The 265,858-nt window shown below is 42.3% G+C and overlaps 3 protein-coding genes across 4 annotated transcripts; 1 reads left to right on the top strand and 2 right to left on the bottom strand.

The window, feature by feature from the left end:
* Positions 1-29,924: 29,924 nt before the first annotated feature.
* 5-ht1 (serotonin receptor) lies at positions 29,925-252,062 on the top strand. Its single transcript, XM_076324292.1, has 8 exons — positions 29,925-30,118; positions 38,679-38,973; positions 201,758-202,235; positions 215,087-215,220; positions 242,585-242,728; positions 243,961-244,116; positions 244,276-244,436; positions 246,972-252,062. Exons 3-8 carry the CDS (start codon positions 202,118-202,120, stop codon positions 247,459-247,461), a joined length of 1,203 nt encoding a protein of 400 aa, XP_076180407.1. The 5' UTR covers positions 29,925-30,118; positions 38,679-38,973; positions 201,758-202,117; the 3' UTR covers positions 247,462-252,062.
* Positions 252,063-254,683: 2,621 nt separating this feature from the next.
* On the bottom strand, positions 254,684-259,597 carry Eth (ecdysis triggering hormone). Its single transcript, XM_076324332.1, has 6 exons — positions 259,588-259,597; positions 257,942-258,012; positions 256,680-256,858; positions 256,529-256,610; positions 255,690-255,783; positions 254,684-254,843 (listed from the first exon to the last, which is right to left on the bottom strand). Exons 2-6 carry the CDS (start codon positions 257,991-257,993, stop codon positions 254,774-254,776), a joined length of 477 nt encoding a protein of 158 aa, XP_076180447.1. The 5' UTR covers positions 257,994-258,012; positions 259,588-259,597; the 3' UTR covers positions 254,684-254,773.
* Positions 259,598-260,916: 1,319 nt separating this feature from the next.
* Sifa (neuropeptide SIFamide) lies at positions 260,917-262,682 on the bottom strand. Of its 2 annotated transcripts, none has more exons than XM_076324201.1 (3): positions 262,662-262,682; positions 261,957-262,108; positions 260,917-261,240 (listed from the first exon to the last, which is right to left on the bottom strand). In XM_076324201.1, the coding sequence occupies exons 2-3, from the start codon at positions 262,084-262,086 to the stop codon at positions 261,149-261,151; spliced, it is 222 nt and encodes a 73-aa protein (XP_076180316.1). In that variant the 5' UTR covers positions 262,087-262,108; positions 262,662-262,682; the 3' UTR covers positions 260,917-261,148. The 2 variants fall into 2 exon arrangements, with proteins under 2 accessions (XP_076180316.1, XP_076180317.1); XM_076324202.1 differs by lacking the exon at positions 262,662-262,682 and adding an exon at positions 262,244-262,268.
* Between the last annotated feature and the right edge of the window lie 3,176 nt (positions 262,683-265,858).

Genomic DNA, 265,858 nt, shown 5'->3' with positions numbered 1-265,858 from the left:
GAACAGATTCTACGAGGATACGTCTGACCGAGCATCGGACGAATCTCCTCGGACCCAACGATCCGTCTGGCTGCGCACTATAGTTATCTACTTGCACGGTACTTCAGGCGCTGGTAACTTCTGATGTTAGGAATAATCATTACAGTCTCCCTTTCTGTTTTTGTCGAGTCTCGCGCGTTTCGATACTTGCAATAAATTCAATCCAACGTTACCGAGTACCGGATCTCGCGGAAAAGTTTCTGCGTTCTTCGAGAGAATGTTACGCAGTGATATGTATTTCAATCTACGTGTAATAAATTTATTCTTCGAAATAGTCCCCGTCGACGATTGGTCCGAAGGTTTATTTAAATTACAACGATGGTGATGTTAAAAATTTGTTTTAATTGGAAAGAAATCGGATACTCGGTCTTTGAAAAATACAGAAATAGTGCAGAGGAACTACACACGTCGACACTTTTTTAAACTTTGACGTTAATTTATTACTATTTAGTGCCAAAGACGATTAATAATGTCCAGAGAAAATGGTCTTCCAAAAATACAAAAATAATGCAGAGGAACTACACACGTCGACACTTTCTTAAATTTTGACGTTAATTTATAACTATTTAGGGCCAAAGACGATTAATAATGTCCGGAGAAAATGTAAAATATTTGGAATAGACGATCGGGTGAAGTGTTTTCGAGGCGTGAGAGAAGAGCAATTGAGATGACGCTAAATTGGGAAATTTTTGACAAACGTGACCAGATGCATGGAGTGAGAGAAATTAAGGATCAGAATGAAGGAGAATGAGTGCGTGTAAGAACATAAGGAGGAGAAAAGAGTGTTCAGGGCAGTCATTCTTGGAAAATTGTCGAAGGGTGCCGTGTCGCGTGAAATAAGTCGCGTAATCAGCATAGTCAGCATAGTTAGCGTAGTCAGTGTAGTCAACGTAGTCAGCGTAGTTGTAATTTGTATACTTTGTTAATGTTTTGTTCCTTCTACCACCTCATTCGATACACGTATATCCTAGAACTTTATTCATAATAATCACCACCAGTATTAGATAATTCCTACAATAAATTATACACCACCGTATTTGAAAAACTCTCCTCTATTTTAGAATATCAATTGTAACTTTTCAACGTTTTCACTTTTGGTATAATATCTCGTTTTTGTCGAAAATCCTGGGGTTTTACAAAAACTCGTATTTTTGTTTGGAGAGTGTGGCTCTACAAGGATCACCCACTGGTTATTGAAATGCAGAAAAAACGTTTCAATTTATCGTAGAGTGTAATCTGCTAACGAAATATCCATAGAGCAATGTACACGAGGAACCTTCTAAATTCTATTAGAAAACATTTTCGATTCAAGTTCTCCTACTGTTCGGCGTAGCAATTATACCAGCATCGTTTACGTTTTATTTATAGTGTTCGTGTGTACATTTCGACCTGCTTTTGTTGCTTTTCGAATTTCAATTCGTTAAGTAAAGCGTACCGTGTTTTCGCGTTTGTAAGTACCGCTAGGTTTAATTGGCTTTACTCGTTAAATAATACGCATCATTTAACGAGTAAACAAATTACGAAAATGTCGATTGGCGATACTCGGTAACGATAAACGAACGTTAAACCGCGATACACGCGATTCAAAGGGAATCGGTTGAATTTTCCGCGGGATTCGATACGCGACAAAGAATGCGTTGAACATCGATCGCGGGAGGTCCCTAGGCGCGACGTTATTTGTCGTTCGTCGCGAGTGTTTCCAGACCAATTAAGAAGGACACGGGTGTAATTATGAAGAACACGGACCGTGCACACGCGACGGGGTTTTGTAGATCGCTTAACGCGTTATACGTAGCCGCCGGTGCAATTAATTTTCGGAGCCGAAACTGAACGTTAAAGCGACCGCGCTGCGTTCACCACGTACCCGTTGCTCGCGCCACTTTTCTAACCGCTTGAATACCGAACTAATTAAAGTCGCGAAGAGAGCTCGGTGTCGCGAATGCGATACTTGGAACTCGATTACCTACGAGTTTCTCCAAGGGAGTTTGGTTTCTCAAAGGTTCTGGTCAGTCTGGACGTTCACAGGTCGGTGAAAGATTCTCTCGCCTAGTTCGAAAAGTCGTGAGACGAGACGAGACTCGAGCTGGTGAGATTACGTCACGTGTGAACAAAAATTTTTTTTTTTTTATTTATTTGTTCGATGGAAGTCACCAGTTTCCGGTGAACTATTATTCGCCGAGTATTACTTCCCTGAGAAACTTTCGCTTCGTTTGTGTGCTTGTGTTACGAATATTGCAAAATCGGAATATACGATGCTGATAATATATTTTAAATAAAATAAATAGTCCTTGGGAGATCGAGAATTTTATTGTTATTCAAACTTTGCAAAGGTTTCTGCTTCGTAAACCGATCGAGCCGACGCAAACCCCTGAGTAATCTCTCTCGTCCACGAGATCCGTTCAAATTCACGTAAAACAGATACGATAAATTCGTAGGGTCGATCTCGAGAGATATTTAACGCTCGGTGGATGTCCTCCGACCTGTCGAAAGATTCAAAGAGGCGGAAGAACGTCGCGAGAAGCGGCTCGCGTCGATGCAAGAAGATGTGTTTCTCTCTTTCAACGAGATTCCCCGCCGTATTTACATCTCATTAATTTTAACGACTATCGAGCTCGGCGAGGACGCGATTCCCCGTGGGAAGCTCGTTCCAGGCCGCGGGAGATCGTTTTTCGGAGCATAATTTTCAAAACAAATTTCCTGAGCGTAAATGAACGGGGCAGGGAGGGCGGACAGCGCTCGCTTGCTCGCTCGCTCGCTCGCTCGCTCGCGCGACGAGCCGATTTAAAAAGCTGGGAGCGCCCGGCGGCTAATAAAGTTCAAAGGGTCTGTTTACCCGGTGGAATATTACGCGGACGTAGCTTGGGACGTAGTTGCTCGGTTTCTCCGCGGAACGATCTTGTTCGGTGACCCCATTAATTTCGTCCACGTCGAAACAGCAGCGACGCGATTCTTAATCCGTTGGGAGGAGGTAGGGAACGATCGCGTCACGGAGAACCCGGATCCGTGGATTTCTCAGCTACCCGGTTGACCGTGATTTATTATTTCGAACCTGGCCGGCCATGCCTTGAGAATAATTTTTAATCCAGACGTATCGATCGGTCGGCAGCTCGCGAACCTACGAACCGGATCCCTCTGTCCGGCGTTCTCTTTTCATAGACAACGGAACCGTACCACTCTATATTAACCGTATCGGTACGAAGTGTGATTTACAGTCGGCCCGTATAACTCGCAGCAGTTCGCGCAGGGAACCGGACTATCGGTATATTCCTCAGCTCTCCAGTTGCTCGTGATTTATAGTCTTCGACTGCATCACGCCGCCACCATCGCTACCACCGCCTCGAGAAATCATTTCGGATCGAGAAATCTTCGATCGAGCTCCGATAACCTTCCTCCAGCTGAACTTCGAAGGGAAATGAAATGTTGTGCATGCCAGCGGTGCGGAGGGTTTATCGTAAACAAGCTGGAGCGGTTGCAGCGCGAGATAAGAAACGGGGATGATGCAGTATAGCGGAGAAGCAGTTTTAACAACCTTCACGTTCGGCCGGCCTATCCACGGAACTGGAACACTGTTGGTAATCGGTTCGATATCGAAATTGATTCACTTTAACGAGAAAAGTTCGCGTAAATGTACGATCCGTTTCGCTTTCGTTTCCAAATTATAGCCTCCGCTGTGCCCGAGCGACGCATCGAGTTTCGATATCCAATCTCTGTTGTCGAATATCTCGCGTACGATAGCGCGCATCCACGCAAAACGATTGCACGTGGATTCGATACTTTTCGTTGCTACAGGTATCGACGAGTCGAAGCTCGGTAAGTTTCGTTGAAATCGATTCCAAACGCATCGATTCGCTACTGTTAACTTCGAGAAGGGGTTGAAGGATTCATAGACTCGGACGATGGTAATTTACACGAGCGTGCAAAGAGGTTCACTAGCGACAAATATCTCTCTTTGCGAGTTTTTTTAACTCACCGGAGAATTCTGTGCTACTCTTTCGAAGTAATCGACTTCGTTAATTTACGTATTCTTCGAGGTAAAGAGAACTAGGATCATTTCTCGATACTACGAGGAATGTATTTTTGATTTGAAAACAGAATTTGTTCAACTGCTTCGTCCGAATATCTGTTGCATTTATTTATGTTAAAAGAAGTGTTCTGAACGCGAGGAGAGAAAAATTTGAATCACATTATTCTTTTCGCTTGATAGCTCTATGAAAACTGACCAATCGACGAAAATACGTCAGCGCGAACTCGCCCTTCCGTTGATCAATTGATATACGATTTTTCAACGAATCCTACCCTACTTTCCTCTACACATTTTTCTCGTCAATTCTTCGCTATATTAGGTTCTCGATGTCTCGCTGTAGAATTCCTACGAACACATATATTACGAACCGATGGGCGATATTCCGCTCGGAATAGTAATAATACCAAGAATATTGTTCTACGTGTTAACGATATTTTTATTTCACTGTGAACAATTTAAAAAATTCAGTGGATAAGCACGAATTAATTTACGTGCAAAGATATCAGAAGACAAAAGAATATCAAATATTCCCCAATAAATACCAACGTTGTTGATACGATCCACTAACGTTTCAACGACTATGTCGATAAATGGAGGTTGACAGTTGTCAGTTGTCTGGCAAGACGACTAACGAGCTACTCGAGAATTGCTCTCGAAGTGTCAAAGAGATGTTTTATTCCCTGTTCGTTAATTTATATACGCGATAATGTCGCATCGCGGTCGAAGTAACGCGCATCGTGCGGTTGCAATATTGTCTTGGAGTTCGGTCGTGTTCGTGGTCCAACTATTTAGAATAGATGAAAATCAACCGCTGGGTACGAAACGTTTTTTATTTATTCGAAACTTGTTCGCATTCGATTAACGTATTCGTCAACGGACCCGCGTTTTCAATTATTTCGTTCACGAAGAAACTTTTCCCCGTGAAAGGCCGACCGTGGAGAAACAATTTTTCGGTCCGCTCGTTCCAGGCTGGTCTATTTCACGGGTCTAAAAGCGAACGACTGTTAATACGATTCGACCTCTCAGGCCGAGCGATGATTTATTGTTTCAATTGGCGAACGAAATACGACGAAAGCAGTTTTGAATCTAGACTTATCGATCACCGCCGCGAGCTACATGGGTCTGACTTTCGGGAACAGTAGAAACGGACGGCCATATGTTTGCCGCATTAGTACGACGAGTGACTTTCGATCGAGTGCGCTACCGGCCTTTTTAAGGATAACGGGCAATGTTCGAATTCCGCTCGACCCTGGCCGGCGACCCTTCGAATGAATAATTTCAATCATTTTCTTTCAATACGAACTCCATTCGGACGAATTTTCAACACGGTGGATATTTCCAGCCTATAAATCCCGAAGAAAATCAGCTCGGGCTCCCAGTTCGTATTATTCACCGTGTGAAATAGATACGATGCCTATGGCTCGTGAAATTTTCATTTCGTTTCTTTCGCGTAGCGTTGCGATCCGGTACTAAACGGAAATTTCTCGGAAGAAACGTGTACGAATCTCTAAACAGAAACCCCTTTGTCTCCGGTTTCGTCTATACTCGCTATATTTAACGTATTCGAAACTTCCCCCTTCGTTTCACCTTTTGTTCCCGTAAATACGATCACCTCTATTCGTAAAATCGTCCCGGTTGAACACGAAGCTTCGTCTTTGCTGTTCAGTCTTCAAAACCCCATCCACCTATTTACCGCCGTATCTCTAGAACCTCGTTCGTACCAACCCCTCGTATCAGTCTGCCGATGCCCATTCCACTTGCTCCCAATCGTATACATCGCGGTTCAAAAGTTGAGAGAACCTTTCGTTTTTCATAGAAATCAATTTTCTTTACAAATGTACCTGTACATTTTATCGAAAACTTTACTCTCTTGTACTCAAAGCTTAGGTTCTCGAGGAAAAACCAAATAACGAAAAGTTTCATTATTGTCTCGAATATGTCCCTTCTAACGATCAATTATATAGTTATTTATACTTCTGTACTGTTTTCACGACAAGTGACGAGAGTCTGTCGTTATTGAGCAACGATTTTGCACTTCTTCGTGGAAGCTCGAGAATCTTGAATTATACTCGAGTAGTGCCCGATACTGTTAATATTTCCAGACAAATGTTTACGTGTACACGAAAACCGGTTAGTTTATTTTAAATATGGAGAGATGCTCCAAACTTTTGAGCGGCGGTGTATATCCATCTCGGTTCACCATACGTTTATGTTTCGAGCCTCCTTTTCCTCCACGTTCGCATACTACTACGACTCCCTTACTTCTGATATACGCGACTCTCTAACCTATACCTCGTTTAAACGTGCTGTCAAGTTCTCCATCCTACTACGTACAGCCTCGTTCATTATTATTCTCTAATACTTTAGTATTATCGTTGTTGTTTATTTCTGTAGCACAACGCGCGCGCTACCACCATTCACTTAGAAAACGGTCCTCCACAAACCGTGTTGCTTGTTGTAATTTTATTTAATACAGGGCACGATTTGTCGAACTGTTCACAAATAAATTCGAACTAAATATTTTAAATAACGCGTTACAAATGTTGCGACACAATCATCGTTGCTTCGTTCGTTTATACCAATACAATGTAAAACATCATTGCATATGTTTGACGTTAATTCTGACGAGAATACACGATAGAGAACAATTGAAGTATTCTGGGTATTAATTACACTTTTAAATTACTCGAAAACGGTTTATTACATGGAAAACTGTTTCGAACGAAAGTTTTAGGGTAGGAAGTGGAGTACACACTGCTATAATTGATTTGTTTTCGCTTTGATTTTCCATTGAGATACGAAGCTCACCTTGAATTTGTCAATCTTAACGTATGGAATTTGGTTCTGCTATTGAATAGAGTATGAAAAACTGAGTAAAAAAACTATAAGAACAAGGGTGTGTCGGGTCAGAAAATTAATATTTACCGAAATATTATTCTGATAGAGATTTTACGGACCACCACGTTTATTTACAGATGTATTTTGTACTACTTATTTTTTCGTTTGTGTATTTCTTCCCTAGAATCGCGTGAAAAAGAATTTGAATAAATTGCCGCGTCTATGGAGAGTTTATAAGGACAAGTATACTATTATTTTATACTTTATTAGATATTTTATGTATTTTAGAACTTTACTCGCTATTTCAAGGCCGATAATTATATTATCTGTGGGGTGTATTTATCAAAATATACCACGAATACACTTTATACCGCGCCTTTATAACTTGGTGGGAACTCTTTAAAGAAATAAATCGTTCCTCGTAAACCGACTGAAAATCACGCTTACAATCCAGTCTCGAAGAGCTTCCCTTAGACTTCATTGTAAGCAGACCGTGAAAGTTTTACCTTTCTTTTGAATTGTATTCGATTTCTTTCTAACGATATTCGAAGAGGAAGCTATAAGTGGGAGAACACCCGAAAAAAAGGACGGTGTTCAGCCAAATTCGATTTCTTTCGGTTCACTGAAATAATTCTGTCTACGGCGAAGCTTTCGCGCCAGGGAAGACCATTTCGGAACAGCTCTCTTCCGAGCAAAAGTCGATCTATTCCGACTCGCCGAGTATCCATAATGGGAATGTTTCCGAGCGTATCGCAACGCCACACCGCGCCTTCCAGTTTAATAAGGGAATAACGAACCTTAAGGAATCGATATTGCGCGGAGAGCGAACAACGCGTGAAAGGAAACAACCGTGAAAACGCAACATTGTAAACTGCGTGCTCAAGTTGCATCTCAGCCGAATATTTACGTTTCGGAGGAGACTTCAACGCGTTGATCATCACAATAGTTCTCCAAGGTATCTCGACACTTTTTCGAATTGTAGCACGATAAATATAAATATTCAATTCATTTTCGAAATATTCTACGGTGTGTTTGTTACTATACGGTATTCTAATCGATGACAATGGTATTTAAAATTTTGGAAGGATTAGAGTTCAACCGTGAAAACGCAACATCGTAAACTGCGTGCTCAAGTTGCATTTCACCCGAATATTTTCGTTTCGGAGGAGACTTCAACGCGTTGATCATCACAATAGTTCTCCAAGGTATCTCGACACTTTTTCGAATTGTAGCACGAAAAATATAAATATTCAATTCATTTCCGAAATATTCTACGGTGTGTTTGTTACTATACGGTATTCTAATCGATGACAATGGTATTTAAAATTTTGGAAGGATTAGAGTTCAACCGTGAAAACGCAACATCGTATACTGCGTGCTCAAGTTGCATTTCACCCGAATATTTACGTTTCGGAGCAGAAGACTTCAACGCGTTGACCATCACGATAGTTCTCCATATCTCGAGGTATTCTCGACATTTTTTCGAATTGTAGCGCGAAAAATATAAATATTCAATTCATTTCCGAAATATTCTACGGTGTGTTTGTTACTATACGGTATTCTAATCGATGACAACGGTATTTAAAAATTTGGAAGGATTAGAGTTCATTCGGTGTGAGCAATTTAAAGAGTTCAAAGTTATATACGACTATCAACGTGATTGAAACTGTCCCACGCGTGACATAATATTTCATAAAGCTATGGCAATGCGTTCAATCGATGGATCAAGACGTGCAATGTACCAATTTTGCACCCACGTTTCTTAAAAACGTTGAACGAACGCCAATAGGCGTTTAACGCATTAACTGCTCCGATCGACGTTCGTAAGTGCTCGAAAGCATGGACGATCACCTAAGCGTCGAAATCACCGGTAAACTGCGTTCATTGAACGCTCGTGAATCATGGAACGTAATGCAAACGTTTGTCCGGTCAATGTGTCAAACTTACAAATTTCATGGATATAAACAAGCAGCAGGGGGACGATAACATTTCTATGAAACCGCCAATCGGCAAACATTGGAATTTCTGGTAGGCGTTAAATCGGCAAACGGACGTTTCGCGATCGACGATAATTCCACGGCTATGAAATTTTTATATCCAAAACAAACGCACAGATTCCGATCGAATAAACGACCATTCGTTGATCTTTCGACGAGAAGACACTATCGACGAACGAAACGAACAGCTCACCGATAGTTCTTTCCTTCCATTAATATTTTATTCGTCGTTGTAACATCTCAGCTTCGAAAGCGTTAACAACAAGGCGCGTACAGTTTTACGACGGCTATACAATGAAAAACTGTTTTCATTATTATCCTTTCGTTGGTCGTAAAATATAGATTCGTAAAGTTTACGTTAACATACGAAAATGACCCGTAGAACGTTGAAATCGTTTACGTGTTTTCGTGGAAAGGTCGTATCTGGTTGACACACGGCGTGTTTGTTCCAAGTATCGGGTAAGCGTTAATATATTTACGTTCTTGTTTAATTTTTACGTTCGTCGCATTGGTAGCCCGTAAAACGCGAAGTATTTACTCGGAACGCTGGTTACCGTTAATAGAGTTTGCGGAAGAGATCGCGACCGACTGTGCAAACAATACGTTGAAAATTTCAGGCTTTTCGCAGCAGCTCGCGAGGGTGTAAAATTACCGCGGTATCGCGCGGCAAAGGTTCCGTGGACTTAAAGGGATACGCTCGTTAACCGGTTACCCCGGCTGAAATAAATAAGTGGAATTTATTAACATGCCGTGGCGCGAGAGGATCGCACGTGCTGACTATATGCCGAGATACCGCAAATTTTCTCCCTCGTACGGTTTGTGCGGTGCGCGGAGACGAAGAAGGAAAAACGATCATTTCGTTATCTCGTGGTAAACGGGCCGATAGCGATCTCTTCAAGGCGGTGAACTTTATTTATCATTCGTTGGGTCGAAACGCGAGGAACGAACGCGAAACACACCAGACGATTCGCTAGTGGATTCCCGGAGATGAGTTCTAACAGAGTACGTTGCACCAAAGTACGTGGATATTTAATAAATATCGTTTAATCATTTGAGATACATTCGCGACGTACGCGTGCAAGATACGTCGATAATTTTACTATAGCAGTGTTCCGTATATCTTGATCGTTCGAAACATAATTTTAAATAATTCTTACTTACACAGGGATAGATATTGCGAGATCGGAACGTAGGGTCGACGATATATTTCGGTCTTCGAAAATTGAATCGCTCGGTTCAGTCTCGAGGCGCTGGCAAGTCCTTCAAGAGACATTTGTTTACAAATTGATCTTGGACGATTGCGCGGACAGTTTTCGCAGCCTTACGCGCGCTCGATGAATCGATTTCACGCGCGGATATAACGCCGCGACGCGAAACTCCGCGGCGTCCCCGTCTCGGCGCATAAGGGACGTGCAATTTTCGAAAGTAAAAAGTTTTCTACGCGACATCGTTCTCCCCTTTCGAAACGGGAGTAAGTTTCATCCCGGGCGTGCAGACACATCGGCCATCGTGCCTAGGCGAATTGAAACCCGCTCGAAGTTTCGCGCGGCGAAGCGATCGTCCGCTTTTATTGGAATATTTCGCGCGGCGGCCCGTGAAAAATAGAGCAACCGCGCGCCTCTCGGGCTAATAAAATATTATTTGCCGCTGGTGTCGCGAAATCGCGGCCATTTATTCGTTCGAGAATCGTCCATCCCTTTAGATGCCGTATTTATCATCCAGGACGGCAGACCATCGGTTCTCCTTTGTTGTTTCGAGAAATGTTTATCCGTGTCGTAAAAATGTAGAGCGAAGTCGTACAGTAGAAGGAGGAACGTAACCGATTCCTATTGATTTTCAATATTTACGGTGATTCGTCTAACCCGTCGACCTTAAGTTACTCGTAAGCTGTTTTGTGAAAAATTGTCGAAATTTATGTTACCGGTACTTAGGAGTTTACATAATTCAGTGATCGGTCTTTCTTTGCTTCTAGTTTTTCGATAGATGGATGCGTGGAACCGTCGGTCCCCGGTATTTGTCTCGGAGATAAAAATACGGTTGAGAAGAAGCCAGTGGTGATAATAATCGCGATCGAATGAATAACTTGTCTCGTGGAATACGTATTTCAACGATAAATCGTCCACCTTTGTCTTTTTGCGGAACAGGTCGGAGTTGAAACCTATCGAACGAATGTATTTAACATTCGAACCGTGTACAGACCGCGAGACTTTACAGATCGTGCTGAATCGAACGAACGCCGATAGAAATCTCTTCGGACTACCGTACAAAGAAAATGGACAAAGTCGACAAAGTCGACAAAGACGCAAAGATTTATGGAAGCCGATATACGATAATAATAGCCGAGCAAGAAACCAAGCAGAAATAAAGTCGCAGTTGTCGAAGATTCGCGAACAGATAGCCGCGTGGATGGTCTGGCCGAATCGAGGAGTATGGATCGGGATTAGCACCGCCGTTGGTACCGTACAATTCTCGTTCGAAGAATTTGTGCTTACGGCGAACAGTTTACGATTAATTAACGTTATCGAGTCAAGCAAATCACTCTGTACACCCCGAGTGTTCGCGAGACGGGTAGAATCCCGTTTCCATCGGGACATCTTAATAACTTTGGCCCGCTTCGTTTCGACTAGGCAGCAGAGATCAAGGAGAATTGCTTCCTGATCCTCGCGGACTACTCGACAGTGCCCGATTATACGAAATCTTATATCATCGAAGACTGTCTATAATTAAATTCACTGTTCTCGTCGGGGCTTTATTAAATCGTCTGAAATCGGGATCACCAGGAGGGAGGTGGAAATCTCACCGTCGACGTTTCTCCTCCATTTCCACGGGAAAACTCGTCGGGAAGGATCTACGGACAAAGTTTCGGCCACTCTTCGTCGCGCACCATTCTTCGGTTCCCAGGGATCCCTCCCCTCTCTTCACCGCGAAACTCGACGTTCGCGTAAATTAATCGATCGCTCCTGGAAGATCCAAAAGCGCGTCTCTCGATGGCCGGTTGCGATAATCCGCGCCTTATAAAGGAGGGCATTAACTCGACCCGAAGTCCGTTCGGAAGTCCTCCATAGTTTATTTTCTCCCTCGTCGAATTGGACGGTTTCTCGAAATGCCCGTCGAACGAACAAAGTTAATCAGCCACCCTTTGATCAATTTTAATACCATTCGGCGGGCTTACAGCGCGTTATTACTCGCTCCGAATGATCGCAACGATGCCGATCGCGCTACAGGAATTCCGATACGATCGAGTCGACTCTTGCGAGTATTTTTCGTGTGTACATTCGCGAAGAAGATTTCAAATATCGTGTGTATTTGAAAATTGGAGAACGACTCTAAATAGCTTGTTAATTGTCGGTATGATACGCTCCGTTCATTGGCGTACTGGAACATTATCGCGGTATGATTTATCAAATTATAAAGAATTAATACTTGGACAATGGCTAGATAACGGTAAATAACGTGACTATGATACAACTCTAAATAGCTTGTTAGTTGTCGGTAAGATACGCTCCGTTCATTGGCGTACTGGAACATTATCGCGGTATGATTTATCAAATTATAAAGAATTAATACTTGGATAATGGCTAGATAACGGTAAATATCGTGACTATGATACAACTCTATACAACGCTTCGCGACTTTGGCTCAACACTTTCGGTTCAACAGTCTCGGCTCAACACTCCTCGGCTCAACATTGTCTTTCCTTTCGAAAAAAAGAAAAGTCCCTCATTCTCGTCACACACTCTCTTGCACCCTCACTCGTTGCTCGCCAAATTTCGTTCACCGTACACCGACTTTTGATTGAGCCTACTCCAACCCCTACCGACTCCTACCTTCTCTTTTATTGCCCTCTTCCAGGCACGATCCTTAAACCTGTGTTCTCTTAAAGTTACGTTTCCCTGAACCTACGCTATGCTAAAATCACGATACTGTGTCAACAGAGCGTAGTGAATCATTAACGCGTACAACAATATTTAATATTTAATAAAATGGTAGACACGAGTTCCATGGTCTTGCCACGAACAGTTCTCGGAAGAAGAATAAAAGCGAGTTCTGTCGGAGTGTTTCGAAAGGTTGCGTTTATTCTAATTGTTATTGAGCGAACGTACAAGTATGTTCAAAAATTTCGCTCGAAATTAAAATATGTTACTGTAACTTTACGTCAGGTATATTCGTTCACGTTAGAGACGTTTAACGCGCGTTAAGTTCCTAGACGTAAAAGAGTTTTCATTCCTGTCAAATCTTTTCAAACCAATTATCCCGCGAACTCGAACAATTACGGTCGATCCGTTCGATGGACAATTAATCGAATAAGTTTCCGCAGTTCTGTGTGCTCGGTTGCTCGGCGGAGCTTACACCGAACGACTTTGGAATTCAACTGAAAACAATCGCCATCGAGAGTTTCCTCGTAGATGAAAGGAATGGCTCGGAGGATACGCGGGGAGGCGAGAAACGAGACGAAAGAAAAATCTCGTCGAGCGATCATTTTTTCGGGGAGAGACGATGGGGGGTCAGTCCTCGTTCTCGAGGAATCGGGCGTACACGCTTCCATTTGCATTTTCGCCGTTCCGTAGTTGAAATATTTAAATTTTTCGCTTCTCGATGGCTCTTCGTATCGCCGTAGCGCGGAAACTTTCGAATTGGGAGAGCGTAATTCCTTCTGGCTGGATTCTAGCTCGGTGCTTCTGAATACCGTCTCCTTTTTTCTTCTCTCAGCGATTTCGACAATCGTTTCGCGACCCACGGTCGGAGGACGACCGACAAAAATTGAACCGCGCCCTTCGAAAATTAATACGGGAATACTTTCCCGAGAGTTTCCCGGGGCCGAGGGAAATTCCAACGGCGCGACGTGATCTCTCGCCGGCGCAGTTTCTCTGTGAGTAATCGTTCCATAATGTCTGCGAGCAAACGAGCTACTTTGCGCGGCTCTCCGACCGTGTTCAGGTGTGCAGGAGCTAAGAAATCAGGAGGAAGAAACACCAACCCTGACAAATTGCTTTCGTATAATAATTTCACACAAACTGCTGTTCGAATCACCGACTCGTACTTCGATATTTCGAAAAATTAAACTGTTCATCGGACGTGTACTATTAAAGGATTTGATGTAAGATGAAAATTGCGCACAGTGAATAATTGAAAAAAAAAGAAGAAGAATACGAAAGAGTTGTTTCTCGATGAAACGCGAGAATAGTGTCGAGTTTGACTATTTTCTTAATATTTTCTTAAATATTTGTTGCGCGTTTTTCGTTGAAAACTCGCTTCTCGTGGGTGTTTGCTATTTCATGTAGTTGGTTTGAGATCTTATTGACCGATTTGGATATGAGAAAGGTGGAGAAGGTTGTATCTAATTGGTGGATAGCTGTGTCGGTGGAAGAGGAAATTGTCTTGTCTGATTCGAACTTAAAGTTCTTGGAAGCAAAAATTAATAATAAAATTTGGAAAAGGTTCCTCTAATAATTCGACAGATGTTTCGCTGCTTTGCAAGAACCCAGGTTATGATCATTGTCGTCTAAATTAAGTATTGGTCATCGAGGGTCGATTGGTCGCGTAGCGCGTGACACTCACTTTACGTCCTACATTATGTATCGTCTGACGATCGGTTATGCAATTATGTATTATTTTTAATTTCTCGATAAACGCATCGCGTGTACGCGTATCTTCCCACGCATCTTCGTAACCGTAGCTTCCATCTCTGATCAAGTACATTCATTTTACCAAATATTTTCAAAAGTTCCGCTACCACTGTCAGATTAAATGTTAAATGTTCGGATAACGTTGTTCGTATTCGAGTATCGCTTCGAAAAATTATACAAATGTCCCCGCTAACGTTAGTGTATCGGTCGTACATTCGTGTCGTTTATCGACGTTAACCGAAGAAAATGTCGAACGAAGGATCCATCGTTTCCGTGAAGCTTTGGAATCGAAGTCTCGCGATAACTCTGCACAAATGTTTGCGGTATCCCCTTCTTTCTTCCACATAGCTCGTAACTCGAGTGGATAGAAAATATTTCTGCATCACGGTCGCGGGTAAGAAGCTCGCGGGTTACTTCTCCCGAAGTAAGTTGCAACACCGGGGACCAATTTTCGAAGACACCCGAAAGACGTTATCCTCGATCCCCCGGGAACTCCCGTGCACTCGGTTATTCCAAGTATTTTTCAATTTATCGTCCGTATTACGAAACATGGAGTACTCGAGCCTCGGCACGTTGCTTCTCTATTTTCCCGCGTTCGATTCCTCTTGCGTTCGAGGCGTACGTAGCGTCCGCGTCGCAACTTAAAAAGCGTCGGGAACTTCCCTCCCCGTGGAAGAAACTTGCCCACCATCGGAGGGGATTTCGCTGCTTGCAAATGCACGGTGTTCGGTCCCGGAAGTTTCGCAATCTCTGCCATTTTGCCAACTATAATGGCCCGGAGTGCGAAATCTTACGTACGATTACGAAAGTTTGCCGGAAAAGTGGCGACGAGACAGGGGAACGAATTCTTTTCATGGTGGATAACGGATTTGCAGACACGAACAGTTAAATCTTCTTTGAGATTTATTTTTCATCCGGATGATTTCAATATTCTCTTACAATATATCGACGTATCGAAAATTCCATCCATCGTGGGATAAGATAAAAGAAGAAAGGTACTGATTTTATTTAATGACACGGTCATACCCTGATTTACGTTTGTCACGGTGCAAAGTAGTTCGAAACGGCCAATTTATGAAAAAGATTGTGGAACATCAATATGGAAACATCGATTTACATCAATATTGGTATTTGAACGTTTTCGAGGACGTTGATTAGGAATCTGAAATCAAAATTGCTGAAAACGAAATGGTGGATCCGGTTCCTTGAATGCATATTTTAAATAATTGTCATATTTTCATATTTTATTGGTATATTTACCTTAGTATAGGAGATATCGAATTTATTTATTACGAATTGGTAGTCTGAATTTATAAAGATATAAATATAGAAACTATAGGATATAGAAACTAAATAAGAGTTTGAATTAATCTATTGAGAGTTTTGAGAAGTTTATGGTAGACCAACAAAACACTAAAATTAATTATTTAAAGAGAAAAAAAATATTCATTTGATTAAACGTTTATTGTTGAAGGTATTTTACATAAAAGAGTAATGCTTTTACATCATCGTGTATCTCTAAAAATTGTTTCTTTGGCTCTGTTCTTAAGCTATTTATATACAGATCTGATGAAGCAAATAGCAAGTGTAATACATCTTCGTTTGCAATGAAGTGTAGATTCTGACACTTTTCAGAAAAATTGATCGTATTAAGGAACCCACAAGTTTATGCAGTTGGAACTTGCTAGTTCTGTTTTTAAGGTTTATCGAACAATCGGTACCAAATCGAACAACACCGCTGGCTAACGTTAAAAATTTATATCTAATTAAAGTCGATTTAAAATTTCATTTTGCGAAGTAAAGAATTACTCCGTAAGCTGATAAATAAACGAAGCAGTTATTCGACGTTAAAACTGATCACACTCCGAAAATCACTGTTTTACGATCGCCAAATTTTTGACCGCAGGAAGCATCCGAGAGAAAAATCGTCTCAATTCTTTACAACGGAGTTGCTATCGACTTATCGCGACTTTGTTATCTGCTATTTGTTACCCTCGCGTAGAATACAATTACTACGACACTTTCGATACAACATCAGGACGTTATCGACAACACGCGCGTATTATTAGAGCGTACGAAAAATATCCGCGCAGTGTCACGAGTAACTGTACCGATAAAAGCAAACTTTGTGTGCTATTTATATATTTCGCTATTAAATATTATATATTTCGCCGTGTGTAGGTCCCTCGACGGAAAAATCTCGATTGGCCGTTTTTCGATTCCGAAACGCGCGGGAATCCGCTTAAAAACCGTTTCGTGCCGCCAGGGGACGTGAAATTATGCCTTCGTGATCCACGAGGAAATCGTCGGTTACGGTCCGCGCGTGTACGTGCACGGTATCCTTGAGAAGATTCGCGAAACTTGAATGTCGCGAAAATTACCCAGCTGGTCGGCGTGTCGCGGTTTCCCCGCCGGCGCGACTTCTATTTTTCCACTCTCGTGGCGCGTCGCGACGAAACGATTCCCGCTTTAAAAACGAATTGCACTCTCCTTTACCTCGCGAAGGCTCCGACGGTTTTTATCGTCTTCGACACGCGATACGGTCGTAATTCCTTCGCCGTCGGCCGAAATTACTCATCCCCGCGAGGAAAAGGAACGTAGAAAACCCGGTTTTATTTATCGGGGTTGTCCTCGCTCCGTTTCCTCGTGGCCCCGCGAATCGACGTCGCGCAGAAACGACGATCACGAGCCGCGCGGGTCCCGAAAACGACCAATTTGCCAATAACTCGAGCGACCACGTACTCTCGATACGACGTCTCGCTAAACAGAAGGAAATGAAACGCTGATCGCGGCACTCCAAACGATGGGACATCGATTTGTTCCCTCGGATACGAACAAACCGTCGAAAGCACTCGCAGCGTTCCGTGTGCGCGCGCGCTATTTGGAAATACGGAAAAGGAGCATATTGAGAGAGATAGAGATAGGTAGATAGATGGATAGATAGAGATAGATAGATAGAGAGAGAGAGAGAGAGAAAAGGGGGAAGCGGGGGACTTTGGATCAGGTGCGCAATTTGTCGCGTCGAAATGGACGTTCCGTGCTATGATTATTTATTACAACGCTTCGTAATTTGTCCGCTTGCCAGAAATTTGAGAACGAACGCGTCGTTTCGACGATAGATTTTCCGCACCGAGCGATCGCGCGAAATTCACGTCGATACCGAGCAGGTCGAATCTGTGCCTCGACTCGTGTACAAAACGCAGAGACTTCGGAGATGCATCGAGCATTGAATAAAATCGAAGATTGTTTTATATTTTCCTTGTCTATAAAAATTTGCGTCATTGTCTTTTATCGACTCAACGATTACCGCAGTAACGAGTTCCTTGCCGGAGTCATTTTCGATTCGTACCGATACTTCGCTAATCGAATTCACGAGTCCTTTGTTTCTACGGTTTTAAGCTACGATCATTCGCTAGGGACATCTGGCACCCTTAGGATCATTGTTGTATTTATTCCAACATTTTCCATTCTGGGTCTAGGTGACGTAGATGAGGAGACTATACTAGTCTTGGGGGATGCGAAAGACACAAGCTGGGTGCACTTGTCTAGGGTGGTCACTAGGACGATAAATGTTGGTTAATTAGATGGTGGATCTGCTTCGTATCAGCTGAAAACTCCACTGTTCCAACGACCAATCCTCTTTCGTCGTTACGATCCACCGCATAGAGTCACACGTTCCTATACTCGTTCTCAAACTTTCTCTCTTTGGCAAACACCTAACGCTCAAACCGTCTATTTGTCCCGTGATTTATGATACTACAATAGTGTAACCAGAAGTAAATCGTTATTTGCTCACTCGCAAAAAACGACGTTAATTCGAACTTACATTCGAACGTTAATTCCTCCCCGCTGGGAGGAAAAATATTTTGCATCGACTGTGTGCACGATTTTAGGCCATACGACGACGAAGAAGAACAAATGCTTCAAAGGTGGTGGCTCAACTTATCTCCCTTATCGAATCAAGAAAGTTCGATCAGCTTTGTCGGTCAATTTTCTACTGCTTCGTGTAACGAAAGATCGTATTCCGAGCAATGACGTCCGATGAAACTACACCAAAGTCGCGTTCACCAGTTTCTTCACCGCGCTACGATGAACACGTCCTCCGTAATAAGAATTAAGCGAAATAGGTCTCATTGTTCCGTGAAGCAAACAGAGTAAATTTGTACAAACATTGAAAGTAGGTTCGAAAGTTTCGAGCACCGCATCGAGTTCATTTCAAATTCCACGAAGAAGCATCGAGAAATGTAAAACTTCGAAAGATTTCCACGACCGCTTTACTTTGCGCACGAACTTGCGAAATATTGCCAACGATGGACGACGAACCACGTCTTCAACGCTCTAGCATTACGATGTTAATGAGCACAGGTGGAAAAGGAAATCGAGAAGTTTTCTCGAGAAGTTCACTCGCTTTTGCAATTGACAACGCAATTGCGATCGTCACCGATAATTATCTCTGAGAATGTAACAATAAATCCGTTACAAAATCGTAAACCACTGTCGTGGCTTTCGTGTCGCGCAAGAATCGGAACAGACGTTCGGAGCTGTCTCCTGTTTCGATCTGGTCCACGAACACAACATAAAAAGAATTTTACGAGCGTCACGAAGTTCGTCCGAATTTGCTTCGAGGTGTTACGCGTGTGTTCCTTCCGTTTCGTGATATCGGGATGCGCGTTTCGCCGATTCGCGAACGAAGAACGGAAAACGTGGAAAAAAGTCACGAGCGTTACGCGACTCGACGTTGTCCCTTTCCAGCGGTTTCAGCCGGTTCCATCGCGGCCCCATTGTCGTCGATCGTTTAGTCCGCGTGTATATTTCATTTCTCTCGACACTACCCAGCGGTAAAAAACAACCGACTGGTTGGCTCGATGAAAAGGACAGCTCGGACAGCCGTTGTACACCGCGACGCGGGAAAGCGTTCGCCGGCTGGATGACCGATTGTTCCCATCGCTTGTCCACCATTGCTGAAACTACCGGACCGTTGTCTTGCCTCGAGTGTCTACCGATTAGGTGTCTCTCGAAACGCGAAAAAAGATCGTTGGATAATTTCTACGCTTTCGGACGGAGATTTCGTAACAAATTATACAACGAAACTCCATTTTTTGGAATGATTAAATGATTAACCGAGCTCTTATTATCTGAGAACCCTCTGTGAATTGGAGACGCTCGGTTGTCGATCTCGACGAAGATAATTTTCGCTTTAATCTTCAAATACATTAGAATGCATTCTGCGTTAAACAAGGTTATTAAATGGTTGAAAGAGTGACCAGAATCGAGTATACAAGACGATCTAATATATTTTCAAAAACTGGAAGACTTGTACTTGTAAAATCTTCGGTCGAATATATTTGTTAATTTCTTTCATAATTAGCATTATATCGTCTTTTCAAATTCATATGTTCCATGTGTATTGTACGTATCGTTGTACAAAGTATATATATAATTATAGTATCGTAATTTTAGCATAACGTAGGTTTAGGAAAACGTAGCTATGAGAGAACACAGTTTGAAGGGTCGTGCTTGGAAAAGGGGAATAAAGGAGAAAGTAGGGGTCGGAGCAGACCCAACGAAAAGGCAGTTGACGACGGGCGTCTCGTGTGTACGGTGAGCGAAATTTGGTGAGCAACGAGCGAAGGTGCAAGGGAGTGCGTGGTGGGAGCGAAGGGAAGCGGATAAGGGCCTCTCGTTTTTTCGGGAGAAAAGGCAGGGTTGATCCGAAGAGTATCGAGCCGAGGAACGTTGAGCTGAGAATCGTGAAGCGTAGCAGAGGGTTGTATCATAGTCACGTTATTTACTGTTATCTAGCTATTATCAAAGTATCAATTATTTATAATTTGATAAATTATTCCGCATAATATACACACCGTCGGTGGTTTAGATAGTAAAAGCGGGTAACGCTTAAACTGTGGTGGGGGGAAGTAGATGAGCTCCTATTATACGAAATACCCGATTACGCGAACCTATTTATGCACCTTTCGGTTCGTATAAATAAAGTTCCACTGTAACAGTTCCGGTACAAAGAACAATGTTTCGTTTCGTTTCCTATTTAGTTGCAATTGTCAATAAGACTCGTCGGATCCTGTCTCAGACACTACGTTATCAATCGTTCGAACGATCCGTTCGATCTAATTATGAACCGAAATCGAGTGATCGGGATCGTTCGATGAATGATTAATAGCATCGCGTCTAACGCAGAATCTGTCGGATGAGCTTCGAGGACGAGTTCCGTCAACAGACTCTGCGCGAAAAATGTTACTACTTCCGGTTACTCGACCCCTACCTTCGACTCCCGCGCTGTACTAAAATCTTTCGTTCCTTTTCATACCCTGTGCCCCGTTATTACAACCTCTCGTCCGATTACATCCTCGCTTTTCCATTATCCTCTCCCTTAACCGTGTGAGCAAAACCTCGATTCCGAACTACCCCTCTTTACGCGGGCACCACCATTAATTATACACATCTGTTCGTGAATCTTCAACTCGTTTCTCTTTATCGTTATAACTTGGGTTTAATGACAGCGCGGCCAAGCATCGCCCTTTGTATATATATATACACATTATATACATATATATATACATTTTTATATATACATTTTTCCTTTACACGGTGCGGTAAAGATGCAATCGTTGCGTTATTGCGCGAAACAGTTTCTTTTTAATGTACCGAGAGCTCTGGACGGATACGGAGCCTTTAAAGGATAAAACAAGAGATACCTCTTTCGATCTCTGCAAGGTTTTTTTGCCTACGTAATCGGTAAAGGTTCGTGCAACGGAGCCGGTTTATCGGCGCGAGTCGCGATGCAATTTCGATAATTAAACCGTCATCGCGGTGTTCCTCGTTCGTTCTGCGTTCACAGTGCTGAGCGGTGTTCTCGCATTGTTCGATCTTAAACCTCACTTACAGCGATCGATCCAGCTCGAAAGTTTGTTCGCAGGTTGCTCGTAAATCGTCGTCCGCAACGTCGATTCAATTTCCGACGGCGGGCGCGAGCGACAATAATTCACAAAAATAATTCGACGTTAAACGACAGTCGTCGTACGAACGTGTTCGCGTTTCGTCGCGAACCGGTTTCCGGTGTGCACGAAAAAGACACCGACGCGTTTGGAATCGATCTATCGATGTGGACCTCGAGAATCGCGTTTGTTTCTTCGCGAAAAAATTCACGTTTCGTTAAAGGTCGCAGGTAGGATCGAGCGGACGAAGTACGCGTTTCTATGAGCTCGATCGTCGCGTATTAAATACGGTGTGCTCGAGGTGTATTGTAGTTAACCCTTTGCGGACGAGCGCCGCATATATGCGTTTTACGCAAATCATCAAATTGGCCGAAGAACTCGTATATGCGTTTGGCGAAAACAGTTGATAGAGCCGAGAAACGCATATATGTGTCCCACCTAAATGCATGTCGATGGCCGAGGTTAAGCAGAAATATGCGCTGGCAATTTTAAATGACTATCGTGGCAGGAGTTCGGCACCACGGTACGGTTCACTTTGAACCGTCCCGTCCGCAAAGGGTTAAGGGAGAAGAGCGTGTAAAATTAATTTCATTATAATACAACGAGTAGTTTTGAAGAAATACCGGAGACGCTCTTGTTGAACAGACCGCACCTTGGAACCGTGTTTTCAGAAACTACAGAACGCAAATTACACGGACCGATAGAACGCGTTGTCGATTTCGAATAACTTGAGAAGATTAGACGGCCTTGTATCGATTCGTGTTCAATCCACGTGGTTGGGTTTACTCTGCCTCGATAATTGTTCCGTTTGTAAGTTTTGAATACCGTTAGGAAAAACGATAGGTTAGGGAATTGTAGAATCGTCGGGTATATCCCGATATCTAGTCCGTAACTAATTGCAGCGTGTGTCTGTTACGTATGTTGTTTGTATGTGTGTTCGAATGGGATGAGACATCTGCTGTGGAATTTTGCGAGCGAAAATCAATCTTGTACGAACCATTACAACGGAAAGTACGAATAAACAGCGTTACAGATTAGATGCGATTGATGTCGATTAGAGTTTCCAGCGATGGAAATAGAGGCAGATTATACAGGTCCTCCTTCTCCAAGAAAAATCTCGGTGCCTAACCCAGACCTAACCCAGACCATGTCGTAAACAGACAACCACGGAATTCTCGAGAAGCTAGATGCGTTTAGTTACTGGAACTTCGTAATAGAGAAATACCATTCTTCGATTATCGTTAAATACTTATCGGTTGTCCGCAAACGAAGTTTCGTTCGTGAAATAATACGCTCGGCCAACTCTGTGGGAATCAACGTGCGAATACAAGGGAACATTCTCAGGAACGATCTCGGAAAGTTTCGAACGGATAATATTTACCGGTACGGAATACTTGCTGCATCGAAGTTGCAAATGGGTTAGTCAGATGGATCCCTCTGGCGTTAAGATCAAATTGCACTCGATGCACACGTGGTTCGGGGGCGGTCATTTTAACGATCTGCAGCCAGTTCACTTGCAACGAGATTCCGTTATCGATGAGTATCCCGGAAACACGGTTCCAAGGTCTGTTCAACAAGAGCGTCTCTGGTATTTCTTCAAAACTACTCGTTGTATTATAATGAAATTAATTTTAGATAATCTTCTCCCTTAACTTTAATACACCTCGATATTTATACGTTGTTCGTTGGTCGTCATTTTCCCAAATTGCCTCGCATACTGTCAACTAGATCGATCGTACACTGCAGAGTAAAAACATTCACGGTTGTCATATTCGTCGCATTGATCGTTCAATGGTCCTTTTCGTTCGATTTGAAACCGAAAGCAAGAAGACTTTAACGATCTGGATCATTCTTCTCTCGTAGAATTCAATCTTCGGAATTATTTGTCCGCAGATGATATTAAAGCAGTGTGATAAATTTTTACCATATTATAGGGACGAGTTTTGCGCGAGCGAATCGAGTGAAGTTTCGATCGAGTGAGCGACTGTTTCGGTAAATCGATAGCTCATTGAAGCCCAGCTGCGATAGACAAAAGATGAGTTTTAATGTAACCAGCGACTGGATGTGAGTCGATCGGTATCGGGAAAAAGTTAGAAAGAGTTTTCGAGAAAACGCGTGTGTGTGTTCCGCGGATTTGTCTTTTCCTTTTGTATATATATCCTATATGTCCTATATTTCCATCTGTAATCCAGAGGGAACATATTACAATATTAGAAGAATAGGATTATTTTCCTATACATATATATCATCCTCCACAATATTTTGGGCATCAGAATTATCCGTGAAAATGGACAATGTGCCGAGTCATTCCCTCGAAAAAGAATCTCAAACGTTCACCTTTGCTGTTAAGTCCTTCGAAGAATTCTGTTCGCGAGAATCGACCAAGATCGACGAGTAGTAATTCGCGCGCGAAAAGAAGCTTCGTTCATCTACGAATTTCGAACGTAAAATCGTCACGCGTGGTGCCATTTTAACGGTGATAACTCTCCGGTGGCGCAACGACTGGAAAATTCGCGTCTCGTGCATTTTTCTTTGCGTTAAGTGTACGAGCATGTACGTTAAATACAGCCGGGAGACCGCTGCTGTGAACGGTTTCCTCGACGGTTTTGTTGCCCGTTCGATGAAAGGTGATCGTACGACGCAACAGCGCGACGGGGTATCGATAGAACGACGATAGAGGGTGAACACCAAGGGAGGTAAGAAGTTGGAGGATTCGTGCCTCTTGCCGTTTACACCCCCTGCTTCCAGCCCATTGAACCATCTACCTAGTTTTACCCCTCTTTGTCCGCACTCCACGCTGCTCGATGCAGCCAAGTTTTCACGGTAATCGTATCAAACAGTCGCGTTCGTCGTATAGCGATAGTTATAGCGGAACGATCGTTAGCTTTTTAACTTTCCGCGTTGTTTCGCGCGGCTACCCCTAGAACCCCTCGAAGAGGTTTCTTTGCCTTTTCGTTGCTCCGTTTCCGTATCGATTCGAGTTAAGGGGAGCATTCCGATCCGGAGGATAAAGAATCAAATCGATTCTCGAATTTTATTTCCTTTGCGCGCTCGTTGTTCGATATACCATTTTGTACGATGTACAGCGCGCAATGCAACATTATGTACATTACGTACAGCTCTTATCTCACTCGTACGGATGATGAATAAAAAATCATCGCTGTCGCGTGAATACTGTGTTAACGCTGATACTACCGACAGATTCAGGTACATTCGAGTATACTTGGTTGTTTCTGGTAAACCAAATGCGAGGAGAAAAGAAATTTATAAGATTGACAACACGTATGGAATGGAAAATGTCTTCGGAGAACGTGTTACGGAATTTGAAGTAAATTTTTTTATAAAAGCAGGCGTTTGAAGGGGATCCTGAACAGGGTTGTTTTTGTTCCCCACGTTTCGAATCATCTTTCAATTGTTCATTCACGAGAGTCATCGAGACCCTTGTGCTATTTTCGATGTATTCTTACACAGTGTACTGCGATAGCGAGTTTTATCATATCGGTAATAACAGCCCTGTTCAGGATCCCCCCAACGAATAAGGAGCGATTAAAATCATCTATTTACGTCGTGAATCCGCATTACGTTTCCCTAAGGTTGGTAAGTCTAGCGTTGATCTCTCGAATCGGCGAGTTATACGTATCTACGCGACACACGCGAAAGTATTCCAGAGAAAGAAAGATCGGTACCGAGTTAAGAGTAGTAGTACCATGGGTAAGTAAAACGTGGACAGTGTCGAGTATCGTTTGCTCGAATGTAGGCCTTGGTAAGACCGACACGTCCGGACCGATACGTTTCGCAATTCTTTCCACGACTGATCTTCCTGTCTCCCTACAGTACCGGGTCTTGAAGATGTGTCCCTGGAGTATTAAAAAGAAATACGTAAAATTGACAGCGTTAGAGGGGTTTGAAGGTTCAGTGGCCGTAAAGTTAATGGAGATTCGTTCTTAACTTTCCTGTTGTGTTCTCGATGCGTTTTCTGTTTACAAAAAATGTTTAAAGAGACGCTCGTTTCGACGAAGCACCGTGCTCGGGGATCGAGTACAACGAGTTAAAAATAACTACCACGCATCGAGGGTTTTACGCGACCCGCGGGTACGTGGCGACGAACTCGCGGATTTCCTTCCTCGGACACTCGTTTACTATTTTTCCAAGATGGCGTTGTTTTTTTTTTCTTTTTTTTTTTTTCTTTTTTATCGACAACTTCGCTCCACGAACACTATCCGCGCACGATCGCCGGGCTGCCTACTGCATAATTAAAAGGCGCCTGGGGGCTTTACGTCGTTACCGATGTAATAAAGCTCGCTATCGTTGTACACTGTCTAGGGACACATCGAAAATAGAACAAGGGTCTCGATGATTCTCGTGAATGAACAATCGAGAGATGATTCGGAACGCGGCGATAAAAAAACAGCCCTGTTCTGGATCGGATCACTACGATAAATAAGGAGCGATTAAAATCATCAATTTACGACGTGAATTCGCATTACGATTACGGAAGATGAAAGCAAGAATTCGAAAAACGTTTTTGTCTTGTTTTTGGAACGTTTGATGACTCGTGTAATGTTAGTCAATGTTACTGTTAGCACGTTAGTCAGGATCGGATATTTCTAACGAATAAGGAGCGATTAAAATCATCAAGTTACGTCGTAAATTCGCATTACTATTCCCGAAAACGAAAACAAGAATTCGAAAAACGTTTTCGTCTTGTTTCTGGAACGTTCGATGGCTCGTGGCACGTTAGAACGTAGAGATTCTTTAGTAACCCGACGAAGGGTGTTTTTTTTCATTTAACGACATACTTTGCTTCGTTGCCACTTGCCTGTAGGAATTTGGGGAACAAAGAAGTTTTACGTGTCGTCGAACTTTTGAAAAGTTTAAAATCTAGTTTACACCTGTTCCGACGCGTGTCCTGATGCACGCACACACCCCAAACACCTCTACGGAAACACTATCATAAGAACAAGAACAATTACGTATAATTCGCGTTTTCCTCTTCCGTGGGGAACAATGGAATTTGGCAACGAGGAGGAGTCGTCTGATCGTCGCGTGGATCGTCAGTCGATCGTTAATCGATCATCGGTCGAGAGTGTGTCAAGAAGAAGTCGAATAGCAATCGAGAGAATAGTCGAGAAGAAGTCGAATAGCAATCGAGAGAACAGTCGAGAAGAAGTCGAATAGCAATGGAGAGAATAGTCGAGAAGAAATCGAATAGCAATGGAGAGAATAGTCGAGAAGTCGAATAGCAATCGAGAGTATACTCGAGAAGAAATCGAATAGCGATCGAGAGAATAGTCGAGAAGAAGTCGAGTAGCGATCGAGAGAACAGTCGAGAAGAAATCGAATAGCAATCGAGAGAATAGTCGAGAAGAAGTCGAATAGCAATCGAGAGAACAGTCGAGAAGAAGTCGAATAGCAATGGAGAGAATAGTCGAGAAGTCGAATAGCAATCGAGAGTATACTCGAGAAGAAATCGAATAGCGATCGAGAGAATAGTCGAGAAGAAGTCGAGTAGCGATCGAGAGAACAGTCGAGAAGAAGTCGTATAGCGATCGAGAGAATAGTCGAGAAGAAATCGAATAGCAATCGAGAGAATAGTCGAGAAGAAGTCGAATAGCAATGGAGAGAATAGTCGAGAAGTCGAATAGCGATCGAGAGAATAGTCGATAAGAACTCGAGCGGTACAATTATTAATAAACCGATTACAGTCCACTGTAGAGTTCAACGGTGAAAAACAGACTAATATTTGCTCAGCTGAGAACCTCCTTTACCTTCCACTCTTCGATCGAGGCGTATCCGGCTGGTCTGCGTTTCCTCGTGAAATTCACGCGAGCGAACGAAACGAGGAGTGATCGTTGTTTCTCGTCGTAAAAGAACGTCGATCGAAAAGACGGGCGGGGAACGTTTCGCGATTATGTCGCCGTCGATCTGCAACGATCGGCACGGAAATTTCGATTTCGCGTTAATATACGAGCGCGCGAACGCGTTCCGTTCGCGTTAATACGTGGAGGATTTTACACAACGTCCGTTCGTCATGCGCCGCTGACAGATTTCGTCATAATCGAGATCCGATAATGGAAAATCTGGATAATGAACTTTCGGTTAACCGAAACGATATTCAGCCAGGGCCGCGTCCCGCCGGGGCCGGAAATCCGATTTCGAGGGGCACGGAACGTTTTAAAACGGCACCGGTGATCGTAATCGACGAAATTTATTCGCGTCGAACGCCTCGCGAACAGCTCGACGAAAACTTTCCGATTACGGATACGTACTCCCGGGACGCGTAAGTCGGTCAGCGGTGTAATTACGCGCGCGAGCCGAGAAATTCGCAAATACGGATTCTCGCGAGACGTTTTCGCGCGTCGATTTCTCGGCCGGAGCTCGTTAACGGTTTCCCGCTCGTTGCTCTCTCGTTTCTCGAGAGAAAGAAATTACATTTTCGAGGCACACGAGCCACGAATCGTCGCGAACGTATCGACCTCGATACTGATTCGAGGAATTTCCCCGAACGAGACCCGACTCGATATCGGACACGAGAAACTTTGCTTTCGTCCTTAGAATCTGCGTGCTCGCATCGATGGCGGGCTAGTACGTCCTCGCGAACGTATCAACGTGGCTGGCAAAGCGAGTTTCAATCAAATCCCGGAACGCCCCGACAAGAAAGATGAAAAAGCCCGGAAGAATCGAGAATTCGTGCGCTACACGGTATCGAACGGGCATGGTTTCCAGTGACGGAGTTGATTCGATGCTTGTAATTCTTCGAGAACCCAATGTTTTTCTTTTTCCGTTTCGCCGAACGTGCCCGCGGAGTCGAGATAATTCGGATCGTTCGCGAACCAACTCGCGATATTTTATCGTTCTTCGTATCGTTACGATTTCCAGGTGGTAGTAAAAAATTCCGACGACGAGACTTCGCATTGTCTATTCCCTTCCGAGATTACATTACTCGGTTTCGATTCGTTTTTCACCGTTTCTACCGGGAATTATATTATGCAGGGCGAGTCTATATCTTCGTTCCTTTCGATAATACAAAGAAAGGGAACTTATTCAAAATGGTCGCTATTTTCTTTTTTTCATGCAGAATAACATTCGTAGCTCGTCGAGAAACAAATTCGAGTAAGGTACGTCGATCTTCGACCGACCTTTGCTCTTGTCGACAAAGAAGATACGTTCTGTGCAAGGCTCGCGGAAAATTATTTAAAAAGAGATCTTTTTCGTAGAATTGTAAAGATTGGCCAAAACTAAGCGGAAAAGAAGGCGTAACAAGTACACAGGTGTACAATTCTATTGTCTCCGTGTTGCTACCGGTGAATTCCTGCAAGTTGTACAAAATACGCGTAACGTATCGTAAATAATTATACCGCGTAAAGGAGCGCCACGGTGCATCAATAACGGTGAACTTATTTCGCTCGAGCGTCTCAAAATCTAAAGCGCCGAGCGCGGCAGAATATTACTTCTCCTTTGTCCCTTAACGTTCTCCGACTCGGGCGCTCAATAACGATATCTCCGCATTAAATACACAATATTGCTTTCATCCCGGACACTTGTCCCCCTAAATTCTCCGGGAACACGATCCTCCAATTGTTTCGCCCGTTACAATGAAAGTGTTCTCGTTCCGTTCTTCCGACGCATTCCATCCCCCTCGGTCTCTGTTCAGCTCTTTCGATAACCTTTTATTTCGCCTCGAGTGGCGGAAGCGTTCCTTACGAACGAGACTCCTCGAATTATCCTCTTCCAAATCGACTGTCCGCGGTCACTCGTTTCGAACGACCGCTTTCTAAATGTACACGAACGAGTACTCGAACATCCAGCGTCAACGTTCAAAAGTAACAAACACGGTTTTGCGATGCAAACCTTCACGATCGTAATTCGGTCGTTCTTGGATAAAGAGTAGTATACTTCAAATAAGGAAAAAGATAACATAAAATTACAAAAATAAACGTTCGTCGTCGAAAATAGTTCAGTTACGATACCAAAATAGGTACACCGAGATCCTTAATCGAATTCTGTAAATTTCATAAGGACGCGTTTCGGGCAGGTATCGGTCGTTTCACGGCACGGGTTTCGCGCTGTAAATAAACATTCCGTTCGAGGTGGTCGAGAAGCCACCCCGTCCGATTCTCCCGGTCACTTATCTCGAATTGTCTGCACGCGGGACGATGAGGAGGACACCGTCGTCGAAGAACGTATCGAGAGTTTTGCTCGCGGATGGTCGTTGTGGGTGGCATCGGCGCGGCCGTGTATGGCGGCCGAGTACTCCGGTTCAGGGGGTTGTAGGTAGGGGTAAGGTGGTCGCGAGGCGAACCGAGATCCGACGCATGCGCGATACCGGGTCTGTCTACTTGTCAGCCAAGCGGAGCTGCCACCACCCTGCCCGCTGTTCCCTCTCGCCGCTACTCGATAACAAACTCCACAGTACCAGTACTGGCACGGTACTCCGGACCACCGGGTCGTTCCAAGATCGCGCGGTTTCCGTCCGGCGTCTATCTTCGAACCGGATACCACGTACACGTATACATCGATAGTCGTGTTTACGTCGACGACGTCTCGCGATCTATCGCGATCGCGCCAACCTCGCCGCGACTCGCACGGGGATACGGAGCTGGATACGCGCGCGACTCGCGCAACGAGCACACAAGCACACCGGTTCGTCCGTGATACGTCTCTCTTTTGCATCCGTCGACAAACTTTCCAACGCGGTCGTGCGCGGTCTCGATCGAAGATTGCGAACGACCGACGCGTTCGATCCGACGGCTACGCGCCGCGTTCACGATCGGCGATAAAACGTCTCCGACGATCGACGCGAGTGAACGGCAGGCCTGTCGGTACGCTTGTTATGGTGGTGTAACTTGTTGCACGGTCCCGGACAGTGGCCGTGATCGTTGCCTCTTGAATCGCGAGTGCCCAGAAACTCCGCGTCGATCCCTCTTACCGATCTCCTCCTGTTCCTCGCGTTCCCGTTCGGCGATCGCGGGTGAATCGCGAACCACCCACCCCCTCGTGGAGAACACTTCGGAGCACGTGAACGGAAGGGATCTTCCTTTCGATCCGGCTTCTCGTTACTCGTGGTTTCGACAACCGTGGAACAAACACCGCTCCTCCTCGATATTTGCTCCTCGGATTATCCCGTTTGCCTCTGGATCCCGAGGATCGCGACCTTTCGTCGACGCTCGAACATCCCGCGAACGATACACGTCGTGCTGGACGTCGAACGTTGGTCCCTCGGTATTTTCTCCTTGGTTCTCGAATCCTCGAATCTCCACGCGAAAGGAAAACTCCAAACCTTGGATCGACGATGGGTGTACTCTGACGAGGTTTCGGAGAAATTTGCACGGTCGACGATCAAGGTACTCGACGCGCAGACACCGATCAGGCCCGATACAGTGCGCTTTCGATACAGTTCTCTCCGTCGGTAACTATCGAGGATACCGCGAGAGATACCTCGCTAGGAGGTTAACGAACCCTCTCCGAAAAGAGTCGCGGAGATGGTGGTGATGGTGCTCGTTTCGTTCTCCACTTTGCACCGTGCTTCGAGAAGAAGGTTCCACGAGATGGACAGTCGAATCGAGCAGCGCGTAATCGTGGAACCCCGATGATGGAAACAAATTGGAAACTCTCGGGAACAAACGTCGGAATCTTTACGATCGTCCCGACGACCGTTCCTTCTCAACGGTGAATCGAAGAAAACTCTAGACGATGTCACCGATCCGAGATCACCCCTTCGAGACGTGGTTCTCCTCGATTCTGATAATTCTCGATGTTCCCGGACGAGGTTATTCGCTCTCCTACGCGTTCTTCGACGGCCATCGACGTCACGGGGAATAAAACGGGTTTTCGGGGTGAGCGACAGGGGCTGATTCGTCGCTTCGAGGTGAGACCGTGTCAGGGTTTCAATTTCACGCGTCGAAATTTCGTCCCGTAACTCGCGGCCTGTGCTTCCCCTACTCGGTCTCCTACTACACAACCCTCCCTCGACCCCCTCCCCGCTCGTGGAAAAGTCGATCCTCCGTGCTCGAACCCCGTGGACAGATTGAATCCTTCGTGCTCGGATTTCGCGTCCTGGGGAACCTACGGGGCCCCATCGGGGAAAGGTGTCTCGATGCTCTCGAGGCGAGGAACGTTTTCATTGGTACTCTTTCCTAAACAGAGACTTTACCGCGTATCGGGGAAAATTTCACTCGAGGAAACGAGGGAGGAAGCCTCTTCGTTTTCGAAAGAGCTACGCTGTTCTCGCGAATCGACTCGTATTTTTCAGATAGGGGGCTGAGGGAGGAAAATGAGCTACGTTCCCACGACTTCGTCGATAAGCAAGAGACGAACGGAAAGTCGAAGATTAATTTTTCGCCATCGATCGTCTCGTCGTTCGTGGCTTTCGATCCTTCTCCCTGTTCGCGAAAGATCCGATCTACACAGGGATTCAACGATGAATTGAAATTCGTTCGAACGACGAATTGAAATTCGTTCGAACGACGAATTGAACTTCGTTCAAACGACGAATTGAAATTCGTTCGCGATTGTCCCGCAAAGGGCGGACGTTGCTCTCGAAAGTCGCTGAACGTTTCGCGGAACGTGTTCGAATAATTTGGGCGTTCGAATCTATGGTCGTGGTCAACCGTACGTGTATTTACGCTAATAAGACGACATTGTCGAGTTAACAACGTCACTTTCATCGAAAGAGTCTACCATGTATCGTACATCGGCACTGTTTGTCGTTCTCGCGCAGAGTACTCGACAGTTCTCGAATACATCGCAGTTTTTAATTACGCCTATCATTGACCGACTTTCGACGATGTAATTACGTATAATCGTGTTAAGTATCAAATTCACTCGATGAGTCTTTGCAATTAGTTTTCAAGATGGAGAAATACCGGTATTGGACCCCGATTGAACGTAATTATGCTCCACGAGGAAGATTCTCTTCGTCGATCTCTCGACAAGTGTATTTGTATTAATTATATCCGTCTTGTGCACGAATAAATTCCAACCTCGATTCTCTTGGCGAGCTTAGGGCCATGATACGCATCACCGGAGTTCTTCGTTCGATGAGGAAAAATATACAACATCGAATCGTTTCTCACGCGGTCGCAACGATCGTTGAAATCGCGTCGTAGAAAATTCGTTCCTCGACGTGTCTTTGAGCGGTTTCTCGTCACGGAATCTAAATTCCACGAGCCACCGAATTCCCAGCACTCTTCGTCCACCGACCGATTTCTACGTCCCAGCTGGGAAATTGAATTTTTTTCCGAGCGCCATCGGTCCGAAAGGGGCGTCTCCCGTGCACGCGTAGGTTTATTTATTAAAAAGCCTGTGTCGGCTCAGCGTCCCGATGTTTCGGCGGAGATAAATCTTGGAAACAGGCGGTCCCGATCTACGTGACTTCTCGGCTCTTTTCGAGATCGTTCGTGTCACGAGAATCGAGCAATTACCGCTTCTTGCGAGCGACGTTAACCCGACCTCGATCCGTGCCCTCTCTTTTTCCCGCTTGCCCGGTCGTCGATGATCTGTAAAGCTTTTGGAACGACGACCACCGCAACGACGTCGTCCCGAGGTTCAACGGTTACGTAGGAGGAAGCACCGATTACTTTGTACGATCAACAACGTTGAACCACGCTGAGGTACAATGGCCGACAAACGGAAATAGCGATCCGACCGTTTTTCTTCTCTTCCTTTTGTGAAAACGTAGAAGCTCCTAAACTTTCGCGGTAAGAATAGTTGGAGATAAAGGATCCAGGATTTTATTTATAGCTGTCTTTGCATTCGAACTTTTAAGTGGACGTGCTCGTAACGTAAGATGAGACTAGACACTGGAAATTGTCTTTCCTTAATCGCGATAAATAATCTTTCTCTTATCTTTCGTGCGTAATTAGCGTATTTAATTTTTATTGACCCCATTGATCACCATTTATAGTGTCACACGCTGGTTCGATGAAAGTATTAGAATCTTTTAACGAAATTGGGCCGGTAAGAAATCTGTGCAAAATTGAATCAGAATACTTAAGAATTTTTTTTACGCGACAGGACACACTGTCGAACTATTCAGTGTCTCGTCAAAGTAGTCAACGCGTATCGAGCAACGTAATCGACCACAGATCGACTAGATCTTCGCGCGTATACTCTATGGTTAATATCGTTTTCTTTCTGCAAAAGTGGTCGTTCAAATGACGATCTTGTTCTCTTAAACTTCTCGGATGAAAGCCGAGTGGCTAGTGGTGTACGTCTAGCCGAAATCTCGGTTTCGTGTCTGTTCGAGAATTTTCTTCGAAATATTTAAAGTTTCGGAAGCTCGAAGCTCTTTTCAGAACACGTTGCGTTCGACGTAACCGAACGTTGAACTTTTCCAATTCTTCGATGTTTTAGTATTTCGCGTGTTATTCGATCATCAATGGTACGAAAATATAACATTGCTCTATTTCTTTTGGTAGTATTTTCGATCTTGAGGATGCCACTCTAAAGTTAATTATTCAATAATTTCTTCCTTATGGATTTTTGAGAAATTATAATTTAAAGATCTAAATTATTATATGTTCATCGACTAATAAGGAGCCAATAAGGAAACGGTCATTGGAGAACGCGGAGTAGTTACGCTTTCTGTATTCAAATTTTAAGTAACGTGCAACGTTCATTTGACTTACTCGTTTTTGGTTTGGTACATCACCTTCCGCTCAGGAATAACGCACAAAATACGAAGACGCTTTAAAGTCGGAAATTCCCAAAGTCCAGTACCCGAAACTTCGAATTTCTCAATGTACTTACGAGATACTTTTGAAACACCGACTCGATCCGATCAGAGTTTCGTCTACGTTCGGTTCAAACGATTCTACTCTACGACAGACCTATAGATACTTACCGTTTGACGACAATATCCCTTAAGAACGTACGAAATATCAAAATTCGGTACGATGTGATACAATTTTGTAGAATACTAAATACAAAACACTATCGACAACGACAACACTCGAGTAACAAATTAATTCCTTTTCGATAGCACAAATTGGCCAAATGTAATCTTACGAGTATGTGTCGTTAAAAGTAACAGTGAACTCGAAACGTCGTTACCAGAGATCCACGCGAGTCGCGAGACTTCCAATCGGTGACACGTACATTAGCAATCGGTAGTCTGAACACGCGTCGCGCTTTACGTGCGGTACTTACCTGCGGTAACACGCAGAGAATCGTTCGAGGCGACTTTATCCACGATTTCGTGTACCTCGCGAAACTCCACAACCAGCTACTCGATGTCGATTAACACGCTTTACGAATATCGCGAATACCAGTGTTTCGTGAGCAGCGAACGATTCGAATTTTAAGAAATATTCTCTTACGTTGGTCACGGCCAGACCGCACCAGACGAAGTCTGTGCTTCGATGAACGACTAAGAAGGAAACCTACCGAGCACGATAGCGAGAAAGTATCGTTGGAAAGCTCGGATAATGGGAAAACGGAGTGTCGACTTCTGATGAATTACTTGCAAGAATTTCCACGCGTCGAACTCGATGGTCCGTAACCGTAACCCAACACCAACACCGTGGGTACTCGATCGATGGTCGATAGCTACTCGATGTTCGTAACGCTTTTTTGCAAACGACGCAACAATCCCTGGTAGACGGTGAAGCAGAAGCTTTTTAATTTTAAAAAGACGAGTGAACGCGTAGGAGAGCTTCCACCGCGGCCACCGCAACGATGTCTCTCGCGAACACCAAAGTTGACCCGTGCCGGTAGAGAAACGTGCTTTGACGGTCCGAGAATTCCCATGTGTCGACGAATTTGGTGTATCTCGAGTCCACTGAAACTCGTAGTAACTCGTCCCCGATTAACCTCCAACACCGAGTCGTCGTCGTCGTTTAACACCGCGGTACCGTCACGACCAACATCGTTGCACGAGCCGTCGGAAGTAACGCAAATACCCAGCGGTTCCTGTAAGGCCACGTACGACTGGGATTTCAAACGAGAGGCAGGCGAACGGTCTCTCGCGCTGTTCGAACAACAATCATCGCGTCAATCCAGCCCAGAGTTTTCCCATTAAGGAAACAACGTGGTCGTTCGGGCGGCGTTGCGGCTTTTCACCGATCGTCGACGAGTTTTCGGAACGACAATACGCCGCGACGTAATTGCTATTTGCGTTTGTCGGTCGGACGAAAGTTCGAAGGGGACCGTTTCGTTTGACGAAGTCGAGGCTCGTTGCCTCCGGGAGCGATACACCGCTTGTCTCCTAACCGGACGGGCCGACTCGTCTCCGAAGCGACGATTAAATCCGGTCGTTGTTCACCGTGTTAAAATCTCGGACGAGAAAAGTTTCGATTTTGCCTCTCGTAGCGTTTCCAACAACGAAACATCTTCCCGCGGTTGTCTCGGTTGCTTCCGAATGCGATGCAAATGGCCCGATCGCGACCAAAGGAAGTTCGTCGCGACGTCTAACGAGTGAACGGCTCTTCCACCGAGCGTTTCCTTCGTTGGAGAGCGAAGATGTTCTATTTGCGTTTCATCGGGTCGCTAGTGCACGAGCGTGCAACGAGACTTGGAAATAACACAATACGCTGTGTGGTAATTTCGGCAGGCTTCTTCCATTTTCTCTTATTAAAACGAACGTTCCGTTGGCGCGTTTCGCGTTCGTTCCTCGCTTTCTCGAGCGTCCAGGGCTTCGGGAGGATCGTTAACGCGAAACATCGTCTCGTCTCCTTTTTCTTTCACCGGTCGAGATTGCCCCCGTCGTCGAACAGAACACGTTCTCTTTCTCTCGCTATCTTTCTATCTCTCTCTCGTCTAGGGGAAATTCTTTCGAGTTTTCTCTTCGTCTCGTTTCCCTTTCAAATTCCGCAACCTCGAGACTCTACGGTCGCGTTGTCGGCGGAATAAGAGAAACGTTCGATCCCGACGGGATCGCGGGATCCCGCGGCCCTTTGTTCGCTCTCTCGACACGCGATTATTAAAATTCATTGGTTCATCGAGCGTGATAACCCTCGCTCGACGGAGCGTAAGATCGTTGGATTAAGAAAGGTCGTTAACAGGGTCACCTTTGTCCTACGCGGCTACGCGTGCCAGAAATACTACAACATTTGCCGTTGTAACGCGTTACGTAAGGTGTCGTTACGCCTCCTGTGCTCCGAATTGGAAAAAAATCGTCCTGTTTGTTTTTCGACACCGATTGGTCGTTCGAGCGCGGATACAGGCTCTCGATCTCTTGGAATAAATCTTCGATCGGATGCAACTTCGGTGCAAGTCTTCGGGGGCAAGAGTCGGCGAACTTTTAATTCGCAAAGGCCCGAATACTTTCGAATTTAATAATCGTCTCGATGAATTACGAATTATAATCGCGCGCAAACACATTATTTTGCGAAATTGGAGAATAGAGTTTCGTCCACGCGACCGGCTCAATTTTCATCGGGATTCGAAGGCGCAGCGACCTCGCGATTGAAACGATTGCAAATTCTCGCCGGATAAAGCTAATTCGTGACGAGTTGTCCCGTATTTCGCTTTTGAAAATGTCTTTCCGAGCAGATAGGTATCGACAAATATCGAAATTAATCCGCAACGATACACGAACGATTACACACGACCGCGTCGCGTTAACGGCACTCCGTGGACACGAGAAACGTCAATTCCGCGAACCGCGAAATTCGTTTAGAAATCGCGCGCAATTCCCGTACTACCGACTTCCGCTTCGGGACACGGGAAAGTTTGGCCAATTTCTGTCTCGTTGGCGCGAAGAAAACTCGTACGCGACGCCTTCCGCTTGGAATTTCGATATCGAGGAGACTACGCATCGCTTTGCGGTGATTCCGTTCGTTCGGTCCCCCTCTCCTTCGTTAACCGCGGTCACAAATTTTTCTTTATCCTCTTATCCGATCCAATTCGGTCCCAGCTTAACGGCCTACAAAAATTCCCCGACTTCCAGCCCGGGGGTTGCGAGGCAAATACTTCATCCCGAGAGGACGATTTCTTTAATCCGCGCTCGAGCAAGGAGGAGAAGAAAATTAGACGAACCGGAGGTGGCTCACTTCTGCCTCGTGGTCCATCGACGATTGGCGATTTTAAACCGCCGCGAACCAATTAGTCCGCTCTCTGGATGTTGAATATCAGCGGGCGACGCGTATTAATTGGAACTCGACGAGACGATTTAAAGACGAACTACCAGAGTCCGGTTTTACCTCCGCCGCGTCTTCCGTTTCGATTTACCGAATCCTTTCGTTTCTATCGCGATGTACGCGCGTTCCATCCACCGTGTTCCTCGTAACCCGATTCAATTGCAAAGAAGATTTTTAATTTCGAACGCTCTGAAAGCCCACGGAACGATTATAGAATTCTAAAGGAATACTTGCTACTTCGTGGACCGATATTCCACGATAATCGGGCAGCTGGCAACGAAGTCTCGAGAAAATCAGTCGAGAAGACCGATTCCCTGCTCGCGGTTACGTATCTCGGGCACCTGCTCGTTCTCCCGACTCTTATCCGCTCGACTTTTCGGATCCCGGCACCTAAACCTGTTGCTGCGCAAATTAGGCATGCAAGGGTCACGACCACCTCGTAAGTCGGCTTTTCGTTGCCGAGCTCCAAGTTTAGGGATTTTTAGAACTCAGTACGTCACGGTCGTTTCGATCCCTTTAAACGCGGTTGCCTAATATCCGAGAATTTTAAAGCGACCGTTAGCGAACCTACGCCAGCTTCGCGGAAACGTTCCACCGAACTTGCTGCTCCTAAGACCGGCTTAAAACCGTGATTCCTTCCGTGCGAACTTGAAACGCAATCCTTGCTTCGTTGCGCGATAAACTGGCAGCGGCACGGAGTTCTGGCACCCCAGAGAGGCACTCGCCACCGAAAGTACATAGGCTACCGACAGGTCAGCGCGCGAGACTCTAATACTCGCGTCTCTCTCGTTCTCTTCCTCTCTTACACTCTGTCCCTCGAATACACGCTTGTTCTCACTTTCTCTCTCCCTCTCTCTCTCTCTCAACTTGTCCCTCTCGTTCTCTCGCAGCGTCGTTCGAAAGCCTAACGGTCCCGGATCAACCCCCTTTTCCAGCTACTAAATCCTCCCCGAGGCGTCCACTCGGTGCTACGTTGCTCCCCGGTGCTCCCGACGAAAAACGAGGCCGCGCCGCCCGGTCGCCGCTACTTTCCGCCCGACTAAAACGCGCTCGACACCGTATTATCGGCCGTCGTGATTCGGTATTCGTTCGAAATAAATGGCCGCTAATGGTATTTCCGGCAGGTGTCCCGGCCGATAATGCGCGGACGCCGCTAAAACGATGAAAACGGCGCTCCGTTAGCCCGAGTCGCCTGGCCCGAGCTGTCCGTCCTGGCCCCTTTGCCAACGAACGGGACGGTTTAATCGGTCGCGTCGACCAGAACCGTCGAACCGTTCGCGCAGTGTCGCGCGTGCACCGTTGGATCACGTACGACGACATCCTGGACCGGTGTCGCGCCGCCTGCAGAGGACGTACGCGCGATGACGATGATGCACGTCGCCGGCCGCTGAGAGATCGGGGCCCGTGCCGACATTTCAGGTACGAGCTCGTGAAACGGTCACGTACATGCGCGCGTGACTTCTGACGCGATGAATGGAACGTCGATTGGTCGGCTGAATAGGGGCGAGGCGTTCCGCCGGGCAAATTTTTTGAGAGCTTCGCCGAGGGCTTCGCCCGCTTCGAGTGTATTTGAACAATATGGATGGCTAAATATGGAACGAGGGTATACGTATACAGGTCGTGAGCCCGAGCCCTGTGACAAAATTTACAGCCATGTTTCGCGCACCAAGTTTCTACAAATACCGAACGAAATCCCATTCATCGAGGGATCGCGTTAATCCCTTTTTCGGCTAGACGAAACTTTTTCAAAACCGTTGAATATTGTTTTTTTTTTTTTTTTTCGTCCCTTTGGAATAGCGAAATATTTCTATCGGAGTACGAAACGTGTACTTGCACCGTGACTATTGTTGGAAATTAGATTAGACGATGCTCAAATTCGTGTGCACGGAGTATTTGTAAATTGTACAGAATTGGAGATTGATAATTCAGTCGTGCGAAAGAAGAAAAGTTTAAAGAGCGTTGGTCTCGTATACGGTGGCCTTGGTATCTTTCGTTCTTCGGGATATAGATAGCTTTAAGTTGTAGCAAGAATTGTATTCGATGATTGGACTCGAATACAATTGAAATTTTGTTCGCGTGATCGTTTAGAGATGTATCTGTTTAACGGTGTAAAATCGTACAAGTATTACCAGCTTTGATCGTGACGAAAAATATGTAAAAAATTAGGGAAATGTTTCGAAGAAATGAAAAATTACGTATAAAGATAAAGATTTGTGTATATTACGATATAAAGACGAGATACTGCTATACACTGTTATAAACCTTAGCTGATAACATCGGTACCGTATTAGGTGGTAGATAGCAAATTAGATGGCAGATTGAATACGTTATATCCCGAATTGCAAGGATTCGAATTGCAAGGATATCGTAAAAAATGTCACCAAGTGTTTCCGTGTCTGTTCTGTACTTAAACGGAACGCTTAGAAATTACTAAATCTTAATGAGCGTATTGTTGTAGCGGTCGTACCATTGGTTGTAAGAAATCGAGCAGAGTGTCCGAATACGCGAGACAATCAATGATACGGTGTATCGACGCGTGTGGCTTGCCAATGGAGGCCATTCCGAACATTCGCTGTGAGATAATGCTTTGAACTAGGACTATTACCGCTGCTCGGATTCGCGGACATTCGAGTCTCGAGTATTTGAACGGGGGCAGGACATTGGATTCGAACATTCGAAAATTCGAACGCGAAAATTATCGTCGCGTTACTCGCCTCCAACGTTTCGCTTATTTCGAGTTTGCAAATATATCTTCGAACAATTCGTACGTGGAAAGCAGCTGTAATCCATTGATCGAAAAACTATGTAGATACTCGAGTATTTGTATTCGGATTTCGGAACAAAAGTTGCAACGAGTATTTGTAATCCTCGGATATTTCGCTAGCCTAGAAGCTCCGCTTTGAATCGAAACTGGTAGCGTGTAAAAAATAAACAGTGTTTCGGGTCACGTGTTTCGTAAAACTTTCTCGTTAGTTTCGACGTGCAGGACATGCTTGTAAATTTGCTGTCGGAACTTCCGAGTCACCCCGTATAGGAAGAGTACCGGGCATGGTCAGAACATGGATGGATGACCATTTAGGATAATGATTAATATTGTTCAGTGCGTCCTCGTAACTCGGGTATTTTATGTTGGGTGCATGACGTTGAACTTTTTACCCTCTACTCGACGAGGGTTCAACTCGAGAATCTCTTTCCAGTTCGGAAATTATGCTTTTCGGTGATTCGATAAGTATATTCTATTATCGGTTTGTTCGACACCGCCTTCCTTCTAATAATTCCACACGCTCCGATATACTTTGCGTAACAAATTCCTGTTCATGATACCGATATTTTTAGATTACATCACTTCCTTCCTTACATTAGTTTATTTTCTTTTCATCGATCGATACTTTATTTCGTATCACATACAATTTTGGTGCAATACAGACGTATCATTATACGTTTGATTCGTTGTGCTTGAGAAAAGGTTTGTTTCTCTGGAGAACATCACGAGAAATCCCAAGAATAATTATTAAACAAAAATTCCGCGATAACTAGGACACATAGTTTCGCATTTTCGAATAACAAATTCTACCGTATTTTTGTCTTCCATTCCACGTATTTATTGCGCAAAATTTGCAATATTGTACACGAAGATTGAACACTCGTTCACCGCAAGATACGAGAAAGTAAAGGACACAGACAAACTATTATACAATCGAAATGTCCTCAAACTCCGCGAAACGAATACATCGTACGGTACCATTTTTTTGTCATTCGTTTAGGACGTATTTCTCAGAATTCTATCTCATTTGGTGCATGAAATTTTCTCTAGCCGCGATTCACTTCGCTCGATTTGTTTAGAAAGTACGCAAGCATCGGCCGTTCCCGACCGCGAATGTATTTGCCACGCATAATAACGTAAATTGCTCGAGCCGAAATCGTTGGTGGCGATCGTTTCCAGAAAGCGCAAACATCTGCACGTTCTCACGGAGCAAAGGGTCGAGTTCGACGAGCTGTGATATCGTATCATTGCTGTCAAACACAGGGACACTTCTTTCTTTACGTCCACTGCGTTATCGTTGGCTGTTTCGTCGTCCCTTTATTCGAACCGCGAACAATTTGGATTCGTCGGATTCGAGACAACGGTGAACGTTTGTACACTGGAACAACGTATCGTTCGAGTCAACGTTTAATCCTCGTTCGACGTTCAAAGAAATCTGCACACAGATATTGCCAATAGAGAACGTTCCAAATTGTTTCGTATCGTTCGAAAGCTTTATCGAAGCACTGTTGAAAATTGCAACGTAATTTTCATAATGCGTCGCGAAAAGACGTTCATCGATACGATAAATTATCCCATGTAACGAAAAGCCATTTCCAGATACACTTATACGAATATCCCGGAAAGTAAAACAACGTTTCTTCGAATTACTTTGTTGTTCGATCGAACGAATTCCAATCTCATTTTGTACTTGCCCTTCGAGATAATTTCATTCTCCCGAACGAATAGGAATCTCCCATTGAACGTGATAGTCCAAGGTCCTCGTCTGAGAATATCGCGAACAAGAATCTACATTCTTGTTAAGAAAGGGCGCGAAACAAAAATGTACGCTCGGTGAAAGTTTGCAAAAGCTCTCGCTCCGAACGGCGTATTCTTGTCGCGTTTTATCGGTCTCTCTCGAAAGCACGATGGAAAATTTATGCATTCTCGTCGGGGCATTCGATTCGAGGTGCGTCGTTCGATTAAAGTCGTCTTGCGAACGGTTTTCGAATCAACGGTGCCGCGTTATTTACAGTGGATACGGCTAATTGCTCCGGTTAACCCTGTTCCCTATCGGCGATTCAACTCGGTGGCGCACTTGTCGTTGGCCATAGATTCGCTAAGTCCACTTAAGCTAATAATAAACGGACGTCGATGTAGCTTCGTAGCCTTGTGTGAGTGCAAATAAGCGCATAAATTTCGTCCAGGTACGCGAACGCGAGCACGCAGACATCCTACGAATACAAAGATAAACTGCCGTGGGCGAACAACCGAGTGGAAACCCCTTCGGATGATCCGAACTCCATCCCGGAATCGCATTCGCCCCTTTTCGCGCGTCTTTTTATCTCACCAGTGTGGAATTTATTCCATCGTCTTTCCCACGATCTGGACACGCGATCGGTTCGTATTCTCCAACCTCGATTAATTGTTCATTCGATTAACTTCGAGTCCCGCGGTTCGCGTAATTCTCGTCGCGATTTCGTCGCGAACGTACAACACCGAAACGAGTACCTAAATTCTTTTCTCGCGAAGAAGCAACATCGTCGTTTCGAAAGTTTTTCCAGAAAATGGCCGCGGGTCTCGTCCGTTCCGCAAATAGAATCGTCGGATCGACCAAGTTCGAGGAACCTTCGGAACGTTTCGAGCGTAAATCCCGGGGGCACGGTAAAATTAATCACGGATAGACGCGTTGAACTCGGTCTAGGAATAAACATAGATCACGGAGATTAAAATCCAATCCAAGACAAATATTGCGACGCGGATAAAGAAGTCTTAGCGAACTGCGAGCGAACTCGCTCGAGTTCTGCCGGGGACACGGGGTAGCCAAAGAAAAACACGAACCGACTCCCAGATGTCGCGTTCGAGTTACTTTGGAAATCTAGACAAACTTTGCGATGCAAGTATTAAGTCGGTATACGTGAAATATCGTTTCTCAGCTCGAACTTCCGAGCCCCGTAACTCTTTTCAAACTTTGTATATTTAATCGAAAGTGTTTCCAATTGATTTTGCGACGCGGATCGTTTCGAACGCGTGGAAGTACCGCCAGGATGGATTATTTCGTTTCGAAATGAAAATATTATGGTTGGCAGATGGGACAGAGACGAAACCGCGACCTGTAACTTTCGAACGACGTCCAGTAGGAAAATTTATGTCGACGAAACGTTACGTTCCGGTGACACGAATTCTCATTCTTCGCGTCATTCAAAGGTCGCGTTGTTACGTCATCGCGCGCAAACGAATATATTGCTCGATTTTTTAAAAAAAAAAAGGTCATTTGTAAATCAAGAAAAATACCACCCGGAACGAATAATCGTACGTCTTTATTATACAGAGATTCGTACTGGTAACAAAAGGAAGTAAGTGGAAAGAAAAATCGTAAACAAATCGGAAAGTTAATCGAGCAAGGAAAGATGTAGGGCAAGATTCAACGATCGAGCAAAAATAACGCTGCCATTAAATCTAATCTAACCCTGAAAGGAATTAAAAGGAAAACCATGAGTGAAGTTATATCGCAATAAGTACACGGCCAATATTGAGGTTAAATTTAAAAACAGCCTTCGTGTTTACGCAAATCTGTAATTAGTCCGGTACGACATACATTGTTCCGTTTAATTCGCACGGTTAAAACGTTGTAATAATAATAATAACGCGGCGATTAAAAAATTTACATGGAAATTTACAGCCTACGAGTACAGCTTAGCATAACAAATTTGTAATTACTTGGTGCGAACGCGAATTATCGCAAGCTTTCTCAGAGGTCTTTTGTTATTCTTATTTGAAAATATGTTCCATAAGTTTTATTTTGAAATTCGAAAAAATAACAATGTTGCAGAATTTTTTCGAGAGTGGTCGACAAGAATAGAATCGTACTTTTCGAATTGGACGAATCGTGTCCTTTCTTCGTTTCTTCGTTCATTTTCATCTGACGTTGAAAAACAAACTGAGAAATTCGATAGAAAAATTGCAATTTATAATTTCAGATGACAGCTACTTTGTCGTAAATTATTATTTCACGAAAAGGTAGTCAGGCGACAGCGACACTGCTGAAGATATACCAGAAACCTAACAATCGCGCAACAAAGATTTACCCTTTCTCTGTGACTTTAAGTAAAATTAGTATCTTTCTATCGCTTTATGTTCTTTACTTTATTCTCCGAAAAATGAATTTTTAATACGTTTAATAAATAGGAAAATAACTACCAGACACGAAGACTCGAGCGTCGCGATCCCCCTCAAAACGAACGGAAAGTGTAGGGTAAGTGTCTGAGCTTAGGTGTCTCGCAAAGTTCAAATTTCACGGATAATGAGATTTCGCGCGTGCAAACTTAATGGTTTTGTATATCGTTCGAACGAGATGATCGACACTGAAACGATACGGAGAGGCTCGTTCAAAGGCCGCGTTAGAATGATGTGTACGTTCTCCCGGTGAGCTTTTACGCTCGAAAACATTTCGCCGGTCAAAGTGTTCCTTATCGTCCGGACAGAGCCGAAGAAAGATCAAGGGAATTTCCTCCGTGGAACACTCCTACCGAGGAAACGAGCAAGAGAGAAGACGGTATCGGGCGCTACCTTCACGGCGAAGCTCTTGTTCCTTTAATCTAGATCCCTCGCGAATCTCGCACGGTGCAGCCGCCTTTAAAGGCTTGTCTTCCAAAGAGAAACTGCTAACTTGTTGAATTCGCGTTGAAGAAGTCTCGCTTGTAGCGAGACCGAGACTCTTTCCTTTTGGCTTTTCAGCAGCCAGTCAATTAGCCCGTAATATTTAAAGAGCCCAGCGCGCTCGTTCCTTTCGACCGTTCATGCTTCTCGTCCGCCAACAGAGACCGAAGATCCTGGATTTTTTATTCAACGACCGAAAAAACCTTGGCGGCCCGAGGCGACAAAGGATCCCTTTCGTCCCTCTTGGTCGATTTTCTCACTGAAAATCACCACCGTTTCGATACTCGTCGGTTCGTCGAATTTTTCCAACTAGGATACTGTTTTTTTTTCTTTTTTTTCGGGAACGATCGCAGCGTTGTCACGGGATGATTGGTATCTGCGATTGAATTTCCATCGAAATTCCGGGAGGTTGCAAAGGCAAGCAGGTTTGTTTATTCGTTAAAAGTTTCAAATGCTATTCGCACTGGTCCGCGATACGATCCGAGAAACGACGATCGAACGATGGTTTCGTTTTTCCTTCTCCACGTTATTCATCGTGTTCGTCGTACCATGGTCAAGCGTCGAGGAATCCTAGACGACCGTTCGTACTGTTATACCAAATCGTAATCATGCTACGATACCTACCGCATTGCATTCTTAGGATTAATCTCTGTTCCCATGCGAGCCAATTCATAGACGTCGGATAACGTAAGTCAGCCGAAACACTTCTTGGACCAGCCTACGTGACTCCCCGTGGGAACCTCGTGCTGGGATCGAACTCTTTCTTTGTCACCGAACGATACAAAGACTCGTCGAAGACCCGAGGATCACTCTTCTCTAAGTCGTGTCTAAGTGCTAAGTACGTCCGTGAAATTCTTGTCGGTCTATTTTAATAAAACCTCGGTAAAGTGCCAAGGGATCGTTGAATTCTACACGAGTGTTACTTCGACCCTTCCCTCCTGCATAACAGTACGAACGTAGTCGAGCAACAATTTTCAGGTTCGAGTTCTGTGTTTCGTTGCGGGGAAACTCTCGAATACCGTGGATACTCAAAAACGCGAGGAATTTCGTTTCGTTCGCCTCGTTTTTCGTCGGTGACGCATCACCGCGTTTTATCGACGTGTGAATAATTAGCAGAAAATTCGAGTCCAATGTTCGCGCGCAATATTAATGCGCCGATATCGATAACGAAATTTCCAACGGTCGCTAGGTAAATGCACCTGTTTATTTAGTTGTATGTCCCGCGTTACACGAAACCCGTGGCCGTTACAGTGCCGGGAATAATAATTGAATGCACGCAACGAGCACATCGGCCACTGGACCGCGATCCATTTGTGGCGCGATGAAGATAATTGATCGATTACGAGCAGAGTTACGCGCGGGAAATTACCCGATTTTTCAAATATTTCTACTCGACGCGCCACTGTTTTTTATCCGTCTGTTCTTTGTACCGTGACGGTGTTGAATTAACAGAAACGAACATTTCAGTCGCGGTTATCGTTTTATTTTGTTTCGTGCGAAAATTATCGTGTTTAACGAACGATAACTGGAGGCTTTGTTTCAGATTATTTGTTTATCGTACAGGTGGAGTAGCTTTATACGGTTGACGCTTAACTTTTGAACGAATTAAAGGTCTTTAATGAAATTTGACAGATTTGTATTTCAGTATTGTACTTTTAGGTAATAAGGCAATGTTTGATGAAATTACATACTCGTCTCGAAAAGAAATTTCGAATGGACTACCATACTTTCGAACGAAAGAAAGATAAAAATCGTGCGTTCTAGAGAAACATTAAGCCCTTGGTTTACGATTTAAGTTTCGATAACGCGTGTCACAACATCAACGTTGACGAACGTTAAATTTCCTCTCTGAAGACACTATACAAGGATTTCTTTCTAATATTTTCGAGAAACTATATTCGAACGTACGAATGTGGACAAGATTCACCACTGGTTCTCAAGCCACGAGTCTTGCACGATATTGTAGGTGAAATGTTTGAAAAATGACTCATCGAATATTTCCTTCCATAGTTCTCGCCTAAATTGGTCAATTATTTTCACCGTGCTACACGAATGAATTATCGATCGAAATTACAATTCCCGCTCGTCCTCGACGATGGTGACCGTCGATTCTCGCGCGACGAACAACGAGAATTCGAGAAGTCGGGAAAGCCTTCCCGGCTCGTTAAAAGTTGAAGTTCATCGAAGACACGTCACCGGTCTCTGGATTGAGTTTCCTCTAAGCTCGTGGTCCGTAAACGCGCTCTACTTTCCAACTTGGAGCTTTTGATTTTCGTTCGACGCTTTCAGGGGACGAATGAATGGCCCTGCGAACGCGTTTCCAATTCTTCTTCTCGCGAGTGCTTCGAAAAGGATTGCGGCTCGCTCGATGAAGTTACGAGCGTACGATCGATCAATCTCGCGGATCCACCGTGTGAAAATTCGCGAAACTCTGTGTGTACCACCGTGTACGCGTGTAATCGTCGTAATCGAGGAAACACAGGGAACGATAAAAGTTTCATTAGGCGTTCTTTCGCCGACAAACGCGACCGCAACTACGCGATTCGCGTAACTACGTACCTTGGAAAGGATTGCTCGAAGAGAGTTATCGTGGTCATAAATAGCGAGGATAATGGCAAGCGACGAGTACGGGGCCATGCCGTTTCGTTTCACTTTTGCGAGACAGGAGAGAAAATATTAAAAGCGGGCCAGTCTCGTTCGCGAACTCGATACGATAGGGGACGAAATTTCCATGGACACGAACGTTGGATAACCAGATATAAAATTATCGCCGAGTATCGATGATTGGGGCGGACAACTTTTCGATTGATCCCTCAAGGAACGTCCCGGCTCGAAATCCGCTTAATAGGCACGCATTTTCCTAACAAGGGGAGAGTACGGTTATCGTTATCGCGACAGAATCGCGCGAAAACGATAGAATATTCCGGAATATCGAACGTGTACAGCGAATAAAATAACCGTTCCATCGGTCGAACAGTTAGAAACTCGGGTGGTATTGTCGTTATTGGAAGTGTGCAATATTTTGAAGTGTGCGAAATCTTTTTTAAAAGAGTACACATATTTGACAAAAAGCAAACCTCTTCGTCGACAATATTTCTTTCCACTAGTATTTAAGACATTTGACTAAACAAGTATTTTATCCATATCTGTGAGCGTAGTTTCTAACCTTTCTTTCGAATACTGTTAATCCTTGTACGAGCCTCCAAAAATTTGTTGTACCTATGTGATGTGTTGGTGTATGTATATATATGTATTATGTATATTGTATGTTATAACGTTATCAGTATTAGACGTGGTATTGGTAATAGGTTTCTCTTTTCAGTAAAGATAGATCGACTGTGTATAAAACTAAGCTAATCGTCTTGATGCCCTCGGCACGCGTCTTCGTCGTTTATGTATTTTACAAGTCTTTCGTCTTAGTGTGTCTTTTCAACTCTCTTCTCTTACTACGTCTTTACTCATACTCATACTCATACATACTGTTTCATACAGTTTCCAAAACGCTCCTCTCGCACCCTAAGTACCTACGCGCATTCATTCTCTTTCATTCTAATCATCAATTCCTCTCACTTCAGATGCGAGTCTTTTCCAAACACTCTTCATTTTCTCTGGACCACACGCATCTCCTTTCGTTCTCATGCATTCTCATGTTTGGTCGCCTTGCACGACCCTCTGTAAAAGATCGCTCGTACCTTGTAAGAAACCTAACGACAGATCGGCACCAAGTGTTTACCTTAACGCAGGTCCGTTCGCATGCTCTATTTCTTCTAAACCTGCGCTCGAAGCAGGCCCAAGCGGACACGAAAAATCCGATACCACAATACCTTACGTGCGTATAAAATTTCGTAAAAACCAAAGATTGTAAATTGAATTCTTCCTAAGAACTACGCGATCGTTGTTGCAACTCGCACGATACGACGATCAACTACAAAGATACAAATTTTTATTTAAAACATGACCAAAGTCACCGTACACGTAGACTCTCGGTGACTGTGGTCGGTTGAAAATGGATTCATTGTTGGAGACGATCTTGCGCGAAGACACCCTCGAGGCCATGGAAACGCAACGATCGAACGAGTTTCCGAATGTGTAGCACTTCCCAATTGAAAGAAAAGTATTTAACCGACAAGACGACGTCGAAATCCGGCCGGAAACGAGTCGAGTCTCGAAGAAGCTCGGCAAACTCCGCGCCGAGGAAATAATAAAGTTCCAATTTGCGGGCTAAACGGAGCGCGGCGCTTTGGTCGATCGTTTGCAAAGGGTTGCTTTGAAGTAACGAAGTACGCTCGCGCAACATCCTTGGCCGACGGTTTTAATTGTTTTCTCGTGAATTGCATCGCGACAGCGAACTTTCGAGGCGCTAACACCGAAAGAGAGCGATGCCGAGCGTTGTCTATCGTCTCGTCGTTCCTTGTTTCTTTCTCGTGAAATTCCTCCGGTTCCCTGTTACTTTTCGATATTCCATCCCCACTCGTTCATTTTTCAATTTAAACACCCCGATCTCGCGAATACGTAAAAGATTTTACTCACGCATTTGTTCTAAACGGAATATCGCTTAAAAATGAAAGAAATCCACGCGTGCCAAGCGACACTGGACATTCGACAGTCTTCCTACGTCGGATACGGCGACCATAAATTAAAAGGCGCCGCTGCACCACTCTGAAAACTTGTCTGGTTCTTTTCCAAATACGTTTCTACCCTTTTTTCCGTGACTTCTCGCTCGCATTTCTCTTCCCTTGACCTGCCCTACACGCGCCTCCACTTTTTCCGTGATCCCTTTCTACAAGCTCTCCGAATAGCCAATCTTCGGCCACGCCCAATTCTTTCCTTTTCGATTTCGCTTTCTTCGAACGTCTAAATCCTGAGTTCTGCATTGGCTACGAATAGTAGTTACGATATACGAACTCTTTGGACCTATACAGGGTGTTTTAATAACGATGATACAGCCAAAAGAGGGGTGAATCTGTGCGAAAGAATAAATGGAAAGTATACCATCAAATTCGTTCTTTTAAAGCTTTGTTTTCGAGAAAATCGACTTGATTGTGTTGTAATTCAACGCGTGTCGATACAGACCATATGTCGTTACAAATAGCATATCGTACTTAATGTTGATTCTTTGTCAATATTGTGCGTTATTAATTACTCCGTTTGCTCGGCGAGGGTTTACAAATGAAAATAAGTGTAATTTGCAAGATTTACCTTATCGATGCAGAAATTATCGAGAATGTTGCCCACTGTACCGCGCTCTCCGTGTAAAATTAAACGAAAAGAATTTTTTTTTCCGAGAAATGCGTTACCACCGCACTCACCCCATCGCAGAGTATGTGTTCCACGTATTCCCGCTTACTGTATCTTATCATCGTGACAGATCGATGGAAACTGGTAACACACGCGCGCATACGACATCGCTCGAATACTACTATACACAAACGGGAGAGTAAATAGTGACATGTACCGAGATCGGTTGAACCGCGATACAGTTAAGTGCGCGGGTACTTGGAGAACGTACAAAGTCGATTTTCTCGAGAACAAAGAGCCTCGAGCGAACAAATTTAATTCCAGAGTCGAGCATCACTCGTTTCGCAGTTGTACCGTCGATACTGGAACACCTTGTACGTTCCCTCGCGAACGTTTCAAGCCTACGTTGTCAAAGTCCCGTGTTGGTTCACGTTCGAGCAAAGTGATTCAATTTATACGTCGCGTATCAAAATCGTTTCAGCCGTCGACCAGTCGCGGGAAATTAAGTCGTGCGCGTGACACGCGTGTAAAATATTACATACTACGCGAAACGGTCGCTTTCGAAGCCGTCACAGTAATTATCGACGCATCGATCGTAGGAAGCATCGAGCAACGTACCGGCCTGGTTCCCTCTACCGAATTATACGTATTTGGTCGAAAGCATTCATTGATCATCGCAGTTATGCACGAACACTTTGACGCGACGCAACTCACCGTGAATGAATGCGCGATATCGTAAAACAAAGGCCCCCTTGATAAAATACACGGCGTGCTCGATAAAATACGTCCAAGAATTTTTCGATGGACTTTCGAGACTTTTTTCCCTTCTCCGTCCTCGAGAACTCTGACCTCCTAATCGTTGCAAACTTGCCGATTCTTTTACTACGAACGTCGAGACGTTATTACCGACGAGATTACGCGACCGGAATACCGAACGCCACCCTTGATTAGACGCGAAATTTTTTATCGTTCTTCGTTATTCGATCTCCCGGAATAATACCGGATCGTTGGAAAGTTCGGAAGAACACTGTACTGGGCGAGACCGGTGAAAAGTGTCGCGCGTGCAAAGGTCCGAGAGCGCACTCCGCTCCGAAATACCCTACGCTGCAAATACGCAAGCTCCATTTTCGAGTTTACGTTCGTGGAACATTTTTCTTGTTATTTTAGTGGACACTGCAAGCTCCTACGTTCTTGAATAAAACGTGCCCTCTCGCTCTTTCTTACTCCATTTCTCTCTCTCTCTCTCTTTCTGCTCTCTCTTGGGTGTATACGTACACCGAGGATAACCAAGTAATTCGGTGATTCGATCGGTCCAATATCGATGCTGCTATTCGCAAACTGGAGCCAGACGCTGTCCGAATTTTCCAACGGCGTTTCGAGTGGAATTTATTCAACATTGGGTAAATAAATGCTTGGGAATAAATGGACAGTACGTTGAGCATTTAATAAATTAAAATTCAACTACGGAAACCGGTCTAATTAATGCCTTCCAACGTATCCCCCGGAAAGTTATTTATCATTGTATCTTTCGAATCGCGGATGCCAGGGGAAAACGTTTCGAACGAATGTTATTTACTTTTGGATAAGCTGTCCAGAAATACAAGATTTATGCGACGTTTCGTTTAAAAAACATTAAAGGTCGCATTTCTCCGATCCTCTCCGCTAACCAGTCGCAATATCTCGCGTACGAAGTAAAAGGCGCCCGGAAACCCTATGAAATCGAAGAAGAATTTCGTGGCTACCGCTAATGGTCTTTCCAGAAAATAACTCGCAACATCTTACGTGGACCACCTTGCGCATCGTGTACTTTACGTCGACCTTTTCTTCTAAATATTAAACCAAATCGCGTCGAACACCAATGGAATTGGCAAATAGTAACACCTGGAGTGGAAAACCTTTCGCAAATGGTGGTTTTTTTCAATAGTGGCCACATTAGGATTTCTTTGTCCCTTGTTCGATCGATACCGACATCCTCCGTATTGCCTCGCACACGCTGCACTCCGTTTCCGCATTTATACTTCAACATCGTTCGTAATTAACGACGGGGACGATACCGAATCGAATAATATCAAACGTGTAGATTATCGAGCAGAATCGATACCTATTCGCTATCCGATACTTTTACGATAGTATCGTTCAACATTCGACACTTTGTCGAAAGCATCGATACATATTTCATGCTTTGCGTATCGATATCCGTTCGACCTCAAAATACCGTTATGTTCTTTTCAATTCGTACTCCACGCTTTAAAATACCATCGATTCTCTCGTTTATACTCGTGCAATTTCAAATTACTTTCTTCTCTCTCTTTCTTTCTCTCTCTCGTTAATTTTGCGGAAAGATTAACGAACTATGTACGCACGTTTAAAATATTCTAAATGACAGGAAATCGGGTGCGATGCAAATTGTTTGAAACTATATAGGGACGTATGAATTTTCAAGGCCCTTTTCGAAGTATCACGAGGGGTCTAAAAGTGAACACTGGTCAACAGAGTGCGATGTACAGCGTTATTGATCCTTTTTATTTTACTTGTTTAAATAATACATTGCCAATCGTACATTCTGACTTCACGATAGTAAGACTTCACATATTGTAACCGCACGAGGCTCATTCTTTCGACCACCGGGCAACATTCTCAAATAAAAATCAGTGAACAACGAACAAAACATCTCGTCTCTTCGCCGTCTTGAGTACAACCCCAATCTCCATTTATCGACGTACTCGGTACAACAATATCAACCTGTGCAATCCTCGAGCACCTTTCCAACATTTCCCTCGAATCGTAATATAATTTAATCGAGACGCGCGGGTGGAATCGTTCGAATTACAAAACCCCGATCGAGAAGTCGATCTCGAACTTTCCTCTCCGGAAACTCGTTCAATTTTCTTCTCACTTTACGTTCGTCGACAGGCGTCGCCCGTCGATACGGGGAACGTATTATACGGTCGTTTCGACCACGGTACGACGACGAACGCGAACGTGTCATCGCAAATGGGGATGCGGGGCGGTAGCGAAAGATATAGAGGGATGCGCGGGCGAAATTTCAAGGGCATCATTTTCTGCCCGTACGGGCGCGGCGGAACGTTCATCGATCATCCGTGAGTTAAATGCACCGATGCGTGCACTCGACGTCGTGCAATTTGACACTGCACAGCTTTCCGGGAAATCGATTCCAGGTAACGGCCGGCTCGATATCACCTGCGACGCCCGTCGCTGAGAATTTGTCGCCGGAGACGTTCGAGCGGGCCTTTTTTCCGGCTTCGTGCACCGAGAAAGGCTACGTCGCTTTCTCTTCCGAACGTAAACTGTGTCGAGCGTGTCGTTTCCCACTGTCGGAAGTCGGAACACGATTTTCACGTTCGATTAACCGGGCTGGGAGGCCGCGAGCGGAATAATGGATGCTCGAAGCCGACACCGCGTCGCGACGCGATACGACGCGACGATTCTTTAACTGGCTCGATGAGTCTTTCCGTTGAACACTCGTCGAAACATTTTTCCCGTATTTTGGGAAAACCTCGGTTACGAAGAAAGTAAAGTCAGTTCCAACCGTTGTGAAATGGTGTGTGCGGTGTGACGGGACTAATTTCAAAGTGTCACTTTTTAGCGAAGGATTCGAGCTGCACTCGAATTTTGATTCGAATGAATTTAACGAAGATTGGTGAGAGAACTTTACTTGAAAATTATTCGGACGGGAGAAATAAAGGGTTGAAACGGACAGTGTAACGATGTGGCGACCGGTTGACTACAGAATATAGACTGTTTTATTCGAGAGCTTGGTGGGTTTGTATACAGTTGCTATTTTAAAAAAATAGTACAGGCGGGAAAGTTTCACAGGGTTGGTTGGTCGGGGTAAGTCTTAGAAGGAGGACGTTCGTCGAATTCGAACTTGGCGATCGGGATGCAGTGTTCCGAGTGGACCGAGTTGACGAAGCCATTCGTAGAAATTAGATATGAGGGAATTCGTCATAGCAGTGTTGACCGATCGAAACAAGATCGAAAAACGAATAATAGGTCCACTGTTGCCGGGGGAACTAACGACAAAATGTAGACTAAGTTCAACCCCTTTTGGTACCGATAGAAAGTATCGTATCTGTGCAAAGAATACCGGACCAATTTGACGAATTTGTTAAGATTTGGGAGAAAGCTTATAAAGAACGAATTAGGAACGATACTTACAAAATTCAAAAAGGAGTATGTTACGAAATAAAGGAAAAATAAACTGATACCAATTGTACTTCGATATTTGTTGAAAATCATACCAATAAGGTAAATACAAGACATTACGAGAAACATAAAAATTAATTTCTCTTTTAGAAACAATATCTGCACATAAGAAATATCATCGTTTTATCGTAGCTTTATATAGGCCACGTAGTATGAAGTATAGATATTGCATTTTCAATCGTTTGTAACAAAATGACTGACATCGGACCACAAAACTAAAGAATAATTCCATGACTGGTATAGCTAGTATAACGTTACTGAAATAAAATTTTAGCATTATTATAAATATTTATATCTAATTGTCTGCCTATTGAAAATGTGTAATATTCACTTCTTTATTAATATTTGCCCAAGAAAATGCCCCGTGTTGAATTTCTATCTTGTCGCTCTAGCGTATACGCGGTCTGAGCACCAACCACCAATTTGTTCAATTGTTTTGCAATGAAATTGAATCATTTGGAACGTTTTATAAATTTATTTCGAGATGGAGTTCTCTCGCGATGCGAGCTTGTAAAGTGTCATCGCATACGCAACGATGTATCAATACTTCACACACGATTTGTTCAATTGTTTTGAATGAAATTGAATCATTTGGAACGTTTTATAAATTTATTTCGAGATGGAGTTCTCTCGCGATGCGAGCTTGTAAAGTGTCATCGTACACGCAACGATGCATCGTCGTTCGGCTCTAAAATGGTTAATGTACAACAGAAATCACATTAATGAAATTTACGCTTAAATTTACGTTGTATCGCGACAACTATACCGCTGCTTCTATAATAAGTATCGCTATCCGAAATATCTCATTATCTATCGATTCGATCGAAGAACGTTTCGTACGAAGCAGATTGTGTTTCAAGGAGGGCTCATCGATCGAATACCTTTTTAATTATCTACGTTTTATATTTTCAGAGACATCGAGGCGACCTTGAGCTTTTTAAACGACGCTGCATTTTTTTTTAGAGGTCGACTCAAGATCACCCGTCTTATTCGTCACCGAATTCGTCTTCGAATGCGACCTTAGGTAGAAAAAATAAGGGCGATAATTAAATTCTCGATTAACATTTATCGCGAGAGAATTATTTCTTTCTACCTAGGCCACATTAAGAACTTCAAACTTTACCAGCTTGATAACACGTGCGATCTTGGCGTTATTTTCTTTCCTATTGTTAAACCTTCGGTGTACGGGCCAGATTTATGTTACGAACCGATAACCGAGGTAATTTCAAAACTTTGAACCTTATCCGTACAACTATTCGCTTAGCCGTGACTCGATCTTCCGTGATTACAAAGTGTCGTAAATCTGGGACGACGAAATACACGGCACCCCTGCCAACGAGATACGAGGAAAATGTTCAAAAAGTGCATACGTCGTGAAATATTTCGTTCAAGATCTCCAACAGTTTTTCCATCGCTTAATAATTAGAATAATGGTCAGAAAGTTTCCGAATCATTCTCTATGCATCGCGATCGAAACATCTAGAGAAGTATTCATTTTGAGAATATCTTTTTCTAAAAAGTAATTCCTATGATATCGATCTTTTGCAAAAAAGAATTCGAGGAAACCTTTTTCTCGTAACTAAGCTCAAAGTTATGCTTCAAAGCAAAGATTCGCTAAATCTATCGCCTTACTATACTTGCTCGTACATTTGAATTTGTATCATCTTTAATAAATGCTAGATAGATTTGTGGAATAGATATTTCGAGGTAGGAATCTAAGGTTGGCAATAAATTTCAGACGTAGAAAACAAAAAGGATCGAAAACGAGTATTCCAACTTTATTCACCGCATTCTGTGTTACGCTATTCCGTGTTCGCTTTTCGACTGTCTCTTCACTCGCTGCATTCGTCCTAAATCCTCCACATACACACACTCTCATAGCGTTTCGGAAAAGACCACACGCATTCCTTAGAATCATACACGCGTTTGATCTCCTATACTAACAATAAGTTGTTCGGTAAGTTTCATCGTTGGATAAAATTTATCGAACAGTACCACATTGAAAAGTACTGTCATCGAACAACCTACTACAGCTCCAAACACTTTGCTTATCATCAGATTCCCTATCGCCCGGAACAATTCGAACACGCTCAGAAAATTTATTAATTTCCCCATCGTTAACAAAGTGATCACACAAAAGTAAAGAAAATCTACTGGTTCGTACTCGAAAGAAACGAAAAACGTTATCCCGATTCGCTGGATGTATCGCGACACCGTGCGAAAGCGCACCTGAGGACGAATGTGTTTCCCGGAGTTCGAGGGGATCAGGCTTATCTCTGAAATCGGTTAAAGATCGACTGTTCGATGGACTATGATGTATCGTTTTCGACGTACACTTCCGGCGATCCGAGATTGCAGAGACGGTGGAACGGAAATTAAGTATCGCTTTCAGGGGAACCGTTTGCAACCTTCGAAATACTTTTCGAGCGGCGTTAACGAAGACGATTGAATCGCCGAGCAACGAAACCAATGGGGAACTCGCACCAGAACTCGAACGATAGATGTTTCACGGTATTAAGAATGAGATATTGCCGAGGTGATGTATCGAGTATATGCGCGCGAGATTCGAATCGAACCGGGACGCGTTTTATCCGCGAAATAACGTGGCTCTCGCGGAAACGTTTCGAGATGTGTCAACTTACGGAGGAGAATATACGAATGCATTGGATAACACCAACGTTCGAACGGATGCTGCATCAGACACGCATCGGATATTATCATAGAAATAGAGCTTTCCGATGCTCTGGCCGAAATCCTGAACGCGCGCTTCACCGGCATCGGGCTCATTTAGTTGCTCGATTCGAGGAGTTTCCAGCCGAGCTGTCTCCAAAAGCAAACGACTTTACACTCGCGAAACGTTCGTTCGATTCACGAACAAAAATTCACCGGCATCCAATAGCTGACAAACTCGTAAACTATTTTCTTTTTATTCTAAGTTCAACTCGAAATTCTAACCGACAGCGCGCCAGGGAATAGGTATTTGCAACGAGCAAACGGAAAAAAGTTAGTTTATACGAGTATTTCCACCGATAGTTAATTGAATATTTGATCCACGAGATAGTATGTTTCTCGTTTTACCATTCGTTGATTGATTGCGCGAGCCCAAGGTTTTGGAACGATCGATCGCTAAATTATTGGAGATTTAAATTCTCGTTTGTAATTTCGACGTTTTTTCGAATTGAACAATGGAACACGGAATTAAAATGACTGGGATTATACATGATTGAATACTTTCCATTTGAATTCTTTGTTTCAAGTATGAGTAGAGTTTAGAAAAAGATGATTTTTAACCTACAAATTTAGATGTATCGACGAAGAATTGAATTAATCTATATTCTTGACAATTACGCAAATTACGTGGAAAAGAATATTACTTTCGATGGAAAGTTTCATAATTTTCGGTTCGTAATTTTTACCGTAAAAATTTTAACGTTCGGTGGAAAACTTGACGCTGTCGTGTCAAATTACATGTAGATTTCGCGCGGATAAAGCGCATCTCTTCTGTTCGCAGCTGACGATAATTGTCCACGTCGTTCCGCGCGAACGAAATTTCGTTTCTCCTCGTTTGACTTTGTTCCGTCGACGCGAATACGTTCCTCTTGTATCCTGTTGCACGAGATTCGTCGATGACAATTACAACGAATTTCTTCTGTCGGCTCCGATTCTGCTGCAATTAGCAGTACCATCGGACTACGAACTAACCGATGCTTGCACTCACTGTGAACTCTGTGCACAAATCCATCCCATATTGAGTTTTCTTCTGTAGACAATTTGGAAGAAAGTTTTACTTCGATTGCATCTACGTTATTACGATTCCAAATTCTCGGATTAGATAGCAAGAGGTACGGAACGAAGCGAAAGGAAATTTATTTCCAAAGTTTCGATTATGATCGACACCGAGGTGTGTAATTAAAGGGCGGTGGGTTTGTAAAATTCTTTATTCAGCTTCGATTTATTTTGGTAAAATTCTAACAAGTGCTCCAATCATGCTTCTCTCGTATCTTACATTCTTGCATGCATTCATTCTCTTTGATTCTAATCCTTAACCTTTCTCAGTCTACGCATTTGGTCACGTTCACCTAAAATTTCGTAGTCTGACATCGTTTCAATTGCTCGTTTTTCATATCTTAGTTCGAACATCTCTCACAGTGATTCGAAGGTCGAAAAAAGTCCAACTTTTTTAACGTTAAGAGACGAATTTTTTAATGCAGTTTCGTAATAAAATAGTTGATGCACAGAAATCAATAGAAGTTTTTGAAAAATGTCTTATAGTCTGTGAGGAATACAATGTCAAAGTTGAAGTACAGATTAGATGCTACTTTCAAGGGAAGACAAATGTTAAGATTACAAGTAACTGACAACATTTAATGGAAAAAATTTGAATAATTGAATTACATACATTAAAAGGAAAGATGTAACATACATTAAATCAACAATTTTGTTATTCTTTTCAGTAGAATACAAATTTCACAAAAGTAAATTTTACTTTACTTTAATCAGATATAACTTTTTAACATCAGCGAGACGTCTGACTTGGTACTGATTGTTCAATAAACCTTAGAGAACGTAACTAAATAAGTTTCAGCAGCGTAAACTCGTGGATTCGATAGTACAGTCAATTTTTCTAAAAAGTATCAGAATCTACGCCTCAATAGTACGTAGTTATATGTTTAAACAAATGAATATTTATTTTCTCAGAAATAATTAGCTTTTGCGTTTCGTTAGCCTAGATAAACTAACATAAACTTCTCAAAACGGATCAACGGATTTTTACAAGAAATTGGTCTTTCGAAGACGAGAGTTCGAGAAACTCGTAATCAAACGGAGTAGACCGGTCCGATAGTAGGAAAGAATCGATTTTCCTATGTATAATCGTGTACTCGAAGTTTTAGGTACAGAGAACACGTATCGTAGAACGTGTTATAGAAATTCCAAAAATTGGAAAAGTTAAGGAAGTTTAAATAGAACGACACTTCCCTTGAAATTCGTACCTTCAGCCCTCGCTCGCCAAGAGCCGATTTTCTCTTCGATAAACGCACGCGTGTGTGCTTTCGTTTCGTTCCTCTCCGATTCCACGTAGGGCGCTGATAATTGCACCGCGGTTCTTTGAAATTTTGAGAAACTCTTGTATCGTTACGGGATCAATAAAGTCAGGAAATAGAATTCGAACGCGAATGATTATTTCGATGCACGGTTAAGTGTCTCTTGATTCGCGCGACAATGCGATTGCAACGTAGACATATATTCCGAAATCAATATAAAAAAAACAAGGGATAAACTACGAGAAAATTTCTAGCGGAAATCTTCTACGAATAAAAACCCGCGCCAGTTGTACACGATTGATACCAGTCGTTGGAAGTGGTTGCAAGGTTGAACGAATTACTAAACACGTCTATGAAAATTCAACGACCCATGACATCTTAAATACCTCCGTTAGAATTCCACGAATTTATTAGTAGTTTTCGACCTTAAATAGTTTTCGATCTCTGCATTATTTTTGTATTTTTACGAAAAGTTCTTTAACTAGGACGAAAATCCCACACACGATTAGATTTTGTAGACATTTGCAGCCAGAAATGTCGGAACGACGTACATTTCGAGCAGGCTCAGAAAATATTTGTCGCTAACGCGCGTACAGCGATTTGTTGTTACGTACTCTGCTACTCGCTTGTCTCTATTAGGCAGAGTTCAATGAAGAATTCACTTTGCGTAAATAATGTTTGACTCTTTTTTCATACTTCAGAGTTCTATGCCACTTCTCTCGTATATTTATGTGGATACCAATCGCCAAAATATAATATAATTCTTGATAAATTTCAATTAACAGAAATTTCAGTAATAGAATATTTTAATTAGCAGCCAATTAGCTCGGTATTACCAGCGACGAAAAATTATTATTCGTCGCGAGTAATACCGATTACCAGGTCTCACCACGTGGAGGTTGCTGCGAGCGGAGACCCGGAGAGAGATAGATGGAATCAATGTTCCATCGATCTCCCTCGATACGCAGTACAAACGAAGATACTAAACCAAACAGATGGAAGGAATCAATGTTCCTTCGATCTCCTCGTTTAGTTCTGCCGAGCAATTACATTATGGAAAAATGAGGCAAAATTGGGAAAGACGCGACGCGAACCGTGCAGTTGGTCCTACTAGGTCTATCCCGTTTCCCCTCCGTGGTTCCGATTCCAGAGAAAACGAACGACGCCTACCACTCCCCTAGAGGAGTGCCCCGTTTCTCCATCTTTACGACGAGAGGGTCTTATTTTGGAGGCTTTCGCAGGGACCGGCAAAAATGCCTGCTCCTGTGCTCGCAACATGCCCCCTCTGGAAGCGGACACATCGGAAGAGACGGCGATAGACCGTTCGGACTACTTACACGGCCGGCCACTTGCTTATACAAGAAGCAGTGGTGACCGGACCGAGGAACGAGGAAGCGAGCAAAATTAAGCTAAAGATTGGATAATTGCTTGGCAGATCACAGCCTTAAAACTAACTTATTCTAACTGCAGAGATAGAAGGAATCAATGTTCCTTCGATCTCCTCGTTCAATTCTGCCGAGCAACTACATTATGGAAAGATTAGGCAAAATTGGGAAAGGCGCGACGCGAACCGTAGAGTTGTTCCTACTAGGTCGGTCCCGTTTCCCCTCAGTGGGCCCGATTCTCAAGGATATGCGCGACGCCGTCCACTCCGTAGAGTGCCCCGTTTCTCCCAACTCCGCGTCAGGAGCCACGCAGAGCGTGGACCTGACCCACGGAGGATGACGAAGAGAGGGTCTTGTGGCACTGGGGCTTCCACAGGGACCGGTGCGAACACCTGCCCCTGTGTTCGCAGCATATTCTCTCTCAAAGCGGACGCACCGGAAGAGACGGCGATCGAGCGTTCGGTCCACCTCCACGGCCGGTCACTTGCTTATGCAACAAGCAGAGGTGGCCGGACTGAGATACGAGCAAGCGAGCAAAAAGAAGCTAAAGATTGGATAATTGCTCGGCAGAGCACAAATGTTCGTACATGGAGACCTTAAAACTAACTTAGTCTATACTTAAGATTAACAGTCCCGCGGAGGATGCAATCCATCCTCTTCGTCCTCTTCGTTCTTCGTTATCTGATACATCTACCTAAGAGAGCTACATTGTACTTATACAGTGACCATGCAGAAACAAAGAAAATATACGATGGAATGGCAAAAAAATAAATATGGAAAAACAAGTGCAAATTAAAATCAGAGCACAAATAAAATAAATTAAACAAAGGAAAAAATTGAAAAAAAAAAGAAATGGATTAAGAAAGTGGTCGCCAGTACTGGCCACCGCCTATCGGCAGTCAGTACCGGTTACCAAGAGGTGGTTCCCCCCTCCCCTCCAGGACACCTAAAACGAAGAGATCCGTCCACCTCGGAGGCTCCCCATGGAATGAAATTTAAGAAAACCGTCCACTCTTTATATACCCAACGCAAGGTCACTTACCGTTACTTCTATTGTTTTTGTTCAATCTAATCGAATATTTCAAGAAATTGATGGCTTTTTAGCCATTATTTATACTAGATCAGTGTTGATAATTGTTGAAACTATGCCTTTATGACGGTTATTAATAATTATGATAAATAATCACCAAAATATCGCGAAATCTGCGAAGGCGAACGGTTTCTGCCAATGATTGTTCATTCCCGCAATTGTTACTAACATTTACGCATGTTCCCAATATTAATCGGACAGTGCATCTTATTTATGCATTACAAGTGATTAAGTAACTTATAGAAAATGATTTTGACCGAGAATCGAAGTAAAAACGAGTTTCGTAAAGTTTTAAAGCATGAAAAGTAATAATTGTTTATTTGATACATTAATTTAATATTTGTTTAATTCTTATCATGTACACAATACGCGTAGAAGTAGTATTTTTTACTTAAAAGCGCCAAAATTCAATTAATCGCTTTTCTAGATAGAAAAATCATCGTGATGCACACTTGTAAATCGATAATCGATATGTTTAGCCTTGACAATGTCGGTTGGAGCTCAATGAAAAATTCCATAGCGAACAAAGAATATTTCAATAAAATGATATTTTAAGCCATTATTTATAATAGAACATTTTCAATAATTGCTTAAACTATGGTCGCACAACATTTGTTAATAATTATGATAAATAAACATTGAGATATTGCAAAATCTGCACAGACGAACGGTTTCTAAGGATGTTTTTTCATTTCCGCGATTGTTACTAACATTTACGCATGTTCCCAATATTAATCGAACAGGGTGCATCTTATTTATGCATTACAAGTAATTAAATAACTTATAGAAAATGATTTTGACTGAGATTCAAAGTAAAAACGTGTTTCGTAAAGTTTTAACGCATGAAAAGTAATAATTGTCTATTTGATACATTAATTTAACAATTGTTTAATTCTTATAATGTACACAATACGCGTAGAAGTAGTATTTTTTATTTAAAAGCGCCAAAATTCAATTAATCGCTTTTCTAGATAGAAAAATTATCGAGATGCACATTTGTAAATCGATAATCGATATGTTTAGCCTTGACAATGTCGGTTGGAGTTCAATGAAAAATTCCATTGCGAACAAAGAATATTTCAATAAAATTGTATTTTAAGCCATTATTTATACTAGGCCATTGTTAACAATTGTTTAATCTACGGTCCTACGACGGTTGTTAATAATTATGATAAATAAACATCGAGATATTGCAAAATCTGCGCAGACGAACGGTTTCTGTGAATGTTTTGTCATTTCCGCGATTGTTACTAACATTTACGCATGTTCGTAATATTAAGCGAACAGTGTGCATCTTATTTATTCATCAGATGTAATTAAGTATCTTATAGAAAATGATTTTGATCGAGATTCGAAGTAAAAACGTGTTTCGTAAAGTTTTAAAGCATGAAAAGTAATAATTGTTTATTTGATACATTAATTTAATATTTGTTTAATTCTTATCATGTACACAATACGCGTAGAAGTAGTATTTTTTACTTAAAAGTGCCAAAATTCAATTATTCGCTTTTCTAGACAGAAAAATCATCGTGATGCACATTTGTAAATCGATAATCGATATGTTTAGCCTTGACAATGTCAGTTGGAGCTCCATGAAAAATTCCATTGTGAACGAAGAATATTTCAATGAAATGATATTTTCAGCCATTATTTATAATATGACATTGTCAATAATTGTTTAAACTATGGTCCCACAACATTTGTTAATAATTATGATAAATAAACATCGAGATATTGCAAAATCTGCGCAGACGAACGGTTTCTGTGAATGTTTTTTCATTTCCGCGATTGTTACTAACATTTACGCATGTTCCCAATATACAATGGAGTCTAATAAATAATGTATATTCATTCTTAAAGGATACAAAACTTCCTAACATGAGAACTTTGGTATCAGGAGCGCAGGATAGTCGAGGAGGTATTCCTATTCCGCGGATTCTTCGAAATGACGTCAAATTCCAAGAATTTCCGCGAAATAAAATTATACGGGATTTTCGAATGAATTTCTGAACATCTGCTGAAATTTTTTGACGTTTTTGAAATTTTGGTATCAGGAGCGCAGGATAGTCGAGGAGGTATTCTTATTCCGCGGATTCTTCGAAATGACGTCAAATTCCAAGAATTTCCGCGAAATAAAATTATACGGGATTTTCGAATGAATTTCTGAACATCTGCTGAAATTTTTTGACGTTTTTGAAATTTTGGTATCAGAAGCGCAGGATAGTCGAGGAGGTATTCTTATTCCGCGGATTCTTCGAAATGACGTCAAATTCCAAGAATATCCGCGAAATAAAATTATACGGGATTTTCGAATGAATTTTTGAACTTTTGTTGGAAATTTTTGTTTATGTTTTGACTTTGGTACCAGGAGCACAGGATAGTCGAGGAGGTATTCCTATTCCGCGGATTCTTCGAAATGACGTCAAATTCCAGGAATTTCTGCGAAATAAAATTATGCGGGATTTTCGAATGAATCTCTGAACCTCTGCTGAAATTTTTTGTCGTTTTTGGAACTTTGGTATCAGGAGCGCAGGATAGTCGAGGAGGTATTCCTGTTCCGCGGATTCTTCGAAGTGACGTCAGATTCTAAGAATTTCCGCAAAATAAAGTTATGCGGGATTTTCGAATGAATTTTTGAACTTTTGCTGGAAATTGTTGCTTATGTTTCGACTTTGGTACCAGGAGCATAGGATAGTTCAGGAGGTATTCTTATTCCGCGGATTCTTCGAAATGACTTCAAATTCCAAGAATTTCCATGAGTAGAAATTTTACGAGACTTTTGACTGAATTTTTGAACTTTTGCTAGAATTTTTCTCTTATGTTTTGACTTGGGTACCAGGAGAACATGATATTCGAGGAGGTGCTGTTTTAGGTATTTTCAGCAATATGATAGGATCGGGTTAAGGAATTGGAAGCAAATAATAGGGAAAAAGAAAGCTTCTGTTGTTACTCGAAATGAATTTATTCAAACACATCGTTACATCGGAAATACAATTGCATTCTTTCGCTTCATTAATATACTCATATTTTCATACGCATTATAAAAATGTTGTTTTCTAAAGTATTCAATTGTTTCTTATATATTAACTATTCTAAATTCGCAGCCAATTAGCTCGGTACTACCTGCGACGACGAATTATCGTTCGTCGCGAGTAATACCGATTACCAGGTCTCACCACGTGGAGGTTGCTGCGAGCGGAGACCCGGAGAGAGATAGATGGAATCAATGTTCCATCGATCTCCCTCGACACACGATACAAACGAAGATACTAAACCAAACAGATGGAAGGAATCAATGTTCCTTCGATCTCCTCGTTTAGTTCTGCCGAGCAATTACATTATGGAAAAATGAGGCAAAATTGGAAAAGACGCGACGCGAACCGTGCAGTTGGTCCTACTAGGTCTATCCCGTTTCCCCTCCGTGGTTCCGATTCCAGAGAAAACGAACGACGCCTACCACTCCCCTAGAGGAGTGCCCCGTTTCTCCATCTTTACGACGAGAGGGTCTTATTTTGGAGGCTTTCGCAGGGACCGGCAAAAATGCCTGCTCCTGTGCTCGCAACATGCCCCCTCTGGAAGCGGACACATCGGAAGAGACGGCGATAGACCGTTCGGACTACTTACACGGCCGGCCACTTGCTTATACAAGAAGCAGTGGTGACCGGACCGAGGAACGAGGAAGCGAGCAAAATTAAGCTAAAGATTGGATAATTGCTTGGCAGATCACAGCCTTAAAACTAACTTATTCTAACTGCAGAGATAGAAGGAATCAATGTTCCTTCGATCTCCTCGTTCAATTCTGCCGAGCAACTACATTATGGAAAGATTAGGCAAAATTGGGAAAGGCGCGACGCGAACCGTAGAGTTGTTCCTACTAGGTCGGTCCCGTTTCCCCTCAGTGGGCCCGATTCTCAAGGATATGCGCGACGCCGTCCACTCCGTAGAGTGCCCCGTTTCTCCCAACTCCGCGTCAGGAGCCACGCAGAGCGTGGACCTGACCCACGGAGGATGACGAAGAGAGGGTCTTGTGGCACTGGGGCTTCCACAGGGACCGGTGCGAACACCTGCCCCTGTGTTCGCAGCATATTCTCTCTCAAAGCGGACGCACCGGAAGAGACGGCGATCGAGCGTTCGGTCCACCTCCACGGCCGGTCACTTGCTTATGCAACAAGCAGAGGTGGCCGGACTGAGATACGAGCAAGCGAGCAAAAAGAAGCTAAAGATTGGATAATTGCTCGGCAGAGCACAAATGTTCGTACATGGAGACCTTAAAACTAACTTAGTCTATACTTAAGATTAACAGTCCCGCGGAGGATGCAATCCATCCTCTTCGTCCTCTTCGTTCTTCGTTATCTGATACATCTACCTAAGAGAGCTACATTGTACTTATACAGTGACCATGCAGAAACAAAGAAAATATACGATGGAATGGCAAAAAAATAAATATGGAAAAACAAGTGCAAATTAAAATCAGAGCACAAATAAAATAAATTAAACAAAGGAAAAAATTGAAAAAAAAAAGAAATGGATTAAGAAAGTGGTCGCCAGTACTGGCCACCGCCTATCGGCAGTCAGTACCGGTTACCAAGAGGTGGTTCCCCCCTCCCCTCCAGGACACCTAAAACGAAGAGATCCGTCCACCTCGGAGGCTCCCCATGGAATGAAATTTAAGAAAACCGTCCACTCTTTATATACCCAACGCAAGGTCACTTACCGTTACTTCTATTGTTTTTGTTCAATCTAATCGAATATTTCAAGAAATTGATGGCTTTTTAGCCATTATTTATACTAGATCAGTGTTGATAATTGTTGAAACTATGCCTTTATGACGGTTATTAATAATTATGATAAATAATCACCAAAATATCGCGAAATCTGCGAAGGCGAACGGTTTCTGCCAATGATTGTTCATTCCCGCAATTGTTACTAACATTTACGCATGTTCCCAATATTAATCGGACAGTGCAACTTATTTATGCATTACAAGTGATTAAGTAACTTATAGAAAATGATTTTGACCGAGAATCGAAGTAAAAACGAGTTTCGTAAAGTTTTAAAGCATGAAAAGTAATAATTGTTTATTTGATACATTAATTTAATATTTGTTTAATTCTTATCATGTACACAATACGCGTAGAAGTAGTATTTTTTACTTAAAAGCGCCAAAATTCAATTAATCGCTTTTCTAGATAGAAAAATCATCGTGATGCACACTTGTAAATCGATAATCGATATGTTTAGCCTTGACAATGTCGGTTGGAGCTCAATGAAAAATTCCATAGCGAACAAAGAATATTTCAATAAAATGATATTTTAAGCCATTATTTATAATAGAACATTTTCAATAATTGCTTAAACTATGGTCGCACAACATTTGTTAATAATTATGATAAATAAACATTGAGATATTGCAAAATCTGCACAGACGAACGGTTTCTAAGGATGTTTTTTCATTTCCGCGATTGTTACTAACATTTACGCATGTTCCCAATATTAATCGAACAGGGTGCATCTTATTTATGCATTACAAGTAATTAAATAACTTATAGAAAATGATTTTGACTGAGATTCAAAGTAAAAACGTGTTTCGTAAAGTTTTAACGCATGAAAAGTAATAATTGTCTATTTGATACATTAATTTAACAATTGTTTAATTCTTATAATGTACACAATACGCGTAGAAGTAGTATTTTTTATTTAAAAGCGCCAAAATTCAATTAATCGCTTTTCTAGATAGAAAAATTATCGAGATGCACATTTGTAAATCGATAATCGATATGTTTAGCCTTGACAATGTCGGTTGGAGTTCAATGAAAAATTCCATTGCGAACAAAGAATATTTCAATAAAATTGTATTTTAAGCCATTATTTATACTAGGCCATTGTTAACAATTGTTTAATCTACGGTCCTACGACGGTTGTTAATAATTATGATAAATAAACATCGAGATATTGCAAAATCTGCGCAGACGAACGGTTTCTGTGAATGTTTTGTCATTTCCGCGATTGTTACTAACATTTACGCATGTTCGTAATATTAAGCGAACAGTGTGCATCTTATTTATTCATCAGATGTAATTAAGTATCTTATAGAAAATGATTTTGATCGAGATTCGAAGTAAAAACGTGTTTCGTAAAGTTTTAAAGCATGAAAAGTAATAATTGTTTATTTGATACATTAATTTAATATTTGTTTAATTCTTATCATGTACACAATACGCGTAGAAGTAGTATTTTTTACTTAAAAGTGCCAAAATTCAATTATTCGCTTTTCTAGACAGAAAAATCATCGTGATGCACATTTGTAAATCGATAATCGATATGTTTAGCCTTGACAATGTCAGTTGGAGCTCCATGAAAAATTCCATTGTGAACGAAGAATATTTCAATGAAATGATATTTTCAGCCATTATTTATAATATGACATTGTCAATAATTGTTTAAACTATGGTCCCACAACATTTGTTAATAATTATGATAAATAAACATCGAGATATTGCAAAATCTGCGCAGACGAACGGTTTCTGTGAATGTTTTTTCATTTCCGCGATTGTTACTAACATTTACGCATGTTCCCAATATACAATGGAGTCTAATAAATAATGTATATTCATTCTTAAAGGATACAAAACTTCCTAACATGAGAACTTTGGTATCAGGAGCGCAGGATAGTCGAGGAGGTATTCCTATTCCGCGGATTCTTCGAAATGACGTCAAATTCCAAGAATTTCCGCGAAATAAAATTATACGGGATTTTCGAATGAATTTCTGAACATCTGCTGAAATTTTTTGACGTTTTTGAAATTTTGGTATCAGGAGCGCAGGATAGTCGAGGAGGTATTCTTATTCCGCGGATTCTTCGAAATGACGTCAAATTCCAAGAATTTCCGCGAAATAAAATTATACGGGATTTTCGAATGAATTTTTGAACTTTTGTTGGAAATTTTTGTTTATGTTTTGACTTTGGTACCAGGAGCACAGGATAGTCGAGGAGGTATTCCTATTCCGCGGATTCTTCGAAATGACGTCAAATTCCAGGAATTTCTGCGAAATAAAATTATGCGGGATTTTCGAATGAATCTCTGAACCTCTGCTGAAATTTTTTGTCGTTTTTGGAACTTTGGTATCAGGAGCGCAGGATAGTCGAGGAGGTATTCCTGTTCCGCGGATTCTTCGAAGTGACGTCAGATTCTAAGAATTTCCGCAAAATAAAGTTATGCGGGATTTTCGAATGAATTTTTGAACTTTTGCTGGAAATTGTTGCTTATGTTTCGACTTTGGTACCAGGAGCATAGGATAGTTCAGGAGGTATTCTTATTCCGCGGATTCTTCGAAATGACTTCAAATTCCAAGAATTTCCATGAGTAGAAATTTTACGAGACTTTTGACTGAATTTTTGAACTTTTGCTAGAATTTTTCTCTTATGTTTTGACTTGGGTACCAGGAGAACATGATATTCGAGGAGGTGCTGTTTTAGGTATTTTCAGCAATATGATAGGATCGGGTTAAGGAATTGGAAGCAAATAATAGGGAAAAAGAAAGCTTCTGTTGTTACTCGAAATGAATTTATTCAAACACATCGTTACATCGGAAATACAATTGCATTCTTTCGCTTCATTAATATACTCATATTTTCATACGCATTATAAAAATGTTGTTTTCTAAAGTATTCAATTGTTTCTTATATATTAACTATTCTAAATTCGCAGCCAATTAGCTCGGTACTACCTGCGACGACGAATTATCGTTCGTCGCGAGTAATACCGATTACCAGGTCTCACCACGTGGAGGTTGCTGCGAGCGGAGACCCGGAGAGAGATAGATGGAATCAATGTTCCATCGATCTCCCTCGACACACGATACAAACGAAGATACTAAACCAAACAGATGGAAGGAATCAATGTTCCTTCGATCTCCTCGTTTAGTTCTGCCGAGCAATTACATTATGGAAAAATGAGGCAAAATTGGAAAAGACGCGACGCGAACCGTGCAGTTGGTCCTACTAGGTCTATCCCGTTTCCCCTCCGTGGTTCCGATTCCAGAGAAAACGAACGACGCCTACCACTCCCCTAGAGGAGTGCCCCGTTTCTCCATCTTTACGACGAGAGGGTCTTATTTTGGAGGCTTTCGCAGGGACCGGCAAAAATGCCTGCTCCTGTGCTCGCAACATGCCCCCTCTGGAAGCGGACACATCGGAAGAGACGGCGATAGACCGTTCGGACTACTTACACGGCCGGCCACTTGCTTATACAAGAAGCAGTGGTGACCGGACCGAGGAACGAGGAAGCGAGCAAAATTAAGCTAAAGATTGGATAATTGCTTGGCAGATCACAGCCTTAAAACTAACTTATTCTAACTGCAGAGATAGAAGGAATCAATGTTCCTTCGATCTCCTCGTTCAATTCTGCCGAGCAACTACATTATGGAAAGATTAGGCAAAATTGGGAAAGGCGCGACGCGAACCGTAGAGTTGTTCCTACTAGGTCGGTCCCGTTTCCCCTCAGTGGGCCCGATTCTCAAGGATATGCGCGACGCCGTCCACTCCGTAGAGTGCCCCGTTTCTCCCAACTCCGCGTCAGGAGCCACGCAGAGCGTGGACCTGACCCACGGAGGATGACGAAGAGAGGGTCTTGTGGCACTGGGGCTTCCACAGGGACCGGTGCGAACACCTGCCCCTGTGTTCGCAGCATATTCTCTCTCAAAGCGGACGCACCGGAAGAGACGGCGATCGAGCGTTCGGTCCACCTCCACGGCCGGTCACTTGCTTATGCAACAAGCAGAGGTGGCCGGACTGAGATACGAGCAAGCGAGCAAAAAGAAGCTAAAGATTGGATAATTGCTCGGCAGAGCACAAATGTTCGTACATGGAGACCTTAAAACTAACTTAGTCTATACTTAAGATTAACAGTCCCGCGGAGGATGCAATCCATCCTCTTCGTCCTCTTCGTTCTTCGTTATCTGATACATCTACCTAAGAGAGCTACATTGTACTTATACAGTGACCATGCAGAAACAAAGAAAATATACGATGGAATGGCAAAAAAATAAATATGGAAAAACAAGTGCAAATTAAAATCAGAGCACAAATAAAATAAATTAAACAAAGGAAAAAATTGAAAAAAAAAAGAAATGGATTAAGAAAGTGGTCGCCAGTACTGGCCACCGCCTATCGGCAGTCAGTACCGGTTACCAAGAGGTGGTTCCCCCCTCCCCTCCAGGACACCTAAAACGAAGAGATCCGTCCACCTCGGAGGCTCCCCATGGAATGAAATTTAAGAAAACCGTCCACTCTTTATATACCCAACGCAAGGTCACTTACCGTTACTTCTATTGTTTTTGTTCAATCTAATCGAATATTTCAAGAAATTGATGGCTTTTTAGCCATTATTTATACTAGATCAGTGTTGATAATTGTTGAAACTATGCCTTTATGACGGTTATTAATAATTATGATAAATAATCACCAAAATATCGCGAAATCTGCGAAGGCGAACGGTTTCTGCCAATGATTGTTCATTCCCGCAATTGTTACTAACATTTACGCATGTTCCCAATATTAATCGGACAGTGCAACTTATTTATGCATTACAAGTGATTAAGTAACTTATAGAAAATGATTTTGACCGAGAATCGAAGTAAAAACGAGTTTCGTAAAGTTTTAAAGCATGAAAAGTAATAATTGTTTATTTGATACATTAATTTAATATTTGTTTAATTCTTATCATGTACACAATACGCGTAGAAGTAGTATTTTTTACTTAAAAGCGCCAAAATTCAATTAATCGCTTTTCTAGATAGAAAAATCATCGTGATGCACACTTGTAAATCGATAATCGATATGTTTAGCCTTGACAATGTCGGTTGGAGCTCAATGAAAAATTCCATAGCGAACAAAGAATATTTCAATAAAATGATATTTTAAGCCATTATTTATAATAGAACATTTTCAATAATTGCTTAAACTATGGTCGCACAACATTTGTTAATAATTATGATAAATAAACATTGAGATATTGCAAAATCTGCACAGACGAACGGTTTCTAAGGATGTTTTTTCATTTCCGCGATTGTTACTAACATTTACGCATGTTCCCAATATTAATCGAACAGGGTGCATCTTATTTATGCATTACAAGTAATTAAATAACTTATAGAAAATGATTTTGACTGAGATTCAAAGTAAAAACGTGTTTCGTAAAGTTTTAACGCATGAAAAGTAATAATTGTCTATTTGATACATTAATTTAACAATTGTTTAATTCTTATAATGTACACAATACGCGTAGAAGTAGTATTTTTTATTTAAAAGCGCCAAAATTCAATTAATCGCTTTTCTAGATAGAAAAATTATCGAGATGCACATTTGTAAATCGATAATCGATATGTTTAGCCTTGACAATGTCGGTTGGAGTTCAATGAAAAATTCCATTGCGAACAAAGAATATTTCAATAAAATTGTATTTTAAGCCATTATTTATACTAGGCCATTGTTAACAATTGTTTAATCTACGGTCCTACGACGGTTGTTAATAATTATGATAAATAAACATCGAGATATTGCAAAATCTGCGCAGACGAACGGTTTCTGTGAATGTTTTGTCATTTCCGCGATTGTTACTAACATTTACGCATGTTCGTAATATTAAGCGAACAGTGTGCATCTTATTTATTCATCAGATGTAATTAAGTATCTTATAGAAAATGATTTTGATCGAGATTCGAAGTAAAAACGTGTTTCGTAAAGTTTTAAAGCATGAAAAGTAATAATTGTTTATTTGATACATTAATTTAATATTTGTTTAATTCTTATCATGTACACAATACGCGTAGAAGTAGTATTTTTTACTTAAAAGTGCCAAAATTCAATTATTCGCTTTTCTAGACAGAAAAATCATCGTGATGCACATTTGTAAATCGATAATCGATATGTTTAGCCTTGACAATGTCAGTTGGAGCTCCATGAAAAATTCCATTGTGAACGAAGAATATTTCAATGAAATGATATTTTCAGCCATTATTTATAATATGACATTGTCAATAATTGTTTAAACTATGGTCCCACAACATTTGTTAATAATTATGATAAATAAACATCGAGATATTGCAAAATCTGCGCAGACGAACGGTTTCTGTGAATGTTTTTTCATTTCCGCGATTGTTACTAACATTTACGCATGTTCCCAATATACAATGGAGTCTAATAAATAATGTATATTCATTCTTAAAGGATACAAAACTTCCTAACATGAGAACTTTGGTATCAGGAGCGCAGGATAGTCGAGGAGGTATTCCTATTCCGCGGATTCTTCGAAATGACGTCAAATTCCAAGAATTTCCGCGAAATAAAATTATACGGGATTTTCGAATGAATTTCTGAACATCTGCTGAAATTTTTTGACGTTTTTGAAATTTTGGTATCAGGAGCGCAGGATAGTCGAGGAGGTATTCTTATTCCGCGGATTCTTCGAAATGACGTCAAATTCCAAGAATTTCCGCGAAATAAAATTATACGGGATTTTCGAATGAATTTTTGAACTTTTGTTGGAAATTTTTGTTTATGTTTTGACTTTGGTACCAGGAGCACAGGATAGTCGAGGAGGTATTCCTATTCCGCGGATTCTTCGAAATGACGTCAAATTCCAGGAATTTCTGCGAAATAAAATTATGCGGGATTTTCGAATGAATCTCTGAACCTCTGCTGAAATTTTTTGTCGTTTTTGGAACTTTGGTATCAGGAGCGCAGGATAGTCGAGGAGGTATTCCTGTTCCGCGGATTCTTCGAAGTGACGTCAGATTCTAAGAATTTCCGCAAAATAAAGTTATGCGGGATTTTCGAATGAATTTTTGAACTTTTGCTGGAAATTGTTGCTTATGTTTCGACTTTGGTACCAGGAGCATAGGATAGTTCAGGAGGTATTCTTATTCCGCGGATTCTTCGAAATGACTTCAAATTCCAAGAATTTCCATGAGTAGAAATTTTACGAGACTTTTGACTGAATTTTTGAACTTTTGCTAGAATTTTTCTCTTATGTTTTGACTTGGGTACCAGGAGAACATGATATTCGAGGAGGTGCTGTTTTAGGTATTTTCAGCAATATGATAGGATCGGGTTAAGGAATTGGAAGCAAATAATAGGGAAAAAGAAAGCTTCTGTTGTTACTCGAAATGAATTTATTCAAACACATCGTTACATCGGAAATACAATTGCATTCTTTCGCTTCATTAATATACTCATATTTTCATACGCATTATAAAAATGTTGTTTTCTAAAGTATTCAATTGTTTCTTATATATTAACTATTCTAAATTCGCAGCCAATTAGCTCGGTACTACCTGCGACGACGAATTATCGTTCGTCGCGAGTAATACCGATTACCAGGTCTCACCACGTGGAGGTTGCTGCGAGCGGAGACCCGGAGAGAGATAGATGGAATCAATGTTCCATCGATCTCCCTCGACACACGATACAAACGAAGATACTAAACCAAACAGATGGAAGGAATCAATGTTCCTTCGATCTCCTCGTTTAGTTCTGCCGAGCAATTACATTATGGAAAAATGAGGCAAAATTGGAAAAGACGCGACGCGAACCGTGCAGTTGGTCCTACTAGGTCTATCCCGTTTCCCCTCCGTGGTTCCGATTCCAGAGAAAACGAACGACGCCTACCACTCCCCTAGAGGAGTGCCCCGTTTCTCCATCTTTACGACGAGAGGGTCTTATTTTGGAGGCTTTCGCAGGGACCGGCAAAAATGCCTGCTCCTGTGCTCGCAACATGCCCCCTCTGGAAGCGGACACATCGGAAGAGACGGCGATAGACCGTTCGGACTACTTACACGGCCGGCCACTTGCTTATACAAGAAGCAGTGGTGACCGGACCGAGGAACGAGGAAGCGAGCAAAATTAAGCTAAAGATTGGATAATTGCTTGGCAGATCACAGCCTTAAAACTAACTTATTCTAACTGCAGAGATAGAAGGAATCAATGTTCCTTCGATCTCCTCGTTCAATTCTGCCGAGCAACTACATTATGGAAAGATTAGGCAAAATTGGGAAAGGCGCGACGCGAACCGTAGAGTTGTTCCTACTAGGTCGGTCCCGTTTCCCCTCAGTGGGCCCGATTCTCAAGGATATGCGCGACGCCGTCCACTCCGTAGAGTGCCCCGTTTCTCCCAACTCCGCGTCAGGAGCCACGCAGAGCGTGGACCTGACCCACGGAGGATGACGAAGAGAGGGTCTTGTGGCACTGGGGCTTCCACAGGGACCGGTGCGAACACCTGCCCCTGTGTTCGCAGCATATTCTCTCTCAAAGCGGACGCACCGGAAGAGACGGCGATCGAGCGTTCGGTCCACCTCCACGGCCGGTCACTTGCTTATGCAACAAGCAGAGGTGGCCGGACTGAGATACGAGCAAGCGAGCAAAAAGAAGCTAAAGATTGGATAATTGCTCGGCAGAGCACAAATGTTCGTACATGGAGACCTTAAAACTAACTTAGTCTATACTTAAGATTAACAGTCCCGCGGAGGATGCAATCCATCCTCTTCGTCCTCTTCGTTCTTCGTTATCTGATACATCTACCTAAGAGAGCTACATTGTACTTATACAGTGACCATGCAGAAACAAAGAAAATATACGATGGAATGGCAAAAAAATAAATATGGAAAAACAAGTGCAAATTAAAATCAGAGCACAAATAAAATAAATTAAACAAAGGAAAAAATTGAAAAAAAAAGAAATGGATTAAGAAAGTGGTCGCCAGTACTGGCCACCGCCTATCGGCAGTCAGTACCGGTTACCAAGAGGTGGTTCCCCCCTCCCCTCCAGGACACCTAAAACGAAGAGATCCGTCCACCTCGGAGGCTCCCCATGGAATGAAATTTAAGAAAACCGTCCACTCTTTATATACCCAACGCAAGGTCACTTACCGTTACTTCTATTGTTTTTGTTCAATCAAATCGAATATTTCAAGAAATTGATGGCTTTTTAGCCATTATTTATACTAGATCAGTGTTGATAATTGTTGAAACTATGCCTTTATGACGGTTATTAATAATTATGATAAATAATCACCAAAATATCGCGAAATCTGCGAAGGCGAACGGTTTCTGCGAATGATTGTTCATTCCCGCAATTGTTACTAACATTTACGCATGTTCCCAATATTAATCGGACAGTGCAACTTATTTATGCATTACAAGTGATTAAGTAACTTATAGAAAATGATTTTGACCGAGAATCGAAGTAAAAACGAGTTTCGTAAAGTTTTAAAGCATGAAAAGTAATAATTGTTTATTTGATACATTAATTTAATATTTGTTTAATTCTTATCATGTACACAATACGCGTAGAAGTAGTATTTTTTACTTAAAAGCGCCAAAATTCAATTAATCGCTTTTCTAGATAGAAAAATCATCGTGATGCACACTTGTAAATCGATAATCGATATGTTTAGCCTTGACAATGTCGGTTGGAGCTCAATGAAAAATTCCATAGCGAACAAAGAATATTTCAATAAAATGATATTTTAAGCCATTATTTATAATAGAACATTTTCAATAATTGCTTAAACTATGGTCGCACAACATTTGTTAATAATTATGATAAATAAACATTGAGATATTGCAAAATCTGCACAGACGAACGGTTTCTAAGGATGTTTTTTCATTTCCGCGATTGTTACTAACATTTACGCATGTTCCCAATATTAATCGAACAGGGTGCATCTTATTTATGCATTACAAGTAATTAAATAACTTATAGAAAATGATTTTGACTGAGATTCAAAGTAAAAACGTGTTTCGTAAAGTTTTAACGCATGAAAAGTAATAATTGTCTATTTGATACATTAATTTAACAATTGTTTAATTCTTATAATGTACACAATACGCGTAGAAGTAGTATTTTTTATTTAAAAGCGCCAAAATTCAATTAATCGCTTTTCTAGATAGAAAAATTATCGAGATGCACATTTGTAAATCGATAATCGATATGTTTAGCCTTGACAATGTCGGTTGGAGTTCAATGAAAAATTCCATTGCGAACAAAGAATATTTCAATAAAATTGTATTTTAAGCCATTATTTATACTAGGCCATTGTTAACAATTGTTTAATCTACGGTCCTACGACGGTTGTTAATAATTATGATAAATAAACATCGAGATATTGCAAAATCTGCGCAGACGAACGGTTTCTGTGAATGTTTTGTCATTTCCGCGATTGTTACTAACATTTACGCATGTTCGTAATATTAAGCGAACAGTGTGCATCTTATTTATTCATCAGATGTAATTAAGTATCTTATAGAAAATGATTTTGATCGAGATTCGAAGTAAAAACGTGTTTCGTAAAGTTTTAAAGCATGAAAAGTAATAATTGTTTATTTGATACATTAATTTAATATTTGTTTAATTCTTATCATGTACACAATACGCGTAGAAGTAGTATTTTTTACTTAAAAGTGCCAAAATTCAATTATTCGCTTTTCTAGACAGAAAAATCATCGTGATGCACATTTGTAAATCGATAATCGATATGTTTAGCCTTGACAATGTCAGTTGGAGCTCCATGAAAAATTCCATTGTGAACGAAGAATATTTCAATGAAATGATATTTTCAGCCATTATTTATAATATGACATTGTCAATAATTGTTTAAACTATGGTCCCACAACATTTGTTAATAATTATGATAAATAAACATCGAGATATTGCAAAATCTGCGCAGACGAACGGTTTCTGTGAATGTTTTTTCATTTCCGCGATTGTTACTAACATTTACGCATGTTCCCAATATACAATGGAGTCTAATAAATAATGTATATTCATTCTTAAAGGATACAAAACTTCCTAACATGAGAACTTTGGTATCAGGAGCGCAGGATAGTCGAGGAGGTATTCCTATTCCGCGGATTCTTCGAAATGACGTCAAATTCCAAGAATTTCCGCGAAATAAAATTATACGGGATTTTCGAATGAATTTCTGAACATCTGCTGAAATTTTTTGACGTTTTTGAAATTTTGGTATCAGGAGCGCAGGATAGTCGAGGAGGTATTCTTATTCCGCGGATTCTTCGAAATGACGTCAAATTCCAAGAATTTCCGCGAAATAAAATTATACGGGATTTTCGAATGAATTTTTGAACTTTTGTTGGAAATTTTTGTTTATGTTTTGACTTTGGTACCAGGAGCACAGGATAGTCGAGGAGGTATTCCTATTCCGCGGATTCTTCGAAATGACGTCAAATTCCAAGAATTTCCGCGAAATAAAATTATACGGGATTTTCGAATGAATTTTTGAACTTTTGTTGGAAATTTTTGTTTATGTTTTGACTTTGGTACCAGGAGCACAGGATAGTCGTGGAGGTATTCCTATTCCGCGGATTCTTCGAAATGACGTCAAATTCCAGGAATTTCTGCGAAATAAAATTATGCGGGATTTTCGAATGAATCTTTGAACCTCTGCTGAAATTTTTTGTCGTTTTTGGAACTTTGGTATCAGGAGCGCAGGATAGTCGAGGAGGTATTCCTGTTCCGCGGATTCTTCGAAGTGACTTCAAATTCCAAGAATTTCCATGAGTAGAAATTTTACGAGACTTTTGACTGAATTTTTGAACTTTTGCTAGAATTTTTCTCTTATGTTTTGACTTGGGTACCAGGAGAACATGATATTCGAGGAGGTGCTGTTTTAGGTATTTTCAGCAATATGATAGGATCGGGTTAAGGAATTGGAAACAAATAATAGGGAAAAAGAAACCTTCTGTTGTTATTCGAAATGAATTTATTCAAACACATCGTTACATCGGAAATACAATTGCATTCTTTCGCTTCATTAATATACTCATATTTTCATACGCATTATAAAAATGTTGTTTTCTAAAGTATTCAATTGTTTCTTATATATTACCTATTCTAAATTCGCAGCCAATTAGCTCGGTACTACCTGCGACGACGAATTACCGTTCGTCGCGAGTAATACCGATTACCAGGTCTCACCACGTGGAGGTTGCTGCGAGCGGAGACCCGGAGAGAGATAGATGGAATCAAAGTTCCATCGATCTCCCTCGACACGCGATACAAACGAAATTACCAAACCGGGAAGATGGAAGGAATCAAAGTTCCTTCGATCTTCTGGTTTAGTTCTGCCGAGGAATTACATTGTGGAAAAATGAGGCAAAATTGGGAAAGACGCGACGCGAACCGTGGAGTTGGTCCTACTTGGTCTATCCCGTATCCCCTCGGTGTGCCCGATTCAAGAGGAAACGAACGACGCCATCCACTCCCCTAGAGGAGTGCCCCGTTTCTCCATCTTTACGACGAGAGGGTCTTATTTTGGAGGCTTTCGCAGGGACCAGCAGAAATGCCTGCTCCTGTGCTCGCAACATGCCCCCTCTGGAAGTGGACACACCGGAGGAGACGGCGATAGACCGTTCGGACCAGCTACACGGCCGGTCACTTGCTTATCCAACAAGCAGAGGTGACCGGACTGAGGAACGAAGAAGCGAGCAAAAATAAGCTAAAGATTGGATAATTGCTCGGCAGAGCACAAATGTTCGTACATGGAGACCTTAAAACTAACTTAGTCTATACTTGACTTTAACAATCCCGCGGAGGATGCAATCCATCCTCTTGGTCCTCTTCGTTCTTCGTTTTCCGATACATCTACCTAAGAGAGCTAAATTGATAAATGTTAAACATGCCAAGACACGATAAAGAAATTGATACAGAATAGGCGAGTCTATGGTTAAGCACAAAGAAATAAATATGGAAAAACAAGTACAAATTAATATCAGAGAACAAATCAAATAAATTAAACAAAGTAAAAGGCGAAAAGAAGACGATTAAGAAAGTGGTCGCCAGTACTGACCACCGCCTATCGGCGGCCAGTACCGGTTACCAAGGGGTGGTTCCCCCCTCCCCTTCCAGGTACCTAAAACGAAGAGATCCGTCCACCTCGGAGGCTCCCCATGGAATGAAATTTAAGAAAACCGCCGACTCCTTATATACCCACCACAAGGTCACTTACCGTTACTTCGATCGTCTTTGTTCAATCTAATCGAATATTTCAACAAATTAATGGCTTCAGAGTCATTATTTATACTAGGATATTGTTAATAATTGTTTAAGCTGTGGTTTAATGATGGTTGTTAATAATTTTGATAAATAAACTTCAAGAAATTGAGATATTTGCGAAAGCAAATGGTTTCAACCAATGTTTGTTCCTGTACGCGATTGTTATAATATTTACATATGTTCCGAATATTAATGTTAAAATACGCATGTTATTTATAGAATATAAATCGTCAATTAATTCATAGAAAGTAATTTTGATCGAAAATCGAGAAACATATGGATACCAATCTTTTACTTTGATATTACGTAAACTGGTAGCAATTCGACTTACGGATGTTTTATCGGACAGTGTTATTGTTACCACAAGCGGCAATATCGATGTACATTTGGAATTTCTTTAATATATCATTTTAATTTTCGAGATTTAAAGTAATTTTCTGTCTAATAGTCTTTATAATAGGCAATTTTTGGGACTTTGCGTATTTAAGTTTTAGAAACACAAGTAGTGTTACCATATAAGCTTCGAAGTTTACTTGTAAATTACGAATCTTCGATCGAAGGCACGCGAGAAATTAGAATTGTTAAAAATTCGTGAGAGCACTTCGTGAAATTATAAATAATAATTTTATGTTAATGTGAATCATGAGATTCATAGAAAATTCACGTTCTATTAATATTACGTGCACGAGAGTACAGTAAATTAGGTTTCCATTCGTCGAAAAAAGGTAATAATAATATTTAAAGAGTAACATATGGGATTACAGTAAATCGAATTTTTAAACAATTTTTTTAAAAGTATAATGTTGAGTAAATTTATTTACAAATAGCTTAAAAAGGAATACAATTTAATTATATACAATGTAACAATTAAAGAGGTGTATTGAATTTTCTTAAGAACGATAATTTTATGTGACGTATAACGTACAGTTCAGTTTAAAATATTTACTATTTTACTATTTTGATTGTAAAAAATAAGTTTTATATAAAGTTACCTTCGCAACTTATTTTCTATATGAATATTTTCCTTAAATTTCTTTTCATATTTTTAATGAAAAAAGAACCGTCCTATTTCCGATGGGTCGTCTCGTTAATTGAATTATCAATTGATGAAATACGAATTATAATTATTTTAATTAACACAGCTGTTTATTTATTGTCGTTGAGAATTCTACTCTCTCATAATTGCTCTTGTATCTTTACCGATTCGAAAAATTAGTAACAACAGCAATATTCGTTTTCCATTTATTTGTATTTCTGCAGGTAACATCCTCCAGTGACAGTATACTTATACGATTCTCAGAATCTCATCCCTGAAATATATATTTTGTATTTTACTGACTAATCGACGTAATCATGCTTCACGTTAACGATTACACAATTAAGTTAAGTGCAAACATCGTGTAAGCATTATCCATCGAGTACACGAACCGTGCACAGGTATGTACGCAAGATTTAAAATCGAAAAGTTTAATACACTTCTTCACACGAATGCGCAAAGAGAGGAGAAGAGTACTCTCACCGTACCAAACTATTCTCTCAAAGGTCGTTATTCGATGCGAGGTATAGAAATCCGAGGATACGTTAATTTTCTCGGGCTTTTGCCTGGTTAAGTACTCGTGTTCTTATTTCAAATTTATCACCGGCGAGATTCGCGTGGCACGGAAATAAAAAGGGGAACAAAGGGAGGAGGGAGGAAATTTATTTACCGGGGTGTAACGTTCCGGAAACAGGTTTCGCGAGCAACGCGAGATCGCCTTTATTAAACCGAATCCCCGATTCCCAAGTTTAATCTCGCCGTTGATCCCGACTCGGTGAACGGAACGTCGCGTTCGTGAAATTCTTACGCGCATTCTGCGCGCGATTACGATTCGTCCAATCCCGAATCGCGTGTCGCGTCCATGACTCCGTGTCCCCCTACTCCACGCGTGTATTTTACAGTGCCGTCTGATGGGCAGTCGGCCGCGCTAATTTGTCACGCGTAGACTGGCCGGTGGCCAGCGATATTTCACGTATCTCGACCGCAACATACGCGGCCCCGTTTCGCGGGGAATTATTCATTTTTATCGCAAATCGGCTTACCTTCGCCTGGCGATAATCGCCGACGAAAGGGCCATCTTTTCTCGCGAACGCCGCGATAAATCGTCATCGCGAGTACGTTACGCGATTTTTATTCCACCCATCCACGGTGATTTCTCCGGAGGATGCTCCGAAACAACATCGAGAGTCTATTTTCCATCGAAACCGAGTATTCCTCGATTATAAGACCCAAGTAGAGAGATCCCGTTAAATGGACAATCGGAGAAAGAAGTAGTGGAGCAACCGAGAGATTCGAGTTCGAGTCCCGTTGGTCTTCTATCATTTTCAACGACGTTCAAATTATCGCGAGAGACCGAAAGCAACCAGATTTGTCAGAATAGTTTCACGTTGGAACGATGTACCAAGGAAAAAGGAGTCCTTCGACCATTCGGATAACTCTATCGATTCGAGCACCGTGGCGAACGAGACGTCCAGTTTGAAATCCTGGCCCGGTAATCCGATAGGCCGATTCTTTTTCTACGTGCATTTACCAGTTCGCGATGAATATCATCAGTGAGGACGGGATGTCGATGAAGAAGCTCTTTCGAGAGAGAGAGAGACTTCCGAGGAGAAGAGGCTACGAGATCAGGTATACGCTCGAAAGCTTACAGACACGTTATCGCGTGTTTCGATAAAGCATTAAACTGTCTCGAAAATTGTCGCGCTTCTACGGGTGCCGATCATCGCTACGAAAAGTGTCCGATTTTTCGATAAAAATAACTGTGAAACGGTTCAACCTCTTTGTGCCCATCTAGCGAAAACCTGTTCGTGAGGCTGATCGCTACGGTATGGTGTACGTAATGCCATCAGTGTCGATACACGTGATGTTAATAAATCGTATTCGGTTATTTAGTTTGCAATCCAATCGAAATTCGTACAGTTACACGTGCTCTAAACCACACGGTGCAGTTTTCACGGTGTCGATTGGTTGCTCGAAACGATGGCCGTTCGAATGTCGAATTTGTGCTTCCGAATATTCTCTTCTCCTAAATTTCACCAAATCGTCGGTTTTAATTTTCTGTTAACGTGACTGCTACACACCGCGATCGATGAACGAGTATTATCGATTCGCTTGCACGAAAAGAAGAGAGTATAAATATAATTAAGTACAATTACAATAAATAGATATAATTTCGTTGGTATCTAAGAACGGTTCGTATAGAGAGGAGAAATCCATCGGGAGCAATTTTCAATCAATTTTCAACGAACTGTAAAGCGATAAGAAATCTTCATTCGCTGTTATTAAAGTACAAAACGTGTACAACGGAAATAATTACTATGTTACACAGGATTCGTGTCTAGTAATTTTTATTCCGTTTGTCCTGCTTACGAAAGGACTGGCGCTAGGATAAATATTTTGGTGCTTGTCGTCGAGTTTTCGGAGAGCCTAAGTGACACGTATAAAGTGCAGGCGAAAAAACAGTAATTACAAAGACGCGTGCACTAAAAGGATTAGTTTGATTCTATATACAGGAATTCTTCGTCTGTATAATTACTCTATACAGTTAATCTCCTCTGTAAGTAAATAAGTATACTAGGTTGTTCGTTAAGTTTTATCGAACTACAAAAGTTATTATCGAACGATCTATTATTTTTAGTTTGATTCAATACGGGAATTCTTCGTCTGTATAATTAATCTATACAGTTAATCTCCTCTATAAGTAAATAAGTATACTAGGTTGTTCGTTAAGTTTTATCGAACTACAAAAGTTATTATCGAACGATCTATTATTTTTAGTTTGATTCAATACGGGAATTCTTCGTCTGTATAATTAATCTATACAATTAATCCTCTGTAAGTAAATAAGTATACTAGGTTGTTCGTTAAGTTTTATCAAACTATAAAACTTATTATCGAACAATCTATTATTTTTACTACATAAAGAAGTTACGTCTAATCGTAACAAATTATCCCATAAAAGAATCCTTAATCTTCAACTCGGAATATCGAAGTGGCCTTCTACGTAGAACGTGTCAACATCGATGAGTAGAACAGTGTCAAATAATTTGCCGCCACAGTAAGCCTCGCAAAGGCCGACTAAAATGTCTGACCCAATACGGCTCGCAATTCCTTTCACTGATCTTTCTTTCTCGCTGTCGTGGCCGAGAGAAAATTACTTTCCGTTTCGTTCAGGATCCACTGATAGACCCTTCGCGGTGGCGAACGATAAAATATCTCCGAAACAGCGTGTTTTCAGATACGCGTTCATCAACGCTTCTTTGTCTCTTTTTAACGAGCTTCGTCAAGCCGCGACGGTCGTGTAATTTATTAACACACCGCGTGAAGCGAAATAATTACCCGTTCCCGTTACACGAGCGTTTCGCATTACTTCGTACGGTGGTCTTCACCTGGACATTCGCGTTAACATTCACCGCGCCTCTTCCATTCACGTCACTTCCCAAAGGACAATCACGGATACGAGTAATTTAATAGACGATCACGGGGACGACTCCTTCGAAGAGCTGCGACGCTGGTTTTGCAATTAACGTTGATTGGTCGCGTTTAATTCGCGCGTCTATATTCGACGAGGCACGGTAACGGCGCGTGAACGCCGCGACGGGTCAGAATCCTGGCAAGTAATAACGTCATCTGCTAATTTCCTTTGAATGACGCGCGATAAATTAATTTGTCGATGACCAGCCCGCGAGTTTCGCGTTCGAACCCCGTGATTCCGCCGTAGTCGCGCCGTGCCGCGCAACCCCCGGATTGTAATTAGGTTGCAACATATGAAATCTATGTTCAACGTTCCGAGTTGTTTAAACGTACGTCCGCGACATAAGTGACGTAAAATTGAAATTGCCTCGTAATCGCTCGTTTAAAAATATCGCGCGATTCGTACGCGATATTTCCCTCTTGAAAACGAGGCGAACACGCACCGTGTTCGAGTCACATTTCACGCGACTGTCTAGCGTTGCACGGTATTGAATAATGTGCGAGAGGGGAGAACCACGACGAGAAACAAAGAAACAACAGACCGTGTTTCCCGTGTATATTTCATATTTCCTTTGTAATTGAAAAATTAATATCTTCTTGTTCGTTAAGTTAGCGGTCGTTTCGAAAATGATCACCGGAGTGTTAAACGTCAACGAACGTGGTTCTTGAAATTTTCTTTCGACGATACCAACTTCGCGAATAAAGAGCGAGATAGATCTGCGAATGGAACGAAGAACGAAGATTCGAGGACCTTAATTGACACAAATCCACGTCAATCTATCGTGGAACAAGTAGGACATCTCGGCACGAGTGCCACGACAATTTCTAGACAATTTTGAGAAGCGGAGCTCTTTTATGAGCTGAACGAGGATAAGGGAAATTGACGGTATTCCGCGTAGAAAAAAAGAAATCCCGTGCGAGCGTACCGCTCCGGTTGAACGTTACGGTTGCTTTTCCGAGAAGGAAATTACTCGGTGCTGTCCACGTTCTATTTACGCGTAATGTCGCCTTCCCTTTAATCGGAGAACTTCTCATCGCGATACAGAGTGTCCAGTTCGCTGCTTCGACGTCGTTTCGACAAAACGTTTCCGTGTTCGTTAATAACGCGCGATGAAAAATGAATTTCACGATCATCGACGAAGATCCGCTCGATAGTTGGTCGTTGCATCATAAGAAAGTGGTGACGATTCGACGGTGGACGACACTATTGTCCGCTATACTCTTTTGCAACGTGGAATATCAATTCCCGTGAAACTCTACTGTGAACAATTGGAAGTTCGTCGTGAAAAATGAACGGAGAAACAACCATCGTTGGTAAACGATCCCGTTCTCCTGCACGAGCACGTGTTTCGCGATGAACATTAAAAAAAAGGTTTCTGTACCGCATTTACCACGAAAAAGTACACGAATTTCGTTTTTTCTCTGTTCCTCGCTTTAATCGACGAATAATTCACGAGGTGCGTGACCTCGTATAGAAACGGACAGTGCTGCGAGGGGATTTCTCGCTTCAAATTGATATGTAACAAGTATCAACTGCTGCCACGATTATTCAACGACAACGTGGTAACTTCGCGATGATCGAAAAATCAAAAATTTCTCGCTCAACGTAATGTGTCCACAATGATCGAAAAATTAAGAATTTCTCGCTCAACGTAATATGTCGACGATGATCGAAAAATTAAGAATTTCTCGCTCAACGTTAGTGTCGACAATGATCGAAAAATGAAAAATTTCTCGCGAAACGCGCGAATGTATTAACGAAGGAACGTTATATAATTTACGGGCCAATATTTTTAGAGCTAGCGTGTGTCTGCCGGCTAGTCCCGTGATTGCCTGGGCTGGAATAAAATTTGAATTATTAGTCGCATCGATTACTCGGGGTTCGAGTAATCCGTGCGCACGGCGTGGCTCATTGTTCGATCGAACGACTGGACGAAATTACCAGCCGGCCATCGGTTATCATCGTTGCGCCGTTAAAAGTCGCCGGTCGTAATAATTAACGTGTAATTACAAGTGGAAAATTGTCGTCGGACAACGAACGCGGCGTTATCGAAATCCGTCGTATCCTTTTATTCGTTCGATGAATCATCGTTAACGAGGAAAAACGCGATCGTTCGTCCGCGGGGTGTTACGTCAATTTCCTTTCGCTCTCGGGGCGCGGACGCCGATGATGGTTGTTTATTCGCTTTTTCGCAAACTAACTCCCTGCCGTTCGCGCCGCGAGACTGTACGCACGGCTGGCGCGAAATGATGTAGTAATGGCGACGGGAGCGGACGTTCGGGTCGATAGGGCCGATATAAAACAGGACGCACGCCGACGAAGCGACAGGAAGGTGTAAAAAGTGGTACGAGGAGAGAAGAAAATGTTATACGGGTAGGGAGGGTGGGACGGTGCTACGAGGGTAGTAAAGTCGAGAAGAGGATCGACTATTTACGAGGACGAATGAATGGAATAACGCGAACCGAGGAGTTCGGTACTACGTGTGAGAAGTTTTTAAACAACGTGGGACACGTGTGTTCGTGAACGATACGAGACGGTGGTTTCGCGCGCGAACGGGTAACGACGAGTCGCAGAGATACGGGGATGAGCCCAATGGTAGGCAGAGATCCGTCAAAGTTCGAGGCGAACAGCGACGTTCGGACCGGATGGACGTTATATAGAGAGCTAAAGAATAAAACTCGAAGAGCCGAGGCGTAAACTCGGGCAACGTGAATCTATGCTGCGTAAGCTGACGGACGAAACGAGCGATTTCTGGGACACGGTGTTCGTCGAAGCGATCGGTTTTCACCTACCGCGCGCAACAAACCAGAGAACCACTCGAAACGGAAACGGCATCCCGGAACGATTTGTACTTTTCGAAATTAGCATACTAAAGCGGCAGAAATCGTTCCTGGCCGTCGAGTCAGCGGCGAAGGGAGACGAATCGGAGGATCGAGCGGTGCTCCGAACGACGACGATCGCGGCCGGCCGTCTTTGCATTCGAATTGAAGTGCGCAGCCTCGTCGAGGTCTGAAGAGGTTTTATCGGCGCTCCGATAAATGCACAACGCTCAAAGTAATTTTCGAACCGCCGGCGAACCCGGTCAGGATCTCTCGAGCTTTAATTCCCGGCGATCGATCTTTTCTCTGAAATGAACTTGAACGGGTTGCAACGAAAAAAAAAAAAAAAACAAGGGAGTGGAGTAGAGAAAAAAAAACAACTACCTTCGAGCGTAACTCCAAACGAAGCAAATTTTTGTAAATTGAATTAATTTGGACGGGAGCCATTTTTACCGGATCGAATTAAGCGGCGCTGCGCGGAGGGTGTGTGCGATCGTTTTTTTTTTTTTTGTTTTTATCTGTTTTTTTTTTTTTTCATGAATTACCGGACGCAATTTATAGCGCAACAGCGCCTGCTCGTAATTTGCAATTTAATACGGGCGATCTCGGCGGAATCCGGATCAAAACGTTTGGTTACGACTGGAAATACGGAACATAATTTTTTATTACAGATTGAATTTGATTTCAATCGCCGGATCGAGCCGTACGGAAACGACGAGTACGGGAAAGGATTAATTGAATAAAATTCGAAGTCTGTGGGTAGACGCGAAAGGGAAGGTAATTGGGCACCGGCGTTCCGAATAGTTTCCTCGTGTTTAGAGATAGAAAAAATATCTCGTATCTCTCGATTTTCATCGAAACGCGTTCATTCGCCGTTTATCGATATATTTTTTCGTCGAATAAGAACTTAATGCTCGTTAATCGACGATACGAGCGCTTCGAGACGCGAGACGAGTACTTCCTCGCGATAGGAGAAGCTTCCTGATCAAATATTTCCAATACACCGAATATCGATATTAACAACAATCCAAAGCAACGCTATTTTTTACGGTTCTGGCCCTGAACAACCACAATCGTGCCACTCCGTAGAGGCGTTGACTCTCGTCTAACAGCAGCGAACCACTCGAAATATTTATCGCTCGCACCCACCGCGCATAAAATTTATTCACTCGTAAAGTACCGATTCTGCGTGATTCCATATACCACGTATACGGCCTACACATTCGTTATTACACGCTTCGGGGTCTAAGACGTTTTCCCTGTACAAAACTCTCTCAATGACTCCGAGGAACCCAGGGGTGGCGCGACAAAACTCACAATTTCTTCTCTGTCCTTTCTTTCCAAACATTTAGACTCTGAGAGTTAAAAAGACGAACCCATTTGGGGTTCTTTTGGCCTCGAAAGGTTGCCTAAATATTTTTAATACTTTCTTCTCAAGATTCTCGATCGTGTAATCACGCATCTCTCCTTCAGTCGATCATACTTAAGGTTCCCGCCAAAACTTCAGGAGATACTGAACATTTTCACATTAGTTACAACAGAATTTGAATGGGTTCTCGAAGTTGACTGGACTTTTTCCAAGGCACTCTGTGACACATCTTGTAAGATTTAAAAAAAACTTATCAATTCTTAGACGAAGTAATAATAATATCATCTACTGCATCGAATTGAGTTCGTGCAAACTTCAGGAGATACTGAACATTTTCACGTTGATTACAACAGAATTTGGATGAGTTCTCAAAGTTGACTGGACTTTTTCCAAGGCACTCTGTGACACATCTTGTAAGATTTAAAAAAAACTTATCAATTCTTAGACGAAGTAATAATAATATCATCTACTGCATCGAATTGAGTTCGTGCAAACTTCAGGAGATATCAAACATTTTCACGTTGATTGCAACAGAATTTGGATGGGTTCTCAAAGTTGACTGGACTTTTTCCAAGGCACTCTGTGACGCATCTTCTTGTAAGATTTAGAAAGACTTATCAGTCCTTAAAATACATTAAAGTAATAATAATATCGTCCACTGCATCGAATTGAGTTCGCCAGAGCGATAATGTGCCTGATCTCTTCGTGTCGCGTTCTTAACATTTGGAGCATTCGATTCGACGAAGGTAACAACGGTTCCCTGGGAGATAGAAACCAAACTCTTTGCGATTTACAACGGTAGTTCGAACAAAGTTGCGCGATTCGTTCCCTGGGTGAGCATAGTTCGAATAGTTGGCCGGTTTAGCGGTTAGTAGCAGCTGGTAACAGTATAATCTAGGGATCGTTTACAGATACGCTGCGAAGATAGATGTAATTAATACCGAGTGGGATAAGCGCGATAAGCGCGATAACCCTTTATCTATTGTTACGAGGAGTTAATAGGGTTAATAATAATAATTGATGGCGGAGTTGCGCAAACTTTGACGCGGTACGGGCCACGATGCGCGAAAAAACACGGTGGAAATAATTTTGCAAGCGTGCGACGCGAATGGATTTTTAAATATACGCGAAAATACCTCTTGCGTATCGCTCGCTCGATTATTTATATCACATTTTACCAATTTAACCGACCCACCATTTCGATGGTAATACACCCAAGAACGATACGGATCCGAAAAATCCGTTGCGTCAAAGATGTAAAATTACGCTACGCGGGATAATTGGAAGAAACGATGTATAAATATAAAACCCAAATCGTAACTACGAAAATTTATCGTGGTTGATCTCGTAACGGTGACGAGAATGTAAATATCGATGTGTGGTCGTAGGATACGCGATGGTTGTACAAATTGAATAAATATTTTCTATATTTCTCGACAGAAGCACACGTACACGAAATGGCGGGAACGTTGAAAGAATAAAGTATATCGATACAGGATATTTGTACGATCTTAGTATCTATAAAGAAAATAGGATTTTTTATTCCGTATAAAAATAACTATATTCTTCCGTATACGTTGCGCGATAAAAAATGTTATTATTGTCATTACGGTATTTCGGTATTTTTCGAATACAATTTCCGGAATTGAATCCGCTGCACACCGTGCGATTCGTGGTCCGTAGATTACCCAAAAAGGTGTGCCAGCTGGACGACATAAATACGCGAGAATCGGGATTGCAATTCGAAAATACGATAGAAATATTTTCGAATAAATTTCGCGGCGTAAAATCGCTTCGGTCGTGGTAAGAGATAAATTCGGAGATTAACGTTAAACGTTCGGGCATCGATCGAAGGAGACGGGTGCACGATCGGAAAGGACGTCTCGTCTCTGAAGCGCGAGTAGAAACGTGTTACGTTGCGAAACGAGACGAGCGTTAATTTTATAAAAACCTTTTACCGATCTTCGTTTCTTAAATTCTCGTGCGCGTACTTCTAACGTGGTATTTTAACCAAGAGATTTACGAACGCATCACGGCAAGTAGACCGACAAAAATGATCTTTCGGACAGAATCGAGCATTTACATTTTCCTTCGTTCATCATCTTTGTTACGCGAAGTGCAACGAAACGATGCAAGATGCAGCTGGAATACCACTATCGAAACTCAATCTCGGATATATTCCTACGGGATAGAAATAAACAAGACCGGCAATAATGAGAAACAATATCGAAAGACAACAACGAAGTTCAATATTAGGGAAAATGTAGCGAAAAATTCAACGGTATGATTAAAAGAAATACACAATAACGTTGGGTGTATTTGCCGCGCGATATTTTCGCTCGAAACGTAAACACGGCAGTTGTTTGAAAATAATATTTGACCTGCACGGGCAGTCTTCTAATTAATATTTCATCGAAACATTTATTTTTTCAGCAGCTACTTTCTATCGAGACGGTTCACGGAAATTCGGCCGATTGTTATCTTTCAGCTGGCTTTGTTCATCGTAACCGACCGAGTCGCTTAATCACGAATTTTTCGCCGTGACATTCGAGACAGTTCCACCGAGTGAAATCGTTGTTTCGTCTCGAGTTGCACGGTATCGGCAAGTCAGCGGGTCTCTTTTGAAGAATTCGTCATGGAAATAATCCCGATATTTGTCCAAGCGTAATTACATACGTACACGATTCCGCGTATCGTTGCCGGGGCTCGTATTCAGGTTTTAATTGCCGGCGGGAATATTACAGGGTTTCAACGGCAATATTTCGGTTACCGCTATCGGTAACCAAAGCGTTTCACGTAGGATCATTTCACCGCTATTGACTCGTCCTTACAAAACGTTTATTCGGCGCGTTGCATTGTCGAGCTCTATCCGTCCGGCGCGAGCGTCCTTTTTAATTAACGGCAGCCATTAACGCGGCACGGTTCGGTCCTGCTCCGCTCGTCGCGCACGAAATAATTTCTGCACGCTTTCCAACTTGAGAATAATGTAAATACGATCAACGCGAGTACCGTCCGGGTTCCATGCGTGTAGTCTGCTCGATTCCCTCGAAACGTCTACTCGCGGCGCTCCTCCGCGCTCATTTTTTCCGTACACACCGAAGAAACGAGCGCAATAAAATCGTATCGCGAGATCTGCTCTCTCTTAGCTCGTTAGCCGTCGTCGTCCGCGGGAACTCGGTTTGCATTTTAAACGAAAAATAATGCAAACGAGGACCGAGCCATTTCGACGCGAACGGAACGGTGAACGCCCGCGACAGAAATTTAAACGGCTCGGTGCACCCCTGAAACTGCGTCGCGTTTCCTCCATCGACGATCCTCTCGTTTTTCTTTTTTCTTTTTCTTTTTTTTCCCATCGGTGGCTCTTCGGCCATCCACCCTCGAGGCTTTTACGCGCGACGATCAACGGCTACGATTCCGGTGGAAATACGAAACGAAAGACCGTCGACAATTTCCCGGTGCCGCGCTATCTCCGGGACCGCGAAACGGCGGTTCGTAATCGGTAATACGTTGAAAGCGATCGTCGAATTTGTTATTCATGAGGCGGTTGTGTCAACCGCCACGCCGCGTCTCTCCCAGCTCCCCCGAGTTGGTAGCTCGGGCTTAATTGCACACCGAAACCCCGCTGCGGCGATTTCATCGAAACGTCGCGCGAACGAATTTAAATTCTTCGAGGGATTTCAGCGCACCCGGGGACACTCGATTCTCGCGAGTCGAGTTCATTTCAACTGGAACCGCTCCGAATCACGCTCGCGATTCTTCGACTTACGTCTACGCTTTCTCGATTTTCGCTACCGAACTTACTGGTTTGCAGGAGGGAAGGGTCGAAGGAACACTCGTGTAGAATTCAACGATCCCTTGCCACTTTACCGAGGTTTTATTAAAATAGACCGACAAGAATTTCACGGACGTACTTAGCACTTAGACACGACTTAGAGAAGAGTGACCCTCGGGTCTTCGACGGGTCTTTGTATCGTTCGGTGACAAAGAAAGAGTTCGATCTCAGCATAAGGTTCACACGGGGAGTCACGTAGGCTGGTCCAAGAAGTGTTTCGGCTGACTTACGTTATCCGACTTCTATGAATTGGCTCGCATGGGAACAGAGATTAATCCTAAGAATGCAATGAGATAGGTATCGTAGCATGATTACGGTTTGGTATAATATTACGAACCGTTACGCTCGAACCACCGAATACTGTAATATCGGATTTTCCGAGTACGCTTGGGCCTGCTTCGAGCGCAGGCCTAAACAAGATAGCAGGACAGACCTGGGTTAGGATAAACACTTGGCGCCGATCTGTTCGCTAGCTTTTATGATAGGCCCGAGTATCCCTTTAAAGGGGTCCTACGCGACAACCGAGCGTAAGAATGCATGGGAATGAAAGGGAATACATGTGGCTCGAAGAAAGTGAGCTGTGTTTGGAAAAGACGAACGATTAGGATGGCTGAACGTGACCGAATGCCTAAAGTGAGAGAGACTGAGGATTGGAATGAAAGAGAATGAATGGTCATGACTATATAGAGTCCAAGAAGAACGTTAAGGGACACACAGTATGACACAGTATGACACAGTATGACGCCGAGAGTATGTCCAGAGAGTGTGTAGCGGACAGTATGACTGAAAAGACGATAAGACGAGACAATTAAAAGACGCACAAAGCGAAACTAACCACTGACACTACGTCTAACACTATTATCACTGTAATATATAATATTCTTAAATATACTTCAATATACCGCATAAGTACAACAGTTATTTGGGGGCTCGTACAGGGATAAATAACTCCAAGGAGAAAAGTAAAACAATACTATACACCTGTCATGAGTTGTCGATGATTCTTGGAGTTTCGATGGTCGAAAATAAATCATCTTGCTATAGACGCAATTTTTCGTCCCGAGAAGATTATTTTGTACCATCCTCACCGATGCACTCTGTATCGAACGTGTGTACCACTCGTTGTCTCAATTATCCTCTCCACAATTGATACGATTGAGATCTACGTCGATGTACAGGGTGTTTCGGAAAAAGTGAGCCTAACTTTAGAAGCTTCTACTCGTTAATTAGAAACAGTCGTACGGGTATACCAGTGCTTTCGGTTGTAAAAACTTTTCCTCAATACCAGAATTCGTTAAGATCCTGAAATTAGAAGTCGCAACGATCGATACTCGATCGATATTCACGAGTACAATATGTTCGAAAAGTTTGACCTGTTCCCGAAACAGAAAGCGTAGAAATGAACCGTTACTTTCCAGGAGGACGAGGAAATGCAATTTCCGTGGCTTTTAAGGATTCTGGAAGCAGTAGAGAGGGTGATAGGATGTGACAAGGTTTGGGAAGTTTCTTAGGGGATACGGAGGCTCGGATGATGCAAGATTAGTAGGACACGGATGACAGAGTATTTACGGACACGAATGACGCAGCGTTCGCGGATGAGAAGTCGTGCATAGATCGGGGTGAGTATCGTTGCTGTCTTCGTAATCCGATCCAAGCGGGATGAACCTGACTTCGAAACGATCGAGAACTCGGATCAACCGAAACGAGAAACCTACGATAATTTTCTTCGTCGAGTCTTTGTTGTTTGGGCAACTTCAAATGCCCACACGGTGAGATTACGCGTACGAGAGTGAACGAATATTCGGGTAAACGTACGATCGATAAGCGCGTTCGTTAACGATCTTGTTTACGCGTGCAATTTACCGGATCAATGAAGTCAATTAATAAAGTATCGGAAAAGTTCGCCACGAGTTTCCATCGGGAAGCAGCTTCGAACGACTACTTGAAAAAGACTCGGTTGCCTCGTAGACTCGAGTTTCGAAAGGTGAATCCTTCAATTAGTCGTTTTTCCCGATGGGCCGATGAATTAATGGCCCAAGTCCTTTGATTGAACCCAACGTAACGGTAACTCATTAGCGAACAAACGACAGAGGAAGATACTGCTCCCTGTTTCCTTTCGCTCGACATGCTCGCCCGAGAGCTACCGATCCTCTTTGCGATTTATGCAACCTGTGGAGTAATCCCCTCGTAAAGTTAAGAATGCATCGGGTACGTGCGACGAAGCGTATTCGAAACGCGAAGCATGTTTCATTGGCACGAGGTTTAACCCTTTAACGCAAAACGTACCGCTCTGCGCGGAAAATCACGTGTATCGAACATGCGTTCACGTTGAACGCTCGTAGACATTTAACGCGGGCAAACGACAGATCGATTGAACGTCGATGATAGTCGATGGATTAATTCTCGAGAGAAACGAACTCGAAGATCCTAGCGCAATATTTCTTGCTTTTCTGTGAAAATCTTCAAGCAGGGAAATTATTTTCATGACGCGAGCTTGCGTCCAAACGTCACCTGTGAAATCTCTCTAGAGTCTTTGTTTTATCTTCGTGACCTAATACCAGGTTGTGTTTTCGATATTAACGCATAATGTGGAGGAGCTACGTAAAATTCGTTAAGAGCAATTTCTTTGTTTTCTTTCTCTATTTGTCGCAAGAAAAGAAATTTCTGCGTACGGGGATTTCCTTTTCGTCTTTCGCGATCTTTTTGACACGATATCCAACGAACTCGGATTGTTTCTGAATATATTTTTCAGCGACACCCGAAACCATTCGTAGAGTTCAAAGATAAGATTACAAGGACTCCGAACTACCCTTCGTCCACCAACATAGGGACGTGCCGCCGAATAAAATCGGAGCCTGAAAATTGTGACTTTTCTTTGCACAGGACGAGCTTCGTAGTTCAAACAGGCATCGCGTAAACGAGCATTGACATTCGAGGATCAGAACGAAAGGCACATTTTTCGCGCGGAGCGAAAGAGGGATGAGATTTCAAATTTATAATTGCGAAAGCGATTCTAGCGCAACAGCGACTGGCATTTGACTTTTTTTTCGCGAAATCAGACTTTCGATAAAAGAGTTTGGGATGTTAAAAGTATTTAACAATGTGTCTAACAATTTTGGTTAAAAAATGTCACTACGTATAGAAAGTATAGAATTTTATTCGTCGCTGTTCGATTTGCATCGCTGTCCGGTGCTTTCTTCGATCAAACTGGTTATAAAAAAAATGGTCAAGATCGATTGAGAACAGTAATCGTGAACGATATAAATATGAATTGTCGAAAGTGTCTATTTTCTAAAAAAAGAGCGACAGAGTTTCGATGGAAATAGTAACAAAGTAGGTCGATTCTTTCGTTTAAAATGATCAGATCGCCCCCCTTGAGGGCAAGTACGGCGAGAGCTCTACGGGGATAGAGGTCTTTGACATTTTACATTCTCTATAATGCGATCGACGATCGCGTTATGTGTCATTAAAGCGCGGCCACGGATATAGTTTCCGGAGAGGACTGCGGCAAAGGAGACGGGACCGGATAGAGGCACGGTCCTCTCGATGGGGATAATAAAATTCGACCGATAATTCGCTCGCGACGTTACTCGATAGCCCGTCTTACATTTATTAGATCCGTTACCGTCGGTCGGGACGAGGTTCTTTTGTCCACGCGCGAAATTAACGGGAGGAAACAAAAGGAAAGAAGAAAGGAAAGCGCAGGAGACTGACGCAAGGGAAGATAATCGTCGTGATCGTAATTCTCGCGAACGGGTAATTAGATCATTTGGAGCACGTCGAGGTTTCCGGTAGCGTTTCGATAACCGCTGTAAACCTACGATCCGTGAAAGGGAGCACGGTTCCGAGGAGGACGGAAATTTGGCGAAATTTACTTTCCGCTACTGTGCGCCCCGTACCCATTGAAATACGGAATCGAGCAAATATTTATAACTCTTCGGAAAATTTCCCCGGGTCGATTTTATTTCAAGCTTCGACGGTCCGCCTGCTCGCGACAACCCGGTGAGTGAAATTTTCGCGAGAGAAACTCCCCGAATTTATCGAACAAAGCGCGCGGAATGTATTCACTGGATATTAAAACGAGCTTCCGTTCGGTCGTCGATTTACACGGCGCCTGTTCGTTTATCGTCGACCGTTTCTCTTCGTTATCCACGGAAATCTCTCGCGTGACGCGTGATTTAGACGTTTACTTTCTTGTCAATGGAATTTTCAACGACGTACCGAATACGCCGGCGTTCCGTGTTTGTTCGACAGCAGGACAGATCCATTCGTCAGGGAACGATACGTTCCATAGGGTGTACGTAATGCACGTGCACGTACCCTCGACCGGCACGCGAGTTATACTCGGTGTATTTACAGTGTCGCGGTACGTTAGTTAGCTGTTCGACACGATCGAATACACCACCTAAGAGATGTTCGATAGAAGCCTCTACACGGTAAACGCGAGGAAACGAACACCCGTAACAATTTACAGCCGACGCTCGACCAATCTCACCCGAGAAGATATTAATTACAAACTCCGGCCACCGGCATCGACTCTTAACGAGTCGTCGTTCAAGTTCCCCGTTTAAAGGAGCTCGTATTATCCTCTCGTGGAACGTGAAATTACTCTGTTCTTTCACCTCCCCGGAACATAAACCGAGTGCTTGAAACGCTTTCGCGAACGATGACCCGCAGATGGGTCTTTTCGCATCGTAATACTACCCTTTTCGTTACAGCCAAGACAACAATAATAATGAACATCCGTAGCGCCCGCGAAACGTCTACTTTTCACTCTCAAACTTGTGTAGAGACCGAAACCCTTTCTACCAGAAAAGGAGATCCGTTTTAAAGATTACAATACACGCGAGAACTTTTGAATTCAAAGAAGCTACGCATTCTACTGATGATCAACTCTTGTATTACGAAAAGTATTAAAAAAAATTTGTAATAAAAATTACACCTTTCCTAGAGACCTGAAAATGGCTAGAAACGAATGTCTGTACAAAAATTCCAATTCCCTTTTCCTTTTCTATAATTTTTTAAAGACAGTTTCATATCGAAATGGCACCTGCATCGTCGCTTCAGCATCTTGAAGAATATTTCTTAATTGAGGTCCACGCTTGGTTGAAACCGTGGTTCGTTCACATTACTCGTATTTTAAGACAAAAGTTCGACACGTCGCGTAAACAAAGACGCAAACGTGGTACTTGTATCGCAATCGGAGATACAATGAAAAAATGGAGTAGAATCGGACGATAATAGCCAGACTGCTTCCACTCGTTCCAACGAATTATTCGTCATTTTATCGTGCCTCTGTGACGGTCTCGCACATAGATCTGTTCTCGGAGGCATTACACAGTGTAATGTCTTCTCAACGAGGATTTCTTACGTCTTCCTCGCTGGTCGACGTACCGGAACATCCGGTCGGTGGGGCGTCCCGGTTAACACGCGCGTTCGTTGTCGGTGGTCTCCGATGACGCGTTTTTCGACCCGCGGGAACGACCCAGTTTTCCCGTGCTCGGAGATCCTCGCGACGCTCCGCGCCTCCTCGACTCCGATAATTTCCCGCTGCGTTGCAAAATATTTGCTCGAGCGAGCGTCGAAATGAAAAAAAACGTCATCGGTATCGTTCCTCGTCCCTCCGCGGAGGGCGACGTTATTTATTTACGGTACCTCCGCGGTGCCACGGTTAGTCCCGTTGACATCTTCGACACGGGGATTAAGAAATGTGGGTCACAGCCCAGGGAAACGCTCAACGTGGCGCTAGGGGAGGAAAAAAAACAACAAACGTCGAAACGGGGAGACACGCGCGATCGTAAATTCGGTGTCGCGCGAAAATCGGTGAAAATATCGTTCCAAGAACGTCGCGCCTCGTTTCTCGCGAGCATTCGTCAGCCGGTTTCGATCGATCCGCTCGATTCATCGCATTCTTTGCGCGGCATCGGACAAAGCTTCGTACGTGCCCGACGTTAACCATTCTTCCAATAAAAGAAGCACCGGTTGCTGTTTTTCATCCACCGATAGCCCGTACCCTCGTAGCCGCGGTGTCGAGGCTGAGCACATACGATCGACTTTCCGTCAACTAAACCGTTTAGTCGAGTCGAGCACCATCGACGATTTCTCCCCGATTAAACGATTTAGTCGAGTAGCAGTCGAACGTGTTGCGCGTACCAGCGTTTAACGTTCGATCGTTTAATTTTGCTGCGGTGAGACGAGCAGGGAGATTTTCCTTCCCGCAGTAATGTAAATAACGAGGAAGTTAATAGGGTTGAGAGTAACGGGAAGAAATAAAGAGAGTCGTTGCTGTCACTCGGCGCACAATGACGGATCGTCGAGGGAAGGAAAGTTTCATTCGTCGATAGAGGGTTATTTTGTACCATGTTTGTAAAAAATTGAGCTGGTAAAAATTATTTTAATATTGATCGATAACATTGTATATTAATTTCCATTATTTAAAAGCGACGGTACATTTTTCCATTGAAACTCCTTCCATTTCGAGAGAATTACGAAATATAGCGATACCGTTGCTAATAACTAAATTCGCTCCAAAATTGAAAGTAACTATAATTAAAAAATAGAAGGAAGAGATAAAATCGGTATGGCTGATAGTTTTGGCGATAAAAATTCATTTGTTTGCGGCTCGTTTTCGTTTGAATAGTTCCGTACTGTTTCAACGTAGTCAGAACCAACGAAAGGACGATTAAAAAACTCTCCCCGATTAGAAACGCACAGTATTTCTATTATTCTTCGTAGATTTTGAGAAAAATGAAGAAACGTGTCCGCCGACGGAGCTTCGTAGCGGTCGACTGTTCTGTTTCGTCGAGTCGAAAAGCGACGATTAAAAAATTCTCCCCGATTAGAAACGCACAGTATTTCTATTATTCTTCGTAGATTTTGAGAAAAATGAAAAAGTCTGTCCGCCGACAGAGCTTCGTAGCGGTCGACTGTTCTGTTTCGTCGAGTCGAAAAGCGACGATTAAAAAATTCTCCCCGATTAGAACCGCAGAGTATTTCTATTATTCTTCGTAGATTTTGAGGAAAATGGAAAAACGTGTCCGGCGACGGAGCTTTGTAATGGTCGACTATTCTGTTTCGTCGAGTCGAAAAGCGATCGAACGATTATACGCGCTCGCGTCTAAACCCTGTGCCTTTTATCGCATCGATTGGATCGACTGTCGCGCGACAGAAAGTCGATAGTGGGCGCTCGGTCGAAATTTTCAGGGTTATAACGGTGGTCTCTTTAGAGCGCGAACTCGCGAATTAAATCGTTGTTAGGCCTTCCCCTTTCCGTGGGATGGCGGAACTGGGTCGAGCTTGTGTTCCGGAGTGCGAAATGGTCGGTGACGCGAGGAGAGAATCTCTGATTGGATTTAGGACGGCTCGAAAAAGGGTGCCCGACCCTTGCAGGGTGCGTGGCCTACTTGTCTCACCCCTGCGCCCATCTGTTCGTCCGTTTCCATCGTATTCCGTTCGTTTATACGATTCGAGAGCGGGTCGTAACGAGGTGGGATCGTTTCCTCTGATGTTATCATCCGCAGTTACAACCGCGAGAGGATATCAAGGAAAAAATGATGTCGGCTGACATCTCCGCACGCTCCTTCGCCCGAGAAGGATTTCCTCTCTCGGGAAATTGCCATCTCCCCTGACTTTTCCTATTCATTTTCTTATCCCCGGTTTCGTATAACGCCGGCCGAACGTACTCGATATTATTATATCTCGAACACTCGGAGAGACGTGGACGATTCTCAGCTTTTCAGACATCGCACAGAGCAACGGTCCAACCGGTTCGAGATATGTAATAGAATTAACACCTCGACTGTCGCCTTTTCCAAGGATATCTTCGGAATTTTATTCAAACCGTAGCGCGAAGAATAGAAATATTTAATAGTTTGTCGTTGTGCTTTTACAGCATCCTTAATATTCGGTAACGTTATTTAAAAGTCGAGTTCGTTTTTTAAAGAAACGTTGCAAACTCGGGACACCGGTCATCAGTGACCATCGTAATATTCAACGCGTTAAACTTTCCATTCTGCCGTAGGGGTCTGAAAATATTATGTTATAACGTTCTACCGGTTATCCGTGACGATACAAGTTTTAGTCAAATGCGAGGAAAAAAAAACAAGGCTTCGAAACTTTTCTACGTAGACGTAGCCCTTTAAATCCCTATAAATCCAAGTGCATAAATTTATTTATTTGTATACAAGTGGGTAGAAATTACGGATCGTGGAACAATCGCGAGTTGGAATCAATCCACTCGTACAGTTTTTCGAAATCGATCGGTAACCCATTAAACTCGAACTACTATTCGTTACTGTACGTACAACTACAAACTTGTAATTTGTTGTGTTCGTACCCGAGAAGTGGAGGCCGAAAAATAAAAAAACCTTTCCAATGTTCCCGTTACGCACGAGACGTACAATTGTTCAAGAATTCCCGTTTACGGTGTCGCGGTCAATGAAAAGATTTTCGAACCGCGATGATCACGGTTATTCGCTGTCTCTGTGATATTGGTTCGCAGGAAGAAGACTCCGACGAGATTTCGAATCACGATCCTTTGACATTCGACGATTGTATTTATTCGTCTACACGCGGAGAACAGCGGTAGGAAATTGAAACGAACGAGAATTCATTAGCAGTGACGTTCCTACTGTATTGAATCGCTGAAACTGATAAATGAAGCTGGGAAAGATCACCTTTAAATTGCCAGACAGCCGAGCGTTAATTTTCACCGTGAAGTATTCCGGGGCGAGTACAGCTAACGGGCACGCTAAATTGCCCGATCCCTACGCTACCTTTTCGCTTTTTCCTCTAACAGTCTTCCCGCTGCTAAAGAAGATTAAGCGGCCCGTCTTCGGGAGTTTAGAACAAGAATACCGTTAAGCTCCCGCGTGGAGCGTTTCCGCGATGGTACGCGAAATCGATCTTTTCTTTTAGCCCGGTCGCCCGTTTAACTTCCTTTCCCAACGACGAATCGTGGAATCGACTTTACCGACAACACGCTCGACGAAACGAGGAACACCGGTCCCTTGGAAACAAAAAAATCGTCGAAGAACGACGCGTCGACGTTTCCTTGGACACTTAAAATTCATTTGGTTGTCTTACAGAAGTGTAGCGTGTTATTCAATAGGGGCTTATATAAGGACCACGGTACGAGCTTATCGGTTAATGAATGTCAAGTGTACCCTCGTGTATAAGTTAATTTAGCCTAGACTATCCTTCAGTTTCGTGTGTAAATTCAATTAGTCGTATGTTATGCCAGAGGATCCGCTCGATTGCTCGAGATAATGCGAATGTATTTGTTCGGTCTGGATAAATATGTACATTAGGAAAAGTAGGCGATCGGGAGCGAATTATAAGAAGGAAAATCGTGAACATTGACTGCGAGAATTTAAAAGGGGCCAAGTTCCCATCCGTAACTTTCTATCTGTGTTTAAAAGTGTATTCATATTCCGTGAATTAACGTCGCGTAATTAGAAAGAGGGATTCGAGGGAAAGGTATCTTTGCATTTACCATGCACGACGTCTCGTTTAATCACCAGCACTTGAAATATCTTCGTTAGACAGATGGAGGCACAACTGTCGCGATAACGGACACAAATTGTCTCGAAGGTCCTTTCGAGGTACCAATGTTTCTTTCGTGTGATACAATAACGCGAATCTCACGATGTTACAATAGATATCGAAGCCTATTCAACGATCTTCGATGCAATGATCTCGAACAACTATAATTCATCTCGTATAATTATAATACAATACAAGTGAAACCGAAGAAACATTGTGGCAAAAAGGAGAGGATCTCGAAGAGCGAACTCCGCGTATAACTGAAAGTAAAGAGAAAACAATGGGGCAAAAAGGCAACGAATCGAGTTACTTTCCGCCAGTGAATTCCAACGATAATGTACGATCGCGATTCAAGTACTCGTAATAAAAATGGAACGCCTCTTTCCCACTGTATCGAATTCTTGCCACGCGCGGCACGCCGCGCGCCGCGCGTCTTACCAGATAGAACTGCGGCCATATTTTCATTCGCGGTACGTGCGACGTACTTACCGGCCACGGCAGATTTATGTTCACCGATGAAGTCATAAAAATAACGAGGGAAATAAACGCGTTCGATGTGCGAGCGATCGTTGAACGGACCTGGAACGCAGCATCCGGCTTGTCAATCTCCATTCTTTTTTATCGCCGGCCCACGGCCCGTTCGGTTTTTGTTTTATAGGCGACGATAATCGAACAAAGCACGGTCGACGACTGCCGTTGAAAACCGAGTGCCGATTCGCGATTTACGCGAATATCTTCATTTGTCGTCGATCGTTGCTCCGTTTACTCCATTTTCTCGTCGAGTTCCATCATTCGTGACGGACAACCGATTGCAGCTGATTTATAACTTCCACGGAGCATCGGAGAAAAATAAACAAACCGTGCGATCATTTTCGGACGGATTGTCGTTGCTACGAACACGAACCTTAGGATTCGAACGAACTCCGTTCTCACCGATGGTGATCAAATTTTGACCAGGTGTTTATCGGTGTATTGACGTTGTTCGAGCAACTTTGCACGCGTAAACGTCGACAGGAGTTCAAGTTTTTTCATTAATCCCCGATTCGCCGCGGGGGTGGGAAAGTTTCCTTTTCTGTCGCGTCAAAGTCGAATAAAAAGGCTCGGGTTCCGCCAATCGGACAACTTATTCACGTGACTCGATTCGTCCGGCATCGACTCACAAAATTTAGCGGAATTCTTCGGCGAGCGCCCTAGAACGGAGTTAAACAACTCCTTCGCGGAGAGTTTGAAGAAAAAGTCGCTCAAACTACGACCGTGGTCCAGCTTCTGTTTCCTCGTCCGGAGACCGTTTCGCGGAAAACTTTAACTACTGCGACTCTTTTCCCGCTCGTTTTACTCCCTTTGCCTGAATCAAGCCGGTGGAACTTAATGGCGACCGTCTCAATCGGCGCTCGAAAGTAATTTATCGGTCTATAATTGTTTTCGCGATTCGTCTTCTTCTTCTTCTTCTTGCCGGGCAAGAAATCGAGTCGTCCAAGTTTCGGTCGGTTGCGTTCTATCGTTGAACCGATCACCGAGTTCTCCAATGCGCGCGTATTTTCTCCGGTGAATAACGACCGGAAGTTTTTCAGTTGTTTATGAGAAAAGCGGGGAGATGTTCGTCCTTCCATTAGCCCAATCTGTAACGAAAAGAACGATATCGACAGCTCGAGAAAATTCTATTTCTTCGTAGCGCGGGAGGGTCCTCCTCATTTTTCCTGCACGACGAAAAAGAAGCTATAACATTTGACATCTTGGTGTACGAAATTTGACGGCTGAAATTTATTTAAGGTGTTGACTTCGTAAATGTAAACTTAATACTTATAGAATACAACTACCGAAAGAGATAAGAAACGAAACTGTCAACGATAAAGTAGAGCATCGTAGTGATTCAATTACCTGTACCACTGTGCACTTGAGATTATTAAAAATCGATTACATTCGTGCATTCAAAGGGAGAAATTTATTCAGCGACTGCGGACAATTATCTTCCACTCAACAGTTCGATCAGAATTAACCATTACTTTGAGATTTAATCGTAATAAGAAAAGTTCTCGTACACAGCGCGATATCGCCGCGTTTCTATCGTTTGCACCGTACGACGAGACTCGTCCGCAAGATACTGGCTTAGATGCAACGCAATTAATTACTCGAATAGTCTGGAAAATTAGAATTCAAATCGTATTTAACGCCGAGAAAAAGATCCCGACGGTGGCCGTCAACCGACGAAAATTGAGAACAAAGCAGGGACCGTTGGAATTTAATTTAATACCGGCTAAAGAAAACCATTCGTTATATCGCTCTCGTTCGTCGTAATTGAATTTACGCCAGACAGAAAATGTTAACGAATCGAGTAGAGGACGCGTACGTTTTATTTCTTGGCAAAACCGAGAATACGCGAGTCACGTCTCGGAGGAGATTTCGTCCAACGGAAGAAGTTCAAATTTCGCGGCACAAAGTTACAACAATATCGAGGACCTTCGTGCACTTTACGCGTGCTGCGTTTATGACGTTCAAGACGCATAATCTGTTTACGCGCTTCGCGAAATTGCATTTTCCACGGCGAAATCTTGTCTCGACCGACTTCACTTTGCAACTGTTATTATTACTTCCGCTATCGCGATACGAAATGGAGGACAACGTATGCAATTACGCGCCAAAATACGAAACAACGAGGTTCCTCCGTTTGCCTCGAGTATCTCGTAAGATCGACATCCAAAATGGCGCAACGTCTGGTAATAAATATACGCATTGCTCTATCGACTGCAATAGCTTACCATCGGTGTGCCTCGTCGATCCAGCGTCGTCTTATAATTGCGTGCCATCGCGTCACGGAATCCGGAGTAATTAGAAAAGTTGTGTTACGACACAACGGCGATAAATCTGCTCTTTGTGATCTCTAAAGGAGAAAGTTACTTGGAAATTTCAGTAAACGACAGCTTCGTTCCGAACAAATGACGAGACAAGTTATATATTACAGATTTCTTCTTTTTTAGTATCAACAGCTGCATTTCAGTTGCAATTCGCTTCCTGTACATTCGTTTGTATCCCTGTCTCTGCACTTGCGTCGAACAAAGTTAAATAAATACATAATCCTTCGAACGACTCTTGAAAAATCAACGTGTACAAATAAATTCTGTCAAAAAATTAACTTTACCGGAACGATCGTCTATCTGGAATTATCTACTTTTTTAAATTATTCGAATGATACAATTGTCGATAAATTGTACCAATATTACGATCGAACTATTCGGTCGCGAAATAGCCTCGAACATCTGTGTTAATATTTTTTTTTCGTGTTATTTTAAGGTAGATCGATGTGATACAAACTAAGCGAGGGATTCAAGTTTTCCAGACGTTACAATCGAACCATTTTCGTAATTATTCGCACAGCTGATCTCTGTAAAAAGTTAAATAATCACCCTCGTGGAATAATTTAATCGTTTACATTTTCATCACCGATAAGGGGTCCTTTGTCCCGTGAATTTGTTATCGACGTAAATTTAAACCGAACTGGTTCGCTAAATGAAATTGTAGGTAAATTACAACTGTGGAGCATCATTCTTTAGAACGACGTGTATCCAGGTCGGCCAGGAATGTTCATCGCGCGTTTGGTGTTCGTTACTGATTACTAACCCGGAATAGAAACAACACACGAACCAAAACTAACGAAACAAAATAAAAAGAAGTGTAAGAATGACCAAGTATACTAAAATACAGAAAATTCGATGTAACAACGTTCAGGTGCAAACGTATCGGTACGTTCCACACTGTATCGGTACGTGCGAGTTACCAAGGCTAAATGTACATTGGAGATTGAAATTAATTCGCTTTATAATCTCTATAGCAACCGCGGCCTTTGTACCAACACTTAACAGAAACTAACAATTGAATACCTCAAACCGAATTCTGGGAAACTGCGTACTCTCGACCCACGAACAAAGCTTTATCGAGACACAAGACTCTCGTGCTTCGCCCTGTTTTGAGTATCGTATACGCGAAAACCGAGGTAAAAAGAAGTTTTTCATATCCCAAGGAAAGTCAAACATCGAAGTATTCTTGACTAAAGGCAAGGATTCGTACGCGGTTACCTTTTACGAGCATTTTTCGTGCATGTGTATTGATCATTGCTCGTAATAGGTACTATCGAGGTTGCGTACGTGTTCGACAAATGATTTGGATGTTCCAACATTAAGATCGCCTCGGAACGATAAAACGAAGAGAAAGAATTTATATGAAAGGAAGCTCACGAGACAGTGAATAACTGGAAACGGAAAGAGAACTTAATAACAATTTATAGCATCTTGAATGTTGTAAAATTTCTTCTCTCGGAATATTAAATTTTCCGACCAACGTATTCGATCGACGTCGTTCGCATTCGGTTAGAGTCGACCGCGAAGTAAAAGGAGCACGACGAAACAGTTCGTAACTTTCGTTGAAACGCGAAACATTGAAATACGTTCGAAAATAATACGGTGTTAACGACAGCTCGGAACAGCCCATTTAATTAACCTTTGGTCGTTTTTGTAGATACTTCACGAACGCGAGACTCCTCGACGCGAAGGAGCACGCCGTAAAGAAGCGAGCGCGTTCGGACAAAGGAAAGGAGCAATTTTCGCTTAAACGGAATCCTTCCTTTAATCCGAAAACATTGTTCACCGGTACAATTATTGTAAAATACATTTCGCGGCGCTTTCAGACTCGAGGTATTACGAGATCCTCGAATGGTACGGCACCTTCTCGTTGAATGGAACAATTATCCGGAATTATCCCATCCATTAAAAAATTACACAATCCCGGCTTTTATCGGGGATGCTCGGCTCTGTTTCTTTTTGCTCTTAATCCTGCTTTCCAGCTAATCGACGACTGCCGAGATAGTTTACCGTGCGTCTGCGAAACGTCTTCTCGGCGAGAGAAGTAATTATCCGAATTACGTTCGTTCCTCTAAAAGATTCGAGTAATCGTTTCCCCCTGATCGGAGATCGCAATGTCCGTTTTCGCGTTGCTCGTTATCGAGTATAAGAAATACAATAACCGGTACCTCAGGACCGGATATACACCATCGATACGATAGCGAATTTCCAGAAGCCGCCGACCGAGTTCTCCATCAGCTACGAAGACTCCAGTTAGAGTAATTGGATTACCCTCGTCACTCTTACTTTGCCGCGTTCGCCAAGATTTTAGTGCTCGGAGCTGAACCAATCGGAGAAATAGACGATCAAATATTAACGCGCGGAGCGATCCGTTAACTCTTTTACAAGTTCTCGCGAACGTGTACGCGGCATCGTAGGCGTATTTCGTTTTTAAACTTCGTCCCGTAAACAAAACCTTTCGTCCACGAGGAAACGAACGCTCGAAAGTTTTCTCGGCTGGGCGAAGAATTGGACGTAACTTTGGCAATTTTAACGATCGAACGAGAGACAAATATTTCAATTCTACTTATCGGGCGGGGAACAATTCGGAAAATTTAATCAAACGAAAAATGTCTTATTTCCTCGGCCGCGATGATTCCCGGGGATCATGGGCGCGGAGAAATTCCGTGGAAGGTAGGGACGAATAATTTTCATAGTGGAAAGAAATCTCTCATCGGAGCGAGAGAATTCTCGCCCCTTAAATCGCCGGATTTTTTCTTTTTTTTTTTCTCTCGAGCTCGCGTTCCTTGATGAAATCCCGTTTCCTTCTTCCGCGAGGAAACGGGGGCGAACACGGAATAAGAAAACATTGTACACCGAGTTGCACCGAACATCGAAGATTTTCAACTATATACCGTTCGCATTACCGGATTTTCAATCGGAAACTACCACGCTGTAGCTCATTTTTGTACTTTTAATAAAACGAATATCATTGGTCAAAGCGGGTAAAAAGTGTTCGAGGAATACAAGTCCAGAAATCGTCTTTCGAATCGTCGATCGAATGCTACCTGTTTCCATAGCAAACCTTCGAAGACGTTCTCTCCAAATGTTCCAATTCGAGCTTGTTCTCCACGAGAATGTCCGTCGATTCGCGGCTCTGAAGGTCGTAGGAAAATTGGTTCGAAAGGGTTGCGCATCTGGCAAGAACCACCTCGTACGAGCGTTAAACCGTGAGTTTACGATACGTTAATCGCCATCGAAGACAGAACACCGAGATCCCAGAAGTGTACACGGTCGATGGAAACGTGGAAAATTCGCGACGACGAGGCATTCGTTGTTCCTGGCGAAATTATTCGGTGAACGCTCCTGTAAAATACCGCTCCGCGGTCGACCGTAACGCGAGAGTAATTTTTTCTCAGGGTCCGGACACGTTCGGTTAAGTTTTAATTAAAAATTCAATTCGACTCCCGGTGGACAACCAACCCGATACAACTACGGAGTCTTGGGCGCGAATAGTTTCTCGGATAAAAGGCACACGGAAGCTAGATAGTTTCTCCCCGGACGGTCGAGGGGTCGACTTCATCCCCTTAATGGTGTTTCCACGATCGGGTCGGAATGGGAACAGGGAATCCTCGTGTTTCAAGATATCGTACGCGGACTGTCAACGGTAAACTGAGAACGTGTTACGATCCGGTTGGCGCGCATCCGCGTTTACGACGGTGACATTTATTAAATTGTTGCCCGCCATAACTCACCGGCAGGGAAACGAACACGCGTGCTACGTAGAGGGGCGAACCAGCGTCGAATTAACAGGAACAGTGCAATACTTGTGTTCCATAAATTTCACCGTCGTTCCTCGTAACGTGAATCACCGGTTCGACGTAGGCGTGTCATCCAACGCGCGGTTCGACTTGGATGAAAAGCATCGCGACACGAGGCGCAAGAAACAGCGAACGCTGCGCTTTCCGCGCGCAAGCGCTCGCGTGTGATGTTCCAGCGTCGAATCGACGACGACGCCCCGTCAAGCGTAACGCAGCGATATCGTTCGGTATCCTCGTTACCGGATTGTTGCTCGCCGCGTTACACGCTGCCAGCTTGAAACATCGGACGCTTGCAGATCCACGACGCTGACGAGAGAACCGTTTACACAAAATTGCGAAACCTCGCGACCAAACGGCGCCAAGTCTCGCTTTCGAAGCGTGTTCGTGGGATGAGCGATGCGTATGCACGGACGGGGACAGAAACCGGGAGAGAAACTGCGTTTAGGTTTAATAGCAGAATTTCCGTGGACGTTTTCAAAACGCAATAAGGATACAGGGGAACTGTAAAATGTATTATCGAACGTCGATGTGACTAAGAGACTCGTATCGTACGAGATCACTCGGAATTCTACCTCAGAGGGGTAGAAATCACAATTTGCGTTACAGTTGTGGAATAATTTATCGAATTATAAATAATTCATACTTTGACAATAGCTAGATAACGGTAGATAACGTGACTACGATTCCTCGGCTCGACACTGCCCATTCCTTCTGAAAAAAGAAAAGGCCCTCACTGGTTGCTCGCCAAATTTTACCAACCGTTGGGTCTGCTCTGACCCCTGACAACCCCTGCTTTCTCTTTCATTACCCTCTTCCAGTTACGTTTCTCTAAAGTTACGCTATGCTAAAATTACCATACTACGCAATATTTGTCCCTAAAAATTATTCGAATTACGGTCCTTAGTTTCTCGTATCTTCGAAAGTAAAGAAGTTTTTCGCACGTTCTTTTTCGGACGATTCGATATCGTCAAAGAATCAATGGACCGGTGAAAACACACACGTTGGGCGAAAGCTAGATCGATCGTTTGTTTCTTGGTGGATCTAAGAGGACGAGGACCGACACTCGTTTCTAACGACTCGAACGTTGTCTAAAAAATAAGGACAGTCAAGATTCCTGTGTGAGCAAAGACCACGTACGCGCCGGTCGCAATCACAGCGCCCTAGTTTATTGTTACAACGAAGGGTCGTCTTGGAATCTCGGTAAGGAGGGGAAAGTTAGCGTTTTCCCTCTCTTACGAAAATTTACCAACCACACGACACACCCCAGGGAAGAACCGAAGCAAATCGTCGAGGACCGCGTCCGTTCTCAATAGCGAACGTTATAATTTACGTAGGACACAATTAAACCCGGAATAGACCGGACCGCGTTTAGATATCACGAATCATACGTTGGATCGCGTTTAGACATCACGAACCGTACATTAGATCGCGTTTAGACAACACGAACCGTACATTAGATCGCATTTAGACATCGCGAACCACGCAACAGATCTCATTCGGATATCACGAACCACGCATTAGATCACAATTCTACGTCGCGAACGGAGCAAATCGTATTTTGATACCAGGAACGTCGCATTACGCAGCGATTTCGCGTCTCGAGCAACGTGCAATAATACGAATTAAAAACGACACGTATCGAAACTTTGGTATTTCGATGCTACGGGATTCAAGCGTTACGATTGTATTATTAAATATAACAAGCGTTACATCGACTCGTGCGTTTCGAATCGAAAGCACGTCGTTTCTACGTTCTCTATCTTTGCTACGTTGATACGAAACAAAGGTGAGTCGCGAACAACTCCTCAATCGTCTCCGTAATCGACATCTCGTTTCTTCGAAACGTGTGTCTTAACACACGTTTCGTTTCTCGAAACTTCTTCGTGTTTAACGGTACGTTTACGCGTTCTTCGTGAAATTTTTGTCGAAAACTCGTTCGAAACGGCTCCGTTCCTCCCAAACGACAATACACGCGCGAGAGAAAGTTCGGTTCGTGTCAATTTGAGCAATCGTTACAACGGTTTATCCTGCCACCAAAGCGAAGAACAAATTGCTCGAGGGTAGGAAAGCCGCGGTGGTCGCGTTGCAAATTTCTTGCCCTCGAAAAGAGACCGCTGATGAGGTGGTTCGGAGCTGGGGAGCATTAGGTGCACGCGGATAATGCTGCACGACAGACAATTTAGTAGCGAACCGCTTACCCCGCTTAAACAGATCCGAGGGAAGTTGAGCTATTTGCCCGTAAAAAGTCCAGCCTCGATCGACGTTCGTCCGGATCACGTTGAAAGGGTTTCCCCGCGTACTTGTCGAATGCGGTTTTACTATAATTAAAGCGATGTCCGTTTCGCGGAACAATAACCTCGCCCGGTTTCTCCGAAGGAGGTTTCATCCTGATAGCGGCGATTAACGATTACAATGACGCGATAACACGAGCTTATCGCCCCGTGTAGCGCGATGTTCCGCGAAACTCGGTGAAACGACCACGACGACGATACAAAGGCTTATGGATGTCAATAATTACAACCGTGGTTTATGCACCATTTGCACGAAGCGATTAGCATCGGGAGTTTCTCGACTTTCGTTCGGATCTCGTGCGACGAAACGTTCAGAAACTATTTCAAGGAAAAGGAATCGCGGGACTAACGTTGTTTTCGTACACGCGGAACGATTCCGGTAATCGAGCTGTAACTTCGATCCGAGTAGAGATAAAAAGAATCTTAGATAAAAAACTTCGTTATCCTCGATTATCCCGCGACACGATTTATTTCCCGGTCTGCATGGATGCGCTCACGATCCACTCTTCTAAGATTCTTCCCTCTTTTTCTCTCGGATCGACGTTTGGTTCTTTTACCGAGTTCACCGGAGAGAGGACCCAAACGATCAAGTGTCGAGACGTTGAAAATGTAGGGTCGGCGGAAAACTTCTCTTGTATTTTCAAGAAAAGACCAACATCGCAACTAGGGGTGAGCGGCTATCCGAGATTACGGGTACTCGACCTTGGCTCGGGTTGGCTACTAATCGAGTCGAAAAGGGTCCCGAAAGATTAGGATCTTTCGGTACTCGAAACCGAGGACCGAGTCGAGTCGAGATCCCGAAAGTTTGTAATATTCGGGTCCCCGAATCTCTTGGAAAACTCAGCGACGACGCAAACGGGATGCTTCTCGGTGATTTTTCAATGGGATTTAAAAGCAATTGTCTTCTCCCCTAATTGAAAAGATACGGATCTCCGCGTGGCATCGCCGAGGGAAAGATCGGTCCCCGATTAAGTGGAATTAGCGCAAGGATTATCCTGTGGGAGCGTGGTCCTAAGAATTTCTGTGTCGTCGAGCATCTGGGACGATTGTCTCGCGCAGTGGATAAATATTTTCTCACCCGGTTCGGTTTCGCGAGAAGGAGTTCCTTACAAACCGGGAAACGATTCGTAGCTCGCGGTCGACCGCCGTCTCGAGGCGTTTTCCCTCGAAATTGGTCGAGGTTAAGTAAAACCCAACGAAGAAGTTGTCGTTGAAGAGGGGGACGATGTCGTAGCTGCGCCCGGTTCGTAAAGTTGCGCTAATTCCATTTCTTGCGGGACCGTTACATTCGTAGTCGATGCAAACGAGTCAGACAATCCAACGGAATACGTTACCGAGCGTCGAATTGCGGTTCCTCGAGAGCTTTCGCTCGAATTCGCGGCGTTACAACTCGCCCCGTTCCATGGAAGCTCCGCGGGTGTAATTGCATTTTCGAGCCGCGCGAACTTCCGCCCTCTTTCGCTTCTGCGCGTCGCGTCGTCCATCGGACAGGGAGAAGGGAAAGGGCGAAGGGAGAGGGAGCGACGCTCGTCGTTCGTTACATTTTTGTTCCCGTTCACGGAACCGTGACCGTGCCCGTTCAGCCTCGACGACCGAAGTTTCAAATTTCCAGCGCGGTATCCGTCCCGCGGGATGGACTGGTTGTACGTTCGCTTCATCCCCCACCTACGCGGATTTTTTATTTCTTTTTTTTTCGTTCCTCGTCGTCGGAAAAGTCCGCGACGAACTCGACAGGTGGAACGGATCGACGGACGGAATCCGTTTCGGGTTAGAGATCGCGAAGAGCAGCTTAGACGCGCTCCGTGCGCGAATTCCTGCCGCGGATGAAGCCGTCGAGAATGCACGTCGATCCTTGGACGCATCCGGTGCAACGGTGCTGCGTTTTCGGCCGATGTTTAAACGTTATCAGCGTTTCTCGCTCGTAACCCGACCGGTTGCTTCGACAGCTGGTTAAACCGAGTTTCTCTATCGATGGATTTTATCGTTCACCGATAGGAAACGGCCGACTTTCTCTATCTCTTCGAGGCGACGTCGAAGCTGGGTATTCTACTACGTGCACAATTTCCTTCGCGCGTTATTGTTATCGTCGCTGCGCGAGTCGAGCGAGGATGCGCTCGTTCACGCGAGAAAAATCACTTTACCGAGCGGTAATTTTCGACTATCGTCGTTTCAATTACCACGACTCGGGAATGTCGACGGAATTTCGGTAATTTCGCAACCATGGTTGGCTGCTTGAGAAAATCTCGCGAGCGTGCGCCCTCGCGTTCGCTGCTCGATAAATAACGACGCGAACGAAAGGCGATTCGATTACAAATTGCGGGGGCGTCGTTTCGCATAGAGAGGGAAGGCAGTTTCATTGGCACGGGAAACGAAACAATAGGAGTTCTGCAACTCGGCTTTGATGTTCGTGCCTTTTCGGATAATCACGCTGTTCCCATTTAAATCGCCATCGTTCCGTTTGTTTACGCTCGGCACGCGCGCGCGTCGACGTCCAACTGCATCCTACCGTTTCACCCGTCCTCGTTCCCGTATCCGGTAAAAAGCAACGTAATTTAATTAATAATCGATCGAAATTAACTCCGGCACGGTAATTTTGACCGAATCACCAACGTGACCGAAATCGCGATTCGGAGCGAACATCGCGACCGAAACTCTCGAAACGCAAATAAATAGAACGCTTAAACGAATTCTCGCGCGATACACACACACATACACAATTTTCTCTCTCTCTCTCTCCGTTTTCGTGTCTTTTAACATTTTTACCAGCCGGAGAGTTCGCCGAACACACCGGTCGGTGAAAATTATGGTACGTCCCTCGAGATCCCCCTGTAAATAAACGTCTAGACTCGAACGAATACACCGGAAGCGTTGTTCACCGTTGTTTCGTCGAGGGTCACTTGTTAACCCATTCGCTACACCAACGTTCGAGATAGGGAAATGTTTCGAATAATGTGGCCCATTTTAGAGAGAATACCGAAATCGGAGTAAATCGAGCCTTTGTATTTCTTCGAAATACGATGTTTCGCTCGAATCAAAGTCGCCAGTTACTTAAAATTATTCGATATCGCGCGATCTCAGCGCGCGAGAACCTCGAGCCTTTGTATTTCTTCAAAATACGATGTTTCACTCGAATCAAAGTCGCCAGTTACTTAAAATTATTCGATATCGCGCGATCTAAGCGCGCGAGAATCTCGATCCTTTGTATTTCTTCAAAATACGATGTTTCGCTCGAATCAAAGTCGCCAGTTACTTAAAATTATTCGAAATCGCGCTACCTAAGCGCGCGAGAATCTGATTTTCACCGAATCAAAGCACTGAGCTCGATTTTCATTTAGATTTATGTGCATAGATTTTGTGTGCAATTAAACGCGGATCTTTTACCCGGAGTAGATTTTTACGGTGTGTCGGTATTTTTCGTAAATTTTTAATCGTGCGCGCAGATATTTCGAATATTCGAGAACAACGCATCGCGTCTCTTTGCGTTTCGTGGATCCGGATAAAAGACACACGTTTTCGGTGTAAACGTGCCTTCTTGTACCGCTGCTTCGCCATACGATATACTTTTTTCTTGCGCATCCTCGATGCACGACGCTCTATCCCCAGCATCGCAAGCTCTCACTCGGTACACGCGATATATCGACAGAATAATTCATCTTTAAAGTAGAAGATCGTAATTTATTCTATATGCACGGGCGAAAAGATCTTGATAGATGACTATAATCGGTTTTAGTTCACCCCGTGAACTCATTGGCAGACGACTACACTCGCTTTCACGATACTAGCCCGAAAGATTAATACTCGGGAACGTAATAGAACGATGATCGACGACCGAAGACTATGTTTCGATATCGAGAAGAGCATCTCCATAATTCCTCGAGATTTCCATTGAAAAATTCGTTTCCGAAAGATTGCCCACGTTGCGAAACAAATTTCCGAAAAATCTTCTACAAATTGATTCAACAAGGATCTCGAAACTCGATGGTATTAGCGGACAGGAAATAATAGATGGGATTTGTCATTGTTCGGACAAATAAACCAACGGAACGAAGATCGCGCGCGTAAAGTTACGGTATATCGGGGCGAAGATTATACATCGTTCCGTCGAGGCCGGCGTCAGGAAACATTTGCGTCTTCCGGCTGCGAAATACGTCCGACATCGCGGGTATTTTTTCCCCTCTGGTTTCCTCACCCCTTCTCCCTCTCTCTCTTTCTCTCTCCTCCGCGTATACTTTCCACCGTCACTTATCCGGCTCGTATCGAAGCGTAGATACGCGCCTCCGCCTAGGGAGCAACATCGTGAAAGTCAGTGATAAACGGTGAACGTACTTCCTGGATTACCAGGTTCTGCTCTTCGGTCATACGTCCGGAGATAATGGATGTGACGGACTCGTGGCACAGCTTCTCGCTTTTTCTCTCCTACGTCGCGCGTTTAGAATCCTAACCGTCTACTTATCGCGCCTTTTGTCTTCATTAGCCGTCCGCGGGCTCCCGTCACGCTCGTCCCTCGAACACGCGCGAAACTTCCGCAATTATTATTATTTTTTTTCGCCAAACTTTCTCCTCGTTGTCGTTCGCTCGTGAATTCCATGCCGTTCCTCCATCCCCGCGTGCTTCCTTTGAAAGTGACATTCGCAAGTGCTCGTACACGAACGAACACGCTTTTATTTTCGTTGGTGTTTCTTCCGATTTCTCCTCTATCCGGCTCGATTCTTTCCGCGAAAAGGTTCTCCATACATGGAAAGCACAGCGGACATTTTCAAAGGATCCTTGCTCCGGGTTCGAATCTATTCGTTGGCAGATAAGGGGCGTAGCCCGCCGGATCGCCGTGGGGACCGTACCACGGAATCCTTTATTTTTTCCGGGGTTATTTTCTTGCTCGAATCCATACCATTTCCATGGGAAGCTCTTTCCAGACCGTGTCGCGCGGTATTGGCGCGGAAGCGGAATCCCTGGCGTTCGTGATTCAAAGCCATTCGTTTGCGGACGAGAAGTCTACTTCATCGCGCTTTCGAGGAAGTTACCACGGTCCCGCGTTCCTTCGCTCCTCTTTCGGATTTCTCTCGTCTTTGTAGAGAGAGGATGCAACCGTAGTCGCGTGCGAGTGGCCACGAAGAAAGGAAATTCCACGAAGAATCGTTGCTAGGGGATTTGAATGGGAACCCGTCGTTCGTTCGCGACCCGTGGACGCGATCCTCGAGTGTCGCGTTAATTCCTTTTCCCGCTATCTTCGGAAGCTCGCCGGATTTCCTGGATTTCCGGGATTTCCCGGTGAAATTACGCATGCCGCGCGGGGAAACGATTTTTGAAAAATTTCACCGGACACCGATCTAATTCGTCGAGAGACCTGCGCGCTAGCAACCGAACCGTCGAGGATCTTTTAAGTCTGTCACTGGTTTACGAGCCCTCGTTTAACACGAATCGATTGTCTCTGCCGGTGACAGTCTCCATGCGTTTAATCGCGGATATACGAACAGATCGATGCGCGCGAAATGTCACGTCAAATATCGATGACTACTCGTACACCTCGATCGTATCCCGTTTACAGTAACAGGGATACCGATACTGTAAACCTCACGCGGGACGTGTTCCTTCCGAGTCGATATCGCGATAGGTGCAAGTTTGTATTCTTTTTGTTTACTCGTCGAAGAGAAATATATACCTTCGAGTACACAAATCGTACACGATTGTGTAAAAGTTCGTGTCACGGTGCTGTCCACGCGCTTATGCTTCGAACGGTGTACTTTTCCGAGTAAGTTTCTCCGGGCGACAACTTCCGAAAAGACGAACCTTCGGTTTTCCTTCGGGCAAAGGTCAATAAGAAGTTTCTTTCTTCCAGTTCCGTTGCTAAACCCATGGAAAACTTAATCTTCCGTCTTCGACGTGTAGCGAAATGATCTTTGGCGTTGATGGAAGCCCGAGTCACATCGGACCGTTCTCTGCTCGAGATTACAAGTTTTTTTTGTCACCGGAGAGGAGAAGTTCGCCTCGTGTTCGGCTTCGATATCGATCTCCCACCGAAGGTAGATTTCACCGATATTGATAACCGATTTTTGACTCTTAGCCGTGGGTCCAAGGTGGCCAGGGAATACCAGTCCGAGGGAATCCGCGCGAATCCAAGGAAAAGGCGGCAGGTTTATGAAACCGTCTCCATTACATATGCCAGCGAAAATATTTGAAACCCTTGAGTCGTGGATGTGGCATAAATTCCCGCTCCCTCGCAAAAAACGAATCTCGCGAGAACGAGGGAACCTGAGCCGTAAGCTACGACGATAGTCAAATGTTTCTCGTGGACAATAAATCGAGAACCTATGCTCCTTGTAATCGGTAAGAGCAATTTCAAAGTGTATATTTATTTAATCCCTTCGTGGGTCACGGTAAACGTAGACGCGTGAACCAACATTCCCGAAGAGGTGAAAAAAACAAACTTCTACATCCATTAGCGAATTGGACAGTTCAATGAAACTTTACCTAACAGGGATTACCTTCGAAATCGGTCTAAGACCTAATCGAGCTAAACGAAAGGGTCTACTAAATAAAACTTGGCCGAAGAGCCCAATCGAGTAGGGGTGAAATGAATTGGACGCCCGAAGTCGTTGACGAGCTATCCCTCGCTAATGTAACATCGATCGACGAATGTAACCGAAATGTAACGATCTTTCACGCGAGATGAAAGGATCAACGAATCGTCTTGGTAGCTCTCGTATATACGAAATTCATACGAACGAAACACGGACCGGTTATTATTTCCAAATGTTCCGATCGCAACACACTTTCGATTATTGCGATTCATTGCGTTCGAAACGCAACACGTTTCCATTTATTTCGCTGATCCTTAACACGTAATAATACTCGTGTTGTTTTTATCTTTTTTCATTTTACTCTCTGGATTCTATCGGTTCTCAATCCTTTCTGCCTAAACTTTTAAGTACGTTATTAGCAAAAATTCAAAAGTGATCCACCTTTTACTTTCGAATCGAGGAATTGTTACGTATTGCAACTTTTACACTGTTTCGTTCACCTTATTGTGTAACTACTGTTCGTTTTTCAATGTATCTTTTTACTCTTCCCTTTTAACCAATACGATTAATCCAATCCTCGCGTTCCAATTTCTAACTTTTTCGTTTTTCTTCTGTACTCGACGAGGACTGAAAACAATTGTCGAAACATATTAGGTCGTTCCATAAGTTCGTGCTATTTATTTTTCTACCGTATAAAGTAATATTTCGATCTTACCTATGAAACTATCGCACGTCCAACTTTTACATTATTCCCATTTTCTGCAAATGACACGCTTAGCATTTACATTTCTTGCATTGACAAATTCCTCGTCTCGTTCACCAGATTACCAATTCTGTCTTCGTTGCCATATTTCCTTTCCAAAACTTATCTAACACGAGACGACAAAAATCGACGAGCATCTCATTATTCTAAAAGTTACAAAATTCTTATAACTTTACGATCTGTGGCTTTCGAATACCTTCTACAGACTAAACTGAAGCACAACAGTTTCATCGCCCAAGTTCTTGCTTTGTGTGTTTATGAAACGTATCACGAGAAGTATAAACACACCGCGACTCGAACTTATGCGTCAACCTGACAGCAATTGTGCTCCCACCGATCAAATACAGAGAACACCTTCGTACTATTATACCATTATATCGTTATATCGAAACAGTGAGAAGATTTTCTTCGTTGAAAGTATAGATTTTTTTCATAATTAACGAAATTGTGTACACCGTAAAAGCAAGGTTACCCCTAGCTGAGGTAGCCTCGAAGTCCGAAAAATAGTGTCACCTTCGAACTGACATACGTTTCTAAAGACTAAACTGTTCTCGTCGGCGAATCTAATACTCGGTCAACGATAAATCTTCTAATTTTTCCCCCGCGGAACAATATCGCGTCGCGTTCGCAGCTAAATCGTCGCGTTTAGTCGTGAAGCGAAACGTGGAGCCACGGGGTCACTGTAATTTCATTTAAACGAAGCCTAGCCGAGAGGAAGGTTACGGTAATTTCCATCCGGATAGCCGAAACTTGGATTAGCATTCGTTCGGATTAAGGTCGGACTACAAGAAGCCGCGATAGCCCGTGAACTAATGTTGCCCGGTGTCTCGAGGATTGTGCCACCGGCCAGAAACAAATGAACCGCAATTAACGTAACATCTAATTTCGGATAAGATTAGCGGGAAACGCATAGCCGTCGGCAAATGCCACGGGGTCTCGGTGCAGCTTGCTCCGTGAAATTTTTCATTTCGAAACGACACCGCGTCGGACTCGTGCCGCGGAACGAGAGCTACGATACTTTTATTAAAATCATTTGACTCGCCTTTCCACGTTCCAGCTCCGAAACGCGCTCGTTCAAAGGAAACGTACGTATTGCACGGATGGACAAATATTCGCGAAAAAGTTGCGCAATCTTCCTTTCATTCGCGTTGCATCTGCGTCAGACGCGGAATTTTTCATCCGCGTTTCACGGTAATCGGACTCGCAATTCGCTCGGAATATTGGACGAAACACGCGCGAATATATTCGCGGTTTTTCGTTGCCGATCGTAAAGGTGGAGGCGAGCGAAAAAGAAGAAAACGTACGGCTCATTGGTCGCGCAACGCGGCCAATATTTCGCGCGAACGTCCGTGGTAAGTGGCTCGTTTCGCGAGTGTTCGAGCGTTTCGTTCGGAGCGTAGACGCGACGCGAGTTTCGTTCCCGAAATCACGTTTCAACGCGACGTTTAACACGTTAAGCGACACATACGTCACCGAAAACACGCGCCGATTCGTTCCTGTTTCTTTGCTTTTTGCAATTCCGTCGTTCGTTTTCATTTCTGGCGCCTTTTGTTCGCAAATACGCTTCTACCTTTTCCGTCGACGACTGTTAACTCTCTACCGATTTACACGACACGCCTTTTTTTCATTCCTGTGAATTTTAACCGTACGAACGTTCGTTTCGCAATGTATTGTAGAGGAAAATAATATATGTATAGGAAAATATGCCTATTCCTCTAATATTATAATATATTCCCTGTGGATTACAGATGGAAATGTAGGGTCTGCTTAAGGTCACGACGCGTACAAAAGGAAAAGACACACACACGTTTTCTCGAAAACTCTTTCAAACTTTTTCCCGATACCGGTCGACTCACGTCCGTATCGGTCACTGGTCGCATTACAACTCATCTTGTGTCTTTCGCACCGGGCTTCGACGAGCTATCGATTTACCGAAACAGTCGCTCACTCGATCGAAACTTCACGCGATTCGCTCGCGCAAAACTCGTCCCTACAGTATCGTCGAAGAATCGTTCTCCACGCTTGTTATTCAAAATACGAAACAACGAAAGAACGATCGAACGCTCGTCGTATATCGCAAAATGCGTTCGTTCTTTTCGCCGAGTCTTACGTTCGTGCAACAGATAACGTTCTTGTGTCTCGCGGCATTTTTTCAACACCGATGACGTTGCATCGTAGCGTTCACTTCGCGAGAAATTGCAAGAAATTGCGAGAAATTGGTTATACCGGTTTCGCGATCCATCGTGCGCGAAGACACGAGAAGAATCCCGAACCACGAGCACGCAACAAGTTGAGTGGATTTTAGGCGAGCCGTTGCTAACGATGTTACTCATCATCGCGCTACGTAAGCCATTTAACGACGTAACTCTCAAAGGTACCGGAATAATGTTGTCGCAACGGTTGCTCTTTCTTCGCGAAGATACGACGTGACAATTTGCACGCTCGCGGGACCGTGTACGAATCGGTATCGTCGAACAAAAATACGCGAACGCGTTACATCGTCGGGGGTAGAGGGAACTGCAAATATTTAATGCCCATCGGGGCGGAGTATCCGTGAAAAAGAAATTCAAACAGCGTCTGTTTTTGTTATTTCTCATTGTCGCGCTGTCACAAAGCGGTGTCGATGTTTCTGAACGATCGTGGAATATTCTGACACTCGTCATACGCGCACGACGGACGCTCTTTCATTTTTTCCGCGTCAATGTCGATGGGTATCGAATCTGTTCTGGAGAACATCGGGATTTCGAACGTTCCTCCGGATGACACGGCGACAAAGGCTTCGTAAACGAAACGTGCAATCACGGTTGACGAGGATTCCTTTCCTAAACGTTCTTTTACCGTATCTATTCTCTTTTTTATAAATACGCAAAGTGCTTCGATTGAAACGAACACCTCGGATAGCAAGTTGTTCGTGTCTTTTCGTTCGCGCAAGCTTCTGCGGCAACGTTCTGGATTTGTTCTGAATATTTGTCGAAATTTTTGGGTAAAATACATTAGCATTCGATGCTTCAAGTGCAACGATACTTGTTACTTCACGGGGTTCTCAATGGCGAAAAATAAACAACGTACACGACAAATTTACACAAGAGCATGGAAAATATTAGGTCATCCCATAAGTAATCTCGTCTCTTGTCGTACTTTAAATTAACACTTGAATCGCATCTCGACGATGCGTTTATAGAAACTTCTTTCTATGTAGCTTAAAGAGTGCTCTCTCGATAGTCTATCGGTTGCGTTCGATGCAGTTCGATCGACATTTTTCACTTGAAAAAAAATTAAAAAATGAGCGCGTGCGAACTTCATTTGCGGCATTGTGTGCTATATGAATTTAAAAAAGGTACTACAACTACGTATACGGTTGAAAACATTTGCAAAGTGTACGGTGAACGTGCTTCGAATTTGAGAAAGTGTCAAAGATGGTTTTCCAAATTTCGAAAAGGTGATTTTGACCTTTCCGACGAACCGAGATCCGGTCGACCGACAGTGTTCAATCCTGAGGTATTGGAAGCTTTGATCGAGTTAGAACACAATTAACTACCGATGAAATTGCTGAGAGATTAGGCAGTGGCAGCAGTACTGTCCATAGACATTTAATACAATTGGAAAAAGTATCGAAACTGGGAAAATTGGGTACAGAGTGAACTGACGGTTTCTAATCGTATCCAGCGCGTGAACATTTGTGCTTTCTTGCAAGATCGACAAAATAATCGTTCGTTTCTCGATCAGATTATTACCAGTGACGAAAAGTGGGTCTTACACTGCAATCCTAAATGAAAACGTCAATGGATATCACCTGGTCGATCATCTTCACAGTGGCCAAAACCAGGGCTCCATCCTTGGAAAGTTTTGTCACGCGTGTGGTGGGATATTAAAAAAATTATTCATTATGAGCTTTTGAAGCAAAATCAGACAGTAACGGCTGAGATTTACAGCCAACAACTTGAACGTCTTCGAGCAGCGTTAGTGGAAAAACGACCATCGTTAGCGAATCGCAAATGTGTTCTATTCCACCACGATAACACTAGGCCACACACGACAAGGATAACGGTAGAAGAAATTAAAAATTTCAATTGGGAACTTCTGTCACACCCAGCATACTCTCCGGATCCTGCTCCAAGCGATTACCATCTATTCCGGTTAATGCAACATTCTTTAAGTGGAACAAATTTCAACAATAGCGAGGATGTAAAATCAGCACTAAATGAGTATTTTGATTCAAAATTCCAGAAGTTTTTCGAAAATGGAATAAGAAAGTTGACCGATAGATAGGAAAAGGTCATCGAAGGTCATTGAAAATAAATATGAGTATTCATTGTTTTCACCGAAAGTCACCGTCAAAAAACGACATTACTTAAGGGATGACCTAATATGTCTAATATCGATCATCGTTCTGTATTCATTAGACGATACAGCGGAAAATTAGAGACGAACGATATTATCGTACCAATGTCAACTATTAATCGACACGATCCAATTTAGAAAACCGTGTCGTAATGTAATAAAGATAGATGCGATAAGACGAAGCGATATAAAAATAACCGTACCGAATCCACGTAAATCGGGGATATCCACGATTATTTACGTTACGAGGAATTCATATTCCTTGTAAACACGAATAACAAATAAAACAGTTTGCAAAAACAGTGTTAAACGGTAGGTCTCCCGTTTCGTTCGCCCACGATAAAAAGAAAGGCAGGGGAACTTCGTTGGTGGGTGCGTGCACTCGTAAAAACTGGCGCACTCGACGCGTTAATTCTTTCGAAAGTTTTAATAACCACAGAAATTGCCGGGGAGCGGTTCCCGAGTGGCTTCCAACTCGGCTCCCTCGACGCAAATTCCAGAGAGGTAAAAAAAGAAGAAGAAGAAGGTATCTCGTTGGTTGAACGTTTACCGTGGAGGTCGAGCGGTAATTCTTCGAGCGCGTCTCGTAAAATTGTGACTGCTCTCGGGCACGGTTCGCCGAAATGAAACAGCGTTGTGCGAAATCTGTGTCGCGACACGCAACGACGGACGAGAGCAAGAGAACCGTGTCTCGTTGCGAGAACGCGACGACTCCTCGACCGTTCGGTCCTGGTGCAAGAATTTTCCAATTTCCCTTCGTAGTCGTCCACGATCGCGTTACGAAGTAACGGGTCGTTGGACGATTATCGCGACAAGCTTCCGTCGCGCGACACGCCGCTGTAACCGTCCACGTACCGCGATTTGAAAACTTCCGAGCTCGTATCCAACCTAGCCACGAAAACTAAACCGAATTCCATGTGTAACGAGTGAGAGTAGCAACGGGTGTTCCTACGTATAATTTTCTAGCCCTAATTTTACATCCCTATCTAAGAAATACAGTACAATATGTACACCCATTACTTTTTCCACTCCACTCACGTTGTCTTCTCCCGTTCTTAACATACGAGATTCGGTTTATTTTTCATACTGCTCTTCGTTCACTCCTTAGCCATGGAATCCTGCTTATCTTTCCGGTTACTGTAGCTAGGTATATACTTATAAATACACTCGTTAGTTCTCCCACTACTCTCTCCGTGCTACTTTCTTTCTGGTTATTGTATCTAGGTGTGGCGGCGCTACCCACGCTTGCCACCAGAGGGAAACTCACCACCAACCGTTTCCCGCAAGTTCCCGTACCTACTCCGATCGGTATATATACGACCTCTTACCGATCTTCCAATGTCCCGGCGTATAAGGCAGGGCCTGATAGGATGCCTTACTGACGAGTCCACTAGCAGGCCCGGGATGAAACGCTCACCCCACTCCCCTTATTCCTTCCTCGTACATCTTCAAATTTAGAGCCGCCAAATAGGTATACCGATATACTTATAATAGATACACTCGTTACTTCTCTCACTACTCTCTCCGTGCTACTTTCTTTCTTTCTGCTCTTCACGCATGGAATTCGGCTTATTTGTCAGATTACCCTTGTTAGAGCAAAACAGCTCCACCGTGATGCAACTGCGTGGTTTTTTCCGCACCGCGAGTCGAGCGTTTCCCGCTGTCTCGTTCGAACGTCGGTAGAATAGGTTAATTAGGGTGTGGCCGCATACCGACATACTTTAGTTGGAAATTTCTCCGAGCAACAGGTTGGCGGGTATGGAATTTGATACGGCTGCGATAGGCTCTATATTTCGCGATACACCGCGCTAAGCTATCGGATTCGGATTATTGCAGTGTCCGTGTTTCACGTGGCAAGAAACAACGCGCTCGCATCGACGACCCCCGATGCTCGACGTCGAAACGTTCGATCGTCGTTAATTCGCCGGATCCCCGCGTACGCGACGATCGTTCGACGCTAATCGCTCGCGAAACGACCGAACGAACGGGACAACGATAGTTTTTCTCCACCCCCCGTGAACGCGGAATTTGCAAAAGCGTTTAACGCAAACCGCGCCGGGCGAAAACGAATTCCCGTACTCCCCGAGTCCCTCTCGAATGGCTTCGATTAAAGTTAATGGCGTATTCGTGGAACTTTCCAACGACGAAAACTCTACCACGGTCCCACGTTGCCCTCTCGTCGTCGCGATACGGAAAAGCGAACGAAAATAATAATCCAACGACCGCGCGAGCTACGTTGCGAATTCGTTCGGTTCGTCTTGGGGAAATCTGGCTCGTGGATAGGGGAGGGTCACGATCGTTGTTGATAATTGTACCATGGGGAGATTAACGAGCTTCGTGTGCGTGTTTGAACTATTCAGAACGATAGGGAATCGAGTGCGGAGCGAAACGTATGGAATCTCAACGAAGGAGATCCAGTGTGTGCTCGTTTCTAAAAATGTGATCCTTTCTAAAGTACGATCAAAGTGTGTGTATTCGTGTTGTTACACTCCGTCGTCGTGTTGTTACACTCGACTGCGAATCCTATATCCGTTGCGTCACCTTCTCCCTTTTACCGTGAAACTTCGTCTCTCGCAATCCCTTGTTATCTCCCTTATCGATTATTGCTATATCGTGCACGGACCTTGCCTCTTTGCTCGCCACACCTTCTGTGTAACGTGTCTGAACCTTTTCTCTTCACTTGTGGCACCGTGATGATAAATACCATCGTATTTTCCCTTTCTTTTGTAAAATCGTCTCGGTTAAATATGAAACAAATACGGTGTCTACGACTCTTCCGTTTGATCTACGAAACTCTATGCAGTGTACTCGTATCCGGCACCTTTGCAACATTGTATGCGCCACTCTGTCAGCGCACATTCTACTCGTTCTCAATTTCATCTATCTGTTCCAGTCTAGTGTACATTCGAGTTCCGGGACTACCTTTCTCGCACATCCGTCTAGTGTTACAACTTCATTCTCTTCGACGTAGATACTACCTAAACCTACACTCCGTTTTAACGCGTCATCGGATCCTTTATCTTTCGACACTCGTCCCATCGTTTCCATTCGGTCGTAGTTATAGCTGCGGTACGATACTTTGTTCTTATTTAATCTTTCTCATCTATTTGCTGTTATTTGATCGTTACAGATAGCGTTCAATATTTTACTTTCACTATTATCGTTGTCAACGCTTTCCTTTCACTTCCTTGTCGTTACGTTAACAGGTTTGTTATATTTTTCTTCTCTCGATGTTTGAACTCAAGCTTCTTACACACGTATATGTATTGTTCTCTTCTTTCTTTCTAATTGTATACTATTTTATTCCAGTTTCATTGTTTCAAAAGAGAAGAGAAGAAAACACGTATACACGTTGTACCTCTTTACTCGTATATATTATATTATTTATTTTCGTTTCGTCTAAACCTTCCTTTCTCTTTTGATACAATCCAAGCGCAATAAATACGTTATTATCACCGTGGTTTGAGAAGTATACTCGTGATGAAGTTAAGTGGCAGTACATTCCAGATACACTTACTTACATTCTGTATATTTATAGATTTAATTCGTAGATCGAACTAAAATAAAAAAAAAAATAGAAATTAATCAAGAAACACGGGACCGGTTTCACGAATCTGGCTCGCTGTCCGCGTCTGCCGGCCGCGCAATAGGAATATCGATTTCCCGGGGAAAAATCTATCCGTGGGGGAGAAGGAAAACAGGACAGATGACCGGGAAACGAAGGACGTTCCGTTGAAGTACCCTCTGGGAAAAGTGGTCTATCGTTTTGATACGTTCGATCGCTCGGAATTCTCTGACGCGAGAGATGCTTATAGAGACGTTAAGCGAGAAACATCTCCGCTTGAAACACTCGGTTCTACGATTCCTCGAAACGACGAAACATTGTCCGTTGACTGGCCATTCGATAAACGTTTCAAAAGTTGGATTGATATTTCATTCCGTTGGAATTTGTATTCAATCGTTGCACGCGAAATATCGCATCTTCGATAACCGTTCGAACACACGGCTGTTTTCAAATTTCACATATTCAACTCGAGTTATTTTTTAATCGTATCCAGATTCTTCTTTATTGGACGAATATTTAAACCTTAAAAGACCACAAAATCTTCGAACACGAGCCTTGCAGATTCGTCTAACATTTCATTGATAAAGTTTCGACTACACCTCTTACACATTTCTGTATACGATATTTTGTTTTATGTATTTTTACACTCATACATCAGTATATGATATTTTGTTTATGTATTTTTACATTCATATAATCAGTATGTGATATTCTGTTTATGTATTTTTACACTCATACATCAGTATATGATATTCTGTTTATGTATTTTTACACTCATATATCAGTATATGATATTCTGTTTTATGTATTTTTACACTCATACATCAGTATATGATATTCTGTTTTATGTATTTTTACACTCATATAATCAGTATATGATATTCTGTTTATGTATTTTTACACTCATACATCAGTATATGATATTCTATTTTATATATTTTTACACTCATACATAGGTATATGATATTCTGTTTTATATATTTTTACACTCATACATCAGTATATGATATTCTGTTTCATGTATTTTTACACTCATACATCAGTATATGATATTCTGTTTTATGTATTTTTACACTCATACATCAGTATATGATATTCTCTTTTATCTATTTTTACACTCGTACATCAGTTGCTTCATTAAAAAAGAAACCTTGCAAAAGGATTCGTGTTCCACGGATTCACCGATTCACCGGGTTCTCGTATCGTCTCTTTAGTAAAATTGAGCAACAAGATCAAACCTTTCAATTCCACATCTCAAGTGGCTTTCTTGTTAACGTTTAAACACATTTACCCCGGTAAATTCGTCTCGTGAATACATTTTGACTCCTCTCGACGCTGCTTAAAATCCAAACCGTAAGAAGGTAACGTATTCGCGCGCAAGCTCGTAATTGAATTACTCGCTTTCGACTTGTAGGGATTATGTATTGTTTCTCGCGCGAATCTCAGTGGCTGGGCCTGTAATCCACAGAACATCGATCAATCACCGAGTTTGCATAGAGGCGCCATGTTGACTTCACGAGAGTTGCTCAATTATGCAAGCTCGGTTATCGATTTCTTCGCAAATCGCGCCTCACGTTCCCCCGGATGCAATAAGCTCCGGCCGAGGACCACGCGAGACTTTATGGTAAAAGCTGGACAGTAAGAAAACAAGGCCTGGAAAATAAGAAACTCTCACGACCCGAAGGGAAACTTCCGAAAGAAACGGAAGTGGAAGTTGAACGAGGCTCTCGTACGGGAACGCTCCTTATTAAATCGTGACGCATTGAACACTATCGGCACAACCGCTGCTTAAACGACTTTCAAAAGTGGAAATATCCGGTTCACGTTAATCGTCGTATTTCTCGACAGATTGTTAGAAATACCGGCTACGCAGCTGCTAGCTTTCACGGAGTTCGCGAAACTGAATGTTTATCGAGAAACGAATTCGTATTTGCAAAACGCAACGATTTATGCTCGATAACGATGCAATAGTGGCTCGATGAAAGTGGAACGTACAAAGTATTACGAGAGTTCGCAACGTTACCGGTGTTGAACGTTCCGAGAGTTCACGAGTTCACCTTACACGAAAGCTAGAAAAGTTCTCGATCCGTACAATTGAAAGTTTGGGCTCGAGTCTACACAATCCAGAGATTATCGATACTACGTATCTCGAAAACAATTTATTTATATCTTCTTTCGCGATTTCTATTTGTCAATCGAGTCTTGTTCTACGATTTCCAAACGTTCTACGTACACTGCGCTTGAAATCGCTCAAACCTTTCGCTAGTCCGGTCTAGGTCTTCGAGTAGATCCGTACAATTGAAAGTTTGGGCTCGAGTCTACACGATCCAGAGATTATCGATACTACGTATCTCGAAAACAATTTATTTATATCTTCTTTCGCGATTTCTATTCGTCAATCGAGTCTTGCTCTACGATTTCCAAACGTTCTACGTAGAATGCACTTGAAATCGCTCAAACCTTTCGCTAGTTCTGTCTTCGAGTAGAAGTAAGCGAAAAACGTGATCAACGCTGGAGAACCTTTTGTTCGTTGTCGGTTTTTTATAGAGCGTGTATTATGGAAGAGATGTTAAATAACGTAATATTATCCGCGCACGATGAAACACAAACGTACAGCGTACGAGGAGAGTCGTGGTAGGAAAAAAACAAACAAAGAGCAGAAAGTTACGGGGCGTGACTGTTAAACGTGACCACGCAATGCATTTTCGGATAGAAGAGCGACGTAAATATCTTAGTTATTCAGCGTAACTTTCCGCGCCCTGGTTCGTGTATATTAGCTCGTTCCACTTTGTCGAATAATTCTGAATTACGCCGGTCTGTTTCGCGCGGTTGACACTTTCCAAAAATGTAAACTCGCTCGGATTCCTTCGTTAATTAACTATAACTCATCGGATGCTGGTTGGACGAAGAGCGCGCGCAAACACGAACAAAGAACGTTTTGCGAAGAAAAAAAAGAAAACATTGGTGTTTGCGCGAAGGTAGCACGAAATTGCGTCGTTTAAATTACAACTTTTGGCAAAAAGTTTTCGATCGAACGAATCGACGCGACTACGATGAAAGTCGTTTACATATTTGGGGTATAAAAAGGGTATAAAGTTATTAGGAATATAGAATAGAATATCGTTGCAATAATAAATATTCGATAACGTTGTACGTAGTCGCAACAAGCCATTTATTGTTTCCTCCGAACGTTTGCCAGCAAAAATTTTCGTTCGTTTTAAACATTACCGAATAAAGATAATTTAAAGTTGGAAAAAGGTAAATTACAAAGTGCACGTCGAAAAACTGCTGGAAGTAATAAGTATCAAAGTTTAAATGTGAAAAACATTGGAAATAAAAAGTACGTACAAAGGTAAATAAAAGGATGAACTACGAGCGAAGTCTATATATAATAATACCCAAAGTGTCGCAACGAAACTTGTTAAATAATCGAAGGACTTAAATTCATACTTCTTTTAACGATAAATATTGTCATTTAGTTGTAAAATATTGAACGAATCGATAATTCAATCGTACGAAGTTGCGAAAACAAACTTCCGATCGGTTTTATTAGTGTACATATTGTACGGAAAATTATTTTAATATTTTGCGTAGTTTCTGCGTGCTCGTTCCACAGCTTTGACAGTTTAATATGCATCGATTCTACACTGTTTTTAAAATTCATCGTTGAAATTTCCTTCCATAATAAATTATTTTATATTTTGTACGCGTATAAAAATATTTATTGCCGTGTTAATGTCCGTATACAGTGGACTCTTGTATTTTATTTTATATACACGTACAGAACAGTACGCTTTATCTATCTAATGCATACGTAACCTTTTCCGTAGTCGTTTTTTCCGATCGAATAATTTTTGCCTGGGGTTTCAATAGGTCGTTTGTTCTAAAAACGATCCATTGAATAATTCGGGAACGAATACGAATACGTACACTGTTATCTGGACTTAATTTTAAATAGTCAATTTACGTTTGGTTCTCGATTGTTATCGAGATACGGGAAATTTAAAATTCGAGTCGATACTCAATGAAAACTAGAATTCCAAGTTGAGCATCAGGAGTCACTCGAAACCTTGTACCCAGAAAACAGCTTTATTGCTCGAAGTCGTAATTGGAATTTTGGAAAATTACACGACATACGCGTTCGATTCGATCGACTGGAGTTAATCTTACGACTTACGTTCGAAAACCGTCTAGAAATTTCCAAGACGATACACACGAGAAAGGAAAATCATTTCTGCGCCACCATTTTGCTAGTACAACCCACGAGTTTGGCTCTCCACCGATTGTATTAGACGTAAATCAATACCAAGGTGCAAAATCAGCAAACAACACCCCAATCGTACCTGCGTTAAAAACAAAATTACGTCCAATCGGGAGAACATTCGAGCAAACAGTGCGCACATACCAACCAACGTATATAAACGCCCAAATTCCATACCATATAATATACTAGCCAGTTTATTGAATTCTGTTATTTGCTATATCGTACCGTTTGTCGACCAACTAGAACCAGCCTAACGTCGTTAATTTAATAGACAACCGAACGCGTTTATCGCCGCCGCCGCGTGTAACAAGATTTACGATCTCGTAAAATTCGTAAGAATCGGGCAGAAAACGATACTAAAATGTTGGCGAAGTGCTCGATCAACTACATCCGGAACGATGAGACGAATATCGTTCGTAGGAACGAAATCGTCCAAGTTTCAAAGTATCCCGGGATCTTCCCGGCAGGGTGAAATTTTCCGAAGCATCGATAATCCGGTGGCATCGTCGACGTTTGATTAATCGCGCTCTCATTAACCAATTTCGAGCGCGGAGCGTTCGCCGTCCGTGTAAATTACACGACCGACATACCGGCGTGCGCCCGTGAGCCGATAAATTCTGATTAGCCACTTTCTTTAATGAACTCGGCCCGAAACTCCGGATCTTCGTCGATTAGATCGCGGACGTCTGTGAAGGTAAACGGTAAGAAAGATTTACACACGGTCGCGGGGACGCGGCGTCTTTGTTTCGCTGCCGAGAGTTCGATTCTGGGTCATGTCGTCCGAAGGATGACTTTAAGTGGAAAGTTGGCAAGTCACGAGTTCGTAGAGGGCGAGATCTCGAGTTCTCGGCCGAAACAAGCCTCCAATAAAGGGGGTGACTAACGTGGCTTGCCAACTAAGCACCGTTTTCCGAGCAACTCGCTCTTGGCTCAGCGCTGCGTCATGCGAATCTTGACGCGCGTTTAGACATTAAATCGAACGGTTATCGGGGGCTAGATCCGTGGAACAAATACTTGTGGAGTTCTTCTCGGATATTTCTGTACGGAAGAACATTTGTTATTCTTTCGTACTGTAGAGGAAATTTTATACGTATAGGAAAATATGCCTATTCCTCTGTTATAATAATATATTCTCTGTGGATTACAGATGGAAATGTAGGGTCTGCGCAAGGTCAAGACGCGTACAAACGGAAGAGTCAAATTCACTGGCACCGTGGAACATACACACGCGTTTTCTCGAAAAATTTTTTTAATTTTTTCCCGATACCGGTCGACTCACGTCCGTATCGGTCGCTGGTCACATTACAACTCATCTTTTGTCTTTCGCAGTAGGCTTCGATGAGCTATCGATTTACCAAAAGTTCACGCGATGCAAAACTCGTCCCTACGGTACTAATATTAACGGGATCTTCTAAACGCAAGAAAAAATGTAAACCACGAGGCAATGATAAAAGAAGTAAAAGAAAGTCAGATTGAGAACGAAAGGATCCAACGTGGACCACTTTTTCAGATTTTTCGAGATCGTTCCTAGCACCTAACCGTGGCTCAAGAACACGTCGATCGTTATTCGGGACGAGAACCGTAGGAAAGTGACAATTTACAACTTTTAAAACCTTAATCCCTTTTTAAATTGGTTAACAGATTCGAAAAAATTCCAAGCAGATGTTCCCGCGCTCCAGGTGTCCGTATCGTACATCCAGTCTTCGTTTTGTTCTAACAAGTGTTCTAAACGCTCCACAATACAATGAAAAAGAATTTTTTAATTTGTTCCGTCCCGGACGACTACCCTCCGGACCATGCCGTACGGTGGACATTTTTATTTCGCGTTCGTTCGCGAACTTTTTAATTTTAAGCGATCTTGTTCCACATGAATATTTAGAACGTTGTTTTCGGTTAATTTCACGTTAGGGAGGCCCTTCGGTTGCGTTATTCCGGAACGAATTTCTCGAAAATTTTCCCTAATGAAAAAATATACGTACGGTTGCGCGAAACCAGCAAAAATATTTTACGAAAAAATCCACTCGAGAGTCATTTATAAGAGAACGACCGTGTTTACAAAATAAACATGTCTGGGCGTCATTTTTCGCGACTATGTTTCATTCTTCGTCTGTATCGATGTTTCGTTGGTCAAAAAGGAATGCAAGCATTATTATTTTATAATTCCTTTCCTTTACGGGTATCTTTCCGTAAGTTGAAAATTGAAGATTGTTGCTTTTTTCCCAAGCGTTTTCCTTCGAAACTGGAAGTCCGGATATTCGTGTGTATTCGGAACCTCGAGGGACTCGCACTTAAATTTACGCCCCTCGTGCGGGATTAAATCTTGTGGCTTTTTCCAACGAAAGAGGATAGCAGAGAAAATTCGAACAGAGGATATCGAGCACCGTTACAAGATACACAAACCGCGGAAACATCTCGACTGTCTATTTTTACTCTTGCTGTATTAGTTTCCAGTTTTCTTCGATATTTGCATTCGCGGTATCCGTAGGTTGCGCGTTGCTATACTGCGCGATGATTTCTCTCGGGAGTACAGGCGTTTCGAGGCGTTGCACATTCTTGTCCTTCGGACGATATTTTGAAATAGAATTAGTTTAATTACGCCCGTTTCCGGATCTGGAGATCGGACAGATGGAAGAAATTATGGATTTATTTGTGTGCTCGATACTTCTGGCTAGATTTTCTTCAGAAATTGCAATAACCGCTGATAGTACGCATTCTTGTAATCGAATTCTTCAACGACTCAACTCGAAAACACACGGTGGATTTAAATCGCAAATCGATATTCCTTCGAATTCGTATTTATTTCGTATTTATATCAGTCGCAATAATTCCTTCCCGAAGAGATTTCACATCCGGTGGTCTACGATGGAAAACTTACAGGGCATTTAATAATTTCAACTGGACTTCTTTTCTCACACGTGTACCCTACATCTCTGCGAAATTGCTTTCTTCGTTGGGCAGGAAATTTCAGAACTAATCTTCCTTTTATTTATTCGGAAGAAACATTATAGATACAACAAATGTGGTATTATACAAAACATAAAGACGAAACGGTATAAATCGTAAAGAATTGATCGCAATAACGATAAACGATCGTTGTAAAACCTCTACGTATTTCCGTAGCGATTAAAAAATGTCTGCACCAGTTTTTTTTTTATTTCAGCACAATCCCCCACTTTCGAGCTATCGAACACTTGCACGTTGCAACTTTCTGTAATTTTTCGACAACCGTTGTGTATTTTACCAGATCACGTTCTATTTCTCGTATGCATCGGGACAATTCGATAAATTCGATGAAATGGGCGGGGGGAAAAATTCTTCGGCGAAAAGTTACCGCTCAGGAACGTTCGATACGAACCGATACGATACTCTAGAAATAAAATATCGGATTTTATTATTTTGTTTTTTTTTTCATCAAGATCCCGATACAGAAGTATCGCGCTTCGATCACTTTGAATCGCTTCGATGGCTCTTATTCGATTACTTTCTGGCCTGTTCCCCTCGGATTTTCGCAGTCGCGGGCGGATTTTATTACCAGAAAGATCTCCCGCCGGTATAAACGGCGCGCGTATGCTCGTGCACCGTGCAAATCGTGCGCGCTGGCCTTAAAAACATTCCACCGCGCCTTCGAAACACGTACACTTCATTACGCTATCGATTTCGAGCGGGGCCGCGGTTACGGCCGCCATACAGCTCCGTGGTAATTCCGGATAAAAGTCGCGCGATGAATATTCCGTTTTCGATAGTTGCACGCGCGATTGGTCGTTTCGCGCGTTACGGTTCGAGCGGACCGCGGCCACGTGGCCAGGTGTCTTCGAGAAACTCAGCAACGCGAATCCACGAGCGAGCGGTTCTGACGTACGAACGTTTTAATCCGGTTGTTGCGGCACGCAAAAATCGGCGCAGTCCGTCGAGCCCTACGTTTTATGGCGGGATTAGTACGGGTGCCGAGCATGTCATCGGCGCACGTGCTACCCCCCGTCAACTAACTACCCTGCCTGGGTTCTTGGAAGGCTGCTAAGCAGCTGCAAGTAATTAAGGCGACTTTCGCCGTTTTATGATTTTTAGTAACTTTGACTTCCAAGAACCCACGGTTTAAACTAACAATCCCACTCCTGGGATCCCTTTCCTGCACCACCGCTGTCCACCTCCAAATTTCCTCGACCAATCAGATCCTGAGCCGAGTGTATAAAGCGGAGGGTAGAGACGCGAAAAAGGTCACTACATTACACTCTACGTCATCACAGTCATTATACACTACGTCACTAGTCATTAGTCCATTACAGTCACTACGTCATTACACCATTACACTGTTACAAGTGACAAGACTCTTACAAGTTTGCCACGAGTCACCATCACTTACAAGACTTGCAAGTTTGCCAACAAGTCAGGCACTCCAACTCAAACTTGAACTACAACTGTGCCAACAAGTGAGAGCAACAATCTTCACCATCATTGTACAAAATATATTATTGTTGAACCACATCGACAATAGTGCATTTTTAATCACCAACCATCTCGAGACCTCTAACGAGCTGTCGAGAAGCGCGGACAACGAGAATCTACAATCATCAACAACTCCCGTCGTCCAAGGCGCAACACCGGTCATGTTGACGGATCTATTTTACGACCTGTTCCCCGTTGACAACGCGCAACAAACCAGCGGAGCAATAGAAAAATGAATTTAAAAAAAACCCGGCCGGTAAAACGTCGTGCCACGGACCAGCGAACGTGTATATTTTTTTTTTTTTTTTTTTTTTCATCGTGCAATTTGGTTTCAGGAAACGGTATCACGTTACGGCGAATTACATGGAATGTAAAATCGCTCGTTGAACGTGATCCTCGAATCGTGGCTTTGTCGGCTGGACAAATTTTCGAGAGACTCGTTCTCCGTATTACGGGGGCAAAATTATTCGGAATAAATTCACTCGAAAGTTTTACGTTCGTGTGACGCATTTTCGAGAATTGGGTCAGTTCGAGGATTTTTAATGTTTGAGAAAGTTCTGGGGATCTGGTTTGATCTCGCGTTAGGAATCGAACGGAAAGTAAAAGTTTGCCGCTTTGTTTCTATCGTTGATCATCGATGTGAGTACAAACGTGGCGACAGTGATGATTATTGAAGTATAGTATCGAGTTTCTTTAATAGCGTGCTTTATTTTTATATCCCAAACCTTTTCGTAGATATAGATGTACTTAATTTTTGACGAATTGTCCAGGAAAGAGCCAAGAACGTTGATATCAATCGACTCGAGAAAGAACATTAAACACTTCCAAAGGGCAAGTGAATTCTCGATAGCGTTCTCCGGATAAGAATCTTCGAATCGTTGTTTCGGAAGTTGTTTGTTCGCGTAATGTTCGTCAACAGCGATAAACTTGGAGCGATTCGAATTCCCTGGTTTCGTCCCAACGGTGGACCAACTTGCGTTCGTTCGTTTCGTGGAATCGTTTTTGATAACTAGACAAACGAATACGCGATCGTCTCGCTGAAAATCGCTCGTTTCGCTCGCGTCGAGATGTCCGCGTCGGTGGCGTCGCTCTAACACAGCATTCAGCAACGGAATGCGGGAAATGACTCCGATGAGAGAACACTCGTTGAATATTTCAACCTCGAGGCAATCCGACAAGGACAAGCCGGTGATGTGCATACGAATGGAAAAATGCATACCTTGATTGCGGAGTACGAACAGGAATTTGTTTTATTTGAAAAATTGCGGTCGCAAGGCAACCGGATCCTCTGCTTTGAATTTCTCCAGGAACGCAGCGCGATATTATCTGCCTTCTTTCGTGGAATGGTGCTCGGTATTGTCTACTGTGCACAGAGATCCAAGGGTCGCGACTTGACCGTGTCCGCGGGCATCGAAATTTCAAATCAACGACTTTTCCGTTTATTCTCCGTCCTCTTGAGAACATTTCTAAAGCGAAATCTCGCGGTTGTCTTTCCGCTCGAATCGAACGGAAAGATTCAAGGGAAATGCTAAACTTGCGAGAGGATAAGATTCGTTTCTCTATCTCAGTAAACAACGACCGATTGTCCACTGTCGTTCGAGACTGTCGTTACGACTGATAATTTTTTGGACGAATTACGTTAAACGAGAATATTTGCAACAGGTCGAGAACTCGGGGTAGAAGTAACTCGCTATGTTGTCTTTGCAAAAATTTCAATATCAAAGGTGAATTTCTTTCTTTGTATTTTTGTTAATTTATCGGTTCTGATGTATATACACTCTATTATTTTCCATTGAAATTTCTTTCTACCCAACAGTTTCTAAGATTCCATTGTGGAGTGCAACTTCAATCTTTTCGATTTTATATGTCGCTGCTAAAAAATAAAATACGTATTCTTTTTTTTGTTATCGCTGTGACAACTCGCAAAGTTTCGTAAAGAGGAAAGTAAGGAGAGCGGATCCTCTTGGTAGGTAATTTTCATTTGAACGAATTTCGGAATTTTCTATGATTAAGAATTTTAAGGAATGCGAGTCAACGTTATCTGCTACTTCAAACTTTCAAGTAGCCAGATTCGTGAATATTTACTATCCTTTAAGACCGGACCTCGATCGACTAAAAATAAATCAGAGGGGCAAAGCTCGATACTGCCATGCACTTTGGAGTAATTTGATCATTTTTAATTATAAGGAGTGCTCGTCGATGTTCGTTACTGAAAGTTTCCGAATAGATTTGTAACTACGAGACCAAGTATGTATTCGTAACGTATCAATGTTTATAGGAGCGTATTCATTAATTGAAAGTTTCGATTATTAAACGATTAGTAACGTATTCGATTGTTCGACAACAAACTCTAGCAAGTTCCACTGACAGTTCAATATCTCCGTAAAATTGCATCTTTTTTGGATTCTTTTCGATACAAATCGTTAGTTTTACTCTATCGATTATCGTTCGCGGGAAATTCGCAACAACAAAATATTCGGGAACTTGGTAAATGGTATCGAGTTTACGAAACAGCTGTAACAATGTATACAAAACGTGCAATGTTGCAACTAAACGATAACACAACGCGCAACGTTATTATAATACCTTAACGAGGGAATAAATTTCATTTCAGATTTAATTATTTCGTTCACGTTACATAAAAATGTACAATTCCATCGACTGCCGCAATCTGGTAATTATTAACTGCCCTTTGAAAGTTCGTGCAGTAAATCTCGTTGGCGTAATCAACTTCGAAGCGATCGAAACGTTAGCACTTTGTCGGAGTTCGATATTATTCGCTCTGTGGAATGTTTAAAAAGTGAGCGTCGATGTAATCGACCACCGTGAATTTTCCAGTTAGCTGGTTACCCGCTTCCCCTCAAAATTTTGAACGATGCTACGGTCGACTTCGAATTAAGACTCGAAACTCGTTACAATTTCGCGCTCATCGAGCAGCGAAAATCGATAATTTCTCCTTCTCGAAACTTCCCACCGGTCGAGCTTACATTTTCCAAGGGTAAAAAACTCGTGGATCGTTCGTTGCGAGCAAATGGGAAATTTTAAGGAGCACTGCTCGATGCTAAGTACTACCTGAAACTTCCGAGTGGAAAAGCTCATTATTATCCACTAAACTCGAAAATTGGAAGAAGGGCAGATCAGTGCCGTCGCCAAATTGAACTTTTCGTATTAGGTCGTTCCGCGAGTCTTTGCGTTCTTTTTCTCTCAATTTATACAAATACACGTGAAATGGAATCGTTTATAGGACAACAGCGCCGCGAGGTTCTCTCGTACGGTATCTTTTTATCGCGAACACAATTCATCGATGTTCACGATTCATCCTTCGCGCAAATATCGGTTCGATTACTCTCCAAAACTGTGGGACTATGGAATTGTTTGGCACAAGAGAAAATGTAAATAGGACGTTTATTTGTTAGATAAATATAATACAGTCGTGCAGCGAAGTATGGTTACGAACAACTGAACAGATTGTAACGATCACGACGGCACACCAACGAAAAAATAAGAAAGCCGGTATCGAGCCGGTTCAATGTCGTTGTATTCCAACAAAAATATATTCGAACCATTGAGAATTTCTAAAGTTGAAACAGCATAGATTTTTAATTAATATTCACAGTGACCTCCTATGTCGACGAAAAGCCAGCGTACGATGTAAATTCTTCTTACGCTTCCTCCCAACGACAAAAAACACGAGTACAAAGAACCGACGAAAGTCTTACGTATTAAATCGGTGAAGAGTACTCTTCTCGCGCATGCAGCGAATTTACACTGTCGAAAATTCGTACGGATTGCTACGAAACGACTCGCGAAACGAGCCGGTAGATCGATAGCTCCGAAGAGTAGGAATCGACCGACGTTATCCGACGCGCGAAATTTTTAACGACCGGAGTACACTATTAAGTTGCTCGGCGATGTCTCCTGCTCGGAACTCGGGAATTGAAGTTAATTACGACACTCCGGGCGGCGGAGCCGAGTCGAGCGGCGCGAGTCAATAATTACCACCGCTTCGGGCTTTCTCGAAGTCGTCGGGTCGGTATCCGGTATCAGAATTCCATTCTTTGCGAGTACAAAGAAGACGAGAAGCGTGTTCTCGGTGTACGGACAAACGGATAACGATGTACTCTGCGACGTCGCGAAAGAAAGCGCAACGATTGCGCTCTGAACCGGTCAGCTTGTACATCGGTCCGATCGAAACGGTCTGGCCCCGAAATGGTTCGAGTAGATCCGTTGGGCCTGGTCCGGACTACTTGGAGAGTTTCGGGAAGCTGATCCAAGGTTCCGCGGCGAAGTCGTGCAATAATCCTCGGCGTTGGCGTGTTCGGGTAGCCCGTTAAAGATTAAATTCCCGACACCGCCACGAAACCCACGGACGGCTCATTGTGCGCGGTCCAGGTCCGCGCTCGCGTCGACGACATTCGTTAAGTCGATAGCAGCTGCCCTCTTATCTATTACAGATGTCACGAGCCGACTTCGGCTTCTGGGTCAATTGCACATTTGGGTCGAGTTAATCGGAAGTAGTGCCGGCCGATTCTGATCCCGGACCGTCGCCGCGGCGATAAATTAATTAAATTCCGCTTTCCGCGCCCGCGTCTGCTGTTAACGACGACCGCCATTAGGACGATAAGTATGCCGGTTGTCCGCAAGGATTTTCAATGCCGCGCGGAACTTTATGGCCGTTCGCGTATAGAGACGCGGGCGGGAATTCCCGTGAACAGGGTCGTCCTTTGTATTTTATCGCGGTCTATAATTTAATCACGATCCTCGAGACCCGATGGTTCTCGACCTTGAACGGGTAACCGAACAACCACGCGGATTATTCGGTAACGGGAGATTCCGGATTCTATCCTATCGTTCCGTGGTTCCCCGTGTTTTCGTATGTACCGGTTCTCTCAACGTTCTCTCGATTCTTCTGTACCACGATTCACCGTTTCGGTGGTCTCTCTTTAATTCGATAAATGTCCAATTACCTTGGAAACTCTACCACCGCTAGGATCGAACGCATTCAAAGCTGCGTATACATTCCACGAATCCTTCTTCTTACCTTCTTCTTCTTACCGACCGGTGAGTGCGTTTTTCGAGCAGCTCGCAAACATAAATTTTCCCTCGCGATCGTTCTCCTCCGTTTCCCGCGCGAGCGTATCGAAACCGTCGAGAATTCGGTTAAACATCGCTAAAAGGACCGTGATATCCAGCGAAAATAAAACGGAGCGACGTGTTTCCATTTAAAGTAGGGCCGAGGCGGGTGGCGGCCAGGGGTGGGGGCGGAGAGTCGTTTTCCTTGTTCCAAATGTCCTGCGAATTTCTGCTATTTGCCCGACGCGGATGCACGGAAGGAGCATCTAGGCATCGCGACGCGTCGTTTCTTGCTCGTTTTTCCCGAACCGGCTAAAAGCGCCGTTTGTAACGGTCCGCGGGACGCCATTACCGGACTTTCGAGATACAAATTTCGTGCGGTTTAGCAGTTGCGGGGAAATGTATGCAATTTTCTGCCAGCTAGGAGGGCAACGCCGGCATCAACGCGGCGCGTACATTTCGTTCGGAAGGTTGCTTCAACGATCGTATCGTCCGGACCGTAATTAACTTCCTTTCCGCTTTTCCAAACCGACGAATTCCTCCAACGAGTCGATTCTCGTATCAACGCGAAACTGTACTCCATTGTATTTCTTGGGACGGAAGGCGTATCATCTGGAAGGCGTATCATCTCGCTCGAGGGGCTGGTTGTTCCACGATGCAAATGTTCCAGGTGTTCGGAACTTTGAACGCAACCGTAATTACACCGCGCGAAACGGCTGCGTTGTTTGCGTGGAAATATTAAACGACTTCTAATCCGAACATCGACCGAGGAAGAAAGCAAGGATTAAGGGCATAGAATATGTATAGTTTCGAGAGCTTGTACGTTTCTCACGAACGCGTGCTAGTGTTCCTTTCGCGACAACCATCGAGCTCTCGCTTGTAAATTTCCGAGAGGATCGACAGAACGTAGGAAAGCAAGTCTTTCGAAGATCAATGTATTCTATTGCTATTCTTGGATAATGTTTTACAGTAGAGCGTGGTATTGAAATGAGTTTTTTTCTTTAGATACTAAAAATACACTTATTTATCGGACGATTAATTGTACGGACGAAGAATTCTCATATAAAACTAAACCAATCCTCTTAGTGTTTTCGGTATACGTCGTTACAACTGTTCTTTTCTCGCCTGCACTCCTCGCGTGTCTCTTAGGCCTTTGGAAAACCCTACGACACGCCAGCACCAAAATATTTATCCCGATGCCGGTGCGTTCGCACGCACGACAAAAGACACCTTGTTCTAGATCTGCATTCTAAGCAGAATTCCCTCGAACGGGAACGAAAAACTCCGACACCGCGCTATTGAATACGCTTCTTCGCGTTAACGAAAGTGTGTCCCGTAGAAGAATGTTGCTCGAAATTTTCTAAAGTACGACCTCGAAGAAGAGCGTGCACCTTTCGAAATATTTCTCGTCACTTCTCTTCTCCTGTCACTTGCTTTCAAATTGGCGAAAAGAACGAACGTATTCTAAACGCACGAATCGAAGAGAACGCCCGAAATGAATTACGCGAGTCGATAAAGTCGATAAAATGTTCCGAGAGGAGAACAGTTTCTTCGTCAAGACCACGACACGGTACCCAATGGTCGCAGCCTTGAACGCTACGGAAAAATGTCGTAAAAAATTGCTCGAAGGACATTCCAAGGATCATTGGACTCAAGGTTGCTTTTAATCCGACTATTTTAACGAACGACTGTGCGAGTGGTACGATTGTGTACCTCGCATCTGATTGCTCGCTGGGCTAACCGATGGCCGGATTGGTTTCTCGAACTAATCGATTGTACCGACCAACGAAGCCCGATGGCTCCTTTAACGTACCCACTGCCAAGCCTTGTTTCCGTTAAGCGCATGCTGATTGCGAAGCAAACATCCTTGGACTGAAAAACAGCAAAGGGTGGCACGTTGTAAAGTTTGCGACGACAACGTTCCCTTTGAGGTCTGCCGTCGCTTCGACGACGTCTATTATTATACAGGCTTATTTCTCACAGCCATGACGAGCCGTGACACGATACGATCGGGGAGAAACGAAGCGATTCACCAACCGAGAAGGACTATGATACTGGAATTATGGGAGAAAGCAATAAAGAAGCGAAGGTGATTTATGATCGTTGGTAAAATACGAAGACTAACGTTTCAGCGAGATTTTCCTCCGACCGTATTTATATTCGGCTCGGTTTACTCGGCATAGTAATGTCCGCCATCTGTTTTGTGCATTGCTAAGCATTATTTACAGAACAAACGTGCCCTCGCGCCGCTACCTTACATTTTAATGAATTTAAAGCGCGAGGAGCATTCGTAATACACTACGATAACGCGTGATCGATCTGGAAAGCATGTTGAATCTTTACGTGAACGTGTATTCAGAAGAGAAGAGAAAGAAAACGTTGAAATTGATTTCTCCTCGCTCGTAGATATTTCGAAACATTCGCATCGGTAGAGTTAGAGGTCGTTGCACGAAATTACGTGCTTTCGCGTTCCTTTCGTGTCTCGAACTATCTAATCTTCTTCTCGATATTTCGAAAAATTCCTAATGAACTCATTTCTAATATAAAAAATCGTAGACGTTTCGATAACGTGCAGCTTTCATCGATGAACGAATTCTTGTTGTATCGTTTCGATAACAGTACTGCTTACGGTAAATTCTTGTAACAATTCATTTCAATGATATATTTCTACCAGAATTTATACCGTTCGAATAGTGAAACGGTAGTTCAACATTCAATTAAGAAATGTTTGCTTAATGAAGAATCTACTGCACTTTGAAGTTAGGTTCGAAAACAGCCTGCGGCTGTACTTTACCTTTGCGAGATTAGACAATCATTGTGTTACGGCGTGTACACTTTGTCCTGGTGTGTTTCGTAAAGACGCAGTTAATAATAATAATTCTCGAACAGCGACGCCGACCGAATATCGAGATAAATCTTCGTAAATAATATGTATTTATCGACGTTTCTTGTAGCCAGTCTGTCAGTGGTTATTGGATCATCGTTGCATAAATCTTTATCCGGATAATTATTTTCGTTATCGATAGTGTTACTCGCTTAACGTATCCGGATAATGTTTATTCGTTTCAAGCAGCCTTCGTCCGTAACGGATAGAAGTTTATTCGGGCAAAAGTTTATCCGGGTAAAAGCTTATCCGGACCAAAGTTTCATCGAATAACACACACGAGGGAATAAATATTTATTCGTTCCGGGAACGGTAAAACTATCTTTTCGGTACGCGCACGTATGCGTTTCTAGTGTGTGTGTGTAATACACGTGTGGTGTTATTCTTACAGTGCGACATGTTTGTGACATCTTCGTTGTCCATGCAATGTATCTGCAAATGTGATAGTTGCGGTGGAGGTTTATAGAAAGTGACAATATTATATCGTTAAAGTAACTAATCACGCGTCTGGTTGTAAATTGCCCCGAGTGCGACGAGAGAAGACAAAACCTGATCGCGTATTGTTTCTCTGGAAGAGTATTCTCACTGATTGGCTTCTGCCATGAAATATCGGTTCAAGTTGGAGTAGCGTGGTCGTTAACGTACAAGTTTGTCCGTTGGTCTCAACGTTACGATCGCTCGTTCTATTTCCAATGAGTTGCGAATTGTAATTAAACAGAGGTTAAACTCGCTGCAACCGATATGCATCGATACGCGACATTGGTGTGTCGCGACTAGTTTCAAATTGCGCGTAAACATATTTTAGAATAGACAGATGCAAGGGAATCGTACGCGTGTGTATCCGTATCGTCGAGGCACGTTCCATTCGCATTTCTGTACGTAGATTGTGCTACCTGTCCTAATGATTTCCCATCCTAATGATTCCGCATCGCGTGATGCAGCTGAAACGGAAACCAATGCCACTTACAGAGGCTGTCACTGAGGGATTAAGGACCTACGACGAGGCTCGGTCAAATGTACCATACGGATGTCCAAGTGTCTCGGTTCACGATGCAATCGTACGACAAAGTTTCAACGCGATTACTTGCACACAGTAACGTCTGTAATTGCTGTACATCGAGAGTCGCGACTATTAAATTTTTAACACGAAACGTAATCATTGTTACTCATCGTTCATCGTTGCGAAATTTGTCTTCGGCGCTACAGAGACCAACGTTCCCATTAATTGTGAGATAAGAGAAAGATCGGACAGGAAAAGATATAAATTTGAATCAGACTTAATTTTCATTCCAATATTCGCTCTTGTAACTGAGCATTTTTCACGATTTTGAGAATATATTTTAGAGATTACCACTTTTCGTTCTCGATGCGCTACTCAAACTTTGGTAAGGTTTCTCGGATTCTGATCATAGAGTCGATTTTTACTCGCGCTACTTCGCGTCAGAATTTTGATAAATACGTATTTACGTCGCGTTCCGACATCCGTGACTTTGCACGTGCCCCGATCAACGATCTTTGAATACAGATTCGAGGAGATTTCTCTTTTCGTAGCACCGCGCGTACCTCGAACAACGATGTTACAGTTTGTATAGATTTTGTTTCGCTCGTAGTCGCGCGATTCGAGAAAATTCATCGTTCCAGAAGGATATAATTAATTCGAGAAATAGTTGCGCGCTTCGAGTAAAGAGACGCGTCGGTTAACGTGCGAATAATTATGAACGGTGGAACAAGTTGCACGGAAAGAGCCTGTAATCAAAGTAAACGTTTCTCAAATCCTCCAACTTCCGCTCGAATATCAAAGACCTTATTTCCATGTTTCTGCAAAATCGGGGCAAAACCCCGTGATTAGATCCCGTTCAGGCCGAAACTCAACGAAATGAAATTCAACGTCAAGAGTGGATGCGAACAGAAATTTCCGCCGAATGAATCCCGTCTGGTTGAATTTCTACGCGTGTTTAAATTCCCGTCGAATTGTTCCGCCGGTATGCGTTAACGTTAATGTCTCCAGACATCGCAAGACGGGACTCGTTGAATTATCATCGGGACAAAAACGAGTAACGAGTCCTCGTCCGTGCTCGGACACGAACAACAGGCCGGCCCGTTTCGCTCGACTGAACCAACGTTGGACAAACTAATCTCATTAATGATTAACGATTGCAATTACCATGTAATCGAGCTAGTGACTAATCAGTAATCATGATTAATGGCTAACATATGTAATCAAACGCGAATGTAATCATTGGACACGATTGGCTCGTCAATCGTTAATCGCGAAACGATTACATCTTCGATCGATGAATTAATAACGATATTCGTCGCTTTTTTTTAAAAAATGTCAGTAGAATTCGTATAGAAACCTGTTGAGCGTTTTGTATTTATAATACGATTTATATTCATATAAATTAATATCAAATCGTATTTGATAGATTCGAAGTTACAAATACTTACGACGAATATGGAAAATTCCAAGTAAGTTTCTATACACTAGTTTCTTCTTTCCTTCGAATCTCAGAGTGTACAATTATTATTTTCAGAATTATTTCTCAGAATAAGACACCACGATTGTATTTCAAAAACAAGATGACTCCGAGAAAAGAGACTAAATTTTTGAATACAGTAGTTTCGGAGAACATTGCTCGAAAAGTGCTCAGATTCTAACCACGTTACCGATTCTACAATAGCAAAAGCTACAGTGATATTTGATGGTAGAATACAAGTGTCGATTGCAGATTACAAATTTAGTTCACCGTTACTGATTGATCTCGTTGTTGATTACTCGATTAATAAAAACAATTACCGTTGCTATATTCGGTAATTAACTGGAATAGTAACGACACGTTAATCGATTACTGGCCAACACCGAACCGGATCGATATAGACAACGACGCGGTTCCATGTCGGAGAGATTTCTTGCACCACGAAGAAAACTAAGAGAGCTACGGACAGCCGGCGTTTCGTGTCGGATGGAAAACAAAGCGACTCTCGAGCAGCACGGCTTTCGAGTTGCTCGGCTCGCCGGTTCATTGATATTCAGCAGAAGTCGGTAATCACAGCAGCGAAGTTATTCGATTTAATAACAGGCGAATTTACGAGGACGATAAATGTTGCTCGTCCTCCTGGCTCTTTCGACCGCCGTGCCTATTATTATTATCGCTGGTTTACGGCCGTTTAAATAAATATTGAATCGAGCTTCACCATCGAACCGCTCGGCCACGTCGCGAGCATATCGCGTATCGAAAATAGAAATCGGCAATTTCGTTCTGTTTTTAGTAGAAGAGTACAAGGCTACTCGTTTTTACACTTGAAATTATCACGGGATATTGTCTTGCTCGCGAGAAATTCGTTTCAAGGGTAGTTTGTAGTTCCACGACAGTTCTTCTATTTCTATTTCTATGTCCGACGAGATAGATATTCTACGGTGTAATCGATATTTAAACGTGCATCGTTGAACGTTGGAAAAAATGTCACTCTTGGAGAGATGATTCTACGATTCGAAAAGACCAAATACGACGCGAAGAGAACGCAATTAATACATCGAAAGCGGTAAATATGTTGCAAGAAACGAATTTGTTCTCAGGAGTATTGAATCACGCGAAAGATATTGAATTTTACCATCGAGAGTGAAGGAACGTATTGCGGTCACTAATAACCTGAGAAAGTGCTCACGATCTTGAGCATTGGAGAGAAAAAGAATGTCCCTTGGGTCAAACATTCGAACAGTGCAATAAATATTCACTCTCGAATCTCTTGCTTTGTACTTCCCGTAAGGAATACGCACACGACGCGGTGACTAATTGTTCTCAAAGGGCTTTCAGTGAAACTCGCGAACAATCCTATATCACGATTTATCGGGACTTAATACTCGCGCCGCTGTACGAATTCGGAGTGTTGAACTAAGAAGGTTAGCCAGGAACTATTCGCTATTTGTAAACTAACGAGAAACTGGCCAAAGCGAACCGATCCATCGAGACTCGTTGGAAGTCCTTTGAGCGCAATTCGGAATCATTTTCTAAACTCTCTACGTATCCCTTTTAAATACCACAACGTTGATTTCCCCTCTGCGCATAAATTTATACCGGAAGAATATCCTGTCCGAATGAACTATTGTAATAGAACGATATTAGAACGAATAACGAATAGAAATAAAGTACATCGATGCGATAAATTTCTGTTCTCATATCGGCGTGAAAACGATTCGGATAACAGTGACCAGATTAAATTTTATTCACGTGTGTTCACGGTGTATTTTGAGAACACACTTGTAGGAAATTTTCTCTCCTTCGAAGAGTAAACGGGCCATCGACGAAGATAAGAAGGCAAGAGCAAAGAAACCGGTATCGGTGGAGTCAATCGAAAGGACAAAAACTCGATCGATCGATAGGGAGAAGGTATTTCGTCGAAAAATCAAAGGAGAGTATAGCGAGAAGATCGTCGAGCGATAAAGACGGTCGGTACCACCGTCGAAGAATTATCCCAGGGAACTCTAACCTCGAAATTACCATCCCGGAGCACCCTCGAGCGAGGTCCTTTTTCCTCGTCGCGGGAGGGTGAGTGCGGGCGCGTCTGCGCGGCATATCCTACGTATTAAAATCCGGCACGAAGTTAGACCACGGAACGGCCGGCTGTGTAAAATTCATGAAGCGCAACGGGGAGCTTGCACGCGATGCCCACGGCGATATTTCGTCGCTGTTTTCCGCGTTCCGTTGGGGGAAATGCACCGTGGTGCATGCATGCAGCGCGCGTCGTCGTTATCAACGCCGCGAACCGTCTCCGGAACGGGCAATTTCGCGGGAAATTTCTACAACACGGCCGGATCGTGATCGTGATTTTCTAGCCTCGAATATCGCCGCGAAATCACGGAAAAATGTTCTCCCGTTCGGAACGCAAATCGAGCAACCGTTTCGCGTCGGCCGTTTTTGTCCGCGAGTTCGACGAAGATTGGCCGCGATAAATCAATGCTGCCGCGTAATTTCCAACCAGCGGGATTCGTCCATCCTGGAGTTTGGAACTTGCAGTCAGGCAGGCAGTCAGGCAGGTAGCGGCCTCGTCGGTCAAAAGTGAAAAGTTAACCGCGCGAATCTAATTTAAGTTCCCGCGTGTAATAGGAGGCTAAGCCGGTGGAATAGACGGCAGCCGAGGACCGGTTTACTCGGCGCGACGCGCTTCTCGGTGAAGCTTCTCGCGATTGGAAACCACCAAAACGGAAGAAAACTCCGAGCAATTGAAATTTTCCCCGTTCCGCGACCTTCGAAACGGATTCCCATTAAAAGACGATTATTTCGAAAGTTCATCGGGATTTTCAACGACGCGAACTTCAACGAACACGAACCAACGAACTCCGTGGACGTACTTATTGACTTTTAAGCGGGTTGTCGGAATTTTCTTCGACGCGTCGCTATAAGTACTTTAAGCGTTCCTGGACCGCGATGCATCCGCTGACCAAGCAAAAGTGTTTTTACGGTTGACGCGATTGGCGCCGTTCCACAAATGGGAAACCGATGAAACGAACGAATTATCGAAGTGTACGAGTATATAGATCCTGGGGGAACAGTAAGTGTAGCTCAAGAAAGAGATCTCGATGATACGCTAATTTTTTCTTCGACCTGAGAAGGTTAAATATGTACAAGATTCGAAAATATCGACGCGAGTCACACACGAATGTGTAACCGTGCTACGAAAAAAATTTTAAAAATTGCACTCCCTTTTTTTCACTAACGAAAGAATTGTAACAGATATAACTACAATTCTAGTATCACCAACGGGCGGATACGTTGCCTACGAGTTTTTCAAATTTCTAATCCAAAGCTTTATCAGTTTTACGAAGTGTACCAGTACGGTATATAGATCCTGGGGGAATAGTAAGTATAGCTCAAGAAAGAGATTTCGACGATACGCTAATTTTTTCTTCCCTCTGAGAAGGTTAAATATACATAAGATTCTAAAACATCGACGCGAGTCAGACACGAATTTGGTAAAAGTTCGCAAACTAGTGCTACAGAGAAAAATTAAAAAATTGCACTCTCTTTTTTTTCACGAAACAAAAGAATTGTAACAGATATAGCTACAATTCCAGTATAACCAACGGATACGTTGCCAACGAGTTTTTCAAATTTTTAATCCAAAGCTTTATCAGTTTTTCCTACAACAGATCCGTAAGCTTGAAAAATGTAGTTTCGAGAAAAACAGCTTTAAAGTTTCGTTAACGAGCGGCACTGGCCGATCGTGACTCGCTGCTACGGAACACCGTCTTCTTCGAACTTCCGTAACTTCGTCGTTGCTTGGAATTTCGGCCTAAAATTTGTTCACTCGTTTCGTAAGAAAACTTAACCAAACGTGGAATTCTTATCGATCGAAACGAAACTCGTTTCCACGAACACGGAAAATTCGCGAACAAACGTATCCGTGTCTCGATTGCTCGACATTGAAATCGATCGAACCAGCGTCCAGCCACGAAGACGCGTATTCGTGGTTTCGTTTCCTCGCACAATGAAAAAAATTTGTTTCGAGTAATCTGCTCGATAAACGGAGCTACACGAAATGGTGGTATCCAATTCACAGCGGTGGCGCGCGCGCGTCGAGTTTTCAATTTACCAAACAATCCGAAAATTGATTATTCTCGGTGTATTCTATCTGTCGGACGAAACACTCCATAGTATATAATAGTACGGCACAGTCGAGTCGACAGGGGTGGAGTTACCGAGCACGTAATACGTGTCACTGGCAGGCGATACCGTTTGTATTAAGGAGAATGGTCCCGCCGTGGGAGGACGATGTCTGACAAATGCGGGCCTTATACTACTTATTCCGCCAAGTTTTACCCGCGGCACGGTAAAACCGGTACAAATGGAACCTCCTGTTCTTACACTATTACCAACGAAATATTTCCACCAAGATTGCGCAATAATTCAACCGGAATATTCTCCGCGCAGACCCTTCCTTAATTAAAGGAAAAAGTATATACGTGTAGCGCGGTGGCCCGTTTCGCTTTGTCGTTCGGAATGTTTCTTGCATTCGTGGAATTTTAAACAGGGTGTTCTCTGCAAAAATCGTATCGTTTATGGGACGCATCGCGCGTGGAAAATATTTGTATTCTGGACGAGGGCCAAACATTTGTGAAACTGACCCTTAAATGAGGTTCAACGATTCTTTGTCCAAGGAGGTAAAAGATCTCGCTTTCATTATCGTAGAAAGGATTGGAATATAATCAAGAAAAAAAACAAGAAGCGACGCATTACGGTTTATAAAAACGATACAGTGCAACGTACACGATTTGTCCTTTGAACGAGACACAATGCAGAGTACAGAACTTGTTCTTTAATATTAATAATAACGGGAAGAGGAACAACATCTGCGTTACTCCATAAAGAAGGTGTATGCAGAGAGTATTGTAAACCACGAGGCGAGGTTCAGCTGCGCCGCTAAGTTTGAATGGCACAGAGAGAAAGAGGAAACAAGAAACAATTTAAGATACAAAAAGTGGAAGAAAGTTACGGGTGTTGAAGATTTACGAATACGCGTATGCGAAGAGGATTCGTTTAAAATAAACAGTCGGGAATAAAGGTCTTTCGTGTTCTATTTCGCGTCTAGTGGTTACCAAGTTGTTCTTTCTATTTGCTGCTCGCCGAAAAAATAAAGAAATCGCGTATACTTTCTACGTAACGTTTATTAAGCGACTTTTATCGACGACAGTGCGACGAGCAATAATCTGCGATTTTTTCGCTCGCGAACTTCCAGCCTGAATTATCGGTTTTCAAGGGAAAATCGAGAGGACGGGATCCGAAGTTCGAATGGAGAAAGAGAGTAAAAAATAAAAACACGTTCTAGTCGTGACTCGAAAGACATCGTGAAACCAGTAATCCGAAGGACGCTCGAGGTTCAACGTTGAAATCGTAGTAACGAACTAAGGCGCTTCCTGGGTAAGCAAAACTTTCCAATTCAATGGCTGTAGTTTCGAGTACCGTTTCAACGCCGCGTCGAATCAGGCCTTTACAAATCATCGTGTACTGCTATTAACCGGTTAACTGAGACGCGTTTCTCGATTTCACGACGAACGTTTATTCGTGATTACGCGATTTTTACGAAGCTGCACCGAGACTGCAGCGCCGCGAGTCAGAGAAGTCGTTTTGTCTTCGTTGTCTTTAAATTTGAACGAACACTTTCGGTACGATAATTGGATCCTAACGATTGAAAATTGAGAAACTGTTAATCAGAGAAGAACAGATTCACGTGCTAGGTGAGTAGTGTCACGTAACTGGTCGCTGCAATCCTCTTCCAACGAAATAGTTATTTTGTTTCGCGCGCTTAATATTATTGCACTTAATACGCGCTTAGTATAAACTTGAATGTAATTTATACAGGTAATCGAATTCTAAGAACGGATAGGATTGTTCGAAATAGCTCTGCGAATACTCGCGTTACTTTTTTGGATCATTCTTTTATCGTTCTTTTATCGGTTTGATAAAACTCGTTTCGGAAAAGAAAATTTAATTTTTCCTTCGTTGGTAGGATGCTGCAATGAAATTATGTCAAACATGGCGTGGAAGTGCGAAAATGCGTGGCATTCGGGGGAATTAGCGGCAGTTTCGAAATACAATAACGCGTGCGGCCGATAATTTGTATGGAAATCCACGCGTATTGCTATGCCCCGACCGCGAGAGATTAATTGTTTTATACGAATATCATGCAACGCGGTTAAACAGTCGTTTAATCTTTCATCATTTTCGAATTATACGGTCACCGAATGAAAAATCGAATTCGACCAGAATGGAAGAGTCGAACCGTGAGCGAACGAGTGTCATCAGTCGGGATCGGATAATTCTTTTCGAAATCAAATTTTCTTTTCAACCAAAATAAAAAATATTTAGAATAATAAAAAGCAATAATACGTTTTTCTGTATTGTCCGTAACTTTTGATTGTAGAAAATATTATACGTTTCCACTTACGATAAATATCACCGAGGAACTAGACTATGGTAGATATCTCAACTGTCGTTCAAATAGTTTTATTTAACAATGGAATAATGTACAATAAATCGCGAATGAAACAATTTTAATATTAAATTTGAACTTCGTTTTTACGTAAGAATGCATAGACATCGCATATACTTTTATACTCGATACTTAAAAATAAATATTAGGAGGTAAATATGCCGTTCGAGCATAAAAAACGTAACTAACGTAAGTAAGAAGTAAGGGAACTCTCATAATATGACAAAGACAATAATTTTACTATTTATCTTGTATCTGTGACACAAACTGAATTCCCAATATCTAAAAAATTCTAAGATTTCTCGATAACAAAATAATTGTTAAAACGATCAAACAAAGTTACGCGATAAGTTTAAAGTAATTGTAAAATCTACCCTATTTCATCCCTCTAATACCGCATAAATATTTCTCCAAACAACGCATCTGAAGACGATCAAATTAATTTCAAATTTCTTTCATTTCCCAATGTTTCTCTCAAAGGTCGTTAAATTTGATTCTATCGTCCATGATCGTGAACGCCTAAAACCGTAGAAATCAACCAGAAACGGTCTCGAATATAATTTTTCACTCTTCGTGAAAAAACGCATTTATGTTCCTATTTCTCGCGTAACGTGGAGGTTGCTCGCGATTCGACCCCAATGGAGCATTATTTCGTCGCGCGGAGGGTAACTCGAAAATCGCGTTTCACTCTCGGCGCGAGAAAGGTGACCGAGCTCGTTGGAGCAAGTTGTACGATTTATTTTCAGTCGGGTCCGGGCCGGTTTTGATTTAGCTGCAAGGGGCTCGTGCACGCGTGCAACGTCGGATTAATCGTGTTGACCGAAAATATTTACGAGCGGCGCGCTCTTAACGTGATTCGATTTGGAGGCGGGTCCGCGGGCTGGCCACTTAAAACTTTGAACGGCGCTAACTACCCCACGGTTTTGCTCCTCTTGCGCGTTCACGTGGCCTTATGGAAAAACTTTGCTGAAATCGACGGTAAATTTCCACCGAGCCGCGACCACTGACACGCTCCACCACCGACATTCTCGTGTACTCGCTGCGCAATGGTGTCGTTTTCATACGTTGCGACACGCAATCCTTGAATCGATATCGCGATGTTGCGCGTCCTCGTACGCTTATTTCAATTTTGTGCGAAATTAATAGGAACGGGATAATACTCGGCGTAATCGAATTTGAAATTATAGAAAAGACTATTTCGGTGGATGTGTCCTGAACGAATGTTTCCTCGTATCTGTTCGAAGTTTGTTGAATTGATCGTTGACTTTTCTACGCGTAGCACGTCAGGTGGCAAGATACGTTGATATTGGATCGTCGTCGATCGTTTGATCGAGCGCGCTTTTGGAAGAACTTTTTAAGATTATCGAGATCGTTGAATTTTGAAACAGAGTTTAATCATTGTTGTTCACAACGATGTATTTTTTCGTGTAATGTTGTCGTTGGATGGTGTATTTTTACTATTGGAAACACGAGATGGAATGTCGTTTCGCGTGCATATTTTCTATTTTGTGTTAGGTGCGGTGTCTTATTGGCTGATTTTTAGGGGAGACGTGGAGTGGGAATGTTAGGTATGAATTTGGAGTTCTTGGAGGCCGAAATGAATCAAAATAGTAAAATTTGAAAAGGTTCCTTTAATGATCTGGTAATCTTTAATGGATGTTTCGTTGCCATTCAAGAGTCCAGGTTATGATTATTGTCGTCAATTAAGTCATTGTGCATCGAGTACATGCTCGAGTACACGCTAATACGGCCATAAACTATCGAACGTGTACGGATTCGCGTGAATCTCTGCGTGTTGCAATACTACGGTTTCGATTGGTTGTGTACGATGTAGCGAAGATGCTAAAATAACAAAAAATTGGTGGTTACGGAGTGTGCGGAGATTGCTATGGAAAGAGCGAAGGAACATTTTTGTCTACGTGAGCTGCAATCTGAGGTTCGGCTAAGGTCTAAGAGTGACTTGCGAATTTCTGTGTGGCATCCAAACGTGCCAGAAAAATGTGCAGCAGCTTCGATTTGTTATGGCTACATCGATAACAAATCACTTTTTCAAGTTACCGATCTTTCTATCCGGTCAAAATTATTGTAATTTTGCGCGTTGATATTGCGGAGATTATCGTTATTAACCCTTTGAACTCGAGAGGAGACTCTCGGTCACCACACAATTCAGTGTACTTCTTTCAATTCGGGAAAATTTCGTTACTTGAAATTGAAATTGGAAATTAGGTATTACACTCTTTTAAGATGTAAACATATGTACGTCAAGTATCGAAACAAAAATGTTCCATTGCGTCATTTTTCCGATTTAAAAGATTTCATCGAGGCGCCAGTTTCAGGTAGCAAACACGCTTCGAGTGCAAAGGGTTAAATCCCGCGTGACTAAGATTTGAAGGTTTTAAAAGTAAAGTAACTCCTTTAATGTCACTGCTATGTTTGTTTAAAAAAAGAATCTCGTCCACGGTAAAGACGCGTGGACTTTTTTCGATTTATTCGACAAATCTCCAACAAGTGTCCCGATCGCGATTCTTTCACACATTCGTTTCCTTTCATTCTAATCCTTAACATTTTTTACTTCGTGCATCTGGTCACGTTCATCCAAAATTCTTCAGTCGACTCAATTGCTCGTCTTTCGCACCTCAGTTCGGATTCATTCTGTCATTCTCTTCAAACACTCTTCTTTCACGCCTCGAAAACACTTCATTAGCTCGTCTATCCCAAACACTCTTCACATTTTCTCAGTATCATACGTATTTCGTTACATTGCCGCAATACAATAGATTCAAAGTCACCAGTCTTCTTACAAATAGTCGCAAATTGAAACATTGAACTCGTTTTAGCTCGAATTACGCAAACCAGGTTTGGTCGTTACTAACAATCGCATGGATCGAATAGAAAATTTCACCTGATCGTAAATGACTCCATTGTACTATATCGATTCGTATTTCTACAAACGAGTAATTTTCTACAATGATAAAATTTCAGTTGTTCTTTTCGTATTCAACGCTCGTTCTTATTTCGTGGTCAATTTTCAATGTCCCTTAATCGATATTAACGAGAGCTCGTATAAATATGCGCACCAGTATCTACAAAGAAATTCTTTCTCTTTTAAAATGTACACGACTCCGAGGAATCTTAATCCAGCTTAATCCAACCAGTTGCAAAATCATTTTCAGAAAATTTCTTGCGCGAACTGTTCGTTCTCGAATCGAGAAGCAGGATTATCCGACGCGCGGTTAGTTGAAAAATTGGATCGCGATAAACGATCATCGTCCTGCCGGCGGGTCGTGGCGTTGAAAATTATTCAACGAAGAGGATTTACTTATTTCTGTTTTCGTCGCTTCCCGCGGGAGATAAATTCCGGGCCTGGAGGCAATTCCGGTGATCGAGTTCGGGGGAAAATTATGTGTTAGAAGTGTCCGTAAAATTTCACGCATATTTGGAAGACTTGGGAGGGACATTCGATATCTGCGGTCTATCGGCGGTCGAGTCGGTAGTGGCTGCCGGTCCCCGTAATCCGAAATAAGAATTGTAAATGTATCGTAGCCGCGGCCGCGGATCGTATTGTATCGAAAATGTGTGCGGATGAAAGCCGATATTCGTTCGGGCCTCGATACGTTGTCACCGGTGTGCCCAGATATTTCTGCGCGGCAAGCTTTCCGTCGGGACAGCTTCCATTTGAAATTTAAGTGGAATCCGACTGCGGGTCAAGAACACGCCGAACCGGTTCAATTCAAATTCAAGTTCCGCTCGAATTCGAAATTAAACGGACGAGAAACCCCGAGACTGTTCGCGTGGCGAGCGAAAAATATCGCGGGTGAGCTCCGTTTCGCGCGAAGAGAACAAAACGGTGGAGAGACAATTCTCTCGTAACGACCTTTATTAGTCCACGTAACTATATTTTTTTCCCAGACACATCGCTGCAATCTGAAAATAAAACGGCACCGTTTCATTCTCTCGCGCAAATAGATTTCTTTGGACATTCCGTGCACCGAAGGTGGTAAATAACGCGATCGAAAATTCAATACTTTCAGCGATAAGTACCTCGTACGTTTCTCGAGTCATCTATCGAAACGTTTCGTACTATTTCTCGTAATATTGCGCGTTTGAAGTTTGCGTATTTCTTCGAATTTCGTATCGATGTCGTATTTGTTAATATCGTATTTTAAATTCGTCGCGATTCCTAACGTATAGTTCAGCAATAGTTCTTTTTCGCGATAGCTCGGTATTTCTAACGGAACGTACGATAGTACCAGATATAATCACGGTCCTCGTGGATTCAATTTCGTAGAACTGCGTCGCGATTGAAAGAATTCCTCGATTCGTCACCGGGCCGTTCGAAACGTCCACGCGAACGAAGAATTCTCTTCACATTGATCTCAACTAACGGCCCATCGATCTCGAGGGAGAACGATTGCGCGTTGAAATTACTCGGGCCACGCTGCGTGGAAAAAGAACCTCGATGTCGTCGATCATAGCTATGCGCACGGAATAACGCTCCGAGATTTTTTTACAGACGATTCTCAGCAGCAACAAGTAACGAATGGGCGTAATTTGGCACCGTAACGCGAAACCTTGCTCTCTGGGTTTCAAACGTGTCGAGAAACGAGCATCGATGTCGGTGGCCTATTTTTTCGAATTAGTCGCCGAAAAATGCTTCTTCTTGCCATCGAAACGGTGCAAATTCTTGCGAGTGAAGCTTCCTTCGATTGATTAAAATATCAGCTGTGTTTTTGGTTCGCTACACGCTTCGAGAAGAAACGAACGTATCCTTCTCGTTTGTCGCAACGAGCACTGTACAGTCCCGAAGTTCCTCGATCGCTCTGTGCAACGAAATTTCGCGATGCAACGATATTCCACGGGTTTTCCAATCACATTCGAGTATCATTTTCACCGAGCAGTTTCGCGTTTAAACGAAACCCATTATTCGCGTATCATTTAACGTTACACCGAACCTTTGTTCCCAGTTAATGTGTTTATAACGTGTGCGGTGCGATACACCTACGGGAGCGCGGTAATGAGCATTAATTAAGATGAAAAAAACTGATTTAAACAGCACCCGGAGAGAGAGATATTAATAGTCCAGGCTGCGCGGGTTTCCGGGTATCATTAATACGCATTTCGCGTGTCATCCGCATTGGTAATTACGATAAACCTTTTAATTGAGCCTCATTATTCTGACGAGCGAAACGACCCTGTGTTAAATTAATTCGAGTTTTCCTGGGATCGCGCGAACGCGCGCCACTCGCATCGGGAAATCCGAACAGCCGAGCGTCGGGGCGCCATGTGGCGTCCTCGGCGCGATTCTCGACGCACGAAACTTCCGATATCGTAGTTGGATTATAGGCCAACTCACGATATTGTCACGGGACCGTATCGGAGCGACGAACAAAAATATAAACACTAGAGTTTCTTTCGCTCGCGCACTAAAATGCACGGAATCGCAACAGAACTACTTAAATGAAAACGGCTCAACTAAGTCTTTGCTCCGTAGAATAATTGAATAGATACCGAAATTCACGGCTTTAGGCGAATACCTCCGTGGAGAATATGCGACTAGCGAAATTGACTGTTTTAACGTAATACTTCCGTAGAATGTACAACGGCGAACCGGCGTAATAATTAAAAGGTGCGTAGCGGGTGACGGACAGAGATTCACACTCGACTAAAGTGGAACAATCGATGCTAATTTATTCAGAGGGCGGCGGCTTATATACATGATTTTTGGTTATCGGTGATCCTGGTGTTTAAGCTTCGTGGCGGTCTTATCGGCGTGCTAGGTGGTCCTCGCGATATCACCGCCACGGAAAATTTCGCGAGTGTCGGTCCTACTCGAAAACACCCCGATCGTGCCTCGTATCGCGGCCACCTTTCGTAAACAAAATTTGGTCCAAAAGCAACGTACACCGGAAACGAGGATTCCTTCACGACGAAAGAAAAATATTTTCGAACCAAGTTACGCGAAATTGGACGAAAGAGCATCCGACTGTCAAAACTCCCGGGACTTTCGTCAAAATTGGAGCAACGATGCGTCTTCAGGAGTAGGTTAAGGTTGCCCAAATTGGACCATTTTAAATTATATTTTTCTTAATCAAAAATAAGAATATTTGTACCGATTATCGTTATTAGCGTTTATCCGGCTATACGGTGAGAAGAGACATTTTTTCTGGAACAAATTTTAATGCCAATTTATTGGAAAAAAATAGGAGGTAAGTCAATGAGTAGAAATTGAGAGACCGGTTGCTCAATATAAACAAAAACGTTACACGCGAAATATAAATTTCGTATTTGCATTCCTTTGAGGTTCGTTGGATAACGACAAAATTTCGTACTCACCGGCCTAAACTCCATTCTTTCCAACTCTGTTTCCAGCCCGCGTATGAATTCACGGCAACGTGACTCGATTCCGTTTCAAAACTCTTTAAAGAATTCATTAACGAACCCGCGTGCTTTGTCACGGTTGATTATATATACACGTATAATATACATCCGTAAAAGGATACGTATGTGCGAAGAAAAAAAGAACGAAAAAGAAGGAAAAGGACGAAATGGTACGTTCGATTGAACCGTGAAAGAGATCCATCGAAGTGTCGAATATTTTCGAATATTTGTATCGAAAGGTCGTTTGCAAACCGACCGGGGTTCGTTAAGATGAAAATGTCCGACTTGTCGGTTTTCCCTGGCGGGTTTCAAAGGACGATTTTCGTAAGGAGTTGCGTCAGAAGGTTACTCGCGATCGTCGAGAGGGCGGTGAGGAGCAGGAGGAGGTGGTTGTGGGGGTGGAAGTGGTGGCTTCCCGTAGTCGTGAATAATAAATTCATGAATGCCCCGCGAATGGAAACGGTCCCGCAAAGGAGAAAGAAAAATACTGCACAAAGGACCCGTGGAGTTCCAGCCCCTTTTTCCAGCGCGCCACGGGGGAAAAGCCGCGACACTTTAACCCTTTTGCGGCGCTCTGACCCTCCTGTAGGCTGATTTATTTTTATTGCGGCCGTCCGTCAGCTACGACTTCCCTTTCTGCCAGCTCGCGTGCTCCGTTTAGGTAGGTAAAAAATGGTTGCACGTCACGGCGAATGGGTTCAGTGGTTAATGGGTCGATTTACATCGCGTAACACGAGCTACCCCTGATTGGTCACGATGGAGGCCTTTTTTAAATATCAACCGACCAGCTCGTTGGTATTCCGGGTTGCGCGAATGGGGCGCGGATGTTGTTACGTGCGTAGGTATAAACTACCGGCCGGGATCGAGGGATTTACGCGTCCGCGCATTAATTGAGTTGTTTTTGTTGTTGTTTTTTTTTTCTTTTTTTTTTTCCCTCGGCCATTGTAAGCTCCGTTCTTTTTGTACGAGAATATTTAGAGGTTTGCGTTTCTCGCGACTCAAAGGTAACGATACGTACCGGGACGCTTGTTTCGCATCGGTGTGAATCGACGTAAATCGTTTAAAATTATACGGACCACCGCGGTCCGTAACCGTGACCGGTATAATTGATTTAATCCTTCTCGAAATTGGATTTTTACTACTTTCCAAACACTCGTTTCATTTGTATTCCCGCGTTTTGTACAGATCGCGCACAATTAACGAAACATTCGTGTAATGCACACAGCGGGAAAAATTTGAATCGCTGTACACGCAGAGGGAAGTGTTGCACATTCAAAATTCGATATTAGGATGTATTTCGACCTAGTAACTTTTCTCTGGAAACTCGTAATACATTTTCGAGCGGAGAATGTAAACTCGAATCGAATAACGAGTCGCGTGATTGAGATAAAATAAATGGAATCGTTGGTACAATATGTGGAAGGAGATACGAAATTTATATCCTTGTATCGTTTGAAAATCGTCGTAAAGGTGTCCGATGTATAACAAATCCTTCCCTTTCCACGATCCAAGGAGATGTACAAAAGTACCGAAGCGCCAGAGATGATTCCCGGATATGTAAACATCTGTACACCGGGCGTAGATACAGTTAAGGTATTCAAGATTCACGTGTCGCTGTCTAAATCCACCACAAGAGGAATAACAATAGCATGGAAATTTTGTTTCGAGTTTGTCGAGGCTTACACGTGTCGCCGAGATTTACATTTAAACAATTACGAAGTTCGATCGTACGTGACTATGAAATATCACGTTCAATACCGTTGAAGGAGAACGTTTGGCTCGATACCAATCGAATAACACTGCAATTCCCAATCGCTTGACTCGAGGCTTGTATACATATTCCAGGGAACGTCTCCCAATTGAACTGCGCTCGAGTTTGAGAAGAATCGAATTCGACTCGCTCGGAAATAGAATTCCATCGTTATAGAATTTCTAATACGGACATACGTGCTTCCGTTTGTTCGGTAGACAAAGGATATCGATACGGAAACTCCGTCGGAAAGTTTCTCGTTACCGTTTTTGGTCGTAGCCCGACGGGACCGAATCGCACCATTTACTTACAAACTGTTAAATTCGAAATCGAATTGTCAAAGTTCGTGGTATCGTTTCAGTCTTACTCTTTTCTTACCATCGTACTATTTTCAAACGCGTTATGAGACAAGTATTAACAGCGGAACAGATGTACGTCGATGCTGATTCTTTAATTTTCCATTCAGATCATGCAGGATTAAATTGTAAGACAGTTTTTCTCGAATCTCGGCCATTCGCCATAACGTTAAACTTACATACACTATTGTGTTAATTTTCTTTATTTTCTTTTGGTACAATTGCAGCGAAATAAAAATGTAAATAAGTAAACGAGACAAAGGCCACGTTTAGAAATTTTCGTTGTTAGCGCAAAGTATATCGGGAAATGCAATAAATCGAGGTGTTTAATAAAATTATAAATAAATACGAAGAAACCGTGACCCACATTCTTGGATAAAAAAACCGAGATGCGATTATCGTTGTATAGTAAACGTGGTCTATTGACACTACCTATGGAAGGATTCTGCTAATACTCAGTACAAGAGAGACAGAGAGTACTGTTACATATTTTGTTCGTGAAATTTGCCATAGCAAGTTCGATCGTTCTGTACCTTTGGAAACATCTGAAAGAAACGGTGATTCTGCGGAGACGAAACTCGTTCGCCACTTTTCGACGATTCATCGATAAAGTTTCGTCGATTTTCTTCCCATCAAATCGCGTGTAGCGGTAGGGAACAATTCACTTGTAGGTTGCTCGAAGTTAACGTAACTACGATTGAAAAACACGCGGTTCTGGTGTTTTTGCAAGCAGGAATTTGTAGCTGCACCGGCTCCGTGCAACAGATCGGAATCGCAGATGCTGCCTGCTCCAAAGTTCCGCGTTCGAAAGTTCCGCGGCGATCGAGATCCCCGCGTAATGCATTTACGACAGTTAAGAACTTCCGTATGCTGATTTATTTAAAACGCCGAACGCTTTGGTACACTGCGGGAAGTTAAGCAACATAAAATAAACAGGAAGTCACGAGGAGCGTTCCAAGTTCCAAGTTGCCGCGCGCCAAATGTTGCCCCGTGCAAGGTAACGCGAGTTATTGCGTTAGCATTCGCTCCCATTGTCGTTCGTTTAAAACTTCGGTATACCGTGTACAAACCGATTTTCATTAACTCGCATTATACCTACCTTTCGTAGCATGGTCGCTGGGTAGAGAAAATGCTACCCTCCAGGTTGAATCTTGATAAGCGTACATTTTTCCCGCAATTATTCAAAGTTACCGGGTCGAAGTGAGAAAACTCGATAACAATTTTTCGAATTCTTCTGAGAACATTTTTCCATCCTTACAAGGTTTCTTTGATCTGTTTACGGACCGATTATTTCACTCGAAACGAATCAAAATTCAAAATAACATCGATGTACGACGTTCGTCCATTCTCCGAATAGGATAATTAAAATCGTTTGAAAAGTGAATGTACTGTGGGAATGTAACGAAATGCTTATGGTTCTGAGAAAATGTGAAGTGTTTGGGATAGACGAGGGAATGAAGTGTTTTCGAGGCTGAAAGAAGAGTGTTTGAACTAAATGACAGAATGAATCCGAACTGAGGTGCGAAAGTTCGAGCAATTAAAATGGCGGCAGATTGAAGAATTTTGGGTGAAGATGATCAGATGCACGAAGTGAAAAAGGTTAAGGATTAGGATGAAAGGGAACGAATGCGTGAAAGAATATAGAATGCGAAAGAAGCGCGATCGGAACACTTGTTGAAGATTTGTCGAAGCGAGTCAGAGCCTTTTCTTTTCAAATAAACATAGTACTATTATTAAAGAATTTCTTTACTTCTCGAACGTCGAAATCTTGGTCACATGGGACCTAGTAAAGATAATCCCTACGATACAAATGTGCGTTGATAATTATGAAGAGTTCAAGTACATTTATACGAGTTGTCGTTCCAAAATTGAAAATAAAATAATAAATCACTATTTATCGTTTCGTCTGACTGCATACCGATAGCTAATTCGAACGAATTCCACAGTAAAGGAAACGTATAGTTCCAAACGAAACTTATCGATCGATACGGTTGCTTTATCGCACTCAAGGGATTTCCAAACTAAGAACACCGAGTTTTCCATTCGAAATTAAGGAAAATTGGAAGAACGGGGAGAAATCTACAAGTTAAACATCGCTGGAACTTGAGAAGGTAAGATTACATACGCGGTTTGCAGTTATCAAGGACACTGGTGGTGGCACACGAGGCGAAGCGAACGAACAGGCCACCGGAGTAAATTTAACTAGCGAATATTGGAAACAGTGTTTCCGGGCTGGTATCTTACAAGTAAAACGAATCGATTCCGCGCGAGGTAAATTGTGTTCATTATATCGTGAACAGGATTACCTGCGTTAATTAAATTTAGAAATTCTCGATTCCTTGTGGACTCGGCCACCGGTTTCATCGACCTTGAACATTCTCGATTTTCCTCTCTCAGATAGAGTGTATTTCGATAATGAACTTTGGTAAATGAACGCAGAAATAATTTCTAATTTACGAAATAATTTCTAATTCTGAAATGAATTTATCTTTGAGTTAGACAGAATGGTTAAAGAGAAGAGTTTGAGAATTGAATGGTTCATAGTACTCGTCAAGAGGAACGAGACATGTCTAATCGACGATCGATTCTTTCGACGTAAAATTAATATTTGTTTTCTTACGAATATTCAATACTGCGATCTCTTCGTGGCATATTGAATGTATACAGAGGAATTTATTTAGGAGTATCTATTTCTAGGACCTATGTTGATTACATACATTTTGTTCCTCTCGATGAGTACTGTAAGCCATTGGACTCTTTTTTTACCAACTTGTAAATAATTTTGCGATCGAATAATTCTTTCGACGAGTTAAGGCAGTGCGGAGGACTTGTGGACAGATTAATCGACTAAGAGAATTCTGTGTACTTTGGCCCTCGATTCTACGCGTTTTGGGCAACGTTTAATCTCGACTCACTCTCTCGGTTACTACACTCTTCAAATCTCATATACAATTATACACCACGTGCTCTTTCCGTGCACCTTTCCGCGATAAACAATTCACCTAAAACCCTCAAAGTCGTCTCAAGATACAATTCATTCTGTCGATATTCTAGACCAACCACTCGCTCGGTCTCCTCCACTCTGTTTCAAACACTTGTCATTCGTGCTCAGCCATACGATCCACAATGAGTAAATATCTCTCCAATCTACAGCGATATAATCAATTTCGCTTACCTATTTGTCATTAACGTTCGATATCTCGCACGTACGATCCACGAGCTTGCGTATCGAGAACCGAGAAACTTTGGAATTGAAAATCGAGTCAGATGTACGCGAAGTAAACTCGTCGATGGACATTGCGTTTTTTATTGCGCGGAATTTTTATTCTCCGCGTGCGTGCCGTCAGTGTTCGTTATTGCAAATTGTGCGCACGGATAAACGCGAAACCCGATCACTTTTGCGACTTGCGTTTCAACGGAATTACGTTAAAAATGCGATCTATCCGCCTCCACTAATCTCGTGGCCGCGGTATCGAGATTATCCGTATCGAAAGAGATAAATCCTGTCCATTAACCGCGTGAAATCGAAGCACAGCCGAACGCGCGCAATTCGGATTCCTTGGCGCAAAAATGCACGTTAATCCGCGTCGCTGGATTATCGTGTAAACTCTCGAAATCGAAACGGCTGTAGCCCGATTCCCGGCCAAATGTACCGTGATCGTCAGATATACGTTTCATCGGATCTTTTAATTTTCGTAAAAGTCGTTAGATCGCCAAGAATCTCCCGTAAATGGAACTGCGTTCTGGCAATCGTAAATTTCGGCTGGTACCGAATCGCTCGCAAGAATAGAACGTTTTGTATCGTTTGTAAGAAATAAACTCGAAGATTTTACACAGACACGCCACGATCCGTTACGAAATGTTTAATATCTATCGTTGAATCTGAATTATAATCGAAAACGAAGAGAAGAAGTTATACTCACAGTGTCGATAGTTCGATTTCGTTTATCGAAAGATTTTCTTTGCCGATTATTATTTAAATTAATTTTTAATGGCATAGAAATTTCGTAATATACAATGCCAACTTTTGAAATAATTAAAAATATCCATGGCAGAGAATTCTTTAGAATAATAATAGTAACGTCTTTATTACACCGAATGATAAAGATTACATGCACTGTGTGATATAAAAGCCTTTAATTAGTGTAACTTGTACACGACACAGTATGTAAGTAGATATCAAAAGAAGGCAAGTAAGGAAGAAAAAAGTATATAATAATAATAATTGTACGACGAACGAGGTATGCCGAGAAAGAGAACAAAAAGCTTGCGGATGTTCAAGATTCGAGAATAAACACGTGAGAAGAAAATTTGGTTAAAATAGGGAGGGTGGAATAAAACTTTCGGCTGGTTATTTAAGCGGAAAGTATAGGAGAGAAGAAAAACAATCGGATAAAAGATGGAAAGAGTGTAGCGTACAAGAAAGATAAAAAAATTCTAAAATAATTTAATTACATTCCAAATTCCTAAAATAATTTACTTGTATTCCAAATTCCTAGAACAATTCAATTATACGATATACTAGAATAATTCGATTCCTGTGTAATTGAACTATGTAATACACTAAATTAAGTGAATTATACGGTACACGTAAATGATTAAAATATATAATACACCAATTAAATAGCACTCCGACTAATAGACGGGGAATATAATAATGAACGCGACGAACACTTAATCGTATTTGTATATCCACAATATTACTTTCTACCAAAAGAGAGTTTCGTTAAAGTTACTTCAAGTGTAATTACCTACGGGTAGAATATCTGGCTCGTTTCCTATATATCGTCGATTATACGTGTTGACTAAGTAGGTTGTTAAGTTATCGGACGGATCGCTACATCCAACAAGTGTTTCCGTCGACCTGGACTTAGAACTGGCCCACAGGGAGCCAATTTATTGGCCGGCTGTACACTCGGAACCGTCAGATCGCCAGCCATGGAAACGCAGTAATCGCATTTCCCGATTACTAGCCACCTAATGGCAAAACTAACGTCGAGCCCTGGGGTACTACAATGGTCCTTTGTGTGGCCGTTGTGATCGAGCATTGTTCGTTCGAATCGAAACTCGTCGATCGCAACTAGGAGAAAAAGCTCTGTCGACGTTTCGGATCGGCTACAAACAGCGAGATGGAATTCCACGGGAGAGATAAGATTCCGATGATTCTCGTTCCCCGAGAAATTGAAAACGCCTAAGTCGCGTTAGGAATCGAAAGATTCTCGTTACGGTGCAACGCTTAACGGACACGATGGAGTTTGAGGGAACGAATCGTCCAATGAAAGAAGCACCGGGCTCTTTGCATCCCAGATCGTGATTCTTTCGTTGAACTCGAACACAGTTCTGCTCTTTTCTTCGGTTCAATGCTTTCCACTTGCCGACCGAATTTTTTCTTCCTTGGCTAGGTAAGCTTTCCTCCGTTTCTCGAGATATTCCGAACACGTTCGTCGATCCATGCACGGAACGCAACCCGTTCATGTTTCATTATCCTAAAAGCCACACCGTACACACAAAACTAACGGTCCGGGTTAAAGGTGAGGCCATCGAGGCTTTTGAACGTTGTTTAATCTCGCCCACGACTCACCGAATTCGTTCGCATATTTTCGTATCGTTACGTCCGCACGCCTCTGGTAAACAATATTATAAAATCGCCCAATCTCTTTCGCGGTCCAAGATACTCGTTCCCGTGTCCTTGGGTAGTACTTCTATCGGAGAAATTGCACGAAAACAGAAGCGACCGCGAGGAAAACAAAAACGAAATCGCTTCTATAGCTCGTTACATTTTATTCGCCATTTTACATCGAAACGCGCATCCAACGGCATATTTTCGGATCGTTCGCAGCTTCTTCGTGTTTCGCGTGTTCCGCGTTACTGTCAGAGTAACAGGGACACCGGTTTCCGTGGAGAACAAACGGATTAATTACTCCGTGTTGACGTTGACGAGCGTTTCGTTCGTTAGAAAAGAGAGGGAAAAAATATAACTGAAATACGAACAAAGCGAAAGAAGGAAGCGAAGGCAAAGCTGAACCGTCCATTTAATTCCATTCTACCGCATTAGAACGCGTGACGGGAACACAAAAGCCGTGCACAACAACGCCGGATCCAGTTTCTGCCGTGGTTTGTGTATAATATGACAAAACGCGACGCAAATTGCGGGTGGACTCGGAACCCTGTTTTCAACGAACCGTCACAATTTCGTCGACCGTAATGAGCTGTGTCGGTACACATAGATACGGAAGATTTCCACGTTTCGCTCGTTGGACAGCACTGGGATCTTATTAGCACGTTCGCGGCCAAACGAAATTCCATCGAAACTCTCCGACTTTGCCTGTCCGGCCAGGCGCCGTTGTATTTCGCTTGGCCGACTCGGTGAAGCATCTTTTACGCTTGTCCGAACAGGCGCCGTCCTATTTCACTTGCCCGATTCGTACCCGGTTTGCTTGTCGGGCTAGGTAAATCCGCATTCTACTTGTATGATAAAGCACTGCTCCGTTCCGATAAAACGCGTTCTTACTCCACTTTTTCGAGCGATCGCTGCCGTATTCCACTCGGTCGATTCGACGTTGCATCTGTTTTACTTGTCCGGCGCGGAACCGTCCTACTTCCCTTCTTCGATGCTATCCTACGTTACCTTGGTCGAGTGCTTCCTACCTACATTGTCTGGCCAGATACAGGTCCATTCTACCGACCTGACCAGTCAACCCGCTACGATTCGAATGTGCAACCGTGTCCTCCTATTCTGCTCGTCGAATTTGCCAGATGTCTATTTCACTCGAACGACTCATCAGAAACCGTTTACGACGATCGGAATACCCTTTCGATTGTCGTATCTTTCAAATTGTCTATTCGTTTCTCACATCCTATCGAATGAACGTACTTGTCATTGCTAAGAAGCTTTACCTTTTATGCATACACGATGATTATAAAAACATTATTTATTTACTACAGTTCGAACACTATATTTCTGCCTTGTCTTATACAGTTCTGACCTATACCTAGTCAATTTTATACTTACCGATAATAATTTAAAAATTATTATTCTTTGATATTATATTGGGAAGAGGGTGGAGTGTACATTTAATAGGAAAGTTCAAGGTATACAAAAAAGAACACAGATGCATCGTTTGTAATAATATAAATTAAATTTCACGTATACTAACGAAGAGTGGAATTTTTTATATTTCTCACGCGTTAGTTGAAATTAAAGTAATACGTTGGTCCGTTAGCTGAAATTTTGTCGCCTGCTGAACGTTCGGTAAATCCAGCGATCGGTTCACGATACACGCTGCCCGATCCGCGTTGGAAGACTCCGGGTCGATTTAGATAGCGTCGGACGGTGCAGATTCGATCGAAAAGGGTCGATTAACCCGGGGAATGATCACGAAACACCGAGACATAATTTCATCGATCACCGGTCGCGTTGGTCCCCTCGACGACACCGCTTATCGGCGTCCAGCGGGTGTCCTTACAGGAAATTATATCCCGTGAAACGTCAACGAGCACGCGGTGCCGCATTGCAGCCGTAATGTGCTTCGGACGTGCCATTTCCCGCAGCTTATTGGCTGCTCGAGCCTTCCTTTTACCAAGGTGATCTTTGATCGAGATGATAGAAGCATTTACGCGGACAACGTGCCGGGATTTCGGTTTCCATCCGCTCGACGCTTCGCGTTCCACGAAAAGGACTCGATTTCGTAGCTGCAGTTATATCACCGAAATACACCGAACGAAATATATAAATGCAAGAAGAAATGGAATTCCACCGATTCACCGTATACGGGAAATCTTGAGATTTCGGTTCGTTAATCGTGTCGCCGAAAATGACGTTCAATCCCTCGTGGACCGAAATCGCGAAACGAAAACCGTTCTTTGCGGTCCGGGGTAAATAGTTTACCTTAAAAATAATACAGTGTGCGATGGATCTCAAAACGATCGTTTATGCACAATTCTACGTCACATTTTTCCCGTACAGTATTTCGAATCTCTCTTTTCACCTTTTTTCGCACGAACTGCCCAACCTTCTTGCGGATTTGATTTTTTCGAATAAAATGTCCTTCCGTTAAACACGATACCATATCGGTTCATAATGCTGTTCCTTGCCCGGTATTTACATTAAAAAACTGGAGGAATATTCCTTTCATTGACGTTATTCTAAATTGCTTAAAAATCGACTTATAGGTATTCCTGAATTACAGCTACAAATAACGAAACTCTTCGATACCATGGCATTCAATCTTTCGAATAATTTTAACTGTGGGATTACGGAATTGTTTAGCACAAGAGAAAATGTAAATAGGACGTTTATTTTTAGATAAATGTAATACAGTCGTGCAGCGGAGTATGGTTATGAACAACTGAATAGATTGTAACGATCACGAAAAAATAGGAAAACCGGTATCGAGTTCATCCACCATTCCTTGACTTCTCAAGTACTGCATGGTTCAATGTCGTTGTATTCCAACATTAAACGTATATTTTATCTATTATCGTATATACTTGCATCGTTGACCGAACGATCCAAAGAGTTTCTATTTCGAAATCGCTGTTTATACGAACAAAGGAACGTTAGCCGAGATCTATCGCACAGGTCTGTATTAGATACGGGCGACGTTCGAGAAAGGCGAAGTTCATACGAGATACGGAAACGGGCGCCGAGGGATTAAAACGAAAAGATATTTCGCATGGTTCGAAAGCTCCCGAGTACACTTTACGAAACGATACGATGTTGCGTCACGGGTAGCCAACTTGAACGAAAACCTTGTTCCAGCCTCATCGGTCACGAAGACCCCAGCTCCGACGCGCGCCGGCGATATCCCTGTTCCTCGCGGATTATAGGCACGTCGTTTCTATCGAACGCGTTTAACCGATTAGGTCGAACAAGGAATTACGAGGGGACGCCGGCTGAATTAATTGGACCGAGTAGTTTTCAGGAGAGGACATAAATTTAATGAAGGCCCCTTAGTAAGGGAAGCCGTAAAAAAAAAGAAGTAGAAGAAGAAGAAGAAGAAGAACGGAGGCGTCCTCGGTTTTCTCTGGCCCGGAAGAAAAGTTCGAAAGCGAGCCGAGTTTAGATTCAAGATTCAACCCCGCCGTACTCCTCTCTCGCCACCGAAGTTATCTCTCAACCCGTTCCCTCTTCTTTTTTTTTCCCCTCCCCCCTTGGTAGTTGTAAGTACTTTTATATGAAAGTTCTTTCACGACTTTTTAATCTGGCCGCGTACAGAGCCGACACCAGAAATGAAAGAACGTTTTCCGGCCGTATCGTTTCACTCTGCGATCGATTCACGACGAGGACGACAGGTATCTCTCATTGACGAGTTTTTCCATCGACGGATACCTCGTTGGATAGATCGTGTCGTCGGTCAGGTATTTTCTATCACACGGATGGCTCCGTCGATAGGATTTCCAAGCCGCGATAGATCCGTTCGGTTCGTGTCCCTCGATAGATCGTCCGCTACGGAGACATTGGCCGTCCAATCGCTGACAAGACATTTCGCTTTTTGTATTCAGACGTCCCGTAAATTATCGAAGCTTTCTTGCGTATTCCCTAGAGATGGGCAATCGTCCTCGCACCGGGTGATCCGTGTAACGCTTCCGCGTCTAACACTCGCGTTGTTAGCTGCCCGATCGAATTGATCTTACCACGGATTCATTTCGTACAATTCTGAAAGCTTCTCGACGCGATATAGAATCTCTACCGTGGCATTCGTTTCGTAACTTCTCCAAAATGAAATAAATTCCGCTCGAACCACCGACAAGGTAAACATCGTGGACGAGTTTCGCGGTTCACCCGGTACGCTTTTCTTCGTTTTCCGGATCGAATAATTCACCGACTTTTCGATCTCCTTTTTCGTGAAACTCCTTTCCGCCGATAGGAGAAAATTACGAACAATTCCCCCGTGCTGTTCTTCCTATTCAGAAACAACGCTGCAAACTTCTGAGCGGTGAACGGTTTCGCTCGAAACGTTATTTGTTAAATACGCCGCGCGCAACGTCCTTTCCAAGCCGAACGCCTTCGGTTCTCCACAATATCCGTTTCGCCACATGTGGCCGGACGTTGTCCAGATAAAACAGGATTCCAGCGCTGTTGAGCGTGGCTTCGTTTTCAATGGCGATTCCAGTCGGTCCAGTTGTTCGCAATAGGCTCCCGCGGAGATCCTTCCAGCAACACGAACCGCGTAACTTCTTGCGCGTCCCGGTGAATATATTTTTCCGCTTTTACCGCCGAGTCAAGAAATAGAAAAGCTCGTTGCACGGCGAGCAGAAGCTGGCGAAGTTAACAAATGATACGGTGCGGACGTGACCGAGATACTGGAAACGTATTTTCGCGTGGACCCGGTGCTCCTCCTCTTTTTACTTTTTTTTTCTTCATCGACGGGGAATTAGATTACGAAACGGATCGTTTTATCGAAATGGAACGACAGAGCAACAAACGACTACTCTGTAGCGGCTAGTTGTACGACTTGACGAAACGTCTGGTGTGCAAGAAGTCAGTATGCTTTATGGCTCGCGCGTCAACCAAAGCTATTTGTGAAGAAGCATATTGTAGTATCGGATTTTCCGCGTCCGCTCGGGCCTGCTTCGAGCGCAGGCCTGAACAAGATAGTGTAACCGTACCAAACACCGATAACATTCCTTTTCGCACACGTTCCCATAACAACGCATGACACTCCATACGACAGACCGCTGATAACCGAAATTCCTTCTGCATACGTTCCCGTAACAACTCATGACACTCTTTCCGTTCCCATAATGACGCACTCCCTACATAGGACACATGACACATAGGAGACAGATCAGTCTTGACCCGTGATTAGATCCGCACGAATCTATGACCGACGGTACGGCAATTAAAGTGTAATACAAAAGAAAATAATAAAGAGTTCGATCTCCCGTTGGAGATCAACATTTTTTCTATCAAATCCTTAATTATTACGTGACAATAGTTAAGCTAAACATTTGGCGCCGAACGGTCCGCTGGCTTTCCTGGAAGGCACGAGTATCCCTTTACAGAGGGTCTTGCGAGACGACCTAGCGTGAGAATGCACGAGGACGAAAGGGAATACACCTGGTTCGGAGAAAGTGAAGAGTGTTTGGAAAAGACGAACGATTAGGATGACCTAATGTCTGAAGTGAGAGGGACTGAGGATTAGAGTGAAAGAGAATTAATGTGCGTGGGTATATAGAGTACGAGAGGAACGTTTAGGACACAGTATGTTTACAGTGTGTCCGGAGTACGTAACAGTATGAGTAAAAAGACGTAATAAAGCAGGACAGTTGGAAAGATGCACTGAGACGAAAGACCAGTAAAAGACGTAAGCGACAAAGACGATAAAGACGCGTGCCGAGAGCAACAAGACGATAAGCTTAGTCTTATACATGGTCGATCTATCTTCAGTGAAAAGCGATTCCAAAGCGATTTCCAAAGTTGGAAACTATTTGTCAACACCACGTCTAATACTAACACTGTAACTTATAATATTCTTAAATATACATCAATTAAATATACATCGCACGAGTACAATTATTTGGGGGCTCGTACGATGATCAAGAACTTTGCACACTCGTCTGCGATCGAAAAACAATTTAATTCCTCCATTCAAACGCTGCGCATATTTCTCCGCGGTTTCGCGTCGCGTATCCTGTTGCGCCCGTGTTTCCCGACAGTTTGACACCTCGGGAAGTTTTCCGATCGTTTCCTGCAAGAGTTACTCTCTCCGAAACTCGACTCGGCGAACGACCAGTCGTCTTTCCGAGAAGTTATCGCCAAAAAACCGGAAGAACGACACGAATTTGCGATCGAGCTCTATCGATGAACGAAATATCTTCGAAATATCGAAAACACGTGAAAGAAAGAGATCCGGTGTTTAAAATACCGCGTCCGGGAGTGGGTTCGGGGAACATCGTAAAACCTTTGCAATTTGTTCGGTTGGAAAAGCTCGGAGAAACGTCGAACGAATCAACGACGCAGCGTTTTCGTGAGAGAGGGCCGCAGCTTTCGGAAAGAAAAATATTACAGAGCCAGCGGCGTTCCGTATGTAAAGTGTTGTCCTATCGACGACGTCCATGAATATTTCATTTTTGTTGCGCAACCGCGTTTCCCGTGGAAACGACAACTTAATTTCTCCTGTATTCTTCCGTGCCGCGTTCGCCGCGTCTGAGGAACGAAACCCTTGGGACGCGAACGACGTGTCCGCGGTTATTGTTGCAACTGGAAACGGGATAGGACAACGGCGACGATCGCGGTAAAAATACGCGGTAAAAATGTTCCGTTTTATTTGAACAAAATTCGTGCATCCCTTCGGACCGTGACTCGAAATTGTTACGTATGGCGGAACGTTCACGCGGCGAATATTATCCGGTTAAAAAGCTCGGCACGCGAGTCTCTGGTTTCTGAACCGGAGGCACGCGTCACTCCACCTTTTTCATTTCTACGCTTTTAGAAGTCCGACGCTTTCGAGTTAAACCGCCACAAAAAAAAAGAGAGAGAGAGAAAGAGGAAGGAAAAGAAAAACTGTTATTCCCACTTCATATTTTGACCACGCTCCGCTCCGCCCGGTTGAATAATAATTTCTACATGGGTAGATGGACTTTTTCGGTCTGTGGCGGACGGAATGCAAACCTCGTTTCCAATGTTCGAACAACCTAGAACGACCGGTCGACAATTACATTCGAGCAATGAGCGAGATAAGTCGTATCTCTCCTATTCGTGTTGTCGCTTCTGGTAACGAAATTCGAAATACAGGGAGTTTTCAAACGGTACGATCGAATAATAAATTTCACGAGAGACGATGGTCTTCTTTAATCTGCGATAAAAGGAGTGTAAGCTTCGTCGTTTGCTATGAGCGTACAAACTGCAAGGATCGGTCGCTAGGTTGTGTACCTGTAGGTTGTGTACCTGTCCGAGTAACGAGCAACGAGAGAAGTTGTACCTCCAAATCGTATTATCACTTTTGGTAACAAAACTCGAAACACCGTGGGAGTTACCGAACAGTCCGGCCGTATAATAATTTCCACGGTCCATAGTCTTCTTTGACTCGCGGTAGGAGGAATACGAGCCACGTTGTTTACAATGAACGAACAAACCGGGACGGTCGATCGGTGACTGTTGCGTCTCTGTTCGAGTAACGAGCAAAGAGAGAAGTCGTGCTTCGAAATCGTATCGTCGCTTCTGGTAACGAAATTCGAAATACCGCGAGAGTTTCCAAACAGTACACGAGACAAACATCGGTAGAATTACAGATGCAGATACGCATCGGTAGAAATCGCCAAATTTGTCAAGGACTGTTCCAATCCGTGATGCTCCTCGTAGACTCTCGATCGAACCAGCGTACTGTTGTCGACACAGGAACGATCGCCAAACGGTTCAATTTTACGCGAAATCTGGAGACACATCAGACCCGACCGATCGTAAATCAGAAAGCGAAGCAACCACCGTAAAAATTTGCCTAATCTCGAGCCAAAAGCTTTTCGACCTTTTCCTCGAATTTCTCGTTCTCAGTTGCTGTTCCTCGAGTTCGCTTCCACGACCCACATTTTCGACAAATTTCAACCGCCAATACTGTCCCGACCGTACCTAACATTTTTCTAGGTAGTCGGATTACTCGGTCAATTAGTATCTTATCCTGTACTCGTACCGTGTATAATTATCAATTTTGTATTCGAGTGCAGTTTTCTCGGTGATAAAAATATTTTACGCGTTATTGGTTCCTAACGATCTACGTGTACCATTTTTACATTCGAGTGTAGATTTCTCGGCAATGGAAATATTTGATATTATTGATCAATAATCAAGACCGTGGAAAGCAACTCGATGGTACTAGATGTACGTGTACAATTTTTACATTCGAGTGTAGATTTCTCGGCAATGGAAATATTTGATATTATTGATCAATAACCAAGACCTGCAAAGCAGCTCTATCGTACTCGCATTAAAGGAGATTCCTCGACCGACCGTCGTATATCTCAACACCCGACAGAGGATGCGCTAAGTAGTCTTGCTCGCGAGTCATCCGGCAGACTCGAAGCGAAGACGTCTCTCTTCCGTTGTTTCTCTCCAGCTTCCCCGTTCGTAATCGCGAAATACGTTTGATCCGTGATATCGCGAATAACCAGGGATTTTCTGCGCGCGTTGCCGGCACACTGTGACGAAAGTAAAGTAATCACCGATGGTGGATAACAACGAACACGGCTCGGGCCGTAGACGCGCGGTGATTTTGTAATTTCCTAGGAAGCACTTCGGAATCACGATTCCGCAAGGAACGAGAGGGACGAGACGGGGAAACAATGCCGAGAATCCTGATCCATTTTCTGTTCGAAGCGCAGACAATGGAAACGCTCGAGATTAATCCATAACATCGCCTTGCAGTTACAGTACAATGCGTGAATCCTATTTCCCGATTGCCTTCGTCCCCTTTCGCCTCGAGGATCCGGCCGTAACTGCCAACGGAGTAAATCCGTTTCAATTGTCGACGATCTCGTTTCATTAGCATTCGTAACGAAGTCACCATTTTTATCTCGCCGCTGGTGTTATCCGACGATACAGCGAGCGAAGCGGCGTTCGATCGGCGAAAAGCACGCTCTTCGAGCCAACCTCGATTCACCTTGGTTAAACGCTCGTTACTCGTGTCGTCGAACACCGCCTCGCGACGCCAACTTTTTCTTCTTTTTTTTCTCCCCTATTTACTCGAATGTTCGACAGTCGTTCTCCCGTTCGGCCCTTAACCACTCGATAGTGGAATTTATTACGCGTCATCGGTTTTTCACGTTATACCGATTCGAAAAGTGGATTACGCTTCGATTCGTATCGAGACGGAACACAGAGCGACCCGTTTGAAACCAGTCATCGTGATATTTTCGCTATTACGATTAACACAAAGAAGTAGCTTTAGTAATTGCCATTTTAACATTCGTGGTTCGTTATTCTGAAAATTGGTCTATATTGAGCGGTAATATCCGTCACCGAATGACGATATGTTACGAAACTAAGAAGCATAGAGAAACGATAAAAATTATAATCGATGAACTTCACTTGCGACAAATCGGTGTAAAAAATGCGAGCGAGTATAATGGAATTTGGTACGATTGTACGATTAAAATCAAAGTGAAAAGTTATTACGCAAATTATTAACGAATGTACGAAACTATTTCTTTGGATATATGTTATTTATCTTTGATTTATTGCTACTTTTACTGTATAAGTAAAAGTCTTGATTTTTCTATCGTTCCCTAGTTAAACGTTACAAGAGCATGGGAATGTTTGATATTTTATGGTAAACTTCAATGAAGTAATTTTCCAAATAAAAGTATGGAAGAAAAACTATTCTATGGTGGAAATTTTCGAGGCATTCGACCATCGATGTATGAGAATTTTGATCTTCGAATCACTGTGCCGCGCCAGGTGCACGTCCCATTACATTGTATTTAAACAAACTCCAAACCGTGTTATAACACTACTTTAGGAGTCAAATTACGTAGACTACAGTACTGGACGCAATTTCATTCGCGTGACGCGCAAACGGGTAACTTTTTCCCTCTCGTTAATAAACGTGTTCCTCACCGAATGAGAATTTATGCGAATAATCTTCGGATTCGTTTGTCGGATAATTAGTTTTTAACGAATGGAATTATTTGTCGCGCGTTACACGTGTCTCGTTACTCTCATCGTGCTGCGTTCGCGCAACGTAGACACAATATCAATTATTTTCAACGGTACGTAATTATTTATACGATTACCCGACCGAACGACAAAAAAAAGCTAGGAGAAAATATGAACGGAATCGTTCATTACGAAGAATGAAGAGCAATCAAACGACTTAAGAGTATTACGTGGATAATTATTGCAATCGTTTGTTCGACAACGTGACAAAATTCCCATAGGATACAAAAATGCGTCGTTGAAAGGAACGTTAACGTTTTCAAATACGGAACAAAGTCCACGAAAGGGTGATCCATCGAGAGCAATAAGTTAAACGTGGCGCTTTGCATTCTGTGGCGTTTCATTCGATTATCGTGCTCTCGATACGTACAATCGACCCTGTTCTCACGATAGAACGTTAAGGTCGCTGATATGGACAAAGAAAGGGCCGAAGAAAATTTTACGAGGGAACTTGGTTCTTAGCTCTCCGTCGGCCACGAAACTCGATCGAAATTCCGAAGCGACCCGCGAAATCGAATTATACGAGACTGGCGGCCGCCGGATAGCACGTGTACACCGATAACAACGATGGTGGTTGGCGTTGTTTCGACGGGAGTGTATTTTCGCAGACGTGTCAGCGGCGATCGTTTGATGTTTACCACGATCAAATAGAAAATTGGATTTCACTGGCATCACCTGGCGACGAAATATCGCGTTGTTGTTCGCGATTCCTCACGAAATTGTTACAAACGTCGCCGCTGCGGCATTATCGACGACGTTGCAGTTGTGGTTTACGAGCGATGCTCCTTTACAACTGACACCGTGGTTTTACGGTAGCCATTTGCACCGATGTTCGCTGAAAGCACCAGAGGATTTTCACCTCGAGGACCGAACGCAGGTGCGAAACGACTAATTGACACACGTCCGGCTCGAATTTATCGGCTTGGCAAATTTTTACGAAGTGGTGTGTCTATCGTTTCTTTAACGCGCAGAGCCACGTGATTCGGGCTTCGGTATCGGGAGTCCGGAAACTTTTGAGAAGTGTCGAACGATACAAATTTTCAAGTCTACGAGCGGAGAAGTAGATAATATCGAGAAAATTCTCTGGATTTCAATATGCGGTATCATAGATGATAAGAAAGCTGAAGATTTATTAAGATACGCTGGAAGAGCTTCGATAATAAAATTGAATATGTGCACCTCGACTAACAAGGCGTATTTACACGTGTAAGTTGTTCAGAACTTTTAGGAAGTGCCGAACAATACAAATTTTTAATTCTACGAGCGAAGAAGTAGATAATATCGAGAAAATTCTACTAAATTTCACAATGCAGTATCATAGATGATAAGAAAGCTCAAGATTTATTAAGATACGCTGGAAGAGCTTTGGTAATAAAATTGCACGTGTGCACCTCGACTATCAAGGCGTATTTACACGTGTAAGTTGTTCAGAACTTTTAGGAAGTGTCGAACAATACAAATTTTCAACTCTACGAGCGAAGAAGTAGATAACATCGAGAAAATTCTCTGGATTTCACAATGGGGTATCATAGATGATAAGAAAGCTCAAGATTTATTAAGATACGCTGGAAGAGCTTTGATAATAAAATTGCACGTGTGCACCTCGATTGCCAAGTTTTGTCTATAAATTCCTCCGAGCTCGATGTAATCAACTCTCGCACACAATAGAGTTTAACTTTTTATTATTCTCCAACAAAAATGTGTACAGTCTTCGTATCTACGATATACGGAATATACCAGGTCGTTGAATAAGTTTTGTCGCTTTTTCTATTGTAAAAAACTACTACGACACTTCAACGTTTCGAACAACAGTAAATATACGAACGAATCGACAGATCTGCATAAAACTTCACACGTGTTCATGAAACAGTAGTACCGTCTCTAGAAAAATAAAACGACGAACCTGGTAGCTCCATTTCTCATCGAACGACAAAACTTATCGTGCAACCTATTAATTCCACGAAAAAATTTATAAATACCTAATAGTTTCTCGACGCTTCGATAATTTTTTAGAGCGTGTAAACGTATCGTGTTCACACATCCACCTACATAAATAACTACCAAAATCGAACTACACCAGCTCAGAAAACTATTCGATGTATTTTCCGATGTCGCCGATAATTTCGAAGATATCACGAATCCGTGAAACGAGTCTCAGAATCGTCGAGATATCAACGCGATACACTGCCCGAAGCCAAGATTATTTATGAAACGGGTTGGTTCGAAATACGCGGGAAACGTCTACGTGGAAATAAAATGTCCGCTTCTTTCCGGCGACGGGTCTTGTACGCGAAGCTTCATAATTCGGTCACGTATTTCGGCAAAAACTCCATGGATGGTACGTGCTCCAGTGTGGCTAGATTATTTGGACGGAATCACCGGGGGATGGTGGCACCGTCGCGTGAGATATTTGCCCCTGTAAGAGTCACGGAGATAAGACGGAGAATTCTTTATTGGATCGAGCAGCGTCGCGCATCTTGCGCTCGTGCGTTTACCCACCGGTCCCCTTAATCGGGATTCAATTTCGCCGGGTCTCCGAATTACACCCGTAGCGAACGTGTAACTCCACTCGTGCGCATTCTGAATCATCGTAGCGGAGAACATGTCTTAAACGGGATCGAACCGAATCCCCTGGAAATGCCCGAGGACCTTCCGAGACACTCGCGTCCGATCTAATTGGCCGCTCGTAAGGTTCAGCCGTGTCGGTGACTTCGATGCGAGGTAAAATGGAAACGTACACCCGTCGAAGAAATAATCTTTTCACGTTCGAAACGAGGTTATCGCCGCACCGTGTATTAAATTATCCCGGGACAAGGAAGGGAAATTATTAAACGACCCGGCGCGGTGCGACGCACGAACCTCCAGAACTACGAACAAAGTCTGTTTCCCCTAGCACGTACATCGGCCAGTTCGTGCTTTTTAATTACATAATATAACGGGAGCACCCGTGTTAACGCTGGTGCGCGTATATGCGCGCCCTGGAGCATCGTGGTTACGGTTAGTGCGAAGACGGCTGCCCTTTGCGCAAAGGACCCCTGTCCTGGTCACGAGCTTCGCGGCGAGGGCAAACTTTTTCAAGCTTCACCCATCGCCAAAACGACGAGTGTTCCGTCCTCAACGGAACGTGCAAGAGTCTTGGGGAACGACCAGACGGCTGTCGAATTGCGGCGCTTTGTAAATAGTTTTCGAGCGCGCGTTTTGGGTTAGGTAGTCTAATTTGTTAGTCCTGTAGCGGACCTCTCCGCATAGTTTCGGCAACGAATAGCTAGACGTCGAAAGTGTAATTTGACGCGCGACCGTCGCGCGGAGGACTTGGCGCCGAGTAATATAAACAGTTAAACTAGCTTATCGTTGCTGGCGGAGGTCTGCACTTGAAAGAATGAGTTACCGCTGTCCGAAGGAAGGCGATCGTGGGAATCGTCTTCGAAGACAGCAGGGTGGCGGTCGAAGGGCAGTAAGCAGAGGTTGCCCGGACAATAAAGAGCTAAGGCAGATCCTTTCCGTCCGCCGAACTATTCACAGTATCTTGACTCGCTTTGCGTCAGTTATTTAATACCTTACCTACCGTACATCCCCAAAGTCCCAATCTTACTTGGGACCGTAGTCTAATTTGTTGTGAAGTTCAGATTATAATATCTAGTTTATTACAATATGCAGGGATCTCGCGTATCTAGTAGTATAGTAATTGTATATATAAGAATATAAAGTTCGAAGAAATGCGTATACAGTGATGTCTCGATGTGAACGACGACAGTGTCGTGTGGTCTTTCTGACTCTGGACTTGGAACTCGACTAAAAAGAAAAACCAAAAGGAAAACGGGCAAACCATTGACCGCGTGGCATTGACATCGACATCTGGCACCCTTAAGATCATTGTTGCATTCATTCCAACATAATTTAAGAGTCCTCAAATCAGCGGCGGACGTCTACAGCATCGAGTTTTCCAAGGCTAACGACTTCACTTGTCCATTCCTTGGCGATAAAGGGCAGAGTGAAGAAAATGTATAAGTATCTAATGGCTTCTCGACGCTTCGATAATTTTTTAGAGCGAGTAAATGTATCGTGTTCACACACCCATCTACATAAATAACTACCAACATTGAATTACACCAGCCCAGAAAACTATTTCAGATTACAAAAACTTGAAATCATGACTCCACCTTGAGCAACTCTTCCTCATGGTGTATCCCTTCGAACGAAAACAGAACAGTACACAACTTTGCAACAGCACGATCGCAACAAGATCTTATACCGTAGATAAAATACAGTTATAGTTATTTACCTAGTCGGTCCATCTTTATTTACAATTGTCTCTTCGAAGTCTCTCCGACTTTATTAATTAATCATCTGGGGTGTAGTTTTTGGCTACGCACAAGAGTATCGGCCACGCGCACACGGTGCATTTTATGTCTTTATAACTTTATTGAAACCCGTGTGAAAACAACGAGAAAGTCGATTTCATTGGAAACCATTCCGACCGTTTGCTCCCTAAGTTTGAAATCTTAACTTCTTCGTCCCTCGATCGAGCAATCGTCGCACAGTCTTCGAACACTCCAATCGTACGCAATTTTGCCATTTTCGCAATTGCAGTACACACACGATTTCTCAAACAGGAGATAACGTCGAACAAGGAACGAGACAACGATGGTACCGTCGAGGCGCGAAGTAAAAACTGACGATTTTGGAAATCGTTTTATTGCGCCTACGGTTGTAAAACGGCTCCGCGTCACATTTGGCTCGCACATTCGGAGACGACAGGGGTGTTGTTAAAGCTCGAGGTGAATCGCTGAGATCCGTCGAGCCTCGTGTGTGTTAGCACGTTGGTGTGCCAACGTCTAATAAGTTTGCTCGTAAGACCACCTTACCCCATGGAAGGACGAAATACACTAATCGAGGTAACGTATATTTAACAAGAAACTCGTTCTGTACAAAGTGTTACGCGAAATGCTGTGTTCACGGTCTCTTTGGCGAAGTTGACTCGAGTGAATCGCTACTGATACTTTCACGGGCTCGAGGAGTTTAAAACGGTTAAACTGGGATACGAGTTTTCAATGTCAGCGGAAAAATTGAGAAACTAAGGGTCGCGTTGCGAGAAAACAATTACGTAAATACGCGTAATAAGTAAATTTGTCCTCGAAGTCACCTCGGGTTGCCCTACACCTCTTCAGAGTTAAGAGTGGGAGGCAACACGCGCGACTGACCAATTACAGCGGGTCCGAAGCACCACCTGGCCGACGAAATGTCCACCATGATGGGGCTTAGGTGGGAGGCGTCGCGACGCTGATAGGGCGTCTAAATTTCACAGACCTGGACTGGAACTTTCCAACACCTGGAAATTTCTATGCGAGACCGTACCAGGACCACAAGTACCAAGCTGTACCAGGAGTCAGTCGTGTCCTTTTGGGAACAGAGTTTTATGGTGGAGCAACAGCCACTACTGTTGTGTCCTCCGAGCAAAACAATTTGCATTTTTTATTATCGGTGACATACCCAGTACGTAGCCATCCTAGATGTTTCCTAACAGATACGACGCTTATGGGTACGCCATAAACCGCAACTGCAATACCTCTACATGTGTAATTTCTACGTAGAAACCGTTAGACGTTTGCCCGATCTTCGAGAGTAAGAGTACACTACTCGCAGGATAAAGTTTGAAATCTTAACTTCTTCGTCCCTCCATCGAGCAACCATCGCATAGTCTTCAAACACGCCAATCGTACGCAATTTTGCCACTTTCGCTATTGCAGTTCACGCGTTGAGTAATTTTCTACTGAAAATTAACTTAATAAAGTCGAACTCGGATGCCGCGGTACTACGGTACAGCGATAAGAATTTGATTCGAAATCTCAGCGTTTTGCAAGACGCGAACAAAGTTTGGCGCGCTTAAAATTAATGAAGGTAATGAAGGTAAAGGAAAGACAAGCGAGGGCAAAGAAAGGGATAGGACTCGTCAGTAAGGCATCCTAGCAGGCCCTGCCTTATACTCCGGGACATTGAGATATCGATAAAGGACTGTATATTTACCGATCGACACAGGTATGGGAACTTACGGGAAACGGTTGGTGATCTGTTTCCCTATGGTGGCAAACGTGGCTAGTGTAGCCACAAAAGTAAGAAACTGTGCTGAAAATGTTTCATTTTGTAAAAATGTGGGACTGCTTTGTAGTCGGAGGATACTCTTTGTCAAATGTAAAGAATTTTCACAATTTTCTTCGTTGCATCGAACATTATATTCTTCATACACCGCAAACGATCATTTCTAGTCGATGATGTGTATATTCAATCCAAAAGAATGCTTTCCATTTTGAGAAAATATTAAACACGGCCGTCGGGATATTTTAACGAACAGAAGCAGTGTATTTCGGTGACAAATACTATTCTTAAAGCGTTTAATTTGAAGTGTTCCTTGAAACTATAATGTTCATTAATTTCTTCGCTCTCCACCTTCTTCCCTCTCTTCCTTCGACAGGAGGATATCGCTACGAAAGAGTTGATTCTTCGCTAAAGTATCTCCAAATTCTTCGATCGGGCCCATTGTGCATCGACGCAAGATTAAAAAAGCTGTACATCACCGCGCAAAATTGCGAAACAACGACCACCAACGGTGCGAGTCTTCGCGACGAAAGTTAGGCTAGCGCGCCTTGGTCTCGGATGCGAAAATCACGATGGTGCCCTTATACATCACGTTGGGCTGTAATTATTGCGTTCGAAGTTCGTTCCGCGAGGGGTATCCGGTATTCATGGACGCGGAATTATACTTTTTGATGGCGGGGCAACTGCAACTGGTAAATTACCAGAAGCCGCGCGTTAGATAAATCACGGACCGGGCACGGTTTCTTCTCGAAGTTGCCGCGGCTTATGTAAAACCCGGCAGTAACTCCGGCTAACTTGCCACGGACGAGTTTATCTCCATCGTGGAAGTGGCTGTCGCTGAGCAGTGGAACAGGATTGGTCGACGGCGAACAAACAAATTGGACTTGACAGATGGCGTTCATTGTACGGGCACACGCGGAGCTGACTCGCTGCAGCTAACCGCTTTACGCAAATCGCTCCTTTGCTTTTAACGTTGGAGGGGAATTTATAATTTTCTGAAATAAGATCATCACGCCAGGAGATGACGCATACTTTCATCAACTCGGTTTTACAAGCGACAATCTCATACCGTAGAGACGTAGTCGCAACAGTTTCCCGTAAGACGAAGCACGAAGGGTTTACGTACACGTTCGAGTTGCTTCTTCAACACTGTGCACACGGTATCGATACGCCATACAGACTCACGTATCTTAGCTACCTTTCGTTTATAAAATCTTTTCTACATCGAGGTAGCTAAATTTCCGCGATTATTTATATGTAAAACACGTCGTTCGACGCACTCTGTCGAAATGCAGTTCAGTTACTTGGTAACGAGCGGAGACATCACCGTGAGACAATTTGAAAGTGTAAGCGAATGCAGTGAATTTTCAGATTCGGAAGGTGAATTTAGGGACGTGATAAACGACCGAGCAACTGCAGATGCTATTGCGGCTGCACACTTTGACGATATATTTTCCAGTACCGAAGTCCAAAATGCATAGCGAAATGTGCTCTACGCGCGTTAACTGCCAAGGTGGAAAAATGAAATTCCACGTCGTACCTGAAGGGTTAATCGACACTGTAATCGTGTTCGAAACTAATTACGACTAGGAAGAAGTGCTCGTTTAAAAATTGATTAATCTTGGTACTTGATCATTGACGAACTCTTCGATTCTGTGCATCAGTTCCCACGGATATCGCCCACTTCTATTCACGATTTATCGCACAGTCGCTAAATTGTTGAATTACCTTGTTTAGCGGGAAACGATGTTTTTCTTTTGAAATTCGCGGGAGTTTAATCGCATAAACACGGGTCAGCTTTCTGCGCTTCCGTTTGTATACCAGCAATCTACGCCCCCGGCGGTAAATGCAAACGCATCTGTGCATTCACCGTTGCAGCAACACGAAGACACGCCGGTCTTACGAAGTTAACCTCCTAGATAGCAAGAAAGGCTAATGTCGTTTGTCCAACAAAGAGGATGATATCCGCGGGAACCTGCGTGTAATCCGGTATCATTTGATTATCTTCCGCTATACACTCCCTCCCTTTCTTCTGTTCCGTCTACCGTCTCGATTCAAACTGCTCGATAGGAAGGCGCGTCGTCTTTTCAGGAGAAAATTACAAGCTGGGGTGGCAAGATCGAGTGATATTGTATTTATTCCGCTCCCGGTTGCTTCGTTTCAATGTTAAACGACCAGAACGGGAACAATAATTGTTCAGTGAGCATTCAGAATTCGATAACGACGGCTACACGGTTCTTTAAAAGAACCGTGGCCTCTTGTTCGAGGTTACAGAATAACGTTACTTTCCAACGTGCGATAAACGTATTTCGAAATTCGCGGTAATAGGAGTCGAAGCGTGTACCTCGATTAACGGTTCTCGAATAAATATTATATTTTACAATTGACGCGTTTGCGTCTTTCGAGAATAAAGTTACCGATTTATGGAACAATTGTACCGTTGAGATCAGAACGTGCTGTCGTTCGAAAAATGATAACAGATATTGTTGAGCGTATTCCTCGTTCGACGAACTTCAAAATTCGCGGGGGCAACATTAATAACGAAGACCAACGCGTTAGAGGGTGTAAATCATGCCCGGAACAGTCCCTACAGTCGCGCCGTAGTCGTGGGAGGATTCAAATCTCGAGCTCGATAAAGCTGTATCACGGTTAGGTTTATGTTGCGCAGGGATATGTATCAACGTGCCGTGGCGAGGGTTCAGATTTCATTTTCAGTTTCTGCGAGGAGTGCACACCGTTTGAAGCCGTATGAAAGACAATTTTCATCGCATTTGCCACAATGCGTCGCGGTGTACTTAGGATGTTAACGCCCTTATTGCACCGATGCGATGACGGAGGTTGATAGCAACGTAGGTCGTTTAATTTATGCGCATAATCTTGATCGTTGAGTAAACAGCGTGTAGCCTCGCGTATAGTTAACCATCTTTCTAAATTCCGAGATTTCCGTGAACCGATAGGTACACCGTCGTAGCCGGAGGAATATATCGATATTCATCGTCGCGATGATTAAATACATTAACGATCAAAGTGGTAATTACATCGACGTTACGATTTACAAGTTTCTCGTCGACCGGATCGATTCGATCGATACCCTCGACGCGAACGAGAAATTTTCCACTGTCGAGATGCTTCGCGATCACTTTGTACATTAAATCTAACAATCGGTCGCGAAATAACAGAGCAGCCTCGCAGCGCTCGAATACGTCCTTTTGTTTCGTTTCTATTTCGATACGTTATTTATCATCGAAACGGTTGGCCGAGCAAAGAGGGTCAAGCCCACTTCCGTGTCCTTTCGGAGAATCGAGACAAGAGTTCGATGTCTTTTGGTGCACGATCCCCGATTTAAGCACGAACCGCGTATTATAATAACGTAATCAAAAGAAGAGACCGCAAGGGGTGGCTAAAGCTGATACCCGAACGTAGCGAAAAGGAATTTATGGAAAGGATATTCTATCATAATGGCGATGCTCGAGGTGCAATTTCCTCCTGCATATCGGATGCATTATCCGCGGATATAATTTCTCCGGTTTTCCACCGTATCTCCGTCTCTTCTTTCTTATCTTTCCCGTAGCGACTTCCAGCCCCGGTGGGGTTTACACACAGACACGTTGGATCTTGGCTTCAGGTGGGCTTGCAACGTCTGCAAGCCACTACGTTCTGCGAAACGAAATTGCAGACGACAGTGCATCGTTCTAATCGCGTTAATGCGAGTATACGACTATGCTTGTGGTAAACTGGGCGACACGATTCTTCTCTACCGGCACGGAACGTCCACGAAGCGTCTGACGCAGATTTTAACGACACGTTGCGAGTTCGTAAAGCAACCGTTGCCCCGGCACGTGACGCGTATTTTTTACTCGAAATAAAGGGCACTTTTGGCGATTTATTTAGAGAAGACTGTTCGAGAAAGTGTTCGGAAATTTGTCACATATACGAGACCAGTGAGATTGTAGATAATCTTTGGAAAATTGTTAAACGAATGAGGGAAATAATTGTTCCCCTTGGTTTCTTGTCCAGCGATACAGGAATAAATAGAAATAATTGAAAATTTGAAAAATTGAAAAATGCAAAGAGTTTCGTTCTTTTTAATTAATAACAAAAATCATTGGGCGATTTTCTACGAGCTATTGAAATCTCAAGTTGGAGGCTTCGTTAAATGTTGAGATATCACCAGCGCAAACTTGAAAAGTGCGATTCGAGGAAAAATGGCTTCGAAGTTTCTAAAAGCCACTCTTTGCCGCACCGGACTGTGTTCTTCAAACTCTCATAACTCTTCCAGTTCTTCAAATTTCGACGTAAAATTTTACCAAGGCATTCTCCAGGGTATAAACCGTAAGAGAATGCAAAATATCCGATTCGACGTCCCCATGGGGAGACGATGCTACTGCAATCTCCGATATTGGAACCCCATCTAATGTTATTTTAAGAACGACCGGAGATGAAAAAACAGTCGAACCAGGAACGCCCATATTTTTCTCGTCTGATCGGAATCAATCAAATGCTCCAACTAACTATTCCGAGTCTACTTGCCCGTTCGAGTATACTCATCGGTCTACTTATCCGACGAAGCACGATTCCTGTTCTACTTACCTGGCCTAGCGCCATGGTAATTCTACTTACGAGATCGGACGCGGATTCGGTATTAGATTGTCTGTGCGCGACAGGCCGTTTCTACTTGTCCGACCAGATACCCGTGTACCGTGCGTCTAGTCTGGCACGGTTGCTGTTCTACTTGTTCGATCGGAGATCGATTTCGTTCTAATTATGCACGGGACACGATTCGTGTTCCACGCTTCTAAGCAAGAACAACCAGAGCTTCCGATTCTACTTTTACCAACCAAGAGTGCTCCAATTCTAAATCTTGTCGTTGAGGTAACACAGTACAGGGTGGTTCGAATACTGAAATTTTACGTTAACTCGACCGAAAGAAATACGTGTACGCCGAGTTCAGTTACAAAGCGTGTCGAGAAATTGACGCGAAAGTCGTAAGTATTCGTCCGCCGGAACTGTCACTGCATTCCCGGTGAAAGGCAAAGTAAACCCGTCGACGACTCTAATAATTTTTCCACGCGCGTTTGATCGTTCGAGAAAGCGACAGGGCGCTTGGAACGCTGCCAGCCTCGGAAGGGTTCCTAAAAATTTACCGACAAACGCTTCCCATGTACGGCTGACGGTGTGTTACATTCGTTCACTTTCTTCCGTGCCGCGATGATTTATTTTCAACCGGTGTGCATTTTTGTCGCGTTCCCTCGCGTCCGGCCGACGCGAGGACCGGATAACGAAACAAATCACCCGTCCGTGATTTATCGAGCCTTAATCCTCCGATACCGCGATACATCGCGCGATGCTTTTTCACGGACTCGGTGACCGCGCGCATCCGTCGAACGCTCCGCGTGAATTCGTAATGCGGCAATTTGATTCCGCGTGACGATACCGGCGAATACGCTACGATCTCGCAGCCTGAAAAACGATTGTCCGTTGAAGAAAATACAAGAAAAATAACCGGATACTTTCGTTCTCCTGCTCCTACGTTTCGTTGATAAACGATCGGACTGGAATCGGTTGCGCGGAACGAAACTTTTCGAAAACGCGCCAACGCATTCGGATACTCGCTACGAGAATCGCGCGAACCAACGAGACATTTTCACGACAGAATCGTGAATATTTACGAACGTTCTAGCAAGTTCGTGCAACGATAAAAAGGAGCGCAAGAAGTGTTCGTAGTGAATGGTTGCGGGACGATAAATCCCGCTCCCCTCGCTATTTCTGTTCTACTCGAATTGTGGAAGAAGTATAATACTATATTCTAGCGATTCGGAGTGAAGGATTACCAGAACCCAGTCACGTTGGTAGATTTTTCTTTCGTTAGGGGTTAATCGCTTCGATTTATCCTCGATGTTCGACAAGCTACCACAAATTATGTGTATTCGGTTGTTGAGATTCGAGGGTCTCGCGTACGGAAATTGTTTCCTATTTTGGTTTTTTTTTCAGCTGACTTCCTTAAAATAGAAGCAAATAATTATTTTGTCGATCGTCTTTGTATAACGGACTGTACATACCAACGATAATTATCTCGGTAATACTTACAATTAACCCTTTTGCTACGTCTGTAGTATCAGGTTTAAAGGTTTACGTCTTACGCTTAAAAAGTTTCTCCCGCAATGATTTTTGAAGAAAAAGAATTCTTCTCCGAAGCAAAATATTTATAACGTCCCAAGAATCTTCTTTCGATTGATCACTGAAAAACAAGTTTAAAGTAAATGTACGAAGGACCGTGGCGAGTAACTATGCCCGTCCATCGTATGTAAATAGTGTCTCGAGAAGATCGACGTAGGGAAAGGGTTAAAGTCAAGCAACGAAGAAATTTATGTCGAAACTTTCGAGCAAAGTGAACACCCATCTGTGATGATACGTGACTCTTGCGCGAACCGATAAGTATTATAGTTTTCCAAAATCGTCGCTTTTTCCACGATCTCCGATCGAGCGAGCGACGCTTTCGTGTCGGCGAAACTCTCTACGAGACAGACCGGGATCGTTAAGCCCGGATGGACTTTAATCAAAACTTGATTCATCGATAAATGAACGGGGGTAGATCTTGTAGCGGGATAGTTCGCGGCGGAGGGGCGGCGAGGTTTCGACGTTATTAAATTTTAAGCCCGCGCGGTGTGCGACGTGTTCAAAGTGAACGTTTTAATATTCACCGCGTAGTAAATCTTTAACAGGGTTTTGATATCGGAGGCGGTCGGAATAACCAAACGGTCCCAATACCTTGATCCAAGTATCCAACTGGCTTGGCAGGCGAAGATCTACGAGGTAAGTGTCTCGATCGTCCGCGTCTCGTAGTGCGAGAGGCCGCGCGTTCACGTGTGTACGTGTGTTTCTGATTCTACCGATACTCCAAGTTACTCGCTTAACTAAGTTCCCGGTGAATGCGCTTAATAACCACCGAGCCTTGTCTCCCGCTACCGTACACCGTCTGCCCTATGATTTAACGGCAAACTTCGCGGTCTTACGTGTAAACGCGACCAAATTAGCTCAGATACGTATTGCACCCGGTTATTTGGACTTACGCTGGCAGTTTTATAGATACTCCGGTGCCGTGAACACGGTGAAGCGTATCCGGATGCACGCTGCTGGCTGGGTGGTTCTCGAACGGGTGTTTGCTTGTTTGCGAGATTCTGTAGGATCAAGAAAGTCTCGTTTCGCGCGGAACACGATCGATAATTATCGCTGTACAATACGAGTACGCCATCGTTCAACCGGTCTTTAGACATCTGTCGTTTTCAACGAAACTGTAGTGTTTCGAGTAGATTATCAATCGGTAGACACACACTTTTATCAATGATACAATTAGTTTTTTTTTTATAAATTTCCAAGTGTCTTTACAATTTGGTTTTTACAATTTCTTCAGCAAGAACATTCGGTAAATTGTGTCATCGTGTGAGGTTGATTAACACGTGGATGTTATCCCTAGAGAACATCTGTATAGGTAAGGTGCCTTTAGGATAGTAAATCCTTAAGATGTTTCCTATTTCGTATAGCTTCTTTGCTAATTCGTTAGGGTGATTGTCTATTCTTTTCTTGTAACTCTTGCAGCTGTTGATTTCGTCGGTAACTGTTTTCACTTGGAGGTCCTTCTGGATTTTGTCATTTCGAACATACGAAGAAGCATTAGTTATTGTTCTAAGGATTGTGGACTGTAGTGATTCGAGCTTAGAAATGTGACATTTGGCGGGAATGTCCCACATCTCGATGCCGTATGTCCAAATGGGCTTTATAATTGCTTTGTATATTAAAAGTTTATCGTCAAGACTTAGTTTAGATTCTCTGCGTGTAAGCCAGTACATGTTTCTCCTCTTAATGCGAATTTCATCGGTTTTAGAGCGTATGTGATGTTTCCAGGTTAATTTTCAGTCCAAGTGAAGTCCCAAGTATTTAACCGATTTGGTTCGAGGAACAGGAGTATTGTTAAGTTTTATTTCAGGAACAGAACCTTTCTTTAGGGTGAAGGTAATGTGTTTACACTTGTCCGTGTTTACTGTTATTTTCCATCGGTGCAACCATTCTTCAAGTTTCGAGATACGTTGTTGTAAAATATTGGATGATACAATTAGTAGACATACTTTCGATACGTTGACCGTTTCGTGTATTTTTCAACGTGTCTCATAACACGGCGCTATTATTTTTTCCTTAATTTTCATCGAATAAGTAACTTTCAAAGCGTCAATTTTTAATAACATCCTTCGACCGAGTCAACAGACTTCTCTGAAGTTCGCAGTATACCGTGTAAAAGTGTTCTCGGTTCGTGCACAAAAAGTAGTTTATACTTTTCAATGGTTGCACTATTTTTCTCGGGTTTACGCGAAACTGTAAAATTTTATAATTTAGAATTTTAGCAACTCTCCTAAAACTTTTAAGCGTAAATATATGTGAGAAACGAGAGAAAGTGGTAAAAAGTACTTCGAGATTAATAAGGTTGGGTTGAATTTGAAAAAATGATGATAAACTCCAATGGATGGTATTTCGTTGTAATGTTCTCTCAAAAATTCTCTCAATGCGATCATTTCATTTGAAACGTTCGATTGCGAATTAAATCGTCTTCGATGCAACGTTTGAACAAAATATTTTGCTGTCTCCGAGAATAATCAGACTCGTGTGTAAACTCGAAAAAGACTGTGTTACTGTTTCCACTAATGTCGCGATACAATCGGCACCGGAAGTTATGAACGAGACTCTTTTAGCTCGGTGGTCTTTACACGCGAACTACCCTTCGTGCAATTGAGTGCGATATAAGAGGTATCGTTTTGCATTGGAAACGACCGACGTATACAGTAATATAGGAACTTGGAATTAAGTCATTTTGCGTTAAGTAGCTCTTTGTCGAGGTTGGGTTTCATAACAGCAATTAATCGTGAGCATCGCTCATTCAACCCCTGTTTTCTTCTTCCCCTTTTATCATCTCCTGTACCGACAATTACGAAATGAGAAACTCGATATTATATTTTTCTATAATTAATTACAACGCGAATAGTTTTCGACGATACACTGTTGACAAAAATTCGAAAGGGACAGATGCTTAATAGCGGCAGTGTCCATTACTGTACCGAAATTTTTACGCGGTTTCAATGAATATTTTAAATATAGTAACGTCGAAACACGACTCTTTCCTCTCGAGAGACACAAAGATCCTTTCTCGAGAAAGAAACTCCGAAAATCCATTTCCATGATGACGTCCTGGCTTCGTCTCGAGAAAAAGCTTTTCCCTTGCATCGTTATACAGGGTGACCCGGATGAAAAAAGCGACCCAATTATCACCTTTAGTTGGGACGAAGCGAAAATGTGTGTCATACATAATTTGCAAAATTTCGAAGGCTGAATGTATTGGAAGAGAAATTGTCCATTCAACGCCATTCTTTTCCAAGTTTGCAACGTCACCGACATCTTCCTCTCACGTAAATACATATTTCTGTCTCTTGTCTCTTATCCTTAACATTGGTATGCGTTCAGTCGCTGTAGGAATACGAGCTTAAATGGCCCGGAACTTCAGAATTCAAATTCGAACGTGAAATATCTAATATTTTCTTCGAGCCTTTAAGTCGATCGTCGTTACGAGCTTTACGAACGTTTTCGACCCACTCCTCACCAATTTTAAAAAAGGAAAATGAAGAGTAGAAGAAATATACGTGAAAATATTTATTTGGTAAATTTACTTACTAGCTAGTATAACGAGTCAATCTCTTAAGAAATAGAAATGATTCACAAATGAAACAATAGCACAGGAAAATATCGTTTCGAGTGAAAGATTTGCCCGATTTGTAGAAACGTTCGTTATCTCGCTACACATATCTAGGTTCGACCGGTATTATTTAAAAATTACATCATTACGATTCCCTGAATGCATACAAATGTCAAATCCAATATGCATGAGATTCCTCTTGCAATATACTCGTCCATTAGAACCTTTCGAATTATGCATGGATAGATTTCTTTTCTCGTCGGTCGAGATTAAAGAAATTAATAAGATCGCCCTACGCGAGTGGCCACCCTGTATAATAATACACTTGTAGATCGTTTCTGCTTTCTTACACAGAAATTTTCGTTCCGTCTCGATGAAACGTAAGAATCCTCCTCACTTTAATTTCGTCCTCTCGCGTTCCAATCATGAATATTCAAACGGCCTCGCCGCGCCATAGCGCGCTGCGTTGGCAAAAACGGAGAACATGGAGCTGTTCGCGTCTCTTTCCGATCCTCTTCGCCGAGTTCCGGCTTCGAAAATTATTGCTCAATATAAGGATCGAGCACGCGTGCACCTTTATTGCGTTCGTTTGCCCGTCGCGATGGAAAATACGCGTCCTCCGTTTTGAAATTCGATCGCGAACCCCCGTTCCCAGGACGAAATGAAACCCCGGATCCCGTTGGGAAACAAAAGCACGACGATCATTTTAATTGCATTCTGTCGACACTTTCACGGCAAGTTAACGTCGAAAGTGTTGGTTTACGTGTTTTTAAAGAGAATTAAACGACGGTGACGAATAATTCCATACTTCGAGCTTGCTGCGATAACCCTCGGTGTATTTACCAACGTAAACAAGTGCAATGCAAACTTGACAAGTTCGCCGGCTGCCTAACAAGAGCAACGAGAGTACGTTTCTAAAATTGCTGGAAGTCCAATTATTTCGTTTTTTCTCTCAGAAAATACGATAGCAAAGCTAGTTCTTTTAATTGGCGATTGAGTCGTAGTTTGTGAAAGAAACTTAAGTGCGATTAACACTGGGTTAATTAGAATTCTTCGAAGCCGGAGAACGAAATTGTAGAAAAAATGTAGTTGTAAGAGAAGGTCATGGAATAAAGTGCAACAATGTTCGAGCACTTATGGAGGTCGAGTGTGTATGTTTACGTTGGAGCGTAGTCGAGTCTTAATCGTTTCGCGAATATTTGCATCAAATGTGAATAGATGAGATTCTTCTTCTCGCTTTCTTCGAACGTTTCGTTCGGTAAAGACAATGTGTACACGATCGATATTTTAATTCGCGGGATGATCAACGCGCAGTAGCTCCCAGTTTTCTCGCGAGCTGGTAATCCAGGTGGTGATATCCACCTCGTGATCCCTCGGCTGGGACAAGAAGCGAAATATTGCGGTCAGCAGTAATGTCTCGTGACAATGGCGACGTTGGCCGGCGTTAGGTCGGCTTTAGAACGCAGGGATTTAGCGACGTTTCGTAACTCAAACACGAAACTGGTATCCAATAAGAGATCTCTCGACAGCACGGAGATCGCTATCCGACATATTCCGAGCTGTAACGCGCACCTGACTTTATTGACGTTGCTGATTACGATCGATACGTCAACGACGAATCTGGATGTATACTTCCCGAAGTATTTTCATTGATATTATACGGGAGTGCATTTATGGCCGCGTGTGATACCATGCGATCAATTTCTCTCGCATCGAGTACGCTACGATTCTTGTTTCGAGAAAAAATATAATCGGTGTTCGTTAATTTTGAGAACTAAGATACATCGTAGTATTGGTATTTTAATCGTATTTTAGGTCGTTTATTTTTCAACATCGAGCACAAAACTGATGGAATTTGTTAAAGTAGAATTACTAGATAAATATTAATAGAACGAACAGAGGAAAGGAAATTGTGTAATATTTCACGTAAAATGAATTCTTTGTTGCAAGAAATTATAGAACATATTTTTCTTTAGCTACATTCGGTCGAATGCTTATGAAATGTACCATGACTATACATTGTTCCGTATTATAAAGAAAATTGAGGAAGAATGTGTGTATACTATAATGAGGTAAATACGTTTCGAATTATTTAGACGAAAGATACTCGTAATACGAACAATTAATAATTGAGGGAAATTGTAGGAAAACAGACTTATTAATAAAAGTAACAATAACGTTTGATAAATTTATGATAAATAATTTGTACAATTTTTACAACCGAAGAGAATGAAACAGAAACTTATCAAGAACATTATTAAAGAGTTTGTCGATCCGATTATGTATTTTACTGTAACTTTTCTCCCAATTACAATTTAGTACCTTTATTTCTGAGTTTCTCACAGTCGGATGGTTTCAAGGCCTTCAAACGGAATAACGGAGAACATTGAATAATTTCGTTGAAAATTATTCGAGAACAATCCGTAAAATAATTGCCACCGTTGCGAAATCGAAACAAGGACATAAACAATAATAATGAAAAAAAAAATTAAGCCACAGTTTCTCAAGGTCACCCGAAATCAATGTCTAGATTGAACATCACTCAAAAATAATAACTCGGTGAAAGCGATACCTGGTGTGTCTTTAAATTCATTCGCGTCAAGCAACAACGTTTTTTCGTTCGATGGACGGTTGAAGGCTTTTGCATCACTATTGTCGATACTAACGGGATTATTATTCCGCCCGCGGGTTCGGCTGATTGGATGTAGGCTGAACTAATGGCGAACAGTGATTTCGTAGATTGCACTATAGGGATTAACTCCTCGTGCGTTGGATGCGAATGGCAAACATTTGGGCCAACGTAGAAGAGATCAAGTAGCTATTTACGATCGAACTTCGCTCTGATTGCATTCAGGAATACGGGTGAAATTTAGAGCGTGAATGGATGCTCGGTATGACTGCACAATGTGTACGCGATAGTTGCAATTGAAAATCGAGTCGATCGATCGTAGCTCGGAGTTGCCACGAGCGAAAGGAGTAGGATGGAGCAAACGTTCAGAGTTGAACAATTTTCGCAGATCGGAGCAGGTTAAAAATTCTACACCGTGATGAAACAGAGAAGCTGGTCAGTGCTCAGATGTAGTAAATTAAATAACTCGAAATGCAATTATTGTACGGTAAAGAACTGCTGGAGTTCGATGTACCACACTGTCTCTGCAGTACTCGAAAAGATTGCGATGATTTACACGGGCGCGTATTTCGTTACGTTGCGCAAGAAAATTTCGTTTCTGCTAGACAAGGAAGTCACCGAAATCGTCGTATTACCTCAACAGCCTCGTAAGTCGGGTTTCTCCAATTTCTGGAGACACTGTGGTGCCTTCTGGTTCCAACGTGCCGGCTGAAGACGTTACACGGCTCGTTAGGTTCTCGGTAATTCCGGCTCGTGAGAACCTGTACGAGCGGACTCGGTAACGCGAACGCGGCAAGTTGACAATTACTCGAAATTATCCCGCGTGTTGCGAGCACGCCGCGAATTAAATCGGTGAAAAGTCGGCGGAATCGCGGCCCAAATTAAGACGTAACGCGCGGCCCTCGATTCCGCAGTTCACCCACACCGGTTTAATTAAAACTTCTCATACCAACCGGAAAATCTGTTATTCCAAGCTCAAGAGCGTTGGAAAATAAAGTTTCATCGTTATTCTCGTTTATGACCGGTTCTTAGATAACGAGCGTTCCGACTTTGTGACCGTTAACGCGATTACTTTCATTGGCCCGATACACGACGAGTGTTCTTACATTAATCTGTATTACCGCGCAAACCGTGCGTCCGACGTTTTGCTTAATTAGGAGCCCTTCGGGCGTGGAAGAAACCTGTTCGGTATGATATACTGGCCAAACACGCGCCAACAACGCCAGTTATATCTCCGAAACGACGACGCGAGTGAAAACACGAGTTCTAATATTACGATGAAATTTAATTTGACTTTCTGATCGTTTCAATTAATACCGTTTCCTTCACTCTGCGGAATGACGGTCAACTGATCGCTCTGTTTCTTTCTTTTCGAATCATTTGTTTATTCTTACGTGTACAATCGTTCCTCGTCACAGTACAAATTACCAACGCTTCTACCGTTGTATTATTTTATCCTTATGGACACTCGTATCGAGTGAACGCCACCTTCGCTTCTCTTCGAAGAAAAAGATACTGTATTTATTTCACCGTACTTTGGATATTTTCATAACAATAATTTCTGACAGATTCTCCGTACGTATCGTATCTCGTCGTTCTCGTTGCTATTAAATCAAACTCCAGTTGATTTTCTACTTCAAATATTTCAATTTAATTTATCCCAGTACAGTTGTACGCGAACGTAGGAACGAGAAAACACTGCGGAACTATTTAAATTGTACCACGAGGAGTTATTGCGCCCGTCTCGTTTAAACGGTCGCGACAGACTGAAAACTGGAAGAAAAAAAAAGAAAATGTTGCAGGACGGAAAATTGCACGAACAACCGAACGATACAGAACAGGACAAACAAGTCCCGGGCAAACGAAACTCGTATTCCAATAAACGAGTAGAAGATTTAATCGCTATAAGCAACTTCAGCTTACGAAGCTCGAAGCGGAAGGCGTACTTTTGCGTCTCCAACAGGTGGAAGGCAATCTAGACGTAAGTACTTTTACGTTTCCGGCGGATAAGCGTTGACGAGAAAAATGCGTTAGTCGTCGCGAGGATTTAATTAAACGAGTCGCGCACACCCGACGAAAAGGGACACGGAAAAAGTAGACGAACGACATCGCGTAAAAGGCGGGTAAATGATATTTCACCGGGTGGGGAAACGTCTCTGGCTTACGATAATCGAACCATGTGACGCTAAAGTTCGTCGACAAGTTTCCCGTGCACAGCCTGCACACGATACACGAAACACTTTCCGCCGACGATATCACCCACAGTGATATCGAATTGATTACGGTGTCTCGTCCCCACTACCCTCCCGTGTCTCTCACGCTGGTAAGCGTAACTCGGTATTTCCAAATTAACTTAACTTCTGCAGCCTTAATTACGTTTCTTGGCCGGGCCAACTTTGTTAGCGTGTCGTTGCCCATATTGTTTAGTCGGGCGGCCGCCGGCTTCCATTAGCCTCGTGTAACTAACTTCCCTCCTCTTCGGAGGACTTTCCGCTTTCGGGAGCTTACAGGATCCGCGGATTACCGGCGGCTCTGCTCTTCAGACCGATGCCTTCGAAGGACACTCGAAACCGCTTCGAAACCGAGCCGATTTTAGGTGCGCGGACAGATACGAACTAGGAGGGAACTCTTCAACGCGTCGCGATCATCGCGGTGTCAGCCATTGAAAATTCACGACAATGCAAAGTGATCCGAAACTGTCGAAATATGGAAAAAATTGTAGAAAAATTGTGAATTTGAAAGCAAAATTGCCGAAAAGAATATGATAGGAAAGGAGAACGTGTTTACCTTAGTATCCAGGAGATATTCAATTTATCTATTACGAATTAGTAGCCTGAATTCATAAAAATAATAAATATTCAATAAGAATAAAATGGCGGATCCAAAAGTAAATAAGAGTTTGAATTAATCGATTGAGAGTTATTTTTTTTCTCTTGAAAATAATTAATTTTTGTGTTTTGTTAGGCTACTATAAACTTCTCAAAACTCTCAATCGATTAATTCAAACTCTTGTTTAGTTTTGGGCTCGCCACATTATTTTTATTGAATACTCATTGTCTTTATAAATTCAGACTATCAATTCGTAATAAATAAATTCGATATCTCCTGAATACTAAGGTAATACAATTATTCAAAGTATGCGTTCAAGAAACTGGATCTACCATTTTGTTTTCAACAATTTTTATTTCAGATTCGTAATCAGCGCCCTTGGAAACATTCAGATACCAATTTTGGTGTAAATCGGTGCTTCCATATTAATGTTCTATAATTTTTTTCGGAAGTTGGCCGTTTCGAACTACTTTGCACTGTGACAAACGTAAATCGAGGCATGATCGTATCATTAAATAAAATCAATATCGTTCTTCTTTTATCTTATCCCACGATGGATGAAATTTTCGATACGTCGATATATTGTAAGAAAATATTGAAATCACCTGGAGGAAAAATAAATCTCAAAGACGATTTTACTCTTCGAGCCGGTAAATCCGTTATTTATGGTAGTCGAAATTTATGGTAGACTAGCAAAAATCTAAAACTAATTATTTCGGAAAGAAAAATATTCATTTGTTTAAATATTTAATTACGTACTACTGAAGCGTAGATTTATGACACTTTTCAGAAAAATTGATCGTATTACCGAACCCGTAAGTTTACACAGCTGGAACTTGTTTAGTTATATTCTCTAAGGTTTATTAAACTATCAGTATCGAATCAGGTAACACTCACGCTGAGGTTAAAAAGTAATATCTAATTAAAATCAATTAAAAAAGTACCTTTGAGAAATTTGTGTTCTACTGAAAACAATTACAAAATTGTTGATTTAAGGTATGCTACATATTTTGATATATATGAATAAATTATTCAAACTTTTTTCCATTAAATGTTGTCAGTTACTTGTAATCTTAACATTTGTCTTCCACTGAAAGTAGCATCTATTCTGTACTCCAATTTTGACATTGTATTTCTCATAAAGTATAAGACATTTTTCAAAAATTTCTATCGATTTTCGTACATCAACTATCCTACTATGAAACTGTATTAAAAAAATTCGTTTCCTAACATTGAAAAAATGGACTCTTTTCCACCTTCAAACCACTGTGCACCATCTCTTCGCGCGGACACCAATTACGAGATAATTCGATATAGACAAACTTGGTTATAATAAACACCAGGGGACCGACAGAATTTCCTCGTTGAGACCATTACACGCTGTATCGGTAATGAATTAAATGTGACTTCTCTTTTTTTTAATTTCCAATGACTCGATACAAAGGTATCAATACAAAGGAAATATTACCACGAGAACGATAAATTACGTAACTAAATATTATTCATGTTAACGTACTCGTACATAAACTGCGGTAAACTTAACGTGGAACCCAAAATTTATTTCTTGCACGATTTTCAATTTTATATACGGTTCTCTAATAATATCTCTAATCTGATTATCGTAAGTGGCGATAATTTTGAATACTAAGCCCAGAGAAAGAGAATTTATTGAAAAAGCGGTTGAACTTGGTTTTAGATTCTACCGAAAGATTGTATTTTCTCTAGAGCATTTTCGATAAAATTTCTGAGCAAAATTGAATCAGGCGTGTCGTGTTTAATTGCGAAAGATTCCATTGGAAAAATTCAGCTCGTTAGAGGCCGAGAGTCCCTCGCATCGATGGCTCGTAAAATAAACTAATTAATGCCTGTTTGTAGAATCGAGTCGCTCTTTTATCCGATTAACGATATCGTCGACACAACGATTCCTGGCTTGTAAAACAACATCGCGCAACAATATCCGATCGCAAAAATGAACGATATTTCGAAGAAACTGTACGAGAGTCACCACCTATGGTGAAATATAACACGTGCAAGGTGTGTTTACGACATCGTCGCTTGCGTAGTCTCGGATGAAGAATAATTTCCTTGAAAATGGCGGGAAACCCTTCCATCAAGGAGACAGAAAGAAATCCTTCTTCTTAAAACTCCCGTATAAATGGTTCGGAGACTGTCAGAGACGTTGGAACTCTCCTTGCAGTTAAAGCAGAAACGAGGTAATGGACTGCGGACGAAGCGAAAAGTTCCGATCCGTTCTTGTGTATTCGTTCTTTTTCGCATAATTGACGCACGAAACGACGAGTCGCTTCTCTCGACTAATTCCTCGTAACGAGTTCCGATCGAAATTATTCTTTCATTGCTCTCGTTTCGGGGAACGGAGTACAGACTATATCGTAATTGCAATTAACGACCGTTCGAAGCGAGTGCTCGAGTGCTCTTCTCTCGAATCCAAGGTATGTTTATCGTGGAGTATTTAATTCGAATTGGTACTCGGTCGCGGGAACCGTTGTACATCGACGAAACTGTGACACCGTTAGTCGATACAATAACTGCCGCGATCAAATCGTGAAATTAAAGGAACGATCGAATTGAAATCTAGCGATCGAGAACGTGGTCCAACGACTGTTATAAACAGAAGAGTCTTGCGACGCGTTTGCGAAAGACATCGCGAAACGAACCGCCATAAAATTTACTTAATAACTCACCGAAGTGCCTGCTTTATCCGGTGCATCTTTACGAGTCCACTCCTGTGCTCTCTTAACTTTTAACGGTCTTACGGAGAAAGCAAATTTCTTTGGGCGAAACGAGTATTTGTTTTTTTTTCCGGTCTTTATTGCGTCATCGGCGTTAATCAGTCTCTGCATTCGTGAAAATCTGTTCGCTATATTTTCGACGAAACAACGAACAAGCTGACACTTTTTACGTTCATTCGGGACGAAATTTCATCCCCTATGATACAGTCGAATGAACGAACGGAACGTAGACGTCGATCTTTGAAAAAATTCTAACGATCTTTTCGTTAACGTCATCGTGTCTCGTACATTTCGTTCAGCATCCACTTTGGATAATTGTTGACAAATATTTATCATCGACCAATTTTTCTTTCATGGCAAATCTGATTCTTTTCAATTATTCGAAGAATAGAAGAATATTGCAATAGTTTCTCGCTACACGAAATTCATATACATCAAAAAAGTATTGTACACTATATTACGAGGAAATTTCCCTAACCTACATGTCCGATTTTAATGAAAATTTGTGTGCATATGAAGCATACTGGACCGCATATGACATAATTTTTTTGTCGACAAAAAATGTTCGCGAGAGGATAAAATTAAAACCCGAAAATTCAACATTTTTTCATTGTTTTAATACATTCCTTTTGGGGGATTGTTTTCACAGTGAAACGATAGAGCACTAAAAATTGAATTTCTTTTGTAACAAATTTTTGTTTCATCTCGCAGTTGTAATACGAAGTCGTAAAGGAAATGAAAGTCGTTGCAAGGTTTTTGATCGGCTGAAATCAGCCTTTATAACTTCGATTTTTCAAATACAACTTCGTAATAACGTAATATAGAGCAAGTTTTTCACATGAAAAATGTTCAGCTCTTGTCATTCAATTGCAAAAAAGTCTCAAGAAAAGTTGCATTAAAAAAATAAAAAAAAAAACATTAAAACCTTTTAGACTTGATTTCACCTTCTTTAAGAAATTTCCTGTGGACAAAAAAATGTCACAAAACTTTCATTGAAATCAGTTTTACAAGTAAGAAGAATGTTCTTATAATAGAGCGTACAAGTCCTTTTTGTAGCCAGTGTATATGGTTCTAGGAACAATATGATTCGATTGTACCAACAAAGCATCGCAATCTGAGCGGATTATATTATAGAAAACCAGTCATGCGTATCGAAATATTACCAAGAAGTTGTCAACGACCTTCCAATTATTTTTTAACGCAGCGCTAACCCTAACCGCAGAATTCTTTTCAAGGGAGACGTTCGTTTCAGAAATTTTTAATAAGATACTAACAAGAAAACGACGAATCGATCGAGCGCTTCACGAACAGGACCTAGTTGAAATTATCAGATGGAGTTTTGCAACCATTTCTACGAAAAATAACTCGAAACAATAATAGCGCTAACAGTCGCCTCTTTGTCACACCTTACGAAACAAAGTACATACGCAGATTAGTGTAAAAGACAAATTTCGGTAATTAAATCTCCCCAGTAATAATATATAGCTACGCTTCGAAAATCGTCGAAAATACATGAATAATCGAGATTCGGATTAAGAAAGGGGAATAATTCGAGGTTCCCTTTAAACGCAAATATCTCAGTTTCGCTCGATCATGGTCCTTTGATATTTTCTGAGCGACAGTTCGGGACGAAAGTGATAAAAATTTCTTGCCTTTCATCGAAAGAAAGTAAGGATAAAATTGAAGGAGAAACAAAGTTTGATTATCTTTATCGTTGTTGCAGACAAAGTCGTCGACCGGCGCACGAGTTCAAAGGGACAGTCTGTTCTTCAAGGGCGAGGGCCGCGTTGTCCCCGCGAAATACATGCCGGCAGAAGTTCCCAAGGGGAAAGTAAGAATGTCGTCCAATGACGTGCGTATTAAAGTTTCACCGGGCAGACATTAACTCCGTCTCGAGGAGTCGGGCCAGCCAAGGTCGCTGGGAATAGAAGATTCATATCCGCGGATCTGCTCCTGACGGCGGACCATGGTACATTATTTAACGAGATGATAACCAGCGGACATTGAAGACCCTACCAGGACAGAGAATATATATATATTCTATCGCATATATACATATATATATATATACATCTCGGACGTCATGGAGGAACACGTCAACCAGGCTGGAAATTCGTCCGCAGATGGTCTGGTGTTCACCGACGCCTCGATCATCCTCAGGGCTTTGGTGCTCGGTCTTCTGATACTCGTCACCGTTGTCGGTGAGTTTCTTTATTCCCGATTACCTTCTTTCCTTTCTATCCACCTTTCGATTTACGAGCGAAGAGAATACTTCGATCGAGAAACATTTTCGAAACAATCGTTTCGCGAAAGAACGCGTACGATGACCCCCTAGATCGTACCAATAAAGTAGGTAAGATTCTGACGATCGTTGAGAAAGAATTTTTTACTATACGCGTATACGTGCATGTTGATCTTAAAGAGAATTCAATTTTACGCGGAGAAAAGTTTAATAAACTTTTTCTCTTTTTCTACTTCTACGGTAGTAAAAACAAAACAGTGTGTACACCGTACAAGTTTCGATCGGTATATACTTACGAAACTATCGTTTTCCTTAAATGATTTTCGTTGTCGATTAAAATAGTATTGATGCAACGCACTCGTCCCTGTTCATCTTTTCGTCAGTCACTGTCGCGAGACAAAAAATTCGATAAGTCGTTAGAAGAGTTCGGGAAACTTTTATTTATTTCGATTCCCTGTCTCTGTTTCACGGAAGACCGAGCAGAAGTTTTATGAAAAAAGATACGAGAAGCAAAACAGGGGTCGAAAGTGGCGTATCGTGAAACATTATAAGATATCGAGGTCGGGTGTACGGTGAATTTATTGGCAATTTGGTTTTCTCTCCCGGCTCGTGTCTGTTGCATTGCAACGTACGTTCTCGAAACCGTTTCCCGACGCGAGAAAACCGTAATTACTGTTCGAATGCGTCTTCGATAGGGCTTCGCGGATTGATCCTTTCGAAGTCAGCATCGGGGATCGCTTTAAGATCAAGAATCGAGGATGCTCGAAGCTGTACGATTGATATTTCGTTTCCACGTCACGGGAAACGTTCACGACGATTCGATGTCGAAGAAAAGTTACTCTCGATCGCGGAGTCAATTAACGGTTATCTTTCGGATTATTGTACACACAAGAGCGTAGGGATTCGGGCAGCGCAACCTCGACCGATGTAACGATGTCGTTGTCGTTGTCGTCGTCGTCGTCGTGTAGTTCCGTGGACCCAAGCCCGACGTACCTGTACGCGTGTACAATAGGAGATTAATTTAAACCTGACGTGTTTCCGCAGCCAGTAATATATTATCGGGAATGACGAGGGTATCCACGTGACGCCTCCACATATGCGCAAACACGGACAAGATTGAGCCGGATTCTCGCGAGTACTCGCTCAACGATATTCGACTCGACGGCGGAGCAAGTCGTTGACGTTATCGGAAGCTCGGGCTAAAGGCTCGATTAGAATTTCATGAAGTTCCCCGAATCGCAAATGCGTTTTTAACGGGGCCGAAGGAAAAAAAAAGTAAACAGAAAAATACGATCATTAAGCGACAACGTTAGCGGCGCGATAAAATGAGAAATTTTACGAGCGGAGCGAGCTCCCCGGGAATCGACTTCTGCAACTTGTCTCGTGGAAGATCACTCGAGATACGGGGACTCTCGGTGGAAATTTCGGTGAATCTGATGCAGTTAAGACGAATCAGATACCGTACGGGGCCCTTGAATTTCACTGCGCGTAACACGTTAATTACGTTAATCGTGCGCGAGCACGGGCCCGGCGACCGTCTCGCGAAACGAGACACCGTGTCGGTAAAATTGAACGAGTGAGCGAGAAGTAACGAGATTGGAAAGATAACGGCCATTCGTAGATCGCATCCCCTTTCACGGTGTACGAACAATCTGTTTGATAAGCTGCAGACGCGATGCAGATCGCTTAATTTCTGGCCGTCTCAAAGGGGAAACAGGATTTCCAACGAGGAAGAGTGTCCTCAACGCGACGGGGCTCCGTCGAGAAAGGCTAACGAGATTACGGACAGCGCGAAAGGATTGTTAATTATATTTTTCGCTGCTGTCGGTTGTCGGCTAATTACGTTCCTTTTTGCCTCTGGTTCGACGCGAACGGTGCGAATTACGATTTTCATCGAACGAGAAACCCCGGCCGGCGTAACGAAACGCGATAACACATCGAAATTGAAAAAGGGAATTCGTTTAAATGATAATTTCCGAATGCCGGGGAAATTCGGATGGAATACGAATTTCATTTTCAGTTGACGACGAATTCTATCGCGACTCGCTGTTACCAAACTGTACCTTTTTCCATGAAAATTCGGCCGGCCTTCGAACTTGGACGGTGCGGTCACTACTTTGGAAACTCAATTACCGAGGCGACATCGGTAGCATTCGGAACTTCGTAGTATCCGGTCGCGTCGCGAAACTTTCGCAATTGTTTCCCGCGATATGAAAATAAAAAGATGGTCGACCGTGTACGGTGATACCGGTGCAATAACAATCACGGCCAGGTATCGCATCGCGACGATTGCCCCTGCGATATTCCATTGCGTGAGACCGCGCTCGTTCGCATCAACGACCCCTATAATATCGGTTAATTAATTTATTTCATTACCGCGCTCGCCTCGTCATTAGCGGACTGTTATACAACCCACCGACGACATACGAACATTGAATCCCGGAAGTCCGTCTGAATTGAAACGCGAATCGAACGAACGATACCGTGTTTCGAATATCAGTTTGCATTTTATTTACACAGAGCGATCCGGTAGCTGGAACCGTTTCGACGCATCCATAAACGTTTAGCTCGAACCAACGTCGTGTGCACAATTACAAAGGAAAGCAAACAACGGTGCTATTCAAATTTCATTGGCCGTTGTAATTCTTCGCACTTCGTGTTTCTATTTCTATTTCTTCGAATGGATATTTACACTCGTCTTAACGCGACAATTGGAATACAACGACATTGAACCGTGCAGTACTCGAGAAGTCAAGGAACGGTGGATGCGCTATTTACATTTTCTTTTATGCTAAACAATTCCATAATTCCACAAATTCTACAACGATGCTCTCTCTACATCTCGAATCGTTCGTTAAAAGCGAGATTCTTTTTATTTCGAGTTTCTAGAGTCGAAGGTCAATTCGCACGTTTTCGTTGTCTCTCTTTAACGCGCTAAGACATTTCGATTAAATGGATTACTGTTCTCGCGTTAAGTGGAAAGCAGCCCAAAGTAGACGTAAACTCGTTGTCGCGAAAAGAAATTTGTGTTTATTGAATCTGTCGGGCACTCGAATCGTTGAACGATACGAGTCTGCCGGGTCAGGGACCAACGCGCAGGAAATCATGTTCTTCCTTTCATTTATGAGAACCTCTTCCAAGAAGCAGGATGCGGCCTCCTCGCGTCAAGGATAGAAGAGATAGGCACCAGGTTCTATATATCGACCGCGTCTCTTCGTACATCTGCGATGGTCGAGTAAAAAGAAGGTAGTTTAGATGTCCTGGGCCCTGAATGGCCTATTTAAGCTGTATAGAAAAGGATCGTAAACCTTTGTGCCGCGCCGTACTGGCTTGCTATCCCTTCGCGTATTATCATCCGACAGAGGAGAATCGAGGTTAGGGCGCTATCGTGATAATTCGCAATTTGCAACGATGTAGATACTTTCAAGTAGACTCGACTACGGATTTATACAATTTTCATGCAACTCGACAGTAACGGCCGCGTTAAAATTGCCCATGTCGTCTGTAAGTGTTTGTAAAATTCAAAATTCCGATTAAACGATAATATTGACTCGAATTCCGATTAAACGATAATATTGACTCGGACTCGAGAGGATCGGTGTTTAAATTGCATCTTAATTTGACTTCGACTCGACTTCGATTTGCGATGGGAACGTATTCAGTGATCCTTGCACTTTTGCTCGAATCGTCTTGTAATTATCTGGATTAATTTGAAAAGTAAACCGTGCATAGAAATCGTAGCGGGTCGAATAAACATTAGGCACGCAAATTTCGACGAAAGATTTCGCAATAACAATTTCTGTCGAGAAAGGACGATGATTGTATCAAGTTCCCGTATAAGTTTCGGTTCTGGATTCATTAGCTTATACAAAGTTTGGATAGATTCGTATTGGTTTGGAGCAATATACCTCAAACACGTTACATAATAACGGTACGCAAAGTTAATTAGGCGAAGGTGAATTTTTATTTTGGAAAGACATTCGTTTGGATTATTTATCTCGTAAAAGAAAGTTAGAACGATATCGAAATGTCTGAATGGAAAATACCAAAGTGTAATTGTCGTTGCGACTGTATCCTAATTCCTTTTGTTCGCAATCTTGAAACGGGACGATAACGTTTTACAAACATAGTATTCAACCCTTTTCCAAATATTCCGAACAATCTACTTTTTTTCATGAATATATCCGGCAGCACTCGCATGTGCAAGCGAGATTTTTCAATCATGAACGTGAATAAACACGAAACCGGAAACCGGTTGAAAGATGAAAATCTGAATACGATTATGCAACTCGCCACAACTTTATTCAGGTCAAACTTTAAACAGTTTGCGTTCAAGATCCAAAGTCAGTCGTACTTCTTCGACTTTAAGAAGCCAATATCGGGCAAGGTACCTTAATAAACCTCTCGGTATACCTACACATTTTTCACGATAAACTTTGCCTTGTATCAAATTCGAATATACTGTTTTATTTCCAGATTTGTACGAAAGTTGACCCGCAGGAAATCCCATTTTCTTTCGTTTGTTCCGCTAATGAAAATGCTTGTACACCACTGTTGTAAACAATGAAAACAGACACAAATCTAACGACGTAGATTCTAACAGTAATATCGATAGTAATATTTGAACTCTATAATATAGAAATTTGGATCGGTGCTAAGGATATTCTTAAGGAACTTGTTGCTTCTAAGAAACTCACGGTACGAACATTAATCTCAGAGCGTGAAAAAAGTTCGAAACAGACTATACGTAGTAAAATCAACTTCGATCGATCACTTGAGGTCATCGAGGAGTTAACCCAAACGTAGTGTCTAGCTACTACGATCACTGTACCTTTACGTCATCGTGCGAATTCACAAGCACGTGCTTTTCGTTTCTCAGATCCAGAGACACGCAGCGATACTTCAAAAGAAGATACTAGTCTCTGAAGTCGTTCGCAGGGCAAGATTGAAACGACCAGTTGAATTGACGCCTACAATGTCCAGAACATGAAATTGAAGCCGTATCGAGAATAATAGATTCACAGTTTACGCGAACAATTCGACTCGAGATGATCCGCCAAATACACTGGGAAAGTTCGTCAATTGTCTCACGGGACGGTTCAATTTCATAACGCGAATTTCAAATGTCAAAATAAGGATAGTTGCCCCGCGGAGAGAAATCACGCGATAACCTCGTAATAATTAAAAACGACAAACGACGAGAAACTTTTCACTCGGAGGAAAGGAACTCGTCGAAAATATTGGTAAAGCTCGAGGGATGGAAACGTACGTGAAAGAATAATAAAGTTTCTAGTGGAGAATATAAGTTGCGATGGTACGGAGCAACAACGAACTTCGGTTTAATTAGAAAGAGCAAACCGCCGGTGGACTGGAGATTCTTTAAGGCGGAGAAGTTGCACGAAAGTCGTAAGTCTTGGCCCCGGAAGAATTCGGCGTACTTCGCGGAAGTATTCGCGGAAGACCTTTTTACGGAACGTTTATTTAAAACAGCGAGATTGCAGAACTGCCGGAAGAACAGCGTGAATTTTGTTACTTCGAGATCTGGCGATCACATTTTCCGCGGGAAATTAAAACTCGCTGGTTAGCTCGTAACACGACGAAAATGAATAGGACGGTACGTTTCTGACACGTTGTTCTCGATGAACATCTAAACGCACGCGTGTGTATCATATCACTGCGTTTCGATACGTGTATCGTTCGTTCGCAACGAATCCACGAACCTGTTTATACATTTTTAACCGTGAAAACGTGGCGCGTGCTCGAAACGTATTGTCGGAAGAATTTCAACGAACAGACTCCGAATTTCAATGAGAATTTCAATGAGAATTTCAATGAGAAGAAAGAGGCTGTTTCGAGCTCTCCGCTGAGAAGAGAATACAATGAAATCTACCGATAACGATCCCTCGTTTAAATTTTATCGCGGGCTTACACATCGCATTATTAATACCAAGGTAGTAGTACATTTCACAACAGAGACTGAGCTTAAATCAGAATATTAATTTCTGGTAAATTGTACGGTATGTTTTACAAGAATGAAAAATATCGCTTCAGAATCGATCCTGCGTTACGAAATAATGGAAAAATTTCTTACCATTTTGTAACCACGGCCGGTTAAAATTTACAAGCACCATTTCTGGGACGCGCTATTTAAATCACAGATAGCTTAACGCTCGACCGAAACCAGCTACGGAATAAATTAAACAAATTATTATCGTACCGCGCTCTTCCGTATAATTAATTACGAGGACTCAGTGGATGTAAAATTCGCACAATATGTAGAACGCGCAAGTGTTGCCATTCATTTGTACCTGGAAACTGAAAGTCTTCGCAATTACCGATCGGTGACGTACAGTTTCGTTATCACGACACGTAGAATCATCGCAAATTATCCCAAATTTTTATAAACACTTCGTACAAAGAAGATACATATTACTCCTACATCTTCGTTTCGGAACTTGGACGAAAGTGGATTTATCGTAGATGAGCTTAAATATTAGATCACAGAGTCGGAGTACACTTTAGAAGAAGATTGAATAGTATTTCCGAACAATCGCAGCGTAGTTATGTACGTTCGAATATTTGGTTGTCGAGTTTCTACGTTCACAATTGATACGGCCGCGATAATGTAATAATGGTTGCATTCCAATCAAGCCGAACTGCGAACGAAGTTACAAGAAGTTTCCATCCCGGGCTAATTTGCAGTTTATCTGGCGTGACCGGGGGGACGTTTCGAAACGTCAAATACGATTAAAACTTTGGCAGAAAACTGGCACGATTACTGGCCACTGGTAACTAAGGTGGATCCCGTCAGAGTTCCTCGATATACATATTCATATCCACAGGAATTCTCCCACTTTCGCGGAGTTGTCTGACTGTAAATTCTGTTATTAGCGCAGTTCACTGACCAACTAACGACGCGTTGAACATCGCGCCAGTATCCGTTCCCTGTGTCGAAATTGGAATAATTTCACGGCCACTTGACAACGCTCGAAACGTTCAAAGTAAGGACGGATTGCAATTTTCCAGTAAACGCGAGCAATGGTTTCGCGGGACGCGATTATTCTCCATCTGCAACGATCTCCTATTCGGTAAATTCGTTTCGACGCATGGATACGAATGTGTTTTCGCGAACCGTAAACAATCCGTGCAATCTGTGATTCGTCCCGACGACGAACCGTAATCGTAACTAACAAGAAAAATTCATTGCCAGTCGATCGAAACGTCGCCGCACGAACAATCCGGTTTCATCGTTATCGTACCAACGTTTCCCCTTTTGTTTCATAACGACCGTTACGTCGATCTTCGCATTTGCGTAATTACCAATTAAATCGATTCAAATCTGTAGGTTCACCGATTGCCCAGCACCCATAACGTTAGCGTAATGATTCGATAAATACCGACCTGTTCCCCGGGGTGAGATTTTGCTACATCGATCTTGAATAATTGTTGCAATAATCATCGGCCGTCGTTCGTTCGATCGAACGATAACGTGTTCGATTTCGCAACGGCCCGCGACCGAAAATGATTGGCTCGCGCTATTAACAATTTGTCTTTCGAAGTCGAGTAATATTTGAGAAATTAACCGCGACAGTGTAACTCTTGTGAAAATTGAGAAAAATGGAAAAAAAACTGTGGAATGATTTATTAATTATAGATAATCAGTACTTAGGCTACAGCTAGATAACGGTAAATAACGTGACTGTGATACAACTCTATACGTTTCATAACTCCTCGGTTCAACATTGTTTGATATTCAACATACTTTTTCTTTTATTGCCCTCTTCCAGGCACGATCCTTAAAACTGTGTTCTCTTGAAGCTACATTTTCCTAAACCTACAATCTACTAAAATTACGGTACTACAAAACTAATATAAGATTCGCCAATTTACGTTCCGTACAGGAAGTAAATGTATCTGCCTGAAATGTCACTCGAACGTTATTAGATGGAGAAATTTAAATACAAGTTTAAAGTCTATGGTTAATTTTAGTCAATCGAGCGTTATTTACACTATCAATCCTATTCTTTCTAGCTTTCTCTCTCTCTCTCTCTCTCTCTCTCTCTCTCTCTCTCTCTCTATTTATCTATCTATCTATCTATCTATCTCTCTATCTCTCTCTCACTTTCTCGATCGTCGTGATCACACGATTTTCCAATTCGTTCTGGTACTTTACGACCGCCCGGAAAGAGAAACTTTCCATTTGTGCTGATCCATACTGAATTTTATTTTACGCGTGCAACCGCCATCAAAGAAACTGTAATAAAATGAAGAAAAAACAAGGATCAGCTTCTGAAAGTATTCGCGAAGGCCAGTTCCACGGGAGAACAATTTTTAGCAACGAATCTGACGAGATTCCGCGGCTCGATTCGGATACTTTGCTTGCATTCGCATTCGTGCGAGAAATTTAACAATTCAAGAGAAGCCTTCCGACCCATTTGCATTCTCACGGTGTACCCCGACAGCGTGGACGTCACACATTTAAGGGTATTTCCTTTACTCTGAAACACTAGAAAAAGAGGCGTTTCTTTGGAAACCTTCTACTCGATTAGTATCGATAACAGTCCTTTCAAATTTTGTACATTTATTTGTACAAGTTACAAAGAAACATGATAACAGAAATGTTAATTTGTTACAGAGATATGTTGTCTGAATTATCTGGGTAGGAAAAAAAAAACGCGTTTCTAAGGTCTCTGATCTTTTATGTTCTATCACTCCAAAAAAATGCTATAAGGGTAACTTAAGAATGGAAAAATTCTGAAAAAGAAAAATAATCGAAATGTTTCAGAAACGTGTAAAACATTTTTTTAAATAGAAATAGAGTGATCACTGATATCATTTTGGTTGCTATCCACGTCATTGGGATAGACTTTCTTTATATGCATGCTAAATTTCACGTAAAGTGGAATTTATTTATAACCGAGCTTTTAAGGATGCCAGCTAGGGAAAAGTAGTTCCATTCAGGCCAGCAACTGCTTATGCTCTGACAAAATTCGCTACAAAAATTTAGTGATTAATGTAATCGCGTCATATCCTTGGCTGAATACGAATAAGAATATCAAAAGATAAACCTATTTGCCTTTGAGTCGAACCATTAAGCAAGTACCTACTTCGCATCCAACGAGCTTCTCTAGCCGTATTTGCTCGCGATTACTCTTCAGTTCCCATAATTTTGCTAACTTTTCGAATCTCGATCTACAAATTGAAAAACACGTTCTTAACGCGTTAAAATTTCGAAAGTTCCAAAAATAAAAATCGATTTCTTTAAACGTCTAATCTAGAAGAGCCCCTTAAGACTGAACAAGTATTTGCACAATACTTGTGTGTGAATCGATGTCATCCATTTGTTGACATAAAACATCATTTAGGATTTCATTCTCGTAGTTCAACGTCCATATTGACGAACTTGAATCATGAGTGTCGTTCAGAAAATGGTACTTCGAATGAGAATACCACTTTAAGGTCGAGTTGCAGATCCTCGGGCGACATCGAGGTCGACTCTGCGACTTTCGACCAACACCCAGAGAGCTTACGACTTTCTACCGACATTTCTGTACTTGCGACCCTTTGAATATCTGACCAAACCGAGGTTACGACCTTCTTTTGGCGCGAACATCGAGCTTGCGAACTTCGAGTAACCTTGAATCGAAAGTACTCGTATCACTCGTGTACGGGTCGATCGATTCAAAGATCGTGCCTTTGGACATTTAGAAATTAATATTCCGACGTGGTTTATGTATAAGTGTTATACATAGGTATGTATAGATATGCAATTATACGGTATTGTATAATTTAGACGAATTAGTATCGAAGGGCTGAAATAAATCTGTTGCTTCGTTGCTATCTCGTATTGCGAATTATCAATTTTTTTAAACTAGGAATAATTCATCGGACGTAGGTATTGTATATAAGTATGTATAGGTATGTAATTATACGGTATTGTATAATTTAGAAGAATTAGTATCGAAAGGCTGAAATAAATCTGTTGCTTCGTTGCGATCTCGTATTGCGAATTATCAAGTTTTTCAAACCGGAAATAATTCATCGGACGTAGGTATTGTATATAAGTATGTATAGGTATGTAATTATACGGTATTGTATAATTTAGACGAATTAGTATCGAAGGGCTGAAATAAATCTGTTGCTATCTCGTATTGCGAATTATCAAGTTTTTCAAACCGGAAATAATTCATCGGACGTTTTCGTGAAACAGAGGAAGCAATAATCGGTGTACAGAAAATATTAAAATACCGCGTGACACTATGGGGAACAACGAGGCATAAAGGCATTAATTTCGAACGACGCTTTTCTACGGAATTGTTCGCTTTTGCGTGTGTAATTTTTAATATCTGGTCGTGAGTTCACGAAGCTGTGAAACAATCACGAGGCCTCGGGCCACGGTTCCCGCGATGAAACAAATCGGTAAACGAAAGAAATCGAAAACGAGAAACAGGTAGGGCTGGGTTCATTCACGCATCAAATACGATTTTGTCGCTACTCGTTCTCCGGTGTGATTTAAATCCCTGTGAACCCGGTTAGTAAAACACTCGATTGTGAACACGATTTAAACGATGGCCGGCAAGCACGACCGAATAAAAATAATTTCGTTCCGCAGCTGTGCGAAGCTTGCGTCGCGTCATTAACTTTGTCGTTACTCCAAATGGAGTAGAGAACCATTTAGTAGACTTGTGACGCTTGTAATACCAGAACATTAATTTCAACATTGATTTAAACCGCGTAGAAGTCGATTTAACGCGCACCTATTTATACAACTCATTGAATTCGACATGACGGTAATCACCGCTGCTGTACAGGGTGTATACTTTCAACCTGATCGTAATTTTCCAGGCAACTTCGCTACCAAAGGAATACTTTCCACAAAAGCTGATCAACTTTCGATTAGCTATGCACTTGGATGTTAAGAATTTAACTTTTTCTTTTTTTTTTTTAATTGTATGGCATCGTACACTTTCAACTTCGTTAAGAATATCGATACACCCAGTGTGTTCACCGATAAATTAAATCCGTAAAAGTCAAGTCGGATGCGTCGATGTAATTTCCGCATTTAGGAACGCACTAACTGCGATCTTTCCAACGAAGGACTTGGAATTTCGTTTGAAATGAATCGAAACCTCCTACGAAATAAACTGTCCAACATTTCACAATAAATTCGAATATTTCGTTGGAAATGTGTGATTTGCATTTCATAACGAATAAACGTCCTGGTTGTTTGTTCTGCACTCCAGCCGTTAATTATTCGTCGAACGAGCACGTTCGATGACAATTGACGTCGATCGTCGCAGTAAATTAATTTTTCAAAAATAAGCTATAATGATCAAAAACGATCGGGAAATTGCTCGAGGTTTACGTCTATGTGGCAGTTCGTCCGCTCGACGAGGCGGTCGAATTCGGTTCTGCTATCTATCGAATTTGCCAATCAGTCTCCGTTACGTTCAAATAAGCTGATTACACGATCGTCAAAACGTTTACGAACACTTCAAAGCAAAATCAGACGTCGATGAACCAATTAGAAGCAATTTCGGCGCGAAGCGAACAGTTCCCGGTCAAACGTTTAAGCGAGCGAACTTCACCGCAAATCGTCAGACATCATCGACTTTGAGTATAGGTACCTTCGTGGAGCCTAGAAAACGAAAAAAAAAAACGAAGACGGAGCATCGACGAATGAAACTTTCTGAACTTGATCGAGAATTATGGTCTACGGTTCGAGTCCTTTGCTTAAAAAATTCCCCAAGTTCGTGGCCCGGGATTCGCGAAGTATTTCGTCCTTGACACGAGGAAAAGGAGCCGTGGTCTCCGCCGGGAATTATTAATTCGAGTAAACGATATCTACGCGAAATTTCGCGAAAGTAGAACGGAATCGTCCGGGTCCGTTCTCTTTGGAAATCCTTCCTAATCAGCTTATGAATTATTTACGCGGGCCTTGGGAACCACGCGTAACTAACTGGATTGATGATTAAAGCCATCTAGCGCGAATCTAGAGAACCTCGAGAAATAAGCTGAACGATAGCTACCAACTATCGCCACTTTTTCTACCAACTACCAGCTACTTTTTCGATGCTGATAAAATAAACCGTGAACGATGAAAAACCACGGACGACAGAGCACACGGTTCGCTACAGAAATTCATCGAGTGGTTTTTGCCCCAAGGTTTCGTACGTGTGTTTTATTTATTGCGATACACTGTTCCAAAACACGTAATACGAAACGTAGGGTGATTCTGGTGGAAATAAAAAGAATGAGTTAAAATCATGGAATAAACTTTGCTCGGAGAAGGACCGAAAGTCTGTCGAAAAAATATCACTTCTTTTTTGTAGAGAGGGGTTGTTCTTTTCGATAGGATTGAACATCCAAAGAAACTAAGATCATCCTTCCTACTCTAAAGAAGATACTTTCTAATCTCGTGTGATCTTGAACTTTATTACATATCGTTGAATTCATATTTTTATTACCTAAGAAAATATACATAGAAAATTACAGTATATTATTTGAAGAAATCAAGCTGCCCTCGAAATAACATTTAAGAAAAGATTACGATCAGAATCTCGTACAATCGATCATCGAAAGGCGGTTATTTCGATGTTATCGTCGATTAAACTGTATTCCTCCCTATAATTTGCCCGATCAATATTTTATTATCATAATTACTATAATTTTACGACGTTTTGCGTAACTCACTTCCGTTCTTACGATACACGAACGTGTCGACTTAATTCTTTCGCAAAATACCTGGCACGGATAATCGTCGTACAGGGTTGACCGGTGTCGATTATTAATCTAAAATTTTTGTTACAGGTAACCTATTTGTGATAGCAGCAATCCTGCTGGAACGAAATCTACAATCGGTGGCGAATTATTTGATCGTCAGTTTGGCCGTTGCCGATCTTATGGTCGCCTGCCTTGTCATGCCTCTCGGAGCCGTTTATGAGGTACGTCGTCCTACGGGTATATTAAGTGCCATCCGTTATGGTCGCGCAATCTGTTTCGAATCTCTTTCCTTTTACAAACCCGAGAAAAATCTCCACTATCGTCGAGAAACGATCCGTGCGCCGGAATTTCATTGGAAATTGCAACCAAGAGAATCAATTGAATTTTTAAACGCGTAAACAGTATTTGAATCGATACAAATTTCTTGTCAGAATTCAAGGGAAGCGACGCACGAGACGCTCCTTTGATCCTTATTTGTCGTAAAACTGCCGAGAAGCAGAGAATTTTTCCTACACGAACGATGGACGTGTTCTCGTATTAAATATTCGTTCTATTTATTAATGCTCACCGAGAGAATCAATTGAATTTTTAAACGCGTAAACAGTATTTGAATCGATACAAATTTCTTGTCAGAATTCAAGGGAAGCGACGAACGAGACGCTCCTTTGATTCCTGTTTGTCGTAAAACCACCGAGAAGTATATAATTTTTCGAAAATACGATTAACGAGAGACAACGATGCGAGCTGTGATTAAAGGGTTCTGTTTCGCGAGCACAGGAAATTCACTTGCGCCTACACGAACGAGGGACGTGTTTTCGTATTAAATATGCGTTCTGTTCGTTAATGTTCACCAGCGTGGCGGTCAGTTGTAGACGTCTCTCGCCACTAATCTCCTAGGAAACGTATTCGCTTAAAGTCGTTTATCGACGATCACTCTCCGGCCATGGGCTCGCTCTCTTGTCCGTGACGGTTCGCTTCGGGATTAAATTTTGCGACTTAACGGCTGAAGAGCCACTAAAGCTAAACGAGTTCTCGTTCTGCACGTTTCGAACTAATGCATTCACGTTTATTCGTTCGCGCAGCGGAGACGAGAGTAAACGCGAACCAGTCACAGAGACGATCGAAAATCGGAAAAGTCGAGGACGCTCGTTCATCGAGGAAAGGATCTTCGAATTAAAAGTAACGATCCCGGTATCTCGGTGACACTATCTTCGCGCGTTATGGAATTTATCGCATTTGTCCAGCGCAAGTTTAACAGACTATTTCGCTTTAATGGATTCCAATGGATCCGCGAAATCTTCGGAGACCTCGAACAACTCAGGTCCCAAGCGTCGATGTATAATTAAACAGACCCTTCTTGTGTAAGAAGCTCGTTACGGCGTCGCTCTTTGGGAATTAATTACCGTTTCGAAGTTCGTAAGACGTTTACCGGAACAACTTACACAATCACTTACACCGCTGCCGAATATTTTTCCTCCTCGTCCCCTTTTCCGGTGTTTCCCTGTTGACGGAACGCTCGCGTGATACCATCGTCGGTTGCTACGAGGATGAAGTTGCTCTAAGCCCTTACAAAGTACAACTTGTACGTCGTCACGAAGGACGAGAGGGTTGATCGAGTTCGTTAAAGTAAGCTCCAAAACTGGCCTCGATGCTTCTCCGTCGTCGTCTTCTTTTAAATAGAAACGAAGAAACTATGGAAACAGCATCGAACAAATTTTCGCCGTTCTAAATATCAAATATCCACCGACTCAACCGAACAAACTTTTCGACTCGAGAAGTCTAAAGAATCGCGCATCAACCGTTTCGGGCGAGGTTTACGAAACTCTCGGAAAATAGTAGCGCCTTAAACGCTCGATCGAAGAAAAGACGACATTTCACGTCGTGCACCGAGCTGATGGAAAGCCACGCTCCTGATAATTGAAGTTTCTTTCTTTTTTTTTTACGATGAATTTCAAAAACGTGCAACTGGAATTAGTTACGTTAACGTCGTGAAACCGGTAACGCGTGCAACGAGGCGCATTGTTGGAAAAATATTCGTGCTCGAAAAATCTCTGACGTAAATCGCGGATTATAATCCCGTAGCCGCGCTGTTGCCAGTATATTTCCACAAGAGTAGAATAATACCTCGTTCCGATTCCAAATGAATTCACGGCACATAGGAGGAGCTCGGTTTTGTTTTCTTTCCCGAACTCCGTGCCCGAGGGTATTCCTATTTGAGGGCGCTGCAAGATCCCAACCCCTGCTTTTGTGTCGGGTGAATATGCCTCGTCGCCATGACGGTGTGCGCCCGCGCGTACGACGCTGCAATCTTTGCATTGTGGTTTCATTACGTTTACTAAAAACAGACGGGAAATAGTACGAGCATACACGACTCCGCGTGCAGGAATTCGCCAAGAATTCACCGGTGAACCAACTGTGGCCAGTCTCGTCGAATATTCGAGCTTACGGTAGCCTCTGCTCTGATTATTCCGGGAACACGATTTTTTTTCAAGTTCTGTGCTTCTTTCTTCTTCGACGAGCTCGATGGAACTCGAGTTACAAATTACTCGCTGGTTTATTTCTCATCGAAACGATGTTTCGTCGCGAGGGTTGATTGGAAAATTTTTATCATACCGAACGTTACGGTACTGATCGTACAACCGAACAGGACGTGCCACTGAGCGCGAAAATAGAACGAAAACGCGGGAAAACATTTTTTCTTATCAAACTGTAGCTTTAATAGTCTAGATACTCACTGTTTCGACTTGCTCGTCTGCTATGCCAACAGTTACGAAATGTCCTAGACATCTTCGACACGGAAACGTTCATTGTAGGAAACGTTACGCAATGTCGGAAAAGAATGGAGTACTTTGGCCACTCGATTTTCCAATATGGAGACGTTACTGTTGTACACTTCAGATTATAATATCTAGTTTATTATAACATGCAGGGATCTCGCGTATCTGGTAGTATAGTTATTGTATATATAAGAATATAAAGTTCGAAGAAATGCGTATACAGTGATACGTCTCGATGTGAACGACGACAGTGTCGTGTGGTCTTTCTGGCTCTGGACTTGGAACTCGACTAAAAAGAAAAAACCAAAACGAAAAACGCGCCAATACGGTGACAGTTCTCAAAACTGACATCGACATCCGGCACCCTTAAGATCGTTGTTGCATCCGTTCCAACAGTTACTCGTACACATTCCTTTGGATACCTTGGAATATTTGAAAATTCATTCGAGTAGAAATCTAACGGATGTAAAATTCGACGAGCGAAAACCGCTTGTAGCCCTCCTGTCGCTATTTATCCTTCACCGGGAAGAGATATTGGAGGAATTCCGAGGCGTGTAATCCTCCGAAGTGAAGCCACTCGATCTCAATCTTCGAGCAATTTCTCATTCCGTGATACTCCTGACTGATGTTCAGCCGTTTACTTAGACAGCGCAACAAGCAGCTTCTCATTAGGTAAAGAAGCTCCTTACGTTATTGTCTTGGAATTACAACCCGTGGTGAACGCTTCGAGATGATGTACATACAACTTCTTGACTGCCGTGCCACTGTTAAGACACATCGAGACCAATTGACGGTGGCTGAAATTCACGGTCCTCTTACCGCTGAGGAATACCTTCAACGCGTTCACCCTTCCGACATACATCGTTGAGTAGATCTCGCCGTAACGTTTACCCGTAACGGATCTTGCTTCTTAAACCTTGACCCTTGAACCTTGTAACTCGAATCTTAAATCTTGAATTTCAATCCTCGAATCCGAAATTTCGATCGTCGAACCTTACAATTGCTGTAACCGTGCACCGAATGGCGCTACCCGAGCGAACTATTCCGACTCGAAGCTTCTGCAAACTAAACGGGGAACCACTGACTCGTTCTCTTCGACTTTGTTCAAGTCGTGCTCCAGTTCACGCGAGCAAAGTAGTCGCTCACAGAACGTGGAACAGACGGATACATTAGCTGTTTTTAAAGGTCTTTGACGTAACGGGTCTCGTTACAGATGTAGAAAGTTTGTCAAAGGCACGTGTAGGTAGAGTCGGTATTCAAGACTTGGAAACACTTTCGAACAATGTCTAGTTCCCGTGCGTACACCGCTGAATCGTCGAATCTCCTAATTAGAAGAAAGTGCAAGCCAGCTTCGGGTGGCCTGTGTTTTCAACTTTCGCGTTTCGCCTACGTTCGTCGTGTTCCTTTAAACCTTTTGTTCGTCCGGTTGTCTCGTGGTTACCGCGTTGCTTTCGCTTCGTGCTGTTTCTTCGTGACACTGTTCACCGTTTGTTCGCATTCGCGACAGATTATATTCAAGTTCCTACCATCGCTGCTTCTCGTCGACTCTACGGAGCAACAACGTCCGCGTCGTCGAGGAGGATACGGAACAGTTTCAATTCTATGCTCTGTGTTCGCGTTCGCGTGAGTACACTGGCGTTTAAAACACATGGCGTGGAAGAGCACCCTCTCCTCTTCCATTTCTTTTACTCTCTGTCCTCTTTTGTTGTCCTCCGTCGGATGGTCGCGCCTCGTTCGAGCTCTGGTCCGTGGTAATGTAATTGAAAAGCTCCTCTGGACACGCCAATGGTCAGCCAGCGGTTGCCCGCACGTTTTTCGACGCGACGACAATGCGTTGCATTGCGTTGCAATTTGGCTCGCGCGTTGCATTCCATACTCTCTGATATCGGTCGTTTTACTGTTGGTCCACTTGTGAGCAAACGATCGAGTCACGCTGCGTTTCGACTTTGTGCAAAGTTATCAAAACCAACATTGCTTTGTCAAATCGTTCGGTTTTCTTACACGTTCGGTTAATTATTTCTGCAATCCTTGCACTCTGAACTTGCCTCGAATAATCTCAGCTATTCGATCACTGTTAAATATCAAACGCAACGCGAAAGAAGCAACAGTCCCTAAGAATTGTTTACTTTTGCTATGAAATGAATCAATGGAAGATATTGCGCACGAAGACGAGAAATCTGAGACAAAGAACGGTACCAGTTAGCTATAAATTGCTACGAAATTTTCAATTTGAATTCTTTGAAATCTTTCGAGCATTACACTCGCTCGAATAACATAGAATAGTACTAGATTTTACTTTTCTGTTCAAGCTTATCAATAGACGAATCATTTATATTTCTGTTAGATTTTCGGTTATAAACAACTGTACCAAAGCGACAGTGTAGCCAATAAGGGTCAATCCGCGTCAAGAATCGACAGAATGCATCGTCGATGCATTCACCGATCTGAAGGACGACGAAATTGGTACTTTGAAACGGAAAATTAAAGAAACTGATCTCCTCTCTTTCCGACGTAACGTAATAATCAAACGTTCGGACGTTAAATACTTACCTGATTCCTACTCGTAAAACTTACCGGTGAAGTTTGATCGTTTAACTTTGGAACACCTTGCACAAGTTTGAGACGTTCCAACTGAAATTGAAAGTTCGCCAGGGTAATCTCCTTCCGGTTTCAATGTTTCCCCGTGAAGTTTCATTGTTTCCTCGACAATCGTTTCAAATTTTTACCACCGGTGTTTGTTACCTTTGCGTTTTTAAAATTAAGCAGAGAGTTGTTTCTCGATCTTACAGATCGTTTTCTAACCGTATTACTCACAAGGGGTCTTGAAATTATGCAATAAGCAGTACCCGGCATACGTATTGCTGAATTATACACCTCCGTGCACCGAGAATTCGTAATAAAATGAATCCTAAGGGCGGTGTCTTCGAATTTATGTACGTTAAGTGTAATATGTGAGAAATCGAGGCTGCAATAACGCAGAATTTATTCGAGATTCATCGAGCGTGTTCTGTTTCGTCTGTTCTTCGCGTCCCTCCGTGTTATGATAGACGATCGGGATCTCTTTATTCGGGATCACTCGTCGGTCCGTTTGGTCTCAAAGGAACAGGGTCAGTTTGTCTTCTGAAAAGAAGAAAAATGTGCTGACCGGTTCCGTTACGAATTCAATGGGAACCTTTTGGGATAAGAATTCGATGGTATTTAAAAACAGTACATCAGAGTCAGCGAACCGGAATAGACAGATTTTCACAGCCGATATTTAAACAACGCCCCTGTCGATACCCATGATTGATTCCGTGTGATAGACTCAATTGGAAGTGTATCCTGCCGATCCGGTAACTGCGATATATAAAAAAATAGTGACAAATCGTCGACAAGAACCACGCCATAGGTTGCAGTTCTTGTATTTTTAGTTCGCTAGGCGAACAAATTTCCCTACCATTTCCTTTCGACGGTTTCTTGTTATTTAAACGTTCGTCGGTAATCGGGCGTTTCATTTAGCGAGCAGCTCGTAAAATTGACCCGGAACGGTTGATTTTTTCCATTGTAGATAATTAACGACATTCAGCTGACAGAACATATAGTATTCTAAGGTCTCGTTAACGAGTTCCGCGTATTAATTAAACACAACTCAGTCACGATCGTTTGGAATATTAGAGCTTCGTTATTTACGTACCGCTTCTTGTTGCGAATATTCGGTGAAATGTTTCGATCAGATGTTTATACGAAGTATCGAAACTCCGTCCGACAGTTTCTCGTATCGTGTCGATGGTTGATTTGAATTTTTGTGTTCAATACCTCGAATTAACACATCTTCCTATCACGAGCTAGAAGAATTCATAAAATAAAAACGTCACCGTAAATCAACTTTCTCGATTCTCGAAAATAATTTCACAATTGTTGGCATCCTCTATAGTTCCCCTTCCCTGTGCGGAATTTAGCATTCGAAATCTCGAAAGTTCCCTTCGGTTACGTCCATCTTTTCAAATTTCTTCCACTCCTTAATTCATCTTTCTCGCAAACAAATTCATTCCGCTTCTTTGGCCTTTCCTTCGCGCTACTTATCCCTCGTTTTTCTCGTGCCCGTTTATCCTTGTCGTTCTCCGTTCTGTCGTCTATTTTTTGTCTCTCTCTGGTCGAGGGTGAATTTTTATTTCCTTCGGTTCGCGCGCTATATTTTCCTCGCGCTCTTCGACTCCTTTATTCTCCGTTCTTGAATTCTTTCCATTGCCCGGCCGCGCGTATATACATTCTCCTTCCTTCGAGTCGCTCGCCTTTTATTCATCCTCGCAATTCTTACCGATATCATGACCGGCTACGTTAATGATCCGCTCCGGTTCCGATTTCGCTTTATTCCGCGCCGAGCCACACCACTGGTACCGTTCTTTGTCTCAGGTTTCTCGGCTTCGTGCGCAATATCTTCCATTGATTTATTTCCTCGATTACTGACACAGATTTACTCGGATTTTTTGCAAAATTAATGAAACCGTAATAACAACGACAGTAATATTAACGATGCAGGGTAAAAATAGAAGTGCTCGTTTCGAAACGATACAACCTAACCAGTTCCTCGATCTAGCACGCGCGTTCCGAACGTTAAATGTAAAATGACGAACAATGTATTGTATACGTTCAATACGTATACAACGTTCTTCTTCGACCATTTGAACTTGTTCGTGCACGATATTCTCGTGAAACCGTGTAACGATCTTTCCCAATGTATCGTGCATCGTGTATTTACAATTGGCTGGACAATATTTCAGAAAATCAGATCAATGGGCGAAACTCGTTCGAAAACGTAATCTAAATTCCAGGTTCGAAAGTACTCTGATACTTCCTCGTTGCTATCGACGACGTCCAAAGCGTAATATATTATTTACGATGCTGAATTACGAAACTTCGAACAATCTACGACAGACGCTCTCGAAAGTATCCGCGAGAAAACTTGGCCCGACGTCTCGGGGAGAAGAACGTCCCCTCGGCTGAAAAACAGATGCAAGTTCGTGCCCTCCGATTGTACAAGGCGAATCCGCAAGACGCTTGTTACGAGCTTCCCCTCGAACGAATTCAGTTATTAGCGGGGCTGCTTTCATCGCAACGAGACCGTTGCGACCCGACACGAGACTCCTTCGCATTATATTTTCCACATCCGGAACTACGGAGAAGTCATTTCGAGTATTCAGTCAGGTTCTCGCAGCTACCGTCGTCGTAGTCTCCGGATAAAGTTAATCCAAGTTTCCATCTTCTCTGGCCTGGGCTGGCTCGCCTCCTGCCATCTCCGCCGCCCTCTCCTCGGTATCGCCCACCTCCTGGCTTCGCAGGAGAAAAAGAAGCCCGGCAATACCAATCAGTGTATTAATATCCTTCGAGATAGAGGGAACCGGGAGCAGGATACAGCAGCTTCGAGGGATCATCCGATATATGCGGCTGAGCGTGGCGAAATGGAAAAGGAAATAGTATGCGAAAGCGGAGGAAAATTGTAGACGGGTCGAGTAGCAATAAATAAGCTCGCCCTACTTCGCTGGAATACAGAGACAGACCGGGGCCCGCTCCTTAGAGGGGTTTCAACGTAGACGACCGGTGCCTTTGCTTACGTCCTCACGGGGAACGCGCGAATACCATATCCCCGGGACACGTTAAAAACCGGTTCGTAATATCGCGAGCAACGTTCTCGCAAATAAATGCATTTACTTTGAGAGAGACAGCGATGTTTCCCGGCAAACAGTTCCTCCCAGCCCTCTGTTTCTTTGGTTCTCTCTTCGTCTTTTTTCTTTCGCGTCCCTAACCTCTCTTCCACCTCGAGCGGTAACCCGTCTCTCGAGAAAAGTTAACGCTTCGGATCAGACGGCGAGCATATCTTCCGGCAGCGTGTTGAAAAAGAGAAACCTTTTCTCTCGAACGAGACCTTTTCCAACGCACGCCTTCTTGCGGCGTCGAGACGCTTTCGGGCTCCTCCGGTATCCGACCGAACCACCTAAAGCCACGTTCCCGTCTTTCCCTGCTACTCTTTCCACGGAGTCTTCCAGCTCTTCAACCCGAAAACATACCGTTTCTCCGCGAATTCTTCTCACGGATACTCTCGGGGTATAGCATCGGCAAACTTTGCACGTTTAATTGTACGTATTTGGAAAATTTGACTGAGAAATATACAAATCGAAGAAGGTTTCGGAGAAAGGACAACGCGCTTCTGGTGAGTGTGATTTTTCAAATTTTGTCGATTCGAAACGAAATGACGTTTGGTACGAGTACGATCGAAGTACGAAGATAAAAAAAGAACATTTTTAAAACGACGACGCCGTAAAGAAACTAAGAAAAATTTTCAAATAGAGCGAAATCTCACGTATTTGCTTTATATATCAAATAATGTGAAGTTTGGTTCTTTGACGTCGAAGTTTTCGGGGACACCAGCTCGTGGCTTTAGGTGACTCGATTCGAATCTTCGCGCGCTCCAGAACGAAGAAATTAAACAGCGTTCGAAATTCAAAAAGGAAAGTATTCGATAAACGAGTTGTGCCATTTTTAATCACCTTGCAGGTCGATACGAATTGAAATTCATAACGGACGTTCGAAACTGATTACATGCGATTCTCTGTCGATCGTTCTAATTTTTAAATGACTACACGAGAAGCTTTCGTGCATTTCTTATCCAACCATTTCGTATCGTTCCTCTCCGTTTCCACGCGCATTTTATCCAAAAGCGTCATCTCTCTTCCTTGCAATGTATATCGAAAATAACATTTTTCTTCGATTAATTTCCTCTTATTAATAGGTAGATAAATTGCTGGAGGAAATCTGGAATTAAACCGAAAGGAGTCGATTAAACTTTCCAAAGAGTTTATCCGATTACATTTCCGCATGACCGATAAAATGTTCGGGGTCGCGCTCGATGCCGTTTAGAAAATTGAACTCAACTAATTAACATTTAACGTAATCCAGGGAAAGCCTACGTAATTGGGAAAACGTCCAGAGTTGCGCCCTGTTGGTAAAACTTCGGACTACCGGCGTGGATTAGGTGGATGTGCTATGAGAAATAGTCGTCGTTGATCCCTCTTTTGTAGCTGCTTCGAGCTCTGTTTATTACGGTTCCGGAAAACTCCACGAATTCCAAGTGGAGTAACAACGATAATACCGAAACAAAGGCGATGCATCGTAAATATCTCGCGATATTTAATTAACGATATAACGAAACGATAATCGATCATTCTCAATAGCTACCGTTTAACAAACTACTCTAAACTCCGATCTTCGTATTTGGAATTAATCAACACGATTAACTTTCGCGTGAAATTTTCGTCAAAATGAATTTCCTTCTATTTCGACCAATAGTAAATTCAATCTTAGAATTTCAATATTCATTGCATAACTTTCTGGACCGTAGTTTATAACAGTACAGAAAATTTCCAAAGCGAATCCTCATTGAGGTCGTATCGTTAAAAATCGACATCGATTTAACGCGCAGTTAATCGCGATGTTAATATTTCTCCTGTAGAAAATTCGGAGATCGTTTCTATGCAAACGATGGATCGGTCGCACACTCAACGATAACGATGCTAAACTAGAACGACGCACGTTTCTCAATTTTTCCCGACGATATTAAATTTGATGCGAAGTTAAAGATCATTCTCCCGCGATATTGGCGCAAACGTTTACTTCCAGCATCTTCACCTTTCCGCGCGAAGTTCTTCCATCTGTTTGCCAAAGGGATTTGGCTCGTCTGGGTGGGTGTGCCAATGCACACATTGTACCAGGGTTCTCGTTGAAGAATGCTTCTTCGCCCGAAGCCGAGAGTACTTATTTCTTTTTAAGCGGCGGTCATCGCGGAATGTCGCTCGCTCTCTCGCGTTCTTATTGTCTCGATTTTCTTCGTCTCGATCGATCGTCGCTATGGTTACAAGAATCACGAGTCGACAGTGGCTCGTTGTTCCGATTTCTTACGTTTCTTCGATAAATTGCGCCAATTCTCGGGTTCGAGCAACGAAATCGAGCGCGTCGATTCGTTCGTCGCGAGGTGACGATCATTGAACGAATCTAGGTGTGTTATTTAATTTCGAGTAGAAGTAAGTAAAGTAGTAAAGTAGTAGTGGTAAAGTAGAAGTTTCTCGGAGGTAAGAATCCTTTGCAAACCTTACAGAAGACGAAGGGTCTTCTTTTGGCCGTGTCGTGACGTACGGTGGGAAAATAATAATCACTAGTTTACAAACACGGTGAAAGATACTTTCAGGTATCGCTCCACTTCGCGTTGTGAAATTAATCTGCAAGTGAATACTGAATCGAATCGGTCAGTTTGAATACGAATCACTTTAATACGAATACGTTGACAACTGAAGTTGAAATCTTCTATGGATCGACCAACGCTACTGGTCGATGGTCAAGTCTCCTCGTTTCGCGTCTTTGTGCTTCTTATATAGCATTTTAGTTACCAACAGGCGCATCGATAAGCTATTAGTATCTTTCTGCCATGAAAACTGCTCACTTTGTTGGTGTTTCCAGTTTGGACGAGCATCAGCGAACCTCGTCAATAGCCAGGTGTGATATTTGTTACCCGAATTGATCCTAGAATCTTCTTTTCTATTGTCACACCGTAGTCGCATATTCAACCAAGCAAAAGGTTCAAATACTAGGATAACGAGGTCGAATTTACGAGGACGGTTGGAACAACCAAGAGACAAATTTCGTATCTAGCTTCGAAACCGCGAACCGTGACGATCGCAGTCCGAACGATTCCACTTTGGATCGGTAGGGACCGTGCATTATCTTTAAATTGCAGCGCAACCTCCTGCCCGATATCGGTGGCTTTTCTTTTATTTTTTATCGCGGGAGATCGCGTTGCGGCGTCATTACCGGAGCGGAAGCGAATCGCGTAAATTATCGATACGTGACCGACGCGGTGTTTCGCTCGCCAGAGAATCGCGACAGGCTTTCGTGAATCGAGGCCAGAGAAACCTTCCGTTTCAAAAAACGAAATTTCTTCCTCGTGTTTGCGCGACGATCGTTTCGCGAGAATCTTGTACGAATAATTTCGGGCGTTTCGCTAATAAAGCGAGTAATCCGGCAAACGGATTATCAAGGTTATCCCCGTAACGTTCCGTCAGAGTTCCTTACTCGCGAGTCTGCTCGAGTAAGGAAGAGCCATTTTTCACCGTGAAAGCACGTTTCCGCCGTAAATATTTCAGCGTTAACCGGCTCGCGTGAATGTTTATCAAGCCGCGAACTGCGTCGTTCTCACGGATCCCGTTCGTCGGATCTCTCACCGTGAATCTTCCCACTCGAAGCTACGCGATGCAACGAAATTGTTTTCAGCCCGATCGTGAATAATAAATCGCGGCGGGGGAAGGCGTTCGTCGTTCGGATTCCTAGCAGCGACGTAGGACAAACGAGAACCTTACCGGGACCAACGATCGCGATCGTTAGGTCGAATCGTGGCTCGGCGAACTTCGACTCGATTTTCAATTTACCACCACGGTTCGTGTTGCTCGTGTTTGTTTGTCGATGTCAAATAGCAGCGAGCCATGTTGTGTACAGTTCGATGCCGTTCGTTAATAAACCGATTCACTCGACCAGATTGCGAGTTCCATACTCGAAACTTCGACGGTTCGAATCGTCGCGTCGGTCCCTTCAAACCCTGTACGATTCGAAATGCTTTCAGTGTTCCAGTCAGATTGCACACAGATAACCGCTTAACGATTTCGAGAAATTACTCGCTCTTCTTAATACGTTTTCTCTCTTTTTTTCTCTCTCTCTCTCTTTTCTCTCGAAGGAGAAGAAAAAGTTTTCATCGCCGTGAAAGTTTCGTCCGTTTTCCTGGAACAAAACGCGACCGGTAAGTATATCGAGGAGATGCACGCGCCATTCGAGACGACAGGACTTTACAATTTCAACTGCATCCGTCGAAAGCTTCCGACGGGTTTCACGGATAAGCCTCGGATCCTTTGAAAGCTCTTTACACACTCCGCTCCGCGGACCGTTTACTTTTCTTGCAACGCCGGGAAAGAAACATTCGTCGTCGTAGTTTTATTTTCGTGAGCGGCAGACCTGCACCCCCGCAAAATTATTATACAAATAATTGTGATTTCCGTGTGCGTCTTAGACGATATAAAATGCGGATCCAAGTTCAACCGAGGCACGTAATAACTTAATCGAACAAGCGTATATTTCGAAACGGTTTGCACCTTGTTGCAATCTTCGACTACTATGTATTTTAAACGTCCGATTGGAGAATCGCCTCGAGTTCTATCTTTGCAATTTAAGAAGTTATTCGTCATTCTATCTATCCTCCGAATATAAAAAAAAATACTCCAGCTGTCCTATGAATTTATAAAACGTCTCAACGAACATTTCAACTACCTCGACTGTATTCGCAACCTGAGAAAATATTTCAAGTTCAAAATATTCTTACTGTTGCAAAGAATGATACTCGGAGCGAGTGCTTCGTTAAGATATCAGATTGTTGTTCGATGAGTTCTGTCGTTTTCTCCGTAAAAAAATACTATGACACTTCAACTTTAAACAACTGTAAATATACCAATGGATATATACCAAATATACCCAATGGTTCCATTTCTTAACGAAACTTATCGAGCAACCCATTACGTAAAAACGAAACTAGGATTGTCTCACATCTAATAAGTATCGTAAATAAATTCGTTTGAAAGACAAACACTGTTCACCTTCTTCTCGTCGTTGGAAATTGCCGCACGAATAGAAATTGTTCAGCCATCTTCGTCGAAAGGCGTTCTATCGTTCTCGAGGGATAAATTTTCCATTCTTTGAAAGCCTTCGACAAATACTTCGTGGCTCGACGGGTCTTCAGACGCAGCCAGGAGATTCCTATGGAAGGCGATATCTTCTTTCACCTATCCCCCCTTTACAATAGAGGCTCGGACATCACGATTCGATACCAACGGCGATTGGATGCCCGAGCGTCCCAAGCCACTTCTCAGCGATGTTCCCCGGTTGTCTCTTTTTACATTTATATTCACCTTTCGCTCGCATCTTCGCCGTTACCAATTCCCGACAATATCTGTCATTCCCTTAACTCCTCCGACTCGCAACTTGGTACGTTCGTTGTCTGAATCGACGTGCAAAATTATTCACTTCGATATTCTACCTCGACGTGCACGACGATCCGCGACGGAAAGTCTAGATAAACGTGTCCAACGCGGTATCGATTTTCGCGATATTACGATCTTGCAGTCGGATGACCGCTAAAGGCGACTGCTTTGACGATTTTACGGCGAAAGGATCACGGTGGTTTAATGCACCTTTCGAAGGTTTTACGTCGGCTCGTCGGGATAAGCGAGAAGGCTTAAAATCCTCTTAAAATCCTCGTAAATATCACGATGATCCGAGATGCGTTTATTTCGCTTGTCGACGACTTCACGAGACAGAAATTGATACTATCTTCGTCGAGTTCTCTATTCGCAACGATCGCGTGGCGCGAAACAATTTCGAAATAAGACGCTTTTCGAGGATGGAATCGCTTTCGTGGAAAAGCTTCGATTCCGTGTTATTAATGCTGACGCGTTCGACTAAAAATGGATTTTTCGCGTCGGTGAAAAAGTGGACACGTGACTTATCGTCCCGCACGTTTCCTATCCTTTCGCGGAGTAAGCACGAGACCACCTTGAATACCGGTGCCGCTCTTATGAATAGTCTCGGAATCCCGATTTATTTTTCCCGCCACGGACAACCGAGAGAGATACGGCCGCTGGCTTTACCCACTTATTTTTCAACCGACGATGCTTTATCTACCGGTCTGACATTTCTATTTGCGATGCATCTTTTGCCACGTCGGACAAGGTTATCGAAAGGTTCCTTCGATTGCCCGACAACCTTCTACTTCGTCGCGTGCACCTTCGTTCTCCCCGTACGTCTCGTCGGAAATGCTTGACCGTTCTCGCGTCTCGCGGAAAATTGCACGCCTCGACGAGCAGTCGTTGAACTATTTGTCCGGATGAAACAAATCGAACGCCGAATAAAAGTCCCTGGCGCAGATATTGGACTTGGACGCGACGCAAGTTCCGGAGCGCTTTTTAGCCGCTTATCGCGCTCCCTGCCAATACAATTTTACAGAAATTTTATCTACGTTTCTCCGTAATTTATTTCGGCTTCACCGTGGATACCATTTCGAACGAAAATATTTACGTTTTCAAATCCCGGATACCTTCACTGTAGAGCGCGAAGCACTTAAGAATATTACCTACCACGATTTTTAAACTTTGCACGAAAAATCGTTGTACACAAAACGTATACTTTCCATGAGAAATATTTTACGCTAACAGTTTCTTGAGCAAGAGCAGAGTTTTTTGGTTTTTCTTGCATGGCCAACTTTTCATACCAAAATTCGAAACGGTGCAATATTTGGAGTAAATACACATTACGGTTCTAATAGTCAATAAGATATTAATTTTAATCATTTGTTGTAAGTACGATGCGTATTTATCTAGTAATACTTATCTGTAGTTATACATCATTTGCTAATAATAGTTCTGACATGTAATTTCGTAGTTATATTAAAATGACATGTAAGTCATGTAAATTCTTCTTAAAAAAAATGTAGACGCGTTGCACCTCGGATCTATGTTCTATATCAGATATCTACTTTATTTGCCAGATGGTTTAGTTCCATTTTTCAACGCAATCGCACGCACAGACCAACGTGATTAGAATAATCGTGCTATCTATGTACCCCCTCAACCTCTCACATCACCGAGAAAGTATTGTCGCTGTAGCTCATTGCATTGTTAAAGATTCTTTTATTCGAGCTCTCTTCTTGGACAATCTTAGATTCCAGTCCACTCTAGCTCATTACATTGTTAAAGATTCTTTTATTTGAGCTCTCTTCTTTGACAATCTTAGATTCCAGTCCGCTCTAGCTCATTGCATTCTTAAAGATTCTTTTATTTGAGCTCTCTTCTTAGACAATCTTAGATTCCAGTCTGCTCTAGCTCATTGTTAAAGATTCTTTTATTCGAGCTCTCTTCTTGTACAATCTTAGATTCCAGTCCGCTCTAACTTATTGCATTGTTAAAGATTCTTTTATTTGAGCTCTCGTCTAGGAGAATCTTATTGTTAAAGATTCTTTGATTTGAGCTCTCGTCGTGGACAATCTTAGATTCCATTCCGCTCTACCTCGTTGCATCGTTAAAGATTCTTTTATTTAAGCTCTCGTCTTGGACAATCTTAGATTCCAGTCTGCTCTAGCTCATTGTTAAAGATTCTTTTATTCGAGCTCTCGTCTTGGACAATCTTAGATTCCAGTCCGTCCCATTTGGACTCCGCCCCATTGCAAATAACCATTCCTCCGGAGAAGAAAACCACCAGAGCTCACCAACAAGAAGGAGGGATTGGCACTTGCTGCTGGCTGACGTCTAGTGCAAGCTAAACCGTACAACTTTGAACGCCTTAATAATCTTGACAGAAATATTGCTGGTTTTATTGGAAAATGCATCGGTAAATAACCAGTTGGCAACACGATGCCAGAATAATGTCCGTTCCACGCACCAGCCGTAACAATCGCGCGAAATGTTGCAAAGATAGTTTTTCAATCGGTGAATTGGTCGCGGTGGAAAATTTCTGTGTACACTCGGCTCATCGGACCTGGCGCGAATGCACCATTTTCTATGGAGTCCATTAAAAAGTTGAGTGCTTTGTGAACTGTCAACAACGACAAAGGATATAAAAGAACAAACCGTAGCACTGCATTTACGGTAGAAACGATCGAACCTATTCTCCTTTGCCGAGTAACGTACTCTTGTTAGTATTTCGTTAATTATTAAGTTTCAAACGGGTAAAGTTGCACTTTTTTACTCGAGATACAATATTTCTCTGTATTTCAACGTAAAACGTTGAACGTTGCGTTTAAAATTTTATAATCGTCCATTTACCTGTTAGTAAAGTTCTTTTACGAATTTACATTCTTTTACGAATTTATATTCTTTTACGAATTTGTCAACGATGACAAAATTTCACATATAATAATACAGATGTTATTTCTACAGAGACATTGCAACACTCTGCGTATTTTGTAACATTTTCCGGAAAAAAAAAACTAACTAATGCTTTCCGCGTTGCTTCGACATGGCTACCAATATTTCTAACCAATTTATCTCGCACAGTGGTGGCTCAATACGACGAATAAACGTTACGAAAGACCGTGTAGGTTAAAAGACGAATAAACTGCTTCTGAAAGGAACCACCGTGCTTCTGCGGCAAATTTAGAGTGTCTTTTCAGTGTTTGAATTGATACCGTAGGTAAAATGGCAACTCAAAGAAGCTTCGTCTCGTCGCAAAGAGTCTTCGAACGCCTCTCAAATTTACAAGTGTCTTCTCGATCGCCTGCACCGCTGACGCAGAAAATCTTAAACCTCGATCGATGTATCGAGTCTCGTACGTATCGTTCGCGCGTTCGAGATATTTTTCCGTTCGCGAAAATACGATTCGTACGAGGCTCGAGAAAATCCAACCGATACCAGATATTGACCGATCTGCGCGCGATCATCGAAAGAAAACGATCGCTCGCGATAAACGCCTATGAGCGTTCAGCGTGCGTGTATATTCAACGCTCGAGAATATCTTCCGCACGTAGTGTACGTTTCGCATCGAAGTTGTCGTAAATCGAAGGTTGATCGTTGAATTAAATCGTTTATTTCTGGCGAAAAATGTGACTCGACGAACATCAACCCAACCAAAAGCGCGCCAAATTTCAAAACCTCTCGTCGTTGTGTGCTCGATCTGTCCATAGCCAGTGAGGTTGCTCTGAAGTATCAGATTATCGATCGGACTTCTTACGCGGCATTATAAGCCAGAAATGTACTTTACAAGCACCTCCGGCGGAATGCACGCGCAAGGGCCGAGAGAGAAATCTGAAAGGGTACGCGAGGGCTACGATCTAATAAAGCTTAAGCAGTATTTTCCGGCCGCTCTCTGTTTATCGAACATTTGATACTTTGTGCTGCAAGGGTAACCCGTGGTTGGGATTCTGAACCATCGCGACGACGAGAGAAAATTATTTGCTCGTCGAACGATAGACGATTCAACCTCTCTTCGCAGGAGCACCGACTTTGAACGCGAATGTGGGACGAGAGAGGCATCTCGAATAGAGAGTCAAAGGTTAAATGAAACTCCAACGGACACTTCTTTCCTACAAATATTAATGAACCGTTTATCCTTCTTCCTTTAGGAGGAGAAGCTCGATTCTTCCTTAATGAAACTTCGGTTTACCATCGGTGTCCTAGAAAATATCGCACGATTTCGTTCACTTTGCTTCCTGTTACTTCTCAGTTCCAACGCGAAACGAACGACACGTATCAATACATCGTTGGAAAGCCATTTTTGCGTCAACTATCAAAATCGTTTTCCCATTTGTTTACGTTCCCGTGGTTCGTTTTGTGTACTTTTCGAACGAACGACGAGAAAATAAAAGTCTTCGGGTTATCGGGTCGTTTTTGGAAACAAAACTTATTTGCTCGTCGAATGGCATTTAACCTTTGTCTATTCGCCCAGTGTACAGTTTAAATCTCGCTCGGTTAGCAAGGTTGCAATTTTTTAGCGAGCGACCGAACCTGGTCAATATTTGAAAATTGTAAACGATGACAGAGAAACGCGCGTATGAAGAAAAATAAATGGAAATGTTCGTTTACCTGAATGGATAAATCGATGTTTAAGTGTACCGTATACGTTACGGATATCGTTTAGAGTAAAATTATAGAAACGTGTCTAAAATAAACCGAATCGTGCAGAGATAAAAGCAATGATCGTTATTTTGAATATTTATCGAATAATACGATCGACCGTTTTATTTTCCATCCAAGTGTATTTGTCCAAAGATATTCTGTCGAGTACACGAGAACGAAGGGTTAATTTTTCAACGTCAAAAAAGTATTCTACCCGTTCTATTGGATTGCATAAAGATTTCGTTCGCTCGCAGAGAACTTTCAAGGTTTTGTTCAATGTGTCCTAAATGCGGACGCGTTCTGGTACTTCCGGCTTCCTTCACCCGAAAGAGTCGGCCGCCGCGCGTAGTAAAAAGCTGCAGTTTCTTTCTATAGCCATCCTATCTCGGGACGCTTGTGTACCGTTCGTTATTGTTCACTCGGCCCACTTCTGCTGATCTCGATCCCGAAATATACTTCTCCGCCATTTCTCCATTGGATCACGTTTTTCTCGATCGTTTCTTTCCCGGTTCGCGAATCGTTTACACGCCACTTGTGACGATATCGCGGAACAAGGAAACGATCCGTTCCCGTATTACAATTACGTCGAACGTTTCCGAGGAACGAAACACGACGAACGAAAACGCAACGAAACGATCGTGTGTAATTGGAAACGCTGTAGCACCGATAAATCTCAATCCCGTGCACCGTTATCGCGTTAATTTTATCGTTAAATGCCCACGTGCAAGGAAAATGTACGTACATATATATTATATATTCGGAACAATCTTGCCTAACTAGGAGGTACAGGAACATGCTATTTTCGAACTCAACCATCGACCGTGTACCATAATCCTGACGATGCAACGGGAATTAAATCCAAACCGCCACTTAGCGGTGGAAAATCGTTCGCCGCATGAAATCCATACGCGAAGCGACACAAACACGAAAACGAAAGCTACGCAATTTACGTTCATTGTCGCGAAACTCTCGGCAACAATTGTCGTTGATAATGCGTTTTATTTATCTCGAAAAATTATACCTTCGAACGCGACACCGCAAACATCGTTCGTTACCGATCTATCGGACAACATTGGGTACCGTGACGAGGGAATAATACCTCGAACGAGAATAGCAATCATCGACTGGATTATTCGAACGAGTTTTTCTCGTTTGGATTTCAGTCTTTCATCGAAACGGGAGGAAAACCCATGGATGAAGAGGACAAGGGAGAGGAAGGAGGCAGTAAAGACAAAAGTCGATTCGCTTTCGAAGGTGGATTCCAATATCATGAATGGACTTTTAAGCAGGCATGCGTCAGTCCCTGCCTACGTCCCTCTCTGGTTCTTCGCTCTTATCAGCATCACTCTCTTTCCGCGCACCTTTCACCCCTTCTCGGAAGATTTTCCTGTCCGACCTCGTTCCGGTTTCACGACTAATCTTCTCGCGCGAGCGCGAGGCAGAATGTCGCATTAATTAGCACGCTGGAACGACTACGATTTTCTTTTCTCGAAGCGAGATCTTTCCCGTCGCGTACAATTGTTCGGTAAATAATTCTCGATTCGCGAGTATCAGAGGGGAAAAACCTACGACCGTGACTTTGGGAGACACCTACAGGGAGAGAAGTTATTAAAAATCCAGGAAAAGCGGATCCAGCCGGCAAAGGATCTCTGTTTTACGAAGACCGAGCAATTGAATTTTTTAAGCAGCGAAGAAAAGGACACTTTGGGGTCTGTTCCCGGGGACGACGCGAGGAAAAATGTTCTCACATGAATTGTATCCTTTGTGAAGTGCCATTAATTTCCCAGCCCGGCCAGTTCCCTCGGTAACTTTCAGTTATATACCGACCCTGGTCGTCTCATTTAACCGGCAGCTCTCGATTCAACGAGCCTGGCCTGATTCCGTTTATCCGAGATAACCGAGCCCCCAATGTAAGTGGAAATTGAGTTCACTCGAGCCGTGTGACGTAACACTTAAGATCTTCTTTTAAACGCGTTCACTGAAACACGGAACACGGCGATTCCACTGTTCGTTATTAATTAACTGGACAGCCTCGATTTAGGTGTGCTCGAATTATATTAAGGGGAAGCGGTAATGAAATTTCAGCTGAAACCGAGTTTCGTTCAACGAGAGTTCAACATCCGACGTTAACAGCTCGAATGTTTAAACAAGCGTCTCGAAATTATAGCACGGGAGTGTACGGAGTTATTACGAAAGGCCCGAAGGCACCAAAATATTCGTTCGAAATTTGAAAAACCACCTTTCACGGATTCTCGTATTTAAAGTATGTTTTCTGGCCTCTAGTCGCTCTATTGTTCCTCTCGTACTGGATACATATATTTCGCGATGCCTGGAACGAATTACCAACGAAATATTCGCGTTCGTTCGATTCAAAACCAGAAACGGCGTTTCTTACGTTCAAGATGACCCGGTATCGACATTACGGAGATTCTGTCTTTTCAATTGCGAATATTACTTCTATCCCGAGTCACGTCTCGCTCTGTCAAGCTCGATTTACTCCCCCGATTGGTCCAATTGATAACAGTTCGGAGGCAATACGCTTCAAATTGCTTCGACCGATGAGAAGTTCACGAAGAGGTATCCACTCGAGGCGCGATCGCGTCAAAGAAGTTCGATGATTCGGCGTTCCACGAACCGATGCTCCATTCGCAGCTATTTCGAGCACTTCAATTTTGAACCGAACGTTATGACAGTTTCGGCACTTGTTGCTCCGGGATCGGGGCATTAGTTTCGTCGAAACTTTCGATTGGAGTCGAACACTCGGAATTACTACGCGGCCCACCGATTTAAAGAACCGAACAAACAAACTGCTAACTCTGTTTCAATGCTCGGAGCAATTTTTCAAGCAATCGACAATATTTCCAGTGCGATGAATCCAACGAATAAACGAGCAAATCGATCACTATACATACGAGTCGACTTCTACGTTCATTGTTCAGGTACCGGTGCATAAATTGAAGTACAAGAAGAACAACAGACGCACGAATGACCGTTTAGTAAAATCAGCCTACTATTTTGCGTAATTATTAAAATAATACGCAACGAACGGAAAGTTTCTTCGATCGTTGACCGTAAATATTAATTTTTACGCGATATAACGATTCACGTGCTCTTTGAACGGTTGTAATTGAATTAAACAGAAACTAATTACCAAAGAAAACAAAAGGTATAAATACTTTAGAAACGCGTGGGTTCGTTGCGATACTAAAATTTCCAGCGCGGAATGGTAACAGTTCCTACAATTATTCTTCGTAAAATTCTCAGTAGCTCGTTCGTAATAACACCGGTGCTAAAAAAAACTCTGCACTGGGAAGAATTTTTGTACTCCGACAAATATAAAATTCGAACGGAATCTTTCCGCGTTCCCCGAGATCGGAATACCGTTTTTGACTTTACGAATCAATCCACGGCTCTGGAGTATCTCAAAACTAGACACCAAAGATACATTATTAAATTTCATCGATGATCTCGGTCGAGAAGAGCCTATGACAGCAAAAGCTTTGCGTTCGGTAGAAATTGGATCTCTAGCGATTTCTCTATACCGCGTTACAGATCCTGGTAACGGATCCATACACCGAACAATCCAATAATTAACTAGAATTATCTCGCGATACAATCCGATAATTAACTAGAATTAATCGTAGATAGATGATCCGCGAGAATCGAATTTTACGCGATAGAAATGTTGCGCCGATCGAATGGCGAAAAGATCGCGAAGAAATCCATGGTATTTAGCAGTTAGTGACTCTCGAGTGTCTCGTTGTTAATTTCGATGGTTTCGACACGGGTCCAGGAATATTCCGAGCGATAATCGAATCCGCGTGATGTACAAATTTGAACGTAACGAGAGCGATAATTAAGAAGTTCGCGAATCGCGTAGCTCGGGACACGTGAAATGTGAAAGTTTCACGGCGTGACCAACCTGCTGGAATTCTGATACCGGTATCGATCCTAATCTCCTTACGATAGAGTATGTTGCGCGCTGACACGAGCAGATGATTTACGAGGCTGGCCCCGCTGTGGCAGCCGAGCCGGAGATTCTATTGTACGTTGAACAAACGCTTTTCAACCCGTCCGTCGCTCGATGCCCACTCTACACCCTCTCTCTCTCTATCTCTATCTCTCTCTCTCTGTTTCTCTCTTGATACCAGGTATTCGGATGGCTTGTTTTCAACGCACCGATACACAGCCACGGCGTTGCGATTGCGTTCACGGTTCCCGATCACCTTAGTTCCGCCGTGTAATGGATCCTCGGGAAAAATCCTCTACCCGAGAATTGAATTCCTTTTCTCGGTGAACAAACAAAACCTACCAATGACGCTTCCTACAGCATACTTCTTTCTTTTAGAGAATTTGCAACGGCCTATTTTGCGATGTTTACGAATGCCTTGTTCCGCGTAAACTTTATTCCAGAGTAAGCTCTTATTATTTATTTCTTTGAAGAGAATAAGCATCGGTAGGAAACAAAGTTTCTCGAGACTTTGTTCGGGAAAAGATCGTGAATCAACGATAGCGAATCAACGCGTTAAGAGTCAACGAGTTAAGAATTGAAGAAATGAAGTAAACGAATCGTGTATTGCTCGAGCGTATACTCAATTTTCTAATAGTATTCTTCTTTCGGTTATTAATACGTTATATTCGGGATAGAAATTAATTCTCGGTTAGTTAATTTAACCGAGGCACTCGTTTAAAGTAAACTTCTTCTCCGTCGTCTTAGGACGTTAAAGTTTAACGTTACACTTCGAAACGGTAGAACCCGACTCTATAAACGACGTAACCTTAAAAAGTAGCGTTAAACGCAATAGTCTCCGAGAAACAACGCGTTAGACACGGTCGCGTAATCGTGGTTTCGAACGATTGCGAAGGCGTGTTTAAAATTTCATGCGAAATGAGGGGGATCGAATGGAAATTAGAGGAGTCGTGGCCTGATTTCGTTACCTCGTACCCGGGAACCACGGGGGAAACTGCGGTGACTTTATTAAACTCGAGGAAACTGTCTTGTGGAACTTTGACAGAAGCAGAAGGTTTATTTAGGAACACGCTCGCAAGCGTCGTCGAGCGCTCTTCAGGGACTCGAAAAATGGGACAACCTTTTAAATCAATCGTCGGTAGTAGTGTACCACTCGGTACCGCTCGTGATTTAAAATTTGTACGCGAGCAGCTTTGAATAGAAGCTGTACACGCTCTATCCGGTCGGCTTTCAGCTGAACGGACGCACTCGCCACTTTTATTATTTATTATCTATGAATTATTTATCGTGAACACGGTACACGACCCTTGGACTTTCTTGCTCCCTGGATGGCGTCCGTCATGAATTTCGCAGCTGGTAAATTCGCAACGTATCTGAAATTCTTTCAGCCACGTGTTCGACGTTTCTGTTGCAATTAACCGGAAGTCTTCGAGCGACCGGCTCGAAACAAACGAACGGAAGCAGAAACAAAACTCACGGTCAACGTCGTTCCTGCGGGAAATCTACGCTTTGAATGAACGTAAACTTTGCGGATAGAACGTTTGTTAACTTTACAGTGGCCTTGTTTTCCTCGCTGAGAAAGAAAACAGGGAACGATTCGCTAATAATTACCATCCGAAATGCAGTGTTATCGAGTGACTTATTGAATTCGAGAAATTTGTTACATTCGATGGAACTCAACCATCTTAACTTTATAAAGGATGTTGCGTTTCTTTGGTAGGTGCATTTTTTTTCTTCAATTTCCGTATTTGTGGAACGTACTTGTGTTTGCCAATTATCGTGACTTATTTCGTCGTTTTATCGACTGCAACACGATAAAAAATATATATATATATATATACGCGGTCGTCTTGATATATCTGAAAATACAAAACTTGGAAAACATGAAATGTATTTATTCGACAAAATCCGTTCAATGTAATTTTATATAAAATAATTCTTCCTAAAATCGATATACAAATACGTTGTCTCGGATAACAATTGTTAGCAACTGTTTACACAATACGAGAGCGTTGGTATTAAATCGTTCGTTCTATGAAATGAGAAATACTTTGGAAAAAAATAATATTTGTTAAAATCGTTGGTAAGAAAAATGTTCCTTAAAAAACTCGTCTACTTTAAAAGGTAGTGAAAATCGTTCCTATCGGTGTACTATTTTTATAATATTCGTTTCGTTTTCCAATTTAACGATAAGCAGAATACAATTTTCTAACAGCGTAAACATCCTTCCTCTTTGAAATGTATTCATATTACATCAGTCGGGTGTACGTAAATATTTACTTCATCCACGATACTCGTGCAAGTCGACGCTTGGTCGATCATTGGATTAACTAAAAGATTCTTGTAGCGCAGAGAATCACGCGTGGTTTCGTTTACTAGAAAATCGAATCACGAACAAGCGAATTCTTTAACGTTAAACTATCGGAAGAATCGATGAGCCATTCGCTCCTCGTTAACGGATAGTGTACACGTGTTACCTATTCGAACAAAAAAGGAGAAAATCACTCTCCGAAGACGCGTTTCGATGAGAAGGGAGGCCTCCCCGTTTCTTTCCGACGCGAACAAGTTCGTGGTTCATAAAGCTGGATGCTTTTTAGCTTCCCGAATCTTTATCTCCCTCGGTGTTTCTTCTCGTTTTTCGTTACTCACCTCGATGGAACTCGTAGCTCTGAGCCATCGTACTTCGATATCCTTGTCTTCGGCCAGGGACGAGGAGCTCCGACCACATGTTACGATCGAACTTACACAAGACGTCGTAGAAATGAGCGATCGTCGCTGGCAACTAGGCCAATTACGAGGGTAAAGTCTCGAGGCTCCCCTTCCTCGAAAAGCCAGTCTTTCCATCGGGACGCGTTCAACCTTTGGACTTCTATCGGTACGAATTCGTTTGCACATGCAAACCTGTTTCGTTTCTACAAAGGTGGACAATTGAAACTAAACAGCGTCGAGATCCAACGACATCATCATTCTGAAACGACATCATCATCATTTTCAAGCATTCTGTTGGGGTATCCAGATACAATTGTCATCGGTATCGGTGTAGCGTTCTTGATAAAATTTCTCACAGTATCGATACAATTTACGCGTCAAATATCCTCCATTGGACAACGATGTAAGTCGTTGCAAAATGTTTCTAATTGTAATTTTTTAATATTTGTAAAACGTGTACAAGTATTTATAGAAAGTAACAGAGAGCTTCCAAGGTTTATTCATTATTCGTGGTGATATAAAAATCGAATACAGGGCTCGAACGGTCTCCTGAAACGAAGGAGCAACCGTGTCGACGAAAATCAGAGAAAGGTCCCGCGTGTGTTGAGAATCGTGTCATTTACAGCGGCTATTTCGCTGCTTGCGAGTGCGGCAAATTGGAAACGAGTCTGTCATGTAGTTTGCGCTTGTCACGAGTCCAGCGCGAGGATTTTCATGTCGACGGTGCCTCGTTTGAAGACACGATGGCTACTACTTCAAACCGCTGTATTACCGGTATTTTCACTGTCGACGAGTCCACTGCTATTCATTTCGTCGTCTGTTATTACTATAGTTACCGTCTCGAAAACAGATATTACAATTTCGCTGGGAGACCCTTCGTTACTATGTTTTCATTACTCCGTTTTCTCCTATAGGGACCGACTGTAATTAGACTTTGGCTTCGATGGTGGACGACGGCTCTACGTGCATTTGCCGCTGCTCGAATAATTCCTCTAACGGCTTTATTTTTGTTTCAAACAATGGCCGAAAGTCAGCGAATGGAATGGAAAAGCGTGCGTTGAACAGTTAACAAGTTGAGAAACCGTTAGGGAGTTTTCCCCGCCAGAAGCAAAAGTTCAAAATCAATTCCACGTTCAGAGGATGAGAAAGGATGTTACGACGCGACAGACAACTCGTAAGCCTGTAGACGACCCTGAACACGCTTATCCGAAATCCTTCCAGACCCTTTCATTTCCTGCCTAAACTTCGACGGAGGCGTGCATTGTCGCAAACCGTGTCGTTTCGTTTATTACGTTCGAGAGAATAAGGCTTTTAAGTTTACGACGAATCGTAAACACTATCGGGAAAGTTCTGTCGTCGCAATGGAAATATACTGACCGACACTTTTTTCTCTATACGACGTCCTGACGGCACAGTGGTAGCCAACCGAAGAATTAATTTACTTCTCTACCGTGAAATCGGTATGTACCTTGCTCGAGTTCGAAACGAGTAACTTCCACCAAGTTGGAAAAAATCGATTGGGAAATTTGCGATCGATGATCGATTTACTCGATCCTCCAGTATTCAGAACGTTATTCGTTCGAACCTCTAAGAATCGGGATTTAGAACTAGATAGATTAGAACTAGCTAACCGATAGTCTTTTTTGTAACGATCTTGAATCAATTGTAAACGTACAGTGTAGAATACATTTTTTACAATGTAACCATGCGAATTTATACCGTGTATCGCAAAATTATCGATCTTAAAATATCATTTACCGTTTCCAAAATTTCGACCGATTCCGACTAGCTAGGAGCAAGTGAAATAACTAAAAAAGAAAAAAAAATCGAAAAAAAACGAACACTGACGCAAGTAAAAATAATCGATTCTGGACAGCCACGCTGGTTTATCCACACGTCAATCCCACGCGCGGCCACCGACTATTCAAAATCATTTTTCTCGATAACGAGCCATCGTACGAAAAAATTGTATTCGGCGTCTACGATTTATTTTTGTACAATCGTCGTTTTCTCGCCGTGTTACGAATTCTGTCCACCTTGTATCACTGAACACGTATCGTTTCGAGCCATGACGATTCTAAGTTCCATTCATCGACGAAAAGAAGAAAAATCATTTTTATCGACCCAGTACATGTACAAACGAAAGAAACTGTGTCTCGAAACGGAAGTAGCCAGTTTAAATACCCAATCTGTTCCTGTCGTTGATCCAAGATATCGTCCAAACAGAACCGACGATAATTGATAAATTATTTGATAAACCATTTGATAAATCTGTCCCTAAACGGACATACTATCCCGGACGTTGGAACGATCGTGCTCGGCCGGCTCAAGGCTCAATACTCGAGGATCCTAACGAAGAAGATGACGTTAAAGACACCTTCGGTGCCTTAGGATCCTCGAGTGAATCGATCCAACACGGTACGCAGACTCTCCTAACAGATAATTCTGTTTATTGCAGATAAACTCCGGATGGTCACTCGGGCCTGAGCTTTGCGACATGTGGACCAGCAGTGACGTTCTCTGCTGCACCGCCTCGATATTGCATCTGGTGGCTATCGCGGTCGACAGATATTGGGCAGTCACCGATCTCAATTATATACAGGTTAATTAACACCGTCGCGGTCGACGGCAAGTGGTGGTCGGTACCAGAACATAACGAATGACGGAACTTGCGTCAGGATCGCGTGCTAGGGACCCGTAGAGACGACAGTATCGGGAAGGAGATCAGGCCACCGTCGCGGATACGCTCGTATATTGATCCCAGAATGCGATTCGATAATCGGGTTCCCGGTGTCCTGCTCCCTTTGTGCGAAGACCGGGGATCGTTAAAGCGGAGGATGCAATTAGTTGGACTATTGCGAGCGCCACCGTGGACGATTGTTCGGTTCCTTTCTCCACGAGGAGATTTCGTCGAATCGCGCGGAACAAGTGCCGTGGAACGAAATTCGCGATGGAATCGCCCAGCAACGGGTTCGAGACTTGCATCACGATTTCGGGAACTCGGGGCCAACGTAACCAGAAAGGTAAGTCGAATCTCGTGCGTGAGGTATGGAGAAAGGTAGGGACGTGGAAGAATCAACGATTGTACCTGTTGTATCGATACACCGGGTATAAGGTATACGATAGGAACACCCGTTACTTCCACCATCCCTTGCGCACGGGATTCGACTTATTTTTCCGGTCACGAGCTCGTAACTCCTATGAACAACGAGCGAGCAGGAATTCGAATTTTGAGTACGCGATTCGTCGAAACGGATTTCGGCGATTGAAAGTTCGTTGGAGGGGTGGGGGACTAGTCGAAATTCCGAGCACCGTTTCGTATCCAGTAATCAAGCTGGTATCGTATCAATGACAGCCGATGGTTAATCGAATTTAAATCCTACAATATCCTGGTACCGGTACCCGCATGTTCGAGATAGTTCCTGCTTTGGGATTTGGGACTCGGGATTACGATGATATCCTTGTAGTTCGAGAAGCTGGCCATCTCGGGTGAAACGGCGAGTTATATTGAAATAGTTCTGGCAACCGAGCAGTGCACACTGGCAATTGCTTAAATCGCGCTCGATCATTCGTGAACTTACTATTCACCGTTCAGTCTTCGGTGGTTGGATTCCTCAGGGTTCGGGTGCCTCGATACACCATACGGTAGACGTACGATGCGAACGTTCCAATTTTTTTACTATTATCCTCGATACGCAAGCTTTTCCGACCTTGGACCGAATACCGTCTCGAACACGAGGATATAAAAATATCTGAGCAACGGTGGTCCCTCAAGGATCGAGATCGAACGATCCCCGGGTCCGATAGCCGCTGAAGGAATTTTTTTACTTCCAGGCGAGGAATCCAAGGAGGATCGGTATCCTGATCGTCACCGTCTGGCTGGTATCCTTAGGAATCTCGTTGGCGCCGCAACTCGGCTGGAAAGATCCTGATTATTTAGACCGTATAGCCGATGGAACGTGTCTGGTGTCTCAGGATCCTGCATACCAGGTTGGTGCTCCTTGATAAATCAGAATTATCGTCGTATCATCTCGGTATCAACGGTACGATTAGAGTACGATTCGTTCGGGAACCAATTTAATTACACTCGATTTGGAAACGTATGGAACGAAAGTGCTGAAATGGAAATTTTCTTAAAATACTTTCCAGATCTTCGCCACTTGCGCCACTTTCTACCTACCTCTGCTCGTAATTCTATTCCTGTATTGGAGGATATTCCAAGCGGCACGAAAGCGAATCAGGAAGAGACCCGGGACAATCGTACAGCCACCCCGTGAAAGAAGAGGCATCCTCAGACTCGTCACAAGAAGGTCGCGGTTCTCTGCAAACTTGAACAAATTACACGTTACGGGACTCGTTAGAGGCGCACCTCGAGTCAACCTCTTTCATTCGGAATTTCTGCGAGGGTGACTCTAGCACGCGACGACTAATTGCGAGCCATTGAATACGTGTCGTCCATAAGTCACCGGATGCCTGTTCGTCCGACTCGGAAAATACAAATTATGACACAGTATACGATCTTTTGAAACGATCTTGCTCTTTTATTCCGTTTTCATTATTTTCTTATCTCGAATTATTACTTTAACGTAGAATTCATAATGCTCGTATATCGTTTAAATATATACGCGATACGTAAAATTAGATCCATAAGTAATTTCCGCCATAAAATTTAATTAATAATTAATAATAAATAATTTCCGTACCTAAAATCGAAGAAGAATTTGAGGGGAATGTCACCGAATGTTTGAAATGAAATAAATCCAGAAATAATGAATAAATTAATCGACGGAATACCACGATTATTTGAAACGATAATTTTTTAGTAAAATCTTTAGCGTGCGATATAATTAACATTTCGTGTATAACGTAGAAAATCAAAAAGCGTTAGCTTCGATTCGTAACGTCAATTCGTTGTTATTTTGCATTTATTCGGTGTTCGATGACTTATGGACAGAAGTGTGTATACCTATTGTGTTCTAACACCTCCGTTAATCACTAAATTTTTATATTTGTCCGTGACAGTTTCGTTTAAACTTCCCGATAAAAATAGATTTCGAGTTTTACTGAAAATACAGCACTTCAAGGAGGCTATTCGAATTCCTTTACATTAAAACCGAAGTCCTTTATTTTGAAAAATGGAAGAACATGTTTTAAATAGAAATTGTTTATTTTCGAGAGTTGCGCAGTGAGGTTCTACTTTGTTTTTTCTAAATAGAAACATCGAAGACATTTTGAGGTCATTGACCTTTTTTTAAACCGCATCGTACATTTTTTTATTAAAGTGTCGTACAAGTATAAATTTGAAAATATACTTTGTTGTCAATTTTCGATCTTACGCGTCAAATAAAATGTTCGAAATAGCTTTGTTTGGCACAGAGACGAGTTTCGTACGACAGTCTCGTAAACTGCTATCGATATTGTTGTTATCGTAACCGATACCTACCTACGATTGGTTACATTGCGCTATCGTGCTCGAGCGGATTAGAATCGTGTTTGACATGCTTGAGATTCCATTCCAACATGTCCTCTAATGAGAAACTTTGAATAGCTGTAGTCTGGCAACGGAGCAAACCCATATCTGCGCAACATTTTTCCATCGTCGCAATCACGAGTACAATATACACTTAAAATTGTACAATATACACTTTTTGTCTATTCGTATTTACAAACTTCAATATTCTTTTTACTCCACTGTCGCATCTGTGTACAATTTTCTACGTACAAGACCAACCCCATATTTTACACATTACTTTATACGTAGGTACTTTGTTGCTTCAAACAATTAGGCTCTAGTATCGCGTACATTTAATTCGAGATTCGTGGTCATTATTTTAAATATCTATAACGACCAAGAACATTGCAATTAAAAACGTTCCATTAAACAAGCTTATCGCTACACGATCGTCGACAAATTTTTCTCTACAAATTTTTCTCTATTACATTGATTAAATCTGACTCAAATGACTTGTCATTTTACTCGATAGTAAAGTTTACAAGTATTAACCCTTAATAACGGACATTCAGTTTTTCAAGTCCGATACGACCACGGAAATTTTTATCAGAGAACATTTCACATTTGCGTAAATAGAACGTAAAGAACTACAAAGAAAAGAAACTACATTTTTGTTTAAATATTAAAGAACGTATTGTTTGCAGTCTATCAGATTCCACGTCCGTAGTTAAGGGTTTCGGTTCGTTCCTCGTAAGTGGATCTCGTGGATAACGAAGCTGGATCATTTCTGAGACCCATATCGCGCATAAACAAATTCCAAAGTGTAATTCTTTCCTTGCACTTTACGAATAAGTTAATTATGGAAAAAATATAGATTTATTATAGAAAAAAGGAAAACCAGTACATTTAGAAAGTAAATAATATTTATTAATGTTCTACACAATTTCTGCACAAAATTATCATTCGTTATTCAAATGTTCGACCATTCCAAACGTACGGAAAAATTCTTGAAATACGATACTTTGACTTCTCTGTTGAATATCTGAAAGACAACTAACATAAATTCGGCAAACACAGCTAACGTCTATCAAACAAGTAACTTCTACACCTGAATGTTCCTAAATTACTTTCCAGCGATGCGAAAGCTCGAGTGACACAAATATGCCACCAAGCCTTCTCGATCGACAGAAGTTACAGTTTTCGTCAAACTTGGGTCTCGAATGAACCACATTCGTCGTACATGAGTTAAAGAAACGTTGCGAATTCAGTACCCGAGTTACGGGTCACCATCGTGGCACTCGATGTATCGACCTTGATAAAATAACTCGAATGGGTCCTGCTCGAGTGTTTCGGTGCCTACACGGTGTCAATAACTCAGTGGAACGTGTTTCAGGCCCAGAGAAGAGTCAACAGCGTTCACCATAACGAGATCGACGCCGGACCACTCGTCGATCTCACCGGAGAAATCGTCGTCGTACAACGGTGCGAACACGACGCAATCGGCGACGGTGACGCCGACGGCGGTGTCCACGACGACGACCACCACTGCGACCACGGTGACGCAGCATCCTACGAGCAGCCACTCGACATCCTCAAGCAAGAGAACACGCGAGACGATCGAGTCGAAGCGCGAGAGGAAGGCCGCGAAAACCTTGGCGATAATAACCGGTGCGTTCGTCGCCTGTTGGCTACCTTTCTTCCTGGTAGCGTTGTTACGCGCCACGTGCAACGTATGCGAACCACCGGAGCTGATAGCGAGCTTCTTCCTCTGGTTGGGCTACTTCAACAGCACCTTGAACCCGGTGATCTACACAGTGTTCTCGCCAGAGTTCAGACAAGCCTTCAAGAGGATGCTCTGCGGTAGTTCCAGGATAATTCGCTAACAGTGGATTTAAACGCGATCGTTCTAGAAGTGAGGGAACGTATGTGTGAAAGAAAGAGAGAGAGAGAGAGAGAGAGAGAGAGAGAGCGAAAGAAAGAGAGAAAGAAAGAATGGACGCGCGCGTCTTGTGTACATACAGTCAACAACTCCTTCTTCCCTTCTTTCGGATAGCGTTCAACTATCGTGTCACGTACTTAGACACGTCTTAGAAAGTCCGTAGACGTTTTCTTTTCTTTGGTTTTTTTTTCACGAAAGTTGTCCCCGGAACGACGAGGCGGTTCGTGGCAAACACTCGCTGGTTCTCGTCGCGAGACTCGGCGAATAGCAGACATTCTACCGTCAAAGTTACCCCGAGAATCTTCCGGTCTGCGGGCGCTCGACACCTCAAAGGTGACTCGACGTTGTTTCGTGGCGACTGTTCCTAAAGATAGAGACTTAACCTCTTACGAAAGTTCTCTTTGAGATAGCTGCATTCTCCAATACGTCTATGATAATACTCGCTACGTTCAGTTACTCGAGGAGAGAAGGAACGCTGGCTGTTTCGAGCGACACGATCGCGTCGCGGCGCGAATAATAATAATAATAATAATTAGTCGTGCGATCGCTGCGTACGTTCGGAACCCTCTTGATACAAACACTGGCAATGGGACTGATACGAACTCGATACTCCGGCGAATCGATACCAAAACATACACGGGTGAAAGAATCATCGGTCCTGGATGAATCTACGAGTCGTATCGGATCAGAGGTAATTAAATCAGGCTTTTCGTGAGGCCTGTGAACGAACGAAACTCACCGGTACTCACTCGAACACTGGCTACACGTTCTATTTAAGCGATGTCACTCCCCTTAACCCGGGACCGGCATTTCTTTCCGCTTAATATACTTAGTAGGAAGTAAAAGAAGTAGCGAGCGATAGATTTATTTACTTGATAGGAAGTATTGAACGGTGTCGAAATCTCAGGTACTTGGTATGAATTTTCGATACGAAGACTTTTGTAATAAATACTTGATCGATATCGATACCATGTAACGTCGAGGTGACGTCGATATTATCGTAGACCTATCGAAAAAAGGGAAACTAAATGCACGGGTGAGAAACACTTTTGGAATCGATATATGTATATGTGAAAAATACACGGTTCTCGAAATTATGCAACATTGCAACGCAATGTCACTTTCTCCGAAGACACAGAGACCTCGTACGATAGATTAGGTTAACGCTACTCTCAAGGATGCATCGAACGAGTATTAAATAATACTTTCGCGATATATCAAACACGCCTCGATACTCTCACGAATACTGCATCGTGTCAAACACGCATCGACACACTCGTGGAAGTATCGAATGGATAATGATTCTATACGATATCTTCGTGTTCGATACTGCTCGATAATGGATTACAATTTTCGAATTTTCGACAGTATCGATTCAGTATCATTTTCATCGCTAATAAATACCTAGGCGCAAAACTGCTGATGGGACTGATACGATTAGATGTTGATATTCGAACGATTCGATATCAGAGTACTTAATAGAAAGTATCGAAAGCTATTGAAATCTCGAGTGCTTGGAATCATTTTTCGATATCGTTACTTTTGCTATGAATACTCCACCGATACTAATACCGTATTACATCGAATATGCATCGACATTATTGTACGTGTATCTAAAATAAGAAACAAGGTCCGATCGATACGGAATAAGGATCAGAGAAAACTGTACATTATGGGGTATTTAACATTTTCAGTGGAAATTAACTATAAATATTGAAATCTTTTATTCGATACACTCACGACAATCTTCATTTTTCCGACTAGCGATAGATTTTTGCAAACTATTGAGTTTCTTAAACTTAACTGCTTAATAAACGAGACAATGGTTATAAGTCATAAATATAAACACGCAACGAAAGGACGCAGGGTATCTCGGTATCTTGCAATAGTGAACAAATTTAAAAAAAAACTGATCTTTAAAAATCAAACAGTAACAGTTTTGGGACCTTTGGTTTCTTCCTTACCAATTAGAATTCTTATTTTTTATCCAATTATAATAATATCGATGTCAAAGTCTCTTTGTACCGTATTATCATCGATCAGATTTGGGCAGACATCGTTTACTTTTGAATTACTTTTGTAATTGATTAATAAAAATGATCGTGATAATCGTAATCGTATTCGATTAACCATCACTGAAATTAATCGGTAATTCTAAACTATTTTGATGACAATTGATCAAAGATTACTTTATCTTTTACTATATTCTTTTATTCTTCGTTACTAATTTATTCAATCGTAATCAAAACGTAATCAGATCTGACGATTAGAATCGCTTTGATTAATTGTGTTATTCGTTACTTGTAATTACCGTGTTATCGAACATTGGTTCAATTACACGGTAATCGTAATAATTAGTGGTTATACGATATTATTCGTATATTAGATTACAATTTACTGAACCTTGTGTCGAGCAATATTTATTAGAGGAGTATGGGTAACAAAAACTGATACCAAGTACACACGAGCTATTGTAATTGATACGTATCGAGATGTTCGTGCGCATATCGAAACGGTTTCAAATAAAATGATACTTTGTCAGTATCGATATGGTATTAGTCCCATTGCTACGCAAAATTATCACGTGTACCGATGCGTAAACTAATTTCCTCCGTTGCTACTCCCGACACAGCCGCTGCGATTTTCGTTTAAAAGGTAAACAAGTAATAATATATTTAGATCGACGACGTTCCTTTCGTCACTAGCAGTTCTCGCCGATGATCCATCGATCTCGAGCGAATCTTGGAGACGTTCTGTTCCTTTGTCGGGAAGGAAATCGTTCCGTTGTAAATATTATATCTGGTGCGAAGTAATTCGAAAAACTGTGTCAGATTGTTAATCCTTTCTACGCGAGGAGAATCGGTAAATCATTGCACGGTTCGCCATGGTTTACTTTCGTATGTCGAGTATTTCAAACAAAATGTAACTGTTCACTTTCACGATGCAGCTACACATTTTCTTAAATGTAAATAGTCGTTCGAACGTGACTTTTCAACAAATGGTACGAAAGTAATGTAAAGTCGTATCAGAAACTGAATATTTCGTTGGAACAAAATACGAAATAGTTTGACGAATATTAATTTTTCTTTAAATCTACATCTTGGTAGTTCTATAGAGAGATTGGTGGAAAAATTGTTTAATAAAAGAACAGACGGTGTAGTTGCATCTCGCAGATGTATCATGAACAAAATTCCATTTTGTGAAGAATATTAACTTACAAAGAGAGACCACTTATGGCAATTTTCTGATTATAGAAACTATTCTTAGAGAATCAGTTGATAGAATCAGTTTCGAAAGTAAATCTTCAACTTTTGGGAATACAATTCTGACATTTCATCAATACTTGAGATAACTTTGTCAGGGATTTACTAACACGGTAATTCTGAATTTAGTGGCTACGTTCTATTTATATTTTAGGTCGTCGTCCTTATGTCACGAATCATTAACCACCTAACGAATATTTTTAATTTACCAACGGATCAAAGGGGAACGGAACATTGGAACGCACTCCCAAGATTGAGATACTATTTGTGCTCAGAAATCTGAAAGAGATTTCGTTTCTATGACACGTATCCGAATTCAACTTTCTAGAAGGGATGCTGAAAGAAGCTTCAATGGACGTCTTCCGCGCTCTTTTAACTGCACAACTCTGGGGTAAAGAAAACGTGTATCCTTTGAGACGTCAGTCGCTTCCTAAATTTTTGAAGAAACTTCTGTGCAAAAAGAATCACTCCAACTGGATGAATAAGTTGGATTTCTTTTCATTGGTCTAAAAGCCCAAGAAAAGTAACGTTTTCAAGTTGCGTCTTGGTATACAAACATTTCTGGTTGAAAAAATTGTATTTCTTTTCATAGACGTAGATAGTTTTACGTTACGTAATGAAAATACTCCGATCGAGAATAAAAACACAGGATGCACTATGTACAATAGTTGAAGAGTTTCTTCCCGACAGAGCTTCCTGCTCAATTGAACAAAATGTTGCCAAATCGGCGTGTTTCGTCAAGTAAGTACGTTCACCGACACATTTGTAAATTACCAGATGATTGTTTATCGACGATCGTTCGATAACGCCTTACTATATACGAACACATACTCTACTATTCGATAGTTACGCGTGTTTCGCCGTTTTACCAGCGTTCAAGTAACCTTTGACAAAACAACAACAATGAAAAAATATATGAAAAGATGCAAAAAAAAATAAAGAACGAAACAAATATACGTAAGTGGCAGTAGTACGATGGTACAGATGGTACAGTTGTCCAACGATTTACTTAGTTTAAGATTGCGCCCTTTTTCGATGACGAGGTATTGAACAAAACGAAGGACGAGTACGTAATAATGGGGCAAAATATTTGTTTCGAATTCCGAACGTGGCTATCAACCGTGAAAAAAGGTAAATGTATGTTCTGAAAAAAAAAAGAAGAAAAGTGGAAAAGTACGTTTACAACGCTGCTTCGTGTGTATATTTCTTTGCAATCACTGATGTAAATAAATGCAACAGTTTCGAAACGGTCGGCTGGGTCCCTCGGTCGACCTCAACTTGACATTTTGTAGTTTGCTTTCTACGATTCACCTACTATTATTATTCTTAGCAATGTCCCTGACCTCGCTCACACTCCAACAACAATGGAAATAAATTATCTTGGGGAAAAGTATTGTACTAGAAATGGTACTACTTGGTTGGACTTTTCGTGTATTAGTTAAACTTTCATCAAAGAGGTTGACAATCAATAGTTAATGATAACACAAAATATTATAACACCGAATAGTACAACTTGCACGAGTGATAGTCTACATTGCAGGTATTTATACGAACTAGATCACAAAATGTTACAGTATCGATATTTGAAAATATATTGGAATCACTGATCAGGAAACATCGATAAGTTAAGTGATTTGCTGTGTGAAATTTCAATGAAATATTTAAAAGGTATTTGATACTAAATCTGTTAAAATAACTTCTCAAGTAGTAGAGAAACAGGAGCGCTCGCGAAGAGAATACACACGTGACCCAGTTTAGATCACAGCACGAATAGTGTGCAGAACTTAGTGGCACACGGTAATAATTTAATTTAAATTACTCTTTGAATTACTTACAATGTCTGGTACAATGATTTTCGAATTATACGCGACAGGAAATTTACGTCGTGAAAGTAAAGATTAACGATGCCATAGAATATATGTACCTACAGAGAGTAACATGTCCTAGTGTTCATCCAGACAATTCTTGCTTGGTACAAAAATATTAATAAAATACTTGGAAGAAATATTAATGTATGACGTAAATATTGAAAAAAAATTCAATTCTGATACAAATTGCACCATTTTATCAAACGAGCGAGGAGATCGACTGAAAATTTTAATAAACAGAGACCTACTGTGCTCTTGCACGAAAGAACAATTATCGACGATGAAAAAGGAGAAATTTCTAGTTAGTACAAATCTGAAAGAAAAGAAAATACTGAAGTTCTTGAGATTTCAAGATAATTAGATTACAATTTACAGGGGTAAGTAATCGTTGATAACATCTAACCGACTTACCTTTAATACTTACCTTAAATTGCAATTAAAAAATAAAAATATTAGAAAATTAAATAAATATACCAAGGAACAAATAAAAATTGTCGTGTCCATACACGCTGTACGTAATTTTTATTCGAATAAAAGGGTTTACGAGGTTCCGAAACAGATAGCAACCGTGCAGTAAAATTATCAATTATTTCTACATCTTTTATCTTGAACCTATTTGTCAATTTAATTCTAACATTTGAAATTCTATTATTATCTCTACTACATATTAATATATCATCGACAAAAAGCAAAACAAAAATTTGTTCATTATTTTGAACTACAAAATAAAATTAATAATGGGATTTTTTCAGGGCATATGATGATCGAAGCAATTTATAAATTTTACCTTCTTGAATATCAAAACCCAATGATTGTTGAACATAAATTTCTAATTTTACTGTTCCATTCAAGAACGCTGTCTCTACGTCTATTTATTCTATTTTAACATTTTCTTGACAACAGTATCTAACGCGAAACGGGTTACAAATTAAAGCGTGTCACGAAGTTCTGGTAATGGTTTTATTTGGACAGAAATAATTAGTCGGTCGATGACGTTTCGTTTCGCGCTTATTTTTATTTATCCCCTGAAAAGTAACACCTTTTCCGACAGTTCATAAGTGGTTTCTTTCCTTTACCCCCGCTCTGTTTATTAATGGGTAAGGATGACACTGTGTGCACAAGTTCCTCGCAAAGTCTTATATAGATTTTCAGAATCCCTATTAAATAAAAATTGATTCTAATTTCAACCACATTTGGATAAGTTGTTACCGTTGTCGACATAGATAATTTTAATTCTTATCGCCCTTAGCGCTCAAATCTTATACTTTTCTCAATTGATAAAAATGAATGTGACAATGTGAAGGACAAAAAATAGTACCTGCAATATTTAATTCACGTCTAGTACGTATTTCTGAACACAGATTGCGCAACGAACCACTGATACCATTCGAGGTCGGTATTTCAGATTGTATGATTCAAACTCGCGTAAGATAAATCGTGTATTCTATGGCCATGTATATCTTCTTTCTAGATAAGCTAATCCTGTGTTATTTTCATTAGGTGTAAGAATTACAATTAATTATGACGACAATTAATTACTTTGCAACGATCAGAAATCAAGCGAGACAGAGCATAGACGATGAGAAATAGAAATACTGGTTTTGTGAGATTTCACTGGTTTTGGATCAACTTTTTTCATTTATGTGTGATGAATCTAGGAACTATCTTCAACTGAAACACCAAAGTCGATAAAGATACTACTCATAGAAGGCTTAACAGATGTACAATCGAATAAAACTAGAAACTCTCATACCTTTTCCTTTCACTTATGATTTAGAATCACATAGAGGGTGTGTAAGCAAAGAAGGAAACGAAAGAATGTTACTCGTGTTATACGTAATGAATTTATTGAAATGCATCAGAGTTACATTCGTATTCATACGTTTCACAAATGTATACAGTTTTTCATACGCGTTACAATAATTTTCTACGTTACAATATTTCATTTATTCTTACATATTTCTCTCTTGGTATAGAGGAGGGCTGTATATGGAATAACAACGTATCTCCTATTTACATGTTTATTGTTCTCAATATTTTTCCCAATACCTTACACCGACAATAAATTTTAAGTAGATACATTCTTAGACGAGCACCATAATTGCGTCGCGCCACTCCACTTATACTAATTGTTTTGCGAACCTACAGTCTCATCCCCCGTCCTTTTCTTCCGTTTCCATATTTCGTTGTCGATACTAGAAGAAAAGAAAAAGAAACTGGCTCAGATTTTATTGATCGATAACAGCTTTATTATACATGGAAGAGTATAGAAACAACTGCACAAACAATTAATTGCCGAACAAACCGAAGAGACAGTTCTTGGGAACGTTATACAAAGTTGGTTGAACGTTGGTGAATGAAAGATATGAAAGTGCACGTTGAAGGTAGATTAAGCTGAAAGGTCAGGAAAATCGAGGTTGGCATTTATAAGTACGATAATATGGAAGAGAAATCATTTATCGTGAAAATGGTGAAAATTGGAAACTTTGACGTCCTTATTCTTAAACAAATTTAAAGCGAAATGAAATTATAATCTATCTATCTGTCTTGCAAACTGCATCATATTTCACTTGTATAAAGATATTTGACATCGAGTATAAAAAGTGATCGATTTGATATGGAATGATACACGAATCAAATGGACAAGGTAAACAGAAGAACCAGTGTGATAGGTTTTGTAAAAGTAAATATAAAAAGTCCATTTTTGACATTATGTTACATGTCTGATGGATTGTAGTGAACAAAATTTTAAACGATGAAACCGAAAAGTTCATGTATACCACCGTAAAAGTATTTCGTGATTCGAAGCCTGTGCAGCTAAGATTATACGTTTCTAGACTCAAAAATAGAACAGAACCAAATAGATGAAACAAATATAAAATTTATTTTTTCGTTATACGCGCATCCCAATTATTTAGAACATTGTAATGTATCACAATTTGAGAAACTCTGCTGCACATCATAACCTGAGAAAAATGTTCGAAAGTTTTTGAAATATTCGATGATTTCACCTTATTTGTTTTTGTCTTTTCACAACTTACTCGTCTGATGTGTCTTTGGAGTACCCAGCCAGTGTTCGCCAAAGTTCTCGGGGTCCTTCTATCGCCAGTGGAAAATTCTGCCAGGACCATGCGTCTGTTAATAACAGCAGAATAATATAATTTGAATTAAACAAGTGTACAGTTCGTAACTAAACCGTATAAAATTGTAGCCAATGCATTAGTGTAAATGTTTTTAGATTCTTGAGCAATTTTTCGCAAAAATATTTATTTTCAGTGTAAGAAATTTTAATTGCAATGCCTTTCGTAAAATATTTCAAGTAGTAACGTTTTAACAGAACCATTTATCATTCGACTTGACAAAACTACTCTACGTGCACAGAATAAATTATTTCATTTGTCATTATCGATTTTATTGGCTGTGTGAATATCAACGCATGCTACTGTGTGCCTAAACTATATTTATATATAATAGATGCAATATTTTTTATCCCATGTTAAATAGAAATATAAAGTTGTAAGTATGAACACCTTTAAGGGTTGTCTACCCTTTCCTTTCAATTTCGATGAAACTTTTCAGGCTCGTAAGGAGACCAAAATAAGAAATACATATTTTTTAACTACGATAAATTAAACGTGAAGGGTGAAACTACTCCTTCGAAGTTTCACCCCTTGAACTAGAATTACCATAGCTGAAAAAATTCTATCTCTTATTCTGTGCCACAACAAACTTCATAAGAATCGTTAAAATCGAAAGGACATTTATCGAATTTTCCTTGTATCTTTTTTTTCTATTTTGACATAAATTCGATCACCACCAAAATGTACTTTTTTAATGACAGACCGTGTTCAGCGAACGAATGTAAAGTATTGTTTTTCACCGTCAATCGATGGATAGTCCATACGTCTCTTAATGGGTCCTGCAAAGGGTTCGTCCTTAGCGTACGACGACCAGGATTCGTGCTTGAAAAAGACACAGAAATTTTTGTTTAAAGATCACGAAGGCTGGAATTTCATCGTAGCAGTGAATACCTGTGTCTCGCTGTCGTGTCCTCCGAGTTTAGGAACGTTCTTCCGAGATTTGAAGAGATCCTCGTAGCCGTCGCTTCGACCCACGCGCGGTATGTTCTTTGCAATTTTTAAAAAGAATGCAGGCACTTCGTCGGCTTTCGTTGCGTTTTGAGAAATCAGCAACGCCCCGGCAAGGAGAACTGGAAAATATCAAAGAGGCGAAGGAGAATAATTGAGAAGAATTAAATAATGTTCTTCATTTTTCAGCACGGTGCGATTACTACCGATGTGATACATTGCAAAACAGAACTACGTATCTAAATAATAACTGTCGCTGGCAATAGCGTATTTTTTATATTTGCGACTGGTGGTATAATGTGTCAAAGGTCTTCGTCGGTAATGGATTTGGACATTAACAAGATTTATATTCGATACTGTTTTCTTCGTGTTTCGATTTAACGAGAACTAAGTGATGAAACGGTTCGTTGAAAAGTAAAAAGTAAAATTGAATTCTCTTTGAGATGCACCGAAAATATTTTTTAAAAATTTACCCACATAACCGTATATAATACAAACCAACAAATTGGAAGAATTATCTTGAAACGAGAATATACAATTTAAATAGCAGCTCTTCCTTATTAAGCAACAGTTTATCGTATCAATCAATTCTAATTTCTTTGAAGAAGTTCACGAAGAGAGATGGTTAAAAAATTATATTTAGATAACATGTATCCAATAATATAACATTAAGACTGTAGATAATATTTTCGAGAAATTATTCGTATACGTACGAGAAACGGTAATTTATTTAAAAAATCGAAGCGGCAGTACACGTACATACATTCGAACAAAAATTTTATTAAGTTACTCCGCGAAAAGTTGGCATTTATGCAAAAAATATAACATTCGTACAGATTTAATACTTATCGAAGAATAAATTACAATTATAAACCTAGTCGCTATATATTCTTTAAAAGCGCAATAATAGGAGACTGTCTTCGTCCACTGAATTCCTACATACATATGTAGTACTTGAATAAGCACACATTAATTCTGCTGTAAAGATACAGCCCACTGAGAGACAACTATTCAACAACATGTATATGTTCACCGCAAAAAGGTTAAATTTAATAGTCTCAAAGCAATCAGAGGGTTTTGAAACGAGTTCTTTTGTCAAAACAATTTTTTTGAAATTTCTCTCCACTACCTAATCTATTTTCCTCCTTCATTGATTCGAAAGAAGAAAACACACACATACACAAGTATTTAGAAAATAGACTCACCACCGACAAAAATGCTTCGCGTGGATCCAAGAGATTGCGATGAGAGTATCATTGTCCTCGCCTCGTTATGTCTGCAAACGAAACAACCGGCAGGGTTCAATCCTCCAGCAAAAGCATTCGACGTGTTAACGAGTAGTTGCGTTTCGGGGATGAAAACCGATTTTATCGCGCGGTCGAGTCGAACCGCTTGACCATCGCCATGTTTCTCGATAAAGGAGATCTGTCTCGTTCGGTGGCGGAAAAATTTCGAGACTGCACGGACAGGTGTACGCGACACGCGTTCCTCACGACTCGGTGTGGAAAACTGAGCGATCCTTTCCTAGGACTTCTTCCATTATCGCGAATAGTTGACAGAATGCTCGAAGACCCGTGGGCGAAGGAACGGAAAGAGTTTGCACGGTGAAGCCCCATCGCATTTAAATATTCCGGATATTTGCACCGACGTTCCCGTAACCGCCATCGCGCGTGAAAATTGTCACCCCGTGTTCCTTTTTTCGGATGCTCGAACGCGAATAAACTGCGTCGTCGTTGATCGACGCTGAAACGTCGAATTTCGAGAGACGAGAAACGTGCGCAAACGAGTGAAACGATACATCTGTATCGATATCCGCACGCGTGTACAGGTACGCGTTATTTAGCGGCAAATTGCTTCATTTGGACCGCTTTGGTAAGTAATTGAAATGAGCACAATGTCGTTTATCATTGTCGTGTTCCCTACGTTGCTGGAATATTAGAGTAGAATAGAGTAGAATAGAGTAGAATAGAGCAGAATAGAGTAGAATAGAGTAGAATAAAGTAGAATAGAGTAGAATAGAGTAGAATAGAGTAGAATAGAGTAGGACAGATTAGAATAGAGTAGAATGGAGCAGAATGGAGCAGAATGGAGCAGAATGGAGCAGAATAGAGTAGAATAGAGTAGAATAGAGTAGGACAGATTAGAATAGAGTAGAATGGAGCAGAATGGAGCAGAATGGAGCAGAATAGAGCAGAATGGAGCAGAATGGAGTAGAATGGAGTAGAATGGAGTAGAATGGAGTAGAATGGAGTAGAATGGAGTAGAATAGAGTAGAATGGAGTAGAATAGAGTGGTTCGAATCGAACTAAACTTAATCGCCCAGTTGCTCAAATTTAGATATTTTTCTTTTCGACTTGTTTTCACTATTTTTCATAGAATTTTATCGTGTTTGAACGATGTGTTTAATGCGTTAAAATTGAAAAAAACAAGATTTTCTAAGAAAAAATCGAAAAAAGAGGTTCTGTACAATACTCGATACAATACTTGGATGTGTTTCTTGCAATCTATGAATTCATGACAATGCAGATGTAAATGTTTAATATGTTTTGCATAATACTCCGGTTCAAATAAAGCAACCAGTCTCTTAATTTAGATCGTACAATTTATTTTCTGTTTTCTGAAACAGACTGATGTAAAAATTTGTTCGAGAAAACCTTTTTTCGTCTAATAAATACAGAACGGTAATCGACAGAGAATATTTTCAATTTATACTATGTCACAGACGTTACAATTTAAGAAAACGTCGTTACGAGAACTTTTCCCTACGTGTCTAAGGGAGAAGCCAGAAAACGTTGCGAGGGAGAAAATTGAAAAGGTCTTTCTTGAAATTTTGCAGTTTCCCGAGACTCACCTTCGCTGTAGTCACGATGCACTGTAACAAATCGCCGAGTGTCTCCGTATTTATGTTGGACTCAAGGATCAATTGAGTATTTCGATCATGTCGATCCTGTGAGTTGGTGCGGGAGCTTGTTGCCCCCCGTATGTTCCCAAATAAATTTCTCCACGAACGATTCGCGCTGAATAATTGTTGTCGGTAGATTTCGAGGATGATGGTGGTACGATTGAAAGTGTGTGAATAGATTTGGGTTATTCGACCGGTTATTTCTCCGCGTCTTTTCGTTGAGTGATTCCGATGGATACTTATTGTCGATTTAATAGAACTTCGAATAAATTTGTTTCCTCGATAGAGATATCCGGTAGATTCAGCGAAAGATTTTTATTACGAGGGAGTTGCGCGATATTGAAATTTTTTAAATACACCAGCGAGATGTATTCCAAGAGACCGTGAATTTAATCACACTGATCGGCACGTCAATAGTTTTACCAGTCATTTGTTGCGAAACGCTTTTTCGTCTACGCGTAAAAGACATTATAACCCTTATCCGGGTAGGTGACTGAAACGTGCTCTCCATATCAAACTGTTTGATCTGCATTTCAGATATTGAAAAGAGTTGGAGGAGTGCTTGCGTGCCACGAAAATTATTTTAAAGCGAACGTTTTCTTGAAAAGTGGAGAAATTCTGATAGAAGGACACAACATTTTGCGTGTACTAAATAATTACTATTCAATCATGCATTGAAATTTTAGTTATTTAAAAAACATTCGAGTAATTACCTCTTACTTCGAAACGCGATCAAAATTTATCATAAATACCATGCACTTTGTAATATTAATATTTCAAAAATGCATAACATTAATAACAATCACGATTCGAAATAAAAATGCATTAAAACCGTCTATATTCTCAAATTTTGTATTTATCTTGATTCTTATTAATCGTGACCATGGACAATAACGATGGTTACAACATCGACACCTTGCTGAACATTATTGGTCATCTGTTTCAACAAGCTATCAGAATAGATGAACCTTATAATTACAATACTTGCTAAGACTTGTAAAATTGATAGAAAGTAAAATATCTTCTAAAGATGTTTGTTATAGTTGTTACCGCTAAAAATGCTGCAATTTTACTTGTTTTCGAATGGATATCTTTAAATATAATCTAAGTATAGTAAGTGCGCTCTGGAACCTCCTTAATTATGAAATAAAAGATCCCATTAAATGATCTATCCTACGTTTTGTCACGACACTTTACTGGACAATGTTTTATAAGAATTTAAATGATGAGGATTGCACTCGAATTAAGAAATCGATATAATTTTAATAAAATGTAATATTTTATTATACAAGAAGTGTTACAGAATTGTATAGATTAAACAAAGCTCGAGCCATATGGTTATGCAAGAACGAGTGATGTGGACGATACGACGAACCTCGAAGCGCCGAAGGAATCGATAAATGGGAAATTTGCGTGGTCCTGTCGATCGCGTTATTAGACGTTGATAAGGTAGCTAAGCAACATTAACAGCATTCGACGCATCGAGTCGTGTTTTGGCAGGTCGTTATCTTCAGTTGGTTTCTTGACGGGATAACCAGGCGTTGCATGTTTCGGTAACGGTCTCGCAGATGGATGACATGGCTCTGTTGGTGATGTCGTAATCTGCAAGACGAGACCAAACAAATGACCGTTAATGTTGTACAGATTAATCGATGCAAGAATAAAAAAGTACTGTACAATCTTAGGTGCAAACACGGAACGTTATCGATAATACGGGGACTGGTACAATCCGCGAAGAAACATTCAAATTTCTTCAAATTTAACATTCAATATTCAATGTTCTTGAAATTCCAAATTTGAAATTTAACATTTACAAATTCTTTAATCGAAAATTCTATTGGTTTCGAGTAAGTTACTCCGTGGAACTGTTCTTCTTGAACTGTTCTATCTTGACACGTGCTCCATGAATTTCAACGTTCTTGAAATTCCAAATTTGAAATTCAACATTCACAAATTCTTTAATCGAAAATTCTATTGGTTTCGAGTAAGTTGCTTCGTGGAACTGTTCTTCGTGAACTGTTCTATCTTGACACGTGCTCCGTGAATTTCAACGTTCTTGAAATTCCAAATTTGCAATTCAACATTTACAAATTCTTTAATCAAAAATTCTATTGGTTTCGAGTAAGTTACTCTGTGGAACTGTTCTTCGTGAACTGTTCTATCTTGACAACATTTTGAATTTCAACGTTCTTGAAATTCCAAATTTGAAATTCAACATTTACAAATTCTTCAATCGAAAATTCTATTGGTTTCGAGTAAGTTACTCGGTGGAACTCTTCGTGTGTAAATCCATCGATTTGTATAAATATCAAACTCACCGGTAATGGTGCTAGATCTTTTGCCAAAGATGCTGCCATTGAAGGGTGGCTTCCTGTAGGCGGCGTCCACGGCGACGGCGAGGACGAAGAGAGCAGCGACGATAGCAAGGATGAAACGTGTGGACATCATGTTGATGGTGTTGGTTTTTTGACTGTTTGAAACAAGGCGACAATTATACAACTTTAATAATCAGATATAGAAAGGAAAGAACCGTTATGATCCGTATGTTCGATTATTCGTACAAACGAAACTTGTTCTCTTCTATCGAAGCGTCCAGTTTACTTACAAGCTTAGGGAACGCTGAGACTTGTACGATAGTTAGCGAACGAATGTTGCAAATAGAGCTATGCTTCGAGCTTTTATACCGAACGAGAGAGCTAAAGACAAATGTTGCCATCAAATCCAGATGACCTACATTATTTGCAAGAGTACTCGTCAAGGAGCTCGTGTAAAGGGATATCGATCTCGTGAAATATCAAAATTTACCGTATCGCGACCATTACGAACACGAAGAAGAGAAAAATAACACGAGATATTTTTCACGAAATTAAAATGTGGACGATCGGAAAAAGTTAACAATTTTTTTGAGAAAAGAAACAAGCTAGAATTCTTACTGTACGAAGCAAATGCAACGTACTTGAAAAAAAGCACAATGGATTAAAACAATGAATCTTTCTTTAAGAGTACGGTAAGTTCGATGGTACCTGAAGCTGTGTCTTCTCGAAGGCAAGGATGGCACTGTTCTGCTGTTTTCGGAAGAAGGCTCACCTTTTATAAGACGCCGACTGCCTATCTTGACACGTGGTCTGATATTGTTATAGAATAACATTAGAAGCTATCACGAACGTAACACAATTACGCGCGCTACTGATTGTCTTTTATCCCAAGAGAAATAAGAACCTCTTTGCGACGAAGGGGGCATATATCGGGAAAAAATCAAACGAGAAATGTTGCATTGGAGTTGCACATAGTTATAAAAAAGAGAATATAAATTTATCTTTCTATAGAAAGATAAATTGTTAATTTTTGAAAACGTTATTCGTTTCATTAATTTACTCGGTACTTGCTCCTCTATACGATCCTATCGAAGTTCGATTCCTTGGGTCTTTCGAATGCATTTTCTCAGCTATTATGTTTTTTGGTAAATTGTCGTAGTTCAGTAACAAATAAACTAATTTAAATATTTGTTTTCATCGAAAATGTATTAGAAGATCGATGAAATTCGATGGTCTTTTGTTACTTTGTTTGATTTTCAGACAAGATATACGTACGTAAAAGAAATTGCACTTTCTTTCAGTTTGTACATTTAATAACGAATATCAAGCAATTTTTTATATATTATCATACATAGAGACGTTCAACGAGTTAAGAAAGACGAGAATGGTTTACTTGATGATCTACTTTGTCTTGTGTTAATATACTTTTGGATCGGTTTTCCACTTTTTAAATTTTTAGGGATAATTGAGTCGATATAATTAATAGTTATCAGTATTTAATGTTAAGGTACGAAAAGTAAGCTATATTCAATTCGTTCTGTCAATTTTACAAGTAATTTCATCTATCGAAACATCAAATGAGAACACTCCATAGTTTGCTTGATTTCTGCCCAATTTGATACACAGATCTTTAATACTCCCACCAGATTCATATTGGTCCAAAGTTCAATCGTTTTTGAATAAGTTTGCATACTTAATTTTAATTGTTAACACTTATAGCGAATAACCGTATTCAACTCAACCCCCGGAAGTAGTGGTTACGTTTGATCAAACTTATTAATTCCAGAAAACTTTGTATCAATATTCATTCCCACAGCTCAGTGTCATAACAGATTGAATTTGGAATTTTTTAATACCATAAAACCAAGAATATTTTCAAAATTTTAATCTACGTGCACTTTTAAATAATTAATGTTTCACATGTTATATTTCACGCAAAATAAATCCTAAAGTAAACAGCATTGATAATCGATGCAGATTATGTCGTGCACGGTGATTTGTCCGCTTGGAAACGAAATAAAATTACATAAATGTTAGTCCTTAATAATAATTAGGAATACTAAATACATCGTCCCTCGAAAGCATTAGCTTCGAGTCTTTAAAATGGTAGATTTGTCGCTGTACAATTGTCATGGAAATTTCTTCCTAGTTACTTGATTCTAACAACGATAGGTTCTTTGTGTTTTTGCAAACATATGTTAGGATCTAAGCAGCGTATTAAATTTCTGTAGAAAAAGAGGTTGGCTAGTAGTAGTAACCAACGATCTGTACGTGGTGAGACGTGGTCAATCGATATTATTTAGTATGAAATACGTTCGTCGATAACGTTGGAAACAATCCGGATAAGCGAGTCCCTCTACCATTTCCATGTCACTTTCTACATTATCGATTAGAACTAGAATATAATACTAATGTTATTAGTTGTAGGTATGGAAACCAAATATGACGAGAACTAATCAATCATTTATAGTGCCTTAAAAACACTTGCAGGGAATATGTTTATCTATCATTGATAAGTCTTAGAACACATCGATATAACAAATCTCTCTATAAATTCGATTCAATTATCTTCTACTGGTTACAAAGATCTCTCTTATTATTTAAAAACGCGCATCAATGATATATTCTCACAGAAACTCTTTACAAAAATCTTAAAATTCGTCGTTAACAGCTAACTACGACTCAAAGAAACGGAACGATAAAATATAAAACGATAAAACCGTTTCGATTCGCAATCCTTCGATAAATACGTTCAAATAATATTCAGTAACTTAATAAATTCGTCGCTCGAAAGATGGCGCCAGTTATCTATACCCTAACCCAAACTTGGCTCACTGACCGCCAGCTGGCGCCACAAACAGCTTACGGACATAGTATCCCGATACAATTTGTAGTGACCCGAAACAATAAATTGTTGTAATTACAATAATCTCGGTATTCGAATCAATGCTTTGAGTTTACACGGAGACAACCGGGTAACCGGTAATTTTGATTCATTACCGGCTCGACGTAGAGCAATCGTCGTCTCTGTTCCAAGCAGAAACTCGTAACGATGCGAACAATGAAAAGAGACGATTCTCCTTTACCCCTAAACGTTCTAGTCTCTGTGTTCGAACCGCGAGGTGTCACCGATAAACGAAGCGGCTTTCTAAACATCGGCTAATTATCCCCGGGGGCAACGGCGACGAGCGCGCGCAATCTCCCCGGAGAAGAAGCGTTGCTTGGCAGCCGCGCGTAATTAAAAGCCTCGAGTGTTCCTCCGGACGAGCGACCCCATATGTCTCGCCGTAAACTTTCCAAATAATTATACCGAGTATTATTTAATTCGAGTAATGACTACCGTGGCGAACGGTTGCCGTAACAACAGCGCCGAATCGAGAGACGTCCCGTTCCGTGGTCGTCCACGCGGCGCGATCGTTCCCCCCCGCTCGTCACCACTCCCCTCTCCTGACGTTCCTTCATCCATTCCCCTCGTAGCGCGAGAGTCGGAAGGATAATTCGCACGTACGACGCGCGCGTACTGCTCCTTTCCGTGTGGTTCTGTCGATTTTTCGTCGTGATACTTTCGCCCGAGCACGCGTTTCCGTGTAATTCTCCCTCGTACAGAGTAAGATATTTCTACCTACAGACAGATACACACAGTGAGAGAGACTCGGAACGGGCCAAGGAACGTTATCTCCACGAGATGTGTCAAGAAAGAGGCGCTGCTGCCGCGGCGCGAAATGGTACTACGCCGCTGAACTCTGGTCCGCTTTGGCCTGGCCCGAGCCCGGCTGGTTTGCACGTAGCAATTTACGGAAACCGCACGTAACGCGCGCGTTCTCTCCGTGCGGCCGAGGAGGCGGAGAGTACGGTGAGGCCGACACGAGCGAGCGTTTCCACGGAGTGTTACGTAACGGATCGGC

This window comes from Ptiloglossa arizonensis, chromosome 12 (assembly GCF_051014685.1).
Source record: "Ptiloglossa arizonensis isolate GNS036 chromosome 12, iyPtiAriz1_principal, whole genome shotgun sequence".
NCBI classification, from domain to species: domain Eukaryota; kingdom Metazoa; phylum Arthropoda; class Insecta; order Hymenoptera; family Colletidae; genus Ptiloglossa; species Ptiloglossa arizonensis.
Note: the sequence above shows the minus strand (reverse complement) of the source record. Positions and strands in the feature narration are given on the sequence as shown.

Coding starts and splice junctions, on each gene's coding strand:
- 5-ht1 (XM_076324292.1), top strand. CDS start 202,118: ATGGAGGAACACGTCAACCAGGCTGGAAATTCGTCCGCAGATGGTCTG. Junction 242,729..243,960: donor CCGATCTCAATTATATACAG/GTTAATTAACAC, acceptor TTTTACTTCCAG/GCGAGGAATCCAAGGAGGAT. Junction 244,437..246,971: donor CTCAGACTCGTCACAAGAAG/GTCGCGGTTCTC, acceptor AACGTGTTTCAG/GCCCAGAGAAGAGTCAACAG.
- Eth (XM_076324332.1), bottom strand. CDS start 257,993: ATGATACTCTCATCGCAATCTCTTGGATCCACGCGAAGCATTTTTGTC. Junction 256,859..257,941: donor GCGAAGCATTTTTGTCGGTG/GTGAGTCTATTT, acceptor GATATTTTCCAG/TTCTCCTTGCCGGGGCGTTG. Junction 256,611..256,679: donor GACACGACAGCGAGACACAG/GTATTCACTGCT, acceptor GTCTTTTTCAAG/CACGAATCCTGGTCGTCGTA.
- Sifa (XM_076324201.1), bottom strand. CDS start 262,086: ATGATGTCCACACGTTTCATCCTTGCTATCGTCGCTGCTCTCTTCGTC. Junction 261,241..261,956: donor AAGATCTAGCACCATTACCG/GTGAGTTTGATA, acceptor CTCGTCTTGCAG/ATTACGACATCACCAACAGA.